This window comes from Rhinolophus hipposideros (assembly GCF_964194185.1).
Source record: "Rhinolophus hipposideros genome assembly, chromosome: 3".
Taxonomy (NCBI): domain Eukaryota; kingdom Metazoa; phylum Chordata; class Mammalia; order Chiroptera; family Rhinolophidae; genus Rhinolophus; species Rhinolophus hipposideros.
The window spans coordinates 70754898-71043255 of NC_138049.1; the positions used below are offsets into that span (position 1 = coordinate 70754898).

A 288358-nucleotide genomic window follows, 5' to 3' on the forward strand; every position below is an offset into this window, starting at 1 on the left:
TTTTTCTGATAAAAATAAACATATATGTATGTCTATATATGCACATAAATGCACATATATATGTGTGTATACACACATATGTGTGTTTAAAGTGGAAATATTTTGTTTAACTTCCATATAGGTATGTTGACCATTCTGTGGACCCTGTGAGATGCATACACTCTACTTTGAAGACTTTTACTGAACATACATTCACTTCTAACATTATATGTATTTAAGTTGCCATTTTAGTGTCTTGGCACCAATTTTCAGACATGTTACAACTCATTACTCCTCTACTTACCTTGATGAGTTTGGAGAGACCAATTAGTCACTTGACAGTCATTGTAACCACATTAGTGTTATCATCAGAGCTTCCAAAAACCATTTCTTCTGTGACTTAACTCTGGACATGCATAAACACATATGTTTTATGAAGATGATGATCACTTTCAAAATCATAGGGTGACATGTGCTGACCTTGCTCCTGAATTCTGAGGATGGAGCGCCCTTGTGCACTGATTAGAGCTCATCCTCACAAACCCCCAGTTAAACCCCTTGGAAAATATTTTTTAATAATAAGGATTTAGATTATTATCATTCAAGGATGTTTTAACCTGTAGCTACAATGCACACATTTATACAGCTTTTATTTTCATGGTTAACAACCACAGATAGGCCCTCAGTACAGCCTAGAGATTCTTCTAGGTTCTTCACTCACCTCCATCTAACTTTGTTCAAGACATCTATTCTAAATCTCGTCAGTGCCATTAGTAATGTAATGTTGAATAATTTATATGATCACTTTTGGGTTCATATCATGTCCTATTAGTAGTTTAATAGCTGTTAGTTTACCCTAAGAAGCCCATTATCTCTCTGAGAAGTAGCTCTGTCAGTAATCAAACACTGAAAAGTTAACCCTTACCTGTCAAGGATTCAGTAATGATTCCTTACAACAAAAGACATTTTTCTTTATGAGGATTCTAATGGTAGCCTTAAATACCACCATACCCACATTTTACCCTTCATTCCAGCCATGCCCAATTTCCTCAAGTCTTCAAACTTTTGCAAGTGCAACCTCTCTGTACTGTCCTTTCCACATCCTTCACATTTAACATGCAGCACAGATATTTGGAAAGCAACTCTATGCACCCACTATTATCTTCTTTCTCTTGTCCGGGTCTCATTCCTGTCCTCTGTGCTCCAACCATTTCCTCTGTGATAGCAATTTTTAATTTGTTTTATCTTCTGGCTTTTCCATAAGATAGTAATTTTTCATATTTAGGAACTTGAATAGAGTAGCAATCAAATGTTTGGTGAATAAATTAAAGAATGAACTTCAATACTTTCCCCAGTTTTCCTTTTTTTCCTAATCTTTTCACATATTTTGAAACTTTAAAAGTGAAATTATTTTTAAGATTCAGAATCTTATATGCCATGATGTGCCAGTATTTTTAATAATAACAAGAGAAGCCATATTCTCACTTTCGATTTCAAAAGTATTCGATATTGCCGGTGTTAAAAACAAAATTGTTTTCCTAAATATGGAGATTTGACTTTGGGTGGTGAACACACAATGCAATATATAGATGACGTTTCATAGAATTGTACATTTGAAACCTGTACAATTTTATTAACCAATTCACCCCAATAAATTAAATAAATAAATAAATAAAACTAATAGTTTAAATAAAATAGAAATCAGATTTGTTTTGACCATTTAATGTTTTAAAATTTAAAAATAAGATACATAGATTTTTATTTTTCTAAAATTCTCTAATTTTAAAAAAGATTTTGCTAGTATTCTACATTCACTGCAAAGTTACAAAATAATTTGTAAAGTAGGGAGGTTTAAATACTAAGCTTTTCTTATTAATTCATTGAATTAGAATAGCTCCTAAAGGAAAAACAACTAAACTGCAGCCAGCATGAAGAGATTGGATTCAGTGACGATTGCTGTCTTTAAAGTTTGTGACCTTATATTATGCTGCCATATGCCTAAGGGTGTTAAAAATACTCTAAATCAATTTTGGAGGCTACTCACAATGTTTCCTTTAATCACAGAATCCAAGAACAGTTTGTCCCTTGGTGCTTTGTTATCATGTTTTTCATCATCATAACATGATTCTGTAATGTGTCCTATTTATAGAAACATTTTGTGAATTTTTCCAGAACTATTTTTTTAAAAAAATCCTGGCAATAATATGGATTTCTCTGTACCTTATCCCAATGCTTCTCTGAAAGGAGAAATACATTGTTTGTTTGTTTATTTTTTGTATCATATGTTCAATCAACTTGTTTGTTCCCAGTGTTTAAAGATGCCTTTATTTGCCAATAACAAACACACAGGGATGCTCATATGTCCTGAATATCCTTGTGTGCTTTCAAAATGGCAGAAACTTAGAGTTTAACTTGTGCCAAACACTGAAATTTTCACAGTAATTTTTTATGTGTCATCACTTACTTTATGGATAAAGAAATTGCATCATAGAGAAGTTTAGTAACTTGTCCAAAAGATCGCTCAATTGGTAAATAACCGAAAAGCAATTTAATAGAGCCCAACTTACACAAAATGTTGTGTAATCATAGATGATCATCCCATCCTTACATTCCTCCTACAAATTAAACTAGAAGGACCAAAAAATTATTAAAAGTAGTGGAAAAATATTTATCAGTCTTGAACACTAGGTAGAGAATTACATTATTATGCCACCTATGCCAAAGAATTTCTAGATATCTAGATGCAGATATGACTAAGAATAAGCTATTGAGAAATATTATCTGTTGTGGAGAAAGTAGTACCATATCCCTGAAAGCAAATGGAGGCAACCCTAAGAAACTGGGAAATACTGGACCGTCTCCTGAGGCAACAGGCTATGTAGCCTCCGTAGGAGACACAGGGACACAACCAAGCAGAGGAAGCCAACCTGAGCAGAAGGCTAGTTATGGAAAACAGACCTTAGGTGCAGACATTTCTCTAAAGAGAGAGAAGACTTAAAGTTAAAAGGAAGTATATATCCATCCTTAGCTCACTCACTACTTTATTTTATTTTATTTACTACTTTTTTATTTTATTTTATTTTATTTTATTTTATTTTATTTTATTTTATTTTATTTTATTTTATTTTATTTTATTTTATTTTATTTTATTTTATTATTTATTTCATTGGGGCAGGGGAACAGCACTTTTTTTTATTGGGGAACAGTGTGTACTTCCAGGACCCTCCTCCAAGTCAAGTTGTAGTCCCCTCAATCCTAGCTGTGTAGGGTGCAGCCCAGCTCCACCATCCCCTGCGGGAGTGGAACCAACAACCTTGTGGCTGAGAGGATGCACTCCAACCAACTGACCCATCAGGGAGCTCAGTGGCAGCTCAGCTCCAGGTCCCGTGTTCAATCTTTAGTTGCAGGGGCGCTGCCCACCATCCCCTGAGGGACTCGAGGAACGGAACTGGCAGCCCTGTGGCCAAGAGCCCACTGGCCCATGTAGGAATCCAACCGTCAGCCCTCAGAGCTAGGAGCATGGAGCTCCAACCGCCTGAGCCACCCGGCCGGCCCAGCTCACTCACTACTTTAATCAGGTCAGTCAGTCACCTAAAGGGAACTGACGGATTGTAGGAAGTTAGAAGAAAATGCTATCGTAATAAGAATCATCTATATTGGGTGCTTTCTATTTCTATTTCTTCCATTCTCTCTTGATTCTGCTCCACAGTATTATTTTTCTCTCTATTTCTTCACTAAAATTTCTTTTGTCAAGATCACAAATGATTTCAGTGTTGCTGAATCAAACAATCAACTGGTTCTCAACTTACCTGACCTATTAACAGCATTTGATCTACCTGATCATTTTCTTCTCCTCAAATTATTTCTTCACTTGGCTTTCAGGAAATCACACTCTCCTAATATTCTTTGTACCACTTCTTTCCATCTCAGTTTCTTTTACAGTTTGCTCCTAATCTTCTTGAGTGCTTAATGCTTTAGCGCCTGTGGCTCAGTGCTTGATTCTCTTTATCATATTCTCTCTCTCTCTCTCTCTCTCTCTCTCTCTCTCTCTCTCTCTCTCTCTCTCTCTGTCTCTCTGTATCTCTCTCTCTGTCTCTCTCTCTGTCTCTCTCCCTCCCTCTCCCTCCTCCTCTTCTTCCCTCTCTCCCTCCCTTCTTCTCCCTTTCCCCACCTCCCTTTCCCTCTCCCTCCCTCCCTCCCTCTCTCCCTCCCTCCCTCAGTGATTTCATCTAGGCTCCTGGCTTTCACTGTCATCTAATCACTGATGACTCTCAAAAGCATGTCTCAGCCTGGCTTTCTGTGGTGGACTGTAGACACATCTTCAACTAACTGCCTCCTCAATCTATCTTCTTGGACAGCTTGTGTGAATCTGAAACATAAATATCTAAAGTGGAATTTCTAAACTATCCTCCCGAATCTCCTCTACTTTAAGTCTTACTATTTACAGTCAATGGGAATTTAACGTTTTAATTACGTAGGCCAAAAGCCTAATGTTCAAACAGCAGGCACGTAATGGATTTTTTGTTTGTGCTTAAATACTGATTACAGTGGATATATAGGAACAGGAACCAAGAGGATAAAGATGTTAGGGAGTCATTTTACTCTCTATTTCACTTAATGATTTTTGAATCATAGGAATGTATTACTTATACAAAAGTTAAAGGTCAAATTTCATAGCGTGAGTAAATACAGATACATCACTCCTAAGGACAATGATATATAAAATGTTAAAATTCCCTCTCTGAGAAGAAAAAAGGTTGCATATTCCTATTCTTTTATAAGAAAGAATTATAATATTGTCTGCATAATATCCTGTAGCTTAAAAACAACATAATCTTTTTGCTTTATCATTTGCTACCAATAAACAGTTTCTATAAATGAATTACTGAAAAAAATCAGTATTAGCTAATGTCTGTGAATACTTCTTGATTTTTGTTCTGGCAATCAATAGTACTTATATGCCAAATAGCTCATAAAATTTATATCAGCAATAATACCTGAGAATTAAGGGCAGTCCCAATTTTATTTTATTCTTCCTATTTTAACTCCTGTGCTTAAATTTCAAAACATGATAAACCACATTTTAATATTTATACTTTAACTAACTTTTGCTTTAAAAAGTTTTGGTCATATTTTGAAATAGGCAATTGTAAAATTTCTCAGGGAGAGACCAATAAAATGCTAAGAAGTAAAGATGCTGAAAAGAATTTTCTCAATAATCCGATGGTGTAGGGTAGGAAAATGTACAAGGAAAAAAAAAGTAGAAACTACGGGGTTTCTCTGATTGCAATGCAAGACAATCAGTGGTAGAGAAGTTAGGGAGTTCTGCTTTCGGCTCCCACATGTAAGGAGCTTAGAAATCATCACTCCAAGACAAACTGAAAATAAGTCACTTTTCTTGGACTCATTAGAGAATTAGGGTCACAGAGCATAAACAACTACCCTGAAATCGGGAGAGAAAGTTGAATATAGATGCAAGCCAAGATCAACTTACCTAGAGCAGAAAACATTGTAGCGATAAAGTGGCTGCAATACTTAAATCATTTTGACAAATTGCTAAAGGCTGAGTCTGGACTAACTAGCATGAGAGTAAGAATCTCTTGAGGGCTGCAGTCATAGGGAGAACTCCCTCCCTCCAAAAAAAAGTTTCATGGGTTTTACCTCCGGGAAACCTACTAGGTTCTCATAGAGAAGATCAGGGACAAATCTCATGTTTCTAGCAGGGGTAGGGGAAATGCAACTATTTTGAAATAGTCCAGAGCATGACAAAGAACTTCTCTACATGAGAAGCAACTTTACCAGAATCTTAACTACCTAGAGGAATGCCAATTAGCCATATGCAGCTCCAGCCTCCCTGTCTACCCTAAAAGGGGACGGGGGGGGGGGGGGGGTGGGGGGGGGCGGGGGGGACTAATAAACAAATATGAAGGTCACAGCTCAGAGACACAGGCCCACTAAAATACTGAGATTTAATTCATAAGATTATAGAAAACTTCCACTTCCTTCACCTGATATCTTGCCACCACATCAAAAAGGCTTCAGGGGATTAGAAAACAGTCGGTAACCACAAGATGGCCACGGGGTTTTGAAAATTAATTTTGGGAACGTAATCAATAATGTTGTAAAGATTTTGTAGGGTGTCCGATGGACAAGTGTCCCATTTGGGAGACCACCTCAGGGAAGATGTAGATGCCTGATCACTGCACTGTACACCTGAAGCTGAACAATAATGAATGCCAACTATAATTTTATATATATATATATATATATATATATATATATATATATATATATATATATATATATATATATTTACAAGAAGCGAGTACAGCATTAGGAATAGAAACAGTGGAAATGCAATGGCTCGGTGCAATGTCAGAGGGATAGTGGATGGGGGCAAGGGGGTCCACACAGTGTAAGGTATATAAATGATAAACGTCTAAGTATCACTTTGTCTTGTGCACCTGAAACTAATTAAAAAAAAGAGCAAGACAAATGCAAAAAAAAAATGGCTTCAGAATAATAACAATGTATTACAACTAAAAGATCTCTAAGGCACAAACTCAATTTTAGAAGTTCTTAAGAGACACTGAAAGACAAAAGGGGAGACAAAAATAAGGTCACTGGAGGTCAATAAACCTATGATGCCTTCAGCTACAGCAAACAGTAAACACAACCCAACTCCTAGGCAAATTAACATAAAATTTCACATTTAAGCCTTATTTACCTTATTTCCTATTACCCAATACATCATTTCCAGCTTTCAGCAAAAAATTATGAAGTATGTTGTGATGGTTGATGTGTCGACTTGACTGGGCCAGGGCGTGGTCAGATATTTAGACAAACCTTATTCTATGTATGTCTGTGAAGGTGTTGTTAGATCACAATAACATTTGAATTGGTAGACTGAGTAAAGCAGATTGCCCTCCTGAGTGTGGTTGGCCCTCATATGATTAGTTGTAGGCCTGACTAGAACACAAAATCTGGGTAAGAGAGAATACCTTCTGCCTGACTGCCTTTGAGCTGGGATATGGGCCCTTTCCTGCCTTTAAACTCAACTGAAATATCAGCTCTTCCTGGGAATTGAGATCAGCTTTTGGGCTGCACTGTATCAGCTCTCCTGGCTCTCAGGACTTTGGACTGGGACTGAGGCTTACACCATCTGTTTTCTTGGGTTTCCCGCTTGTTGATTGCAGATATTAATATGGGTTGGCCTCTATTATCACATGAGTCAATTCTCTGTAATAAACCTCTTTCTAGATAGGTAGGTAGGTAGATAGATAGATAGATAGATAGATAGATAGATAGATAGATAGATAGAGTATTGGTTCTGTTTCTCTGGAGAAACCTGACTAATGCATATCCTAAAAAACAGTCTGAAGAGAAAAAGCAGACATTAGGAACAGACTCAGATATGACACAGATTTTACTATTATCAGAGAATTTAAAATAATTATAATTAATATGTTAAGGGCTTTAGTGGAAAAAGTAGACAGTATGAAAAAACAGATTGTTAATGTAGGCTGAAAGAAGACTCAAAGAATCAAAAAGAAATTCTGGAAATACAAACACAATAGCAGAAACAAAGAATGTCTTATTGGGTTCATCAGTAGACTTAACACAGTTGAGGTAAAATAAGTGAGCTTGATGATATGTTAGTAGGAACTGCCCAAACTGCAATGCAAAGGGAAAAACAATTTTTTTTAAAAAAAAAGAGAATATTCAACAATTGTGGAATAACTCAGAGAATGAAACGTGTGATTGGAATACTGGAAGGAAAAGAAACATTGAACAGAAGTATTTGAAGTAATAATAGCCTAGAATTTTCAAAATTAATGACAGTTACCAAAACACAGATCCAGGAAGTTCGAAGAACACTAAGCAGGATAAATATCAACAATGTATACCTAGGCATATTATATTCATCTGCAAAACAAACAAACAAACAAACAACCCCAAACCAAAACAAATTAATACAAAACAAACAAACAAACAAAAAAACAGAGACAAAAAGAAATCCTGAAGGCAGCCAGAAGGGGAGAAAAAAACCTCTTACCTGTAAACAATGATGAGAATTATTAATACATTGATTGCTGTTAGAAACCATGCAATGAAATAGACTGGAGTGAAATATTTAAAGTGTTGGGAAAAAGAAACAAAAATAAAAAACAACAAGCACACTAACCTAAAATTGTATATCCCATGAAATAATTCTTCAAAAGTAAAGAAGAAATAGAGACTTTCTCAGATAAACAAAGACTGAGGGAATGCATCACCAATAGATCCTTCATTTTTTCTTATTCTTCATTGATATTCTTGATTCCTTCATGTGGCTATATTTTTGTCAGAGTTGTTGTCTCTTCCAATGTAGTTAGCTCTACCCTTGCACCCAAAGAAGCAACACTCATCATTATGATTTAGTCTGAATGACAGCAGGCCCAGCATTGCTTTGTTTCCCAAGCAAGGAATGAGTGTGTTCACAATACCACAGGGGAAACAAAAATCCTCTTCCAAAAAACTCACATCCAGCTTCTTTGTTAACACAGCAGCTGTTCTGAATTTAACAAAAGCAGAAAATATTGTCAGAATGAAATTACTATTAATTAAAATAGTCTGTTGAATCCCAGGCCAGGTTTGCTGTTATCAGTTATAGTGAAGAGAACATGATGCTGTGCTGTTTATAAGATGGAGGTAATTTCCTGGGGTTGTTTAAAGATCATTAGCAGAGCTTGTCTGCAGTTGTCAGGACCTCCGCAAATAGGGACCCACTTTTAGAACATAATTATTAGAGCCAGGATGATGTGTGGGCAAGAGAATTTAGTTTGATAGATAAAACTATTAAAATAACATTTATGTGTTTCTCTGATTATTGAAGCATTACTGGCTGACTATAGAAAGCTGGAAAAACTCAGAAAAGGATAAAGAGAAAGTGCAAATCACCTACTTATAATCTCAGCTCCCAGAGACAACTACTTAGCATTCTACTCAGTCGTTCAAGAAATAAGATTAAGTCATTCAGGAAATAAGATTTTCTCCTTCACTTTAGGTAACTGAGGATATATTTAAATAGGAGTTGCTGACTGAGGATCCCTTCACTCATATGGAGATTAGGGACAATTGTATCTTCTCAGACTGTTCTTGAACTTGAGACTGTTCTTGAACTGATCTTAGCTATTTAAAGCACAATGTTATCATAATTAAATAGAAAACAAATATTGCAAGGAAATTTACTAAACGACATTCAAAAATTTTTCTGCTATGAAATTTTAAAGCACCCAGAGCATGATTTAATTTTGAAATTCCAATAAGAAGGCATAGATATAAAGAAAATAAACTTTTATTTCCGTATAAATGTGTCACATATATTTAAGTATAAAATGTAAATACATGATTAGATATAATTATACCACAATCAAATTCAAAAGACAAACATTTATCTGGGGAAAATATTTGTAATTCATATGCCAGGCAAATAGTTATTTTTTTGACAGTGTACTTGATATATCCCCAAATTTCTATTAAGCATTTTTAATTTAACATACATTAAACTGTAACTCCTGATTTGCAAAAAAACTCTTCCCCTGGATTTTTGCAGTCCTAGTTAACAGTAGCTTCACATATTCTAGTGATTCAAGCTCTGTATTGCAAATGTATGAAATAACCTCACTGAAGAGGGTAAGGGAAGAAGATATTGAACTAAGTAACTTTGGAAATTAGTGGAGACTTTAAGACTAAAAGCTAAAGGAACTACACATAGCAACTAACTCTAGTTGATAAAATTGTTTCCCCAGGGGTCCAGGATAACAATTCTGAAACTCCTAGGTACATGTATATTGAAGTTGATCAGTTGTCAGGTTTCTCACTGCTGGAATGGGAGGTTACTGATAAGCAAGGCGCGATGGCTAGAATTATCCATGTGGTAATGGATTAGAGTTGGAGACATCATATGGATTATGTATAGTCCAATATAGCTATAGATAAATACCTGTAGAATTACTTATAGATATATGCATATATTTATAGGTTAGTAACATATATCCATGCTCTGCCTCTGAGAAGGCATAGAAGTAATGATAACCCAGTGGCAATGAGCATAACTACTTCTTGGTTTCTAATACGTTCTCCAATTTTTCTTATCATTAGATTGTGGTTATGGGTTTGGGGAGGAAACCGCAGAGGTTAATGGTCATTCTCATCACACTCTATCAAGAGTACGTGCTATGGAAATGCACTTACTGGTAAAATGATTCTCAGGGCTACAGTAGAGAATATATAAAATAAGGAGGGAGAAACTTGTAATTCCAGAAAAGTAAGGTAGTACTCAAAAAAAAAAAATCAAAACGATAACCCAAACCACACCAAAACAAAAAATTCACAAGAATGGGAATATATCAGAGACAGAGTAGCCAATTGAAAGAGCTCCAAATGGCCAAATGTGGAACAAAATTAATAACAATAGTTATTAATAATGTATTAATAGTATTGTTTTATAACTCAAAATTTAAAAGACATGTGCACAAGTCCATACTGACATATATAAGTGATTTACTAAAGAAATAAAGGGAGGTGAATACACAAATATGTATAGGAGAATTCTAAATAATTTACGTTGATACTTGTGGAGCACTTAAGGCGATGGGGCATTATTCCACACTCTTTAAATGTGGCTTGCAGTTAGTGACTTCTTCCCAATGAGCATGCAACATGGAAGTGGGAAAAAAGAATTGCTTTACAAGGGAGAACCCTGCCAAGCACTACCTCGGCCAGGTGATCAAAGGTAACGTCAACAGTGAAGGATGTGACTGGCACTTTACCTCCATGGTCTTCCTCCCAAAACCTATAACTCTTGATTTGCAAAAAAAAAACCAACCAAACAAAAACAAACAAAACAAAACAAACAAACAAACAAAGAAAACCAACAAAAAACAAAAGAAAACAAAAAAATCTTTTGTGTAATTAATTTCAGTCAAATCTCAGCTGAAGTACATGCTGCAAAATTTCTGAGCAGTGCTCTTCAAATCTATCAAGGTCATTAAAAACAAGGGAAATAAATCTGAGAAACTGGCATAGCCAAAGGGATCTAAGAAGATATGACAGCTAACTGCAATGACTAAATGGAATGCAATATCCTGGTTGGGATCCTGGGACAGAAAAAAGGACATTAGGTTAAAAAATAAGGAAATATGCATCACATATGACTTTAGTTTATACTAATATGCCACTATTAGTTAATTAGTTGTGACAAGAGCTTTGAATTAATTACGTTAACTACATATTAATTAATGTAAGATTTTAAGAATAGGAAAAACTAGGTGTGGGGTATGTGGGAACTCTGGACAATATTTGCAGTTTTTCTGTAAATCTAAATTATCCTAACATAAAAAAGTTCATTTAAAAGAATACATTTAGTGAAACAAGTCAGATGTAAAAGATATATATATACGTATATACATATATATACTTTTACAGACTCATTTGAGCGAAAGTCTAGGAAAGATTAATTCTTAGTGAGAGAGTAAGCATGTTAGCAATTGCCTGGGGCCAAGGATGGAGACTGGGAAACTGCAGATATTGGCATGAGGAATATTTGTGGGTGGTAAAACTTTCCTGTGTATTATTGTTACTTCAGTGTGTGTTTGTGTGTATGTGTATGTGTGTGTGTGGCGTATATGCATGTATGTATTTGTCAAAACTCACTAAACTCTACACTTAAAATATGTGCATTTTATTATATGTAAATTATTCCTTAATAAAGTAAAATTTTTAAAAGAAGAAGATAGAATCGCTTTCTAAATATGGATACTACAAGCATACTTGTACTCCTGGGAGAAGGGAATCTATTGTGTAAAATTGAGAAGACACTTATTTATTCCCCCACATATTTTAGGTTGTGGTAGAAAATAGCTGATGAGTGATTTGCTTCATTTTCTTCAAAAAACATGTTTTTTTATGATTACAGACTTTTTCTTTTGTGATTTTGCTTTGACCTTTTCACTATGTGGCTACTTCCTTTGTGGAAAGAAACCCTCTCTGAGGGCCTGGAAATAATAACTCATCATACAATTCATTGTGCTATACAAAATGAAGAGAACAGAAATAGTAGTTTATATGGGTAGAGTGTATATTTCAAATAACATAGATTCATACATGCCATTTAATCTTGGGCCTGAAAGCATCTTCAGTTTAATAAGATGTCAAGAGAGCTATTATTAACTGAGAGCTGAACACCGCAGTGAAGCGTGGGTGCTGACTTCTTAAACTAACAGGAAAAGAACAGCTTTTTAATTGGACTAGATGCTGTTCTACTAGAGTCACCAGGAAAAAAAAAATTAATCATTACGCCTTGACAGCAAAATACTTTGTTCATACCAATGATAAAGAATGAAGTAGAAATTTTTTCTTTTCCTCTCTTGATGAACTACTGAAAACTACATGTAGTCATTCAGGTTACATGTATTTCTCGGTGTCCATGAGGTGCAGAGTGTAACTAGACATGTGGATATACTTTACTATTTATTGTAAATATCTCTCATGCTTGATGGAATCCAAATTGATGACAATTTCAAGCAAAAAACGTCTTTGCTTTCTACTTCCTTGCAGAGACCACAAGTGATCTAACTTTCGTGTGGACAGAGGATTTTAAAAAGTTTGGCAGTATTTGCATTGTATAAAGGTCATATGCTTGCAATGTAAAGGTTATACTTGAAATGGAAACGGATTTTCTTTTGTCATAAAAATATTCCATCCCCCTAAACATCTTAACCAGAAAGGTGTTCATATAAATCAGGTGTTGGAATTACCAAATGACTTTTATAACATTTATATGAATGCTAAATAATATAACAAACAAAATGCCCTTTTCTTTTCCACCACCCTTTCATTCACTGAAAATAAATTTATACTTAATTACATAACGTAAACAAAAAGATAAAATATTAGTAGCTATTTTCTTCTGAGATATAGCGTGCTAATAAAGCTAATGTTTAAAATGTTATTGTCATGAAAATGGTTTCATTACAACTTTTGGGGCATTTGTTGATTCAAATCAAACTTTCCTTAGATATAAAATGAAGATATTTAGTGGTTTTGCTTGAAAAATGGCAACCATATAGCCTTGGAATTAAGCAAAGATACCATTTACTAAATAGAAACTCGGTAAAATACAGAATGCAAATAGAATTATCATTCTTATAAACAGGTAATGTGACACCATGTTGGCCAATGGATTCCCGATTTACATGAAGTGAATGAATTCAAAGTATATTTTTTATTTAAATGATCTACTTAAGACTGAATACTAAAATATTGGAAACTATTTAGAATGGAATAGAAGGCTATATTTTCAAAGCTGTAAGCCGACCTTGTAAAATACATTGATGAGACGTCCCCCAACCCCCCAGTTCCAATCACATGACATAGATGGAAAAAATTAATGAGGCAAGCATCTCAGTGTACCAAAAGTGGAAATGGAAGACAAAGCCAGAAGTCATGAAAAGACTGTGGTTCTGCTGAGCTGTAGATCTGGGAGTGAGGTCAAGGAGTGGGAAGTTTAACTCCGTGGAATACAAATTGAAAGTGACCCACCTGGGGCAGGGAATGAGAGACGCTCATTATGTGAACTAGGGCTAGAATGGGGCTCTCTGTGCATAAAAGAGGCTGGAAAGAACGAGGAGTGATTGCTGCCTGCATCTTAGGCTTATATAATAAGGTTTCTTCCAAGGGAGACATTAATAAACTGCCTTACAGCCAAAGCCTACATCAAACTCATCAAAATAGCAAGAGGTTCTAGAATGAGATCCATAGGGGCCAGATGATGACAACAAAAGAAATGGTAGACAGTAGATGTAATAAAAAGTTGAAAGGCGTATTGAAAGCTTATGTGCTCAGAACTGGTCTTAGTGACTTACAACCTTGTTTCATCGTACTTCCCCTTATGGGGAGCCCATGCAGGACCCCACATTCAAGTTGAATCTGCTAAAAAAAAATTCCAGAACACAACCAGGAAAATAAATACAAACAAAGACAGTGAACAGTATTCTATTACTCTCTATAGGATTAAAACCATAGATCAATTTGAAAATGACTGTTTTCATTTAGGATTTTCTCCCTTCCCTAAAACAAAATAAAACAACAAGAAACTGAAGAAAAATATATTTTTAAATATATATGGAAAGAAATATAGAAATAAATGGAACAACAGTTTGTAAATATGAAAGGAACCTATTAAAAATCTTACAAAAGAGAAATATGTTTAAAAAAATTTAGATGAAATACATGTATAAATATAAAATACATTCTTGGTACTACATATTTATATTTTATACATATAGTCACATGATATATATATATATATATATATATATATATATATATATATATAATAATGTATGCCTATAATATTTACATGAAATATATGTATATCTGTCTATATCCCAATGGCAGTGAAGCTATTTTCAAAGATATACTATATATGAATTCTCCACAATTATGAATCCAAGAGTATCAAAACCACACATTTTAGATAGTTTGTATTGAATCAAAAAGACATAAAGGACAAGGAAAATAATCTTAGAGGCTAATGTAGAGAAACGAGATTAACTAAACATTCAGGACAATTAGATGGATAGAAGTATTTCATTTGCATTGACATATTCCAGAAAACAATGGAATATACTATTCTAAATACTGAGAGAAAACAACTATTACCTATAAAGCATTTTGCTAAACAGATATTTAAGTACAAGAGCAGAGAGTAATAGTTTACCACCTAGAGATACATAAACCCAGAGAAAATAAATGGAATATGATTAAGAGCAGACATTTTATAGCTGGATTGCTGGCTGTGAATGTGGGTTCTGCCACTTACTAGCTATATAAGCAGGGGCAACTTAACATTTCTGTTCCCCTATTTCTCATCTATAAAATGAGGTTAATGTATACCATAGTATTCTTATGGAGATTAAATGAGTTAATATACAAGATCTGACAATTAAGTTTGTGAACTTATCCTAGAAAAAGTGCTACATACCTCACTGCTGAATATCACTACGGTCACCTTCAAAGTACTCCCCCTGGGAAGCTATGCACTAATGCCAGTGCCTAGACCACCCTTCAAGCAATTTTGGAACTCTTTTTCTGGAATGGCCATCAGAGCTGTCATCGTATTACCCTTGATGTCCTGAATGTCATCAAAATGTCTCCTTTCAGTATTTTCTTTATCTTTGGGTAAAGAAAGAAGTCATTGGGAGCTAGATCAGGTGAGTAGGGAGGGTGTTCCAATACAGTTATTTGTTTACTGGTTAAGAAAGCCCTCACAGACAGTGCCGTGTGAGCTGGTGCATTGTCTTGATGCAAGAGCCATGAATTATTGGTGAAAAGTTCAGGTCATCTAACTTTTTCTTTCATCCTTTTCAGCACTTCCAAATAGTAAACTTGGTTAACTGTTTGTCCAGTTGGTACAAATTCATAATGAATAATCTCTCTGATATCAAAAAAGGTTAGCAACATGGTTACAGCAAATTCGCAAACTTAATTGTCAGACCTCTTAAGTATAGCTCTTAAAATACTGTATGGCACATAATATTACATGTGGTATATACATACATATGATGTGTATATATACACATATACATATATATGTACAGTATATGATAAATTTAACAGTAAACTGTAAAAAATTATGTTTTTTTGTGTTAAAAAGTGAAAAACTATAATGAAAGGTAATGATACATTACAGTCAAACAATGGAAAACACTGAGACAGTGTTGCCAATAAAAAAAACAGACAGAGGACCTGAACAGACACTTCTCCCCAAAAGACATACAAACAGCCAACAGATATATGAAAAAATGCTCTCAACTTCGCTACTTATTAGGGATATGCAAATCAAATTCACAATGAGATAGCACCTCACACTTGTTAGAATGGCTATTATTAACAAGACAAATAATAACAAGTGTTGGAGAAGTTGTAGGGAAAAAGGAATGCTCATACACTGCTAGCGGGAGTGTACACTGGTATGGCCACTATGTATGGAGGTTCCTCGAACAGTGTGGAGATTCCTCAAAAAATTAAGAATAGAAATACCATATGACCCAGCAATCCCTCTTCTGGTTATCCATCCCAAAACCTGAAAACGTTTATCTGTAAAGGTACTGTGTTTCCCTGAAAATGAGACCTAACTGGAAAATAAGCCCCAGCATGATTTTTCAGGATGACATCCCCTGAACATAAACCCTAACACATCTTTTGGAGCAAAACATAATATAAGACCCGGTCTTATATTCGGGGAAATATGGTATATGTACCCTTATGTTCATAGCAGCATTATTCACAGTGGCGAAGACATGGAAACAACCAAAGTGCCCTTCAATAGTTGATCGGATAAAGATGTGCTACCTACATACAATGGGATATTATTCAGCCATAAGAAAAGAAGAAATACTGCCATTTGTGACAACATGGATGGATCTTTAGTAAAATAAGTGAAATAAGTCAGACAAAGTCGAGAACCATATGATTTCACTCATGTGGGATATTAAACTGAAAGCAAGAAATACACAAGATAAACAAATAAGCAAAAACTTATAGACATAGACAATAGTTGAGTGGTTACTAGAGGGTAAAGAGAGGGGAGGTTGTAGATGCGGATAAAGGGGGTCAAATGTATGGTCATGGAAGGAGAATTGACTTTGAGTAGCAAGCACAGTGCAATATGGAGATGATATGTTGTTGACTTGTACACTTGAAACCTCTGTAATTTTACTAACCAATGTCACCCCAGTAAATTTAATAAAAAAAATAAAAATGTTAAAAATAAAGAAAGAAAAACAATGCTAATAATAGTCATACCATGTTTCCCCGAAAATAAAACCTATCCCAACCGTCATCTCTAATGTGTCTTTTGGAGCGAAAAATAATATAAGGCCCGGTATTATATTATATTATATTATATTATATTATATTATTATATTAAAGACCTGGTCTTATATTATGTTAAAATAAGACCGGGTCTTATATTAATTTTTGCTCCAAAAGACATATTAGAACTGATGGTCTGGCTAGGTCTTATTTTCGGGGAAACGCAGTAATAGTAATATAAACCTCATTGGATTATTAGAAAGTTTATATACAGTTAACAAGATATACACCTGGTATATATAGGTTATTATGTGTAGCATTTAAAATAAATATGTTGGATCTGTTTATATCACATGAATAAAAATCAAAATTAGAATGCTAAATCAATGAAAGGCACATTACAGAATAATACATGAATGATATCATTGTTGAAAAAAATTAAAGACAATTTCTTTATTGTAGATTGTGGCACTCATGAAGTAACACTATATAAAAATATGAAAGAATATGAAAGATATGGGATATAAAGGGAAAAAAGAAAGTTATGAAGTTTTATTTCTTTAAAAAATGGTTCTTAAGCAAATACAGCAAACTTGTTTAATCTGGATGGAGGATATTTTGTTGTTCATTATATTTTTTAAATTTCTGAATATTAAAATAATTTATTTTGAAATATTTCAATCAAACAAAAAATGTTCTTTTTCTGTACTTTTTCACTCCACTTTCAGATAACAATGTCACATTTTTGGATAGTGTGAGTGCTTTATAATATCAAAATAATCCTAATCCCTCATTCCTGTCCCTGTACCATTGCTGTCATTCATTTTACATACATATATGTATACATAAGCATATTATATATTATAGATATGTGTGTATATGTACACATATGTATATATGATATATACTAAGAATAAATAATTAAATACATTGTTGCTATTATTATTTTAAACAAACTATTATCTGTTAGGCGAATTATGAATAAGAAATGAAAGTTTATGTATCACTTTCATTTATCCCATCTTTGATGTTCTTCTATAGTACATGTAGATCTGAGTCTGAGCTATTTTACTTTTTCCCTAAAGATCTTCTAACATTTCTTGCAAGGCAGATTTATTAGCAACAAACTTCAATTTTTATTTTTTGGAAAAATTCTATTTCTCCTTCACTTTTGAAGGATAATATCACAGAGTAGAGAATTCTAGGTTGTTATTTTTTTTCCTCAAGAATTTAAATATTTATGTCTATTGTCTTCTTGCATGCATAGTCTGAGAAGTTGGGTTCTTATCTTTGTGCCTCTATAGGTATTTTTGTTCCTTCTGTTTTCTTTTCAGGATTTTTTTCTTTATTGTCATTTTCTAGTTTGAAAATGATATTATTTCGGTGTAGGTAAGGTTTTTTGTTTTCTGTTTTAGTATTATCCTGTTTGGTGTTCTCTGAACTTCCTGGTTATGTGGTTTTGTGTTTGACATTAATTTGAGGGAATTCTCAGTCATTATTGTTTCAAATATTTATCCTGTTCCTTTTTCTCCTTCTTGTTTTCTGATATTCCCATTATGTGTATTTTATACCTTTTGTGGTTGTTCCACAGACCTTGGAAAGTCTTTTTTTCCCCAGTCTTTATTCTCTTTGCTTTTAGTTTTGGTGGTTTCTATTGGTAGATCCTCAAGCTCAGAAAGTCCTTAGCTGTATCCAGTCTACTAAGGAGCCCACCAAAGGTTTTTTTTTCAAATTCTCTATTTCTGTTAACAGTGCTTTTGGTCTCTAACATGGTTTTTGTTTGTTTCTTTCTTAGGATTTCCATCTCTCAGCTTACATTGCCCATCTGTTCTTGCATACTGTCTACTTTATTCATTAGAGCCATTAGCCTATTAATCACGGTTGTTTTATTTATATTCTGATCTAATAATACAATATGCCTGCTTTGGTTCTGATCTGTGTCTTCAGTTGTGGTCTTTTCTTTTCTTTTCTTTTTTTTTTTTTTTTTGCCTTTTATGGTGCCTTGTAATTTCTTCTTGATGGCCAGACATAATATACTTGGTAAAAGGAACTTCTGTAAATAGGTCTTCAGTAATGTAGTGTTGAGGCTGGGGAGATAGGACACGTTCTATGATTTGGTTTCAATTTTTTAGTGAGTCTATGCCTTAGGGTGGTGAACTTTACAGGTGTTTCCCAGTTTTGTATTTCATCCCCCTTAGATAAGACAAAATGGCTAGTGTTCATGGGAGTTAGCTATTTCCCTTCTCCTACGTGGAAGGCAACAGCTGACTGGAATTGCTATACGCTTTCCCCCAGGTGAATTAGGCTCTGATAATACCCCAGCAGGTTAGGCTGCCTGTACTTCTCCTGAGGGCCCACCTTGTTAAGAACTGACTACTCAGGTGCGTCTCCAAGTTGTTACATTTCCCCTCCAGATGCATCATGGGATGTTTCCTCTGCTATTCACTGTGAGAACCTGGTTGAGCTCCTGGAGGGGAACCTCACAAAATTGTGGGACTCTATATACCTGGGTTTCCCTGGACGTCCTAACTCTCAGAGATGTCCACAGTGAGCCTCCAGCAATTTGTCAGCTGCGGTTCCGGTTTTCCTACCCAGCAAGGACTCCTGCGGCCCTTTGCGCTCGAGATTCTCTGCTCCGGTAAGCCGTGACTCCTGGGCATCTCCTGGCTGCCTCTCCAATCTTGGTGGGGAGAAGCTTGCCCTGGATCCTCTTCTCTCTTTCATATCCAAGACAAGTTATTGATTTTTCAGTCTGTTTAGGCTTTTTGCTTGTTGTTAGGATGGAATGGCAACTTCCACGCTCTTTATATGCGAACCCTGAAATGTTAATGTTTAAGGACTTTCTCTTGAGCATGTTTTCACGTGGCAACAGGCAGATTAGAAAGCGTAATGATTTTTATTTCGACCCAGCTCAGTTTTCTCGTCTTGGCACACGTGTAGCCAGGCCTGAGCTTCCCTCTCCTACTTTGACCGTGAATGCAATTCTCAAATAAGAGCTAGACATTCTCTTAGCATTTTTATTTTTTTTCCATATTTTTCCATCCTTTTTACCTCAAATCAAATGCTCCTTCAAATATATGGTGATCCCTTTCTTCTTTTATAGAAATGCACTTTCGAATTCTTTTTCTTTATTGTATACTGGGAGGCTTTGTGCATTAAAATACTCAAAAACTTAAAGTAAAAATTTACACAGAAACCCAGTAGACCTAAAAGAGCCCCAATTTTTTTGAAATACAAAGTTGGTGGATTTAAACCACACGTTTTCAAGAATTACTATAAAAGTACAGTACTCAAGACAATGTGATACTGGCATAGGATAGACATATAGGTCAGTGGAACAGAATAAACTGTCCAGAAATAAACTCACACTTAAAAGGTCAAGTGTGTGTATGTTTATGTGTGTGTGTGTGTGATGGAATGTTCAGCCATAAGAAGGAAATTCTGCAATTTCTGACAACATGGATGGACTGTGATGGTATTATGCTTACTAAAATAGAGAACGATAAATACTGTATGATATCACTTACATGTTGAATCTAAAAAAGCCAAACTTATAGAAACATATTAAAATGATGGTTACCAAGGGCTGGAGAGTGAGGTGGGGGAAATGGGGAGATGTTGGTCAAAGGGTACAAACTTCCAGTTATAAGATGAATAAGTTCTGGGAATCTACTGGGCAGCATGGCAATTATAGTTAAAATGATATTTTATCCTTGAGAGTTACTATGAGAATAGATCTTAAATGTTCTCACAACAGAAAAGAAATGGTAATTTTGTAATTAATGGAGGTGTTAACTAATGCTATGGTGGTAATCATTTTTCAATAATATGACTATATCGAATCAACATGTTGTACACCTTAATCTAACAGAATCTTATATGTCAATTATCTCAGTAAAGCTGAGGCAAAAAAAAAAAAGAGACAGAGAAAGAGAGAGAAAAGATCTTATATAAACTATCTAAATTTCTACCTTGAGAAAATCAAGAGAAAACTTTTCTTCTCTTTCTAGAAAACTAAGTGCAAACTAAACCCAAAACAAGTAAAAATTAAAATGTAATAAAGATAAGAAAATATGTAAATGAAATTGAAATTAGAAAGTAGAGAAAATTAATGAAACCCAAAACTGCTTTTCTTTTTAAGATAAAAAAAAATGATAAAAATTTAGCTGGTTTGATTGAGAAAAAAAGATAGAGAAGAAAATGAATTATTAATATCAGAAATGAAAGCTGTCACTCCAGGGATATCACTAAAGATCTCACAAATAATTATTAAATAGCTCATAAGGGATTACTATAAATAACTTTAATATGTATCTCCAAAACATAGATAAATGGACTGATTCATTGAAAGAGAAAAACTGCCAAAACTTAGACAAGAAAAAGAACACTTAAATAGTGCTATATTTTTTAAAAGAAATACAATTGGTAGTTAAAAACATTATAATGAATAAAACGCTCATCCTAGATGGTTCCTATGAAAAGTTATACCAAAATTATTGCATGATCTCCTTTATAACAGAGAAAGGAGGGCAATATTCCCAACTCACTTTATGATACCACTATTACCCTGATACCAAAAGCAGATAGGAATAGTACAAGGAAAGACTCTACAAACCAATATCCCACATGAACATAAACAAAAAAAATCTTTAATAAAATATTATTGAATTCAGCAGTATATAAAAAATAGATAATACATCATGACCAAAAGTGGTTTATATCCGCCTAGTCAATACTCAAAATTTGATCAATATAGTATACCATATTAAAAATAAAGAAAAACTGCATGATCTTGTTAATACATGCGGAAAACTCCTTGACATTTATTAACATCTATTTGTGATGATAACTCTCAGCAAAGTAGGAATACAAGAAAAATTCCTTAACCTAGCTAAGCATATTTATAAAACACCTATAAATAACATCATATTTATTGCACAAAGCCTGAAGACTTTCCCTAAGCATCACAAAAGTAACAAGAATGTTCATCTCATCACTTCTATTCAACATCATACTGGAAATCCTAACTTGTTAAATAAGTCAAAAAACAAATAAAATGTGTACAGATAGGAAAGGAAGAAATAAGACCATTTCTATTTTGAAGACATGATAAATAATACGGTAAAATCTCAAGATATCTGTAAAAACAATGTCTTAGCACTAATAAGTGAATTTAATAAGATCACAGAATACAATATACATATGTCTGACAGTGGACTTATACCTAGAATGTATAGAGAACTCTCAAAACGTTAAGACAACAAACCACCAATTGTTAAAAATGAATGACCAAAAGATTTGAACAGGTACTTCACCCAAGAAAATAATGGATGGCAAAAGCATACAAAAAGTACTCAATATTGTTAGTCATCAAAAAAATGCCAATTAAAACTGTAATGAGATAACTATTATAATGGCTTAGTAAAACTGACAAAACCACGTGCTGACCCATGTAGAGCAACTGGAACTTACACATCTTCACTAGAAAATGCAAAATGGCACCCCACCTATGGAAAACAGTTTGGCATCCTTATAAAGTAAAACTTATCATATGATTGAGAAATTTCACTCCTAGTAGTTTACCCTACAGAAGTGAAAATTTATGTTCATTCAAGATTATATACTTGAAGGTTTGTAATATTAATAACCTGAAACTTGGAATAACTCAAATGTTCTATGATAAGTGAATGGATAAATAAACTGTGGTACTTCCATACAGTGAAATACTACTTAGCAATTATAGGGAGCAAACTATGGATAGAAACAACAGCACCGATGAATCTCAAATGTAGTATGTTAAGTGAAGGAAGCCACACAGAGAGATTTTCAATTTTACATGATTCCGTTTATATGTCAAAACACACAACTTGACATCCAATAAAGCTGAATGTTACTGTATACAAATTATATATAATTATAACTGAGTAATGAAAATATCTCAATGGATTATACTTTTAAGATCTGTACATATCACTGTAAATAAATTTACCTCACTAAAATATATACATAGCCAATTTTCAAATGTTTCTTTATGGAGACTTTCACCTCTCTAAGATTTATGTTATCCTGTTTTTCCTATTCATGTTATTAATATAGTCATACTCATTTATCCTTAATTATGTCAATCATCTGTCATCCATAGTGTCTCTTTTTATATAATAGTTGAATGAATAAATGAACAAATGAATGACACATTTATTAATAATGAGGGTCACTTAAGAAAATTTAAATCTTAGAAAACTTGTCTCTCACATCAAAGGGATAATTAGTTTTACAATAAAAATTTCTTTTAGATACTTAAGCATTTTCTTTTCAAGTCTGCTTTTGATAATCGAAGATTGTTCTGAAGTTCTTCATAATCCTTATAATATATTTTATATGCACTATCCTTAGTTTTCATAGATTTGACATTTCAACAAGCCTTCCATTTTTTCCCTATTATACATTTCTCTTGAGTACTATTATCTCTGTTAAATCGACTAAACTAATGTTTAGGTCTTTAGTTCTTTAATTTCTTGTTCATCAGAGAAAATAGGAGAAGAAAAATAACTCTTATTCCTTAAAGTTAATGTTAAATAATTATATACTTCTCATTAGATGCAACTTTCTTTATGCCACCTACATCTGTCATCTCATTAATGAAAGCATCCAAAATTAATTCAGTTTTTCTAAAATATGTTGTAGTTCTTGGCTTTCATGTTTTCATAATTTTTTATAGGTTTATGAAAATTAAAATGAAAGTGTTTCATGATATCTGAACCCTTCCTGGAGTTATTTTGAAGAACAGAAAATCTTTCACTAAAACATATCATTTGAATGTATTACAATCAAATAAGGAGACACCAGTGACTGTCTTAAAACTAATTCCTGGAGAACTGACACTTTTCACTCTGTCTTTCCTCCTTTCCTGTAACTCTCCTACTTCCTAGGTTTATCTTCCTACTTTTAATGAAATTACCACCTTTGTTCCACATCTCTCATTTAAACCACATGTAGGTTAAGTAGCCTTCTATGTAAAAATAAGAAAAAGAGAAGTTAGTTTTGAATCCAAAGTCAAGTTATCTCACTGAATGAATGATATCTGCCATTATAACAAGAAAAGAAAAATAAAACAATATTTCTTTAGTAAAAAATGCCTTATATCAACCTCCATTACTCAGGAGATAGCTGCCTGTTTTGAATTTTGAGTCTTCCTTTTACTGGCTATATGAACTTGGGCATGGTAGTTAACTTCTTTATGCCTCATTGTCTTTGGCAAAATGAGAATTGTAGCGGTACCTACCTCCTAAACTTACTGTCAGGATTAAAGGATCAATATCTGTAATGCATAGAACAGTGTCTGGCACATAGTGTTATAAATTATCAAATAATGGTGATATAATAATAATGGTAATAAAAATATTGCCGTCATTTGATTTTCACCAAAGCTACATAAGAAAGGAGAGTTTACTATGCTATTTCTCAATAGTGTGGTCCCCTCCCCACAAAGAACTTGGATATATAGACAATACTATTCTTCTTTAAGAATCAAACATGAAATCAGCACATAAAATTCAGAGAAGATATATATGAAGAACTTCAAAGAAACTGAATGCTCACAAGCTAGCTGGACTTCTTTCCCTATAACCTAATTTAGATTTTAACATGTATAAAAGAAAATAAGTCAATTAGAATGGAATTTCTTACTCACTGTTGCTATTAGAGATCCAATAGATCCTGGTGAAAGAATATGAATTTGTCTTATTCTAATGACTTGCATATTTTGATTTTATAGATTACTTGGGAATCTTAGATTAATATTGTAAAACAGAAAACCATGGAACCTAGAAAAGAGGCTGGTCTATGGTATGTGCTCTATGTATAATGGTAGCTTATTATTTTTATACTGATTGGCATTATTACTATCATAATCGACATTAACTCCTTTTAATACTTTATTCCCAGAAAATATACATGAGATCCTGATTGGACATACTATAAGCAGTATGCCTTCACAGAAAGAATACATAAAACAGAAAGTGGGAAGAGTAGCTAGTCTCTGTGGGAGTTATAGATCTTACACACTGGCATTCTGACATTGTACAGAATATAAGTTTAGTCAATGGGCCTGAACTAAAAGTCAGCAAATCAGTTTCTGAGCTGGCAGGACTGAGTGCTACACTCCTGAACTTGAGAGAATCAAAGCTAATGGGAGAGCTGTGAAAGGTAGATGGAGAATAATTCTCAGATAAAAACCTATCTTCATTTTGCCCTTGCATGAAATTTTCTTTGTAAAATTTCTGTAGCTTACCTTCTATAGTGTCAAATTTCTCCAAACTTTTGGTATAATTAAGTTCAGTTAATAAGTTTCTTTTAAAATATTTACAGAAATATCAATTGATCAGAATACCAACCTGAAATAGTAAAAATTTTGATCATGAAGTTTAAAAAATATACTGATTTTATTTTATTTAGTCATTTAAAAAGCAATGTGCATACCATCAAATTAATTCATCCTTACCACATCTAAGGCACCTTGCTGAGGAGAGGGACTCTAACTAAGGCTGAGTAAGACAGGCAGTTGGTGGGTGTAGTTAGATAAACTAATAATCATAACAAGCTGCTATATTAGTAGCAGCTGTGGAGGTACACAGGGAGAAAAGCAACTTGAAAATGTTAAAAACTGGAATTAGGAATAAGCGAATAAGATCCTAAACCAAGTTTACATGATCATGCTTTAGTGAAAAGATAAGAATGATTTCTAGTCTTTCAATGACTTGATTTTAAATGTGTACCTCTAAACTGCACGTGTGCTTAAAAGCATTTTCCCTCTACATTAAATTAAGTACCTTCTCTAATCTTCTTTAAACTATTACATTTATTTTAATAAAGCCTTTCTTCATAGAGACTATAAAGGTAAAGGAAGAATCTGAATTAATGGAAAAGTACGGCCTTTCTCATATTAACCACTTTCAGAAAACCGTGTCCTCAGTGTAGTCTCACGTACCTCTGAATGGAAGGCCAGACTTTGCCAAATTCAAGACCAGCATGTAATGTTTTAGTCATTTCCAAAACCATTCAATTAAACTTCTATAAAGCTATTTCTATATTGTTTTATGTAAGAATGTCTGAGAAAAACTGGAATGATAAAGCAAAATCTTATAGTATGTTGTAATTGTTAGAATAATATATACACTTAGTAACTAAATGTACTGTCTTTTTAAGCCCTGAGTTTCCCTTAGAATCACAGATGATAAAACAAGAACCCACTTATCTCAAAGTTCCAACTCTTGAGTATCACTAGTTTCCTCACTTTTTAAAATTTAGCTAAAGTTCTTGCAAAAATTGTTCACATAAACACCCAGGCCTTTACTTGACTCCTAAACATTCTGGAATGCTGACATTTTAAAAAACTCATTTGCCAAGTTCTGGCTTCTAATAATGGTAGAGTGGCTTGGTAAGACTAATCCTAAAAAAAATTAAATTAAATTAAAAAAAAACACTAATCCTACTTCTAATAAAAATAAACTCTGAACAACATATTTGAAAAAAGCTATTTAAAGAGCAATGCAGGTAGAAATTAGAGAGGATATGACCCTTGAAAGGCCCATGTTGATTTTTCCCTTGGGGTACTGGCCAGTCCCCAAGGCAAACCAAAGGTAACACTCAAGCACAAATTCACAATTTTATTGGGTTGAAGAGTCAGTGTCTGGGTTGCAGAACTGTCGCAGAGGCTAGGAAATTAGTCAGACAGTATCCCAGAAAGAGGGACCACAACCAGGAAAGCCTAAACATCTTTATTTAAACTCTACCCATTCTTGAGGGCCTCATGAGCTGTGAGACTCCAAGGAGCCCAGAGGGGGAAAAAAAAAAAACACCTAGAAGGTTGAAAGCATTCAACAAAGATGTTAACAGCTTCTTAGTGAAAGGAAGACAGAGTTTGGAGCTTAATCTCTTCAATTTAAAGAGGCTTGGTAAACATTTCAGGCTTTTCATTAATGTAGTAGGGTCACAACTCAGGACTAAGGGACATAGGCACAAAGACAAATCTATCCCAGGAACAGGAAGGATTGTGGGAAGAGGAGAGAGAAAGGAAATATAAGCTGGGAAAATGTGGTTTTCCAGTTTTTCTTAAAACATTAGAAGCGGGTTCTGAAGACTGTGGTGATTTTTATTTCAAACTAAGGAAAGATTCTAAACTGAGTTATTAAATACTTCAGATGGATTACGTTTTGCACAGAGGAACTCAGTTTATCCTCATACAGTGTCATTGTAAGTATGAATTTTTACAACTTTATGGTAATTTGGTAATATCTGAAAAAATTTAAAAGATAGGTACTCATAAATTCCCCTGTAGAAAAATTTCCTACAGGAATAGTCTCCTAAATTGTGCACAGGTATGTGTACAAGGATGTTTGTTAAATTTTTTTTAAGTAGTAAAAGATTGTAAAAAATCTAGAAAATCATCAATAAATGTATTATTCATCAGAATACTGGCCAGAAACAGATTGCTCACTCAAATTGTATAATTTGCAGATAATTTAATGAAGAAACAATTTAAAAATATGTTGCAATGTGTTTGCAAGGTGTAGGGAAAATGGTGCTAGTAATATAGGGAGCAGATACCACTTCTGTGCCTAGAAGGGAAAGAGCAGGAAGGTCACCAGAAGAGAAGGGGAGAGGGCCGCCTTTATAGGAGGTAGAATCTTTGGTCAAGAGATGTTTAGCCAGCCAGCCCAAGACAAACCTTAAGAGAAGGAAGAATGACTCTTGCCCCTCTCTCTAATCTTGTGGATCAAACTGAAAGTCAAGTGATAAGGATGTCTGTTGACAATGGTCCATGCATGCCAGCTTTCCCGGATACCAAGAAGGTGGCAAATAAATCTAGAAGGATGAATAGAAGATATTTACACTTAATATAAATTACAATGTAACTTGCATTTATCTGTTAAAATAAATTGGGTTATTTAAAGTAAAAAAACAACAACAAGTAGCTGAACAGGATGAATATATTGGGTAGTCGGGTGAGTTAATAAACAGTAGACATATGATTGATGGATGGTATAAAAACATTCTATTTCTATCTCTATCTACACTCATAAATATAAGGTATATGTAGCCCTTTATCTGTACATTTGAATATGAATATGAAATATGTTTGGAAAAAAAAGCCAAATTATTAACAGTGCTAGTTCTAGGAAGTTGTGTACAGGCATTGGAGAAAACGGAAGACTTTTATGTTTTATAGTTGTGTGACTTTTATTTTTATGTGAGAATGTGTTACTTTTATCATCTCTATATATTTTTTAAACATAGTTAAAGAAAATGACCTGTGGCATGAGGAGAAAAAAAAAAAAGAAAGAAAGCCATGATCACTAGGATCATGCATCATTTCAATAAGAATATATTTTGTTACCTCATTTGAGTATATACTGGCTTAGTGATCTTGTAGATGAGAGAAATGTGGTAGCAAAATATTTGACAGTTTCTCAGGTTATCATTGAGGACAAGATGAAGAAATGTGTTTTAGTTGATCATACCAGTACACCTAGGAAAGTTTGAACCCCAAACCTGAGTGACGTTTTTATGGCGTGCTCTGTCTTCTGCCCTGCTTTGATCACTTTTATATTAGTGACTTGTATCCCATTATTAAATGACGTGATAGAGACACACTACTGAGCAAGATATGCAAACTAGTGACTGAATTAGCCAAAAAAGATACTGACAAGCAGAACAACAAACTAATAAAATAATACATCATCTGATTTATATGTAAGGTCCCAAAATTAAATCAGAAGCATTTACATATGTCGAGGATCAAGTAAATACGGTTTAGCAGCAGCATATATTTAACTTGAATCAATTCAATTAAGTGTCAGCATGATGATATGGCTCACTACAAAACTCCACCAATTTATACCATGTTCATAAAATATTAGTTGCAAGAGTCTAATGAGATTATACTAAAATTTTAGATTAAGTGGAGCATACTCACAGAAGAGCTGTGATGCTGATAGCAGAGTTTTAAAACCATATCTTCTGGGCACTGGTTAGAACATGCGTCGTGTGTTAGCCTGAAGCAAACCACACAATAGCACAGTAGCTGGATCCAGGGAAGAAGACTCTCGCTTTTGCTAGTGGTCCTGGAGTTAGGACCAATGAGTCACGATGCACAGTGATAGCTTCCAGCTGAATCCAAAGGAGACTTAATCTGGCAGTGTACTGAACAGAAAACGGCCTTAGCAGTTAATGAACTTTCAGAAGGTAATTTGTAGATAAGATTCAAGCAACTGATACCCTTTACATGCTTTCAACCTGGGATCCTGTGATTCCATATATTTCCCATTTTTTCTCATGGGTGAAAATATGACTTCCTTTGGTGTCCACAGCAGCACATTGATGCTGAGTTGATATTAGTCTAGTTTCTATCCTCACCATATGATAAGCACCTATGATAAGAGGGGAATTGCTATTAAAAGGGCCAGTTTACAGGGCTACGGAGTTCCTGTCAACCTGCAGGTAAAATCATTTCCAGTTTTCAAAGTTCTCCATGGTTTCTACCTTCTATACATGCATAATTTTCTACTTGTGAATATCACTGCTTGCTTTTCCTATTCCTTTAATATTTGTCTCTTCAGGTATCTTACTTCTGAAGCTTTATCTTTCTGTAACTATTTACCTCCTACGATTTGCTAACTTTTACTTTTGATTTTCTCTTTGAATAAGCTGTAAATGACCCTCCACTCTGCTGACCTTCCAATGCCTTTTCTTTATAGGTCATCGGAGTGAATATGTAGTTTAAATCTTTTCAACTTTTAATCCTCTTCTTACATTATTTTCTTCAAATGTTGTTCATTTCTTTCCCTCCAAAAATACACTTTTCTGTATTATCTATGTGTTATCATTTTATCTAAGAATGTGTGTTCATCATGCAAGTATCAATTTCTGAATGCAAAATATTTTATGGATCGTGACTGCAGCTAGTTTCCCCAATCATGCAAAACACTGTTTCCTCTGTATATATTTGTCTTTTGCCAAACTGTATTTTTCTCCATGGAGAAGAGATACTTAGCTTACTGACATTTAATAGCTATTAGGAAGAATTTACTATAAAACTCAGAGCTTTTTCTTCAATAATTCATAAATAGTCAATCAAGGGAAGATGGTACAATCCGGTATAAAACAATCTTACTCTTGGCCTGTCGAGTATATGGAGATTCCAGAAGAATCTACAGAGAAAATAAATATTTGAATCAAGTTTGACTCATATTTTAAGCGATAATATGTTTGTAGGGTGGGTGCTGCATGGAATGTCCAAAGTGGCTTTTCAAGTTTATATAATTTGCCTTCAGCTCCTAGGTGGACCTACAGCCAACAAATTTTAGACTTTTAGGATACCTCATATAGTCACCCTTCTTGAGGTCAATAAGGAAAAAATGTCCACTTTTGTAGGGACACCTTCCTTTTCTCAGGGGAAGACTCCTGAACTATGATTCTTCTAGATACTAGCTTCAGCGTGGTTTTCAGTGGTTTGATCAACACCAAAGATTTACTTCTTGACATACGCATTTCTCCTATCAGATGTAGAAAGAATCATTCTTTCAATAATGAGTAATAATATGAAATGAGTTAAATATTTTCAGTATGTGCTTGGGCTCCAGGAAGACAGGAAGGGGGGTGAAAGGAAACAAAAATAGCACAGCAATAATATATTATGATTTTTCTATATTCTTCCAATTGAGTATATGTAGAGCAGTTTGATACATGCACTTGATATTCCACTGAAATCAAACCTTGAACATATGAGTAGAAGATTACACTTAAAATTAATTTTAGAAGTTTTAATAGGCAAAGTGCATCAAAATAGAGATTCTAGAGATTCTAACATCTAACACAAAAAGCCTGGGAGACAGACTCAGCTGTGATGGTGGGAATGGTGATAAGAGATGGAAATAGTGGCCACGAAGGGATCCACCCCAGTTTTCAGAGATTGGTGGGCTAGTGAGCACCCAAAACAATGCCGTTTCCTTCTTGCCTTCGTCTAGGATTCAAATTGCTTTGTCTGAAGTATTTTCATCATCTACCAGCAAGTTAAAATTTACCTTAAAAATTATTAGAAAGGATGGCACTTCTACTTCAGAAAAAAACAGATATTACTATAAATTGAAACCAAAAGTTGTTTATCTTTTGTGCAGTATATTTTTGTTTAGAGTTATTGTTTGTGATAATTATCCACCAGAGAACTTTACAGCATATTATTTTATAATTCCTAATGTGGCATAATTCTTAATGGAAGTTTTGCTGAGTATGTGCCTTCAAATAAAATCCAGTGAGGACTTAATAAAATAAATAAACATAATTTATTTCTGCTCTCCAAAGTCTTTCTCTCTGCTTTTTAGCTAAACAAGTATTAAAAGGAGATTTCCCAAGGAAATTAATTAGAGAGTATGATTTTAGTATTTAGATATTCTTTGATAATTTAAACTATTTATAGTTAGTTGCATCAGAAGTGATACTTTTATAAATCATAAGTATAGGGGGACATGTTTTCCTACACATACTGAGAAGTTAACATAATCTGGAGGAAAGGCTTTCTAAATTTGAAATTATATCTACATATATTACATCGCTGATCATAAACATTCAGGATGAATTTCACATTTTTGTGAATGATTTTATAATCTTAATTGCCACCATTTCCTTGTACCCCATCCTACTCCCAACAGGCTCCTCTTGCAATCATTACCTGCTTTCCTGTCAGGTTTTGCACATTCTTGCCCTGGACGTTACTAACACGTTTGTTTCCCTGTTTGGATCATCTTTGCTTCCTGCTGCCCCCCTAAAGTTACAACCTCCCTGCAAGTCCCAGTTCAAATCTAATTTCCTGTCTGAAACCTTCCTAGACCCCAGCTAAGCATAGGTGATATCTGATTTTTGGAAATAGCACATTATTGCCTGTATCACTGATGTTACATCAATGTACGTACTGTTTTTTTAGTTTGCCTTGAATTGCTGACTTTATGTAGTTTTTCTTAACACTGTAGCATATCTTCTAAGCAAGGCCAGGTATTTCATATGATTCTGCACAATTTAAGGTTTTACATGAATTAGTTTTGTGTAAAACCCTTGAGGAGCCATCATAGTATGTAGGAGATGCTTGATGAATATTAGCATTAAGCCAATGAATGCTTTGATTCTCTGAAGGGGAAAAATGTAACTATTGTTAAGTTTTATAGGAGTAAACTTAAATATACACTAAGGCATTATAAAAATATACAAAGTGCACCCAAATGAGAACAGACTTATTTATATATGAAGAGTCAGTCACTACCACTTGCCTTTGGCAGTGGCTCAAAGGCAGGCAGTCAAGAAAGTTGAAAAGCTTTATAGTGGGAAAAAGAGAAAGCTTTAAGAATGCTCTTTCGGGAGGTTGTCAGCAAGGGACGTTGGAGGTGGACTAATTAGAGGAGAGGAATCCTGTGTGATTGTTTGGTAACCATATTTGGCTTTCTCTGGTTGGTTCTCACTTGGAATGTGGGAGAAGGATGGCAAAATTTGAGGAAGCTGGCAATTATTGACCAAGTTCTGACGGTTTGGGACCAGTTGCAGCAGAAGTTGATGTTTGGTTTCCTCGCCTCGTTGCCGCAGAGGTTGAGTCGGAATTCTTTTGTCACATATGATCTGGCCATGTATATCTGTTGATGTATTCAGTCTCTAAGTATTATACAACAGTAGCTTACATGTTTACAGTACCGTATAGGGTTGCACTGTGGGCCTGGTAGAAATTAACGCGTATATTTTACCAAAAAGGACTGAGGCTTGTAGAAGCAAACCACCTTGCCCAGTGTATCAAATATAATAACAGTGCCTCCACTTGGACTCACGTCTTCTAAATTCACAGTCAGACTTAAGAGGTGATAATTGTGAACATGTATGGAATCAGGCAAGTGTGGCTACAAATAAGAATAAAAGCCTAGGGAAATTCTGTAAAAATGATGAAAATTAGGAGGATGGGATCTTGAGAATCTGAAGGATATCTGGAAAAATGAAACATCATTCAGAATATAGGTGAGAGATTCTGATAACATTTGGAAGTAGGAATGTGAGTGATAGCTAAAGATGAAATATTTCTGAAAGGGGTGACTAGAAGGTAAAGAAGCATTAACCTTTCCAGCTGGAGTTTCAGTTCATTTCTTCCAACATGGAGGTACCACCTATAGCAGGCAAGTCTGTGCCCTCTGTGTGTTTTCAGTCTATGGGGAGGAGAAAGGTGTTTTAGTCCAATATTAAGAAGCTTTCAACTTGATATAAACAGTGTATAGAGGGCGAAGAAAGGGAAAAGGGAAAGGGCTTACTATTTATCAAAGTGTAGTTTACCAAAGCCCATTAAAGCAGAAATACTAACTGAGGAAATAGTGCTTGAAGAAGAAGAGCTCGGAAGAGATAGCAATAATGCAGTCATGGGGTGCTCCTGCTACTTTTTACTGCTGTCTTAAGGCTAGAGAGGACGTGAGAGGGATATAAAAGCTTGTGAAAAGGAAAATGCAGGCTTTCCATAGGCCTGGAAGGAACATAAAGAACAACAAATAAGAAATTTTATTTTAGGATTGGTTAAAGGCATAATGGCTTTGCTTCCATTCATCACGGGTCAGTTGTGACCTCCTAAGAATTATTCCCAGATTGCTCCTTCCCTCTCAACCTCTACAAGACGTGTGCATGTTTATCCCAGAATTTGACCATGACTATTTACTAATGCAGGCAAATATTATTATGACGATGATCATTGCCATCAACACTGTATTCGTTCTTGCTCTGATATGTCCTAGTCATATTTGTATCAAATTGCCATCCTGTCACACTCCAAAATTTGGTCACTACTATAAGTTATGGAAATAACAGAAGCCAGACAGCTTCTTATAAATGCTAATTCCTCCCTGTCCAAAATAATTCTTTTTTTTTTCCAACCGTAGGAAACTTCTTCAAAACCCCATACATACTTTCTGTACCACAGTGACAGTTGCCTTTTCTGTAGATTCTCGAGTGTCAGGTCCACCCCAAATTCCAGGAAAGTGTCAGCCTTTCTTGGTAGATGTCAGGATGATAATAACCTCAAAAAGACTGCTCTGTGATGAAGGTGCTACTCATGATCTGCTCATGGCCCTGTGAAGGGACAGTGACTTTTCAGTGTTGGTGCAATGGCATCTCTACAATTTCACCACAGATCCCCTGCCCACAAATACAAAGTGAAGTGGGTATTTGGAGAGTTAGTGGCTTCATTTCATCAATAAGAAAGTTCAACTGAAAGCACGAGGCCAGAATAATACATAATATCAAATAGAAATATTTCAGCTTTAGCTGTCACTCACATTCCTACTTGATTTACAGAGCGTCCTTATCCGAGGTATTTGTCAGTTATCCATTTAAATTCATAAGGGTGGAAAGCACAACATACAGCTCAGCTAAAAGAAGTCTCTACATGTAACCAAGTTTTTTGGCTATGTTTCTATTCAGTTAAATAATCAGAGGATAACAGGGAATATCATCCAGTTCCACCCCGGTGATGAGCTATCCAGAGACTGCCATTTGACAGAACTGTGACCTATCAGGATAAACCAATGGCATGGCTTCTGAGAATAGGACTCGGTGGTGTCAGTATGCAGGAATTCTGCTGTTTCCTTCACAGATATCACATTCCTTACACCTTTATGAAATAGGAGTATAGCTCCCTTCCCTAACGTGTTTCTGAATCATAAATAGCATCTGATCTTTCCTACCTCCCACGATTAATCCTACCCTAGTCCTAGGAATGGCAGGAATCTTTTGCTCTGTTACTATTGCTGCAACTGCTACTACAGGATCAACTGCCCCTTCCTTTGAGATCTTATTTAATTCTTATCTGAATTCCGAAGGTGAGGAGTTTTTACCCACATTTTTCAGGGGTGGCGGAGCTGAGGCAGCCTTACGGAAATGAGGTAAACTGCCTCACATTTCCCAATGCCTACCGTGGAGTAGAGAGGTCTCCCTTGTAAGCCCTGTGTTCACAGTTCTATGTCAGGCAGCCTCCTGCTACATACACACTTAAGGACATCTAGATACTAATATTCTATAAATAAATGTGGTTGTTCAGAATTAGGGTGAAGGTATTTTTTAAAAGATTGCTCCTGTTCTTCAAATATGGAAGCATTAAATGCAGAATTCTGAGGAAGGAGAGACTCTTCTTTGCTTCTGTCTTCAGAATTCCTTTCCCACCACATCTTACGGATGTCTTTAAGGCAAGTGAGCTTTGCTTCACCAGCTTTACTTCTTCAGGTGCATTTATTAGATGTGTGGGGCCGAAAAAAATCAGTCAAATCATTGGCAATTATGTTTTGAAGGCATAACTATGTGCAATGGTTTAAACAGAAATTCTGTAAACAAGACTCCCATAAGAAATTCGGTGCAGCTTTTTATGTTGAACGACAGCACGGGAAAGGATTTGTGTGGCTGAAAAATCAGTCAAATACTGGGGAATTCCTTTTTCTAAGACATAATTATATACAAAGGTTTAAACAAAAGAAAAAGTATTCAGAAAATAAGAATGAGTGCTGCATAAAAATATAAACAGCTATTGATATTAGAAAATACTGGAGCAAAACACTGTAACTAAATAATAGTCCATTAAACAAGTTTTGTGGGAAATATTTAAAGGAAAAGTTTCCAGAGCAACAAGAAGCCTAATTTTTTAAAAAGTCTGGTATATGGTCCTGCATGTCTGTGAGGCAGCAAAGGCCACATTCTTTCCTCTTGTCATCTTTCTTAGAGAACAATTTGAGAAAGGACATTTGCTTGTATCTTTATTGATTTGCAGGATTATTAATATACACTCACATAGAACTTCCTGAGGCATCTGAATGCATTCAGAACAGCTGTAGTTGCAAGCATGTCACCTTGCAGGCTGACACTGACAAAATGCTTTTTACTGGTTGTGAACCCTACTAACCTGGAAATAGGCTCTGACAATGGACTATGTTGTATTAAGGTCCAGTAAGTTAAACAATCGAAAGAAAGCCTATTTCATGTAGAAGATGATTAAATCAATGATGTGGAGAGGGCAGTTCTTCATTTCATATAATTGTAATACTTGGCAAAATCTATAGTGTTCCTCCCCTCAATAAACTGATTTTGAAATGAAGCAAAAAGATATATACCCCCAGGAAGGGCTTCGTGGAAGATGGATGACATTCGAGATATGTCTTGAATGATGAGTAGGAATCCTTCAGTGGGGATGATGCGATGGCACTGTCGCATTTAAGTTCTGGAAAGAATAAGCAGATCAGTACTATATCAGTGAATCACTTTTGCCAAGGAATACAGTAATGAGAGTACAAGGGTCAATCTGGCAGCATGGCTAAGCCAGACGCGTGAAAATGGGAGGCAGACAAACCTGTTCTCTTGGGATAGAAATTGATTGTTAATTCAAGTGAGAAGAAATAAAGCCTAGAAAGAGGATGAACATAGTTGAAATGAAATGGGAAGAGCTATTGCAAAATGTGTGAAAAGCCCATGACAGCAGGAAGCATAAAGGTTGATCACCTCTAGCTCAATACCTTGTTTGGTGTCTGGAACTTAGTAAGGAATGTTTATTGAGTGAATGAAGGAGTGAATGAATGAATGAATAGATGAAAGCTATAATTTATAGTGCTTAATATCTAGTTAAATGAATGTAACTAATCGAAGGTATGACTGTGAGTCAGGCTTACTGTGATATTAACTGAAATATTAATTTAAGAACACGGGCCAATTTCAGGGGCAGGGGCAGTATTCATTTTGGACAGGTTTAGTTAAAAAAACAAAACAAAAAAACAACAACAGGCTGTTTAGGTAGAGATGTCTAACAGACAGTTGAAATGTGAATTTGTTACTTAGAACAGAGTATGTTGGTTGACATGAATAAGTGAGACATCTTCTAAGAAGTGCTGATTTTTTAGATATATGAAATTCTGTCTTTCTCTTATCTTCATCAGTTATGAAATACATTTCCTACTTTAATTTTTCTACTTGTTCCACTCTCATTCTGTCCCAGTCATGTATTGCTGCATAGCAAACCTCCCCAAACCTTAATAGTTTAAACTATCAATTTTTTATTATCTCTGTTTTTTTGGTTGACTGGAGTTAACTAGAAATTTAGAATCTCATGCAGCTATGGTCAGATTACAGGGCTGGAATTACATAAATACTTCTTCAGGCACATATCTGATGCTTGGGTTGAGATAGCTGGAGTAGTTAGACATCTATCACTCCATGAAGCCTCTCTACACATGACTAGCTTGGAATTCCTCAGAGCATGGCAGCCTCAGACTTCTGACATAGTGGTTGGCTTTCCCTCAAGTGAGCATTCTGAAAGAATACATGTCTTCTTATGTAGGTCATAAGTATCACTTTCACCATATTCTGTGGCTGAAAGGTAGTGTACTACATAATGTATGGTTTATTGGGAGATCATCTTTGAAGGCCAGCTATCATATTTCTCTTTTATCCCTTTGTGTGTGTGTGTGTGTGTGTGTGTGTGTGTGTGTGTGTGTGTGTGTGGTGTTTTTGCTTTTTAACTGTGAAAGGTTTAAGTATTACCATGTTTCTCTGAAAAGAAGACTGGGTCTCACATTAATTTTTGCTCCAAAAGACGCATTAGGGCTCATGTTCAGGGGATGTCATCCTGAAAAAATCATGCTAGGGCTTATTTTTCCGTTAAGTATCATTTTGGGGGTAACACAGTATAAAGCAAACATCTATTCATATAACCACCACCAGGTTGAGAAACAACTTGGCCAACACAAGAGAAATTCCCTCCATCTCACCTTCTGTGTGCTCATCATGATTACAATGACCTTCCTCCCACTAGAGGTGACCACTATCCTGACTTTTGTGATAAACATTATTTCCATTCTTCTCTTTGGAGAGTCACCATTTATGTGCATATCCCACGGCAAGATAGTTTAGTTTTGTTTGTTTTTCTACTTTATATACATGGGCGTATACTCTATGCCTTCTATTGAGACTTACTCTATAGTGTATGTAATCATAGACATTATTACATGTAAACATCATTTATCATTTGCATTGCCATATAAATGCTATTGTTTGAATATATTCAGATTTGTAAAATACATTTTTTCTACTTCTATTTTAGATTGACATTGGGTTGTTCCAACTTTAGGGATATTACACATAATCCTGCTAGAAACAATATTGGACATGACTTCTTATGCACATTAAAAGTTGTCCTTTATACTTAGAAGTATATTTAGATGCAGAATTGATGGGACATCATGAATGAAAATCTTCAACTTACTTAGACAAGTCAAACTATTAGGTGGGTGCAAAAGTAATTGTGGTTTTTGCAACTATTTTTAACCTTTTGAACCACAATTACTTTTGCACCAACCTGATACTGTACTTTCCCAAGTAGAAAAACATGTAACACTCCCATTATCAAGCATGTGAATTCTCATTGCACCACATCCTACCAACACTTGGTATATTAAATGTTTTAATTTTTATTAAGCTGGTCGATGAGTATTGCTCTTTCGAAATAATTTTAATTTGAATGTACCTTTGTTACTGAGGTGCAGTAATTCTTTTTGTGTTTATTGATCCATTGAAATCTCCTCTCTTTGAAAACTTGTACCTTTTCTGTTTTTTTCTTTTTAAAAAAAATCTTTATTAAATTCATTGTGGTAACATTGGTTAATAAAATTATATAGGTTTCAAGTGTACAATTCTGTGATACACCATCTATATATTGCATGTGCGCTCACCGCCCAGAGTCAGTTCTCCTTCCATCACCATATATTTGACGCCCTTTACCATCTTCTACCGACCCCGCTCCCCTTACCCTCTGGTAACCACTAAACTGTTGTCTGCATCTATGAGTTTTTGTTCCTGTTTTTGTAATGAATTGTCTCTTTTTGTTTTATTGATTTGTAGGAATTTTAATATTTTGTGGATAGTAGTTCTTCCACTTTGTCATAAACTTTAACGTAGAATAGTTCTTAATTTAAATGCATTCAAATGTATCAATGTTATTATTTATCCCTTTATTAAAATAACATGATAATTTGTTGTTCCCATGAAATAGCCCAGTCAAAATGGGAATATTAATATATTTTACAAATAAAAGGCATTAGTACATTATGCCAGCCTTAAAATCTTCAAATAAAAGCACCATAAGGAATGGTGCATTTGCAAGAGATAGGCAGAGAGGCAGAGAGAAAAGAGGACTGGGGCTGAAAAAGAAGTAGTGTAGAAAAGGAGTAGTCTGAGAGGTTAGGACAACAAAGTTGGATCGTGTCTCAAAAGAGGAAAGAAGCAATGCAAGAGTAGGGGATGTTATTAAGAGCATTAAGTGCTGCTGAGAACCCAAAGATGATGAGGCTTCAACGGTTCCTTCTTTTCTTTCCTGTCCTAATTTGGCAGCAAAGTGCTGCTATCCAGCCCATCAGATTCTATACAAGTGTCAGGTGGCCAGGCCTTTCCTCCAGCAGACCCTTGGCTCATCTGCTTTCCTCACTGTGCCTGCCACTCATGTTGCTATGAGAGTCTTAAGATCTTTCTATGAAGGGAGCCAGTCACTCTTAACAGGTAGGGACATTGAGACACAAGCTATGTGTGTTATTTGGAATCACCAGGATAGCCAGAAAATTGGGCATTAGATAGTTTCTACTCATGGTTTTAATGTGAGACACCAATCATCAGTGTTGTCTGAACCAGGACTCAGTCATAACCAGTACTCAGATGTCAGCTTCTACTGTTCAGTTATTTATATTACAGGGAAGTTAAAAGAGAGGTCAAAGGCAAACAACCCCAAGATTACACTGAGAGGTCATTAAAATGACAGTATGTTGTAGGGTATGTTGTAGAATGGAAATAAACTTGATAGAATCTGTTGGTGTCAGGTGTATTTTTGTTGTTGTTTTTCTCATTTGGGGAATAATATGGCCCTATCACCAAACTACTCAATTTTGCAAATAACTAAAACTTGATACAGCATTTACACTCCCTTAAAATAATGCTGTTCGAGGACAGATGAGTAAACATCACACATTACGCTGAAATTTCTGCACTGTAGTGGGAAGGATGTCTTATGTGATTAATAACACATGATTTGTCTTTCACTGTAACTTTGAATAACAAGGTAATTGTAATGGGTTATTTCTTTAGTGATATATGTATATCCATTTATTTAACCTAAGGAAAGATGACAAGGTAACTATGTGCCTAATAAAATACGTTTTATGATGAAGTTTTTTTTTGAAACTTTTAATGGAGTTAACTTCTGAGGTTTTTAAAGATACTTTAAATGTTTTTCTAGCTATTATCTAACAACACTGAAATCTCTATGTGAAAAGTGTAAGTGTCCATTATTGTACTAGGGCATAAATAGTTCTTTATTGCTTTTTATTTCTGTGCCTTTCTTCAAACAGCAGGCTGTCAAGAACCTTTCTGATGTAATTGCAATTGTGAATAATGGCACCTCCCACCACCTGTTAGTCTTCTGTTTCTTATCTGCTATGTGTTCTGCAAACATATAAGAAAAGCTGCTTTGGAATTTCATGGTCAAAAAAGAACCTAGAAGGTTCTGAAGGAGCTTGAACCTAATGGCTAAAAATAAAACTTGATATTTTCAAAATCTAATATTGGGCCAGTGTTTAAAAATGTATATGTCTCACGTTCTGTGGTTCTTATCTCAATCCTATAAGATAAACACTATTGTTACCCCCTAAGTTATTGATAAGGTAAATGAGGCCTTGATAGGTCATCCTCAAATAAGGGAGTCTCTTCATCTTTCCAAATCCCCCCTCAGAATCTGATAGAGCACTTCTATAGGGAGACAAACAAACAAAAATCCCATTGACAACATGTACTACAAAACAAGGTAACAAAAAATTCTAATGAATTCCGAAAATATGCATGGGAGGGGACCAAATACTAATAGCAACTGGATGCGTATGGTGCTAATGACTGCGTTGGCATGCAGAAAAAAAACATCCAAAGTAAACAACAGAAAGTTAGATTGGATAATCCATGAATTGAAATGGAAACTAGGAGGGGACTTTGCAGGCTCCAGTTCTCAGGTGAGGGGAAAAGGACCATAGGAAGATATAATGATATTTGTGGGTTTGGACCCTATGATTATGCCGAATGAACCAAATGGAGCTCCTTCCAGTTCACACTCCTGTACTGAAGAGAAACTACTTGTAGAGAATCCAAATTTAGTTCGTTAGCTTGATTTATACCTCTAAAATAATTAGATATAAGGTCTGTGAGATCCCATTTGGATTATTGGCCTGGGCCTTGCACATGTCTGTAGTGGGGTCTCGTCCTGAACATCAGAGATGTAGCTGCTGTCTCCTTTAAAGCCACAGGAGCCACAGCAGTGGCTTCAGGATATCTCAGGGCATCTGTCCCTCCGAACAACCAGGATGTGCAGAGCCCACACTGTGTTAGGGAATCCATTCTACTTAGCTGATCTGAGTTTGAGAACATGGACTAATATTATTTTTCCTAGCCATGTAAGTATAGGTCATATTTTTGTGACTATTTTTCCAAAGAGTGGAAAAAGAAACTTTTCTAAGAGAATTGCATAGCTTGTCTCTTCTCATATTTTTTAAAGGGCTTTAAACATACTCAAAGAGATAAAAATGTCATTAAATAATATTTGTCACAATGTGAAGAATTTTTTGTGTGTAGTTTCTTCTCATCAAGTGGACTTCAATCATGAAAAAAGTAGTTCTTGGTCATATCTTCTTTTTGTACATATAAATCATTGCATTTTTTAGTCTCCTTTTTTATAAATTAAATTCATTTTCACACCATTGTTGTGATGGAAGTTTGTTGTTTTTACCACTTTCCCAAAGAGGACTCATTTGTTCAGTAGGGAGTGTAATAAGAATTTTAAAATTGTCATCACTATTTTAATAAAAAATACATGACAGAAAGAATAATAGAAATCATCCAGTGAGTAAGTGCCCAAGCTAAGAGCTGGTTTCTTTAACACTTAGGCTGGCTGAGCCTCCCAAAATATGTGATTGCAACACAGGACACCTTTTCTCACAAAACCAGCTGCAGAGATTTGGTCTGAAGGACAGAACCTCTAGGAGATTCTATTCATTTCCCAGATCTGCCATAGCAAATCACCATGTACAACATAGCTTAAAACAATAGAAATGTAGTCTCTCACAGTTCTGGAATCCAGAAGTCTGAAATCAAGGTGTTGGCAGCCTTCATTCCCTTTGAAGGCTTTAGGGGAGAATCCTTCCTTCCTCTGCCAGCTTGTGGTGGCTCCAGGCATTCCTTTACTTATGGCAGTATACCTTTAATCACTGTGTTCATCTTCATATGGTCTTTTTCTGTGTGTGTGTCTCTATGTCCTCCCCTCTTCTTATAAGGACACCAGTCATTGGATTTAGGGCCACCCTAATTTGGATGATCTCATCTTGAAATCCTTAACCTATTTATACCCACAAAGACCCTTTCTCAAATAAAGTCACATTTGCAGGTTCCAGTGAACTTATCTCTGTTCAGTTCACTGTGAAGACTGATCTATAGATGAGTAGGGAAGGTCTTTTCATATACTTGAAAATCTATCAGTGGGAAAGATTATACTGTGCTCTTACCAATATCATGATTAAAAACAAACACACAAAACTTATCAACCTATGATATATATATATATATGTATATATATATATATATATATATATGTATGTATGTATAAATTTTATTTATTTTAAGGAGGGCACAGCTCACAGTGGGCCATGCAGGAATCAAATCAACAACCTTGGTGTTATCAGCACCACGCTCCAACCAACTGAGCTAACCAGCCACCCCTCAGCCTATGATACTTAATGAAAGGAGACATTTACATCTTGAGTTGATTCCGAGTCACAGTAAAAGTAAATGCAATTATATTAGCATGAAATAAATCTTGTTTTAGAGAAAAGTGATACTTTACTCTGAAGTTGCTCAGAATTTTGAATTATACATCAAAATTAGTTCTTCTACTGGGTGTTAAAGGGATAATCTTGTACCCTAGACATAAAGTCGTCAGAAAATGCCAGAGGTATTTTTACAAAATAATTTAGTTTAATGCTTTATATACTTTAATACTGGGCCATAGATTTATCATCATCATCATCATCATCATCATCATCATCATCAAATGATTTTACATTGTTACCATTTGGCATCAATCGTGAGATCAGTGTCTTGTGAATGTGAAATACAATAGGGAAATCTAAAGCAACTGGAATTTTTCTATAGTATAAGGAGAAAATTGAAGAGAAAAAAATGTTTCCTTTAATTTGAGAGCTCTTTTTAAATATTTCCCAAATAGGAAACCTAAAAAAAAGTCAATTTATGAATAAATGTAAAGCATTTCATTCCTAATGTGATGAGGCAGAAGCAAACTTGACATAAAAGAGTAACAGTAAGGAGAAAGTCTTTGCATGTGCTATTTTTATCTGTAAGAGAGCACGGAGTCTTCAAATACAAGAGAGAAGTAAAGAGGGAGAAGTATAGAGGTAGAGGTGGAGGCGGAAGTGAAGATGAGAGTGGAGGTGGAGAGGGGAGAAGAACGAGGAAGGGAAGGGAGAGGGAGAAATTGAGAGAGAGGGGAAACACTCTGTTACATTCAGCAACATTTTGTTTGCTGCTCTTCTTGAAGTCTAGTAGGAGATACTTGTATTTTCTCCTACCTAAGGAGAATTAGCTAAAAGGAAAGATGGCAGTAAAGACTAGAATATAGAATTGGTGAGCCTAATTTGTTTGCAAGTCTCACTAAGCTCTTTTTTTGTTTCTGTTTTGCAACCAAAGAAAATTCCACATAATTAAAATCTTACCTTACTTCATAGAACTTTTTGCATGTAAATTCTGGGAGTTGATCTTTGGGGAAGAGAATATTGGGAACCTTGAGCTCCCTCTCAAAGCTGGTTATTAAAATGTCCAATAATCTAGTTCAACAACGACATTGATGCTAATCAAACTTTCTCTCTGTCCTCCTACATTTTCCAGGCCCCTTACAATGAGCAGGGACCATCTGACTAGTTCTGGACAATGAAATGGGAGGTGAAGCAATAAGTGTCATGTGTCATTTCCTATCTGAGGCAGGAAAAAAACAACAACAACAATTCATGATTCTCCAGTTCTGCTCTTACCCCTTGAAGGTAAGAGTGAAGAACGCCCTTTGCTAATGGTGGAGTTCTACCATGTTTCCCCGAAACTAAGACCTAGCCGGACAATCAGCTCTAATGCGCCTTTTGGACTAGGTCTTAGTTTTGGGGAAACACGGTAAGCCTGAATATCTGAGCCATTACACTGAGTTCAGCACCCTTGAGAGTTCCAAACATGTAGTACACTGACTTCATCTGAGTGAAAAATAAATTTTATATTTTAAGCTATTGAGATTTGGTGAGGCAGTGTTTCCACAGAATAAACATATCCTAATATGTTTAATACGTCTAAATTGTTTGGGATTTGCTGAAGTAATCCTTAATAGATGTGAAACAAAATTAAATGCTACAAAATAGGCAGACATTAGTTAAATTTGCTTTTTAAAAACTCCTTTATTTTGATGCTTTTGTTAAAAGGAAAAGTATTCTTGTGATTATGAACATGAATATATTATTAGTTACTATTTTCAATTTTACTAACAGAAAGGTCTGTGTTTGCAAATTTCTCTTATACCTTTCTTAAACCTCATTAACTTATTTTTCCCCCCACACAATTAAAGTTGTATGGGGAACCTGGAAATCATAAATTTCTTCATATTAAAGGTTTCTTTCCAGATATTTGTAAATGATACATAATACACTTCATCATCTGACATGACTAGATAGAAGTTTGGGCAAAACCGAAATTTAAACTCACATGGATTTATTTATTTTTTACTTTGATGAAACTAATAGGATGGATTTGGAAAAATCAACGAAGCTCTGACCCAGTCATCGAAATCATTGTCCTTTTTTATGGGATTATACAAGAATTATAGACTGTGATAACTGTCCATAAGCTCTCGGACAGCCTTACGAGGGCTTGAGTGACTGAGCCCTTTTTAAATGAATTTTCACATCTGCATTGAAATATCACCTGTTAATACTCTTGAAAGGAAAGGGGCATATGAGCCCCACCTACTTACCACTAACCAGTGGAGATTACTAATATTAACTAAAATAACTTGCAACCCCAAAATCCTTTGAACATCAAACTGCACGTGATATCAAGGCTATGATAAATACTTGTACAAGTTCTCTTAGTAAATATTGGTAACCTCCACTAGTTAGAGATAGGTAGATGAGAGCTGTATGATAACAAATGATATGGTTTGATGAATACATATCTCAGACTAAATTCTCCCAAGGAGGAAGAGAAACAGCCTGTTCTACTGGAAATAGAAGTTCCTCCATCCTATAGTACACCAATGTAGCATGGTTAAAATAAATTACCATATGTACAATTTAATACTGCTTCAAGAGGTTATATTATGAAATAGGGAAATAGCAATTTTAAAGGGCATCCCTGCTGCCTCATGTGGACGTTGTGGATGGGGATCGAGGTGAGAGAGGAGACTATTTCTTTGCTTCTAGCATTCTGCTAGTGACACCTGGCATTTTTTTTTTCTACTGATGATGCGTTAGGACTGGAACAATAATAGATTTGTATTACAATCCCAGAGGGTAACATCTGTTGTAAGATTTTCTTTTCGCTGTTAGTTTTAGGAAATATAATCATCCTTAGCTATTAAGACTAAGCCATGAATTAAAGAAAGGAGTAACAGTTAACTGTATTTATTATCTGCAAATTTCCATGCTTTCAAACTGTACAGGTGTGTCATTCTAAAAAAAAAAGTGTTTTATTAATTTAAGTGAGGATTGAATGGAAGCATTGGGAAATGTAAAGATTTTATTCCAGCAAAAATGTCATTTGTGAAAGATAATAGGAAAATACATTAGTAAATCCATGATGTGTATTCTGAAAGGCCCTCAAAAGCTACATTCTAGGCCCAGATGATGGCTGACCCACCATTGGCTGTATCTATAGACTGACCTGTTTTGCAGGAGAATTAAGTCAATATGGTAGTAAAATGAGTGATTATATCTTAATGAAAATGAGTGATTAGATCTTAATTGGTAATTAGTAGGCAATAGTAGTGGTGTGCTTTTCATTATAAACAGGCAGCTGCATATTCATTTATTTTGTTCATCTAGTGCTCCTTGCACGGGGTAATTCACCCGGGGTAATTAATTGCCATTCTGACTTTGCCTGAAAAATTCAGCAAGTTAGTTTTATTTTTTAATTTTATTTGAGGCTGACTACTGACGGTGATTTTAAAGACAAAGGAGAAAAAAATTTTCATGCAGGATATTTAACAAAAGAATAAATCCAGTAAGCTTAACTCTATTGCTATCGTCACTTCTAATATACTCCTGTCTGCCTCCCACCCTCACCCTATACACAAAGTACTAATAGCACCAGTTCATTATTTCCTGAGCTTCTTTCTCCCCCTCAGCTTTCATTTTGTGAGAAGTGAAAGATGATCAGAGACCAGTGATATACTAGCAAAATGCCATAAATAGCAGCACATGTTTTGCAGCACAACCTGGTCCTGTTGTTTAAAAAGGGGATTCTTGGTAGCTGCAAGTCTTAAAAAAGGAATCCTTCTCTTGATGTGTATTTTCCCATAGAAACAAAAGGTTTCACTCCCTTTTAATGGCTTTCTACGAACACTCTTTCTAGGGGAAATCACAGTGCTTTTAATAAGAGTCCTGTCTTTCAGTTTCCTTCCCAAACTGCATCTGTTTCTTTTCCTATAGCCTGATGGGTCACAGTTTACTAAAAGGATTCTAACTACAAAGGAGGAGAAAGTTATTATGCTACTCTAGGACCTGTTTGAAGAGGAGATAGGCATGTAATATCTAGTATCTTTCCTCTATTTTAACTTGATTCTACACTTCAACTTGAGTCTACTTGAATCACTAATAATAAAATAAACAAACCTACATTCCAAAGAAAAGCATTCTAATTAAATTCTTTAAAGGTGAATAGTATTATAGATAAAACATATCTATAATGCACAAAACATTATATACTTGTATATGCATACATATATCTGTACAGACATATACCCATTATAATTACCTAGTAAAATAAGTAACCAACAGATGATTTTGAAAACACGATAAAATATAGACATCAATATAATAATAAAAGCATAAGAACTAACATTTTTTAAAAATCTGATACATATAAACCAACTACAATTTGGGGTGAATTACATGCATTGGAACATTTAAACTTCAAAACAATGCAATTAATGGGTACATTTATTATCTCAGTCTTACAGGTGAAACAACTAAGGCATATCAAGGTTAATTAGTTATGTAGAGGAGGGTTTAATACTTATTTTTGATTGTTTGAATTAACTATTTAACAACCAAACTTATATTTCAATACAGTCACACACCACACAATGATGACATTTGGGTCAGTGAAGGACGGCGTATTCAACTGTAGTCCCATAAGGTGATAATAGAGCCGAAAAAATTCCTGTTGTGGGGTAGTAGCTCTAGTGATCTTTACATTGTAGCTCAAGGCAATGGTCATATGTTTGTGATGATGCCAGTGTAAGCAAACCTACTGCATTGTCAAGTCCTATAAAAGTATAGCACATACAATTACAGTACGTAATAATTGTTTTCATAATAAACAATGATGTTACTAGTTTATGTATTCACTATACTATACTTTTTATCTCTATGATAATAAACAACTATGTTACTGGTTTATATGTTTTCTATACAAGAATTTTTATCAGTGTTTTAGTGTTCTCTTTCTACTTATTGAAAAAAAAAATGTTTGCTGTAAGACGGTATGCCGGGTTAAGCTGGCAACAGGCAGCAGCCTCATACATCTCGTGTCTACCTTGTCTCTTGATCACATCATTTTCTCTTGTGCTTGATTTAATGTCATGTTGCTTTGTTTATCATGGGCCCTCAGCATTTGCACAACCATGAAATTGCCTAATGATACATATCTCAGAATGCATCCCCATTGTTAGGCGACGAGTAACAGTATATACTTATGTGTTGAATATAAATTTACATTAGATATTTGTGTTTCATATATTTATGTATTATACAGTAATATATACTTACACGCTATGTTTTATATATATATATGTATATGTATACATATATATATATATATATGTTTATTTTTTGTTGTGTTTTGGTTTGTTTGTTTTTTTTATAGATCACTTTAATGGTTACATTTGACCCTTTAAAAAAATTTATTCATTTTAAGTGTATTTTTCCAGGACCCATCAGCTCCAAGTCAAGTAGTTGTTTCAATCTAGTGGAGGGCGCAGCTCTGAGTGGCCCATGTGGGGATCTAACCGGCAACCTCCTTGTTAAGAGCACTGAGCTCTAATAAATTGAGCTAACTGGCCACCCCTATGTTATACATTTTATGTATTTAATTAAATCTCTAGGTGGTAAATATTTCAATCAAAAATAAGCATTTGTTAAACCCTATTCTATATAGTAGTTAATTAACCTTGCTGTGCCTTAGTGTGTGTGTGTGTGTGTGTGTGTGTGTGTGTGTGTGTGTGTGGTAGGGAATACATCAACATGTGTGTGTATGTGTACGCTAAGGAGAGGAAGACAAGGAAAATTCTCATGTCCATGAGTTTCTTGCATTTTTACGCATCTTACAACTAAGACATTGTTTGCCCTCTTGATCTGAACTATTTTCTTTTCAAAGATGTTTGTATAGTAAACAGCTTTCAAAGACAGAATTAGTGTCTTTGTCTGGAACAGAAATAGGCTTGTTTTCTAGCCTTGGAAAACAGAGATAGTGTTATCCTCCAGGGCAAAGAACGTGCATGCTGTCCTTTATAGAGGACTGAAATTTCCACAGCTCAGGGTTCTCTCCCGTAAGGCAGTCCATTGTGTGTGCCAGTATTACCTGAGCCTCTTCCCATTATTGTAAGGATTATGTGTGAGGAAGAAGCATGATAAATGCTGACACTCTGACTACTGATATTGGTGTGAGTAATAAGTTCCTTTGTTTCTGACCCAGGTGTCTTGTGTCTTTTGCCAGCATCCATGAAGCTAACTGGTTAACTTACAAGTAGGGTAAAACCTCAGGCCTTTCATGGGTTCCTTTCTGCTTTCTCACATACAGGTATATTGTGTCTCCTTTCTGATATGTCTCAAGTTCAAAAAGAAGCAAAATTCACTTGCTGATACCTTTATGTCTTTTTTAATATTCCTGCCAAATAGTGGAAAGGGCAAATGGAAGGGAACATAAGAGGAAATATAGCAAACAAAAGGCTCAAAAAATGACAACTTGGTCAAACAGACACAACGATCGTTGACTTTGTGACTGTTCTTTAAGTGTCTTACTCTGTATCACATGCTCTTGGAATATTTGAGACTAACTAACCTGCTAACAAGACCTGTCTTACCCCGAAAAGGTAATATCTGTCCCATGTTCTTTGTCTCCTGAGGTCCTGAATATATCCCTCATAAAGAATAGGCTCGTAGTGTGGATAGTATGATAGTATGGTGATAGAAAAACAGCTTTTTCTGTTGAAGGATAACGGGTTCTCTGGAAACCATTATCCTTCAACAGAACAGCTCTTTTAAAAAAGCAACTCCTTTTTAGTGGCTAGTGAAACTTATTTCCTTCTTAAACCCTTTCTTTCATAATTCTGGATGCATTAGAAATGATACTCCTAACAGCAATTGCTATTTTTAGGTTTATATCTATAATAACAAGTGCATTCTATAATCACGTAAATATTATGTTACTAGCACCGAAACATCTCTATGATTTTTAAGGGTGATAACCATATTTAAAGGTAATGCTAAATATACGTAGATCTGTTTAGCTGCAGGAAACAAACCCTTAAAACATTTAGGAAAATTTCGTAGTAACTTTCATATTTTTTATTTATGCCCAAAACAATTGGTTTATTTTGGGTTTGTTTGTATAGGTTGATTTAACTGTTTTAATTAAAGGCCAGTGCTCAAGTGTTCCCTACCCTCTGCAAACCCAGATTGTCTTTGACTTGTGAAGCAGTCTCCTCTTTTTCTGGAGACTTGGGTAAAGAGTGTCTTTGCTGTGTTAGGTAGGGTAATGCTTGCTGTTTTAGCAAACCGACTCTAACATGTCAGTGCCCTAGTGCAATAAATGCTTATTTTCTGCAGATATAAAGTCCTATGCATGTCCTTTCGCTTGGTGGGGTAGAGAATTCTACTTCCTGTAGTCATTCAGGGACCCAGAATATTGGAGGTTGTACATGTCTTCCAAGGTCATCTTGGGTTGGTATTCAGCTGGAAGAGAGGGAACGAGGAAGTACAAAAAGTGTCCCACTTCAAAACTACCTTGACCCAAAGTGTCGCATATTACTTCTGCTCTGCTCATTTTCCATTGGCAAGAATCACAAGGGCCTACTGAAATGAAAGAATGACTGGCAAGTTCAGTTCGTGATTGGACAGTTTCTTCTTAAAAATAACTTAAAACTAATGAAGTGGGTCATGCATATTGGGTGGAATAGCTGTCCCTGCCTTATTCCCCACTCTCCAAGCCACCTTTTGAGACCTCTCAATATTTTAATAATGAATTTATTTTATTTTTATGAACTATTGTGGTTGAGCCTGAAAATCATTCTGTAGCTATGTAAAAACACTGATTTATTATACTACAAATGAAGTAGTGTAAACTTACACAGATTTACATTGGTTATGATCAGTGTAGTCAAAGTGGAACATTCTGCCTGAGATATCATAAAAAATAACAATTCTAAGAAATATCCTTTCTAGTTATCTTTTTTTTTTCTTCCCCAGATCAGTAAGCTAATGTTTAAGGAAGGGAATGGATAGAGTATATTCATTCATAGAAAAACATAATTCAGCTCTCAAAATATGTAGTTATTAACTACTGAATAAGTCCATTGAGTTTTACAGATGGGGAAACCAAAAGGTAGGAACTCAAACTGTCCATAATCGTGCCACCTATGGTAAATAAGAGCTAAAAATCCATTCTTCCAGCCCTGTGCTTTCTCTAAATCCAGCTGACATCCTAGGTAGGGTAAGGATGTGTGGAGCTGTTGTGGTAGAATGTCCTCGGATTTATTCTGTGGCTGCCTCCTAGTCTGTCTATTGTAGGCTACAGTAAATTAGAGTTCCTTTGGCTTTAAGGATTAATAATAACAATGGACTTTTTTTGGAAGTGTTTTTATTGTCTGTCTCTTTGCTTGCTAGTCAATAAAATCTGTACAAAAATATGAACAGCGTCAACCTCACAAGATAAAAACTATTTCTGTAGTTATTGACAAATGCAAACTAATACAGTAGAAATATTTCCCATTATTTGAGGTCAGATACTGCACTAAAAGGTGCCTTATGTGTTATCCCATGGGAGCTTCAAATGATCTTTTGCAGTACATATTATCGGTGCATATTACCTGTTTTACATATGAGAATATAAGTAACTGAGTAACTAAGGGACAGAATTGGCATTCCTGTTGAGGAATGTCATACTCTACAGGCTGTTTCCTTTCCTCATGTTCATATTTTATCCTCATGAGTTTCAGAAGATGACATGTGGCTAATTCAGTGTGTTGTACTACTATTAGTGGGTATTTTTAGGCGTTTTGGAGCAATGGCTGATGGCTGTGTATCAATTAAAGTTTTGGTGCTGAGGCTTGAATTGACCATTAAAATATCTGAAACATTGAAGAGATTGTGTTCCAGCAAGTTCCCTTTGATTGCCCATATATGGTAATTCACAGGTACAAGGTAGTTTTTAAAATAAGCCTGTTGAAAAAGGGAGATGTGAGGGTCAGTGAATATGTTCATTACACAAAGTGAGCCTTCCTGAAAGTACAACAACATTTCAAAAGGTAATTTTCAAAAAGGATTTAGAGTAAAATAAATACGTAACATGAAAATGTCATCGGTCATAATTTAATATTGAAAACTAAGAGGCACTACTATGCTCTTGAGAATAACTCTCTTTGGCCAGCTCCTTTATTTCTTATTTGCATGAATTATGACATTTGCAATTATTTGTCTATTGTCTTTTTGCCTGGATAGACTATAAGCTGCATGAGGATAGCACCCACATCAGTGCTAGTCATCAACATTCTGCTTCTGGCACAGTTTCTTCTTCATTATGTTAGCTCTTAATAATACCTGTTAAAAATGAAGTGATGGACAAGGTACTGAAAGTCATCAAAGCTATGTACGTAATACATGCTAATGGTAATTTTTTAAAATTTTTATTTATTTATTTATTTATTGCTAATGGTAAAATTTAATCATTTCAAAAATGTATAAAGTACTTCCTACCAGGCCTCTACCACCCATATACATTCTCCAGAAAAACATTTATGTGTTCATCATTTCTTACAGAACTTTCTGAACTTTTATAAGCATGTATATCATTCTTGGTCCATTCAATGATCAGATAAATATGTTTACTTGAAATGTAAATGTATTTATTTATATACTATCAAATCAATGATTAAAGATCCAGACAAAATATATAGAATTTGGTTGACTTCTTCCAGTCCCTAATAGGTCATATTCTACGTATTTCTGAGAACAAAACCCTTGTGTTGGCTTCTTTTTTTGCGATTTGTCTCTTTATTACCATGGGAGCAAGCCAAAGGTAGACCAAAACAATTGCATTTCAACATCTGTTGAACTTTCAGGTTGTTTGGAGTCAGGAGAAATAGCAGTAGACTTAAAAGATTTTATACGTGACTTACAACATAGGTTCTTGACTGTAGTTCTTTAACAGTTTTGGCAATGACTGAGAAATTCATTGTGTGTGGTCGTGTAGTTATCTTCTGTTAGGCTTGTGCAAAAGTAATTGCGTTATAACATGTTAAAATAATTGCAAAAACCGTAATTACTTTTGCACCAACCTAATATTTAAACAGTGGGTTCTTTTAACTAGCAACCAACTGGGTAGGTGCAAACAACCCAGCTAAAGGAGCCACAGGAGGGCGCTCTGACACTGCACAGATCTTAGGAGCCCTTCTAATTCCGAATTAAATCTAATCGTGTCATTAGGCTGTTTAAATTTTTGTGTGTCTCAGAATATTTTCATGAACTATGGTTTAAAAAAAGAAGACAGTCAATTGTGACCTGGAAATTTTTGTTCTACTTGGTATACTGTGGTATGGAATTATTTTAGCGGAAATTAAACTAGTTATAGGATCCCTATTGTCTAGTGACATTTAAAAATATAAGTAGAAAAACTATGTCTATGAGTTTTTGTTTCTTTGTTTATCCTGTTCCTTTATTGCTTTCAGTTTTATATACCACATAAACCTATGTAACTTTACTAAAGTTTAATGTCATCCCAATAAACTTTAATTAAAAAAATAACTAAATCTATGTTTTGAAAGCACAATAGCATCATCTTATAGTGTAATGTAGGATATTTTATAATCTGTAGTATTTGTACAAATAACATTCCTCAGTGCAAACCCAGACCTAAATCATGCTGGTCTCTCTTTATAATATATAATAATTCTTTTTAGAGTTCTCTTGTTATCCAGTTTTCATTCCAAATTTATATTTTTTCTCAAGAATATGTTTTTAAAACCATAATGATGGAATTTTTTTAAACCTATTTGGGTAGTGTTGCTTTTGTCCTTTTTGTATCTCTAACCAACTAGCATTGGTTTTCAAAGTGTAGTTCCCAAACCAACAGCATAAGCATTACCTAGGATCTTGTTACAAGTTCAGAGATCTTGGTCCTACCCTGGCTTACTGAATATATATTCACATTTTAACAAGGTCTTCAGTTTGATTCAGAGATTAAGTGATCCAGAACGTTCATTAAAATTGGAGAAGCGCTACTGCTGGGTACCATGACTTATCTATACATAAAGGGTGCCTTGGTTTGGGGTGCAATTGATCATGCTTTTTCTTTGTACCATAGGGGTGCCATATGACCTGGCCATAGCCAATCAGAGCACTACAACCTTAAGACCTGTTTGCTTGATTCTGAGATGGTTAGGTGACCCAGCCCATGCAAATCAGTGGCTCCCATGAAACCTATGGCAGCGTTATCAAAAGCAGCTCTCTTTTTGTTCAGGTGTTCAGTTTTCAGAATTAAGTTCCATAATCCTAATGTCAACATGTTCATTATATATAGAGAGAGCCTGCCTACGAATTAAGTCAACACAGAAGAAATTAAAGCCAAGAGATGGAGAAGAAGGAATGGGAGACAGAGAGAAACAGGAGAGGAGGGGAAAGGGAAAGGAAAGGGAAAGAGAAAAACATATTATTAACCTCCTGAAACCTTCTGTGCCTTAAGCTAGCACAGCATTCCCTATGGGATTTCTCAACTATGGAAATCATTAAATTCCATTTCTTAAGTCAGAGTTGGCTTTCTGACACTTGCAAATGAATGTATCCTAACTGTACAGATGATAAGTGTTTCCGTGAGGAATTTAATTACTAAACTACCAGTCAGCAGTCTCTTAGTGTGCCTTACGTTTAGAAACATGCTTTAATTGTCAGCCTTAGCCTAATTTACTCTCTAATGTATTCAACAAAGCGAGTTCATGTTTCAAATTCCTGAATCTCAAAACATGTGCTTTCTCTTGAATAATTAAAAAAATGTGGTAGCTAGTGATCTTACTGTAATGGTTGTCTTGGTAAGAGATGATGAAAATGCCAGGGGTTAGTGTTTTTACTTGTTTGTTAAAAATTCTTAGCCTGAACTACTTCTTGTTAATGACTTTAAATCTCTTAATACTTTCTGAAAATCTATTTGATGATATTGACATAGGACAAGTAAACAGATTTAAAGAATACAGATGGAAAAAACAAACAAATCTTCCTTTCCACCTTTCCTTTTTCTTGCTTTCCTGGACAAAATAGTGGTCATCATCAAATACCAAAGCCTATATTTTTAAGTCATATTGCAATTAAAAATTAGTTGAACTTTCAGATTGTTTGAAGTCAGGAGAAATAACAATAAACCTAAAGATTTTGCACAGATATTTTATATGTGCCGGACTTCTGAGTGTTGAGCCAGGCTATAAGTTATACTATCTCCTAAACCTCAAAAGAGATCTTCCCTCTACCTACCTCCTATAAAATAATTTTAAGTTACAAATATTTTTCAGAGAGGAAGAATAAAGGCTAATTTTCATTCAGTCAGTTGAATACTTCTGGTGTTTTTAGGTGCTGTGGTTAGAGCGTGGGGTAGAAATGGTTATTATTCTTCTAGTGTGATACGTTGGTGGAGCGGTTGGGTGTTGGACATGTCTTGGAGGAGGAAGCCTTATAAGTCATCCTGTGAATTTTTATCAAAATATCCAGAAGCCTGGATTTTCCCCTTCCCCACCCCAATCTGAGGATGTATCAAATTTGGAGTGGTTTTTGTGAAAAAGTTTTCCAGGGCCTGGTTTCTTCCAATATACTTCGAGTAAATGGGTGCATTATAACCACTGCATGGTGTTTCCACTGGGGTGTTCTGGGAGCAGAGATGATAGAGCAATTAGTTTTGTGCAAAGTAGAGTTGGAGAACTCAGGGAAAACTTTTTTTTTTCTTATAATAAAATAATTATTTTAATGAAGTATTTTAAATCATTTTAAACACCTGATCAATAAGATCATACACAAATATGGGAGTATGCTGTACTTTACAAAAAATAAAGCTAAACATTTAAATATACAAAAGCAACTTTAGGTATACATCTCTTCGTAAAGTACTCTTTTAACACATACATAATTTACAGCATTTTACATAATAACTTGCTGAAACAAAAATGTGGCCAATTTAAAACTTACTAGAGTATAGAATATGGCCATAACAGTCCCAACGGGAAGAACAGGATGAAGAGTAACATACTTGCGGGAAAATTTTTAAATGCTATTATGATTATTATTATTTTGGTATTTGAGGTGGATCTTGAAGGATCAAAACAATAAAAATAGTTGAGGAAATAGGGGAAAGATCATTTCAGCTTATGGAAATGGAGGCATAATGATTATTAAGCATTTACTATATGCCACACACATTCCTCAGGTCATGGGCAGGAAGATAAAGGACAGATATTACGTGGTTTTCTTATGGTTTCATAGGTCATGAAAGATAGGGGTAGTATGTGAATCCCAGCTTTCCTGTCCAAAAAGTATGCTCTACATCTCCACACTTGGCCTCCATAAAGGTAGGTATTTAGGGAATAATGATCACTTTGATGTACCGGTGGCCACTGTTATTTGTGGTTTATATGTTCCTTTGCCCTTGTATGCCCTATAGTAGACTTTGACGGGTGATGAGAATTGACACCATCTGTAACATAATGTTGGTTAAACTATCTATTTCCTAATATATCACTGTTGGTTCTTTCATAGTACTTTCATCTAAATTAAAGCACTTTCCTCAAAATTTATCTTTTTTTATGTCATATTTCTGTCTCATAGTGAGTTCTCTGGATGTTGCGTATGAGTTCTCTGTGTATGTGTATACACATGTATGTATGTGTGTGAGTGCATGCACGCACGCGCGCACGCACACACACACACACACACACATATGTGCTGAGTCCTCTAGTTGCTTCTATCAGGGTACATCCCCTCAACAGGCAAATGGTGTGGTCTTGACATAGCACATGCCATGGGATAAGCCTAGCGGCTTATTGAATGGGGATGAACACCAATGAAATGATCTTTCAGAACGAAACTTTCTTTGAAACAGAAGTAGGGTGGTTTGGTTTTATGAAATAAATTTGATATGCAAAATCTATTTAGTAGAGGGAAGAGAAATCTAGTCTTAAATGTTGTTCTACATGTGAAAGGAGTGGCAAAGACTATTCCTTTGCTCTCATTTTTCGTAAGCCACTTTTAGTCTTAAATTCATTATCAAAATCCTTTGAGTTTTTGTTATCCATCCTTCAATTTTATTGCATGTAATCTTGAAGCAACAAAGGATATGTCAAATATAAATAGAGAATGAATATGTAGTTGTGATAGTAGGCCAGACACCTTATCTAGCCTTCTGTGTGAATTTCCACCTCACTGCTTATGGAGACTGAAAGATGCAGCCTTCACCCACCTAAAAAGTACCACACTCTGCCTTGATAGCTCACTCATCCTGTTCTGTGCTTGTCACAGATGGCTCTAAGTGCAAGGAGATATGAACTAAAGGAATGAAAAGTGATGTTTAAAAGGTATTTTTAATACTCGGAAATAATATGTATATTTATTATAGCCAAATATAACATTCAGCTTATTAAAAAAATAATTCAAACTGAAATTATAATCCTTAATGTATGCTAAGGTCAATGAGAGACATGAGAAATCCTCAGTAAATGTTAGTTATGTAAAGTGAAACTGTTTATACAGCTTTCATTTATTTGCATTTCTGTTTCCGTGATGAAAACATTTGATATCTTAAGAAAGTGTAACTTTTTCATTTTAATCATATTTTTTTGAGGGCCCGGGCCATTTTGTATTTTCACTTCCTGCTTGTTTATTATGTTATGAGAAAAAGGATTGTTTTTACAGGACTTACATGAGAAAAAGGATTTACATAAGAAAATAGGATTCTACAGTCTTGCCTAAATTGACTTTAAAAAGGTAGTTTGTACTGCTTTCCCATTGAAACATGGTTAAAAGGCTAAGCTATTTCAAGGAAAAAAGCAAAGAAGCAGATAGATCTAAATCCCAGTTGAGAAGCAGACACTGATTCAGTGAGAGAAGTTCATTATTATATTCCATACATATTATCAGTAAGTGAGATTACATCTGTTAAACTATATATTTTAAAAATTCTGCATGTGCTGCTCTCTCCATTTGCTTCCACGGATACCTTCCTTTTGGAAGTAGATTTTGTGGCCCAGTAAGTATAATTTTTGGCTGTAGAATCCGATTTTCTCATGTAAATGTCTCGCGTTAATGAAAAAGCAAGGCAACTCTACTTCTGTATAGTTGATAAATATGAGAAACTTTCTGGGGACATGGCAGAGGGAGAGGGAAAGGGTGAAGAGGAGAGGAACCATTCTAATTGTGACCAATCTTAACAGAAGCAGGGAAGCTATTACAAAGGAAGATAAATCCTACTGTCTGTCAGGATCAGACATTTCATTTTTTGGCCAGAATTTGCAGAGTGCAGACATAGTGCTTACATTTGTTGGGAGGTCAGAACTGAGGAAGGAATTTTCAATCATACCTAGATTTTTCAAATTGATGCTGATAAATTTTCACTTATTCTCGACTTTGGTGTTTTTGAGAGCTGTGGTGTTACTACTTATCCCAACCATTGGGCCAGAGCCTTCTTAGTAGACACAGTATTGTCTATCTAAAGCCCTGTTCACACTGCTCTTTGTTCAGCTGTAGCTATGTTTCTTCCTGTTTAATCATACTGTTCTCTCAATGTCTCAAGCATTTAATATATGCAGAAATAAATATAAGAATTATTAGGTCCAATCCCTACATATATGTAAATAGTCTTATGACTAGGGGCATTTGAGCTGTATTTTTGTTTTGGCTATAAAGCTCCTTTTTTCAAAGTGAAGACTTTAGTAAAACAGATCAATACATAAGATGAGCCTGGAAGAAGAGAAGAGAATTTAAAGGGGAAAATAATAAGGACAGCAGAAAATGCTTGCTAAGGTTTTTTGTTTGGTTGGTTGTTTTTTGTTTGTTTGTTTTAAATTCTTAATAGACTTTAATTTTAGAACAGTTGTAGATTTACAGAAAAGTTAGAATGCAGAGAGTCCCGTATTCTACACCTGGGTTTCTTGATTGTTAACATCTTATGTTACTGTAGTTAGTAATTTGTCACAACTACTGAACCAATATTATTACATTAGTATTCACTAAAATCGACACTATCTAGATTTCCTTAGTTTTTACCAAATGTCCTTTTGATACTCCAGGATCCTAACATTTATGGTACCATATACATTTAATTGTGATGTCTCCAAATCTCCTCTTGGCTGTGATAGTTTTCATTTTTCCTCTCAGGATTATACTACAGTGATGGGTTTGAGGGAGAAAAACCAGTTAAAGTACCATTCTCATCACAGTATATTAGAGACATATCCTATTAATATGACATTACTCTTGATGGTAACCTTGAACTCCTGCGGAGGTAGTATTCGTCAGATTTCTCCTCTATAAAGTTACTCTTTCCCTCCTTTCCCACGCAGTACTCTTTGGTAGGAAGTTATTATGTGCAGCACACACTAAGGAATGAGGAATTATGTTCTACCTCTGTGAATGGGGAGTATTATATAAATTATTGGGACTCTTCTGGATGGGAGATTATTCTCCTGATTTATTTATTTGGCCATTCATTTATGTCAGTGTGGACTAGTGGATATTTATTTTGTATTTTTAGCTAATACGAGTTTATTATCGTGTTGTTCAAATTTTCTAGCTTTGGCCATTGGGAGATCCTTCAGTTGACTATTGTATTCCTTTTACATAGCCTAATTGTGGGGCTTGGGGATTTATTTTTTGAGGGGCATAGCACTACAAGATGCTCCAAGTGCATTTAGTACGTATGTCCACTGACCCAGCCCTTTAGGTGGCCATTTCTCTAAGGAACAGATTTCCTTTTATTGGAGAATTGTATTAGGATCCAAGATCTCTGCCCTAGTCATGCTCATTGCTACTGCATTGTCAACATTATTAGGCCTTCTCAGCTGACAGAGAAAGGAAGTATAGTGACACTTATATATACACATGCATAAAATAATTATATTAAGTTGAACATGAGTTCATACTGATGTCTTCAACTCTAATCTGTTCTTTACTTCTGCCCTTGCTTATATGTAATCTCCCACTCCAACAGTGAGAAACTTGCCTCCTATCATCTGCCATCCTTTACACTCTGCTGATTACTGTAGCCTCATAATAAATCTTGAAATCTGATAAAGTGAGTCCTCCAGTGTGGTGGTTCTTCAATATTTTGTTGTCTCTTCTATATCCTCCACATTTTTATGTAAATTTTAGACAATATGTTGACATTTAGAAAATAGCTTGTTCAGATTTTGGTAGGGATTGTGTTGAATAAACAGATCATCATAAGAATAGTCTTGCAATCCAGGAACATGGAATATCTCTTCATTTATTTAGATCTTTGATTTCTTCCATTAGTGGTTTAAAGATTTCTGTGTACAACTTTGTACATGTTGTTACATCTATACCTAAGTACTTCATTTCTTTTGGTGCTGTAGTACTGTAAATAGTATTTTCTAAATTTCAAATTTCAGTCATTTGTTGTTGGTATATAGCAAAGCAATTGAGTTTTGTATATTGATGTTGTGTCTTGTGATCTGGCTATACTTGCTTATTAGTTCAAGGAATTTTTTTCTGCAGATTCGGTGGAGATTTCTGTACAAGCATGTTGTCTACAAATAAAATGTTTTATTTCTTCCTTTTCAGTTTGTGTGCATTTTATGTTTTCCTATTTCACTAGGTAGGATTTTCAGTATGATGCTGAACAGGATGTTTAAGAAGATATCTTGACCTTTTTTCCAATCTTAGTGGGGCAGCATGCAGTCTCCTGTCATTAACTATGATGCTTAGGGGTACATTTTTTTGTAGTTACTCTTTATCAAGTTAATGAAGTTCCCCTCTATGCCAGAGTGTTAAGAGTTTTTATTATGAATGGATGCTAGATTGTGTCAAACGCTTTTCAGCGTCTTTTTGTTCTTTTGCCTGCTGATGTGGTAGATCACACTGGTAGATTTTCAAATGTCAAATCAACTTTAGATACCACCTGTTCTTGGTATATAATTCTTTTTACACATTGTTGGATTCTATTGGCTGATGTTGTGTTGAAGAGTTTTGCATCTGTGTTCATTAAAGATATTGTTCTGTTTTCTTTCCTTGTAATGTCATCTGTTTTACATATTCAGGTAATCCTGTTTTCAGAGAATAAACTAGGAAGTAGTCTCTGTATTTTCTGGAAGAGACTGTATTATTTCGTCTTTAAATATTTGGTGGAATTATCAGTGAAAACATCAGAGTCTGGTAATTACTTTTGAGAAGGTTTTGAAATATTGATTCAATATTAATAAGAGTAGAGCTATTCAGTTATCTATTTTTCCTTGTATGAATTTTGATTGTTTGCATCTTTCAATGAATTGGTTCATTTTATCTATATTATTGAATTTGTGAAAATAATGTGTGTTTTTTTGTAGTATTTCCCTATATCAGTAGTGTTGATTTATTTTTAATTTCTGATATTAGTAATTTGTGTCTTCTCTCATTTTTTTCTTCGTTGGCTTGATTAGAATTTTATCCATTTTGTTGATCTTTGCAAAGAACCAGATTTTTAAAATCATCTTCTCTGTTGGGTTTCTGTTTTTAATTTCATTGATTTCTACTCTGTTACTTCTGATTTTTTCCCCTGCTGCTTTAGGCTTAAATTGCTCATCTTTCTCTAATTTCCTAAAGTCAAATCTTAGGTTGTTGATTTCAGATCTTTCTTATTGTCTAATATAAGCACTAATGCTATAAACTGTACACTACTTTTGCTGCATCCTACAAATTTTGATGTTGTGTTTTCCTTTAGTTTAAAATATTTTAAAATTTCTTTTGAGACTTCTTTAGAAGTATGTTTTAAATTTCCAATTATTTGAGGATTTTCCAGCTATCTCTCTATAACTTATTTCTAGTTTAATTTCATTGTGATTTGAGAACAAACATTGTATTATTTCTATTCTTTTAAATTTGTTTATGTGTTTTGTGGCCTTGAATATGATGTATTTTGGTGAATGCTGCATGTAATCATGAGAAAACTGTATGTTTTGCTGTTGAATGAAATATTCTGTACATGTCAATTAGATCGAGTTGATTGATAGTGCTGTTTACGTCATATGTCATCTACATCCTTAATGATTTGCTGCCTGTCTTAGCTATCAAATAGTGAAAGAGGTGTTGAAGACTTCATTAAGAATATATTTGTCTATTCTACATTCAGTTCTATCAGTTTTTGCCTCATGTGTATTCATGCTCTTTTTTTTGGGTGCATATACAATTACAATTATGTCTTCTTGGAGAATGAATTCTTTATCATCATGCATTGCTCCTGTTTATATATACATATTTTTCTCATTCTGAACTCCATTTTGTCTTAAATTAATATTGCTACTCAGCTTTCTTTAAAATTAGTGTTAGTACAGTATATCTTTCTCCATCCCTTTACTCTTAAAATATTAGAATTTTCATATTAAGGTAGAATTTTACAATCAACATGTAGTGGGGTCATTTTTATTTTTAAATCCACTCAAACAACCTCTGTCTTTCAATTGGTTTATTTAGACTATTCACATTTTAAATAATTATTGAAATAGTAGGATTAATATTTACAGTATTTGAAATTCATTTTATTAATTGGATTTATTTCCCCCCTCTCTATTTGACTTCTCTGGTTTTAACCAGTTTATATTATTTTATCTCCTATCTCAACATATTAATTATACTGTTAACAATTCAGTGGTTTCCATGCAATTTACAATTTACATTTTTATTTATTTTAAGTCTACTTTCAAATAACACTAAGCTCTTGATATGTAGTGTAGGTACCTTAGAAGAAATTAGTCTCAATTTCTCCCTCCTTTTCCTGTCACATTTCTGTCACTCATTTCACCCATTCATAATCACCCAATACATTGTTATTACTATTGTTTTTAAAAGTTATCTTTTAGATCATATAAGAATTAGAAAATAATTTACCTTTATATATTCCTTATTCAGTGTTTTCCCTTCTTTTTTTTTTAAATTTTTTAAAATTTATTAGTTTCCGGTGAACAAGACAAGGTAATACTTAGACGTTCATCATTTATATCGCTCACACTGTGAACCCCCCTACCCCCATCCACTATCCCTCCGACCTCACACTGAGCCATCACATTATATATATACAATTATAGTTGGCATTAATGTTTTCCTTTCTTTATGTAGATCCAAGTTTCTGACCTTTATCATTTTCCTTCTCTCTGAAGAACTTTTAATATTTCTTGTAGAGCAGATTGGCTGGTAATGAATTCCAGTTTTGTTTTTTTTCTCTTTTACTTTCATAGGATACTTTTAATAGATATAGAATTTTAGGTGTTGTTTTTTTTGGTGTTTTATTGTTTGTTTGTTTGTTTTCCCAGCAGTAACTCTCTTCTTGCTTTCTTGTTCTCTGGTGAGAAGTCCAATATAATTCTTATCCTTGTTCCTCTCTGAGTAAGGAGTCTTTTTTCCCCTCTCTTTTCTTTTAAGATTTTATCTTTCTTTTTTTGGTTTCCTGCAATTTGAATATGGCATAACTAAATATAATTATTACAACTGAGTTAGCAGGGATACAGGATATATGAATAGGTCATTTATGCTATACATACTTGAGAGAATGGCCTATGGAAACTGCATTGTATAATTCTTACAGGTGTCACTCACATGTCGTACTGTGACATCAGCATGTTCTGGACATGTGGCAACACTGGGGGGATACAATTCATTTTCCCCAGAAATACCACTTAGGAAGGAAAGCAAAGAAGTAGAAAGGGCATGAGGTGTGAAGTAGGAGAGGTTCACACATGGATCTCAGCCTTGTTATTACACGCATCCTTGAGAAAGTTACTTTGTCTCCCCAAGCTGTGGTCTCATCATTTGGAAAGTAATACTCAATAATCATGGTTGTTTTGAAAATCATAATAATATGTAGACATATTGGAAATAAAGCAACTGGCACAGTATTTGTAAAAGAATTTACGACTCTCCTCTCGCCTCTTCCTTCCCCCTTCTAATTTCTCATTCTCTTCTTCCTCTCTTTCTCCTCTTTTCTTTTGCTTCTACTTTCTCCCCCCTCCTCCTGCTCCTCTTCCTTCTCCTTTCTTTTCTTTCTCCTTTTCCTTCCCCTCCATTCCCTTATCACTTATTCTTTCTTCTTTTTTGTAAACTAAAGCACTGACTCTTCTTATCAGGTATTTAACCAGAGATAAATCAAGTAGATATGAAGAGATACCTACTGTGTTTCCCCGAAAATAAGACCTCGCCAGGGCATCAGTTCTAATGCGTCTTTTGGAGCAAAAATTAATACAAGACCTGGTATTATTATATTATGTTATATTATATTATACTATATTATACATGGTCTTATATTATAGTAAAATAAGACCAAGTCTTATGTTAATTTTTGCTCCAAAAGGCACATTAGAGCTGATGGTCCAGCTAGGTCTTATTTTTCGGAGAAACATGGTATGTGGCAAAACTATGCAGCTACCATATGGGAAGAGGGAAAGTAAAAGCAAAGGAGAGAAAATAGCCCTGTGTTTGCAACTTGTGCGTATATTGAAGGGCTAGAATGTAGTTTTCAACAGGTAGTGGATGGATTGGAACAGGCTTGGCAAATAACCTGGCTGTGGCATAACCAGAATTTTGAGTTTTGTCAACAAGTCTGGGTTCATGCATGTTAGCTTACCTCTTAAAAATAGTGGTCTATTTTTCCTTCTGACTTCCAGCTTGCTTTCAAAGGGAAAGGGCACAGATTTGAGGCATCTGCTGGAGGTATTGATACCTCGGCCGGCATCAACACAGCCAAGCAGTGTTGATACTGCAATAAAAAATGATACAACTGTACAAGTAGCTGAATCTCAGGGTAGCAGAATCAGAGCTACTTAGTAATCTAAAGATTTTTCTGTTCCTGTTAATTTTCGGAACCTGGGTTTGGTTTTATGGTGAGTAACCCCTTACAGGACCACTACCTCAATTCCATGTCTAAATTTTGGATCCCAAATTACATTTTTAGCCTTCAGAAATCACAGATATGGAGAAAATGTGAGAGATTCCTATAGGGATGGGACTTGAAAACAAGTAACTTTAGAGAACAATGGACATGCTTATTTTGTTTACAACTTATTTGCTCAGTTTTTAATATGCTCCATTGAAGCCATTTCATGGAATCCACCAGTGTTCTCAGCCTTAGCTGTATGTTAGCAGCACTCGAGAAACTTAAAACTACCAAAGCTAATTTAATTGTTCTGGGGCATCAGTATTTTGAAGCTCCCAGGTAAACCAGTATACACTTATAGTTTTAAACCGCTATCTTACACACTGAGAAATATGTTCCTATGTTCCAGTCTGAATTTTAGCCCTTTGTTTTGCCCTTTGTGGTAACAAAGGACCTCTGGTCACTAGCATCCTGGAACAATTCTCCAATGTTTGCAAATAAGTCCACCCCTCAGGCTTTTCTCTAAAGCTAAATCAACTTAGTGCATTTTACTTCACCTCTTAGAAGCCTTTCTATCCTTTTTATTATATTTGCCATTCTAATGAGGCATTCTTCCAACTTTAAATCTCTTAAAAGGCAAAAGTTTGGGAGATATAGGCTTTATAATGACAAAACTAATTACTAATTCTTACCCATTATTCTGTTGTCAAAACATTCTTCCCATGCTTTAACATTTCCTATATGTAAAGATGTTATTGCCTATTGAATACCTGTTATTGGTGTCCAGCTGACATTCTGATATAATTCCAGTTTGTTTTTTTCCCCCCGTAAAACTTATATTGGAGATTTTCCTAGTTTTTTAAAGACTTTTGTTGAGAAGAGACTACTTACACATTGCATGAAACTTACAGGATAGGAGAGGGCACTGTTGAGCAATAAGTCAAAAGGAAAGATTCTGTGGAAAGCCCATTTCTATCTTATTACTGTAACATTTAGGTATATTGGATTCCTGCTTTAAATTTTGCCCGAAGCTTGCCAAATGGAAGCAAAAGCAAGGGGGAAAAAGTACCTTAGTTTCAACTATTGAGTGAAGAGTAAAATTTTCCCCACAGCAATGAACCACTTAATTCCTACCAATGTTATTTGAGGTAAAAAATATCAATACTAGAAACTTAGAAACCAGAATAAGCACTGTGCTCCCAGAGACTCCAAAAAATATGGTTTAGGGAAATCAGAATAGAATTCTTCCCCTGAAAATAGCCTTGATTGAAATTTTTTTGCCTTTATTTACAAATTAAACTTAATTTGCCAGAAGATTGGCAAGATCACATAGCTCTTTGAGAATTCAAAATCAAAAGCTCTGTATTTTAAAAGGACAAAGAAACTTAACCTAAAATAAAGAGTGGATAATGTTTTAATATGTCAAATAAATGACAGTTAAAACTTGCTTTATTAATAGTAAGTATAGGTGACAGAGCAAGTAATATGCATTCACACGTGAGTATACATACATACACACTTAGAAATAAATGATATTTTTCAAATCAGCCCAAATACATCACATTTTTCAGCAGAAACTCTACAAGCTAGGAGGGAGTGGAATCAAATATTGAAACGATTGAAAGTGAAACACTGCCAGCCAAGATTAATATATCCAGCAAAGTTATTCTTTAGCTATGGAGGAGAAAAAAAGACCTTTCCAGACATACAGAAGCTGAAGGAATTTTCCACCACAAGGCCTGCATTACAGTAAATACTGAAGGCGGTTGTTATTCTACGTGAAACAAGAAGAAAAAAGGATCCAAAACTATGAATAAGATGACTAACAGACAGAAGCAGAAAATTGCAACACTTATTCAGAATAGGTTACTATACACTTAAATATAGCACAAAGGTTAAAGGAAATAAAAACATTAGAGAGCGAGAGAGCGAGAGAGCGAGAGAGCGAGAGAGCGAGAGAGCAAGAGAGCGAGAGAGAGAGAGAGAGAGAGAGAGAGAGAGAGAGAGAGAGAGAGAGAGACAGAGAGGACAATAGGTACTGAAATTTGGAAATGAATTCAGTGCATAAATAGGGGTACTTTGTGAAACAAAGACATGGAAGGGAAGTGGGTAAAGGTCTGGATTTGCAAAGGGGAATAGAGATACGATGCATGCAGAAGAGAAAACTACTGTGTATATGAAACTTGCTTGTTCATAAACTTAATGATAACTACACAAAAAAAATCCAGAACTGAGACACATAAAAAAGGAGGAAACGGGAAAAAAATGTAAAATACCACCAAACTAGGATAACAGGCATAAAATAAAACTTTCAGACACTGTCTGCGTGGTGAAGGAAAGGGGATTGAGGAATCAGTAGTTTCCTCACCGTTAATCTAAAATAACTAGTCACAAATATTATTGGCAGCATAATAAGGAAAAATGTTAAAAGAAGTCTCTAGTTCTTATATCTAGGAAATTTTATCTAAGTTGGGCCATTACAGGTAGATGCACTGGAAAAGGATTCTATTTAATGTGGGATCTGGGTTGCACGGGAGAATGGAGAAAGCATATAAACTGGTTTAAATGGTTTATAAAATTGATTTGTAGAATTTACTGAGATCAATATTGACTGAACATTATTTTGAGGATCATTTCATGTCAGTAACTAACCTGCCATTTGAATTCAAATAAATAATTATCGGCCTTAATATTGATGATTAGAGTAAAAAAATGTTCTGTTTACGATATCATAACTGGTGCTAATGTCACACCAGACACACTGGGATTTAATGTTTCAATAGACACTTTGGGGGAGTTTCCCTTGGTACTTTTCCCTGAGAACAGTCTGCCATAATGGTGGGTCCACGGGAACCATAGTTTGATCACATCATCCTGCTTCTCCGACAGTATCACACTGGCCTGGGGTGAACAGTTTTCTCACACGTGGTTAGTCACATTTTCCTGGAGGAATGCAATCTGAGGCACAGAGCCTGGGCTTGCATTTTGAGTCCCTTTTACGGCAGAGCTCTAGTGAAACATCCACAAACTTTTGATGCTGTGAGCCCTGGATCCAGTTTCATCCTTTCTCAAGAGTTGCTTCTTCAGTAGTCTTAAAATTTAGTAAGACACCTAACGTTCTTATAGTAAATTCCCTTTTGGTAGTCGAGATTTCTCATGTTGGTTCTATTATTTAAAAGAAATAAAATACTTCACTAAGTAAGCAATCATGACAGTAGAGCTTAGGAAACGGCTTTAAGGACACAGCTAGTTCAGCTCTTTCACTGCACGTGAAGAAATTGACATTAAAGGAGTAAGTCAGTTGTCGAACCTGTAGAAACAGAGATGTGGGATGGCCACTTAGCTTTACTTTTGCTGAGTGTTCCTTTGTATTCCCTGAGGCTTACCTAAATTGCCATAAAGACATGGGACACAAGCCTCTTGTTTGAGTAATCTGCCTACATACTGTGTTTCCTTCTCCTTACCTCATGCTCATTTTCTCACTTCCCACATTTCTGATTTGTTTGTATTACATTCACTATACGATTGAAGTGAAAGGACCAAAGATTTTTGTAAATGTTTTATCAACCAAAAACCCAAAATTAAGTCTTATAGATTATTATGTATAAATAAACTGTATCTGGATAGGGAGACTCTGAGATAATAAATTGATTGATTAATTCAGCAAATATTTATTACATCATTGATGTGTGCCAGGCACTGTTCTAGTTTCTGGGAGATACAGTAGGGAACATAGAAAAAAATCTCTGCGCTCTTGGAGCTTCTGTCCTAGTGGGGGAAAAGACAATTAAGATATGTGTGTAAAATATACAGCCTATTATGTTGGAGTCAGTACTAGGAAGAAAAAGACAGCAGGTAAGGGAGATAGACATACATGGTGCGGTATTGTAATTGTAGAGAGGGTGGCCACACTGAGAGGGTGACATTTTTAATATATCCTGAAAGAAGTAAAGTTGTGGGCTGTGCATATACCCAGAGACAAGCACTTCAGAAACAGACAACAGCATGTGCAAAGGCCTGAGGAAAAAGTATATCTGAATTGTGCCAGAAACATCAAAGAGGCCGGTATGGCTGGTGGAGTGACCAAAGGGGAAAGTTGTAGGAGGTGAGGTTAGAAAGGTAGAGGGATCTAGGGGACACAGATCACATAGGGCATTATATTCTGTTGACTTCATCTTTTACTCTGATGGGGAACCATGGTGGGGATGTGAGGAGAGGAGGGATGTAGGACTTATGTTTTCACTGCATCCCTATGGCTGCTGAGGGGGCAGTAGGTCAGAAACCGGGAGGCATGTTCGATTATTTGCAGTAACTCAGAAGAGAGATAATACTGGCAACAGAGAGGTATAAGGTAGGAAGAGTCTGGATTTATTTGAAAGGTGAAGCTGCTAGGATTTAGTGATGACTTAGATACAGAGTGTGTGAGGTATATAGGAACTAAGGAGAACTCGAATGCTTCCACCTGAACAACTCAAAGAATCTCCATTTACCAACAAATACCCTAAGATTGAAACATATCCCACAGGGAATGTAAAAATAAGACTGTGACACAGGGTGTCAGAGATTAAGGCTGTTCCAAGTGGAAGTTTTTTTCATGTCTGTCACATGCTCAGACATCAGTGAATGTGCACTTTAAGCCTGTGTCTAAATGTGGGTGTTTTTAGCCCAAACTGCTGAGACATTTCCAGGTAGCCACCTGGAATTACTCATTAGGACATCCTTACCATCTTTCTAGGCAAGGTGACTTGCGTGCTTTAATTGTTTTTGAATCTTGTAATACAGTCAAGTGACTCAGACACAGTGACATTTGCCCATTTTTTTCTGAGTGAAACCAATTGTTCAAATGTTACATTTGTTGTGGTAGGGCCTGAATTAGGTTGTTAAATGAAGTCCCTTATACACAGTGTTGTTACAAATGTTTCTTATCTTAAATGATAATTGTATTTAGGATTCAAGTTTATTCTTTATTATTATTTTGCCAAATATAGCAGAAAAGCATTTGACTAACAGTTAACAGAAAACATAAGGAATCAGAGAAATTGATTTAAATTCAACATGTTCTCATTTTTGTGCCAACTTCAAGTACATCTGTGAAATTGAAAATTTTGTTCCTAAATTAAACTAATTTCAGATGAGAGACTTATCTTGTGTTACTCTACCCCAATAATGGACCATCTGCTCAATGACCTTGACTTTCTCTAAACCCAAGAGATCACAGTGCCACCCGCTAAGAGAGCAGACAGGGATAATTATTTTTCTCCTATTTTTAGACGTTGCCCACTTCCAGTAAATGTAAGCGATTCTTCCTTCCTGTTTTTCATAACAGTTAAAACCAATTTCGGTTAGTTTTTGCAGAATTAAGCCTTCTTCAAGTTGCACATTCATTTAGTGTTGGAACATGAGTAGGATCCAACGTTTTCATTTTTTTTAATAGAAAAACAAATGTGTGCCTTTCACTGAAATAATAATGAAGGCTTTTCTTTTTGTATTGTTTGGAAAGAGGAAAGCCTTTCCATCTGAATTTTTTTTTTTTTAACTAGGTTCAAGAATCTGAAAACCTATTACATATTTATTTGATCCTCCCTCCTTCCTTCTTTTCTTCCCTTCCTTCCATAAGCACTTGCTGAACATCTAGTAGACACCAGGCATTTGCTGGATACTGACAAAAAAAAAAAGAAAAAAAAAAAGAATATATCGAAATCCTTTAAACAATTTGTGTAAAAAAATAACTAAATACAAAATAAGGGCCACCATTATCTCTCGACAAGGCTAATCTCCCTTGAAATCTCTCTGCTTCAACTCCTTCCCCCTGAAGTCTGTTCCCTACATAGTGGCCAGTTTAATCTTGCAAAGAAATATTAGATCGTGTAATTCTCATATCCAAAACCTTTCTGTGGCCTCTCATGTCACTTAAAATAAGTTCCAAAGACCTTACCACCAGGCTGATAACTTGATTTGGCTCAACTATCTTTCTGACTGCTCTCTCCACCAATCATGTTTTTCAGGACACACTGACCGATTTTCTCTTCTTAGAGCTCTCAAACATGTCCCTACCTCAGGGTGTTTGAAAGTATTTCTGCCTGAAACAGTTTTCCACTTTATCTTTTTATGATCCACTCCCTTCGAGTCTCTGCTCAAATGCCATCTCCTCAAAATCCTTCTCTTTCCTTTCTATGGGAATGTTATCCCATTCCGTTCTATACCAATGAGGAAAAGGACTTTGTGATGTTGCACCATTTTTTTTTAACAGCATTTATCACCCATTGACAACATCCTTATTCTTTATGGCATAATACACTTACCATATTTTAAGTTTCATGCAGGAAGGGATTTTTCTTTCTGCTTTGTTTACATTTGAATTCCAGCCTCTAGAAATGGGCCTGGCACAGAGGAAGTACTCAACTAATGTTACTTTCACACATATGAATACACAGATGGACAAGTGAAGTGACTGGCAAACTGTGGAAGTCAGGGGATAATTCACTGAAGTAATATGTGACTAAGGTGTAAAAGATGAGCAGAGAGTTGATTTCTAGGGAAGGAAGAAAAGGGAATTTCATGGCAGATAAATGTTTACAAGGTAGGTACTCAGTAATGTGATGAATTAAATTAACGCAGGGCATAGAGTGCTTGGGGGAGATTAAGTTCAGCATACCCAGAAGATACAGATATGGTAGTCATTATTACTAGAGATGTGAGTTAAAGCAGTGGGGTTTCTCTGATGTTAAGTATAAAGGAAAACCAAGAGAAATTCTAATGCTGGATGCTCTGCTTTAAAACAATCTGTGTTCATCCTAAACTTCTTCCTGGTAAAAAGTATCTTCATGAAGAATTTGCATTCAATTTTAATGATTTTATAATTAAGTGGTTTTAAGGAATGAGTCCTTTTGTCATTCTGTTATTAAAATTATTCATGAGAAGATACATCTACTCCCTCCTCCTGCAGGCTTGAATTTACAACCTCGTTTTTCTCTCCCAGCTCCAAGCACAATGCCTGAGACACAGTTAGGAGCTCAGTAAATGATGACTAGAGCAGAAGTTTTAAATTTTTTATTTCAAATCTAAATATTTTAAATAAATTAGGAGCACTGTGTAGTGCATTCGTACAGAATTTTTGTAAAAGATATAGCCATTTTTCATTTATCCATCTGAATTTTCAACTGCTGTGCTTATTTAATATACGGCTCTATCGGGCTGGTCAGAACGCCCATTCGTTGTGTTTGCAGTGGCATCGTGTCATCATTGCCATTCTTCAGTGACCAGGAGAGGGACCAACTCCTCTGAAGGATGGGGACATTTTGTTCTCAGCCCTTGGAATTCTTCTAGGAGTCATGAGCACTTCTGCTTCAGTATCAGTCACCCTGCCTTCTGCTAACAACTGAAATTTAAAAGAGTGTGTTATAAACATCGGAGCAATTAAAACATTTGTTCTGCCACCCACCCATATTTGTAGTTCCTCAAGGATAGGAATAGCTACTTGTGCTTAACTATATCTCAGCCATCCAATACAGTCTTTCATTTATTCAATTAACACATTTCTGAGGCCTGCATAAGTCAGGCACTGTTTAGCATGCTTTATATGGGCATAAGACAATGAACAAAAGATGAAAACTCTTACCTCTAGTGTTTCATAACCTAGTGGGAGTAATACATACATACACACACACACACACACACACACACACACATATATAAAGTGGTATGTAAGAAGTTGATAAATGTTAAAAAACAATAAAGCAGGTTAGAAAGTTGGTGATGTTTGTCAAGGAGAAACTTGCAAGTTAAAAGAGTGGTCTTAATGGACCTCAGAAAGAGGCAGCATTTGTGAAAACACCTCAAGAATTTGAGGTTGTGTATTTGTCTCTTACCATTTTCAGTTGCCAATGTACAAATGGATATTTAGGAAGAAAATTCTCCAGATATGGAAAGGAACAAGTAGAAAAGACCTGAGATGAGGGTAAGTCTAGAAAAATAAGTAGGGCAAAGTTGCTGCAGCCAAGGAAGTGAGGAGGAGAATGAAAGGAAATAGAGTCAACAGACAGTGACCATTCAGAAAGTAGAGCACTCGTGGTAATCTTTAATGCCAGGATTTTGGCTTTGAGTAGAGTACAGATGGGCCACTGAAGCTTCTAAGCAGAATGACATGACTTGATTTATGGGATTACTCTGGCGTCTGTATTGAGAATAAAGTGTAAGGTAGGAAGGACATACAGTAGGTAATGGTCTTGGAATGTTGATCAAGCCAGGAGAGCTTCACACATTGGAAAAAGCACTGCACATGAGAGCAGGCTTTGTTATTAGCTTCTGAGTTCCAGAACTCTTGAGTTTAGTCTTCTGGAGACTAAGTTGCCTGCTCCTTTCAAATCACAGCAGAGCTTTTAACTTATCCTGAGTCATCTCTCCTAAAAGCTGAAGTAAGGGAAATTTTACCTCATATAGATAAGACATTTTTTACTTTGATTTTTTTTCTTTTGAGTGGGGCAAAACACATTAGATTAGCAAATCAAAATATACTGATTAACAAAACTTCTTATAACAAAATACACTGATTTTATATACTTATATATATACTTATAACAAATATACTTATAACAAAATATACTGATTAACAAAACTTCTTATATATTAATATAACTTCTAAAAAAAACAGATGATTGTGCAATGAAAAAAAAGAATGATTTTAGAAAGATATCAAATTGTGAATGAAGAAATGTCTAGACATAACCCAATGCCAAGGCTGGGCCTTATTTTAAATTTTGAAACTCAAAAAAAGTTTACCTGGTGCTCCTGTGTCCTTTTCTTTCATACTCATCCCTTCTCCAATTAGCCCCCTGGCTGCTGCTCGCTCTCCTGGATATTTCCATCTTCCTCACTCTTAAGTAAATTCACATGTTTAAGTCCAATTTTCTACATCTTGTATTCTGCTAGATTCCTAAGATTTGAGATGGTTTTCTTACAAGATATGACTCAGGAAAGATAACTATGTTATCACTCTCCAAAAATGTCATTCCTTAATATAGTTAAAATGACTAGTGTAAAGTTGATGTCGTTTGAATTTAGAAAACTTGCTGATGCCTTTCAAGGCACCCAGAATGGAGATGCCTACTCAGCCCAAACGAATGACCATTGGTGTCCCTGGGAATATTGTGCAACCTGGGATATTGTTTCAAAATGTAGGATTTATTATTATTCAGGTATGATGAGGCCAACAAATCAGAGGATGATTGCCCTTGAAAAGATAGATTGTTAAACTTGTAGGTGCCAAGAGGAGAGGGGGCCCACCATACCATGGAAATCATGTGAGAAAGCAGCAGGGTTAAGAGGAGGCAGAGAGAGCAGGGGAAAACATGGCTGATAGCCTTTGTTGGGTTTTTCATGGGGGAAAAATTGAGTGAGGCAGAGTAGGAAGGTTTAGGATTGGCTAGTTTGAATAATTTCAGCAGGCTCTGGAATATGGGTGCTGTCCCTAGTTATCGGGTACCCGGCCCTGGTGTGGTTAGGTCAGATGAATAGTGGCCCAGAGTGTGAGAATCCTGTGAGAGCCCCATGAAGGAAGTGGTTGGGGTATGGGATTGGAGGTGGTTGGTTTGCATATGAAAGGTGTGCTCCCAGGCATAGTTTACTACCTCTGTCTATGAACTGGCTAGCTCTGGTGGGGCGGTCTCTTCATTAAAGCTCCAGATGTCAAAGAATCACAGACACCTGGTTAATACAGATATGAGGCTTAAATCCTATATCTAGAAGAGTTCATAACTCCTGGTCGTAGTGACACATATCCAATAACTCCCAACAGAAGAAATATACAATGGACTTTCCCTGAGTGTGAAGTACAATAAGCAGAGCAGATATACTGATGAAGTTTTAAATTTCTTTCACTACAAGAGAAATTTTAAAAGGTTTCAGATTATATAGTAATACCCTGGAAACTCACAGGCTGCGGACCTCTCTACTTTGAATAAATTCCTTAAAGGATCTTTGACCTAGTCATGATGGTAGACAAGTTGTGTTGTCCACAATAAAGTTCCAAGTCATTTCTGACTCATATGTTTACCCCAAAAATGTATGTGTCTTCTAAAAATCTCTTCATATAGGAAAGGACTCATTTAAGATTATACTTTAATTACACCAAAATGTTCTTTAAAAATATGCCAGAAGACCCCACTGCAACTGCTTTTTAAGCCTTCGTCCTTGCTGTTGCCTGCAATGCTTATTTCTTTATTTCTCTGAACAATGGCCAGGAAAAATCCATTAATGCTCTTACATTTACATTTGTATAGCAGTTTTCTCAATTCTTCAACATGGTCTGGGAGAACATACTATGACAACTCCCATGTACCCTTCAAAGAAACACTGATGGAAGACAAGAGGGATCTGTGGAAAATTTGTATTCACTTTAAAAAATCAGCTGTGGGGACCTGCCAAATTGCTACTATCTATCCAAGACATAGTGCTCATTAAGAAACCCCATTGGCTCCTGATTTATTGATCAGAGACAAAATATCCTGGAATACTCATAAATTACTCTTTGAATGGGCTCTTACACTTCTTTACTACATCCCACCAATGGATTATGCTTCAGACGCATTTGCACCTGATTTAATCTATATGAAAATTTATCCATTCTGCTTTCTATCTCACTACTTAGATTGTTATCAAAAGGTTATGTAGCTGGGATCTATTTAAACAACGGAGTTTTTGTTAATAAGATATGATCAGTAATGTTAAATACTAAAAACAATTTTCAAATAGATGTTATTTCAGATCTAAGATTTGATTGAGTAATTTGCTGAAATGCTTTCTGGATGTAAGGGTTAGAACATTCACGTGGATCAAGCTGCAGATATTTTCAATCCAAAATAGGCTTCTTCTTCTTCTTTTTTTTTTTTTTTTAATTTGGAGGTGAAGAAAATGCAAGTATCAGAATTTTCTATTTTCTTCTCTACCTCCCCAGATATGGAGGATATTTAATAGTTTCTGCAAATACTTGAATCCAAAAGAGTGTCAGCATTGTGTGCCATCATTAGGTACAAGAAATAAACAAACCAAGCTAGACACAGACTTAGGTAGAATTACTAAAAAACTGGGAGTGTGGTAAGAGAGTGAAAACATCTTCTAGGTGTCATTCATTCACTCAATGTCAAACCTTCATTCAGAAAGTTATTACTGATGAAATATGTTTTGCTAGACTTGAAAAAAACAATGGCAAACAAGCCAATGTCTTCTTCATCATGGAACTCAGACTGTTTTGAGAAGATGAACTCTAAACAAATTATAACAAAAGAGGGGCAAGAGTAAACATTAAGTATGAACTACTTTGGGAGAATGTAACTGGTCTGGAGATTCAAGGAAAAAAGTCATGTTTCCTGAGGCAATAATGTTAAGCAGAGAGGTAACGAATGAATAGTCATTAGTGAGTGACCAGATGTAGCAAGATAGAGGTGGGGGTAGTGGTAGTGGACATATTGGGTACTTGGAGAAGTGGCTTCAGATAGATGGTATAACAGCAGGAGCATACACTCTGAAGTGGGACAAACGATAGCATGTCTAAGAATTGAACATCAATAAGCACTTCTAGAGAAAAGAGAAAAAGATATGATGAGCACAAGTCTAGACCATGCAGAATCTTAAAGTTCTGTTAGAAATCTCACCTTTATGAAAAATGAGAAACCATTGATGGGTTTTAATGAAGAAACTTTAATCTATATTTGAAAACAAAGAACCATGCTCTCTGTAGCATGGAGGCTGGGATATAAGGCAGTGATAAAGGTGGGTAACTAGATATGAGGGTATTTTATTAAGTCATGTAAGAGATGATGGTTTGTTGGACTAGGCTATTTGAAATGGGGTCCAGGACTACAGAAACATAGAGGAAATAAAAAACGTAGCATTTGAAAATTGATAGCATGTGAGTAATAGGAAATGGGAAAAATCAGGAAAGATCCTTGGGTTTTTCGATGGAACAAAGCTAGGGTTGTTGAAGGACTTATTGAGGCAGGAAACAGCAGAGGAAGGATAGTTTATGGAAAAGTTCACAAGCTCTGTTTCTGAATTGTTGAATTTGAAGTGCTTGTGTGAAAGCCCCATGTCACAACAAGCAGTTAGGTATGTATTGGGTAAAGAAGATGTGGTATACATACGCACGAAAAAGTACTGCTCTGCCATAAGAAAAGACGAAATAGTGCCAGTTGTAGCAATGCGGATGGATCTTGAGATTATTATGCTAAGTGAAATAAGTCAGACAGAAAAAGTTGAGAACCACATGACTTCACTGATATGTGGGATATAAAATTGAAAGCAGCAAAGCAACAAGACAAACAAACAAAAACTCATAGACACAGACAATTGTTTAGTGGTTCCCAGAGGGGAGGAGGGAGAGGAGTGGTAGAAGAGGGTAAACGGGGTCAAATATATGGTGATGGAAGGAGAACTGACTTTGGGTGGTGAATATACAATGTGACATGTAGATGATGTATTACAGACTTGTACACTTGAAACCTATATAATTTTTACTAACCATTGTCACCCCAGTAAATTTTAATAAACAACAACAACAAACAAACAAAAACAAAGCAAGGCACAGTCAGAAGAGCGGTCTGGGCTTCTGTCAGTCAGCATGGGTTACATTATGTCACAACAAATTTTAGAAAATTAGAACACCAAAATTTATTTCTTGCTTTTACTATATGTCCACTGCATGTTGAAAAGGGAGTTTTTTTCAGATTATTTGCTCAGAGACACCTAGGCTAATCGAAGACTTATTTTTTTATGATGCTGCCATATCTGTTGGGGGCTTCAGTGTTCACCATGGCAGAGCAAGAGAGTATGTGGAAGGCATGGTAGCCCCAATATGTTCTGTTCTGAAGTGATACTTGTTACATGATTTACATTCCATCAACCAAGGTAAATGGTATGACCTCTGCGGACTTCCAGAGGGAGGTAAGTGTAGTTTACAATTATTATCGAAGAAGGAAAGAGATCCAGAAAAGTTTTTGTGAGTGCTGGTAATGTCTACCACAGAATTGATGATATCTATTTAGGTGATTTTAACATATGCCCATGTAGTGGATATTTGTCACTTATGGTGGCCCAGTATTTTCCCTATATTTTGATAATTGCTCACACTATTAATCTGTCTTCCCTAGACTGAGGACAGTATATTTATATTCCAGAATCTTTTAGAGTTGTAGATGTGGCATGTGATGTAGATTTCTCCAATCATTTGAACCCACTTGGGATTTGCATTAGAAAGTTAGCATTGTGAAGAGGTGACCATGAAGGGGAAATGCACACTCTGGCACATGTAATGACAGAGATTTTGGATCTTTCTGGAGATGGAGGGGAAGAAGGGAGTGAAGCATCAGGGATCCAGTCCTAAGCACAATCATTTCCAAGTGGCATGGCTATGGTATCTTTTCCAGAGCAGCAATGTGTGTGGGCCATTGCTTCTGGATGGGTAGCTTCAGAATCTTGCCCTCTGGCCCTTCCCTCCTATATATGAATTCTGTAATGTCCCTTTAAGAACAATTTTCTTCTTAAATAAATCAGAATATTTTCTAATGTTTGCATTAAGAATGCTGATCAATGTGATATTTAGTCCCAGGAAAGGCAATACACCCTAAAGGAAACAGAAATGTGTTATTTAAGCTGGTTAGGTTTGAAGGCATTGAATATCTAGGTAGCACAGAGCTGGGAACTGAGGTCATTAATGGCAGAGCATGTGGAAGAATTACTTAAATTATCCTCTAAAATGAAATGGGTAGTGAAGACAAGACTTTGGAAAAACATGTAGCTGTTTATATAGAATACGTAAGAAGGACTAAGGATTACAAAGAAGAGAAGGATGACCGGCTGCTTCTAGCTGTACTGGTGAGCTAAGTAACAAAACATAGTAAGATCAAAGTTTTGAATTCTTGGCTTAAGGCATAGTAAGAGAATTGGGGACTTTCTGTGTCTGTGTCAGAAGTATTGTAACAGCAAGATTGACATAGCCAATAATAAAACATGCTGTCTAATGCTCTGGGTTGCTGAATTTCAGATAGGTTGAAATCACAGCTTTGTCAGATTTCTTAGTAACAGCATGTTGAATGGAAACGAGTAGGGCACCAGAATCAAAAAAGAAGGCATTTGGGAGAACTTTAAACACCCAAGTACCCTACGTGAGCAAAACGGAACCTCTTTTCCATTCTGTTTAGTCAATGAAAGCCTTGGCTTAAGACCCCTAAGATAAGTACCTTGCCTGGGGAGCCAGTTTGCCGTATACCCCTTCCTGTCATCCCTTATTGCCTGTACTCTACAGCTGGAGTCAGTCAGAAGTTTTAATTGCTTCCTCAGTTGACTGACTGATACTTGTACATAAGAGTGGCCTGTGCTGAATGAAGTAAAGATGGCATAACATTCCTTGAGTTAAAATAAATCAATCCAATAAACTATGGAAATCTTTGGAGTGAATTTATCCTGGGTGACTCTGACTTCCACATTTGTTCCCTGAGAGGACTGAAAAGACCTCAGTGCAGCTATTGATAGAAATGAATTGGGAACAAGAGACTCAGTGTTGTTGAAAAGCATAATGGTGACTGTTCTCGATAAGCCTTTGAATACCCTTGAGACTCTGCTTTTGACATGAGCTCCCTGATTCCAGTGGTTTATAAAATCATTGGAGAAAAAGTTTAAGATAAATAGGTAAGATACATAGGATATGGGTCAACTTCCACATGAGAGAATGTGATGCAAAGGGTAGGTATCTGCATTGGCTTTCATAGGAGGAGGCAACTATGTATCATTATGAAGTTGGTAAAGATAAGAAGGTGGTTGTAGATGATGGACGGGTTTATGTTTAGTACCAGGAATTTAAGAGAATTCTGTTGTTCTTTTCTTCAAATTGCTGTGCAAAGTATGGGACAAGGTTATCTTCTGTGAGTGAGGGTAAATGAGAAGTCAGAGCTCTAAGGAAAGGAAAGATGGTTTGAGAATCCTTGGCAGCGATGAGAGTAAAGTAATGAGAAAAACAGAAGAGGTTCAGTGCGCGGCTATGTTGGAATTAATCACAATGAATATATAATGGCACAATTGAGTCTACCTAGGTGATTTTACCAGGAATAGTCAGCAAATGAGTGTTTGGTACAAAAGATGACTCATAGCACTCATCCTGAGCTGGAGAACTGGAGATAATATCTCCCACGGTCGTTGTCAGTGGGACATATCTATGCACACACTACGATGAAACTCAGTACAGGCCACAGTGGAGGCACAGAGCAGGAAGTGATCAACCCTAATGGGGGACCATTTCCTAGAGGAGGCGCCCCTTGATCAGGTGCTTGGAAGACTTGAGGACTGGGGTATATGTGAAGTGGAGGAGTACTCAAAACAAAAGTAAAGCTGCATGAGAATGGCTTGCTTTTGATAATCAACTCTGTATGCATTCTGAGTAATATAGGGAAATGTTCACAAATATTTCTCACAAAATAAATACTAAACTGGGGTTGCAAATTTAATTCAAGTAATTTAATGAACTTGTATTTTCATCTTGTCATTGATACTAGGACCAACTGGAGAGTCTATGCCTACCTACTCTTGTACAATTACAGATACACTCAGGGATGCAGGTACTATTAAGCAATAATGAGCACCTTGATATGATCAACAAATAACTGCTCATAGAACTCCAGGCAGACACTAGCAATCCACTGAATAAACAAACCAATCAGCCAACATTTAACATTTAATATTAGATAGCAGCAAACAAAACAGATAAATCAACAAATAAATCAACAACAAAAAAAAACCTATGTTTCTCAGCACAGGTGGATTTTACTTTCCAATACTAGGTTAGTACTGAGTACGTCAGTGATTTACTTTTATGTTTCCTATTATCCAAAGATGCTATGACAAAGGGTGTCGGTTATGGTCTGAAAAGTAGTCTATGATTTAAAGTGATGTAGGTAACAAAGTAAAATAATATTCTATGGATATTAAGTTAAATTTGCTAAAATAGTCAGTTTGTGAGTGCATTTCTGAGATATTTCCATCCATGTAATTCCTAATGTATCCTTCATTTTCACACTTATGTTTTTTTTTTGTTTTTTTCTTTTCTTTTTGAATAGTGAGAACAGATCAGTTTTATTGTTAATATTTAGGGAATGCATATGAGTGTTTTATCAGAAAGTTAATGGACTTCAAATGGAAGAAGTTACAGAGTTTCTTGACTTCTCAAATATTATGTGATTGCAGATAGGATTAACATTTCTCCTCAAGAAATATTAGGAAAATCATATCATTCAGAACAGAAGTGGTAAAGGAATTAGATTTTCTTTATAAAACTGCCTCACAGCAAAGTTTGCATTTATTTCATATTAACTGGAGGGTATATTTATTTGTCCCCAATTAGCTCCCACTTGAGATTCTGGTGGAATTGCTTGTTACCTCCTTGCATTCCCAAATGAATCCTTTGCTCACTAACGCAGGATAACGACTGCTTCGTAGGTCTGCTGGTGACCCTGAACTGAGGCCAAAGTATCTGGGCTGCCTGTGTCTTAGTATGAGAAATCAAATGACACTTCATCAGGGTTAGTACAAAACAAGGTTTAATATAAGGTAATTTATGCACAATTTGAAACTATTCATTAAATGCCCTTATATCTGTTTTTACAAGACACGATAGTGTACAATTCAGTTTCTTTTCATTTGCAAAAGGTAAAGAATTAAGTCTGGTATCTTTCACCAGAAACAACTCTATCTACACAGAGATTTTGCGTTTTTGTTCTATTATTGTTGTTTTTGTTCTGTGGATGCACATAATTGGATTAACCATGATCCTGGGGTCATGATTCCCTCTTATTGTTTATTCTTCCATAACATCCTTTCCTTTGCCCCCCCACCCCCTTTCCTCCTTCTTTTCCTTAGTTCTGATACTAGTTATCTTTTTATAATAGAATAACTATGCACAAATCTAAAACAAAATCTAGGGAGTCCTTGACAATAGCCTATATCTAACCATATGGTTTATTTTACCTAATCTGTTCTTTTGCCTTCTGTTAACTTGAAGTTAGCGTCATTCTGAATCCTGTTTCTTTATTTCATAAATTCCCTTTTAATATAGTTCAGTATCACATCCATATCCATTCATGAAAATATATTTTAAAATTATTTTTAATTCTGTAAAACAGGTTCCATGCTACATAATCTTTGGGATTGATTTATTTTTTACTTTCATTCATATTGCTGAATATCACTGTAGTTCATTTATTTTAACTGCTGGATAATATTCCATTGAACGAAAATAACACAGTTTATTCACCTACTTTCTGATTTATGAGCATTTGGAATTTCACTATTATGTGCAGTGATGTTATGAACATTCTTGAATTAATAAATCCTCCCTTTTGCACACAAGCAGGGTTTATTTCTGGGTACATACTTAGGTAGGCAATTACTGCATCATAGGATACTTGTTAATATTGCTGTGAATATTTGTCACACTTCAGTTATCATGATTTAAAACTAAGCTAAATGGAAATCAGGAAAAATAATAGACCGTTTCTTCTTCAGTGGTGTTTTGAAAATAGTATGATCTGTATTTGGCTTGAAAAAGTTCAGTAGTAATGTATGTAGAAAAATTACTTGTGAATGGGCCTCCTTGTACTTTGAGAAGCTCATTTGGTCATGTCACTCTATTTCTTTGTAGTCACTAAGATGTAAATCATCTTCATTGTAAATCAAGTTTTAGCACTATTATAACCAACATTTGGCAGGTGTATGATGCTATAAGGAGATAGGCAAGGAGGAATTATATTTGGAAATATTTAAAATATTTATGCAGTATAAACAACAACTTTCCCTCTTCTGCCATCGTCCCCATCCCCTTTACCCTCTGATAACCACTAAACTGTTATCTATGTCTATGAGTATTAACCATTGTCACCCCGATAAATTTAATAAATGAAAAAATAAAAATAATAGAGGACAACCCATTTACCAAAAGAGAAAGATTTTTTTTTTCCCTACCAATGTTTGAGGCTAAATACTTTTGGCAATGAATTCTATTTTCTTTCTCATGTATAAATAAAATCAAATTTTAGAAGTTAAAAAAATACTTTCGGGAAAGAAGATCTGTATTCATACCTCTATCATTTCTTGCTTTATTAAACATCATTTTAACTTTTTAGGTTCTAAATATTTTCTAAAATGTGAAGTACTAAATGCTTTTGTGTTATCTCTACCCATGTAATCATTTCCACAATTGCTAGGATGCCAGTGATTTTATTTTCAAAAATGAAGCTGGTGAAAGTCAAATCATATTGAATCTTCTGGTAGCAGGGATCAAATCTAGTTCTTGTTATGTAATTGCCGGTTCAAAAGAGTACTTTTCTTGTAACATTGCTTCTATAATATATGCTTTTTGACGTTCTAATGGATTTTCCATATTTACTCTGAGTAGCAGGCTTGACTTGATGATAGTTTTTCAGACTATTAATAAATTCTGTCATTATTCTGCTGTAATTGATCATATTTACTGCTATGCTTCCCTTGCCTCATTTTGAGGAGAAACTATAGATAACATATTTTTCCATATAGTTCCTTTGAATGCACATTAACATTTGCTATAAATTTCCCCTGTACTCTCAGCAGAAGTAACCATGAGCATAAAAGGGTTTCTCTGTTCTTTGAATGATTAAAGATTTGATGTAGCCACAGTAAACAGTGATTGTAGAAAGTGAAGCGAAAGTAAACTGTGCCCTTATTTTGTACTCCTGTTTTCATATGCTGATGTTCTTCCACATTTCGTAACCCCCTTCTTCATTCTCTTGAACTGGCAAGATATAGATGAGGGGCCCTAACGTAGTTCAAATGTGTAGATTAATGTAGTAACTAGTGTAGAGCTGCATTGCATGCCTAGTCCTTCTTTATTACACCCAAATCACCTCAGAGGAAATAATAAATGAAACCTTAATTATTTTTGTCCATTTATTCAATAATCAAAATAATGTGAGCCTAATATGAAAATCCTATGTCTTTCTTTCCACTGCAAACAATATATATAACTTCCTTTAAGATATTCTATTGTCTAAAAATTTTCTTTTAGATACTAAAGAAAATAAACAAATGACACTTTTTTCCTATAGCTTTTCAATTCTTGATGCAGAAGTGTTCTTTAATAACCTAGTTAAAAATTAACACTCGATGGTTATCAAGGGTGGAAAAGGATTTTTTTCTTTTTAATTTTTTTATTGGGGAACGGTGTGTTTCTCCAGGGCCCATCAGTTCCAAGTCATTGTCCTTCAATCTAGTTGTGGAAGGCGCAGCTCACTGGCCCATGTGGGAATCGAACCGGCAACCCTTTTGTTCAGAGCTCACGCTCCAACCAATTGAACCTTCCAGCCGCCCCACGGTTGGAAAAGGTTTGAAGTTTCTATTGATAGTTTATACATTGCAAATGAGTTAGGGCAGAAAAGTTCATTTATAAAGATAACTGGGAAATGGGATATATTTTATATAAAAATCATGTTATACTTGGAGGTTTTCCTCAGGACACAAAATCAGATTAATTCAAGATGAATCTAATATACCTGGTACTGTTATTTAACCTATAACTACTCATAATTGATAGCGTTCTTTTTTCCTTAAGGAAAACACTTTCCAAGTTTCAGCTCATTCTCTATCTGGGCAACATCATTTGGAAACAAGATAGTGACCTAAGAAAATATATCTGCCTGCATTTCTGTATCTGCAGATCTGTATTAGGTTACCAACTAAGAAATGAAGGAAGGAGAGTTGTCTACACTGGAAGTGGTAGAAGGTGCTTCAAACTATATTTACCCACCTGCTTGTGTGCAAATCATTTGCAATTTGGGAAACTGATTACCATTGCAGAATATGCACCAATGTTCAGATTCTCACGTTAGATTCTTTCTCTCACGAGAAAGAATGAGGAAACTGACAATTAATTTATAAATTAATACAGCAACATAATAATTAATTATTGATCACTTACTGTGTGCCACAGATGTTTGTGCTAAATTTATAAATTAATACAGCAACATAATCATTAATTATTGATCACTTACTATGTGCCACAGATGTTTGTGCTAAACCTCAGGGTCTAAATTAGACCCTTCCAAAGTGTTCAAAGTGTAGTGGCTACCAGGCTTTCTCAAAAAAAGACCTAGCCAGGGAATCAGCTCTAATGTATTTTTTTTGGAGCAAAAATTAACATAAGACCTGGTCTTATTTTACTATAAGTCTTATTTATATAAGTCCGGGTATGATATAATATAATGTAATTTAATATATTTAATATAACGTAATCAGTTCTTATATTAATTTTTGCTCCTAAAGACACATGAGCTGATTGTCTGGCTAGGTCTTACTTTCATGTGTTTCACGGGAAACATGGTAATATCAAGCCCACTTAACAATAATTAAAAAAAACAGAACAGTTCTGGCTCAGCCAATCAGCTAAGTGTGTGACTTGGAATTGGGTCCTAATTTTTCTGGCATCTGTTTTGTCATTTATTAAATAAGGGCAAATAGATAGTATCAAGATCCTTTTAATTTAAAATAATTTTGGACATTTTTAAATACACAAACAGGAAAGTATGATTGTTGGCTTAATAAAATGAATGGTACATTTCTGTCATAAGCTCTTACATGTTCTTAGATTGCAAGAATCACAGGTAAGAGGCAGTACATCTGACATCTGTCCAGAAGAAGAGCGTGGATTGACTGCCAATGAACTTGTCAGTATTTGGAGTCAAAGGTCCGAAGGGCATGCAGAATATAAGTTCAGTCCAGGAAAGTCAGATTGGGCGATCATGGGTACATGGTTTTTTATGCTTCAAGAAGTAGTGATCTTTAGTGCCTGGTGGCTAACAGTTATAGTTCACAGGAACTCTGTTGTGGTTGATGCCGGTATCAGCTAGTGGCCAGAGTGTCACTGGATACTGGGAGAAATGGAAATATAGTCCAGCCGACTCATAGGAACAAACAAGGCTAATAGGATCACAGTTCAGTGGGCATGTTAGTTAGGTATCAGCAGTTCTAAGCAACAGAAATTGTCCCTAGTTAACATAAGCAGAAGTGGAATATCGTTAAAACACATCTGTTAGCTCATAAATTGAACTGGAAAGCTAAGGGACTGGGTTCAGAAAAGGCTGAAAGGCAGCTTGGGAGTCTAGTAGCAAGAACTGCTTAACAATCTCATTGTGTGCTGCCGCCATAATAAATCATACAACTGATTTCAGTATTCTGCACAGGATTCAGTTTTTAGAGAGGAAGTTTCCAAATGGCTTACCTTGTCTCATGTAAACACCTTTCAACTAGGAAAAAAGGCACCTTGATTTTTTCTCTTTCTTCCTTCATTCCTTTCTTCCTTCCTTCCTTCCTTCCTTCCTTCCTTCCTTCCTTCCTTCCTTCCTTCCTTCCTTCCTTCTTTCCTTCCTTATTTTTGCTTCTATTGTGTGTGTGTGTGTGTGTGTGTGTGTGTGTGTGTGTGTTAAAAAGGACTGTGCACAATGGGGCAAGCACATTCACAAAAAGACATTAAGATGTTATTTCCAAACTAAGGATAACTAACATCCACTATCCTAATAGCATTCAGGACCACAATCCAGATTCAATGGGGAACCAGAATTATAATCAGGAGCCAAGACAGCAAGCCTGGCATGTAAACCACAACCAAAGGATTGTCTGCCTAGGGTACGGGCATGGGGAATCCATTCTAGAGCTCCCTGGTTGGTAGGTAAAAGGTCTCCGAAATATAGTGAGTTCTGGATCTCACTGACTCAAGACCTCTGAAGGCCTGATTTGTCTATGGCAGGTCAGCAAATTAAATTATATAATATAGTAAAGTGTGTCGCACAGTTTCTAGCACACAGAAATTATGGCTAACATTTATTAATTATCATGATCATCATAGTCACCATTAAATACAAGTTGAATGGGAAGAGATTCAGACAGTGATGGCATTTTAGTGTGGCTCCTCTATGAGTCTACTTAGAAATTAATATAGAAGACTTGGAATAGAAGGAGATAGGAATAAATAAAATCTGTTTAATACTGTTTGTCGTTAGCTGTGTGACTGGACAACTCATTTAACTTTTCTGTGCCTGTTTCCTCACCTGTAAAATGGAATTAATGAAAATAATAATATTACCTATTTTACAGCGTTATGAGGATTAAATAAGAAAATACACGTAAAGTGCTTACAAGAGTACGTGACATGTAATAAACATGATGTAATCTTAGTATTATTATTTTTATTTTAGAGTTCTCAAAGTGCTTTTCACATTATTTCATTTCATTCACACCAACAATCTTGTGGTGAGATTATCCTTTTTAAAATTGTAACAATGAAGAAATGAACATTTTATTTATTGAACAGGGATAGAGTGATAGCCTCTGTCTTTTAACTCCAACTACTAGACCTTATAAAATGTGTAAAAAAGTGTATCACTGGAAGACCTCCATGAAAACAGTTAGGAAAGAGACAAAATTCCCAGTGCTGGGCAATAACATTTAGTAATAATGGGTAGTTACACTGAATCATTCTGGTCTAATAATTTACATGTACATTCAGATGAAACACATTTCCCTGGCAGAAATACAGGTACTCATTGTTCTTTACACTTTAAAGCTGAAAAATATATACCACTCATATAACGGGAAACTGAGAGTATGAAACAATTTGTCCTAAGTCACAGTATTGCTTGGCCAAGGATGATCCTCTGTTCTGTTTTTCCCCTCCCCTCACAATCCCTACCCTCTTTCATCTTTGCTTTCTACAGTGTGTTTTCTTCTGGGTTTCACTGTCATTTCAATATGGTCAAAACAGGAAGGCTCTCAAATGAAAGTGGGATGCAGCGCTGATTGACAAGGCAGAGTGCAAGGAAAAGCCCTCATGTCTCTTTTTCCCAGAGCAAAGGAAAATGAGTAAACAAGAGCGGCCTAAAGGTTTTGGGGGAGCACATCACTGAGCTATTTTAAATTATTTATTTATATGTTTTTCCCCTATGATATAAAGAATTATAAAAATAGGAAAATATTTTTTTTACCTCATAAAATGGTTTAGAGATGTCAAATACTGTCAACAGGATTATACTGATCAATTCTGATCATGAATTAGAGATTTTTTTCTTTATACTTACCATAAAAATGTATGATTTTTGGAGCCAGTGTAGAGAAATTATGCATCACATGTATTATTTATTTCCATGTCTAAGACTTGGGAATTAACTCTAATCCATGTACGGTTGTCTGGTCTTGATTCTGGCATTTTGAAAGATTTAACTTGCATTATCCTCAGAAAGTGTTACTCACACTGGCTTACAAAATAATCACATACTAGAGTAGAATTTATATCTGTTTGATTTAAATAAATGCCACCAGTGGGAAATTGCTAGTGTCTTACTGTACTTTTTATTCTTCCACACACAAATAAATATTTCTATCATCCAATTTTAGCTACTATAGAGTATAAATTTCCCACCACTATAATTATCCAAGACATGCCTGAGACATGTCCAAGAAAGAACTCCTAAAAAAGAGTGCAGACTGGAGTTTGGCTATCGGGATAACTTTATTCTTACATTCAGTTCCTACTTTTGTCGAGTTAGAACATGGTAGCTGTGGGTAGCTGAATGCTGAGAGTGCAAACCATTGACTTAGTTGCTTGTTGCCTGTTTAAAACTGATTTTTTTCCAGCTGTGATCATGGGCCAATTTTGTCCTTACTGGCTCTGCGCTTGCTTCCTCATCTAACTGGGGATAGTAATATACTTACTTCACAAGACTGTGGGAAGGATTAAGCAACAGAATACATTTAAATAACTTAGTGGAGTTAGCATATACCAGGGGCTCCGCATGCTGAGTTTTACTACCCACCTTAATCAAGTGGTGGTGGGGAGGCACTTGGATGACATCTGTGTGGAAGAGACGCTGTTAAAAAGGAAAGTACCTCCTGAGTCAAGAACTTAGTAGCTTCAGAAGTTCCTATTATTTTTAAGTTTTCATATAGGGATAATATCAGTGTATTCATTTGGAGTTGGAGACATCCTCACATCTCTATCAAGTTACTTCTAGCTCTTTGTTGTTTGTTCTATAATTGGAGTGGATGGATTCTCTCCGCGCAGTCTCTGATGCTCTATCACAGACTTTTATCAAGTTGCAAGATAAGGTGCCTGGTCAGCTGTGATGAACGCCACTTCTTGGTAATGTGCCACTGTGGAAGGGGACACGCCACATATTTTAAAGGCCTGCGGTCACTTGTCTGAGGGGAGTGCCCTGGCTCTGGAGTTCTCCTAGAGAGTAAGGCTGTGCTAGGGCAGTTTTAGGGCCTGCTCCAAGTCCTTGGTGCAAGTTAGGGTAAAAAGGCCCCAGTGGTGCAACCACTGCTTGTTGTGGGGCCCCTGAAAAACCATGAGGTATAATGAAAGAAAGCAGACTTTTTTCAAACTTTAGAATTAGTTTCAAGAGATTTGCATCTCTCTTTACAAAATGAATGTTGAATTGAATGAGTGTTTGAGACAGAAACAAGAACAAATAACATCATTTCCCCTGCTGGTTGAGTGTCTGGCATTTCTATTATTCCTGAAATAATTAATCATTCATGAAAAGGTCTTATTCGTTAAGTCCTTAAAGCTAAAAGCAGGGATAGCTCTGTTCGCTCATGTTTGGGGTGCTGTCCTTACTCCTCTCTGGAGCTCACGGAAATGTGCTAGACTCAACATGGTGGCAGTAAATTAAGCTCAAGAAATGAGAACAGGCAGTCATTTATTATTTATTTATATGCCACCACAATATACAAGGATTTAAAGAAAATGGAATTTCATCTTTAAAACTGAGAAACAGAATGATATATTGACAACTAAGATATACTGACCATTGTATAAAAACATATCTCTGGAAATAATGATGAATAGTGTGGTATTATTTGGGGTACCTAATATCTCATCTTAAGAGTAAAGTAAGGTGATGTCTGCATCTCCCTGCATGTTCATTACTGTATACCAGGACTAATGCAGAAAGCTGTAATTAATTCATCTTTCTTGAACTCAGGTTGTAGTAATTTTTTAAAATACCAGCAATAGGGAGTACTTATTTTAGTGAAGGAACTAAAAACTAAGTGTGAAGATGCTAATTTTTAAAGTGTTATTAAGTTGGATTGATATATTTATAAATTTGCTACTCATTTTAAGTGAATTATGAATAATTAAGTTTCCCCAAATCCTCCTTTGGAATTTTAAGGCAGACACAGGGAAAGTTAAAAAACTCAGTTAAGTAATTTGGGATGATTGAATTTCTACTTTCTGAATAATTTTATATATATTAAGCACTCCTGTTCATTAAAAACAATGATTATAGCAGTGGTTCTCAAACGTTGGTGGGCATCAGAATGACCTAGGCTCCACCTCAGCCTTTCTGATTTTGAAGAAGTTCTGGGGTGGGAGCCTAGAATTTATTTCTAACAGGTACCCAAGTGTTCCTGATGCTGCTGGCCTAGGGACTTCCTTTGAGAACCACCACTTTACTTTTGGATCAGAGACTGGTGAGGTGAATGTTCTCTAAATCTTGATGTCTTGGTGGATTAGCTGCGAAGCATTTACAACTACCGACTGCAATATAACAGTTCACCAATCACTTAAGTAGCTACAACAAAAATTACATTAAAATATTAGAGGAATACAGTACAAGTTCAGAATATATAGCTATGAATTGTAACATGAATTATTTCAATGTCTTGGATATTAGACTCATATTTTCTTTTTACAAGCTTTGCCTCCTATTAGTAATAGATTCTTAAAATTACCTAGAGGACTTTCATATTAAATGAAAAAAAAAGAAACAAAAACGGCTGAGGTCATTTCCTGTAGGTCAGTCATACTCTAATATTTTGACAGCTCTTGAGAAGCCAGTTCATTAACCAGATAAATGTAGGGTTGTCCAATTCTATAATTAATTTAAAAAAAATGACTTGACTTTCAATAATAATAATCCTGTATTTTTTTCAATATTAGGTAAATGTTATCACCCCAATTATCTCCTTCAGCAAATACAAACTATTGATGTTGTTAGGTTGTTGTATTGACTGCTAAAAGAAAGTTCTGTTTTATAAATCTGATAAAATATACAACTTTGTATGCTTATGTTTTATATGTGCAAATAATTGGTTTGCACACAAACTTGGAGCTTAATATTTGATAAATAAATGAAACCAGATTATCATAAGCCAGAGTTGTATTTTTTAAATCTACAAATGTATATACTAAATCTGGAAATGTAAATGGATGTTTTCCTTGCCTCTCTAGGAATATATTGCTCCTATCTGTAGGATGCCAACCAATATAAATGAAAAATACAATAGTTTGTGAACAAATTGCATAAAATACCACCAACATCTATACATCCAAGGACAGAACGATCAGATTTGGTCTCCTGTCCCCACCAGGCTGAGCACTACAGCCTGATAGTCCCCCCACCCCACCATTAGAGTGAGCTCTGCACTTTGTAGAACATTATTATTTGAAGATGATCTGTAACTTACCTAAAGAGTCTTGACTATGGTGAAATGTTACAGTCCAGAAAAGGACAAATACACTCTAGCTCTGAGATGGTGGTAGGACAGCTGCTCCAAAATAAGCTAATATTGAACTGCAGTGCTATAAGATTTGTAGTTGAGGATGTATAAAGCTTTGGTCACAATCGCAAAGAAGTGGTATTTGTGAGTTTCATGAAGTGCCAGGACAGTGTGCACTGAACAGGCAGTGAGTGAGGCACAGCAATTAAGAGTGTGGACTGAGAAGATAAACTACTGGAGGTGAAGCCTAAGCCTTCCACTTCCTGGTTCTGTGAACTTGGCAAGTTGGTTAACATTCCTTTGCCTGTGGACCTCATCTCTAAAATGGAGATAATAATGTTACCGATCATATAGGACTGTTGGGAGAATCAAATGAGTTAATCAATGTAAAATGCTTAGGTCAGTGCCTGGCATCTATTTGTTACTAATATATTTATATATTTATATTTATATGTGTGTGTATATATATGTATATATATATATATGTGTATATACATATATACACATATATATACATATATACACATAATGTATATATAGACAATAAAATATGTAAAATATACATATATGTATAATATATAAAATATATAATAAATAGATCTTAATACTGCATATTAATATATGTAATACTTATTTTTATATATAAAATAAGTACTATGTGAGTGTTAGCACTTATTATCATTTTTTATTATTTCCTCCATTTTCAGGACTGTTCTATGGTCTTTTTAAAATTCTCATACAATTCTATATCCAGTTTCAGCTCAGCTCAATTTCTACTGTCTCTGTTATTCTTATCCTCAAAATCTTAATTATAAAGTTAGACATTAATCAAATCCTAATTGTTACAGTATTCTTAAGTCTAGTTTAAATCATTCATTCCTTTTCTTTCATTGCTTTATTGAAACACACAGATAAACATGTATCCTTTTATCTCCTTTTCCACCAGCAGGACATTTAGACCTCAATACTAAATTTACAGCACAGATAACACTATCGTAGACTGAAACACAGAATAATGAAGGGTTAGGTATCATATAATTCACTAGTTTAGTGTTTCCATTAAAATAATACCAAATGGAAGTTAAATGTATCTCCATTTTATACATTAACAATTCCAACATCTGTTTGTTTTTCTATAATCAACACATTTCCTACGCTAGTTTTCAGACCTTGAAGCTTTGATGACTACTGGAATTAAGAAATCTGTTCTAGTTACAAAAGGCTTCTTAGGATCATTATGTTGGCTGACTGCAGTGGAATAGGCGCCCTTGCTGTTGCTTGAGTATTTACCAACCTTGTCTAGTCATTATGGAAGAGAGAGGATGGGGAGATATCATGGGTAGTGGATTTTGTTTAGTGTCCTCTGCTGAAATGATTTATACAATTCCCAGGAATCAAATAGTAGTACAATTCTTCCTCATTCACAAACTAGAATATCCTTCGAGTATTCAACTGGTACGTGTGGTGCAGTAAATAATTTGCCCCGGTCTCCACCCTCTTCTGTTATGTGCTCTTTGCCATGTAACATTGTAAGTTGTCCCGCTCAAGGTGGAGCATACTTCCCTGTCTCTTTTCTCTGTTCTTGACCATTTGATGTACTTTGGCCAATGCATGTGGGCAGAAATTACAGTGTGACATTTCTCAGCCTTGCCTTTTTTCTTCTGCCAATCTGCCATTGTCGCAGAGCAGCTTCCCCCAAGGAGCTGCTTTCCTCTCTCAACCTGGGCCCCAGAATATGCACATGTGTAGGAGACCAAAGCCCAATTAATTTACAACAAGCATCCTAGCTCGGTGGGATGTGCAACCTGAACATCTTTCCACCAGAGCCCAGTTTAGATGAGCTGATCCCCAAGTGACCCACAAACATCTGAGAAATAAATACTTGTACGTCCCTGAGATTTTGTGGTTGTTACATAACGGTCACTGACTGATACATACATTGAGTTTCAGCATTATAAAAATGGCTTTATCTTTTCTAGAAAGCTAGAAATAACTTGGTTATTATTTTAATAATTGAAATAAAGTCAATGAAACTATATAACTGGAAAATTCAACCAGTACTTTTAATAACTATAAATATACTTTTAGTAAGTATAAAGTATATTTATAGACGGATATTAGAATTTGTGAAAATTTCCTTAATGTCTTACTACACATGACTTAACTATATTTTAACAATAACGGGCATATTATATATAATCAAGAGAATCAAAACAAACATTTTTTGAAAAAACAAACAGAACATTTAAATAGCTAATTAGCATTTTCAAAAGGATTTGACAAATGTTTTGGTTATATAAAATTAAAGGCAATTACCTTTATAAACATAAAAGACTTTTCTCCTTCTATAGGAGTCCCTTCTGATAGACAAGGATATGTGAAACTACGTAAGAAAATAAAGTTTTAAAAATCTAATTTTAACCACTCATTTTAAATACTGCACGGATCAAGCAATACCACTTTTAAGATCTCATCTGTTACCTTTTAGTATCTATTATATGCAAATATTTTACAATGTAAATATCTTTATGTTAGAGACAAATAATTGGTCCATTTTAGGGAATATAGAGCCAGACCATATAGAGTAACATATTGTAAGATACAGTTACATGTGGGAATGAGGCTGATACAGGCTGATTATAGTATTTCTATATTATAATGACTCATAGTCTTTTATGCACAATTTAAGATTAACTATTAAATTAATTAATGATTATATTTGGAGATCCATTTAAAATACTTATTTAAAAATATTCTTGAAAATCTTTTAAGTACAAGATCCTTATATATTCAACTTTAGTATGCTTCTGATATTTGGTAAATTGCTAAGGTAGTGAGTTACTTTCAACAGTTTCTCTCTCTATGGAGTCCAAGAGAATGCCCAGTCTCCATAAATAAAAAGTAAATAAAGGAAACGCATCGGAAAGTAGGAAAATAGCTTCATCATGCTTCTGAAGAAATTTCTTGATTTCTGGGTCATCACGTCCTATGCTTGACATGTTGCCTTTTTCATTTTCCTTTTGAAGAAGCTGCTCCAGAACCCAGAAGAAGGAGAAAATATTTTCATAGCGTGTCACATCATAACTGGCTTGCACCTACAAATAAACAACAAAATACTTATATATGTATAGATTGTAGCTCAGCTCAAAAAAAGCCAAATGAAGAGATTAAATTGTCAGACAAAATGTATAAATACAGTTGACCCTTGAGCAAAATGGGGGTTAGTGGCAGCGACCCCCCACCTATGCATATAACTTTTGACTCCCCAAAACCTTATGCTGTCCCTCGGTATCCGCGGAGATTGGTTCCAGAACCCTGAGTGGATACACAAACCAAAGTATGCTCAAGTCCCCTGTACACAGTGGCATAGATGAATGCAGAGAGTCAGCCCTAACTCCGAACCACAGATCAAAAACAGTATAGGTATTTATTGAAAAAAAAAAAAAAAATCCCTGTATAAGTGGACCCACGCAGTTCAAACCCATGTTGTTCAAGGGTCAAGTGTATTTGACTTATTTAACACCTGATGGTCCTGTTCCTTTGATTGGGATGGGGGCAGAGAGAAGAAAGGAGAACATTTCTGTCCTTCAAAAACTTTACAATCTTGAATTGCTTTTTTCTTTTGCTGCTTTACAAAGCTCCAAATCCTTTCTGTACATCATTGCTATAATTCATTACTCAGATGATTCTGAGAATACTTGGCAGAGAGTCTTACACATATCAAGTCTTGTGTGTGGATGTCAACGTTTTGTCAGAGACTTCCAATTCACAATACTCATGCCAAGGATACTATAAAGTTGTTTAGGGGGCAGATTTTAAGAACATGTTTCAATAGTCTCAGAACAGTTAGAGTTATGATTTGTAAGCGACCAGTCTACAGGTTTCATCCTGAGTCTACACAAGTCAGGGAATAACAGGATTACGTTGTGTGGACTCAGATACAACATGATGAGGAAAAATGTGGATGTGTCTTGTAGAAGTTATTATTTGGCCTATGTGGCTGAAAGTGAGATGATTCAAAGGATGGGCAATAGAAAGCAGATCATGAAAGAATACAGGAATCAGTGTAAAGATATAAACAGGCTTTATCACCTGCTTATTAAGAAATGTGTTGGAAACATTCACCAAATCTATCCACTGTAAAAATACATAAATGAAGAGCCCAGAGGAATGTATTCTTCAATAAGGTGGTCTGATAAACAGAGTCACATACAGAGGGTGCCCCCAAAAATATACACACATTTAAAGAAAGGAAAACTGTATTAAAACTATAATACTCAATATATACTGACAAAAAAAGATGAATACAAGTCATGTTTGACTTCTGCAATTACAGGAGGTGCTCAAAGTGGTTACCATCAGCATCCAGACACTTCTGATTACAGCGAACTACTACTCGAGCAACATTGACCAAAGTGTCCACTTGTATATATTTTTTGGCATCCCTGCTATATCTAGATAACTAATACTATTTATAATTGAGGTATAATTGATATAACATTATACTAGTTTCAGGTATACAACATAATGATTTGATAATTGTGTATATTGCAAAATGATCAACACAAGTCCAGTTAATATCCATCACCATACGTACTTCCAAAATTTACTTGTAACAACTTTCAAGATCCACTCTTCTAGCTACTTTAAGATATGTAGTAGTATTATTAATTATAGTCATCATGCTGTACATTAAATCTCCATGTCTTACTTTATAACTGGAAATTTGTGCCTTTTGATTCTCTTTACCAATTTTACCCATCCCTACCACTCCCACCTCAGGTAACTGCCAATCTATTCTCTATATCCATGAGCTCGTTTTTGTTTTTTTTGTTTTTTTGTTTTTTTTTAAGATTACACACATAAGTGAGATCATACAGCATTTCTCTTTTTCTGCTTGACTTATTTCACTTATCATAATGCCCTCCAAGTCCATCCGTGTTGCTACAAATGGCAGGATTTTGTTTTCTTTATGGCTGAATAATATTCCATTGCTTATGTATACAGCATTTTCTTTATCCATTCATTCATTGATGGGCATTTAGGTTGTTTCCATATCTTGGCTATTGTAAATAATGCTGCAATAAACATGGGAGTGCATATATCTTTTCTAATTGATGTTTTCGTTTTCTTCAGCTAAATACTCAAAAATGGAATTGCTGGATCACGTAGTAGGTCTACTTTTAATTTTTTGAGGAACCACAATACTGTTTTCCATAGTGGCTGTACCAGTTTACATTTCCTCCAACAGTGTACAAGAGTTCCCTTTTCTCCACATTCTCACCAACACTTATTTCTTCTCTTTTTGAAAATAGCCATTTTGACAGGGGTAAAATGATATCTCATTGTGGTTTTGATCTGCATTTATCTGATGATTAGTGATGTTAAGCATATTTTCATGTACAGGTTGGCCATGTATATGTCTTTTTTGGAAAAATGTCTATTCAGATCCTAGGCCCATTTTAAAATCAGATTATTATTATTATTATTATTATTATTATTATTATTATTTGCTATTGAGTTATGAGTTCTTTATATATTGTGGATATTGACCCCTTACCAGGGATCAATGATTTGCAAGTATTTTCTCCCATTCAGTAGGCTGCCTTTTCATTGTGTTCATATTTTCCTTTGCTGTGAAGAAGCTTTTTAATTTGATGTAGTCCCACTTGTTAATATTTGCTTTTGTTGCTTTTTTTTGGTGTCACATCCAAAAAATAATCGCCAAGACCAATGTCAAGGAACTTACAGCATATGTTATTGTTTAGGAGTTTTATGGTTTGTGGTTGTACATTGAAGCTTTTAGTCCATTTTGAGTAGTTTGTTTGTGTAGTGTAAGAAAGTGGTCCAGTTTCATTGTTTTGCATGTCTCTGTCCAGTTTTCCCAACACCATTTATTGAAGAGACTGTTCTTTTCCCATTGCATATTTTTGGCTCCTTTGTCATAAATTGACCATATATGAATGGGTTTATTTCTGGACTCTTTATCCTCCAGCTTGTTCACAATATTGCTTTGGCTATTTGGGTCTTCTGTAGTTCCATAGCAGTTTTAAGATTGCTTGTTCTATTTGATACTTTCTTTAAAAACAGTTACAAGAATTTCTCCAGTTGCACTATACTTAATACTGCTACAAATTGAATTATACATTATTAGGTGAATATACCTCATATCTATGTGATGATTTTCTTGATCTAGAATGGCCTCTGTCATTAATCTCTAATTACCAGTACTTTGGTCAACATTCAGTTCCCATCACAGATGCCATATATCCACTGAGCCTTTCTGGATCCCCTCTTTTTTATAGATTTGAACTATTTAACTATATTATGGTTGGCTCTATATTTGTTTTATCACCTGTTTAGACTAAACATGTTGTGATAAACAAGTATGTTCCTGTACCTCCAGTTTCTATAATTCCTAGAACAATGTCTTTCTTGTGCGTAGTAGATCTCAATATACATTCATTGTTTTGAAATCAATAGGAATTGTGATCACTGAAAAGGTACTATTATGGAAACATACGTTAGACCCCCTTAGCCACAGATTTGTTTTCCATGGTTTCTGTTGCCTGTGGTCACCCATGGTCCAAAACTATTAAATGTAAAATCCAGAAATAAATAATTCAAAAGTTTTAAATTGCGTGCTTCAGTAGTGTGGTGAAATCCCGTGCTGTCCCGCTCCATCCCGCCTGGGACATGAACTATCGCTTTGTCCAGCATCTCCATGCTGTATGCACTACCTGCCCATCAGACCCTTAGTAGCATTCTTGATTATCAGGTGACTGTCACGGTCAGTAACCCTTATTTTACTTAATAATGGCCTCAAAGTACAAGAGTAGTGATGCTGGCAACTTGGAGTTGCCAATGAGAAGTTGTAATGAGCTTCCTTTAAGTGAAAAGGTGAAAGTTCTCAATTGAATACGGAAAGGAAAAAAAAAACATCATATGCTAATGTTGATAAAATCTATGGTAAGAACAAATATTCTATCCAGGAAACTGCCTCATTTATAAATTAAACTTTATCATAGCTGTATCTGTATAGGAAAAACATATATAGGGTTCAGGACTGTCCACAATTTCAACCCTCCACTGGGGGTCTTGGAACACATCTCCCACAGATAAGCAAAGACTCCTGTATTGGTTATTATGTGAGGGACTATCATAGTGACATTTTTCAATATAAAATTACTTTGTTAAATCTTTATTACAAAATCAAAAATTCACAGCATGTGCTTAACTTGATCATGTGAGTAATACCATGAATAATCCCAAATCCTGTATGAGTTAATAGAGAATTTTTCTTTGGAACTATTGTTATAAACATACATACTTATTTAGACATTGAGAGAAATTTAGTAGTGCTTAAATACAAATTCTATAGCAAAAAGGCAAATTTATTTCATTCACGTTGAAGCTTTAACTGCAAAAGGGTACAGTACGTTATAATTACAGTAATAGGTAGAAGTGGTAAAAAATGATTTTAGGGGTCACCTCTATTGATCTTAGTTATATATTCTAGTATTTATCCTTTTGGATCATTAAAATACATTGGGATTTGGTGAACAAAATGTAACTTCTTTTTTTGAATTACATTAATTTCTAGTTAACCATGATATTCATGTATAACATAATTTTAGGAGCAGTTAAAAATTGCCAAGTCGTGCTTCTCACAGAGTAAAGGGAAGTTCTCCCCCCGATAAAGGCCGTAGCATCCCGGGCAATTTCAGGGCAAGTGTGTAAAGCAGGCAGAGTGTGTCTTGGTACCTTTCCATTTGCTTTGAGAATCTCACTTTTGGTATGTTTAGCTCTGCTCCTAGGTGAGCTGAAGTCCCTACTGTAGTGTCCCAATTCTCCACGTTGTTTTTGGATATTGCTTTTTACTTTCACCAGAATTTATCTGTCGTGGGTTCCATCTCTATCCTAAATACTCATAAATAAATAGTATTCTCAGAATAAGTAATTGGATAAACTCTTTTGTTCCGAGATATTTACAGTTTATAGAGTATTAATTTGAAAACTAACTCCTCTCTTTAGAGACAGTATGCACTTAACTGACATGCCTTAGCAGCCCTCTTCACGTGACTAAAATGGCATGTCTGTGGGAGACGTCTTTCCTACAGTTACCAAATTTCATCATCTGGCAGCTGCCTGCTCTGCTTAATCATATTCTCAGACATTTTCTGAATTAGTGCATTCGCTGAATAAAAACGAAATGGTATTAAGATGATAGCTGATACTCTTCTACCATATTTTAGTGTGATTTTTACATTCTCAGTGTCACACTAGACTGAACTACACCAATAGTTGGGTGTAAATATTGGAAAATACCCAACACTTGTGAAACATATCCACCTGGAAAATACCCAAGTGTTTTGCCAGAACACCCTGCTGGAAAGATTGAATGAGCCCCAGTACACAGGCAATATGGCGGTGTATATCTGATGCAGTGCTATCAATCTATCTTTCTATCTACGTAGGTCTTTTAAATTGAAGGAGCCTTTGAGGGGAAGCTTCTATGGTCCCATGACTACTTCTTATTAAATAATCCCATTTTATATAATAGCTGGACTTGAGAAGAGGAAATACATTCCTAGTAGAAAAATCATCAGATATTTTTGTAGAATGTTTTCAGACTTAAAACATTTCTTGTGTTTATTATCCTGTTCCTGAACTGGGCTTGAGAAAGTCAAAGTGTACAAGTAGTTTTTAAATGGTGAACAATGTTAATATTTCTTTACATGCTGTTAAATTTGACTACAAAACTTAGACTTTGAAGTTAAGGCTATAGGCATATAATGCCAGTTTCCTAATTCCATTCCTGTTTTAGTTAGAATTCAGTCAACATTAACTTGACATTTCTGTAAAGACAATCTTTGAAGTAGATACTGCTACTTGCTTTCCCCATATTCTTTTTCCCCTCCTTTGTCATCAAAGTAACCCTAGTTTTATTCAGAGTAACAATGAAACAACTAAAAAAATGTACATTTTTCAGTTTCCCTAAGGCTAATTCTGGTGAAAGAGATGTAAATATAAGTTACTGGGTGGGGCTTCTGAAAGCTCTTTAATAGCAGGCAAAATCTGGTGCAATGCACTGTTCCTGCTTGGAAATACAGAGGCAGTGCTTGGAAGTAGAATAGCCATTCCGTGCACCTGAGGATGAGGGCCGCTCAGAGACTGGAAGGAAGGGACAGATTCTGGAGGTCACCGTGCTGCTTAGTACACCCGCGCAGGATGGCTAAACCTTCCTGCACTATGTTGGAGTTCCCTCCCTCTATTTGGTCTTTTAAAATTGGAAACCTGAGACTTCATCTAGGTGAGAAAGGAACTCTTAAGGTTCTTTAGACTTGAAAAGGTGCTGCCTTCTGCTGCCTCTGACATAGAGAGTGATGCCTAAAGGAAGAAAAACAAAGTCATGTTCCTTGGCAGCAGATAATGTAACAAAAGTTGGAGGTGTGGCTCCCAGTTTGGATGTTTATAGTTAATGCTGAAAAATATGAAGATGTTAACAGCTCATTCAGTGCAACAGTTTTATCATTTATATGTGTTAGCCAAGGGCATACAGACGTGACGTCTGACACTTTCAGAAATAAGCATGCTGCTACAGAAGGGGTGAAAACACAACATTTTTCTTATTGCTACAAACTCAAGAGGTGAAAGACAAAATGGGATCATTACAGGGCAGAAAATCAAGTCAAATAGTATAGGCGTAGGACCTAAATGTTAAATTCAATGTTCACTATAATATACCATTGGCTCAGTATCCTACATGCCAGATTTGATTAGACAGGAGCACTAAGTAAAATAAAACTAAAATTCGTAGTCTCTAAAAGAATAAATTCAAGATAATGTTTTAAAGGAAAACATCCACTGTCACTATGATAATTAAGTGGGAACCGTATCCCTGAGTTTTAATAACTGAGCCTTCTTTATCTACTAGAAGGCAAAGAAGGCAGTAAATTTCAGTCAAGGACATGAGGAAGATGAAGTTCACTCTATCAGCAGTTTACTTAGCTGCTTGCAGCTTCTGAAGGATAGGACATGCACGGAAGGAGCTGACCGATAGGGGCTCAGCGAGAAGGCTAGCACAATGCTACAAATCACCATGCCAGCAGTGAAGCTTGAAAGCAGAGCAGAAGAACCACAAACATATTACATATAATGCATGTTATATATGTACATGTGTGTGTGAAAGTGTGTAGATAGGAACATACACAACCAGTGAACTTATGATGGCCAAAAAAGCATGTATGCACTTAAAAATACGTGTCCTACAAAGATTGTGTCATATCCTTTTTCTCTTCCCTCAACCTGGGTGCCAGACCCCTACTGAGGGAGTATAAAGCAAAAGGCTGATCACAGCAGAGAGTAGTTAATTAGGGGAGATTTCCTAGAGATGAATTGTGAGCCAGGGCTCAAACGGAGTGAGGGGTATAGACTGGTGAATCATCTTTTAATCAAAGTGCCAGGCAAAGAATAAAAAGGATTCCATTCGTATGAAAATGTTTTGCTTTATACAGATAATGTTGTGGTTATCTGCCTTAAATGATGGATTCTGGAGACTGGTTCTAAGGGCTTTATGTCTAATTTGTGGGGTAACTTAGATGAAAAGGTCTAAACTATTAAAACTACTAACATTTGGGATCTTAATATTTTGCCTTGTTTCCTAGGGGAAACAGTTTAATAAATATGCAAGATTTATACATAAAGATATTCATGAAAGGAATATACATAAAAATAATTTTTAAATCTGTCATTATGAGACTTGTTTAAAAATACTGATTTTCTCATTAACCGATTTTACCTACGTTTCTCAAATCTATTTCTTTAGTTTGAATTTATATGTTAAGGTAATAGCAAAATGATCTGACTGAAAGAAAAAAAGGCCCATAACAGAAGAAGAGTTTGGACAAGAATCACGGAAAGTGAGAGGGTGCTTTGTATTTGTTTGACAAAAATTTAGACTGAGACTCTCAACAAGAACAGATTTGGCAGAGGCCCCTGTTGGTTGAAATCTTTGAGAAAACACAATCTTACTAAGCAAGATTTTTGTAAAGGAAGGCCATAGATTGAACACATCTTCGTTGCTTATTAAATCCCAGCTCGGCCATTTACTGGTTGTGTGGCCAGGGCAAGTTATTTAACCTCACTCAACTTCACTTTCCTCCCCTAAAACTTCAAAATAACAACCGTAATGCCTCCATTGGGTTGCTGAGAGGATTAAATTAAATTACATATTTAAAATGGCTCAGGAGCACAGATTTTGAATAAGTAGTATCTCTTATCTGTTACCATTATCATTATTATTACGTTTTTACCCAAAGTGAAAAAGATACTGTACCTATCCATAAGGTACTTGGCACCTAGAGGAAGGTTACTGGACTTACTCAGGTACTGTACTGTGGTCAGTATGGGAAGCATTTCAACCTTACAGCGGATTGTTCATCTAGAGCTGTGTAAAGAACCTGAGGATGCATCTGGGTCTACTTTTATCTGTCAGGAAAGTCCTTCGTAGACACTAGAAATCTAGCAGAGAATTCCTTTTTGCGTAGTAAGGTGGTACTGAGAACCTAAATGCGAGATGATTATTTTAAAGCCTAATGTTAGAAGGCCCTGAAGAAGACGTCAGATGTGGATTAAACAGTCTTGTGGGATATAAACATCTGCAAAAAGGTCTGTTCATCCTAGTCCCTACCTCCAACCCCCTATCAAGACATGATATTTAAAGATCCATCTTGACTAGCTTTTTATTTGAAATGTTACATTCTCCAATTATCTGACTAGTGTGAGATGGATCTACTTGTTCAAGTATTATTCTAGAGGCCAGTTGGTAAAAATGAGTGTCTGATTCCTAAATAATATGCCCTTTTGGTGACTGGCTCAATAATACCATAGGTTAAATCCTAAGACTTTAAAATTTTATATCTGTACATTTCTCTGGGGAAATATCCTGTGGTTTGACTCCTTGTTATCACTGGTTTGGTCATTAGAATAAGCAGATTGGTGGATATGATGATAAGATACATGCCACATTGATTTTAATTTTGTATTTCTTTACATAAAGAATAGAGAGTTCCTAATACATGGACATAGCATCCCCTTACTCTAACAGATACCTTGAGTCAAGTTTAAATAGCTTTACATTGCGTCTTCACTGCTTTGTCAGAATCTGTATTCTCAAGCATGGGGTCATCAATACCCCACACAGTAACCTTTTCACTGTTTTATACTGTAGTACTAAACTTGGACTAAGGCCGGAAATCCCTTTCAAGTATATTTGAGAAGCACGTATGTCATTTATTAGTCTGGACTTTCATCATAGTAGTTCTTGACAAAGCAAAATAAATCTGATGATTTGGTTATTAATATAAGTCTATTAAGATACATAATAGGGTTCAGAGACCGGAATAAAAGCAGCTAAATTCTTTAAGGACTAATTCAGCTGGGAGTACTTAGCACTTTCAAATTTTATGTCTCTGCCTACTTTGCACTCCTCCCTCTCTCCCTTCAGTCCTATTACAAACACGTATTGGGTACCTCCTGCGTCATACCTTACGGAAAGTGCGGGAGATACAGGGATGAACAGGGCAGGATTCCTACCTATAAAATAACTCCCAGTATGTATCTAGGGAGACAAAGCAGTAAATAAATAATGATAATACGGAGTGGGTACTCTGAGGGCTATAACGGAATTCTAAAGAGAATTGAATCATATTGTGTGACACGATGCTAAAGAGACGGAAGTGAGTTCAGTCATCATAGGTAATCCTTCAGGCTTGCTTCCTCCGAGATGGTATGACAGGATTCTTTTGGAGAGATGACTTGGAAGTTACTATCTGCATGGGTAAAACACTTGTTTAGCTACTACCCCAGGGGCCTCTGTCTCTGTTTGGTGAATATGCATGCAAGCAAGGGAGAGGCAGAGACTTAAAGGGGGAGTGTGGGGAGATGTCACCAATCTTTGCAACAACTCACCCAGCAGAATCCCCACGCCTCTGCCTTCTCTGAAGTGGTAGAGCCTGACTAGATGTCTGGTGCATGCAGTCAAGGACCAAAGCAGTTCTATGTGTTAACAAAATCTTACAGAGTGTGTCTGGTTCCCGGAGGTCTGTAGTCACATAAATGTTTGATATTTATCTTATCTTCCTGTAGAGAGGTACAGATAACAAGAGAAAGCATGGAAATAGTATTCTTGGAAGAAAATGTCCTGTTTCACAAAGTTAAGCCATTCCCACCAAGGAATTAAGCCAGAGCTGGAGTAAGTGAAATAAGTCAGACAGAGACAAATACCATATGATGTCACTTATATGTGGAATCCAAAGAACAAAACAAACAAACAAACAAAAATAACAGAAGCAGACTCATAGTTACAGAGAACAAACTGATAGTTACCAGATGGGAAGGGGGTTCGGGGGCTGGGTGAAGGGATTAAGAAGTACAAGTTAGTAGTTACAGAATACTCATGGGGATGTAAATTACAGTGTAGGGAATATAGTCAATAATATTGTAGTATAGTGCCAGGTAGTTACAAGACTTATCAAGGGGATCACTTCATAAATTATATGAATGTCTACCACTACACTGTATACCTGAAACTAATACAAAATAATACTGAATGTCAACTGTAATTGAAAAATAAATAAATAAATAAATAAATAATATTTGAACCAGAGAGAGAGAGGAGAGAGCAGAGAGAGCGAGCCCATTTGAGAAAAGAAATCAAAGCTGGTCAAATAGCTGATATACACTGGACACAGAGATCCAGATGGTCATTATTGATGGAAAGCAAATGTCAAAATAGCCCGTGGAGGTAACAGCAACAAGAAGCATTCTTCTTTAAGACTTAAATGAAGATTATCCAAGACAGTATCAAAACCTGCCCAGCCAGGCAGAGGCAGGAGCCAGATTTGTAGGAGTGGTATCAATGACTGCCAGAGGGTAAAATAATTTCCTACAGACTGCTTAGCTAAGCTTTGATAAATTTGCCAAAGTAAGCAAGAAATGTATGTATTTTTTAAGAGCACTGGATCCAAAGCCCAAGATTAGTGACAACAAGGGGATACGTTCCTAAGTGATCAGATTCTTTCCAGTTATTTTGTTTGGTAACTGAAAGCCAAATTTGATTGGCCTCAGATGATCTACTAATTATCTCCCAAAGGCCAAATGAACACGGTTGGGTTCACAGGAATTAAAAGCCAGCACATCTATCTGCCTCTTTTTCTTTCTATTTTCAATATGTAGTGGCACTAATTCAATGAAATCAGTTTATTTGAACTTCCTATCAAAGTCTAAGTGAAACTGTAAAGCACATGGGAAGGTTTGGAAATACAAAGGAGAAAAAACTATATATTCTTATCAATATTTTATCTTGTTATTGAAATGGAGACTGGGCCTATAGCAAATTTCTTGTTCTATTTTTAAAATCAATTGACCACCATCTTCCTTTTTTTAAACTCAACCTTTTGTGATGTAATTGACATACAGTAAAATTTACCCTTTTTCTATGTTTGGTTCTATAAATTTGATGATACTTTTAAGAAGAGAGAAACATAGAAATAATCTTTGACTAAAGAAAAAGCAATCATGCTACAACCATGATACATTGTTTAAAAATATTTTAAATGTTTGTTACCTTCTATCTGGCTGATTTTTTATTGATATGTATATATCATTTAGTGTTTAGTTTTCACTACTATATGAAATATTTCTCCAACACTTAACTATAATTTTATCTGAAGATACTCCATAGATATTTTTAAAAAGAAAAGATCCACACGTAAGGCAGAAAGCTTAGGAGAAGGAATTAGACTTCAAACTATGAGAGAGTTTTTATGGTTTAACCATTTTCATTATCTTCACGCTGAGAAGCTGCTAGGGAAATTTATCTGTCACAAAAAAATGCTAAGTGGACCTAGAGAAAGCTTTCTTATCTTAGTGGCTGGTGAGAGTCACTACCTGATGACAAATGTGAAAAAAAAAAAAAGCAAATGCATAGACCCAGAAGAGGAGGACTTAGGCTGCCATTAATTCTCTCCTGCAAATAACATTTTATCAATAGCAACTGTCAACCAAAATGCTGAAATGGAGATTAGACAATAATGACAAGAAGTATGCCTTCAAATCTTTTAGGTATCACAGTTCAACATGGAGTTACATATGTAAATAATCATAATACAACAAGATATATATCGTAAGAGGGTTATTATATCCCCACCGTTACTGAAGTGGCATTGCTGCCAAATGACTTATAGTCAAAAACATGAAGAATGCACTCAGGAAATAATCTCAGTGGAGAATTCTAAAGGCTGCTATGTTGGAAAATTACACTAGCAATGGCTTACAGGAAAATTAATAAATACATGATGGGGAATTCACATGTTAACTTAAATACACTGAAACTACAGCAAGTAGGAGAACAGCTTAGCAAGCATACAAAACAGAGGTTACAAAAGTGCTTCTCATCCTTTTTTAGATACATATTACAAAACTAAAATCAGGTGAGGAGACACCTGCATTTATAAGACAGATTAATTCGTTTACTTAACCAACACTGTATGGACTTGGATATATGCTTTATAAGCTATTGTTTTCAGAAAGAAATAATGTTCCCAGTAAGTTCACTATCATTGGTTAATTTCAAAGAAATGTTTAAAATATAGATTGACCACATTTTAAATATAATTGCATGTCTTTCTTAATTTTAGTCTGAAATTCCAATAAATTTTACTTTTTCTTTAGAAACTAATGCTGCTAACATTAGAAGAGTGATATACTCTTTATTCAAATTCAACCCCAAATGTAATATCTGGATCCGATAAAACAGTGATATTAAAAGCTTTAAATGAGATGATATATTTACTAATACAACAGAAACCCTCCAAATACATACTTAAAGAAAGTGATTTCAGCAAGAAACAAATATTTTTTCAAAGATTTTTTTGTACTCTAATTCATGTTTCGTATACAGTACGAACACAGTAGTATACAGTAGGAATACAGTAGTTCTTTATAAAATACTCCACTTTTGGGGAATACAACCCTACTTATCTGGATGGCTAACTTCCAATCTTGAAGCATCTTGGAATTTGCAGACCCTGAGACAGTGAAACGGCTACCATGAAACCATTGCTAGTAAACTGCACATATGACTGCAGGGAGGGTCACTGGGTCCTCACTAATATCCTCTCCACTCACATCAGGAGCTGATTCTGACAGTAACAAGGGCAGAGGAGGAAATGATGCTAGAGGAAATTAAAAAGTGAGAATTGATAGCAAAGGAGAAGGTAGAACAAACTATGAAACTCAGATATGAAAATTGCTGGGTATTTTAGCATAGGAAAGGAGCTCAATATGCTTGAATGTGCCTCCAAGGGTATAACCAATACAGCACAATTCAAAAACAGATAATGAGTCTGAAAAATGTGTAAATGACACTTTATTTACTCTGCTTAATAAATAGTTTACTATAAAATTTCACTAAAATGTTAACATTTAAAAATAGCTTCATGTGAAATATTTTCTTATGCAGAATAATTTTTCTAGTGATCTTAGATGATACGATGTACCATCACATTGCCTATTTGAGGCTAACTAATATGTCTCTGGGAATTATCCACAGAAAAATACTGAAAAAACATTTACTCTTAGCAAGTATAATAGAATGTTTAGTGGTAGTAGCTTTTCAAAGATTCAAGTTTTAAGAAAATTCATATAGAGAAAAAGAGTACCCAAACGATATGCACAACTTATTTAAGGAAATTGTGTGTGTGTGTGTGTGTGTATACATGTACACACATGCATACATATATTTATATGTGTATATATACAAATGCATATAATTTAGACATAAAAACTTACTTTAATGATCCATGAGGATGTATATATCTTGGCAACAACAAAGTTTTATATATCCCCATAGCCCTGAAGCAATTATGGAAAAGCCTATACAGGCTCAAAATAAATAAGAACTTTGGTTTAAACGTTTATTATTTTTCACAAACGTGTAGTTAATTTTAAAAATTCAGTAAGCATGTATTGTATAATGTAGAACTTGTCTGGTCTTTGTCCCTGGATCTTGGGAGACAACCTCTAAATCCTTGGAATTTCCTGAGTGAGAGGAGTTCCTTTGTTGTTCATGATGGGCTCTTGGCCATCTTGGCTTGAGATTATATTAAGGAGATGAGTAAGAATAGCAGTGGTCACCTGAAACACCAACCATGTAATTGGAGAATTCGGGCTTTCAGTCAGCCTGACCTCCAGGGAGGGGTGGGAGCTGGAGATCATGTAGCCAACGATTCCGTCCATCACAGCTACATAATGAAATTCCGATAAAAATTCTGGAAAGTGATGCTTTGTGGAGCTTACTGGTTGGTGAACACATTGATATACCAAGAGGGTACTAGTCCCTGATTCCATGAGGAGAGGGCACATAAGGTGTATGTCAGGACCCTCACAGACCTTGTGCCGAGTGTCTCTTTATTTGGCCAATTTTAATTTGTATCTTTTATAATAAAATAGTATAGCACTTTCTTGAGTTCTATGAGTCATTCCAGTAAATTATCAAAGATAATGAAGGTAGTAGGAACTCCCCCACATTTGTAGCCAGTTGGTCAGAAGAGCACATAGCCTGGGAATTCCCAAAATTGTATTTGGCATCTGAAGTGAGGGTGGATTTGTTGGGGTAGATTAACCGGTGGGATCTGCACTAACTCCAGGTAGGTATTATCAGAATTGAATTGAATTGGAATACACTAGTGTGTCTTGAAGTTGAGGTGAATTATGTGAAGGTATGGAAATGATCTAAGGATGTCACAAGAATGTAAAATAAATTTCACAAGATTTTCCCTTTATATTGCACACTTTAAAAAAAATGTGGTACAATTCACATATAACATTATATTAATTTCAGGTATATAACTTAATGATTTCATATTTATATATATATGTGAAATGATCACCACAATAAGTCTAGTTAAATCCATCACCATACATTGTTACAAAAAATATATATATTTTTTTCTTGTGATAAGGCCTTGTAAGGTTTACTCTTTTAGCAACTTTCAAATATACAATACACTATTATTAACTATTGTCATCATGCTGTACATTGCATCCCCAGGACTTATTTATAACTGGAAGTTTGTGCTTTTTGACTCCCTTTACCAATTCTGCCCACTCCCCATTCTCAGCAATCACCAATGTGTTCTCTGTATAAATGAGCTTGGGATATTTCTTTGTTTTTTGTTTTTTAAATTCCACACGTAAGTGAAATAGTACAGTATTTATCTTTCTCTGTCTGACTTATTTCATGTAGTATAATGCCCTGAAGATCCGTCCATGTTGTTGGAAATAGCAAGATTTAATTCTTTTTAAAGGCTGAATAGTATTTCATTATATAATAATATACCACATCTTCCTTATCCATTATCCATTAATGGACACTTGGGTTGTTTCTTGGCTATTGTAAATAATTTTGTAATGAACATGGGGTGCATGTGTTTTTTTTTTAATTAGTGTTTTCATTTTCTTCAGATAAATACACAGAAGTAAGATTACTGGGCCGTATTAGTTCTACTTTTAATTTTTTTGAGGTATTTCCATAGTGTTTTACATAGTGGCTACATCAATTTACATTCTCACAACAGTGTGCAAAGGTACCTTTTTCTCTACATCCTCGCCAACACTTGTTATTTCTACTGTTTTTGATATTAGCCATTCTGACATATGTAAGGTGATAGATAGCTCATTGTGGTTTTGGTTTGTATTTCCCTGATGATTAATGATAAGCATCTTTTCATATGTCTGTTGGCCATATATACGTCCTCTTTGGAAAAATATCTATTCAGATCCTGTGCCCATTTTTAAATTAGATTCTTTGGGTTTTGTTATTGAGTTCTCTATACATTTTAGGTATTAACCCCTAATCAGATACATAATTTGTAAATATTTTCTCCCATTCAGTGGGTTGCCTTTTCATTTTGTTGATGGTTTCCATTGCTATATAGAGGCTTTTTAATATAATGTAGTTTGCTATGTTTAATTTTACTTTTGTTGCATTTGCTTTTGGAGTCAGATAAAAAAAAAAAATCATTGCCAAGACTGATGTCAAAGAGCTTATTTACATCTATGATTTCCTCTAAGAGTTTTATGGTTTTGTGTCCTACATTCAATTCTTTAATCAGTTTTGAGTTAATTTTTGTATATGGTATAAGATAGTAATCTAGTTTCATTTATTTGCATGTTGCTGTCTAGTTTTATCAACATTTATTGAAGACACTGTCTTTTCCCCATCTACATTCATCAGGGATAGTGCCCTGATATTTATGTAAGTCACAAGAATGTAAAATAAATTTTACAAGATTTTCCTCTCACATTTAATGACTTCATATAATACTATTTCATTACGTGTCCCTTAACTGTTCAAAACCCTTTCATTTCACTTGGATGTCTCTTCCTCCAGCTCAAAGCCTTTCAATTGGAACTGAAAATGGTATAGGCAGTCCAAAAGATAAATGTTTATAACTAACAAAGGTGTTAGGAATATAGAGATATAAACAGCAGCTCAAAGAATATACTCAAAAGTACTTTACTTTTTTTCCTACTAAAACCAAGGTGTAAAAATAGCAGCCAGAAGCTCCCCATTTGGAGAAATCCAACTAACTATGTGTTCATACTCCTGGTTTTCTACTAATTTGATCTATGCAATCTGTTAAAATATCCAATGAGTCAGATTTAAGTCATTAGAATGAAAAACTTTAACATCCATTTGCAATGATTTTTACATAGTAAAATAAATTTTTTTTTTAAAAGGTGTACTTTGTGTAGTGTTATTCACTAACACTAAACACAGGAGATTCTTCCAAAAGAAAGTTCTGAGATTGGAGAAAGTGGAAAAATGTGCATGCTATAATTCTCCCCTTAGAGAGTCATAATTCATATTAAACTTTGAGAATTTCATCCAAATAAGCCAGTTTAATACATAGCTTTGAGCATATATGCTTTTTTTCATTTATTCATGGAGAATTAGTATTCTACAGAACATATTATTGACATTAATAAGTCAATTGATATGATAGATGGCCAACATAGGCTTTAAAATACAGTAATGGAGTCATAGCTACAAAAAAAAGTCTAGCTATTTTTTAAATGTTAAAAAAACGTATGGGGTCATACTTATCTGATATCAGTAATTATATTCAATCCAAATAAATAAGAAATCATTATTATGGGATGCATATTTAACTTGAATGGAGAACTTCATCTAAAATCTATTTGATTTTCTATGTGTAGAACATAATTATTTTTTAGATTGTGAGCTAAAGGACCACTTTAGTAAGGTGAACATAAAGAAGAATTTCTATTTTTCTGGAATTGTTTAGTTGAAGAGAAATCCATTAATAAGCTTTCAGGTATTTTCCTTGTATTACAAAGAGACATTTACATTACTCCAAAGCCAGCGTGTTTCTGAAGTGTGCAGAGGGAACATGGGTGGTGTCTTCTTTCATAACTAGTGTCACCCAGAAGGTCAACAAGATTTTGTTAAGTTCTTTGCAGATTCTTTCCAAGTTAGCAAAAAATGATTTTCTTTTCTTTCTCTTCATACATTTATGTTTAACATACGTCTCTGGGAAAGGTTAATATTTTCCTTATTAATTTCCCCACCAAACACCATAATTATGAATACTTTCTGTAAAATGGCATCAATACAGAAGTTGTGTTGGTTATTTTTAAAATACACATGATGATACCACCAAGCGAGACAAATGCAGTTCTTGCCATCATAGTACTTATACTCTAAAAAAGTAGGCAGACAGTAAATGAGTATTATATAAACAGTTTGTCATTCCAATTGTCTTAAGTGTTCTGATAGAAAAATTCAGAGTTCTCTGAGGGCAGAAAGAGCTCCACTTATTACCACAGTATTTCTGTCTGCCTGTTGGACTGCTTCTCAGTGACATTTCTGGTTTTCATCAGTCATAGAATCTATGCCATTCTAAAGCATAGCTGCCCAACCAGAATAGCTTGTTCTGGGTTTGCTTATTTAAGTACACCAAAAATGTCTCTACTCTTTTTTCTCTGTATTTGCTCTAGATACTTGAGGGTCTAAATATGAATTTGGAAGGATTGAATGAGAAGCCCCAAATACTCAAGTAAGGGCATTCCTTAAAACAGACCCTAACATGGCATGTTCTTATTGTACAGATACCATTTAAGGAAACTTCTAGAGCAGAAGTCAATACTGCAGAGGGCTACAAAGGTCGCTGGTACCGGGGGCATTTTTATCTCTTCACCTAGTAATGGGCCATTCTGCAGCAAGTAGATATACACCTTACTTTATATTGAGGAAAGTATGCTGTTTACCACACAATAGTTGTGAAATCATAGCAGTAACTATGTGTGGCCTAAAAGTTCTAAATTCGGCCTTTTGCCTAGTCTCAGAGAACACCTAAAAACTGGATTTTAAGGGAGGCACAAACACTTATTAATTTCTGATTTGGTTGAATCTAAGCCTTGTGATTTGGTATTTTAACTGTGGTTGATGTGCCTGGTGTATCTCTATATATAATACAAGAAAATTCCAAAATACACTTTTCAAATCATCATTTTATAATACTAAATTTTTGACTCAATGTTAGAGACTCAAAATTGGGCAGCTAATTCTAAAACTTTAAAAATGTTCACAGCATATGAATATAAAACACTGTCATATTTGTTTAATATATTGTATAACATGAGGGAAGACTATATAAATACGTTCATTTTAAATTCAAGAGACAAAATGGTTTTTTTTTGTTTGTTTTTTTGTCTTTTTTTTTTTTTTTTTTTTTTTTTTTTGGTTAATTTGTTTTTCCAAGTTACTCATGTTTAGGAGACATTATAGCCTTGTCATGCCAAAAGAATATCCGGTCTCCTTAACAATTCTACCATCAGTATCATTGAATACATTACATTTGGATTGTGATGGTTTTTAAAAGGTTAGCAATTTTAGAACAGATATTTAGGTGACTGACTATGCAATCCTCATGAGATTTCAAGTGCCCCTTGATTAAGTATCTGTATTGCTATATAATGCACATTCTCACACCGAAACTTGGGAGTACCAGTTAAATTTTGGGAAGTCGGGACCTAGGCCTATACCCTTGCTATATTATGTTAAAACATATCAAATTTTCTGTGTTTGACAGTTTTGACCTACAAAAACAGCAACTTCATATGGCTCAATGTAATACTATATGTATCTCCATACCAATAGATAAAATGCACTTTTAAATGCTTCATTTGATTAAAAAGGAAACAAAACAGAACAACAAACTTCTGAGCAAATATCTATAGATAATTTGAAATTAAAACATCTGGTATAAAATACAGTAGCTATTTATGAGTTAACTATCCAATGGTCAACAATTAGTTGCATGAAACTAACTTAAAAAGAGGGCTATCTAAAGTTTCCATCATGTCTCCTAATAAGATTTGTATTATGCTTACTTTTTCTGAAGACTTACAAGCTCATTGTCTATCTTTAATTGTACACTTTAGTTAAATATCCATTTCAAATCATTTGCAGTATTCCTCAGGAAAAGTCCTCTCATGATTTATTTATTGTTTAATGTTTCTAGTTTGGAATATTGACAATGAATTTACTAACTAACATACTAACTTATATTTAATTTACTAACTAATTCATTTCTGTTTTCTAAAAGTAGTTAGGCTGTAATATCAGGAGGATTTATTTATTTATTCATTCATACATACATACATATATACATACTAGGGGTGTGTGTGTGTGTGATAAAAATAGCAAAACACATGCAGAAGCACATGAGGATTGGCTCTGCTCTGACACAGAAGCGCTGCCCCTGACACCTATTCAGGGCCTGATCAAACCAGCCTTTTGAAAATTATGACTACAAAGAAATTATTTGATGCATTTTATTGCTAATCTGCTATATTAAATTTTAATTATTAAAGGCTGAGTGTTATTAAATCTTCTCTTTCCATTTACTTCCATAGGTTCTACGTATTATGACTTGATCCCCTCTATTTCAAGGTGAAAAGCATGCAGTTTTCAGAAAATTCATATCATGGGTTATCTTATTCTAAATTCCAATATCTGGTGGTGTGACCTTGGAAAAGTCCTTTATGTATTGATTTTTATCATCACATACCAGGAAAAGTATTTGAAGTAGATGAATCTCATTTCTTAGAATTATAGTTTCTTTGTCAATCTTTTTGTTCTCACCTAAATTATTTATTTAAATTGTCTCAGTAGGAATAAAGCATTTTTAAGAGGAGGGAGAATCATTCTCACATCCTCCAGTGCCTTTTTTCCATGTTCCTTATCCTGAGAGTTTTCCAAAAAAGGATGGTTGACTACTTGGTTTTTGGAGCACATCATTTTTACGCTTTCCAAAACAAAACTGTTAGAATGCACGGAGTCAATGCTTCCACCAGTCACAGAAAATCACATTGTCAAATAGCCAGAAATGGCATTTCTGATAATCAGTATTTAAGATGGTTATTCAAGTTTGAACTATTAGGTATCTATTTGGGTACGTACGTAAGGTAAAAAGCTTGGAAAATATAAGTGTGTGAGGAAACCTTCCTATGTCAGCCACAATCATCTGGATGACATTTGGGGAAAAGAACATAATTTCTCTTTCTTCTGAATACTGGCATTTCAAATATCAAGAGATTATCTTCTGAAACATTTGGCCATGGAAGTCTGAGCAATGACATCTGTTAATGGACATATCAACATAACTTGGAAGGATTGTACTAGACTTAGGATGATATAATATAATATAAAATATTTCATATGTGGCATATATATCCCACATTTGATATATATATATATATATATATCACATATATCACATATATATCATATATATATATGATATACATATATATGTATATGTATTCCTGTTTCTAGCTAGTAACACTAAGAGACAAGTGTGATTACATTTTATTTGCTAACATCTGAAATTTTCACCTTTTCTTTTCCTTTTTCTTTTTCTTCTCCTTGGGAGCTATTTCACACATTTTCTGTTTCTCTTTCTAACTTGAGAAGCACTCCCTGAGACATTTTGCCATTGAAGTTGTTATGGTATTTTGTCTCATATTTTGCTAAGTCATGATGATTTTCATTTTTAATGGTTTTAACTGATCAATAAACAGGCAGCAACATTGTGGGTTTCCTATTGGACATTTTATCAGGAGACATACCATTTAAGGGAAGGTGGAGGAAACTAATATTTATTGAATATCAATGGTGGTTCAGGCCCTGTGTTACGCACTTGACCTATGACTTCTAATTTAAACAATAATGGGTTAGGTGGTGGTATTATCATGATTTTACAAAGAAACAGTGAAGCTGGCCTGCATCAGGATGGAACTGATTCCCTCTGGGTCTCTAAGGCTCTGAATCCTGTGTTCTTTCTTATTCTAAATTCCAGGATCTCATGGTTTGACCTTGGAGAAGTCCTTTATGTATTGATTTATATCATCACATACCAGGAAAAGTATTTAAAGTAGATGAATCTCATTTTTTAGAATTACAGTTTCTTTGTCAAAAACAAAGATTTCAATTCAATAATCCCTTGAGTACTATGGTTTGATAACTTCCATATGGATTAGACCTCCCCCAAAATGCCCACATTAAGGGATATATTAATCTCTCATGCTGTATAATATGTATTTCCCCACAAAATAATGTATTTCAGTGCAACTCTCAATTCTTGGTACATTCTTAAAATATTAAATTCTGTTGCCACAGAACTATATTAAGACATGTATTCAGCATAAAGCAATGTAAAACAGTAGTAATTCAGTGCTTGTTATAGAAATCCCTTTCCAAGATTCTGAATTTCTGATCTTTTGAAGTACCACACATCACTGATACTGGCTAAACTATTCTCTGTCCAGTTTACACACCCTTTGCAAGATTTGTTTCACAATTTCAGAGACTTATAATATGCCTAGAAGGGTGCTACATCTTTTAAAGTCATGTCAAATACAAAAAGCTAAAGTCATTGGGAAACTCCACTTTGATCACAAATAGTTCCTTCATGCTTATCATACAGTCATTTATTCATGGAGTCATTCATTTCACATAACATTTCATAATTGTCTAAAATATGCTACATAAAATGCTGGGCCTGTATGTAGGAGTGAACCAAAAAGATGTAACATATTCCTGGTAGGAGTTTACAGTCTAGTAAAGAAGATTGGAAATACACAGTTGTGCGTGCGCGCACACACACACATACACACACACATACACACACACAGTGATGAATATTATATACGTATGAAGAAAATAAATGCTATGATAGATCGAATCAGGAGATGGGGAGCTACCCATGACGGGATCATTGGGGGAGTAGAAAGCCTACAGAGAAGCCACCTTTGTGAAAGGAAGTGGCAACGCATCAGGCAGAGAGAATAACGGGAATTGGGCTGGATGTTGGGGTCCCTGTATACCTTTGGACAAGCTCAACTCCCATCCTTTAACAATGACCCTTCAGCTTTGAAGAACGCAGACTGAAAACAGGCCAGACCTTCTACCTTTCTGCCTTCTTTGGGGCTCACAAGACAGTGTTGCCTTCCTATGGAAACATTTCTCCTGATTGACTTCTTATGCCATGTTGTGACATCTGTATTTAAATCTATAACATCAAATTGAATTTAAAATGAATATCATCTATAGCATGATTATATTTTCTGAAGTATCTTTTTTTAATGGACTTTTGTCTTGTTTGTTTCTTTCTTTCTTTTAAATAGGACAAAAGAGCATCAGAGGTCAAAAGTTTCCCATCCTAGGATTGGCTGTGAGGTATGTAAATCCTGTAAAATTCTCCAGCTATAAAATTCTCTGATGACCATAAAATAAGGTAAGGCTCTGTTTGAATATTAAGGAATCCAGCTCATGGAGCTAAATATACAAATATGAAAATACGCATAGGAGATGTATTATTATTACTATTATAGAAGTCCTCTTTAAACATAATTCATAGGTATTAACCAAAAGAAAGAAATGCTAAATTAACTGATGAAATCTCCCTCAAATCAAGCCCACTGTGTGGAACCTAATCTAAAACAATTATATTATAGTCGTGTCTTTTTTTAAAGGAAGAACTAGTTTCAACAATTTATTATCAGAAAGCAACATGAGCAGTTACTTATTACAAATTCAAGACCCAAGCTTCTTTTAGAAACTACACTTCTTTGCTGTAAAAGAGAATCTTTGATGATGCAACTACCTGATGAAAACCAGCGTATCACGGCCTTACTCAGAGTGTAATTATAGTTTTGCTAGTTCTGTAAAATTCACGATTGTAAATAATTTGAATGGCATGTGATTATCTGTTTTCTCTTAATACTCTTCTTGAACTTCTCTGTTAAATGCCTAAAAAAGTCACTCCGGAATTAAAGTCAAATTAAAGCTACATCCATTTAACTTCACAGTTTCAACATATCACTTTATGAAGTACAGTGACATTTAGCAGTATTGTGTAACTCAATCTAAACTTAATTGGCGGTTCTTTCGTTTGTTCTCCTTGACATTCAAAATGTGCATTTAGCACACATCACTTAAACGTTTACATTTGAAGGGAGCCTGTTTACCAGTGTCCTTTCTGTCTCTCCTCTTCCCATCTGTTCTTCTCCCTGAGATTAGGTACGTACAGCACTTGCTCCATTTCCTCTCCAGTGGATGATGGGATTGCCCTGAGAGCCTCCCATAAAGCAGTGCCACGTTTGTGCCCAGCCTGTCCTCGGGATCCCTGACCAGGTGGAGTGTCTAGGAGTGGTGGAGAGCGGCAGGTGCTCCATTCATCCCCGTACCTCCCAATTCAACAGCTGCTTCTACCCACTCCCACCCCTCCAATCATTTATGTATTCACCAAATATTTATTCCAAGCACTCTGTAGCCTCAACAACTCTGTGCCTGCTTCCCCCTCTCCCCAATATTCTCTTCATCCAACATTCAGAGTCCATTCCCTTATTTCATCCAGGCTAGTGTTCAAATGTCATCTCTGCAGAGAGGTCCCCCTCGACCACCCTACTTAATGACATGGCCCCATAACATTCCATCACCTCACCGTGACTTATTTTTCTTCATAGCACTTAATATTTGATATCATTTATATGTATATTTTTTCTCTGGCTCCCTCCACAAGAATATAAGGTCCAGGAAGGACTTTATTTGGCTCACTGCAATATTCCTGCCCTGTAAACCAGTCTCTGGCACCGAGTTGCCATTCAGTATAGAACTGCCAAATGACTGAGTAACTTTTCTGAGGACCTCCTCTGCATAAGACACGGGGCTGGGTCAAGCAGGAGACGCATCCAGGAAGAAGTCACATTCCATAGCAGGGGAGCCGACCCCAAACAAGGACAGAGGCTGCATGAAGCACAGTGCTTTTCTTCTCTTCAACCCCAGCGGCCGTGCTGTGCTTCATTTGGGCACAGCTGGTTGGGATCTCGGGGACGGTCACAGGACCAGGGGCAAACGTGAATCCCTAGACTAGATTATTGATCGGATCTTAGGTCATTCTCTGGAGAGTTTTGCTCAATATCTTTGTCTGTTTTTTGACTTAAAGATGGGACGACAGCTTTAGAGGTGGGTTTTTATCGTCCTTTCTCATTACCCTCAGATCTATGCTTCTGCCACCCTCAAATGCAGAAATCATATAACACATCTTTTGGAGAAACAAGGGGGTGTAGAGAGGAGAGTTTATTGAACAATGCTCTAGATTGTTTTGGCATGAAAGATTTGTTTTATTTACATGATATCACTGTTGGTGTATAACAGCCCAAGGTTTCCCTTTCATTTTTAAGTATTTGTACTGCTGATCCATTCACAGAGGCCCTGCAGTCTGATTGTCAAAAGTATAAAAATAAAAAAAAATCAGTGTCTGTCTGAACATATACTGCTTTTAGGGAAAGCAAGTCAAACTAATGAATGTTCTGTATACTGAATTTTCTTATATAATCTAAAAAATGTAAACTACCATATTTAGTTGCATAATTAATGGAGTTAGTATAAGATTTGTAATCAGAATAATGCTACTTCTCACCAACTGCTTATCTTTCTTGCCTGTGGCATTCTTTTCTTTTGTTCTTTTTTTTCTCTCTCTCTCCCCCCACCTCTGCTTTTCTTTTTCTTTTCCTTTTTAATTTTCCTCTGCCCATGTACCAAGGCTTCTGAAACTCACAGCCCATAAAACATGTCCTAGAGTGGTGTGTCTTAAACTGTGTTTGATGAAAAGATGCTTCACCACAAGAAAATAAAAAAGATTTCTGTGGTGTGGTAATATTCATAGTAAAGGCTATTATGTGTTTGGCAGCAAATACATGTGAATAAATTTATTTAAACCAGTGTTTCCAACACTTTTATTTTGAATGCTTTTTTTTACAGAACAAAAAGATCTAGTGAGACAATGATGTGTGGGGTATTGATTTGGGAAACGCTTATTTCAGAGCCTTTGGGTTCATGACCTTCTTTCTGCCATCAAACCCCTCCTTTCTTTCTCCCAAGTGTTTGCATGTACCAGGACACTACCAATCACTCAGCCCATTTTAAACATTCTCGTGGAGGACTACCCTTCATTCCTCCCTCCATCCTCCCTGCCTTTCCTTCTAATAATCATTTTTCCCTTGTCTACTATATATCAGGCTCTGTGCTTGGCTCTCAGGATATAAGATCAGTAGATTCATTAACTACTCCTGAGGAGTAATACAGGATTGTCTATGTGTGTAGAAGAGTAATTGGGAGAGGGTTATTTGAAATACATGGCACATTATGGGCAAAAAAGATAGTATGACCTGTGGGGATCAGCAAATTTCACGGCACTTTGTAGAGCACAAGGGGAGAGGAGAAAGGTGGAAAGAGAAGGAGAATGCTGGAAAGGTAGGAATTAGTGATGGCTTTGCATATTAGGCACATTGAATATATCCTCTAAGCCAGAGTTTCTGAAGCTAGACTGTGCATTTGCATTACCTAGAGCTTTTAAAAATGCCTATTAATGCACCTGGCATCAATTCAGATTTAATTTGTCTAGAGTAGGATCCGTTTTTTGTTTTTGCTTTTAAATTTCACAGGTGATTTAATATGCAGCCAGGGTTGAAACAACTATTGGGTGCCTTGGGAATTTAGGAAGTGACAGAGATTTAAAAAGTATGAAACATGATCAGATTTGAATTTTAGAAATATTACTTTAAAGAAAAACAAAAGCTATCTTGGAAAACACAATGATGTTTTAACTCGGAGATTCCTTGGCACTTAAAAGTTTTGCAAGAAACATTTGGTGAAAGAATAAATAGGACCGAAACAAAACATGTGTAGTAGACACCCTTGCTTCTAAGGTTGGCTGAGGGAGGAGTGACAGCAACAGGAACAGAGCTCTCTAATAAGGAAAGAGAGCAGGACAGTGTTATCCCCAATCTGACCTCTTCTGTCAAAACTTTTCTTTATGGGCAGTCTGATACAGAGGTTAGGAGCATAAAGTTGGAATCAGACAGACCTGGGTTCTAATTCCCATCTGACAATTCTAGCTATTTACTCTTGGGCAAGTTATTTATTCTCATTAAGCTTCAGGTTTAATACCTGTAAAATGGGGATGATGATGATAAGATGAATGAGGTAATGCTTAAGAATCCTTTAGTCTAATGCCTGATACAGAATAAAAACTCGGGAAGGTCATTAGGTAAAGAAATATTAAAAACCTTAAACTTGGCACTTCCTGAAACTGAGTCGGAGAGTTTGTTCTGTTCTAGGTGTGGCCACGACCCACCAACTAGAAAGAGAACAACGCAGAACTATTACCACACTCTGGGCATAGGCTCAGTCCTTTAAAAGTACACATCTTGGGATGTCAATGTGGTGACACAAAAACATGTACAAAGCTCCTAACAGCCCCAAACTGCACTTCTGAGTGCATAGTGAATAAGTGATATGTGTACTCCTCCAAGTAGCGGGACCGAAAGGGACTGGGGATGGCTGGCAGAGGTCAGACCAGTAGATGGTGGGGCAGGCGGTAGGAGTGAGTCTCGAAGGGTTCAAACCAAAGAAAGCTACAGAGAAAATGAATATTGTTAAATTGTATGGCTGTTTTATCATTATAAAATGTCAACCTTATAGAAAATAGAGTATTTTTAACTGTCTATCAAATATACACAAAAGCTGATCACATATGACATATGACAATATGTGAAGTAAATGTAAAAAGAAATATGGAAACCACATCTAATCAGAATGCAATAGAAATTAATAAAAATATAAACAATAACCAAACAAATAATAATTAAGATTAACTAATAAATACTACAAACACTGCTTTAGGCATTTTACATATATTTGTTAATTTAATGCTACCAACCATCCCTTGAAGTATTTATTATTATTGTCTGTATATTACGGAGGAAGCATACTTAAAGAAGATAAGTGAATTGCGTAGCTAATTAGAGGTGAAGCCATCACTGGAACGCAGAAAATCTCGTTAAAACTTTCAGCTTAACCACTGTTGCCTCTCAAATTCTTGGAAATGAAATTTCTTTTCTTAGAAAGAAATTTTAAATTAAAACACAGGTTTTCTTTTTAAATAAGAAAAGATATATAATCCAATCCATAAGAACAAATTAATAAAGTCAAAAGTAGAAATTAATGAATTAAGGAATGAAAACCAATATACTTATTAAAGATTCAACATGCTTTTTTTGAGGTATGCACAAAAACAAGTAACCATATAGTCTAATGACAAAGAAATGGTAATTAGCAATATTACTTTTACTAGTAAGAACAATAGCTGTGCAAGAGCTAACTGTCATGCAGAATTAATTGTGTGCCAGGCTTGGGGCTAAGTACTTCATATGTACTACATTAATTAATCCACACAATAAACTTTTATAATAAGTACTCTAAGAATACCCATTTTATAGATGAGGAAACTGAGTTTAAGAGAATTTAATGAACTTGTTTAAGTTCACTCAATTACTAAGTGCCTGCATTAGGTTTTGAACTCATTCATGTCTGCTTAATTCCAGAACCCAAACTTTTATGATTATACATGCAGCTGCTCAGAGAAAACAAATATCTAAAATTAAGAATGAAAAAGCACATGTAACAAAATTACTGATGAATATAAAAATTTATATACGAATGTTAAAAAAATTGATGCACAAAAGTTAAAATTTCTATTAAATGACTGAGTTTTTTCAGGAAAATGTAATTGACCCAAGTTGATACAAGAAGTGCTTTAAAATCCAGGAACCATGAAAAAAGTGGGAGGTGTTATTTAAAAACAGTACAAAACAACAGAACTTTTCAAGGCAACAACCAGACCTAGGCATTCTTCTTTTTTGATCCTGGCTTTTGTTTTTCTTAATTTTAAGTTTATTTTTTATTTATAGTGACATACAATATTATATTAGTTTCAGGTGTTCAACATAGTGACTTAACATTCATATCACTTATGAGGTGATCACCACAGTAACTCTAGTAAACATCTGTCATCATACATACTTATTACGATATGATTGACAATATTCCATTTGCTGTACATTATTATAGCCCTGTGACTTATTTTATAAATGGAAGTCTGTGCTTCTTAATCCCCTTCCCTTTTTTAGTCAATCCCTGAACCCCTTCCTGTTAGGAAACCATCACTTTGTTCTCTCTTTCTATAAGTTTGTTTCTGTTTCATTTTGTTTGCTTGTTTGTTTTGTTTTTGGAATCCATATGTAAGTGAAATCATGGGGTACTTATCTTTCTCTGTCCCACATATTTCTGTTAGCATAATATTCTTTAGGGCCATTCATGTTTTTGCAAATGAAACAATCTCATTTTTTCCATAGCTGAGTAGTATTTGTGTGTATGTATATATCATAGCTTCTTCATCCATTCATCTATCAGTGGATACATAGGTTGTTTCCATATCTTGGCCATTCTGAATAATGCTGCAATGAACATATGGGTACATATATCTTTTCGAATTAGTGTTTTCATTTTCTTTGGATAAATATAAAGAAGGGGGATTGTTGAGTCATACGGTAGTTCTAGTTTTCATTTTTTGAGGAATTACCATACAGTTTTCCATAGTGGCTGTACTATAGTCCCAGCAACAGTACATGAGGGTTCCCTTTTCTCTATATCCTTAGGAACAGTTCTTTTTTTGTTGTTCTCTTTTTGAGGATAGCCATTGTGACACATGTGAGCTAATATCTCCTTGTGGTTTTGGTTTGCATTTCCCTGATAGTGATGAGCATATTTTCATATGTTTGATGACCATTTGTATGTCTTCCTTGGAGAAATGTCTCTTCAGGGCCTCTACCCATATTTAATGGAATTGTTTGGTTTGTTTGGTTTTGATGTTGAGTTGTATGAGACTATATGTTTTGAATATTAACCCCTTATCAGATATATCATTAGCAAATATCTTCTCCCATTCAGTAGTTTGCCTTTTCATGTTGTTGATGGTTTCCTTTACTGTGCAAAAGCTTTTGAGTTTGATTTAGTTCCACTTGTTTATTTTTGCTTTTGTTGTGCTTGTCTAAGGAGATGTATCCAAAATATATATTGGTAAGACCAACGTCAAAGCATTTACTGCCTATGTTTTCTTCCAGGAGCTTTATCGTTTCAGGTCTTACATTTAAGTCTTTAATCCAGGCTGGCTAGAATGCCTGGATCAAGCTCCTGCCTGTGCAATTATGGTGGATGGGGAACGCAACAAATGGCTCTCTCTAGTACCTCGGACCCAGAGAGAGTTCCTGCAATTCCCCTTCCATTTAGCAGATGGTCTAGGATTAGTAAAGGGATTTCCTTCTCATCTAATCTTGGTGCTCTTTAAACCACTGTTTTTTTTTGTTGTTGTTGTTTGTTTGTTTGTTTTTGTTGTGTGCGTTTTTTCCTGTGCTCCAGGGAAGGTGTGACTGCACAAGGCTCCTCAGTGACCCCTCCCTACTAGAGGGAGGAGCATTGGGGCTGGTTCCCTGGATTACATGTCTCCACCAGTCCTTCTCATTTCTGTGTGGTCTCTCTCTCTCTTGTTTGTGCAGAAGCTGTTCAGTCAGCCCTTGATTTTTCTTCAGGGGGAATTGTTCTGTCTGTAGGTGTAGATTCATTCTTATTTTCAGAGGAGATGAGCTCAGGGTCTTCCTATGTCACCATCTTGGACCCCTCCACTCCTAGACAGTTTTATAGGGAAATTTTATCAACCTTTAAGAGATAGATAATTCGCTTACCATGTAAATCTTTGCAACTAATCAAAAAGGCAGTATGGAACAACACAGACAAATGGAGATGACATTATAGAGAGGTGAGGCAGACAATAAAGTAACCATTACTATGTGGAAAGATGACTTCAGATAAATTCTGTCAGGGTGATGGGATTGAGAGGAATTCTACTTCAGATGCTACTCCCAGGATAACCGTCTCTGAGAATGTGATACTGTTATCAGAGTAATGATGTGAAAGACAAGAAGCAGCTGCACATGATAAGATATAAAGAAACAGCATTCAAGGCACAGAGAATAACAAGGAAAAACACCCTGAGGCTGGAATGCAGAAAAAAATATATATTCATAGTGTAGTGGGAGAAAGGTATGAGATCATTTCAGAGAGGCAATTTCAGTAATCCAAGTGACAGATGGGGGCCTGAGGTACGGTGGTAACAGGGGAGCGGGTAAGACATAGAAAGTTTTGCATTGTATTTTGGACATGCTGATATTCAATATAAATGTATAATATTTCTACTGTATATGTTTATATGTATATCTTTTTTACTCTTAATATGATCAGGGAGGCATAATAAGTGCAAAATAAAAATTCCCATTTTATAAGTGGTTTGACTATAATGCTATGAAATGTAATCAAAGGTAACGTCAGAGACTCTTGAGCTTTGCATGCGTGGTATAGTTTATTCATAATGAAAATATGTTTCTTTATAAAGTAAAATCTTTTTTGTCATTTCAATCCCTCGATGATCCCTGTTAACACTTATTTGAGTATGAACAGAAGGTTTCTTAATGAAGTACACTGACCAAAATGCTCGCTAAATCTTTCTAAACTACATTATTGCTCCATTTTCCACTGGAATCATAAACCAGCTAAGTAGCAGATTTAGGTACACACAGAAGCTTCTATCAACTCTCCTTTCATTTTTTTTCTCACACTTTGAGAGAAGTGTATGTTATAGTAAAGCAATGGAAAAGAGTCAGAAAATCCATCTCCCTCTGCTGCTAACTAATAAGGGTTACTGAGTCTCAGTTTATTCATCTGAAAAATGAGAATCCCAGTGCCTGTTCTGCAAGGTGTAGCATTATTGTGAGAAGCAAATTAGTTAAGTGATGTGAATGGATTTTTGGAGATTTTAAGATGTAAGATTTGGTTATTCTGTAATAATTTATGCCTGTTGGAAAGACATGAGTTCAATAATGCACTCATGTAACATGGAATAAATGTCAGTAGAGTCAATTCAGAATGTTTATAGTCTTTGCATTGGCTTCTGAGCAAGGGCAGCTTTATGACATAATGATCAGCCTTGATTAGAACCAACACACAGATGGGCCCAATGGCTTCACCTCTAAAATATGGGTGTGGGAATCTCTACGTTTTGCAATTCAAATGGTTCTTTTAAGTACATGAGATCAGTCACTCAGCTGAAATCAAGATATTACTTTTTCCATGAGTCAATTTTTTGTGTAGGTAGCACAAATAAAAATTCTTCCCCCACCAAAGTCTACTAAGAAACTACTTATTTCCCATTAAAGATGTGTAAGAGTTCAGAATTCACATGTTTAAGAATTCAGAACTGATTAAAAGGGAGTACCAGAAACTTAAAAATCATTCTGCTTAAACTGTATCCTTTCATATAAATTACAGACAGTTCCCTTCCAACAGCCAGTAAGAAAGGTACAATTAGAAACTCGAAAATAACTTGAGATGGAAATATATAGAAGATAAATATATTTAAAAGAAATAACCATGATATAGGCCAAATCCTACTAGCTAGCCAAACATGTTACTTCTTTCTGAGGTCTAAATTAGACTTTTTAAAAGATTTTCATATTCAATACACATGTCTTCCAAACTGCAGTCTTTTAAAGACCTTCTTAAATTTCTTTTAAAAAGGCATTGATGTTTTTGAACACTGTAGTTAGTCAATAAATGTTTATGGAAATCTGATCTAGAAGGATCATGAAGTATTATAATTAAATGAATAAGAAAAAATTCTATAATTATTGCTGACATTAACACTGCATTGTACATTATTATAGTCATTTTTATATTCATTTCTATTTATGCTTTTGATTTTTTGTAAAGAATAATACTTCTAGACAGAAGTCTTACATTGCACACAATGACCAACAATTTAATCTCAAATATTGAGGCAAAAAGTTATTGGGGTAAGTGATACCATCTCTTGTTTAGAGGTAAAGGGTAAATTTAATAGCATGTCTTTAGAGCAAATTCTCAAATGAGAACTTTAACTGGAATCCAGATGATTTTGAATCCTCAATTAACTTATCCCTTCTTTCCCCCATTTGTGCTTTTAGGAGAAACACAAAAGTAAGAGTAAGAAAAAAGCAGGATTTTTCTTTTTAAAAGTCTGTGGTCACACAGAACCATTAGTAACAATCTCTTTAGTTCAGCTGAATTCCAGTGAGAACTGACATTCACAAGCATCACACTCTTCCAAGATTGTCTAGAAAACATTTAGTTATGTTGAACTATCTCTTAAACAGAAATCCAGTTAACCAGAATAGCCTGCTACTGGAATATTCCAGTAATACTGCATAGTCTTTGAAGAATGAGTCATCAAAAATGGATCTTCTCTAACATAGTTATTTTATGGACTATACATCCCAAGCCTCTCATTATTTCCTTACCTAATCTTTTACCAGAACCTAATTCATATCCTGATACAGAAAATTCATGAGACGCCCATGCAAGGATTCAGGCCATGCTTTGGATTTAACTCTTCTGGAAGAGACTGAACTGTAGTATTTTCACAGAGCAAGAATTCTCCAGACTTTGATTTGTCACAGAGTTTAAATATAGTTTTCAAAGCACCCCAATATACATAGTCTCATATGCTTTTCATAGCACTTTAAGTTTGTGTAGTGTAGATATTGTTATCTTTGACTTACAACAAAGGAACTTAGATTCAGAGATATTAAACTGCTTCCCACCCCCAAGGCCACAAAACCCTGAAATTGCAGAGCTAGCACAGCAGTCTGTCTGGTTTTTGCTATTATTAAAATGAGCAACCTTGGGCAAGTCGGGGAACCTCCTTGGAGTTCTGTCTTTCATTGATAAAACGCAGGGATCATTCTAGATGATCTTTCCTTTCCCTTACAGCTCTCGAATCGTAAGGGCTACAACCCTCCAGAGCACAGTGCTCTATGTCCCTAATATTTAGGTATCGGGGAATTGTGTTTTTCTGACATTAACTTTTCTTATCAACTTTACTGATCCCTATTTCTCTCCATGATTAGTTCTGAGTGTGGTTCACAAACTGCTGGGGCCCAAGACCCTTTCAGAGGGTCTGTGAGGTTAAAATATCAGAATAAAATTAAGAAATTACTTTTTTTCACTATGTTAGTATTTGCACTGATTATACAAAAGCAATAATGGGCCAGATTGTGGGCACCTTCGCACCGAATCAAAGCAGTGGTACCAAACTATGCAAGTAGGCATGGTTTTCTTCACCACCTAGCATGGAAGTATAAACAAGAGTAAAATAATAAATAAAAAAACAACAAAATGCGTTTCGAGAATGTCCTTGATGGAACAGTAAAAATATTAATTTTATTAAATAGCAATTCTTGAGTGCAAATCTTTTTAATAGTCTAGATGACAAAATTGGAAATACGGTTAATGCATTTCTGCTGCATCAAGAAGTATCATGGTTTTCACAATAAAAATTACCTCAGTGATTATTTGAGTTGCAAGCTGAACTAACTTCTTTATACAGTATGGAACACCATTTTTACTTGAAAAATACCTAACCGAAAAAAAAAAAGACTATGAATGAAGTGAGACTCATTTCAAAGAAAACATATTGCAGTATTTGTTACTGATGATAAATTCAAGCTTTCAAGCAAAAATTAGAAATTTGAAAAACTTGTATCCACCACAGGGAGCTGTGAAATCTCCTAATATTTAAGAACTTTTTTGATGAGATCAGTGGTAATATTAACAGATACCATATTTTTAATATTGTGCAATGAAATGTGTGAACATCTAGAAAATTTACATAACTCAGTGATCCAATATTTTCAAAATGACTAATGCATGAGTGAAAGATCCATTCAAATGCCAGCTAGACAATGGATTTTAAGATAAGAGTAAGAAAAATTCATTGTGTGGTTTCAAATCAGTACACACCAAGAACAAACACATCTGGTGTTTCTCATCTTTTTTTGCTTATGTTCGTCCCCACTTCTATAATTATGTCCCATTTTCAGTGTCTTTCTATTCTTCTCATTCTTTAAAGTTATCAAATTTTGCATAAAGGAGGTACTAAAATATATATACTGATTTGTATTAACTTATAACACAAATGTATTTCAAGCAGAATCTTTCAAATCTCACCTCACTCTGGAAAGAAACTATTTATTGCTCATTTTCCATGGGACATGAGGATTCAGAGGTGCACAGAACACTTTCTCCCAGAGGACAGAAACGTGTCCTGCATACTGCCTGCCTGGAACCCCTGCGGCAGCCCGGGGTCTCCGAGGTGGCAGAGGGTCTCCGAGGTGGCAGCATCTACTGGAAGTCCACAGTTCTATGCTGCTGATAAATGCCTCACTGCTCGGGAAGACTCCAAGCCCTTTGAACATTTGCTGATAAGTTCCATCTCCATAAAGCATTCACTTGCTTCTTTATCCATAGGTTACACATGAACACTTAAAAATTGTGAAGTTGTCTTTTTGTAAAAGTTTTTGCATTTATTTGTATCCTATCTTGATTGAAAAAGGAATCAACCCATACAAAATTGTTAGGGCAACATATATGCTTTGCACATAATACCCTTTTGAATGAATAGGTTGAGTACTGAATAAGAAGGGCTTGCTCTTCTTTTCTATAAAAACATGAAAAAATGATAGCAACTTGGATAATTCATAAGCATCTTCAAAATGCACTAATGATATCTATTAGAAATGCAAATAGCAACACCTTTTTGATTCCTTGACCACTGTGAGTAGGTCTTTTTCTGCTGTGTAATCTCAAACCTCTAATTTAGAACACTGCATATAGGAGAAAAAAAATACTTCCTGATTTAACTTGTTAATTTCTAAAACACATGTACCATAAACCAAATCTAAAATCATCTCTAAACTGAAGCTATTTATGTTAATTTATTTTCAAAAAGTAGGAAGCACACTGCCAACTTTTTCTGAATCAAAATATTTCTTAAAAGTTTTCTTCCTAGGTTCTATAGCATAAATAGTTTAAGTAATAGTTGTCATTAGGATGATTATAGCACCACTTGAAGAAATGTGTATGATTTAAACAAGATTTAATCGATTCGTTTTTATCATCAAAGCTTTTTTTAACCCTTTCTCTGTCCCATGAACCTCTGATGTTTTCTGACAGAGGGCAGCTGAGGCTCAGCTTTCGAACACAGGGACATTTTAATTATTAGAGCAACACAATCAAGCTTAGAAGTCATTTTTATTTCTACAGAAAAGAAACAAAGAAGTAAAATATTCAAGTTAAAGGAAAGAACTTGATGAAATCTCTAAGAATGGAACTTTATTACATATTTGAATCCTTAATCTGCCTGTCCTATGAACAGAACTTAGATGTTCAATTCTTTTTAAAAAATGATATCCTAGGCCCATTTACAAATAAGCAAATTAAGTTATAATTTAATTGGAATGTATGTCTAGGCCACTAAAAGACTAACCAGACACCATGTGCTAATAATAAAATTCACTGTTTTAGAAGCAGTCAGTATTTTCTTCTTTCTCAAATCCCTACTTTCAGCTTTTCAATAAGTGTTTTTAAAAGGTAAATGAAATAAAATATATAGTGTAGTTATCTCTTCAGATGCTCACCCATGTTGTACATGTTTAAGGTGAAAATGGGAATAAAATTTCTATTACTTTTTACCAAATTCTGCCGCTGCATTCACATTTTAATATTAGATGTGCTCATCGGTAAAGGGTTTAAAATCAATCTGCCCCATGAAATGAATGTTTATGGAAATGCTGCCTCAAATATTAATGTAATGTTGTGTAAAATAGCAAATTCCACCATAAGGTATCAGAGTCTTAGGAATAAACATGCCCTGACTGAGAATCAGAGAGGTTTTCCTGTACGGCTACAGAGAATCACATCGATGATCACATTGGCATGCCAAGCACTGGTGTATTTTTTATGTACTGCAACTATGTAATCACCAAGACCATGTAAAGGAGAGGTCTTTCTTCATAAAGTTCTTTGGAGTTTTCATTTCTCCTTATTTGCAGTCTAACCACTTTTAAGAACACACACAAAAGGTAAACTAATACCTGTATAAAAATCCATAAACCATAGATTATGGTTAAAATTGTGATCTCCAAGGAAAGTATTAGCACAAATACCAAATGTGATCTTTCCCAGCATGAACAAGAAGGAATGCAGTTCTGCCTTCATCATTCCCCCCTTCTCACACACCCAGGCACCGCGCTGTGCCTCCAGTAACCTGAGCTGACCTGAAATGTTTTCCTGAATTTCCATTCTCACTCCTGGTAGCTTAAATCTTTTCTCCTCTGGGAGGTTGTCAGGGAGTGCCCAGCCACCATGTTTTTCTTTTTTTCTTAGATCCTTTGGACTTGCTCTCTCCATTAAAATATTAACATTCTCTGTCTATGAAATCTCAATATATAAAATAGTATGCAAACCTGTTTCTCAAACAGTTATTTTAGGTATATATTCATTCAAAATACTTACGCAAGGCCTGCTTTACTCTTCAAACCAAGCATTACTCTTCACAATTAACTGTCAGTGTCCCATGTGCCTTACAGCTCAGGACATTCAGCACCACACTCCCTGGTCTCACAATAAGAGTTCAGAATATTAGATTAATAATAACGGACAATAGCATAGGTTTGAAAGTAGCTACGGTTCATACTCAAAATAATGTGGTTGATAAATGAGAACACAATTACTATAGTATTCTAATAAGCATTATAACTTCATAGAAACCTGGCTCTGTACTTAAATGTGGCAACTGCAGAGTTTCCTTGAAAAAGGAGCTTAGAGTGACAATTATAATGGGGTAAGGGGTGGCAGAAGACCTACATGTTCTGCATCACAACCACCAAGCTCACCTTCCCAGAGAGCCTGGCAGAGCTGAGCCTATTGCCCACAGCAGAGGGCCTTAGTAACACCCCCCACTCACCCCCCCCCCCCCCGGCATACCACACTTCTCTACATTTCATCCAAAGAATTTTCATTCATTTGTTGAGATCATATGTGCCCAGCACTCTTGGAGTCACCGATCAAAATGTCAGACACCTATCTCTCAGACCCTTCCCTCCCGCTTTATAGGCTGCTGTCATCTGGAATGATTCTTATGCCCCTGGGATAAACCATCTAAAGACCCCGATGAACAATTTCTTGGCCTAAGCAATCACAGTGAACCTCACACCTTCTCCATAACTGACAGCTAGAAGTGCCCAATTCTAAAATCTTAAACTCTGTACTTCCACACACAGACTATAGCTTTCACTCTTTTTGTTTCTTCCTTTTATTCCATGGACTTGTCACTTGACACACCTAGGCCATCCAGAACACTTGTATCACTATATCTTTTAGTCGCTTTTGTTTTCTTCCCCCAGGTTTATTGCCATATAATTGACATATAACTTTGTATGAAAGTGTTTAGCATAATGATTTTATATATGTATATATTGTGAAATGATTACCACAGTTAGTTTAGTTAAGATTCATCACCTCAAATAGTTACAAAGGTTTCTTTTCTTAAATGATAAGAACTTCTAAGGTCTATTCTCTTAGCAACTTTAAGATATACAACACAGTACTGTTAACTATAGTCACCATGCTGTACATTACATCCCCAGAAGTTATTTATCTTATAACTGGAAGATTGTACTTTTTGATCACCTTCCCCTATTTTCCCACCCCCACCCCCACCTCTGGAAACCACCAATCTGTTTCTATGAGTTCAACTTTTAGATTCCACATATAAATAAGATCCTGTAGTATTTGTCTTTCTTGTGTGACTTTATTCACATAGTATAATGCCCTCAAAGTCCAACCATGTCACAAATGGCAAGATTTCATCCTCTCTTTATGGCTGAAGAGTATTCCATTGTATGTGTGTGTCTGTATGCATTGCATTTTCTTTATCCATTCATCCGTAGATACACATAGGTTGTTTCTATGTCTTGACTGTTATGAATAATGCTGCAGTAAACATGGAAGTGAAGATATCTCTTTGAGATCTTGATTTCATTTCATTTGGATAAATTCCCAGAAGTGGAATTGCTGGATTATATGGTAGATCTATTTTTTTTTTTTTAAGAACCTCCACACTGTTTTCCGTAGCTGCACCAGTTTACGTTCCCACCGACAGTACACAAGGGTTCCCTTTTCTTTGCATCCTCACCAACACTTGTTATCTCTTTTCTTTTTAATGACAGCTATTCTAACAGGTCTGAGGTGATATCTCATTGTGGTTTTGATTTACCTTTCCTTTGTAATTCGTAGTGTTGAGCACTTTTCCGTGTACCTGTTAGTCATTTGTATGTCTTTGGAAAAATGTCTATGCACTTCCTCTCCCCATTTTTTTAATCTGATTTTTTTTGAAACTGAGTTGTATGAGTTCTTTATATATTTTGAATATTAACCCCTTATCATACATATGATTGGCAAATATTTTCTCCTATTCCATGGGATTTCCTCTGCAATGCAGAAGCTTTTTCGTTTGATGTAATCCCATTTTCTGTTTTTGCTTTTGTTTTCTTTGCTTTAGGTGTCAATACATGGCTTTCTATACCTTCAATAAGTACTTTTTAAAGAACCAAATATGTGCCATGTGTATCTCTTAATTTCTCTGAAACATACAGAAAGCCACAAATTAGCCTTATTCCTGAAACCATTCTTTTTAAGCACTCAAATGATTTCTGCATAAAGTGAGGAGATATAGATTCCAATATTCTTCCCTTTTCTTTTTAATTCTGAGTGAATCACAGCTGAGAAAACAAGTGGTGTGAGTTCTAGGGTCAGTGAGAGTTGCTGATTTTGGGTTGCTATATATTTCTATTTCAGTGAAAAAATCCTCATTCAATAAACACATTTACTTTGTTCATAGGCGAATTATAGAGATAGAACAAAGTATAAACATTTTCACTAACCTCAGTACGTTCAAAGAAAAAGACATATGAGCAATATTATTGGATCATAATTATTTCCAGTAAAATGTGTTAATATCTATCGTACAAAGATAGCAGTAGGACGGATATGGGTGCCCCTGCCCATGGGCGAAAACTTCACAGAAGGCATTAGGTTTTCAATGCATGAGAAAACTGTTCAGAACAAATACGATTTTACTTGCCACAGGGAGCAAAATAAAAACAATCAGTAATAGATACATTATTGAAATACATTTGGAACTTCCTCATGACACTGAAGTGACTCCAGCGATTTCTTTCAATACTGACAGACCTTAGCATGACAGCCATTAAAATGGCAGCAATACAGTCTCGTGTTAATGGCAAAAAGTAAGAATTAATCATATTTAATTGACATTTTTATTGCTAGGGTAGCCAAATACAGAAGAAATAATTGGCTTTATTTTCTGTACTTACTGAAAACTTCTTTTGAATTAATTATAATCGAAGGCACAGAACTGATGTCACAGTGACTGTACACCTGGCTCCTCCACCACCGTCTGCTCCTACATGTCATGGCTTCACGTACCCTTTCCGAACTTGTAGAGAGAGCACCACTGATTCCTTTATTTCAGCATGTTTCACTTTTCATTAACTCACCACAAGAAATAAGAAAGTGTTCCCTTACTCCTCTCCACTCCTAGTAAGAGCACAGAGCCCTTAAAAGTGACAGGAATTCTTATTAAAAATGACTTCCCCAGGAGTCTTCCAGTTTCTCGTTAAAGAATCGATGAGGGCAGAAGAATCTCTAAGCAAGAGGCTGACTGACCTGGAGAGAGAGATATAATCCATGCCTCCTCCCACCAATTCTTCTGTACTTGCCAAACAACAGGGTGGAGGACCAAGGAGCACTTTTGCTGTGAAGAGGGCAAGATGTAGCGAGTGCTCTGGGAATTATCATACTTAGGCCAAGGCTACACCATGCCATGTCAGGGTCAATGGAAAACCACTGAACACAGGTGCCACAATCTGCTCTCCAGCAGATGAGTGGAACGGGGTTTTCTGTTGTTACCTACGTGCACACTGACCAAGGACAATTGACACAGGTCTTTGTGGGGACATTCCAGTTGGATCCAATGAAGATAAGGGTAAAGGAAAAGTCAATTAAACAAAAATACAGATCCCACGAGAAACAGTGAGGTGACACAGAAAAGGAATAGTATCCTAAATACAAGGAAGAACGAGACTGGGAACGACTTACAAAAGAGACCAGAAGAAGTTGAGGGAGGATGGTTGGTAAGTTCAGTGGCGTTAAAGGTACATGTCCATTATGAAAAGGTGATAGCCAATGAAAGATACAAAGACAACATGTTGAATTATATAAAGCATATAAAGAGTAAAATGAAAATGCAATGAGGAAAATTTATAAGAACTAAAATTCCCAAAGGAAAATTGAAATCCACATTGAAGATAATAAACTGAAGAAGCAACATTACAGGAAATTGAATAAATAATGAAGGAAGAACTGGAGAAGTCACTTGAAATATAATCGGTAAGGGCTGACCTGTCTGGAAAATGAAAATCATCTTTGGGACTCAGAAACAATGAGAAAGACTGAAGACAAAGGGATGGTCTGTTTGACAGCACTGAAGCTGTCCCATCACAAGAATCTACCAATCCTTGCTGACCAACATCTTGGGTTTTACCTGGCTACCTCCACACAGGAGAGAAGACAAAGGCTGCTGCCCATGTAAGGTAGGGCTTGGGAACTGAGGCACCCATGTAAGGCTGAGGCCATCAGAAGTTCGCCAGTAGGTGAACTAGGAAAACAAAACCAAACTCCAAGAGTGAGAATATGAATTCTTGCCTGTTTCACTTGGTTCCCAGGGGATAGAAAAAAAGAGGGGAAAAAAAAAGAAAAAGACTTTCTGAAAATTTGGAGTCATAAGTCTACCCTCACACAGGTTGGAGATAAAGTTCACACATACTTTAAAATTTGTACTGTCTTATTCCTTGTAGGTTAAGTAGCCGTAGGTCCTAAAGCCATTTTTATGTGATGCTTTTTCCAGGAGGCTAGGTAAAGAGTGTGGAGACCCTGGACTCCCTTTCATTTTATATTATCAATATACTATAAATATACAGAGGGTGCCAAAAAAAAAAGTACACACATTTTAAGAAAGGAAAAAAATATTAAAATTGTAATACTCAATATATACCAATAACAAAAGATGAATAAAAGTCACGTTTGACTTCTGCAATTACAAGAGGTGCTCAAAGTGGTTACCATCAACGTCCAGATACTTCTGATTACAGCAAACTACTGCTTGAGCAACGTTGACCCAAGTGTCCGCTTGTATACATGTTTTTGGCACCTCCAGTATATTATATTAAATTCATATAATGTAAATATATAATAAAATATAAAGCCTTTCTTCAACATGTGGCAGGGGTTGGAAGATAGATTCAGACATGGCCACTGTTACAAATATAACAGTAAATATACTCTGATATATTCCTTGCTACTTTAAATTTTGGAATGAAAAACATTTACCAAATTTTGTATTCATACCATCATTCTTTAATACAAGATTTCAATTTGCAATCCAAACTTCTGGATTAATAAGCCGAAATTTAGAGAGTTGAGAAAGTTGAATCAATTCATAGAGAAATGAGTAGTCTAAATCTTCAAGATGGAAGAAATTAACCCCAATTCATTCACACATTGAAGAAAGACTTCTGTTATGTTCTGAAGGCTTGAAAGACATTTTACTGCGACCTTTTAATGTAGATAGAAAGCCTCTGTTTGCAGGTATAAAAATAATCAGGAATCCTAAATCTAATTTTTAGAACATGCTTTGTCACCATGAACTCTACTCTTAACGAATTATTAGTATCATGACTCAGAAAGCTATGGATAATGATTGTGTCAAGAGAAAGACAAACACAAATTCATGAGCCATTCAAATGGGCATCAATAATGTCGCTAGTCTTTGTGTGGACATCTGTTCTATGTAACCCTTGAGACACTCTCCAAACCAAAATGTTAAAATGGCCAGAAAAGTGGAATGATCATTATACAATTTGTTTGAAGAGTGCCCATAAACCACATGTTGAATTGGCTGCCACTCTAAGTGTTTTGATTCAAACAGCAACTGCATTTGATTATGTTCAGAGAAGTAGATTTTCCAAAGCCACTGAACTGGTTAATAATGAAGTTAGAACAGAACCGAGCAATTCCACTGGAACTCTGTTTCCTTTCAACACATTTTACCAATTCTATTACATCTTTCCCTTCGTCCATGATCAAATAATGAGTAAACTAATGATAACAATGTCAGCTCATCATTTTTAAGAAATAATAAATTCATTTTTGTATTTTGAGTTGTATTGTCACAGCCTCTTTGGATAAGTAGGCTTCTGAAATTAGAACATAGAGACCATTATAATACTTATAAGTATATAGTAATATACAGCCTTTAGTGATAAATATACCTGGTCTTTATTTTTGATACACTGATTATACCCTCTGGCATGAACCAGAGAAACTGCAATGGTTATTTTGAACCACTTGTTCTTTAATAGATTTTATGAAGAATACTCTGCCTACATCTTTATAGCTTTCTCCTTGGTTGTTTTTTCTCAATAGGCCTTTTCTCAACATTGAGTTGAAACAGAAATTTTAAATTGCCATTTAATTACAGTATTATGATAATAGAGAAAATTTTGAAAAATAAGGCATCTTTAATTTAGCTAAAGAAATTTTGCTTTTAGACAAAAATAAAAGAAGACGTTCAATAATTAATCCATTGTTAACTTCTCAGCAAAATCATCTAAGTGGAAGCCCTACTCCACAGAAATTCTATGATGGTGTTTCATTTTACTCACTACTTACATGGCATTCAACCACAAAGCACTTACTTGAAATAAGGACAGTATATAAACTTCAATAGTTTTCTAAAAAGCTTAGTAATTCTTTTTTTAAATCAATACCCCATCACTCAACAAACTTAAGTCAATTCTGTGAAACCGCCTCAGAAACAGAAAAAAACAACAACAGACAACAACACGATGCATAATGTCTCTCAAAGAGAATCAGAATTTGTTGGTTCTGCGACTACCATCCCCCTTCCTCTCCTGTTCTCTTTTCTCACTTCTTGCCAGAGAGAATAGGGTTTCTCTCAGTTTTAACCATTCATGCTGCTGTTGAATAATTAGATGACCTTGACCACTACTGAAGGAAAGAAAACAAAAACAAAACATCTCAAGGATTCCTGCCATATTCTCCAGCTCATAAATGCCCCATTCCCAGTCAGCATGCCAGAAAGATATGTTTCTGTCCAAACTTTTGTTGCTCTCAAGCACTGTATAGTTCCTTGAGTGGGGATAATTTTAGATCAAATCTGGGAGATAAAAGAGGGGAAAAAATGGGAAACGTATTCTGTATGTTGTTTTGTTCAAGTATTTTCCTTAATTCATATGATATATACCAGGGGTGCCAAAAAATGTATACACGTGAGTTGTATTCACTTCTTGTTATCGGTATATACTGCAATTTTAATAGTTTTTTTTTCCTTTCTTAAAATGTGTATACATTTTTTTTTGGCACCGTGTGTGTGTAATTTCAGAGTCCTCAGATAGTTGTGTTGTGTTTTTTTTTAATTTTTTCAGTTTAATCAGTGGGAGAACGAGGCTTTATTGGCTTATTCCATCTCATCTACCATCCTAACTCACATTTTGGATTTTGAACTTTAAGAATTTATTATGCAAAATCAAAATCATAAAGCAAGCCTTTATGTGTTTTCTGGGCTCCCATGACAAATCTTTCAACTCTTCAGATGCGCAGTGCCATAATCACACAAGGAAATTCAAGCATCACCTGATTCCTCTTCAACGTGTTTCTTAAATTTATTTGTCCAAGATTTATGTTGAGGGGAAGATGAGCATTGTAAAGTTACATTCCCAGAGTAAAACAAAATCTTTGTGGTTACCCATGCCTGTCTTCCACAGAGGATGGTTTAGAGACCATCAATTGTTAAACATAATGCTTAGAAAAAGTTTTCTTGAACATGGTGCTAATATTATTCACTTTTATAAATGCATATGAATCTCAGTGGAGATTTGTATTTTAAGCTTTATATCTTACTGAATAGTAATAATAACAGCAGATAAAAGCCATTGAGCACTTCCAATGTCAAGTTTGTGATATGCAAACACGGACTATTTAATGAGACCCTCAAAATCTCTAAGTGATATTTAGGTACTATTGCTGATAATATTTTTAAAGGAGAACAATTTAGGCTTAAAAGGATTTTTTATTTAATCCTTCACTATTTTTTATTACATTTATTAGGGTGACATTGGTTAATAAAATAATATAGGTTTCAAGTCTACAATTCTATAATATATCATCTAGATGTTGCATTGTGTGTTCACCATCCAAAGTCAAATCTCCTTCCATCACTATATATTTAACCCCTTTACCCTTTTCTATCTCTGCCCCTCCCACTTATCCTCTGGTAACCATTAAACTGTTGTCTGTCTGTGAGTTTTTGCTTGTTTGTTGCTTTCAGTTTTATATCTCCCATAAAATCTTATCGTTCTTGACTTTTTCTGTCTAACTTATTTTGCTTAGCATCTCAAGATCCATTCCATGTTGTTGTAAATGGCAGTATTTCATCTTTTCTTATGGCCAAGTAATATTCCACTGTACATATGTATAACACCTTCTTTATCTGATCATCTAACAAAGGAATTTTGGTTATTTCCATGGCTGGGCGATCACGAATAATACAGCAATTAACATGGGGGTACATCTATCTTTATGGATAATTGTTTTTAGATTTTTGGGGTAGATAACCAGAAGAGGGATTGCTGGGTTGTATGGTAATTCTATTCTTAAAGTCTGAGGAACTTCCATACTGTTTTCCATAGCGGTTGTATCAATTCCCACCAGCAGTGTATGATGGTTCCTTTTTCTCCACAGCCTCTCCGACACTTGTTACTACTTGCCTTGTTGATGATAGCCATTCTAACAGGTGTGAGGTGTTGTGGTTTGCATTTCCCTAATAGCCAGTGAGGTCAAACATCTTCTCATGTGTCTGTTGGCCATTGGTATGTGTTCTTGGCAGAAGTGTCTGTTCAGGTTGTTTGCCCATTTTTTAATTGGATTGTTTGTTTTTTTGTGTGAAAGTGTGTGTGGTTGAGTTGTATGAATTCTTTATATATTTTGGATATTAGCCCCTTATTGGAGGTGTTGTTTGCACATATCTTCTCCCATTTGGTTGGCTGCCTCTTTGTTTTGTTGATGGTTTTTTGTTTGTTTGTTTACTTATTTATTTTTTGCTGTGCAGAAGCTTTTTAGTTTGACATATATAGTCCCATTCATTTATTTTAGCTTTTACTTCCCTTGCCTTTGAGGTCAGATTGATGAAGTCCTCTCTAAGACCAAGTTCCCTAAGTTTAGTCCCTATGCTTTCTTCAATGCAATTTATTGTTTCAGATCTCATATGTAGGTCTTCAATCCATTCTGAGTTCATTTTGGCACATGGTGACAGATAGCAGTCTAGTTTCATTCTTTTGCATGTGGCTTTCCAACTTTCCCTGCACCATTTATTGAAGAGACTTTCTTTTTTCCACAGTATGTTTTTGACTCCTTTGTCGAAAATTATCTGTCCATGTTTATGTGGGTTTGTTTCTGGATTTTCAGTTCTACTCCATTGGTCTGTGTGTCTGTTTTTCTGCCAATACCATGCTGTTTTGATTATTGTCACACTGTGGTATAAATTGAAGTCAGGGACTGTGATACTTCTAGTCTTGTTTATTTTTCTTCAGGATTGCTTTGGATATTCAGGGTCTTTTGTATTCCATACAAATCTGATGATTTTTTTGTACTACTTCTTTAAAAAAATGCATGGAATTTTGATGGGATTGCATTAAATCTGTATATTGCTTTGGGTAATGTGGTTATTTTAACTATGGTGACTATTCTAATACATGAACATGGAATATCTTTCCATTTCTTCCTGTCTTCTTCAATTTCTTTTTAAAATGTTTGTAGTTTTCAGCATATAGGTCCTTCACATCCTTTGTTAAGTTTATCTCTAAGTAATTTATTCTTTTTCCCACAATTGCAATAGGAATTCTTTTTTTTTTCCATTTCTTTTTTTGAATTTTCATTGTTAGTATGTAGGAATGCAATGAGTTTGTGTACATAGATTGTGTTTTTAGTCAGAAACTTTACTGTGTTCATTTATTATTTCTAATAGCTTTTCGGTGGAGTCTTTAGGGTTAGGTTTTCTATATAAACATCATGTCATCTGCAAAAAGTGACATTTAACTTCTTCATTCCTAATTTGGATGCCTTTTATTTCTTTCTCTGACCTGATTGCCCTGACTGGATTCAAAGATCCAGTTCTTTCCATAGGTTTGGGATGTTCTCATTGACTCTTTGTTTGAACAGGCTCTCTGTGCCCTTCTCCCTCTTGTCACCTTCTCATATTGTTCTTTCTGATGGAGTCAGATAGTTCTTGTAGAGTTCTTTCATTTCTTTTAACTCTCAAGTATCTCTCTTCTTTCATCTGTGTCATTTCCACATTTCTGTCTTCAATATCACTAATTCTTTCCTCCATCTGCTCAGGTCTGTTTCCTATGGTTGCTATTTCATTGTTCATCTCTTTGCTTGAGTTCTTCAGCTCCAGAATCTCTATTTGTTTGTTTTTTAATTTCCATTTCTTTGGTAAAGTATTAATTTTGTTCATTGATTTTATTTCTGAGTTAATTAAACTGCCTGAGATTTCTTGCATCTCATTAAGATTTTTCAGAAATGCAATCTTGAATTTTCTGTCATTTAAGTCACTTATTTCCATGTCTAAGTTGATTTTCTGGAGATTTTTCATTTTCTTTCAGAGCTGCCTTGTTACCTTGGTTGTTCATGAATTTTCATGGATTATTTCTATACCTAGGCATTTATGGGAATGAGAAGTGTAGCAGATTGATATGAAGTGGTCTTTCTCTTGTTTTCCAGTAGGTGGTGCTGGAGCGTTTTATTTTCTCTTGTGCCCTTTTGGTTTCTGGCAGTGGAAGATGCCTTGTAGTTCCTGGGGAGGTAGGTGTCTCCTATGTGACCAGGTAACCTAGGTCTCAGCTCACCACCCCCATGGAAAAATGTGGTGGGCAGTGGGTTTCTGAGTCCCTGAAATCCCAGTGTTTCCCCTGTAGCCAGATGCAGTGCTGTGTTGCCTGAGCTGTCCCAGGTGCCCCTGGTGGGATCAGCTGTGGAAGATGTGTGCAGGGTGGGCTAAGAGAGGCAGGATGCTAGTGTGTCCGTGACTTTTTTTCTCCTCCCACTAAGGGTAACTGCCAGCTGCCTCATCTCTATATCTCTGCTCATTGCTGAGATTAGCCACGGTGTGTGTTCGCTGCTCAGAAACTGTCTCTACAGTTTTCAGGGCTGTAGATATGCTGCCCTTTAACCCAACACTCACTGCCACAGTTTTTCCTGGGGCCCACTGCTAGCTTTGGGAAAGTGTGGGAGGTGACCAGGCTCTGTGGCTTTGTTTTCTGCCTAGCAGTAAAGGCTGCTAGAACACAGTTGTAACACTTCTGTATTTGATCTCTGCCCAATGTCTCTGCACCAGTTGCTGGATTCAGCCATGTTATATGCTGATCACTGAAGCAGGAATGCTCGGGCCACAGAGAGTGCACCTGCAGCCTGAATCTTACCCTCTCCTGGGACCTGAAGTGAGCTCTGGGCTGCATCTGTGACACCCGTCCCTGCTCTTCTCCCTTCTCTCCTGCCCTGTTCACCCACCTTCAGATGTTTTGATGTGCAGATCTCTCACATGTGCTTGTGTGTTGTGCATGGAGTCCTCTGTTGAATTGTAGCTCCTCAACTGGTTATAACTTCAAGGGAAGAAATAAAAAAAAAAAAATTCCTCACACTGCCATAGCTCTGAGGTCACTGTTTAATTATTTATTTCTGAAAACTAAGGACTTTCCAAAAACATCACAATAATATTATGTCTTAAAAAAAAATGCCTTAGTATCACATACAGTGTTCAGCTTTCCCCAACTGTCTTATAAGTTATTGTATTTTCTGGTTCGTTCAAATCAGGATACAAGTAAGATTCATATATAGCAGGAATTGGCAAACCTTTTTTTGTAAAGAGCCAAATAGTCAATATTTGATGCTTTGCTGGCCATACTCAATCTGCTGTTTTAGTGCAAAAACAGCCACAGATCAGACATAAATGAATAGTAGGCATGGCTGTGTTCCAATAAAACTTTATTTACAAAAGCGCATGGAAGGCCTGATTTGGCACGAAGACCGTAGTCCATCAATCCCTGATATACACCAATAGGATAACATGTCTCTTTAGTCTCTTAAAATATAGGCTCCTTCTTCCTCTTTCTCCCTCCCCACTCTTCTCATGATAATGCAGTCTATTTGTTGAAGAAATTAAGTTGTTTTTCTTGCACAGTCTGGATTTTACCAATTATATCCTCATGATTAATTTAACATGTTTCTTTGTTCTGTATTGGCTATAAATTTGTAATTCATTCTAGAGCCTTCAGGTTTCATTTGATGACAAGACAGATGACTTCAGAGAGCACACATTTTAACCAGGCATGTGATTCCAAATGTCATGCTCTTAGACACAGTGATTTAGGTTATCCTTGGAGGCTTCTCTTAAAAAGATCTAGTCTATATATTGGCAAATGCCTTTGCTAACTTTCATCTTTGTTGCCAGTTGAGCTCACAGAAGTTTTTTCTTATTAAGCATTAGCTTCACAAAGGTATTCAATCATGTGGAAATGTTTAGGCTAATTATGTATTTGGGGGAATTTTAAACCTTGTTTTACCCTTACCTCACACTTAATTATTTGCATCAAAAACACTGGTAAAGGAGAAACTGCTGATCTACAATAGAGCTCATTACCAGGAATTTCTCCTAAGTTCTTGTTAAACAATCAAAAATATAAAAGGCAAAACCTGTGCTGAGGACCACTGGTCTCTATGTTGTCCGGCTGAGCACAGTTTGATGCAGACTCTATTCTCCCAGATGGATTGACTGCTAAGTGAGCCAGGCTTCTAGATCTTATATGTGATCAAAATATACATCATTTCAGAAAATAATATGGTTTTTCTCTCAAAAGAAATAGGTCAGCTGTTTCCTGCTCAGAGATAATGATTATTTTTCTTTTTATCTTATTAAAAAATGCTTATTTTATTCTACATTTTGCCCTCATATAAATGAAATTAGTTTTCTTTGGAGAAAGTATATACAAACACATTCCAGATTCAGAATCTTTAATTTGCATGATCTATTTTTATAAATGAGTTGCTTAGCTTTTATTTTAACAAGATAAACAGACATCTGAAAAGTAAAAATGCTTCCTGATATGGGCAGCAGAGTTTTTGAGTTTTCTTCTGCTAATAAGCTTTCTTTTTTTCCAATTTAAAAAATCTATTTTCAGGTAGAAATTTCATCTACTCTGTAAACATTAGGTTTCTGAAGTATTTAATATGAGCATGCACATAATAATCTCAATTCAGATTTCACCACATCCTTCTCAATAGTCCAAAAGCATTATTCAATTTTAATAGCTTGGCTACTGTACCCAAAAACATGCTGATACAGGTACAAGTTGTATCTAAGGAGAACAACATTTCTGTAAAATATCCATTAGAAACTAAGATTTCATTTTAAGTTAATATACTTCTGATACTTAAGGAGACTTTTTCTTTTAGAATCTATATTATAAATTCTGAACTACTTTTTCAACATAAAAACATTTCATAATGCAAAATAAACATAGCTCTTGAGTACATGCATTATATATTTTCAACATCCATCGATATTTTTTTCAAAGTTACTTCAGATTCTGTATTTTTAAAAGAAATTTGGAAAGAATGGATATACTGGACGTGTGTTTCACATGTGTGGAAACAGTTTTATATATATAATTTTCAAAACTGGTATACTTGAGTTTCTTTCCTCCTTGCATACTGTAACTGAACATCATGCTTTCAACATTTATCACTGTAATACATAAATACCTAATTTATTCATTGCAACTGCTACAGAATACTCATTTTTGATATAGCCAGCTATCTTTTAAAAATAGACACTATTATTTCCAGTCTTTTAGCTATTACAAAAATGTTAAAATCTACAATCTTGTACAGAACTCCTTTGTACAATGGACCTGCCATATGTTAGATGATATGTATCATTCACTTTCCCCAGTGATGAACTCCATTTCCTCACAAAATCACTAACACCTGATATTATTGTCAAGTTAATGTTTTAAAAAAAGTTACTTCAATATAATCAGTAAATCAGAATGAACAATCTTATTGTTTTGTAATTTTGCATTTCCTTGGTACTGCTAATGTTGACATTCATTCATGTTAATTTTCTTTTTTCTCTTCTATTGAACTGCCTTTTCACATTGTTATCTATTTTTCTATTGGATTTTTATTTTTCTTAGTAGTGTGTAGTTTATTATATAATCGTAGCATTCATCTTTTATTTGTGATAAATTATACAGTTTCTTTTTTGAGGGAAATACTATAAAGCTATTTACAATGTCATCAACTGAAATACATGTTCTTAAAGAAATTTTTTTTGTCAGCTGTCTTGGTTCCATAAAAGTTATCCTAGCATACTGAGGCCTCAGGCACTTGATAGCAAGTTGGGAAGAAGAAGATAAAAGCCGTGGTACTCACTTGGGAATATGCCCGAGGAGAAAGAAAAGAAGGCTAATGACTAGGCCTATCTCCTCAAGTGAACCTCCTGCTGGTTGTTATTAGGAGGAAATTTTATCTGTTGACTGTCCTTAGTAGAAAGTTCCTAGCTAAAAAATTACTTATAGTAAATAGACTCAGAATCTATGAGACATTGCCCCTTGAAGATGACCATATAAGCAGTTAAATTAGCTGAGTTATAAAATGGAGATGTTTAACAACTTAAAGCTCCAGAAACACCACAAAATCTAACTTGGGGAGCTCATCTACTATTCAAGGACAGAGAGACGTGTCTCAAAACAAAAACCTTAGGAACTACACAGGATGTCCCACATCTCTTTCTACTTTCTCTGTGCCCCTTGATTGCCTATCTCTTTGAAATTATTAGTAAAGCCGATATTGAATAAGATCTTCTGATTCATACCATTTAATCCAATCGTGAGTTTATTCAAAGTATTGGCAGCTATTTTGCCAGGTCTAAGCCTCCACCCGCACTGACGCTCTATGCTCTATATTATCTACTTTGTGCCTGGTCTCTCTTTCTTCTATTGATTTTACTTGCCACACCATAGAAACTTTCTATTGATTTCAGTTTCTCTATAAAATGCTCTCTTTGACACCTTCGTACTTACCCTCGCCTCAAGGCAACAGGTTAGTTAACAGACTCCAGATTGGAGCTAGGATTAGAGTTAGGATTCTTTAACATTCATATAAACATAAACATTCATGCCTCTTTTTCCATGTGACCTTTCCACATTAACAAAACACTATTTAAAAAAAAATTAAAATAAAATAGATTGATAAACCAGCTTGCAGTAGTATAAAATTTCAGCAATGCCTGATCATAGGGCTGGTTCTGTGAAATTCACACACCATCTAGATCTCTAGAGAAACCTGTAAACGTTTTAATAAAATTCTCATAGACGAAACAGAACTTACGAAAAACAAATCTTTTGCTTTTATAGATATTCACCCCATTGATTCTCTGTAACTATTCATTTACTGCCTGGGTTATCCTAAATGTGGAAGCTGCTTAGATTCTATCTAAAAGGAGGAAGAAAGCCCCTCAAAGAAGGAGTTACTCACAACATTTTCCAACAATGTCCCAACTGATTGAGAAATTAGAATCAGTGTCTTGATTTTGTTCTCAGTTTTGAACAGCCAAAGAAGGCAGGCTCTTAGAAAATCAATATTAGCAGTCTATGGAATCCAGGAGCCACTTTTTCAAAGTTATTTTCAAAATAAAGACAAAACCAAGGTGATTATGTCACAAGATGATAAATATACAATAATCATGATAAAAACATTCCATCATTCCCAAAAGAATGATAGTTACAAACTCAAAATTTTAATCCATCCACTAATAAAGAAAACAGTCTAGGCAGGAGATTACAAAATACATACTTGTCAAGATATTAGGAGGGTTTTTTCCTCAGCATCATATAAATAGTTTTTTCAAGACCCAAGAAACTGCATGCAAGTAAACACAGCTATAGAAAAGGATGACAAGAAAAAAGGATACCAACCTACTTTCTCAAAACTCCAGTTCATAGTAGATTATACGAGATCAGACAATTAAATTTGTGAACTCATCCTAGAAAAAGTGCTACATACCTCATTGCTCAATATCACTGCAGTCACCTTCGAAGTACTCCCCTTGGGAAGCTATGCACTGATGCCAGCACCTAGTCTACCTTTCAAAGCAGTTTTGGAACTCTTTTTCTGGAATGGCCATCAGAGCTGCATCTATATGATTATCCTCTCTTTTTCAACTCAAAGCCATTTTTCAAGTTGTTCCTTTTCCATGAAGTCTTTTTGGGAACTTGTACCCTACATTGATCACTTAGCACTCTTACAAACAGCACCATGCATTTTAACATTTCTTTTTTTTCCATTAGTAAATGTGCCTTATTTCTTTCTCAAATTGACTTTTTGCTCCTTGAGTTCAGTAAAAATTACTTTTAAAAAAATTATCTAACAGAGTTCTTAAGAGAGTTTACATTTAGTAGCCCCTTGAAAAATTGCTGACTAGATGATTTACCGTGTCATTCATTGAATTCAATTAGGTTGGTGCAAAAGTAATTGCAGTTTAAAAGGTCAAAAATTGCAAAAACCTCAATTACTTTTGCACCAATCTAATATTTTGGGATGGTGTCGTTAAATGTAAAGAACTTAGATGTAAGTACTTGGTTAAAAACTACTTGAAAGTATATACACATATGTTTTTTTACTGAAACCTTTGTGCATGCCTCTGATTTCCTTTATTTGTGCTTAATTGTACCATAAACATAGTGATAATATTAAATGAGCTAACAAAGTGAACACATAATATAACAGCATCAACATTAGAATACAGTAATGACTGCTGTTCCTTAGACACATTTGCCACCAGTAATATAAGACTCTGCACAGATAAAAGGGCTTAGAGCACTGGTTTTCAACCTTGGCTACACATTGGACTCGCCTGGAAAGCTATAACCACGGTGACCTTCATTTAATATCAATGGCATATGGCTTGGCAACAAGGTATTTAAAAATCAGCTAGATGATTTTTGTGAGCAGTTAGGAAAGTGAAACACTGGTTAGAGGCTATGCTCCCTTTAACACCCTCTCCTGCTCACTTTTCTCTCACTGCTTGACTTTAGCATCGTGCTCCTTGCTTGGAGATTTAAGGCCATTCGCCTAAGTATTCCTTTGCTGTCACCAGTGGTATCTTTGGCACATATACACAGTAAAGACAATAAGATGGTATTATTTTGAACACTACTTTCTGAAAATATCTTTCTGTAATTTCAGTAGGCAGTAATAGTGTTCACATACATTAGAAATAAGTTAATAACCAAACTATTAGTCTCACAGGGAGAGAAGTGAGGAGACAAGGAAAGAAAAGGCTATAGCTGTATTACCTATAAAGGAGAGTGACAGTTTCAAGTTGTCAAGTACCTGATTGATGGTACCCAGATCATCAGTGAAGCTATTTACTTCTGACAGAAGCTGAGATATTATAGATTTTCTCAACAAGTTGCAGCTTCCCAGGGTTACCAGACTCTGAGCGACATATTGCTGCACCTGAAACTAAAGATAAAAATGAGTAGGTTTCTCCTTTCTATCATGTCATGTGAAAACATATTCAGTGGGCGTTTTCTAAGACTTCACTACTCAGCTCCATTCTGTGGGGAGTACAAAAAGTGTCAACATAATTCTGGGTCAGTCTCAAGCAAAACTGTGAAATAGACAAATTATAATAATATAAGTAATACAATTTTATGTAGCAGATAATATTTTGAATTGTACGACAAGGTGCTGAAATGGAAGTTTTAGCTGAAGTATCAAAAGATAACACAATTGTTAGAAGATAGACTACATAGAGAATGAATAAAGGAGATGATAAAACAAGACTCTTAAGCCTTTACTGACTAGATATAGATGTAGATATAGATAGATAGATAAATACAGATGACATAGATATAGATAGATATAGTTATAGTTATAGATATATAGCTATAGTTATATATAGAGAGGTATACGTATAGATATACATATAGATATAGAAAAAGGGTGAGAGGGAGGGGTTTGAAAATGTTGGGGAGAGCCATTGGTTTACTATGCATCCCACCTCCACACTGGACAGGGACAGTTGGGACGGACTTCTCTATTCTCCACTCGTGAAAAGCAAGCCACTTTAGAGTGAGGAGAAAAAATGAAGGGCTCTGAATTTTCATCTAGAGGCAGCTAAAGTACTTACCATTAAATAAATTTAAAACGACAGTGGCAGACTATTTAATATAATAAACTATTTCACATACAGTTATTAAAAGAAAAGCCATTTGATTATTAATCACATGAAGGTATATATAACTCATAGCAGGAATTTCATTCAATTTATCCTTTAATATATTTGGGAGAAGGGAGGCTTCCCCGAGTATCTCAAAGTACAGAAACAGTGTCTACCTTGTGATTGCTCTCTTTGAGCTTACAATTATACTGAGGAGACATTGCCTTTATATGTAAAATATATAAATCAAATGCTAAGTAAATAATGCCATATGAAATTAGGAAATTCCACCTGCATCCTCTAGGATGAACACTTAATTTAGATATTTCTCAAATTGACACTTTAATGATATACTTTAACTTTAAAAGTTAATCAATGACAATAAGAAAGTGAATGAATTATAGAGTTCAAAAGACATTTCTATTATAAATCTGGACATGCATAACTTAATATTTTTCTAAATCATCAACTTAATAATGAAACCACATCAATTTATTACCATGTAAATCATAGTTATTTATCGTGGTTATTTTTTAATAATGTAATTGGCTAAGGCTCATAGCCTCTGTAACTCTGTAGTGCTACTTATTAGATTTCAGATTTTTTACAACATTTTTGTTTGAATCTGAAAGAAAGAGTGCTCTTATCTAAGCTCTAAAGAACTTCTGCTGGGTATTTCACTGATGCTTTAAGTGTTCAGTTACCTCCTACCTCAGTATTTAATTCTTTTTGAGAAAACTTAAAGTGATGAAAAAAATTCACAGTAAAATAAAAGGGACTTGAGAGAGTGAGAATGAAATGATGAAGGCAGTCACAAAGTAAGGTGTCCAGACTCTGCAGCCCAGCAATACCTGAGTCAAATCCCAGCTCTAGTGTTTACGAGGTCTGACAATTAAGTTTGCAAACTTTGTTGCAATGAGTTGCTAACCTTTTTTGATATCAAAGGGTTATTCATATGAATTTGTACCAACTGTACAAACAGTTAACAAATTTTACTATTTGGAAGTGCTGAAAAGGTTGCATGAAAAAATTAGACGACCTGAACTTTTCGCCAACAATTCATGGCTCTTGCATCACGACAATGTACCAGCTCACATGGCACTGTCTGTGAGGGAGTTTGTATCCAGTAAACAAATAACTGTATTGGACCATCCTCCCTACTCACCTGATCTAGCCCCCAATGACTTCTTTTTTTTACCCCAAGATAAAGGAAATATTGAAAAGAAGACATTTTGATGACATTCAGGACATCAAGGGTAATATGACGACAGCTCTGATGGCCATTCCAGAAAAAGAGTTCCAAAATTGCTTTGAAGAGTAGACTAGGCAATGATCTCGGTGCATAGCTTCCCAGGGGGAGTACTTCAAAGGTGACCGTAGTGATAGTCAGTAATGAAGTATGTAGCACTTTTTCTAGGCTGTGTTCGTGAACTTAATTGTCAGACCCCGTATTAACTTGTATTAGCAACTTACTGAAGCTTTTATGTCTCACTTTGCATATTTGCAAAGTGATTGTGATGGCAGACACTTGATAGAATTGTGCAGATTGTTAACTTACTGGTGCCTGATGCTATGTTAACATAAAAATGGTTAACATAGCGTCAGGCACCATAAGTGCTCAATAAGTGTTAAATATTATAATGTAGGATGATAATATAAAAGCACTGAAGGTTATATAAGGTTAATTTATTATCCCTTGAAAAGTTAAATACTAGAAATAAAAACTATTTTTCTAGAGTTAGTACAGTCCAATTAGAGAATATTGCTGAGAAGAAATTTTCATCGTGGAGAGATTTTTCTTAATATAGCTATGAATGCTTGTCTCCCCAATATGACTGAAGTTCATAAAAGAACAAAGACTAACTAGATCACCATTAAGGTAATTAAAAATTATGTGAACATTGTTATAAAAACCAGCCTCTATTCTTCCTTACGTTTTACTTGACACTTGCCTTTCCATAAATATAGTGCAACTTTTGAAAGAGGCTGCTGAGGAGGCTCTGGCTGCAACATTATCCGTGAATGAGGTACTGTGGTGCAAACCGTGGAAGGGCTCGGTCAACACCCACGCCATCTTCTCCTGTTCTAGCACATCTTCCTGTATTTCAGGGACTGAAGAGCTAGAAATAACTTTTCCTAGATTCCTCTGTGGTTAGGATGGATTTTGAATACGATTTGAAGTACTCATTTGAGGCCTTGATTTAGAAGTGCATTTCGGAAGACGAGAAGCAGGGTATGGGGCATGCACTTTGTCGGTGAAGGTTGTGGCAGAGGGGGCATGGTTCTGGCTCATACTGCAGTTATTAAGAACTTTTGCAAGTTCTTAATCCTGGTAGAAGCAGCAAGATACTACCTTGGTGGCCCAGTGGTTTAGGGGGGTCATTCTTATAAACCCAACCTTCTCCAAAGTGCTTTGATCTATACAGTCACCTGGAAAATTTGCAAAGCTCAGTACCACACTGAAGTTCTGAAATATGCAGGAGTGGAAATTCCTACCACATGCCCAATAAATTTGTCTTTTTCACCTGTGCAGAATAGAAGCATTTTGGATAATATCATAAACGTAACCTGGTGGTGTTTCTATTTACACAGTACTACTGTCCCAGACGTAGTTCCTTTCCTGGCACAATCAATGCTGCCCCTGATACCTGTTCAGCAGGTTTTGATCTGGGAGGGTTTTTTTTTACTGTCTCAATAAAGATAAAATGAAGCAGTCTGCATTCAGCTAGGAGACAGCAGTATACTTTTCTGTCCTATTTAAGGCTATGTCAGCTTCCTCTGTGCCGTTATTTAGTTCATAGGATTCTGATCATCAAATAATTCCATAGGACATCATGCTCATGTACTGTAGTGATGATGTCAAGCTATATGGCAGTTTTTCTGAAGGCCCTCGCAAAATATGTGTGTTCCAGACAGTGAATTGAAGAATTCGGGTGCCTGATACACTTGAGATGCTTCTGGGTCTGATGCATCATGGAATATCCTCTCTGAAGTGAAAAACAAGTTGCGTTAGTATGTGTCTCCTCTCACTAATAAAAAGATATAATGCTTGAGGCAATATAAATCCATTTGGTTTATTTCTCAGATGCATATAAGTGTATTGAGTAAATCATAATGCTGTAAATGTTGAGAAGGGCCCAGACTGGTATATAAAGATCTCTAGCTGTTGTAAATTGGGGAACAAGGAGCTCCACTACTTGGACCTCGTGACCAATAAGATCCAAAGTTCCTGGAGCTGAATCAGTATACTATATGAAGGCTGTAGCTGATCCTAATAAGAAAATCACGTCTAAGTATTACCTTGTCTTGTACACCTGAAACTAATAAATAAATAAAAAAGAATAATAAATAGTAAAAAAAAAAAAAAAGAAAATCACAGAGGAGGGCCCTTGGGTGTAGGGAGAAAGTCGCACCTTTCTTGACAAGTAAATATTATCCTTTATAGAAAAAAAAATCTTTGCTTATGTAATTTTCCCCCACTAGAGACTGAATGCCTGGTCATGGAAGACGAAGTGATTTATATGCCCAGAGCTGCTCATTTGAACTGGGGTGTTACCTAAAGTCAGGTATGCACAGCAATACTCCATCATTAAGTAACTGTACTATATACAAAATTGGGATTAGCAGGAACTAAATGCAGAAGTAAGTGTTGCTTAAGCAGTTGGTTCCAACTAGAATACCAATCCTTATAAGGTTGAATAGTAGGAAATTTATGTTCTCAACCAGTGACCAATATATGATGCTTTTTCTCCCCAATACATGTGTTCAAGAACTCAAGAGATGAAAGAAAGATGGGAACATTCAATATTACATCTTATGATTCATTGACAAAGTGTTCTTCCCATCCTTGTGACATTGGATCTGGTTTAGAGATCTATTAAATAGACCACTGAAAACGGTTCCTACCAAAAGACCCAACAATGGTTTTGGGAACTGGAAATTGAAATTTCCAGCTGGCTATATAGAGTTCTTCATGCATTCTACCACTGGCAAAAAAGGGATCCATGTGTTGGCTGGGGCAACGGATCTCAATGGTGCAGGAAAATAGGGATTTATGATACAATAGCAACAGGGAAGATTACATCTGGAAGCCAGAGATTACTCTGTATTACTCACATGTCCAAGTGATAGAAGGAAATACAATACTATAGCAACTTCATGAGGCAAGACCACCAAAAGGTCACATCATTTGGGAGTAAAAACGCTGGATATATCCAACTAATTGAGATTCTGGTTGAGGACAAATAGGGGAATTTGACTGGCACTGAAGGAAAACAGTCAATAGAAATTATAGATTCATAACTAGCTGTAGAACTGAAGGCCACAAAAGGCTGTTTGTTTCTTCCTTTGTGTGTGTGTGTGTGTGTGTGTATGTGTGTGTGTGTATGTGTACGTGTGTATGTGTGCATTGGTAGGGTATTTGGCAGGGTTTACCCTGTAATTTGTTCCATGAATTACAAAGTTTCAAAGTAGAGTTGTGATCCAACTACTATAGGTGTGATCATCATGTGATCATATGAAATCACATCACAAGAAATGATTGAGATTTTGAATCTTTCCACTTGAGGTGTATAGATTTTTGTTTCTATAGAGCATTTGGTGTATTCTTTCTTAGTGCACACTGTTATGCTACTGATATTTTAGGGAAGTTTGAATAAAGGAATAAGGGAGTATATGTACTTTGAATAACTAGAGGGGTAATCCATAGCAGATATTTTGGAATACCCATTCTAACATTCTTCAAACATGCTTCCTGTGCTAGAGAGGCTAAAACTGTATTTCAAAAACTCAGGGAGGGTTCTGGATATGACTTAAATTATTCTAATCAGTTGGTCTTACGTAAGACATAGTCAGAATTATTTGGGTGAAAGGCAGATTGCAGGGTCTCCCTTTCAAATGATGATACAGTTTGTAGCAGATGCAGGAGGATTATGGAACAGCTACAGTGAAAGAGTCTTCCTGATTCAGGAGGTGCCTGATGTAGTTAAGGGGCTGGCAGCTTTGGAAACTTCTATTTCTGTGCTGCCTTAGTCATGGCAGAAGCAGCAGCAACCCTGATTCTGTGATGTGGTTTACAAAAAGCAGTTTTAAGACAGATATCAGAACTGTGTTTGAAGTTAATCCTAACTGAAGAGACGCAAATCACCAGTAGAGAAAGAGAAACTATTAAAAAGAACCAAATAGAGATTCAAGAATATATGACATTTTAAAAAGGTAGGTGAGCTTAGAAGTGGAATGAAAATGACTGAAGAAAGAGTCTATGTACTTGAATATAGGTCAATAGAATGCATGCATTTAAGGAATGGACAGAATCTCAGGGACACGTGGAACAATATAAATAAAGGGTCTATCACAAGTGTAATTGGAATCCAGAAGGAGATGGAACAGAATAGGCAAAAAATGTTTGAAGAAATTATATCTCAAAGCTTCCTAAATTTGATGAAAGACATAAATTTATACATTCAAGGATATCACTGAACCCCAAGCAATACCTATAAAAATAATATAAAAATAAATGCCTACACATATCAAAGCCAAACGCCTCCTGAAAATCAAAGATGAAGAGACAAACTTGAGAGTAGCCAAAGAAAAAGGATACCTTACATACAAGGAATAGAAAACTGTGGCCTTCTCATCAGAAACTATGCTTCGTAGAATAGACTGGATTAATATTTTCACTGAGAGAAAATGTCAACCCAGCATTCTCTATGTTGTCTTGTATGTGGATGGGATACATATGACAATGATAGCATAAAAAAATTGGGCATGAGCCAATTATCAATTTATTACCTCTTAGTTCCAAATTCACACTTCAGTATATGATCTTCAATAATGGACAGCATTCTTTTAAACATCCCTTTTTCACATGAGCAATATATTAGGTTTCTTAGAAGAGTATGCTGAAGGCTCACTGAAAGAGAAAGAGGCTTTCCTTCTGCTTCTGGCTGCTGCACAGTGGGTTGGTGGTGTGGCTATGAGGACATGTGGTGGGGTTTAGCCCCAGCGGCCCATTCAGAACATTAAGACCCTCCAAGTTCAGCCTGGCCTGGCAATAATCCTACCATAACCCTATCTACACAAAAACTGGCAACCTGAAGTCTGCCTGCCCACACTAGCACCCAAACTCCTTCTGTAAGTATCAGGATGGCTCACTGGCAGCCCAGAAGGTTCCTGCCAACACGCTTGTTCCTCTGTGGCTTTCCTGGTGACCTTGAGCGTTCCCACTCAGCCCCCACTTCCTCTGCACACTCACCCCGCAGATGGCTGATCACCTGAACCCTGCTGCATGAAAAAAGAGCATGCTGATATTTGTGGGATGTAGTTTAAGAAGTTCTTGGAGGGACCTGCATTCAAGTCCGTGCTGCTTATGGCAGTGCTGGAGAGGGAGCGCTGAGCTGTTGGGGATGGAGTGTAACAGAACGGACTTTGTCACCTCAAGCTGCTGCTTCAAGTTCAGGTCAGGCAAGGAACAGACCTTGAAACAACCAACAAGACCAAAGAGGAGAACACTTAAGTTGAAGACACAACACTTGCTCTGAAACAAGGAGTTTGTGCCCACTCAAAAGTTTTGCAAGAGTACCTCCCATCGCTGATAGTTATCTGTTTTCTTCAGTGCTGTACCGTGAGATTGTCTGGTGCAGCAGCACTGTATTCTTTATTAGCCTGACAGATCAATTTCCTTTGCTCTTTTTTTTAAATACTAGCAACTTTTATCCTTTGAAGTGTGTGCTGAAAAAGAAGGATCAGCAAATACGACCTGATACAAAAGTGCAATATTTGCTTACCACTGCAAGATGAGCTTTGATCCCAACCTTCTCCGCAACACCGAACACAATGGGCAGCAACACTGCGTGAAACTGGAGTTACTGAAAAACTGTTAACCTGTTAGGGATTTATTCAGTGTTCAGAACATCAAGCTAGACTTTTCTTCCTCTATTCACAGTATAAGTACCTGCAGGTCTTAAAAGCAGGAGATGATGTTGAATTCCAAGTACCATCTGACTGGGCTCTGGACTAAAAATCCAGAGGAGGAGCAGTATGTGTAAAGACTTCCAGAATCTGCTCCTTTGGCTTTAGCCCCCAGTAATTTCATCTACAGTGACTACTGTGATAAGAGACTGTTGGGTGCCTCTATCCTAAGAGTACTTTCCAGGTTAAAAATGGAAAAAAAAAAAAGAAATTTAGGAGAACATGGCCAAGAATGCTTAGATCAAGCTCTATTGTTGGCCAAAAATAGGAATATATATATATATGACATATGGTGTAGTCCAATTTTTCACAGCAAAGGTTCTAACAAGGCCTTTGTCATAGAAGGGCTTTTGCTCTAAAGAATGTGCGTATTATCTGTGGACAGAATTCTGAAAACTTCCTCAGAGACACCACTAAGTGGAAATCTACAAACTATGGCTTGGCAAATTTCCAAAGGGAAGAACTAGGTTTTGAAAAAACTGGGGGGAATTCCAGTGAAGTTCATTTGGAAAGACAGTAATGGTAGACAAGTTCAGCCCTTGTCAGAAGAACAGCAAGAAGCAACCCCTGAAAGCAAGTACAGCGCAAGAAAGGCGGATCTGAGAAGAGGTCATGTTTGAACACCTATGATCTGTCTGTAAACAGCAGGATCTCAGTTTTGAGCACATAGCAGTAAGGAATTGAGAAGGCTCACAATGCAGAGAACCAAGCAGAGGGAAATAAGACAGGAACTCAGTTTCCATGCTTTCCAGATAGAGAGTATGGCAAAAAATATGAGTTATGTTATCGCTGTTTGGATTGTACATATAAGTGAGATCATATAGCATTTATCTTTCTTTCTCTGATTTATTTCACTTAGCATAATGCCATCAAGGTCCATCCATTTTGTTGCAAATGATAGGATTTCCTCATTTTTTATAGCTGAAATATCCCATTGTGTATCTATACCACAAATTCTATATCCGCTCTCTTAAGTTGTTTCTATGTCTTTACTATTGTAAATAATGCTGCTATGAACATGGGGGTGAATATACCTTTGTCAGTTGGTGTTGCATTTTCTTCAGATAAATACTCAGAAGTGGAATTGCTGGATAATTTGTTACTCTATTTTTAGCTTTTTCAGGAACCTCCATATTGTTTTCCATAGTGGCTGAACCAAAATATACAGTGTAACCAACAGTGCATGAGGGCTCCTTTTCTCCACATCCATGCCAGCATTTATCCCTTGTCTTTTTTACGATGGCCATTCTAACGGGTGTGAGGTAACATCTCATCATGGTTTTGCTTTGCATTTCCGTAATGACTAGTGACGTTGAGCATCTTTTCACATACTTGTTGGTCTTTCGTGTATCCTCTTTGGAGAAATGCCTATTCAGGACCCATTCTTAATTGTGTTGTTGTTGTTATTCTTGACTATTGAGTTGTATGAGTTTTTTTATGTACGTTTTGGATATAACTCCTTATCAGACATACAGTTTGCAAATATATATATTTTTTCCCCATTTCGTAGGTTTTCTTTCATTTTATTGGTGGTTTCATTTGCTGTGCAGGAGCTTTTTAGCTTCATATAGTCCCACTTTATTTTTAATTTTGTTGCTTGTGCTTTAAGTGTCACATCTGAAAAATTATTACCAAAACCCAGTCAAGAAGCTTTATTCCTATGTTTTCTTCTAGGAGTTTCATGATTTCTGGCCGTACATTTAAGTCTTTAATATATTTGAGTTAATTTTTGTGGGTGATGTATCATTCATTCTTTACACCAAATACTGAGTATAGTTCATGCGCCTGTGACTGAGCTAGTCCCCATTATCACTTAGAATTCAATGAAGAATAAAACAGGATGATTTTTGCTTCAGGGATTACATTTGCCTATGGTGGGCAAGATACTTTAAAAAGTTATAAAAATGCAATCCAGCTTGACCCTGATGTGAAATGATACTTTTAAAATAGTTACAAACATGACTCTCATATAAATTTAGAGTCTACACATATCAATTTTATATCATTAATGAAGGTAAAGAACATTTGAAGAATTGAATATTGGCTTTAAAAAATGACATTAGAATAAGACTTCTAGGTTATATACAAAACTGGTTAATATCTTACAGAATAAACCCCTACCTAACCTCTGGGCTTATTTTTTAAAAATTAATATTTGAGAGATTTTCATTAACACAAATGGCTGTGTCTGGTAGGGCTTATCTTTTGTACTGTACAAAAATCATTTCCATCTATATTTGATAGGAATCTATGGGTTACTATTGAACTTCACAGAGTCAGGGCTCTGACAAAGTATATTCCTAGACATTTAAATAACCCTTGGGCTAGCCTGTTCGATAATGTCCTAGGATGTCACTGATAGGACAAGCATCCAACCTTTTGCCTTATTCCAGGACTCTTGATAACGTACCTTAACACTAGATAAGGCAATACATTTTAATGCATTGCTAAATTCTCAAAAAAGACAGCTCCTCAGAGGCCAAAAGAGAAAATAAGGAGAAATAAAATAAAATGAGACAATTAATGTTCCGAAAGAGAGAGCTTTGGGTTGCCTTATTGGTAATTAGTGGCAGCAGCACAGAATTCTCATTCAACTAAGGCCTGGCCCCTTCCAAAATGGGAGAGAGCCTGAGATTCCTTAGCCTAAAGGGTTAAAAGTGGTAATGAAAGTAGGCTGGAAACATCTATTTACCAAAGAAAAGAAACTTCCAAATTAGAAATAATAATAATAATAATAACAATAATAATAATAATAATACCAGTAGGATGAATAATAGTCATCTCAACCATGTCTACATTGACTCTATAGTTCAAATTTGCACTACTGAATATTCTAGGAAATCCCAAGCTGAGAAAGTACACTCGTTTCTTCTGGCAAACAGAAGATACAAATACAAAACAACTCTTCCCCCCCCCAGCTTTATTGAGATATAATTGACATATATTGTTTAATTTTGATGTATATAGGATGATTTAATATATATATAATATATACATATATACACATATATACATATATATACATATCAAATATACATATATATTTATATGTGTGTGTGTGTGTGTGTGTGTGTGTGTGTATATAAATGATGACCATGAGTAAGGATAGTTAACACCTCACATAATTACCATTTCTTTTTCGTGGTGACATTTAAGATATAATCTCTTAGCATCTTTCAAGTATGTAAATACAGGATGATTAACTGTAATCACCATGCTGTACTTTAGACACCCAGAACTTATTCATCTGGAAGTTGTACCCTTTGACCAACATCTCCCCATTTCTCCCATCCCACAGCCCTTGGTAAAAGCCATTCTACTATGTTTCTATGATTTTGGTCCCTTTAGATTCCATGTGTAAGTGAAATCACACAGTATTTGTCTTTCTCTGACTTATTTCACATAGCATAATGCCTCGAGGTACTTCCATGTTGTCCCAAATGGCAAGATTTCCTTCTTTCTCATGGCTGAATAATCATCATCTTTATCCATTAACCTATATACAGACACTTAGGTTGTTTCCGTATCTTTGTGCCTTCGTTATTATAAGTAAAGCTATAATGAACATGGTGGTACATATTATCTTTTTGAATTGTGTTTTTGTTTTCTTTGGATAAATACCCTGAAGTGGAATTGCTGGAAGATAATATTTTTAGGAACCTCTGAAGTGGCTGTATCAATTGTCATTCCCACCAACAGTGCACAAGGGTTTCCTTTTCTTCAATTCTTGCCAACACTTGGTTTTTCTGGTCTTCTTTGATGGTAGCCATTCTAACAGGTGTGAGGTGATACTTCATTGTAGTTTTAATTGCGTTTCACTGATTAGTGATGTCGAACATATTTTCATGTACCTCTTGGCCATTTGTATGTCCTCTTTGGAAAAATGTCTATTCAGACCCTCTGACCATTTCTTAATTGGATTGTTTGGATATTTTTTGCTATTGAGTGGATGAGTTCTGTATTTTCTCTCTTTCCGCAGGTTACCTTTTCATTTTGTTGACTATGTATTTTGCTGTGCAAAAGCTGTTTAATGTCATGAAGTCTTACTTAACGAATTTTACTTTTGCTGCTTGTACTTTTGGTGTCATATCTAAAAACTCATTGCCAAACCAATGTCAAGGAGTTTCTTCCCTACATTTTCTCCTAGGAGTTTTACAGTATCGGGACTTGCAGTTAAGTCTTTAATTCATTTCATGTTAATTTTTGTGAGTGGTGTAAGATGGGGATCTAATTTCATTTTTCGGTATGTGATTATCCAGTTTTCCCGACACTGTTGGTTGAAATGACTATCCTTTCCCCACTAAGAGTTTTTGGCGACCTTGGCAAATAGTAGTTGACCATATATGTAGGAGTTTATTTCTGAGCTCTGTGTTCTGTTACATTGTTCCTCATGTCTATTTTTATGCCAGTACCAAACTGTTTAAATAACTTTGTAGTATAGTTTGAAATCAGGAAGTATGATGCCTCCAGCTTTGTTTTTTTTCTCAGGAATGTTTGGCTCTTTGGGGTACTTTCTGGTTTTATACAAATTTTAGGATTTTTTTTTCTATTTCAGTGAAAAATGTCATTAGAGTTTAGTAGGAATTGCATTGAATCTATAGATGGCTTTGAGTAGTATGGACATTTTAACAATATTAATTCTTATCCATGAATATGGTGTATTTTTTCCATCTATTGGTATCTTCGATTCCTTTCATCAATGAAAATTTTCATTATAGCTTTCAGTGTACAGATCTTTAGTTCCTTGGTTAAATTTATTCCTAATATTTTATTATTTTTGATGGTACTTTAAATGGAATTATTTTCCTTATTTCTTTTTCAGATATCTCGTTGTTACTGTATAGAAATGCAACTGATTTTTGTATATTGGTATTGTAGCCTGTAATTTTACTGAATTCATTACTTAGCTGCAATTTAATAACACTTTGAAAAAGCCTTGTTTGGTTGGCTTCAGTGGCTTGGTTCACAAATTCTGATGAGCTCATTCTTACACACTGGCTGAGATCTCTGCAGTCTATCAGCAGTGCAGTTCAAGTTGGTATCAAGACAAGCAGAGTGAGCAGAACAAATGAAGACACCGCCTGGGTGAGTGAAAGAAGCACCGTGTAACGCTGAGCTAAAAAACATCTTAAGCCACAAGATACATGAGATCTCTCTCTCCATGTTACCTGATACCTTGGCACTAAACCAGTTTGCCTGCATTATTTTGGCCTGTTTTACGGAGGAAAACAAAAAGAGAGAAAGAGTGAAAAAAGGAAAATCATTTTGGAGAAGAATCAATAACTTTGGGGAGTAATAAGAGTAAGGTTAGAGAAATAAAAACAGGTTTTAGAGTCTCTAAAGGCTAATTATTGCTTTGTTTCTGGAATGTAGCAAACTTGCCCTTGAAGAGGGCTACATCTTTCAAGATGCAGGGTACTGTCAAGAAGGATAGGTTCCATCAAGTTTCTGTGTTTCACGGACTTCTCTGAACCCAACCATAGAGAACATAGACAGTAAACTCTGACAGTGGTCTTAGCAATATATTTTTGAGTATGTGTCCTCAGGCAAAAGCAACAAGCAAAAATAAATAAGTAGGGTACATCAAATTCCATAGCTTATGCACAGTGAAGGAAACCATCAACAAAATGGAAAGGCCACCTACTGAAAGAGAGAAAATATTTGCTAATGACATATTCAACAACAGGTTAGTAACCAAAATATATAAGGAACTCATAAAACTTAAAACAAATAAACAAACAAAAAAAAAAACCCAAGCAATCCTATTTATAAATGGGCACAGGTCCTGAATAGACATTTCTCCAAAGAAGACATACAGCTGTCTAAGAGACACATGAAAAAATACTCATCATCAGGGAAATGCAAATGGCAACCACAGAGAGATATCACCTTATACCTGTCAGAATGGCTATTATCATAAATAACAACAGTGAACAAGTTTTGGCAAGAATGTGGAGAAAAAGGAATTCTTATGCACTGTTGGTGACATTGTATACTAGTGTAGCCACTATGGAAAACAGTATGGAGAGTCTTTACAAAATGAAAAATAGAACTACCCTACGACCCAGCATCTCCACTGCTGGATATTTATCCTAAGTAAATGAAAATACTCATTAAAAAACACAGATGCTTGCTCACTGCAGCATTACTTATGATAGCCAAAATGTGGAAGCAACCTAGGTGTCCATTGATAGACGATAGAGATGTGTTATACGTATAAAATGAATTATTACTCAGTCATAGCAAAGAATTAAATCTTGCCATTTGCAACAACATGGATGGACCTAGAGGGCATTATGCTAAGTGAAGTAAGTCAGACAGAAAACGATAAATACTGTATGATTTCACTTATATGTGGAATCTAAAGAACAAAACAAAGAAATGAAACAAAAACAAACTCATACTGTGTTTCCCCCAAAAGAAGACTGGGTCTTACATTAATTTTTGCCCCAAAAGATGCATTAGGGCTTATGTTCAGGGGATGTCATCCTGAAAAATCATGCTAGGGCTTATTTTCCAGTTAGGTCTTATTTTCAGGGAAACACGGTAGATACAGAGAACAAACTGATAGGGGCACAGATACAGAGGACAAACTGATGAGGGGTTAAATGGGGGCAGGGTGGGAGGATGGGCATCAAAGAAGAAGTGGATTAAGAATACAAACTTCTAGTGATGGGGATGTAATGTACAGCAGTACATTAGTACTGCTGTAAGTAATAGCATAATACCTATGTGATATTATGTGATATCTATGTGAATAGCATAATATCTATGTGATACTATGTGATATCTATGTGAAACAGTGAGATGGTTGATAGACTAGTGATCACTTTGTAAGGTATAAATGTTGAATCACTATGTTGTACACCTGAAGCTAATACAATATATATATAAAATATATATATCTACATATATATGTAGATATATATACACATACATATATGTCTATCTATCTATCTATCTATCTATCTATCTATCTGTGTGTGTGTGTGTGTGTGTATATATATATATATATATATATATATATATATATATATTTTATTTTTTTTTTTTTTAAGGAGGGCACAGCTCACAGTGGCCCATACGGGGATCGAACCGTCAACCTTGGTGTTATTAGCACCATGCTCTAATCAACAGAGCTAACCGGCCACCCCAGCTAATATTGTAAAAATGCACAGAAATATAATGGTGCCTAGGGTTTAGCTTGAATAATAAAGTTAGTATTTATTTTTTGCCCTCTGTTGTTTCTAGCTGCTAATAAACTGAGTCCTTGATTTTGTGTGAGAAGGAACTAGGATGTGAATTATAGCCTGAGAGGTAAGCAAATTTAGACTTTAAAAGATAAATATGATGATAAATATGATAAGAATGTCTTCAGGACAAGCTGGAATTGAATATTAAACAAGAGAGCCTTCTAAACAGTGGTATTTACAATAAGTTTACAGATCAAAGCATCATTTAGCGCAAACTGTTTACTTAAGTCATGTTAAAATACTTTTATTGCCAATCCATCTTTGGCTCTTACTTGATTTGAAACTTTGACTTAATATTCTTAAACAACAGTTATTAGATTGAATTGGCATGGGTCATTCAGTTCTGAAATGATAAATTTGAAGCTCAAAATTTCTCAATAATACAGTAAATATTTATCAATAATAATTTAAAATATCTACTTATAAGAAAACGAATATAAAACAAAAGTTGAGTTGACAATTTATTAAAACATTTAGGTAAAGTAGTATTCTAGCTTAATTCAGCTACTAATATTGTGTGGGAAGTTACATTGTATATACAGTTATGTGCCTACAAGGGAGAATAACACCACACATGGCTACCTATGTATGGATGAGGATGAACAAATAAAACCGAAGCTACTTAGATGAAGACAGGAGGATTGCTTACAGAAATCTTAAGAATGAGAAAGGTTAAGTAATCAGTTGTTACTCTAGAATAAGTAGAAATCAAGGGCAAAACAAAGCAAACTTTTATAAATAAGAAAAAACTGCTTAGTCTAAAATGTCAATATGAAAAGAAGTAGTAGCCCTTTTTGTTAATAAAAATGTCTTGGTCATAAAATATTAGCTCCATACTTCGTGTTCACCAGAAGTGATATAATGGGTATTACGGAGATGGCCTTAAAGGGATCTGAGCCAGTGCTACGTATAGTGAGGGCACATTCGGAAATTAGTTTTGGCCTCTGGTGGACAATAAATCTGCCTCAGCGCAATAGAAATCAGTCCACACACCAAAGAAAAGTGAAGTCCCTGATGAGAAACAAAATCAAACCGAGTCCTAGGGGTCGGAGGAAATATCTCCAGTCATTTGCATGCCACTCTCCTGAAAGAGCCTCCCAGGCCATTCTCTGCTGGTTACCTGTCCACATGTGGAAGCCCCTGACCCCAGACTCTGGCTTTGCTGCATCCTTGATACATAAAAGAAGTTATTGATACTTGAGAGAAGCCAACATGATTTCTTCTTCCTATAATCACTATCATTTTTTTCTTTTGTTGTATTCTTTGTAGCAGGACAAGGGGCCATTTACAGGTAGTGCTGATTAAAAGATAGGTAGGCTCTTGAAAATAGCTAGCCCGTGATCCATCTATAAACAAATTCAGAGTTGCTACCTTTTTCTTTCTATTTTATGTGGGGAACAGGTAATGGAATATCAAAGTGAAACAACTCCATGCCTGCCAAAATGCTAGATTCAAACCAAGGGCAAAGTTTGTTAGAAGTATCCAAAGGATATGTATATAAACTTTAAAATTATACATGTTTTTTTTTCCAGATGGTTTCCTACTTCATTCTACTCCTAATCAGCATTCCTGTTTTTATTTTCCTCACTAAAATAGCACTCAGTATCACCTCATGAGAAAACCCCGTATTGAATGTGCTGAAGGCCTGAACCTTCTACCAAAGGTTCTTATTGGATTGCCCTCTTTATAGTGCCCCACACAGTCCTGGGCTCAGCTTCCATCCTGGGATCTTGCAAGAGTATGACTGCATTTTTTATTTTTATATCTCTTCATTGCAAACTATAAAATATATATAGAAAAGTGCTTTGTTACATACACACACAAGCTTTCACATTAGGACAAATAGTTAAAACATAAACACTCATGTAAGTACCACCCTGAGGTCAAGAAATAAAACTTGGCTAGCACCTGTCTACACCTCTCTCTAGAGATAAACACATTTTTGTCTTTTATGCTAATAACTTCCATTTTTGAAATAGTTACATCAGACAAGAAAATTACAAGCCAGTATCCCTGATGACCACACATGCAAAAATCCTCGACAAAATACTGGCAAACCAAATTCAACACTATATTAAAGGGATCATACACCCTGACTAAGTGGGGTTTACTCCTGGGATGCAAGATTGGTTCAACATCTGCAAATCAATGTGATACATCACATTAACAAAATTAAGGATAAAGATCATATGATTGTCTCAATAGATGTAGAAAAAGCATTGGACAAAATTAGACACCTATTTATGATAAAAACTCTCAACAATGTGGGTATAAGGGAACATACCTCAACATAATAAAGGCCATATGACATGCCTACAGCTAATATCATAATCAATGGGGAAAAGCTGAAAGCTTTTCCTCTAAGATCAGGAACAAGAAGCTCTGGAGATTGGACGAAAAGACTGAATCAAGTTAAAAGATCCAGACTTCCAGTTACAACATAAATAAATCATGGGGATGTAATGCACAACATGGCAACTGTAGTTAATAACACTGTACCGCATATGTGACTATTGCTAAGAGAGTATATCTTAAAAGTTCCCATCACAAGAAAAATAATTTTTGTAGCTATGTTGGTGACTGATGTTAAGTAAACTTATTATGTGATATTTTTACAATATATGCAAATATCAAATCATTATGCTGTCCACCTGAAACTAATGTATGTCAATTATAACTCAGTAAAAAATTTTTAAAAAGTATTTTCTAAGTGTTCAGTGCTTTATCATCTTCCCTTGACTCCACATGTAGAAGATACATAAGGATCAAGGTGATGATGATGTGTGTGTGTGTGTGTGTGTGTGTGTGTATGAAATAAAATTTCAAAATATAGCTAAAATTTCAAATGTTTTAAAACGTGATTGAATCCTAGTCTTGTTTCTAACTCATATTGATTAATTTGATTGAACAACAGTTAAAGAATGTCATCCATGTTTAAAAACCACAGCTGACGATACTGTCCTTTTGTAAGAGATGGATGGAAACTATTAGTTATGATTTGCCTAAGTTTGTCCTTCTGGTTAACTTCTGGCTCTCCATGGTAATTAGCACTACAGCCTTCAGAATGAAGGTCTATATGATTGCCTTGGTTGGGGTGAAAGGGGAAAATCTGAAGCTAATGCACCCCACAATAAGGCCTATCATGTGGGAGTTAAAGGACAGTGGAAAGTTAAAGGAGTTAAAGGATGGTGGAAGTTTGTAATAGAATAAAAAATGTAACACCATTGGAGCAAAAGAGGCCTAAGCAGCAGTCATGGGGGCTTAAGAGGAGAATGAAGTAAAACTCCCTTTATTTGGTAGAGTGGGTTAGGCCATAATCCTTATGAGATAGATAGATGATAGCCAGCCAGACAGACAGATAGATATGTACATACATACTTACATACATAGATAGATAGGATGATACTTTGAGAAAGCAAAAATAAAACCAGCTGCCAATCATACTTAATAATGTTCATAAAAGAACATAAAGAATTTCTAACAGGATATAGTCAGATCAGGGCATAGTTGTACAATGACAATTCCTTCTTTTGTATAATGGTTGCTTTCTTACCAATGAGTCCTGGGCCCTGCGTTGTTCTTCCCCATTCCTATACAAAGATTACTGTAATAGTCATTTATTTAACTGCCCCAGAATTTTGACAGTCTTCAAATCTGGAGCTGGTTCCCAAATTCTCATCTCTCCTTAGATTCCTGTAGCACAAGCCCAAACCCCATATAAAAATTCCTCCCAAACCCCTGTACTGCAGTGCTCCTAAGGTCCTCTGGGGGTACACTGCAAAAAGCTGAATACACCTAACTTTGATGAGAGGTGGTCTTTGGCTAGTGGGGTTCTACAACTTAAAGTCTCATCGAAAATCTTCCCATATTTAAAAATCTAAAAGGAAGGAGATTCTCTAGTCTCGCTTTTGAATCTACTCAACAAATATTGTTAACAAATATCACCGATGCACATTGAAATAAGATTTGATCTAATGGTATGTTAAAAATAAACAGACACAAGCAAAGACCAACAGGCCACTGCTAGAACTATGAGTGGAAAAGTTTAATACCAACCATGGCTAGAAAGAGATGGCAAAGAAAGAAAATCATTTTTTATGTAGTTTTGATCAGAGAGGTAAGCTCAAATGATTCGCAGTACTCAAAATCAGCCAATATTAGGTTTAATCTAAAGAAAAAGGTACTCAGGAAACTAAGATGTTTACCCTAATCATCAAAGCCCCTGCATGTTCTGATGACATGATGGTGGGAAGAATCAGGATTCAAGGGCCCAGTATGGTTACAGAATAGGTGGCCTTATGAGCATGTCTTGAAGAAGGTATTGGGCCAACATTTGGGGAGAGCCAAGAGACAGAAAAAAGAAAGGAGTATAATTGTTTTTTGTTTGTTTGTCTTGGGGTAAGTTTGTACATTGTGAATCTACGCTTGCATACAGGGGAACCTCTAGTGGGCTGCAAAGCTGTTGCCTCTCCCTTTGACATGATTCAGGGAACTCATCCCTAAGCTGTCAGTGCTGAAAAACTAAAACCAGCAAGTAAGCAATATTGGTACCAGGCACAATTTCCTGACCCTATATTAAACAAAGATTTCTTTTCTCAACCTATATTATAAAAACACTGAGACCAGGCACTTAAAAACCTAACTGCTTCCTCCAGGAAACATTTGATCCTAGAAGATAAAATTGTGGTCCACCAAAATAACTTGCTTCTTAATACTTGCTCCGGGATCCTCAATTAGCTACACTCATCAATCCAAAGCTATTACATCACAAATTCTTCCCAGTGCCAATCAGATCACTGGCAAGACCCACCTGAAAATCATTGAGCTCAGGCTCTAAAGTTCTAAAAATAACATTCTTTCATTTTTCCATTTGGAAATACGACTACAACTCTATCAAGGGGGTATTCTATAAACTTAGCTTTGTTTAATTAATATTTTGTTGTTGTTTTTTTTTTTGGGGGGGGGAATCTTTTGAAGGATTGAGAATCAAAAGCCCACATGGCTTCACCAGCTCTCCTAATGAGTTGGCACCACTGCATGGAAATATCCATAGACTAGGAAACACAAAGGCTGGCGTTTGCGGTGTTCTGGGGAGGTTACCAGCGATCTGCTCAGTCCAAAAGCACCCTGATGTTTGCCTTGTTTCTCAGCTCAACCTGTAACTCCAGGGAGTCAAACACTTTTTATCAGCTCTAGATGACCTGACTCAAGAGTAGGTCATTTCCTCTTCTGAGCTCAGGTGAAATCAAGGACAGTGAAACTGACACCATTTCCTATAGAATAATCTATGCATATAGTTTAATATACACTTTTAATTTCTCCTCTAAAAGTTCTACCTGCTTAATCTTTTCTCACCCAATTAATACATTAATAATCACTGAGCAATATGAATTATATCATGAAAATAAATATTTCAGTATTTTGCATACTTAAACTTTTGATAACTAAGGAATACAGGAACTGTTTCTTTGTGGATTCTCCAAAAAATAGTTACTGATATGGGTTCACAACAGTGGTTATATATTCCAGTGCTGAGCTTTTTAAGAATCATTCATGAATATTAATCCCAAATTGAAAAGGAACTACTCAGGGAAAAATAAATTTTAAAAAAGAAAAGCTATAAGCAATATGTTTTAGCTGTAACTTCACAGAAAAAGATTGTTCATTATCATTATGTAAAGTACCTACTTTTGAAGAGGAATACGACATATTTCCACACACATCTCCTAGGGTCCTAAAATACATGACTTCAAATACTGTAAAGAGTTTATTCATTGCTTGCAAAAATATCTTAGAAATCAAGCACACACATCAAATAGTTACTGTGAATGTTCAAAATAAACAAAAAATAACTAAGTGATGCATATCTTTACTTGTATATAAACACTATTTTAAAAATACTACATAGATATTTTTACCAAACATATCTTGCTATTATCTATGAAAATATCTATGGAATGCTTTAAAATTACCCCATCATCCATCTACAGAAGCTATAAACCTTATCAGAAAGCAATTTATAAACAAATAACATCAAAACATACTTTATAGAATTTATTATGCTAGACAGCATTCTAAGTATTCTCTCTAGATTAACTCTTTTAATACACACACACACACACACACACACACACACACACAACCTTATGAAGTAGGTACAATTATTCACCCCCTTTAACAAAAGTAAGGAATTGAAGTTCAGAAGGGTGAAGTGACTTTCCCAAGGTCACAGCAAATAAAAGGTGAAACCAGGTTTCAAACCTAGACCATTTCACATTCTGATACAAGAGTCTGTTTTCTTAACTACATGTCAAACTAACAAATACACATCTATGCTTAAACAAATTTGTTTTCCAATACAAGAGATGCATCTATAAACAATGGACTGATGACTGGTATATATTTACATAGCTTTAATAAATTGTTAAATGAAAATTAGAGTACAACTGAGCTTTAATTAAATACTCTTGAATATCCAATCAAACAATCAATTTAAATATAAGCATTCCTGATTTTACGTAGATATTTTTTTTTCTTCTCTTTCTGCTCACAGCAAGAGATCTAATCAAGAACATATATTCAAATGCGTTAATTTGGGGACAGATACTGGATTCTTACAATATAGAAAGAAACCATTTATATAACATCCTAAATATAAAATACAGGTAAGGATAGATACTGCTGCTTATGTATCAGGAAAAAAATTCATTTGTGTACACTTCCTTCTATATTTTGTGAACTATTTATGTACTAACCTTTGATTATTAAGAGATTTAGGGTATCTATGATGTGTATTTACCTTTAACAGCAGTAAGACTTTATTAATAGGGTTAAATACTGACAAAGCCCCCAAAGTCTGAGTTTTAATAACTTTTTACATTATAAAAAATACTAGCCTAGAGACTTAGTATAACCCTCAGATTAACACTGAAGTTAAAACAAATGCTTGTGAATGTACTAACTTGGCTTTACCTTTTTTTCTCTGACACCAGGCAGATGCCTTGTGTACCTCTTGTCTAGGTCATAAACAGTTTTACTTCTATGATCATACTCTTAAAGATGCCTTCTCTGGACAGCAGCTAGCTTAGAGATCAGTTTCTAATCACGGTGAACTGGGACAGATTACTCCTATTCCATTTTTTCCAGAACATTTATCATTCTGAGGCCAGGGTAAGGCTGCCAGAGTCCCCAACATGTGGCCTAGGGGAAGATTTTGAGATCCATTCAAGTGTTAACTATAGATTTTTGCTGCTTGGCAATAGAAAATGCTAGACCATCTGCCAGGTACACCTCTACACTCATTAAAACTATCTTGTCATGTCTCTTCTCACCTGGGAAGATTCAGTAGACATTAATGAGATTCCACATCTGATAGTGGGCCACATCTACAAGCCAGACTTGCTCAGCATGCATCGATTTAGCTCACTTTAACTTACATTCATTTCGGCATGCCTATCAACATACGCGTAGGTCTTATATTTTTAGCGTTGTTAATTGCACGGCTATCAGGGGATTCTTTTTTTTCTTTGCAGCACAGACTGCAAAGGAAACTGACAATCTCATTGTGTCACACACAATGAGATTTAAGCTGCTAGACTTTGCAAATTAAAATACAGGAAATCCAGTTAATTTGAACTTCAGATAAACAATAGATAATTTTTTAGTATACGCATGTCCCAAATATTATATTTCATTTGGTAATTCTAAATACAGTATGATACTTTGAATTTGATAAAAGATAAGCTCTCCCTAATATCAACCAGTTAGTAGATCAGCTTAGTTGATGAGAAGACTAGTGGAGTAGATGTGGAAAGGTAGGCTTCTCATTTTACCTCCTACCATACTGACTCTCAGTGTATCCCCTGGCCTCGATGAACTCCAGTATCTTTATTTAGAAAATGAGAGAATGATACGTTTCCTGTTAACCTTACAGGGTTGAGAAAACAACTAAGTGAACATAAGTGAAATAATTCTAAAGACCGAATATAAGACCACCTTATCTATGAGTCATAATTATTTGTATGCTTGTAATAAAGAAAGTTGATGTTCTCTTTTCAAATAGAAAAACAAATTTATCTGTTTCAAAATAAAATGATCACATTCATTGCTCAAACTCCTTCAGTTGTTTCTACCCAAACCATTCCACTATTACTGTATAGGACACAAAGGCCTCCTTAAATAAGCTAAGTAAATCCCAACCCTGTATTCTCCATGACTTAACTCTCTTCATATAGTTCACTACACGTATTACAACATGTAACAGTCATTTTACATATTTGTGCACCAGGACTTAGAGTACCTGGCACACCGTAGATGTTCAATAAATATGTTAAGTAAATAAACAAGGGTCACTTACCAGTCATGTGGCTTGCCCTCTGTGGTAGATACTGTGATGGCCACCCATATCCCCACCCAATGAAACAATTGTTGTAGCTGCGAGAAGCGCTGTCAGCAGAAGGAACTGCCAGTTCCTTCAGATATTGCCTCAACTGCAAGGAGCCACTTCACCCAAAGTCACGCCCCTTCTTTGGGTGGCCCACATTCCCATGGGAGTATAATGAACTAGCCTTTTGGCCCAACTCAGAACAGTTCTGAAGGACCATTCTAGTTCCAGATGTCCCCTGGGGGTCAGCTGAGCCTGCTTTTGGACCTAAATCGAGGCTCCATTTCTCCTGCTAACCCTCTTTCTGACCCTTTTCTTCCATAGATGTTGATTCCAGGGCCTCCTAGATAAACATCCTGCACATTATACTTCCCAGAATCTGCTTCCCAGAGAATTCAACCTGTGACATTCTCACAATGGCATTTAATAGAGATGAAACTCCATCTTTGAAAGACCCTCCTCTCATGGTTTTCATGCTTTGCCAGTCTTCTTTTCTCCTTTTACAAATATTAAGATGCTAGACAGACCCAGAGCCAATACTGATCCTCTTTCTTTTTCAAACATCTTTCTCAGTTGATCTCAACCATTGCTATATTTCTTGATGTTAAGGTTGCCCACACTGATCTCTAATCCACACTGTTCTTCTGAATTTCACACTTGTATAGCCAACAGTTCATTTTCGAATGGTGTACCCATTTGGTACCACCATCTGGAAGCAGGGACACCCTACCTGCCTTTCAACCAATTCTTCACATGCTGGCCACTGATCTTTCAAAAACATAAATCAAACATTATTCTTCTGCTTCCATGACTTTCCATTGTATTTTAGGATAACAATTCAAATCATTTTCCATGATCTAGAAGTAGGCTGAATACTTTCCATAATAGCGAATATTCACTTTTCATATTATCGAAATTGGGATCCTTTTGAGAGTATAACAGGGTGCTCTTAACAATTACTCCAGGAAAACACACAACCAGAACTAGCCCGAGCACCTGAAAACATATGTCCATTCTGTGCGTGAGGTGTCCACTCTACTGCTTTCAAACTTTCTGAAGTTATAGAATGCTTAGAGAGGTTTTGATGTCCTAATGTTCACAGCTTTAGTATCAATAGATTTAGGTCCCAAATGCTGTAATGGTCAAAAACGTAACATCTACATCTTGTGTGTGAAACCCATAAAAATGTCTCACGGAGCCATGGTATTTACCTAATGTGGCACCACAGCCTTTAGTGTGCTAAGCCATCGCCTCTGGGACATTTTTAAAATGCACGACTATAGGACCTTTCCAGAACCACAAAATCAGAGTGTCTAGGAATAGACCCAGGCAGTGTGCATTTTGGAAAACGTTCCCAGGGGGAGAACCATTGCACTACTCTAGGACAAGCACTGCTCCAGCCACTTTAAGTTAAAGGGGAACATATGTTAACATTGATGGTGTACCCTTATCTGCAGTGAGAGTATTAGTAGACTTAACAGTATTGATTATCCTTAGACTATTGCTTGGTTTTGCTTTAGAACATTCCAACAATAATACTATTTTTTCAGGAGTTAGGGGAGATAAAACATGATTGGCAAATGCTGATTATTGTTGAGACTGAGGGTTCATTACACAGTTGTTTATCCCTGTATTTGCTTATAGTTGAAAGTTTCAATAACCAAAAGCTTAAAAGTAAGTGCCATTGGTAAAACAAACAATAAATGATTAATTGACTAAAATGACCAAGTCAAGTCCGGGTGATTATAGTTCTCAAATAACTTTAATTTAGACCATCTCCTTATTATCCGTTCTGCCACTTATTTGAGGCCTTTATTGAAATCTGAATGTAATTTTTAACTCACTCTGATATCCCCTACTGAATATATTCATTCATTCATTCAGTCAGTCAGTCTTCAAAATATCTTTATGAAGTGTATCTATTTGCAAGAACTAGAATCTGTCAAAAACCTAGTATCCTCTCATTGCTGCCAAAGCTAGTTTTCTAAGTCATAAATCTGATCAGGCCATTCCCCAGGAAAACAAAACAAAACTATCGTCTGTGTCAGAGACTGGCAAACGTACTGTGTCAGAGAATAAAACATTTTAGGCTTTGTGGGCCATGAGGTGTCTGTTGCGACCACCAAATTCTATCACTGTAATGCAAATGCAACAATAGAAAATATACTAATAAATACGTGTTCCAATAAAACCATATTTACAAAAACAGGTGGCAGGCTGGATTTGACCCACTGGCATAGCTGACCAAACAACCAAATTCCTTTAAAATAGTAATCCAAGGTATTATACTTAATGAATTTGATGCCAAAAGACTCTCACAGCTGTATTTCCTGCACAACCCTCTGCTCTGGAAACTCCTCCATATTTTTGGCATTGCCACAGGTTTGGTTTGGTAAACCTCTGGTGGAGCACATATTAATATTGCAATGATCAGAACAAATATTAGTCTTTAGGTGGAGTCTTGTCTACATTTCTATACTTACCCTGAATCTTGGCAGAGTTGCCACCACTCCAAAGATACATGTATTAAATGCTATGAAGGTACTTATCACATATTACAGATTCCCTAAGTTATACTCGTATATCCCCACCATCACTGCCGTTGCTAACCTGTAATCAACGGGTTTGTCAAGGGCATTTCTAGGTGACCTAAAGCACCAATTAGCATAGTCCTATGGACACTGTCACTTCAGTCTCTCAGAGTAGATACTGGGCTCCTTTTAGGAAACGACAACTGAACAGGCTGTAGTCCCCATTTATCCAGGAGGGATATATAATTGTTTTTTACTGGCTTTTCCCCCTACCGTTTATAAAAATAAGAATCATTCATCAGAATTTAAAGTTCTGATTATTATTTAAATGGAATTCAAAAATTAGAATTTAAAATTCAATTCCCTTTGTTTAGCCCCTGAGCAATAATGTTTGCCCAACAAAGGTTTTTTTTTTTACTTGATCATACATAAAAGATTCTTCAAATAACCATTTTTATATAGTAATATCTAATTGAAAATAAATGAACATAGCATTACCTAAAGTGAGAGGTTTGAAAGCTCATGAAATTGTAATGATTCACAAAATTGTAATGAATAAGAGAAACTCAGCAGGGAATGGTGATAATTCACAGAATACCATTTCACTCATATTCAAACCACTATAGTTTAATTGACTCAGAAGGCCAAAGGGATGAGTTGGAAGAAGGAAATTCTTCTTACAATAATCTCCTTCAAGTTACTACTAGCTTATTTCCAGTAAAATATAGTAAGCTTTCGCTAGTTTAGTTCCATTTCCCCCTTCTTGTACTATTATTATACGTATGTTTATTAATATTATACACCCACAATATAGTGTTTTGTATATGTGTGTCTGTAATTTTTACTGAGTAATTTTTTAAAGAAATTAACAGAAGCAAAAAATTAAATATATTCCCTCACATATTTGCCACTTCCAGTATGCTTCATTCCTCCTTGGATCCAATTAACCATCTATAGTCACACCCTTTTGCCCTGAAGAATTTCCTTTAGTATTTCTTAAGGGCAAGTGCCTAACAACAAATTCTCTCCATTTTGCTTTCTTTGGAAATGTTTCTCTTTTACCCTCATTTTTAAAAGAGAAATATGCAGGTTATAAAAGTTTGGGTTTATTATTTCTTCCACCACTCTGACATGTCACCTCAGTGCCTTCTTGCCTCAGTTGTTTTTGATGAAAAGTTAGACGTTCATCTTATCGTGGTGTCTTTCTTCTCTTACTGCTTTAAGTATTTTTCTTTCTGACTTCGCTCTCAGTAGTTTAACTGTATTATGTCTAAGTGTGTTTCTCCTTGTATTTATCCTATTTGAGGTGTATTGATCGTCTTCAATGGTAAATTAATGTTGTTTCATCAAATTTAGACTTGTTTTCTGCAGAGAAGAGAAAGTCTTTATTACCAGGAGTAGGAAGCGACTCCCATTATTTTGACTGGAATCATTTATGAATAGATCTAGTTCAGTGAAATATATATATGTGTATATATATATATATATATATATATATATATATACACACACACACATATATATATACACACACATATATATATACACACGTATATATATATATATATATATATATATATATATATATATATACACACACACACATACACATATGTATATATACAGATCAATTTGAAGAGTGTCAACATCCTTACCCTATTCTTTTTTCCTATGGATGAGCATAGTATAGCTGTCCACTAATTATTTTACATCTTTTGTTAATGCTCTTATTTTTTTTTTCCCCACAGAGATCTTACGTATCACTTCTAGGTTTATTCCTGTATGTTTTTTGTTGTTATTGTAAGTGGATTTTTGTCTTACCTTATTTTCTAATTGGTCATTACTGGTATAAAAAGGTTTGAACTTGAATAATGACTTTCCATCTAAGAACCTTGTTAAATTCTGTTATTTATAATAATTTGTAGATTGTCTTGGATTTACTGCATAGATTAATCATATTAACTACATATGTGGACAGCTTTATTATATATTCCCTTCTAATCCTTATTACTTATTTCTTTTTCCTGTTTTACTACATGACCTAGAATGTCCATTAAAATGCTGTGTAGAAGCAGTGGTTCTGATCTTTATATTATTTCTTACTTTAAAATGGTAATGTTTGAAATTGATTATCCAACACCTCTACTTGTAGCACTGTTAGAGTGTTTATTAACATAGCTGATAGCCATGTGAATTCCTCTAAAGAAAGCCTCTAATAATTTATTCAGTACACATTACTCTGCATATTCTACAGTCAAGGTTACTAGGCTTACAATTTTCTCTTAATCAGACCTTGTTAATTAAGAAAACATGCATGAACGCACTGTCCACTATCACCATGACAGTCACTCAAAATTTGGTTAATTTATACATGTCTAATGAAAACCTCTTCACTCCACTATCCCCCCTTAGTGAATTTCCCCCTACAGCTCCAACCTAAAAGAAAACTTAAGGAGACAGTTTAACTAAATAATTCCCATGCCATATATATATATATATATATATATATATATATATGTATATGTATATGTATATATGTATATGTATATATATGTATATGTATATATATGTATGTATATATATACATATATGCATATGTATATATATACACTTAATTCCTTCTACTTTGAAACTGAAATAGTGGATATTTGAAGAGACATTTATGTTAAGTTAAAGACTGCCAAAGGCAAAAATAAGATTAAACACTGGCTGTGCCTCAGAATGTTTCTGTGCCACTCGTTCAAAACGAATGCCATAGTGACCATCTAATATTCTAACACTGTAAATCTGAAGGGAGCTATCTGGGTGATTCTGATATCCAGGGAGAATTGGGGTTCTCTGGGCTGATGACAAAGCTGATGACTACATAGAGCAGGGAGAACAACAGCTCCTTGCTGAATTTTACTGCTTTCTACCTAGCCGCTGCTTTCTCTACTTTTTCCTAATCCGTTTCCTCCAAGCTCCATTTGCTAGGTTATTCTTATCTCGGGGCCAAAGGCCTTCCTTATGAAGACAAATAAATTGAAAACTGTACTCACCTCTCCCATCCCCAAAACACAATGACAGTATTTTCTCCCACATTCTCAAACTAGCAAATGTCCAGTGGCACATACACAGTGTTCTACATAATGTCTTGCTCTTGCTTGTTCATTCCAGCTAACTCCTTTACAGAATCATTTGGCAGAGTCAGACAAAAACCAAGGAAGGAATACTGAAATGTGAGAAATTTCTATTTTGTGTCCTACCATTTTCCTTCTCAGGGGCCTCTTACTCTTTTTTGCTATGCCTTCCCTCATTCCCAAGAGTTTATTGCACATATGGAAAATGTGATACCTCTGGATACTGACGTAGGCCTATTATCCCAAAGCTATGATGTGTAGTTGGGAATTGCTTTGAGACAAATCCTCAAAAGTATTTTAGTGATGAATGTGCCTTTACGTATCATCTCTCAATCCAGGGAGAGCTGGGTTTAATAATAAAATAATAGCATGTGCATAAAACTTCAAAAATTTATAAGATGTCTCCACAAATATCATTTGATCTTCCCTAATCTGTTTTCAAATGATATAAGCAATGATACAGAAGTTATGTGACTTGCTAGTAAGTGAAAAAACTTTCACTTCCCACTCCAAATCTATAGTGATTATCTGTACTCTATACTATGTTAACACAAATGTTTATGTGATGAAGGAATTTCAGTGTCAGTGTGCTGTTCATAAAGGTAACTGGGAAGCGAATGAGTATTGACAACTTTCAGTGAGCCTCAATTCATGAGTAATGTGCTTTGCAACTGATTTCTTGGAAATGTGAGCAAGTAGTTCAAAAGAAAAAGGAAAAAAATAGGATTAATACACGTTTCTGAGGATGGCAACTGAATAAGACCTAGATGGTCAATTATATTTCTCCTCTATATATCATGGGGTATAAAAGGAGAAATTATGCAAGTAAATACAGTACTCTGAAAAACCAACATAGAGCAAGTCAATTTCATTTGACATTTATATTTAACAGCGCTCAACATCCAGTCCTTTGGATAAGTAACATCTAGTTACTTATCAGATTGCAAATTTTAAGACAGCTTCTTAATAAACCCATGATTGAATTGTTGTTCTGTCAGCTTTGACACTTTTGCACCTAAGAATGTATTTCTTCTGCATTAATTCCTTTGGTATTTAATTAATTCATGGAAAATGAAGCCTTATGTTCATTGGCTTGAAATACATCAATGAGATACATTAATCCATTTTTTCTTATTAGTTTTAGGTGTACAAAACAACACTGATTAGACATTTATATACCTCACAAAGTGATAACCTCTGACAAGTCTATTACCCATCTGACACTACACACAGTTATTACAATAGTATTGACTATATTCCCTATGCTATACTTTATATTCCATAACTTTTTAAAATAAATTATAATTGACATTCAATATTATTTTATATTAGTTTTAGGAGTATAGCATAATGGTTAGACATTTATATAATTGAGGAACTGATACCCCTAATAATTCCAGTACCCATCTGACACTATACATAGTTTTCACAATATTATTCGCTATATTCCTCAACTGTAATTTAATTCCCCTGACAATTTTGTAACTACCAATTTGTACTTCTTGATCCCTTCACTTTTCGCACCAAGCCCCCCAACCTGCCTCCCATCTAGTTACCATCAATTTGTTCTCTGTACGTATGAGTCTATTTCTGTTTTGTTTATTTTGTTTTTTAGAGTCCACATATAAATGATATTGGTATTTGTCTTTCTTAATCTGACTTATTTTACTTAGCATAATACCTTCTAGGTCCATCCATGTTGTTGCAAATGATAAGATTTCATTCTTTTTGATGGCAGAGTAATATTCCATTGTATATATGTACCACAATTTCTTTATCCAATCGTCTATTGATGGGCACTTCAGTTGTTTCCATATCTTGGCTATTGTAAATAACGCTGCAGTAAACACAGGGGTGCATATATCTTTTGGAATTAGTATTTTGGATTTCTCTGGATAAATACCCATGGAATTGCTGGATTATAGGCAGTTCTGTTTTTAATTCTTTGAGGAACCTCCATACTGATTTCCATAGTGACTGCACCAATCTGCAATTCCACCAACAGTGCACAAGGGTTCCCTTTTCTCCAAATCTTCAGCAGTATTTGTTGTTTGTTGATTTACTGATGATGACTATTCTGACAGGTGTGAAGTGATATTTCATTGTGGTTTTTATTTGCATTTCTCTGATGATTAGTGATGTTGAGCATCTTTCCGTACGTCTATTGGCCATCTGTATGTCCTCTTTGAAGAAATGTCTATTCAGATCCTCTGCCCATTTTTTAATTGAATTGGGTTTTTTTTGGTGTTGAGTTGTAGGAGTTTTTTAATAATTATTGGATATTAACCCCTTACCAGATGTATCACTGACAAATATCTTCTCACATTCAGTAGGACGTCTTTTCATTTTGCTGATGGTTTCCTTTGCTGTGCAAAAACTTTTTAGTTTGATGTTATTCCATTTGTTTATTTTTTCTTTTGTTTCCTTGTTGAAGGAGATGTATCAGTAAAAATATTACTAAGGGTAATGTCTGAGAGTTACTTCCTATATTTTCTTCTAGAAGTTTTATGCTTTCATGTAAGTATTTAATCCATTTTGAGTTCATTTATTCTTATATATGGAGTAAGAAGGTGGTCTAGTTTCATTTTATTTTGCATGTATCTGTCCAGTTTTCCCAGCACCATTTACTGAATAGACTGTCTTTACTCCAGTGCATATTTTTTGTTCCTTATCATAGATTAAATGACCATATTGGCATGGATTTTTTTCTGGGCTCTCGATTCTGTTCCCTTGATCTATGAGTCTGTTTTTATGACAATATCATGCTTTTTGATCACTCTGGCCTTGTAGTATAGTTTGATATCAGGTAGCACAATACTTCCTACTTTATTCTTTTTTCTCAGGATTCCTGTGGCAATTTGGTGTCTTTTATTGTTCCATAATAAATTTTAGATTATTTGTTCTAGTTCTAAATGCCATTAGTATTTTGATAGGGACTGCACTGAATCTATAGATTGCTTTGGATATTACAGACATTTTAACTATATTAATTATTCCTATCCATGAGCATGGTATACGTTTCCATGTATTTGTATTTTCTTTTATTACTCTCATCAATATTTTACAATTTTCTGAGTACAGATCTTTTATTTCCTTGGTTAAATCTATTCCTGGGTATTTTTTTGATGCAATTTTTATGTAAATGAGATTGTTTTCTTAATTTCACTTATTGATAATTCATTATTGATGTATAAAAATGCAACCATTTTCTGAATATTAATTTTGCATCTGCTACTTTACTAAATTTATGTATCAGTTCTAATAGTTTTTTGGTGAAATCTTTATGGTTCTCTATATATAGTACCATGTTATCTGCAAATAATGATGATTTTACTTCCTCCTTTCCAATTTGAATGCCTTTTATTTTTCTTGACTGATTGCTGTAGCTATGACTTCCAGTATTATGTTGAATACCAGTGGACATCCTTGTCTGATTTTAAGGCGAAAGCTTATAGCTTTTCCCCACTGAGGATGTTATTAGCTGTGGGTCTGATATATATAGCCTTTATTATGTTGATGTGTGTTCCCTCTATTCCCACTTTGCTGAGAGTTTTTATCATAAATAGTTGCTGGAGTTTTTCAAACACATTTCCTGCATCTATTGATATGATCATATAATTTAATTTTGTTTATGTGAAATATGTTAATTGATTTGTGGATATTGTACCAATCTTACATAGCAGGAATGAATCCCATTTGATCATGGTGTATGATCTTTTTAATGTACTGCTGAATTTGGTTTGCTAATACTATGTTGAGGATTTTAGTATCTATGTTCATTATCTGTTTTTGGAATCAGGATAATGGTGGCCTTGTAAAATGAGTTTGAGAGCCTTCTCCACTTTTGAATTTTTTTGAATAGTTTGAGAAGAATAGGTGTTAATTCTTTTCTGAATGTTTGGTAAAATTCACATGTGAAACCATCTGGTCTAGGGCTTTAGTTTGTTGGGAGCTTGTTGATTACTGATTTGATTTCATTAGTAGTGATCAGTAAGTTCAGATTTTCTGTTCATTCTTGATTCAGCCTTGGAAGATTGTATGCTTCTAGGCATTTATCCATTTCTCCAGATTGCGCAACTTGGTGTATATTTGCTCATAGTATATTCTTAATTTTTTTTTTTTTTTTTTTGTATTTCTGTGGTGTTGGTTTTCATTTCTCCTCTTTCATGTCTGGTTTTATTTATTTAGGCCCCCTCTCTGTTTTTCTTGATGAGTCTCATTAAAGGTTTGTCAATTTTGTTTATCTTTTCAATAAACCAGCTCTTGTTCTCATTGAACTTTGTATTTTTTTTTTTTTACCTCTATTTCATTTATTTCCACTCGGTTTGATCAGTTCCTTTCTTATACTCACTTTGGGTTTTGTTTGCTATTTTTCCAGTTCTCTTATGTGTAAAGTTAGACTGTTTATTTGAGATTTTTTTGTTTTTTGAGGTAGCCCTGCATTGCTATTAATTTCCCTCTTAGAATTGTTTTTGCTGTGTCCCATAGATTTTGGGTCATTGCATTTTCATGTTTGTGAAATGAAAGAACAAAGTCTCAGTGTATCTTTTGATTTCTTCTTTGATATCACTGGTGACCCATTCATTATTCAGTAACGTGTTATTTAGCCTCCGGGTATTTGTGTATTTTTCAGTTCCTTTCTTGTAATTGATTTCTCGTTTCATACCATTGTAGTCAGAGAACACACTTGATATGATTTCACTCTTCTTAAATAAATTGAGACTTGTTCTGTGGCTTCATAACGTGATCTATCTTGGAAAAGGTTCCATATGCACTGAAAAGAATGTATATTCTGGTTCTTTGGGGTAATATCCTCTAAAAATACCAATTAAATCCATCTGATCTAGTGTGTCATTTTAGGCCAAATCAGCATGTGATGGCTGCTCAGCTCACAATGTCTCCTCACTAACAGCTTAAACTGGAAAACACACAAACATCCCAGTGAGAGATGCGTACACATTTCAGCACCCTAAAACTTCACAACCCACACTAAATCATCTAAAAAAAATTGTCCTTTCAGTAACTAAATGTTGTGTGTGTGTGTGTTTTGTTTTTTAATATCCTGCCCCTCTAGCTCAGTGATTGTCCGTCATATTAAGAATAAGAATTGCCTGTGAGACTTATATCAGATGTAAAAATATCAGATGCCCAAATATTCCATTTCAATGGGTCTAGCTGGGATTCAGGCACGTATTTAAAAATAAAATAGCTTAAGGACCATTTAATTTTACATCATTTAGTAGAAATCATGTGAAGACAAATTCTACACTGAAGCCCTCTATAACTCTGTCCAACTTGATTTCTCTTAATTCAGTTATTTAAGTTTGCTATGAAAAGGAAGTTTCAGTTTTAAGGAACTCATCTCCTTTCAGAAGATTGACACTAAATAAACATTAGCAAAACATATATTTATAAGTAACTACATATACAAATCTTGGTTTAAATGTTGCATGTACGGTATTAGTATTTAAGTGTTCTGATTTTATTATTTGATTTTACTCTAAAGCAATGAAAAGGTCAGACTGGCAACATTTATTCCCTATCTATTTGTTCAATCTGATATTTTTTTCTCAAGAAAAATTGCTTATCATAAAATAACAGAAATATTCATGAAAATGGCTACAATAAAAGAAACTTTTTTCTTTGGACAATAATTGATCTCATATTTTAAAATAAGTTGCTTCCACAATACAAAGTAAAACTTCCAGTGAAGGAAATTAAGAGTTCTTTCACTGTTGATTCTGGTATTAATTATTTACAAAGAAAGAATGGAACACATATTACTGTTATATTTCCTATATTCCCAAGCATCTGGAATTATTATATAGTCATGTGGAGAGATCACCGTCATATTTTTCATGGTTTAAGACTCATGGAAAAAAAAAATTGAACACATCTGAAAGTAAAGCAAGCTATTTATCATGAAGGAAGGTGTATTTTAAAAATATTTTGCTATTTGCTTCTTTTATATACCCTTAGGTATATACCTATCACAGACTAAGCATATATTAATATGCTAACCTGTACTTCGATTTGTACAACTGAATTCCTTCTCTTAGACGAGCCTAAATTAATTGTGTTTTATTATTGCTAGAAAATAGGGAGGAGGAAGAATCCCCATCCTCCAGACAGGGATCTCTGTAATGTGTAGGAAAGCACAATTCTTGTTTCCAAGACAAATGCATTGTATATGGTTTCCCTTGAAAGTACAGTGGGCTAAACATAGCTGCAGTTGACAACACATGAGGTGGGGATTTAAAAAAACAGATTTACAAAGAAATTTAATGATCCCTTCAAAATTTCAGGTAAATGCCCTAAGGAGATACAAAGTCAACATAAATGGTAGCTTGGTGTAGCACCATTAGCTGTAGACTACTATAAATTTGAAGTTGCTAGTACTTTGATTGAAAGTAATAAGCAATTTTACAATGTTCAGTAAGTTATTCATTCAAAACTCATATTTAATTTGTTACTTTTATTTGCATTGTATGTATGAGCAATGGCCACGCTTCCAGTTCAATCACAGCTATATATAACAACCATTTTGCTTACAGATGATTATAAACATGCTAAAACTGCAAAATTAGAGAAGTGGCCCCAAACTTCCCATATTCCAATCTCAGTTGCATACTCCTGCTGTCCCTTGAAGGCAGCCTGTGATTTCACCCGGCTAGACCTCTTTCCTCATAAAAACCAACAAATGAAAAAGTCAGTATCATTTGGCCAAAATCTCAATCACAGTGATGTAAACCCTCCCACATACTTTCATTTTTGCGTTTTGTGGAATAAGTGTGTTTGCCTCCTGTAAAAAGCATTTCAGACAAAACTGAGTAGAATTTATCCAATTGTGTATTTTAAGTATGTACTGAAAGCTGCTTTAACCTCCTTAGTAGACGAAGAAGAATTTTTCTGAGATGGAAATCCTTTTCCATAAAGGTAAAATCACATGATGTCTTAAGCTGATACTAAACACTCATCTACTTTCACTATTTTAGGGTGCCTGTGCAAAAAGGGACACAGGCTCTCACCTCATCTCTCATCTTTCCCTTAACCCTAACCAATAGTTTGACTTGTATTTCCTACGGGAATTCTAAATTCCAGATTTTAGACCAGTCATAAAACTGCCCCCTCTCTCTCCATTCTGCGTCTTCCCCAATTGCTTAGGTCTCCTTGGGCTGTCCCACGACAGGAAGGCAATCCATGCACGTAGCTCACAAACCCTCCAGTAACCAGGACAGAGAGAAAGTATAATAAATATTCCTCTCAAAGATGTCTCCAGTTAGGGTATGGGGAAGAAAGAGATGTTCTGAGCTTAAATGATAGACACCATGCTGGTAAACACAAGGCACCGGGCTCCTAGGAGCTGGGGGTAGGGAAACCATAGTTTGGGGAAGACAGCTACTGTCTCATTTAAGAGTGGAGCTTCTTGAGTAGGACTGTGTGGGTTAGATCCAGTTTCTACCTAACTATGCTCATGGGAAAGTTATTCACTTTCTTATGTCTCATTTCTCCATCTGTAAAATAAGGATAATAACAATACCTCTTTCCTGGGTTGTTTTAAGGATTAAGTAAAATGAGCTATGAAAAACACTTAGCAAGAATTCAATACATGTAGGCCTTAATCTATGGGGAGTTAACATCAAAATTTGTCTTTTAATGCAGTGCTTCTCAAACTTTAATGTGTATCTGGATTACCTGGGGAGCTTGTTAAAATGCAGAATCAGATTCTGTAGATATGGGATGGGGTTTGAGATTCTGAATTTCTAACAAGCTCCCACATAATGTCAACACAGCAGGTCCTTGAACGATATTTTGAGTAGTAAGGTTTTAATAGTATATATGAGTAAACATTCACGTGCTACGGGGAGAGTAGTACACAAAATTCTTGGGATATCTAACTGCACTGATGTGGACGGATCATAGGCATTTGAAAAATAACTAAGTAACTATATAGTTAATTATATAGTTAATTACTATATGACAAAGGAGGCAGGAATATACAATGGGGGAAAATAGTCTCTTCAATAAATGGTGTTTGGAAAACTGGATAGATATATGCAGAAAGGAAAGCTGGACTATTTTCTAATACCATATCCAAAAAGAAGCTCAAAATGGATTAAATAATTAAATGTAAGACCTGACACCATAAAACTCCTAGAAGAAAATATAGGTAGTAAACTATTTGGTATGAGTCTTGGCAATTTTTTTGTTGTTGTTGTTATGTCTACTCAGGCAAGGGCAACAAAAGCAAAAATATACAAATGAAGCTAAATCAAACTAAAAAGCTTGTTCACAGCAAATGAAACCTTCACCAAAACTAAAAGATAGCCTACCGAATGAGAGAAGATATTTACAAATGATATATTAAAGTTAATATCCAAAATATATAAAGAACACATACAACTCAACATCAAAAAGTAAAAATCCATTAAAAAAGATGAAAAGACCTGAAGCGACATTTCTCCAAAGAAGACAAGCACATGACCAACAGACCTGTGTTGCACACCTGAAACTAATATGATGTTGTATGTAAACTATACTTTAATAAAAAAAGCAAAGTTAAAAAAAATTCTGAGGCAGACTTTCAGAAACTAATGAAGACCTATGACAAAAACAAACACAGCAGAGGATAAGGCTGTTAGGAAAGTCAGCACAGGAGCACAAACCTATCTCATTATTATGTCCTAACTCGCAACAGAGGAATATGTAACAGATGGTGCTACCTAAATAGAATTCAATTTAATCGTTAATATGTTTTACTGGTTGACATAATTATGGCATGAATGAGCTTTAAGATACAACTAAGAGGTACACGTATTAGTGAAAAGACGTCTCATTTCATGAACCATATTTTCAGATTTATCCAGACATTGCCTCACAGCCACATCATTGGTGATCTAAGCAAAAGTGACGGGCGAGGAGGGAATTACCAACTACAAGATCCTAGATCAGAGATGCAGCACCAGACAGCTCTACAGGAAAGGATCAGTGCAAAGAGTAAGTGAAACCATGACATTCCAATATTTAATTTACAGTGGATTTTTCTGTAATTAAAATAGAAAGAAAAAAAATATCCATTATGACCAGTAAGCTCATCAGTCAGTGGGGAGCTGTGGCTGTGGAAGGATCATAAGGTGACATCCAGCTACCTGGTACATGGAGGCGCTTCAGGAATGCCATTACAATGTCAATAAGACAAAACTCCTGCTGAGGAATGTTCTACACACAAAAACTTGATCACAAGTCAGAAGATGCTATTTAAATGTATGGGGGCATATGAAGTATAACTTGTTTATTTCCACTGTCTTGTTTTCAATTCAAAAAAATACTTCATTTTGTTCTTCTTATGAGCTCAGCATTATAGCAGGAATAGTGGAGAAAACAGGATATGGCCCCTTCCTCAAGAAGAAGAGTAACAACAAGAAACATTTATTAAGGACATATATGATACCAAATATGCTAAGCACTTCATCTGCATTTGCTATGCACTGAAAATTCGCAACAACCCTATAAGTTATGTAATAGTCATATTTATGATCTCCATTTTATAGATGTGGAACTTGAGGTTAGTTAACTTGTCTAACATTACCTCTAGTTAATAAAAAATTTAGGATTCTAACTTAAGCTATTAATCTCTGTGATAAAAACATTTGAAAAGCCCAATAATATATATATATATATATATAATATATATATTTAAAATCTGAGCCATACTAGATAAGCTGAAAGAAGACAGCATATGGCAAATTGAAAAGTGAATTACTTTGGCAATCATCGCTACAGAAATTCAGAAGAGGAGGCTATTTCAGGATCAACTTGATAAGAAAGAATTTATTAGTGAAGTGAGACTTGAACCATGTTGTGAAACGTGGGTAGAATTTGGATGAGAAGAAGATACTTATTTGGGAAGGGTGTGCCCATCAGTCACAGTGATTTACCAGATGCGATTTACTCTTGGTGCTCTAGTATCCTTTCAAAATCGCATGATTCTATGAGTGCTTTCCTAGAAAAAAGGGCACATACTCCCACACACAAAATTATGCATGCAATTTTAAATTTTATACCTTATGACTTTCGGCCTGCAGAAGAAACTCAAGTATTTAACAAAACATACAAGAATCTTCATTACCTGGCCCATATCCATCACATTAGATTCATTCCTTTTCAAGCTCTATTCCTTCCCAACCAAACCCCCCAAACCTGTGGCAATTCCAGGGCTCTCCCTACTTCTTCCTGCTTCATCATCTCTGTTGAAGCAGTTTGCATGCCCTCCCCTAGCATCCTCCCACAAGTTATCTGTCAGGTGACCATCTTAAATCTTATCCGTCTTTCCAGATTAGTTCAAGGCACTGGAGAGCCTCAAATAAATGAAAAACTATGATCAGTTGAGATGGGCAAATCAAGACCAGAAAAAAATAGAGGTAATGCATCGAACAAAGAAAACAAACATTTTATATCTTATTGCATAGAAAACAAGAATGGGGAGCTATAAAAAGGTACAATCAAAGCAATAAGAACTCATAGAAACTAAAAATATTTCAGCAGAAATAAAAATGTCGATAGAATGGCTAGAAGAAGACATTAAGGAAATCTGCCAGGAAAAACAAGAATAAAAAGAATAAACAATACAAGAAAAAAAGATAAGTAATTTAGACGATCAGACTAAGAGGTAGTCTAGAAAAAGGAAACAGAGAAGACAGAAAGCAGAAGTATATGAGAAAAAATAATAAAAACATTTTCAGAATTGAAGGATGAAATCCCAGATTCAAAGACCCACCAATGACTCATGAACAGGGATTTTAAAAGACCCACATTGAGGTACACCATCCTGTAGTTACAAAGCAATGGGAAGAAGAGAGATGCTAAATGCTCTGGGGGTACTCCAAGGTAGGGAATAGATCACATTCAAGGAATTAAAATCAGAATTAGAAACACTGCAATTACAGAAGTTAGTAGAAAAATGTGTTAATGTCTAGGGAAAAATGATTTCCTGCCTGGAAATCTATGCTAATCAATCAATAAAGTTTAAAGTTAAAATAAAATATTTTAAGCAAATATCAGCATTAGGTGATGCATATTCTTTATGACCTCAGTAAGAATAGGTTCATAGGATGTACAATTTTAAAATATTTGTTTGCTTAAAATATTTTATTTTAACTTTAAACTTTATTGATGGATTAGCATAGATTTCCAGGTAGGAAATTATTTTTCAATAGACATTAAGACATTTGATGTCAGAGGGTTAGTGGATGGGGGATGGGGATTCACACAATGTGAGGGATATAAAAGATAAACGTCCAAGTATTACTTTGTCTTGTGCACCTGAAACTAATAAAAAATATATATAAAAAAATAAAAAAAATAATTGTTGGCTGAAAAATAAAATATGCATCACCTAAATGAAGTTGTAAACCAAGAAAATAAATATATGAGACCCAGGGACTATGAGCTACAGCACGAGAAAGCAGCAGAGGGAATTCCCAGGGTGGTGATGAAAAGAAAAACGTCCCTGGAGTAAAGCTGAGCAGCAGACACAGGGAACACCAGTCCAGATTAGAACAGGAGGATGGAGGGTTCCAGAAGGCATGTCTTTAAAAAAAAAGGAAATGATAAATGAATTCATTTGTTTGGCCACACTGGGAGGATATTTACAACACTATCAAAGGGTCAATTATAGGTACATAGAATACTAAGAAAATAAAAAAAAAATTAATCTTTAGAAAAAAAAGTCATAGAAAAAGGAAATGAAGTCATTGTATATTATGTCTCAGTGCTAAAAAGTTTCATATTATAAGTATGTAATCCTGATTTAACCAAAACATTATAATAAAACTATGTTCGGAGAGTAGGTCGAAAAGGTCATCTACATACCACATAAATTTTTATCTTCCATGATACAAAGTGAACAGATAAAAGAAATAACCTGAGAAATAGCAGTGTAAGCTTTTTATTTAAAGACACATGTGTAAATGTTGGCAGAACAGGAATAAAGATCTGGTGGTAGTGGTCTCGGAGGGGTGGTACTAAGGGTCTGGGTGCAGCAGGGCTAACTCTTTATTATAAGTGTGGATTGTTATTCGACTTTAAAAAATACATGCAGAGGTTTCCACTTCCAGGAATATGTATCTCTATTCCTCTCACTAACTACAACTGAAAACCCTGGGCATTATATATAAAGCACACCTAATAAGATTGACAAGTGGGAGGGCTATGGACCTTTGACCAAAGGAAGGACAAAGTGGTGAGCTTCCTGGTTTTCCTTTTGCCTCATATTTGGAGCTAAAAAAGCCAATAACCCAGAAATGCCAACGGAGATGGACAAAAATAAAAATCAACAACAATAACAAAGCCTGCTCCCTCTATCCAAAGGACGTTTAAAAGGCAGCCTAGCAAAATGGAAAGCCGTAAAATAATCACCTCCCTAATGCTGCCAAATGCCACAGAGAAAAACTGTGGCCCACCCCAGCCACACAAGCAAAGGCCAAGTGTGGAGCCTGCACTTCCACTCTCACCAGGTTATAACGAGATGCCCAAACACACCATCAGGCCCCGTGTTGAGCACTGAGGATATAAACTGAGTAACACATGGCATATGGCCACGAAGACTCTGAATTCTAATGGAGGATAAAAATAAGTCACTAGCTACTGTACAGTATGATGTGTACCATGATGAATTTATGTGAGGGATATTTAATTAGCAAAGGAAAGGACGACTGAAGTAGGGTAGGAGGGAAGGTTTCTTTGAGGAGCTAATCCAAGAGCTCAGTTTGTACGAACAGGTAGAATTAGCCAGATAGAAGAAGGAACTGACAATACTAAGCCAAGGAACTGACAGTACTAAGACACAGAAGGGAGGGATAGAATAGAAAGTACTGGGAAAACTACGGATAATTTGTCTGACTGGGGTGAAGTGCTTAGGAGGAAATGGAGAAAGAGAACTCCAAAGAGGCTGGATAGGGGCCAGGTAGGGAACAGCATTATGGGCTATGGTGAAGAAAGTGTTCTTTCGTATAAATTCATGAGGAGTCACAGACGGATTCGCAACATGTTTTAAAGATCACTTTTACAATGGGGAGGTTGATGTATTAGAGGAGAATCCCGTGAGTTAGGAATCTGACAGTGGGCTAGTGCAGGAATCTAGACAGGAAGGAACAAGCATATGGTAGGGAATGGGGGATTATATAAATGATAGCTGCATATATCCTATACTCTGGGTCAGTTTTACTAAATTTGAGGATTGTGAGGAGAGAGAATAAAGAGGGAAAGCATAGCCACATTCAACTCTAATACTAGGTGCTACCATGTTGCCCTTAAAATAAGACCTACCCTGACCTACTCTACTGAGTCTTTTGCAGCTAAAATTAATACAAGATCCAGTATTTATTATATTATATTATGTTGTATTATATTATACTCAATATTTATTATATTATATATTATATTATCATATTATATTATACCTGGTCTTATAGTAAAATAAGATCGGGTCTTATATTAATTTTTGCTCCAAAAGATGCATTAAAACTGATTGTCCAGCTAGGTCTTATTTTCAGAGAAACATGGTAATGTTCACAGTGTTACTAACTAGCTTTGTGGCCGTGGGCAACTCTCTCTGAGCCTCATTTTTCTCATCTATTAATTGGAAATAAGAATGGCAACCATGCCTATATCACAGTTATATAAAATGTATAATGAGTTAATGGATGTGAAAACAGTATAAATGGTAAACACACTGTATTATTTCTTGTTGCTGCTGTATCAAGCTACCACAAACTTAGTGGATTCAAACAACACAAATTTATTTAATTATAGTTCTAGAGGTCAGAAGTCTGAAGTGGGTCTCCCTGGGCCAGAAAGAAAGTGTTGGCAGGCCTAAGTTTCCCATGGAGGTAGAGGCTCCAGAGAAGTCAATTTCTTTGCTTTTCCAACCTGCATTTCTTGGCTCATTGCCCTTCCTCCATCTTAAAGCAAATTTCTCATTTTGACACTGACTCTTTCTGCCTCCTTTCACTTGCAAGGATCCTTGTGAGTACTGGTGACGTAACATAACATATACACAAATCCAAGGAACAGGGTGTGAACATCTTAGGCGGACCATTACTCTGTTTATCATACATACAAAATATTCTAATTTTATGTCTAGTTGGCACTTAAATGTGTTTTTTCAATTTCACAACGAATATGTCCAAGACTTTTTTATAGTTTTTTTAAAAAATAAGAAATATGAAGAGAATATTTTCTAAGTAACTCACTATTATAACTCGAAGATTTAGCAACCTATGCTAATTACCTAAAAGCACAATGCAAACTATAGCTTTTTTATATTTAACTTAATGTAATTACCCCAATCTCTTAAAACAAGTGAAAATTTAAGACAAAGATAGCACTGCAAAATGTAAATAGAAGTGTGAGCATTCTAGTGTTACACTTCTATGATAGCAGCCTGGCCTGTAAAGAAATAGGTGGCAGTACAATGCTACATTAGCTCAAGCTTCTTGTAATAATATAAATCAACACATTTTGAGGTCTGGAAATGTAGAAAAGGTCAGACTGTCAGTCAAACAAAGGACACCAGACACCTCAAAGGTAAACACTCCTGACCCCAAGCAAGTACACTGGCAGGGGAGGAAGGTGCCATATGGGGCCTGCAAGTAGAGGACAACCCGGTCCAAACTAGTCAGGACTGCTTCCCGGGTCCCCTAGAGCAGGCCTAGTGCAAGTCTCTGTTAAGCCACCTGGTTTCAAGAAACACATCTTATATGTAAAGTATGTCATTGTGGATTATAACATCTAATCCCACCTAATGGTTATCTTAAAATATAATATAGGAAGCCCCACTTATCCATAGTGGATTTGTTCCAAGAGCCCCAGTGGATGCCTGAAACCATGGGTAGTTCCAAACCCTATATATACTGTGTTTTTTCCTATACATACCTATGATAAAGTTTAATTTACAAATTAAGCACAGTGAGAGATTAACAACAGTCACCAGTAATAAAAGAACAATTATTACAATATACTGTAAAAAAGTTATGTGAATGTCATCTCTCTATCTTAAAACATCTTACTCAACTATACTCACCCTTCTTGTGGTGAAGAGATATGATACAATGGGTATGTGATGAGATAAAATGAGGTGTATAATGTAAGCATTGTGACATAGCGTTAGGATACTGTAAGGGTTACTTGAACTCAAACACCGTGTGATACCACAACGATCAATCTGACACTCAGATGGCTACTGAGGTACTAACAGGGGAGTAGCATATACAGCGTGGATGCTGGACAGAGATGATTCCCATCTTGAATGGGGTAAGATTTCATCATGCTATTCAAAACAGTGCCCTATTTAAAACTTATGAACTGTTTACTTCTAGAGTTTTCCATTTATTTTGGACTATAGGTAACTGAAAACATGGAAAGCAAAACTGCAGATAATGAGGGACTTCTGTATAGATACTGGTCTAAGATAATTCCTAGAAAATTTATTAATTAAATAAATATATAAAGTTCCTAAAATAGCACAAAAATAAATAGGATTTATCCAAATATGAAAATCACAAATCATATATTTTCCCTAAATTTATTCATAATTTCAACCAAGCTAATATCAGGGAATTATTTAAAACAATTCCAGGATATTTCATTTCAATCTTCCTATCCTGAATATATTCAGCCCTGACGTAACTGATATTCACAATGATGACCTCAAGGTTTTGAAAGCTACAAGTTCTTATTGATTATTAAAGAAAAACGAAGTTAGGTCAGAATGATTTTACTACTAAATGTATTGAGAACACGTTGTTGAAAATTTATATTTTATTTAAAACCTGGCTATTTGTGAATTATAAACACATGAAATCTCGCCATCAGAATACCAGAGTAGTCATACCACATCTTTTCCTATCACATTGCACAAACATAAGGTCACTTTAATGAAATCAATAGCAGGGTTCAAGTTTTTAAGCAATAAATTTAATTAAATACTTCCAATCTGTGGAAACAAGTTTTTCCAAAGAAGCAGTTTTTTTTTCCTTCTAAACTATGGTATTTTGTTTTAATCAATCAAGAGTAATATCCATAAAAATGCAATAATATGAACTATTCTATATTCATATCAGAATATATTCTTTCTTGAGACTTTACTTATTACTCAAGGAAAACTAAAAAAGACAGAAAAGCAGTTAGAAAGAGCAATCGTTACTCAATATTTCTAACAAAGAAGCTTTGTGAACCTATCTGGGACATGATAGTGTTGGTGATAATGGTGACGGTGACAACAGTGACGCAAATTTGAATGATTTTGTCTAAGCTGCTTTCGCTGAGGAGAAAAACAAATCCCTAGGGAGACTGTCATTAAAAATTATGAATCATCATCCTAATTGTAAATGATGTATACCACTTTATAATTCTACTTTCTCTAAATGCATCAATTACCTATCCAAGAAAGGACCAAAGCCATTCACTTACTTATTCTTCCAGTGCTGACCAACTATTCACCAGTAGCTTGCAACACTAAAAGTGTTATAGAAAATACACTTCAGACCCATGTGTACCATCACAAGCTTCTTCTACGCACACCTTTACTTCCATACAATTTCCAAGGCTACTCTTGAATAGACCAATCATCGAGCAAGAGAAAGACTAGACTGAAAAAAATATTTGCACCATCTGGTGATTGATAAGGAATAAAAATGCCAGCATCTAAAAGGTTCCACGTTACATGAAACCTGTTTAAAGTAGTTTTAAAAGAAGCAAAAATATGCAAAAAAAGAGTAAGGAATATTAAGTATTTAAGGTATTTATTAATGGTTAATAAACAAAATACAAATCTCAAAAGCTTCTATGAAAAATCTGATATTTAATTCCTGATTGACCATATCAAGTAGAAAAAAAAATCGTTTCCCAGACATCAAATTTAATATCTTTCACAAATTCCAAAAGCTTAATTGTAAAGTTTTTCTATAATACACTGATCAAATCACCCCTTAAGAGAGAAGGAAAGAACAGATGTATGTGCAACAAATTAAGTTATTAATTCAAATATTTTCAGAGATTTGAAAATTTAGGTAACGTGCATACTGTACAGAAACTCTGATTATTAGATAATGGCACTGAGGACAAACGCTTGACAATGATATATCAAAAGAAACAAACTCTGACAATCTTTTTTCCTAAAGAGAAATATAGTTCATATGTTAGATAGACCTTTTAGTCTCCTCGGTGATATTTTCAGTAGTCAGTTAAAAAGGGTTAAAATGTGAAGGCATTTGGAGTCTCCCAAAGGATCAGATTGTGGGGAAGATAGAAAGTAATACGAAAGAGAAATTCTCCATTATGTCTCAAGAACAAACCAACAAAAAAACTTCAAGTTACCTCAATGTCATTGTGAAAAAAAAATGTGAGTCAACCATTCTAATCTACGTTAAATTAAAAAAACTATAATAAAGCCATATATTATGTGTTCCTCATCCAATTTATTCAATCAGTCCACATCATCTGTAGAGGGTCCATGCGGTATTATGCCACTTACATAAGAAATTCTAAAGGAAGTGAAAAATATTCTTTGGTACCCAGGCATTTGCTATTCAATGCCAGAAAAAGAAGAAATTCAATACAATAAAGAAATCCATCATAAGGAATTTAACACTCATAGAAGTTATAGATTGGGAAATCATAAATGTTAATGGTATTTTGAAAAAATACTGAGACTTTTTGAGCAACAGAAAGTAAATGTAGGCAAGACAAAAGAGGAGAAGAATCCAAGGATACTGATAAAGTACAGAAAAGGTAATTCAAAGTAAAAAGGCTCACACTTGAAGCACAGGCACCTATGTAGCAATCAGAGGCCAGAGGTAGGGACGTGATGATGGGGAAAAGCCGCAAAAGGTCCAACTAAAAACTCTGAGCCACAAAGCAATAGACATTGTCCAATGGAAATGTTCACCCAAAAAAGGACATATTATGTCATGAATGGAAGAGATTTATTACTTACCCGATTTATGTGGTTGTTCGTTAAAATAATCCGTAGCAGAGTTTTCTCAAATTCTTCCAACTTCTTGGAACACTTTTTAAGAATATGATTAGATAAGTTACAGTCACTGATCAGTCTAGCTAAAGTATCAACAGCTTCAGTACAGAAGTTTGAAAAAGGAAATTTGGGTTCACGGTAAAAAGTGATCAGGCCATCTAGCAACTGAAAAACAGAATCAGACACCGTGGAAGAGTTGTTTTCAAAGTGTCTTAAGTCTGTTTTCAGACTCTCTGATTCTGTCCAATTCTTCAGTTCAAGTAGATGTTGCAGGAATTGCATGTGGGAAGACAGAGGATTTTCTGGAGCAGTGCTATGTTTTTTCACAATGGGCAGTGGTGGAAAGGGTGGGGGGGTGCATCTCCCCACAAAATGCTGTGACATCTCTGAAGATTCAGTTTTCTGCTCATGTGATAAATCACATCCTGAATCTTCTAGCACCGTTAATGTACTTTCAGAACTTCCAGTTTCCTGAGCCTGCAACTGGGAAGATGAGTCTCCTGAAATAGAAAGGAATATAAGCGTTATCTTTCGGTAGCTAAAATGTTTTCATATAAAAACTAGGCATTGATCTTTATAACTTGAAATACTCAATGAAGCATGCAAATACATATGAGATATTTTTAAACAGTAGTGTAAAAACCGAATAGAAGAAAAACTGAAAGAAGTTCCTTGGGCTGACTATAGAAAAGGTTTTTATCTTTACTGGTAGAAAGCAAAGGTGATTTACCCATGTCACTATCTCTCATTCAACTCTGTGCCATGCTGGAAAGATAGATACAGAGGAGAAACCATAAGACCTGAAGGAGGCCACCATCTGCTGTAGATTCCGAGAGGTAACTATAAAGCCATAAATTGTATCTAGAGATAGATATTTGCTCAGGGTACTGTGAAGATAGGATGACCCTGGTTAGCTTAATACATTCTGGAAGAGGAGAGGGTGGAACTTCCTTGTAAAACATAGGTAAAAGTTAAAATGGAGGAAGACAAGAGAAGTCCGTGTACCAAAAGGGTAAGCACAAAAGCACAGGCTTAAGAAGGAAAAGAAAAGTATTGTGTATATAAAGACCCACTAGTAGTTTGATGTTCCTTTTATAGAAAATACAGGACAACAGATTAAGATGAGGAAATATGTAGAGGCCAGGTCATAAAAGATCTTTAAAAAATGTATTAAAGACCTTAGAATTTATAGAGTGTAGAGTGTAATTCAAACTTGAATAATGTAAGATCCCTTTGGAAAAATTATATACATACCCACACATATACTTGATATACAAAAATAAATATACCAGGGGTGCCAAAAAAATGTATACACATTTTAAGTGATGTTACCTATGCTCAAGCAGTAGTTTGCTGTAATCAGAAGTGTCTGGATGCTGATGGTAGCCACTTTGAGTACCTCTTGTAATTGCAGAAGTCAAACGTGACTTGTATTCATCTTTTGTTATTGGTATATATTGAGTATGACAATTAATAGTTTTTTCCTTTTTTAAAATGTGTATATATTTTTGGCACCTTCTGTATATAAACAATGTATGTATGTATGTGTACTTATTGAATATCTATCATCTATCAATCTCTTAAATCCTTGAAACTATGTCTATAATCACTAGAATCTTCTGACATTGGCTGAGAAATACTGCAGTTAAGGCTTAACCTAGCAACTTTAGGTCATTCTTTGACAGAGAAGCTATCATACTCACAAATATCGATGTTGTTTGTAAAATGATTATCAATAAAAGTATGTGCAAAATTGAAAAGTTGTCATTGAACATTCTAAAGCACATGCATATACCTATGAAAACAAATTTGAGAAATATTGCTATCAGCAATGGGAGCAGGAATAAGACACTAAACAGTGTAATGCATAAAAGTGAAATGGTCTTGTTTTTCACTTCACAAATCACTCTGTTGGCTGTATGAAGGTCAGATTCGGGGAGCCTATAATGAGATATTTCAAGATCAGTTAGAAGTCCAAACATCAGGTGATGAGAGAAATGAAACAAGTAGTTGCAGTAGAGGGAAAGGAATGGATTGACCAGGAAAATAAATATAAACCATCAAAATATAATATGGAAGCCGGCTGACTGAGTGTGGGCAATGCAGTAGAAGGACTAATAAATGCATCCCACGGTGCTAATTTAGGTAACTAGGTAGATTGATGGTGCTGCCAACCTAAACAGTAAAAATACAGACAGAAGAACTGACTTAGGAGAAATGATGAAAAGTTCAGGTTTGGTCATGTAAACTGTGAAGCAACTGGAGGAAATCTAGGCAAAAACTGGCCACATGAGCCTAAGGGTGGGGGAAAAGTCTACCGTGAAAATACATTTAGGAGTCATCAGTGTATAGGTAGTATCTGAAATAAGGAAAATGGTTATGATCACTTGGGGAGAGGATGAGCAGTGAGTGGAACAGAGGATCACAGGGGAATGCTGAGAGTATCAGTATTTGAGGGTTAAGTAGAGAAAACACAATCATCAAGGAGACAGAGAAAGAACAATTAAAGAGATACAAGAAGAATAAAAATGATTGCCATGAAAGTCAAGGACGCAGTTTCAAGGAGAATTACATGCAATATAGAAGTCCAACAAAATAAAGAGCTGAAAAAATATGTTGGAATTACAGTTAGAAAATCACCAGTGATCGTATCCACAGCAGCTTTGGTCTGTCAGGGTGGTGGACAGAGGCCAGAGTACAATGGACTGAAGAGTGAATGGGCAGAAAGTAAATGAAGAATAGCCAACACTTCTAAGGACTTGAATCAGGAGAGTATAAACCAGAGAGTAACTGCAGGCAAATGTGGCGTGACAAATTGGGAGAAACTTGAGCAATTACAGACTAAGAAGAGAAAAATAAAGAAGGAAGAACTGGAGATATCAGAAGAAATAAAAATACCAGATAGGGCGTAGAGAAGGTGGGAGGAGACTGAGTCAAGGACCTCGGTGGATGGGTTGTGCTTAGTGATGTGCAAGTACTTTTTTTCCTCTGAGGCTAAAAGAAAGAGGATGAGAATGCACAGGGATATTTTTTAAAATATCCATGTTGTATAAGAAGTTAAAGGAGATCTCACCTAATGGTTATTTTTTTTTTTAAACGTGAGGTGGGGGAAACTAGTTGAATAGGGCATAAGAAGAATGATGAAAGTGACAACTTCTACCTTCCCCACCATATATTTGGAAATCTAATTTGTTGCTCTTTTGTCCTTCAGTCACATTGGAAGTTGATGAGGCAAAATCAGAGAATTGATCTTTAATTAAGAGTTCATTCACTTACCAAGTGTCTACTCTAATTGCACATGTGCAAATATGTGCTTGCTAATTATTACTACAATATCTGTATTCCATATTAGGGAGATAATGCAGTAAGTTAAAAAACGTGGGGGTATCCAGAAGAGTGAAGTATCAGCACAGCATCTTACTGCATGTGGCTATTTCTGTACTAAAGCAGGCAGACCGTGCTTGTTTGAAGCCAACAGACAGTCTCTTTTTCTTATGAACAAGGATAAACATCTGAAATGACTTCTTCCCACCACATCTATTTCACTCCTCACAAAAGTAAAAGGGGGACCACCATGGTAATGATTCAAATAGATCATATTTTTTTATAGAATTCAAAATGGTACTTCACTAAAAAAGTGAACAAGAAGGTGAAATATTGTATTAACCTACTCAATTTTCCATCAAGGCAAGCTGAACTTCACGGGTGATGACTTTAAGGAAGTCTCATAAAATAAATTCAACCAACTATTAAAATGGGAAGAAAGAAGCTGCCTTCTTGTTTCTGCTTTTCACTCCTCACTGGTGTGCCTGTTGGGAAGTCCCAACGGCTCCATCTCATCTCCTTCACATGCTGACAGGTACAGATTTGAAGGGAGAATGTGCTCTGGGGATAGGAAGACAGAAAACCGACCCGCATTCTTCCTCGCTGCGTTGTTTCTAAACCCTCAGAAAAGAGTGATGAGGCCATACGTCGGAGACGCCACTGTGGCAAAGTACACAGAGAGGACTCTCCTCTCGGTTCCCTAAATGATTGCATAAACTCCACAGAGAGAAGACTATGCTGAGATTTTATACCAGACCGATTACATTATTAAAGTCACTATCAAATTGAATAGAAGAATCTTCTATTCATATTTCACTTTACAAAGTAGTTTCATCAAATAATTCAATTGTTATTCCCAACAATCCTGCAAGATATATTATTATCCCTAAATTCCCGAGAAGGCAATTCAGGCTCAACTTGATTTAGGGGGGCTGAGAAAAGCCACACAGTGAGCAAGCGAAACCAATTCTTCAGTTCCAAGTCCAATCATCTTCTAACCACAGCAAAGAGGCCTGTGGGTTTCCATACCAGCTTCTGTACATTTCCATTATAGGATTCATCGATTTCTATGTGTTATCTACTTGCTCATGTGCTCCTGAACGGCAGAAGTCTTGTGTCTTGTCATCTTTGTTGTCTCACTGAATAATGCTATCATCTGTAGTAGACGCCTTATCAGGGGAAACGCTTAGTGCTACAACTTGCAGCTGGCTGTGACAGGTCTTCTCCTATCCTTTAATATTCATAATGTCCCAGGACCAACTTCTTTGTAACTTACGCCAAATCACAACTATTTTTTAGATAGATAACATAGAACAGATAGACAAAAAGAATATGGTTATTGCAGTAATCATTTAAAATATCTCGGAATACATGCTAACAAATAGCTAATAATGCATTTTTTATAGCATCTACTACCTCTTGTACCCAATAACCAATTTATTTCCTCTCTTATTTGTCCTCAATGATAAAAACTTTAAAGACTACAAGCAGTGTTTGCACTGGAACCCAGCACTTCCGTATTGGAGAGGACTCACTGCCTAATAACATAAATAATACTGGGCAAGTCTCACTATTGCATATACCCTTCTAAGGCAGAAGAGAAATAGGAAAAAAAGAAAAAAAACCTTTCTAGAGAAAATTAAACATTTTCAGGTTACAATCTCTGACAATGGTCAAATAAGATATTTATAAAAACAAGATTTTTAAATATCCATCGTTATGTGAGTGGCATATAATATGGAAATAGACAGTAACTACCTCTCTGTCTCTTTAAATGAGTCTTACAAACTACAGTCAGATTCTACTCATTTGCTTGGATGGCTTTTCTCATCAAAAACCCCAAAGCATCATACTCAAAAGAGAGAAAATAAAGCCATGTTATTGCAACTTTCTTTAATTCTGTTTTCCAGGAAGGACTAAGGTGAAGCAGAATTCACATGATGCTTCTCTCTCAATTTCTATGAGGACTGTAATTTTTCTCCAAGTCACTGGATATGATCTAATATGTTTGTCATTAGAGTAAAAAGATAATAAACTACACACACACACACACACACACACACACACCCTGATCAAACAGTCTAGCACATGTTACATGCTCAGTAAATATTATCTCTTTTTATTAAGTGATTATAGACACCAAGAATCTAAACTATGCAGTGTGAAATCACATATAAAATACAGGAAGTAAGATATCAATTAAAACTACAGATTCTGTCTAAAATATCCTATAGTCCCTTTTATACATTGGATCCCACAGACTTTCAGTTCTGCTTCACTGAACCCTCAATTCTTCCATCTTCTTTCATTTGTTATGTTCCATCTTAATCCCACTTACCATTTCAGAGTGAATCTCAAGTATACTCAGCAATATAGATCCGGTGCCTTCCTGCCACACATCCTGCCCTAGAAACGCCCACTCCTGAATCAGTGGTTAATATATTTCTGCTGCCCCCGAAAATATTCACATCCACATCAATTCCTGATGCCTTTTGTCATTCATTTCTACAGTCCCTACTCACTTATAAAATTATACCTACAGAACCAATTACCTAAAAGGTATCTTTTTCTGTACACTTTAAAGGTTCAATAAACTTTATAAAACTAAACAAATCATCTTCACACAGTGCACATATAAACATAATATAATTCATGTTTGACCTATGTACTGCCTAGCTTAGCTGATCGCAGGACTATTTCTCTGGTCACCAGGCCCAGGGTGAGGAATCAGCCTTGGCTCCTTTCTCAATTCTGTCATCCACAGAAAGTGAATTCTGTCATCCACAGAAAGTGAAATGCCGTGTCATGCTGATTCTACCTTCAGCACATGTTTTAGTCAGAACTCTCAGAGAAACAGAACCAATGGGATGACATACACACACACACACACACACACACACACACACACACACACACGCACATACATATGGTATATTCTTATACTGTAACCCAAAGATGGACTGATTGTTCAAACCTTGCTTCAAATCCTCTGTGAAACCTTCTCTGCTGTGCCCAGAGCAGAAGAAATCACACCCCATCTGGTCTGTCTTGTACCTTACACATACATACTTCTATAATTGCATTCATCAACCTGTTTTGAATGTATTAGTAACTCCCCATTGGAATGGAGAGATTCTTAAGAGCAGACACAGAGTTTACTAATCTGAGTATTTCTATTGCCTGATGCCTATCCTCCTACATGATTGGTGGTCTAAGTACTTGTTGAACACAGACACACACTCAAAGTGAAATCAAATAGCATCTTTTCAATTCACTTAAATATTATCACAGGCATATATAAATTGTCACTACCAAGTGTGATTTCTTAATATTAATAATAATCACATGTACTGATGCTCTGAAAAATTTAAAAGTAATGTTTACGCCACCTGGTGGTCAAACAAGAAACGTTATTTTTTAATTTTTTTTTTTTTGACTTTACAAACAACGTTACTGGTTTTTTTTTAAATTATTTTTTAAATTAAAGTTTATTGGGGTGACTGTGGTTAGTAAAGTTACATAGGTTTGAGGTGTACAATTCTGTAATACATCATGGATGGATCTTGAGATTATTATACTAAGTGAAATAAGTCAGTCAGAAAAAGGCGAGAACCATGTGATTTCACTGATATGTGGGATGTAAAACTGAAAACAGCAAAGGAACAAGACAAACAAAGAAACAAAAACTCATAGATACAGACAGTAGTTTAGTGGTTACCAGAGGGTAAAGGGGCAGAGGGGTGGTAGATAAGGGTAAATGGAAATGCTATTTTTAAAGTACTTCACAATTCATCTGAGAAGACAGTGTTTCACTTCAAAGCAATTGTTTGTCTTCTGCCTTTGGAAGGATATATTTTAGCCTGTTGCAAAGCATATTTGAGAAGTGCTGACAAAGAAGAGGTTGCAGTTTTGTTTAATCCCACTTTAGCAGCCTGCACCACAATTCTGACTTTGAATACACCAAGGGACACAGCAATGTCAAAGGCATGACATCAGAAGCTAATGGAATGATATATATCTTAGCTGAATTGTCTTCACTACATGAGATTCACAAAACAGTATATTTGGTTTTGTATTTGTAGTTGTCAGCTTGGATCAGGACTATTTCATAGTACGATTCCTCCCGCCTTCAAGTGCTTAAACTCTAAGCTTCCCTGGTTATCCTCATCTTGCACTCCCAAGCTACCCTCTAGTTTGCCAATTTAAACCAGTTTCATCATTGTGCCTTTGGCTTTCTTCTGTTCCAACTTCCTGGATGTCCCCACCTTCCCACAGACTCAAAGAATTCCTTTAAGCAGATGACTGAAATTTCTATCTCCAATCCTACCTCCTCTGCCAAGCTCAAGTCCCTAGGTATCTCAACATGACTTGATCTCAGCACTGTAAGCCACGTATGTCCTAAAGAAACCACATCCTTTATTTACACTTGGTCCAATACCCAGATAACTGTGCTACTAATCTGTCTCCAACATCTGAAACCTAAGAGTCAACTGGGACTCCTTCCTAGACCCCCATATATTTTCCATTGACAAATAATATTAATCCAGCCTCATCCTTCTGTTCCTTTAATTTACTAAATTTGTTTCTATTTAAGGCCTTTGTATGAAACGTTCCCTCTGCCTGCGATGCTCTCTCCACCCCCAATCCCAGTTTTCTCAAGGCTGGTTCCCTATGATTCAAGTATCTTTTTAAATGTCACTTCTTCAGAGAGGCCTTCCCTGACCACCCAATCTACAGAAGACACCAGATTAGTCTCTGTCACACCTTCTTGTTTTAATTCCCTAACCTCATTTGTCACTGCCTAATGATTTCCTGCTGATATAATCTGTGTCATCCACAAGAAAGAGTATGCCGTGACAGTCCTGGGCTGCCTGGTTTACTAACATATCCAGAGCCTGAAATACCCAGTAAGAGCTCAGTAAACATTTATTCAATAAAGAAAAACCTTTTTTATATCACTTTTTTTCCATGCCACTATAATTTCATGTAAGATCTGGGCTATGACAGTGAGGTTCTTGTCTCCAATCTCCTTCCTCTTCCAAACATTTCTAAACATGACTACCCAGTTACTCTGCCTAAAAAACCTATCCTTCAGGAAACGTAAAGAAATCACTCTCAGGAAGCATACTGCTTGGCACATGCATAGCACACATGCAATCAATGTAAGTTTCCCTTCTCTTTTCCTTCTGGAAAATCTCCAAAGGCTCCTTGCTGCCTACAGAATAAAGCAAGTTTTCCACTGGCCGTCACACCTCTTAATAGGCTCCAACCTAGTTTTTCATCTTATTTTCCATAACACTCCTTCATGCTCCTTATGCCACAGTCAAATTAAACCATTTGCCTGTAGATTCCTGTGTACTTTACACGGTTCCTTCTTACCTGAAATACCCTAGTATCCATAGCTTTGTAAATCCTACCCATCTTTCAAGGTCAGCACCTTCCTCCAAAAAGCCTTTCTTCTTTCCTTCCTTCCTTTCTTTTTCAATTAAATTTATTGGGATTATTATGCTAAGCAAAAAGACTTTCAAAAGTCTTTTCAAAAGTCCTATTCTCTAAGGCAAACTGACCTCTCTCTCCTCTGAGCCTCAGTATCTTTCTCTGGAGTATAGAGTCTCAGTGGGTGTAATCAGTGATGTGAGCTTCCTTGCGATGGACTGTGTGACCTTACGGGCAGGGCTTAGACATTCTCTCTCTGTCTGCTGTCCACACTATTTGGATCCAAAGCTACTGAATAAAAAGGGGATGAGTAAATTAACAAAATAATTTCTCTAAAGGAAAAAGCATTACTAGGACAAAATTAGGTGCTGATAAGAAAAAGCAATCACTCTTTGGATTCAGTCACATAGGGGGCAAAGATGTGCAGGACAGGTAAAAAGCACAGTCCTAACTTCATTTCCTTACAAACATGACCAAGTTGAGAGATGGTGGGCTCTCACACCGTGACGCCAATATCACAGCCCTACAGAATAACATCAACCCCATGACAATGCAGCCCTCTGCCAAGTGAGCCAATGAATCCACCTGCATGACTTCCATTCATCAGTGTATGGATGTTTTGAACACCACCTGGAAGTGGTAAAAATGATAAAATCACTGAAGTCAGCAATGCATCACATCCACTGGCCTCTCAGTGCTGTGAATGACAAACCATACAGCTCTCTGCAGTCTCACCCCAATTACCTTGCTTGCTGAGATCCCACAGATATCCAATCTGTCCTTAACCAAGCCTCTTTCCAAAAGAATTTGTCTGAATTTGTTTTCCATCAAGACGTGGGAGCCACTGCTTTGATGATTTCACCTCTTGACCACTGGGTACCAACTGCTCACATCTATACTGCTGAGATGTTACCTTGAAGCTAACTTGGCCCCCCGAGCCTCCCCTGCTGGACAACTGTGGTTGATATTCATTTCACCGATGTGTGCACTTGACCGTTTTTATCAAAATCAGAAGTACTGAGATCTTTCACCTAGTGCAATGCTTCCCCAACCTACATCACCATAAGGAGAACATACTAAAATTAAGTATTTGTAGGCACAGGTAATCAGTGTTTCCACGGGAGGGCTCCAGGAACTTGTTTTCTAAATGAACATCTCAAGGGAATCTCATAAATTGAACATGTCTCAAAACTAATGCTTTTCTCTATGCCCAAACACATGCACTTGGCCTGCTTCACTTGTTTCTTGCTGGAAACAAGTTTCTTTCAAGGCCTCCCACTTTATAAGAACTAATAGAGAAAGATCTTACTCTGGTGGGTTTCAACCTTATCTGCACATTAGAGGAACATTTAAAACTCCAGTACCAGACCACACCCTAATGCTAAGTACCTCAGAATCTTGGGGGTAGGACCCAGTTATCAATACTTACTAAAGCTTCCCAGGTGACTCTTGTGTGAGAACCACTATCTTACATTAATTTATGTTTGTTCTGCTTTCTTTGGGTAGCATAGATGTGGGCTGTGTCTCATTCATGCCATCTCCACCACTCCCACCTTCGAACTTCCCAGAAATGTCTTTCTGTTTCCTTGCTACGTGTTCATGTTTAATTCATGTTTAATCTTTCCAAGTTCAGCTGGATTTCCACTCCCTTTTCAGGACTCACCTTTGCCACTTTATTTTCTATTTTGCAGAACTAAAGCTTTATATGATCTAGCTGTCTCCTTCCCGCCTTACCCTCAGCCAGTTAGTTCATTTCCCTCATGGACCACAGAGAGCCTCGGACTCCTAGCCAGCAGTCCTGCTCCTCCTCCCACTTATAATCTCCATGCAGCAGCCAGAGTGAGAAGTTTAGAATGCCTGCTTAATGCTCACCAAAGGATTCCCATTGTACTTACAGTCAGTCCTACCCCACTGGACCAAGCCCGACATAATCTGCACTCCTGTTCCCTCTCTGGCCTCACCTCCTCCTCTCTATTCCTCACTCACTCTCCTCTACAGCCACTTGCCTGTTTCTGCTCACTGAACACCAAGCTGCTTCCTGCCCTCGGGGCCCTTGGATGACCCTGCTCCTTCAGGAGTCATCTCAAACACCTCTTTCTCAGTAAAGTCTCACTGACCACTCTGTCTAAATGAGCAGCCCTGCCCCATTCCCAGGCATTCCATCACTTCACCCTCATTTATTTTCTTCACAGTTTTTAACACATAATTGTTCTGCTTATTGGTTTACATGTCATTATCTGCCTCCTGCATGGTTATATAAATTCTATTTTTTCTATCTTCTACCACTGGACCTCCAGAAATAACCATTTTTTTGGGTTTTGTTTGTTTTGGGCTGCTTTGTTTTGTTTTTTGTTTTGGATTTTTTTTTTTTTTTAAGAAATGAATCAGCTAATCAGTGAATGAATAACCACAAATAAATATAACCCAAAACAAAATTCTATAAATCATATGTCTCTCTCAGGAGGTCTTGCCTCTCTCACCAGACCACAAAGTCAGGATAAGCAGCAAAGAAGTTTTCTTTTATTCCAACCTTGAAAGTCAAGCACAATACGGAGCAAATAGCATACATTTAAGTACTTGTTGATTATTTGGGCTTGTTTTAGAAGATCCTCATATCGTATTGAAACAGAGATGTAGGTTTTCTAAACTAACCTTCAGTTACCCATGCTCGTCCTACCCATAAACATCCCCCCCTAAATTTTATGTTTACTATATCACATCTGAATAAGCACAAGAAGTCTCTAACTTTAATTTACCTTCCAATCTTTTCAACTTTCAATTCCACTCTCTAAATTACATCCATTTCATTAGGTAACTTGCAACTTGTAAATTTATAATTGTGGGTTTGACTTGCATGCAGCCACTGAATTACCTGAAACAGAGCTAGCCACATTTTCAGCTAACTAACGTACATCTGTTCAGATCAAACTTACGGAGAGCTCAATCACAACACTGCTGTAGGGATGCCCCAAGCTCAGCTGCATCTCTAAGGATAAGGCCTTCCTCTGACCAGAACATTTTGTAAAGTTTGCCTCATGTAGGCTTGTGGCTATGAGTTCTGGTTTCAAGATTTTATCTGTCTATTATCTATCTATCTGTCTGTCTGTCTGTCTGTCTGTCTATCTCTGACATATTAAGACCACTCGAATCTATGCTTTGTTAAAAAGCTTTAAAAAAATTGTGCACAACTAGAATAATTTCCCCCCAAAACCTTATTGATAATCACAGATACTAAAGAAACTGTTTTTCTATGAAACTGAGGAAAACACCAAACTCAAGCAATCAGAGGTTTTGTGCTAGTATTACTTAAAATATGATTTTGTTTATGTCCATAGTGGGCAATACTAATTTCCAATTGTCTCCTCCTTATTTATTTCAGAATCGGTAACAATTCATTCTGTCCCCAGGTTACTGCTAAACATATATCTTCAAATAACTTAGGCTTCTCCAAGGAAACAGTCTCATCCTCAGACACACAAAACATTCATAAATCCCCTTTAATCTTCAGTTCTGGTGACTAAAGATAATGTTTCTCCCAAGTATTATAACCTGAGCCATAAGACACACCAGTCATCTTCTCAGTGCCTTTCAGAGCCTTGATGTATTTACCTATTATCTCCCCATTGTGCTTGGAGCCTCTGTAAATTCTGTTAACTCAGGTGAGGGGATCCTTAGTGACCCTGCAGGGCTCAGAAATCACCACCCCTTTTCATATGCAGATGTCACTCCAGGTGGAGTCACTCCACAGTGGATTTTGCAGATACCAAAAAGAAATTATAAAATATTGGTTCATTAAGTATGTTCCATTTCCCTCCCAAAATGCAAAATATTTTTGACCTCATAATCAACAAAACCAGTAAATAGCATATAGGTAAATTCATCACTTATCATTGTTAAATAAAGTTATGTTTTTCAAACCACCAATTTTCAAAATCTTCAATTCCCTTTAAGCACTCTCTGTTTCTTCTCCCCCTGAAGATAGTCAGTTCTTCGATAAGCTGCATTATTTTTGTTTGTTTCAAAATATACCTCTGGGACTTTTCTGTTCCCCCTGCCAGCATCCTAGTCCATGCTCTTTTATTTTTTAATTTTTTTAATTACAGTGTCAACTGTAATAATAATATTATTTTATATTAGTTTCAGGTGTACAACATAGTGGTTAGATATTTATATAACATATGAAGTGATTTCCGCTCCCCCCCATAAATCTATTACACACATGGCACCATGTAGAGGTATTAAAATATTATTGACTATATTCCCTATGATGCACTTTACATCGCCATGATGTAGTTTCATAACTGTCACTTTGTACTTCTTAATCCCTTCACCTTTTCCACCAATCCCCACAACCCTCCTTCCACCTGGCAACCATCAGTTTGTTGTTTGTATTTATGAGTTTGTTTCTCTTTTGTTTGTCCCTTTATTTTGTTCTTCATATTCCATATATAAGTGAAATCCCATGGTATTTGTCTTTCTCTGTCTGACTTACGTGTGTTTCACTTAGCATAATAACTCTCTAGGTCCATCCATATTGTAGCAAATGGAAAGATTTCATTCTCTTTTGAAGCCAAGTAACATTGCATTGTATATACGCACCACCACTTCTTTATCTAATTGACTATTAATGAGCACTTCCGTTGCTTGCATACCTTGGCTATTGTAGATAACGCTGCAGTGAACATAAGGTTGCATATATCTTTTCAAATTTCTTTGGATAAATACCCAGAAGTAGAATTTCTGGGTCATAAGATAGTCCTATTTTTGACTTTTTGAGGAACCTCCATACTGTTTTCCATAGTGGCTGCACCAGTTTACAATCCTACCAACAGTGCACAAGAATTCGCTTTTCTCCACATCCTCACCAACACGTTTGATTTATTGACGATAGCCAATCTGACAAGTGTGAGATGGTATCAAATTGTGATTTTAATTTGCATTTCTCTGATTATTAGTAACATTGAGCATCTTTTCATATGTCTATTGGCCATCTGTATGTTCTTTTTGGAGAAATGTCTATTCAGGTCCTCTGCCCATTTTTAAATTGGATTGTTAGTTTTTATTTATTTATTTGTTTGTTTGTTTGTTTGTTTATATATGTTACGTTGCATGAGTTCTTTATAAATTTTGGATATCAACCTGCATTGGTAAATATCTTCTCCCATTCAGTAGCCTGATTTTTCATTTTGTTGATGGTTTCCTTTGCTGTGCAAAAACTTTTTAGTTTCATATAGTACCATTTGCCTAAGGAGATATATCAGACAAAATTTTACTAAGAGGACTTTCAGAGAGTTTACTGCCTATATTTTCTTCTAGGAGTTTTATGGTTTCAGGTCTTACATTTAAGTCTTTAATCCAAATTAATATTCAGGAATAAGTTGTATTTTTATACACCAATAATGAAGTATTGAAAAGAGAAATTAAGAAAACAATCCCATTTAGAACTCTATAAATATATATATATATATATATATATATATATATATATATATATATACATATATATATATATATATATATATACACACACACACACATTCTTATGGCCGAACGGTATTCCATTGTGTATATATACCACAACTTCTTAATCCATTCATCTATCAAAACACACTTCCATGTCTTGGCCACCAGAAATAAAGCTGCAATGAACATTGGAGCACATCTGTCTTTATGTGTAAATGTTTTAAGATTTTTTGGGTAGATACCCAGGAGAGGGATTGCTGGGTCATATGGAATTCTATTCTTAATTTTTTGAAGAACCTCCATACTGCCTTCCATAGCAGGTGCACCAGTCTGCATTCCCACCAATAATGTATGAAGGTTCCTTTATTTCCATGGCCTCTCCAACACTTGTTACTATTTGTCTTGTTGATGATAGCCATTCTAAACCGGTGTGAGGTGATATCTCATTTTGTTTTTTATTTGCATTTCTCTGATGATTAGTGATGTTGAACATTTTTTCATATGTCTATTGGTCATTTGTATGTCCTCTTTGGAGCAATGTCTCTTCAGATCCTTTGCCCATTTTTTAGTTGGATTGTTTGGGGTTTTTTTGTTGTTGAGTTGTATGAGTTCTTTATATATTTTGGATATTAGCCCCCTATTGAAGGCATTGTTTGTAAAAATCTCCCATTCAGTTGGTTGCCTCTTTATTTTGTGGATGGTTTCTTTTGCTGTGCAGAAGCTTTTTAGTTTGATATAGTTGCATTCATTTATTTTAGCTTTTACTTCCATTGCCTTTGGAGTCAAATTCATAAAATGCTCTTTGAACTCAAGGTCCATAAGTTTAGTACCTATGTTTTCTTCTATGCAGTTTATTGTGTCAGGTCTTGTTTAGATATTATGTTTAGGTCTTTGATCCATTTTGAATTAATTTTGGTACACAGTGACAGATGGCAGTCTAGTTTCATTCTTTTGCACGTGACTTTCCAATTCTCCCAGCACCATTTATTGAAGAGGCTGTCTTTCCTCCATGGTATGTTTTTGGCTTCTTTGTCAAAATTATCTGTCTATATCCATGACCTTTTAATGTCTCATCATTATTGGAAAATGATGTCCAAACTTCCTAAGAACAATTCTGTCTTCTGTCCTTGGATGTGCCACACCCAAACTTCAAGATGTTTTCCCTCCCTGAGTTGTGCATGCCGTGCTTACTGAAGTTCTGTGCATCATTCAAGGCTCACTCTCATTCTGTCTTCCCTTAAACATTTCCTAACCACAGCCATTGATGGTTATGACACTTATTGCCTATTGCACGTGTATGGGTCTTCCATATATATATTCTACTGCTCTCAGTAAAGTTGCCAATGCATGAATCACTTGATTTAATGGGCAGTTACCAATTTCTACTTTGCTTAACCCTTCATCTGATACATTTACTCACTCTCAAAACATTATCTTCACTTGGTTTATGTCATTCTAACTTAGAATTTTTACCTAATTAGCCTTTTCTTTCTCTTTTCCTTTTGTCAACTGCTACAGTCGGAATGTGTGTGTCTCCCCAAAACTGAGATATTGAAATCCTAACCCCAAGGTGATGATATTAGGAGGTATAGCCTTTGGGGAGTGATTAGGTGATGAGGGTGAAACTCTCAAGAATGGGGTTAGTGCCATTATAAAAGAGGCCCCAGAAAGCTCCCTCATGCCTTCTACCGCGTGAGGACACAGCAAGAAGGTGTCATCTGTGAGCCAGGAAGTGAGTCCTTATCAGACACTGAATCCGCTAGCACCTTGACTTGGACTTCCCAGTCTCCAGAACTGACAGAAATAAAATTCTGTTGTATATAAGCTGCCCAGTCTATGGTAATTTTGTTAGAACAGCCCAAAAGGACTAAGACACCAACTTTTATTTTCACCATTGTTCACCATCCCAACTAATGCCAGCTTTATCTAAGCTACTCTTCTCTTGCCTAACTCACTGCAATGCTTTGTAACTGGTCTCTGCACATCCAGCCTCCACACTTTCTCCAATCTGTCTCATGTTGGAACCCAGTGACCTTCATGATCACAAATCTTATTGTGTCACCCCCGTGCTGAAAAACACATCAATTATGGTTTTCCAGTATCCATAGCCTCTCTCAGAGTCGAGTCTAAGATTGAATTTTTTCAAACATCTCAGGTGATTCCAGTGTGTGGAATCAGTGATTTCCAGTGAAATCATTCCTGTAGACATATATAGCTCTACACTTCTTTGCTTTTATTTATTGATTGATTGATTAATTAACTAAGAATATTCTCCTACCCCTTCCAAATCCACCTATCTTGACTGACTTTTTCAGGCTTCATATTTGAATTTAAATGTTTCTCCTCAGGAATGCCTTTCCTGACTTTATAGATCAGATCAGATTCCTCTGAAATGTGCTCCCATAGAGCCTGTTCTTACATGTTAGCTGCTTGTCTTTTGCTTTAGACTTAACCTCCAAAAAGGAGGTACCACATCAGTCTTACCACTGTATCCTAAGCACTTATCATGGTGCCTGGCACAAAGCAAGTGTTCAGCAATTTCCCTAAATGAATGTTTTAATAGCATCACAAGAAAAGTGTTATGAAAGCTCAGAGGTGAAAAGATTATTCATTGCAGAATAACACAAATGACTCTTTTCTTTAAAAACTTGCAAGACTATTTGAAAATATTGGTAATACCTCTAGACTGAGTGACAATTCAAAAATAGAAAAATACTGTAATTGGCCAATTTTGAATCTAGGAGTTAAATGCCTTTCATTTCACCTTGGAATAAAATATTTGAAGGAGGACATAATAGCTCATCTCATGCCTTCAGTATATGAACTAATTTATAGGCTTTCTATGAAAACCAAGAATAATTCACATGTCACAGTCTGGAGACATACACATTTCTATAGCTAACATTCTTTTTTTATTTATTTATTTTTTTGTAACTGTAGCCAATGTGCCAGTAAATCCTCAAATAACTCTAATAACACAGGGAAATAGCCAAAAGTCATATACTTAATTCTGTAGAGTCTGTTCTTTAGCATAAAGACACAAAGTAAAAATATTCTTTATTCTGAACAAGAGGTAGAGTCAGAGAGACCGCAGTAGTCAATTATTACATGTGAATTATGATTAAAATATATTCTTGTGTGTAGTAAAAAGGAGAGCTCAAAGTCAATTTTCCACAGACACCTTATTGCTGACCAAGCAGAACTCATTTCCACTGATTTTTACTATTGTGATATTCCTGAAAATAAAGTTCATTCTTAGGGGTGCTGGTTTTCATAACTTGCAAAGACAAATTATAAAGCAATACAGCATAGCTTTAGTATTACAGTTCATTCATCTATCACCCATTGTAAAAAGCAGTGGTCTAGGAAATTAAATAAACTTGACCAAAAGATCAGTATAATCTCTTACCATCAAAAAGTAACATACTTTTTTTTTTCAGAGAGAAAATAAGCCAACTAAATATATTCTGCCTTGCCAGTGGATGATTTCACAGAGTTTATAGTGTATGCAGTGCTAAAATGTAAAGGCACTGGAATAAAGGCTAACGGGACATAAATGGTAAATAAGGCATGACCTCCTACAGTCAAAGAACTAAGAAAAAGACAGGCCAATAACTAACTCTACCATAGGCCAAAAGACATTAGTGTCAAGCAGAGATACAGGTGATATGCTCTAAGAACACAAAGGAATTCATTCAAACTGGGGAAAAGCCAGAGCAATTCCAGATAGTATGAGTGTCAAAGGATCACAGAGCTTTCATTAGGGGGGGCTTTCATCCCAGGAGGGAGCATGAACAAAGGCACAGAGGCAGGAGCATGGGCAATGGCTCGGAGAAGGTGTAGCTAGAACAGAGAGAGTGCAGAGACACGTAGAGAGTAGGATAAAAGGCTGAAAAGAAAGTCTGTGTTCACAGTGGAGAAGGACTTAAATGTAATCTGTTCCTAGATAACAGAAAGTTATGCACTGTTTAAAACATGATCTGAACTGTGTGTGAGTAAAAATGGCAGAGACAAAAAAGGGTTGCAGATGACCTACAGGGGACTCCTGAAATAGTCAAGAAGAAATGATATTTTATAAAAGACAGAAACCACAGGGCTCACTATAGAAGAACAGTAAAAAATATATAATTGAGAAATCAGAACAAAATAACTCAGATTAGAACTTTTCATAACAATATATAGACAGAGTAGAGAATGAAAATCAAGTACCTTTAATGTAACTCCCAAAATAATTAAACAGGATAACAGCTGAATTCCTACAAAATTTCCTAAGCAGTTTACTCCTAAGAGACTCAGACTGCCAGTCCAGCAACACACTGAGCATCTTCCGCTTTTGCTATTGGACAAGATCTGAGAATGTGGCAATGATGCCTGTCAATCATTCAGTTTTACTACTGGAAAGAAAAACACACATACCCTTAAATCTTTGTCCTTTCTTTTCCCACTGGTATAATCTGTTGAAACAGGTCTTTATAAGACAGAACTAAGCAGCAAAATTCTCAAGCCAAAAACAAAACAAAAAAACAAACAAAAAAACCAAGGTTCTTCTGTTGATAAGGAATCAATGGTAATTCCCATCAGAATTTCAAGGCCAATGAGGAAGGAAACTAGTATTTATTTATTTATTTTTTATCTGTGTGTCAGGAAATTTGGTGACAAGCATTCCCCCATTAAACCTCACAATTTCCCATTATCGTCTTCCTCATCCTTATTTTACAGGGGAGGAAAGTTGAGTCTCCTGGGAGGTAAGTGACTTGCCTAAAAGAGCTTAGTAAACATTAGTAGATCTAATATTCAACCCAGATTCATTTAACTCCAAAATTCATGCTCTTTCCAATAAGCACTCTATGTTCTGAATATGTCCTCAGCAACCCATCAATAACACCCCCTCTCCCTTTGTTGGTTCTTTCTTCATTCATTTATGCATGTTCACTCTTAAATTAATCATCGAGCATCTACTGGGTGCTAGACCTTGATGATGATCTTTTATTAGCGTACAAAAGTGTTACATATGGAGCATGATGTTCTAGGTATTGTCCTTTTCCTTATTCATACATGTTGTCAGAATGGATGTTACAATCGCATCGTTTCCATTTATTTCCAAGATGCCTTCTGGTACACATACAGATCACCATGATATTCATGCCATAAAAACTGAGTGTCTGCTACTTTACAGTAAACACAGAAAATTGTCGTTAGGTAGGGGGAAAAAGCGTTTACTACGGAACTATCTAAAAGATAGTATCCTAATTATTTAAGTAATTTTAATAGCTGAGAGTTCTTGGTAAAGGTAACAGTACTAAAATCAGAATTCATGAAATAAGAAAATGTTCCCACAATAGTTTTTATGTATTTTTAACTAAAACATTAGGTAGTGATTTTTTTTGTTTTGTTTTGTGTTTGTGTGTGTGTGTGTATGTGTATTAAGTACCCGCTTAATTAAATATTAAATATTTACTTAATTAAATATTTACTGATAAATCATGCAATGGAAAATGTCTCTGCATCAATGGATATAGGGTTCCTCAAAAATATCCCAAAGTATTGCCAGTAAGATTTCATAGGCAAGCTGTTATGGGGAATCACCTGCAACATGCAAATGGAAGGAAGGAAAACTTGCTTCTTTCTAAAGAGGCATTTTAACTCATCATGGGCTGCTGAATATTATTACTAATTCAAGAACCCAGAACAGTATAGTAACTATAGTAATAACATAAGAAGATGTATTGCAAAAGCATACCACAAATTGTTCATACGCTATATGCTATAGTGAATAATATTGAAGGAAGAGGAGAAATACATGTATTCCCTGATTTTAAAAACAATACACCTTATGATCACCTTATTGCTTTTATGGACTGGAAGAAACTGTCTACCTCTATTATTTACCCTTACAGAATAAAAAAGGAGGTTGGAAAAAATGCCAGTTTTCATTTTATAATCGATTACTATTGACACAAAAGAGCTTGAGCTCCCCACCAAAGGCCCGACTCTAAACTCAGTGGCACCAGCACATCCAAACACGCACATAGACAACTGAACACTCCTCCCCCAGCACATGTGCCCTCCCCTCTCAACAGCATAGTCCATGCTCCCAAATCTCACAAAGTCAATTAGTGTAGACTAAACCTACAGTCAGAAGCCTCCCCCCAAACAGGGCCAATAGCAGCGTGTAAAATGAGGGGATTAAAACTAGGTGGCATTAATAATGAAAACTGATAATAAGGGCATTTGGGTTGAACACAGAAAATAAAAGTTTACCCAAACCAATGTTTCTCAAACCTGGCTGTACTTTAGAACAACCTATAAATTGTAAAAAAAAAAAAAAAAAAAAAAAAAAATACTGATGTCTTGGCCCAACCCCGAGACTGATATCATTGGTCTGGGGTGCCACTCAGGCATCAGGATTTCTAACAGCTTTAACAGGTGATTCTAATGCATAGGCAGGGTTCAGGGCCACTGCCTGGAACTGCAGCCTTATGTCGATCAACAATAAAGAGGCAAAGCCTTTCAGAAAGTCATTTAAAAAAATAATAATACATTTAACAATTTAAAGTTGCAAGTCTGATTAATGGTACTTTTTTACACAGACATGTGGATACAAAAGGCCTAGGTTCATGTGGTGTTTGCTGTTTAAAGGCAAGTGAACGGCTAAGTTTGTCATCACTGTTCACCACCATAGAAGCATGGACACGGCACTTTTTTAAAGAGAAGTTTCAGAGGGACAAGAAAAGGACAGATTACTGAGGCACACAGTTCTCTTGCCCCATCAAACATCAGAGAGCTGTACAGCCACATGAAGCAGCCACCAGCCTGGACTTGTCCTACTTTAGACTGATTTCTTCTTGGAAATTACAGCTATGATGAGACACCTTATGGTTACAGGACAAAAATAATCAGATGAGGTTTTTTTTTTTTTTTCTCTATATCTCTGTGTCTATTTCTGTTTTATTTGCTCATTCATGCTGTTTTTTAGAGTCCACATTTAAGTGAGATCGTATGGTATTTGTCTTTCTCAGTCTGACTTATTTCACTTAGCATATTATTCTCAAGGTCCATCCATGTTGTTGCAAATGGCATTCTTTTTTATGGCTGAGTAATACTCCATTGTAGCAATGTACCACAGTTTCTTTATCCAATCGTCTATCGATGGGTATTTTGGTTGTTTCCACATCTTGGCAATTGTGAATACTGCTGCAATAAATATAGGGGTACATATATTTTTTAGAATTAGTGTTTTGGATTTCTTCGCTGCCAGATGGGAGCAGGGAGGGGATGGGGGAGAAGGTGAAGGGATTAAAAAGTGCAAATTAGTAGACACAATATAATCATGGGGTTATGAAATACAGTATGGGGAATATAGTCAACAAAGTTGTAAAGATTATGTAAGGTGCCCAATAGGCCTTGGACTTATCAGGAGGATCACTTCATAGACTGTATAGATGCCTGACCAGTAGAATACTATTGTATGTCAACTATAATTAATTAATTAATTAAGTAAGTAAGTAAATAAATAAATAAGTCACGGCATGTGGAGTATAGCATAATGAAGATAGTCGATGGTATTGTAACAGCTATATAAGATGTCAGAGGGGTAGTAGCTTGGGAAAGGGGGAGTTGTCATTTTGTGAGGGGTGTAAATGTCTCAGTATTATGTTGCTTTGTACACCTGAAACTAAAAACGAAAAAAGAAAAACCTCTGAAAATGGATGGCAGTGATGGTTGTGCAACAGTGTGACAGTATTTAGTGTCACTGAACCATCAACTTAAAAATGGTTAAAATGATAAATGTCATGTTGTGTGTATTTACCACCACCACAAAAGATGATGAAGGAATAAATGGTAGAATCAAAAGAAAAAAAAATTCAGAAGAGGATAAACACTTCACAAAATACACAGGTAGAAACAACTTCAGAGTTATTTAAAGCACAATTATTAGCAAAATTAGGTATTAAAATATGCAAAATGCCATCTAATTTGTATGATCTGGGTCAAAGAATAAGGTCATTTTATCAAAAATATTATTTTACAGAAAAAAATAACAAATTATACTAAATTCTAGGGTAAAAGGTATCTGTCATTAGGATAACAATGGAGGGAGGAAAGATGCCAAAATTCTGTAATATTCTGCTTTATGGATAAATTTGTAAGAACTCCAAATACAATAAAAAAGTACATAGATGAATCAGAAGCATTATTTAAATTTTTACCAGTTACCATTTCACCAAGTGATTATTTGTCAAACTAATGTAAAATAACATTTTTGTAGATATTACACTACATTTTACATAGACAATCCCGCTTTAGCCATGACAATTATGTATACTACAAATATTTATAAGCTTAATCAGAGATGGTAATTTAAATGTCAAGCCGAGAAACATCTTTGAAAAACTACTGTATGTAAGATCTCACCGAATCAAGCACGAGGGAGGCCACAAAAGCAACTTAGCATTTGTTCTTCATGTGACTTATTAATTAAAAGAGCAATGAGGAATTTCTAGAGGTAGGATTTTGAAAGCGTAGAAACCAGCTTCCTTGAGAAGCAATCCTCATCTTGTTTTTGCAGACATAGTTTGAATGGATTATAGACACATAGACAGTATTTGTCTCTGACTCTAAGAGAAATGGGAGAGACCAAAACCAAGAAAAATTATCACACACTTAACCATAAAATAACTGATGTTGTGAAACAATGGATTCACTCAATGGCTGAGAGCAGCTCACTGCCTCAGAGTCTTCACAGCACACATACCCCACAGCATAGACACTCTCTGACGTATTTAACTCACAGTAACTCTCTAAGAAATGCTTATGAGCAATTTAAATTTTAACATTTACGTAAATCATGTGTCCAAAACAGGAAATTCAACTAAAAGACCACAGTTTACCTGCAGTATAAGAAAAGTGTAATGCCCCTTCTGGTAACGAGTGCTACACGTACACTACCGAGGTGTCCCCCACACGCACTGGACCTCCCTCTACAGAGATTCGCTCCCAGGCACTGCTGGTTTTGTACCACTTTTACTGATACATGTGCTTTGTCTCCGTATTCCACTTAGGAATTCATTTAAATTCACTTTATATCAAGGTTAGCTAGTTTAGCTCTCAGTACGACCCAGAATGTAATGCCAGCATGTGTGTTCACAGATCCAAGTGCATGATATAAAACTTTATAATGAGTACATGTGTCTTGTCTTATTGCCTGCAACATGCTAGCGTTCATTTATAGCAGCATATTTCTTTTTAGCAATGTTACTTTATACGGATTGGTATAATAGTATAACTTAATCAAATTTAAGGTTTTCTACTTATTTCCAGTATACAGTATACTGCATTTCCAGTCCAAAAATTTCCCCTACAAGATGTCTTTTAAATTGCTTGAAATAAATATAAAAACGAATGTTTACCCTGCGAAAAAGTGGAGCGGGGGAGAGTATGAGGGGGAATGCCATCTCACACAACTGCACATTTTATATGCCAGAAAAAACAGCTTATATTCTGAGTCCTCTATCGTGGCACAAATGGGTGCTTATTAGGAAGGGAGGAGGGAAGTAAGGATGGAGGGAGGGAGAGAGGGGAAGAGGGATAAAGAGAGAATAGAGTAGTCCCCCTAGAACAAAAACCTATACTACACAATCCTTGGATTCCTATTATGTTTATATACATATTTCATTGAACAATATGGAATGGTATCAAACATAGTTGTTAGGATCATGTTAATGTTACTATTTTTTGTTTGTTTGTTCATCTTCTGTCATTTCTACTACCTGCCTCAGTTTAACCAGGCTCTAAATGAACACTTTCTTAATTCTTTGGTGATTGGGGCCAAATATTGTGAGTTGGTATTAAGAAACCTTTCATCCCCATGACTATTTTGTAACACAGGGAATAAAGTGCAGCATAGGGAATATAGTCAACTGCAGTGTAATAACTACGTATGGTATCAGATGGGAACTAGACTTACTGGGGGATCACTTCATAAGTTATATACATGTCTAACCTGAAACTAATGCTATACACCTGAAACTAATATAATATTGAATGCCAACTGTATTTGAAAATTAAAAACAAAATTAAAAATAAAATAAAATTATCCTCTGTAAAGTAAAAAAAAATAATAATAAAATAATAATAATAATAATAATAATCTTTCAGAGGTGGGCCTACAAATCCCTCCTGATGATTCATTGCACTCAGATATTTTGGATTGGGGATGAATAGGTATCTACTGACCCCTTTTTTGGAGAGGTCTTATTATGCTACCTGAACATATATTTGAATTTTATTTGTTTAAACCAGTGGTTCTCAAACTTCAGTTTTCATCAAACCACCTAGAGGGTTTGTTAAGCCACAGATTGCTGGGCCCACACCCAGAGATACTGATTCAGGGGGATCTGATAATCTGCATTTTAAACAAGTTTCCGCCTGATGCTGAGGCAGCTGGTCTGAGGAGCACACTTTGAGAATCACTGGTTTAAGAAACCGCCTTAAAGTACTAGTAAGGCGTCATGCTGGGATCTTAGAGGAATTATACTCCATCTACTTACCATTTAACTTTAAGCAAGTTCCTTATTGTCCTCATTTCTTTTACTACAACAAACACAAGAGGTGGGACTGACTTCTTAGACAGGAGTTGAAGCAGCAGAGAAAACAATGCAAAAATGAAAATCTAAAGGCAGTTTGAAAATAAAAATAATAGGACCAGGAGACAGATTTAGGAATAATGGGCACTTGGGGAGAAGTATGTGGGGAAAAAAATGAACTTTAAAGGAGAGCTCTTTGAAGAGCTACAAGAAATGAACTCGGCAAAAACATGAATAAAAGGGTACCTACTGCTACCTCAGCAGAGTCTCAGAAGAGATGGTGGTGCCTTCTTGAGGTCCAGGGCCAGTCTCTCCATGTATGCTCTGTATTTCTTCTGGGTTTCAGGCCCCAAGCCACCTATGATTCCTTTATAAGAAAGCATAATTCTCTGCCTTTCGTATTTTCCACTTTCCTATCTCTGTGAATTCCTTCCCACAAAAGTACCAGTGTGCTGATCTCTTTCCATCTTAACAACAAAAGAACTTTCCCTTCACCTTGCACCCTCTCCAACTACCACCCTTTTCCCCTTCCCTTAAGAGACAACCTCCCCTCCCCCAAATAGTCCACCATCCCTTGCTACTCAAACTGTGGTCTTCAGATCAGCGGGAGGGACAGCACCTTGGAGCTTATCAGAAATGCAGAGTCTCAAACCTACTTCTATTTACCCTTTTTATCTGATTTCCTTTTTGTTCTGATGATGGAATTGATATTATTCCTTTAATTTTCCCAGTATAAACTATAATCTAGAGCTATCTACCTTGATTCTATTCACTGCACATTGAATTTATTCTAAAATATAAATTTCAGGCTGTCTAAGATCCAAATATTAAATCCAGAAACCTCAAGGTAACTTTAGATGTCTAACAGAATCTTAAAATTCAAAAACAGAAACAGTGGAGCATTTAAAAAACACAGACAAACCCTGCAAAAGTAAATATGATCCTAAGTATAAGGGCTAGCCCTTAAAACTTGCTACAGGTTCAACTGTTTTTTTTAAAAATCACATTGAGCAAAGACCTAGGAATGCAAAAGCATTTTGAATAGCTTTAGCTTTTGTTCCAGAGATCGGAAGTCAACACTGTCACTCTTCATTTATTCTGTTCTGATTAAATCTCTGTATGTGTACATGGCTCCCTGAAACTCACCCTACCTTCGTGGGTCCCCTTCTCTAGGATGCTGGATCTTGCTCTCTGGATCCCCTTCCCATCAATACAGAGGTTTGTAGATGTCCAGAAAAAACAGATCTACAAGGCCATTTTGTTCAGAGTACTAACACTCACATATACCATGTCTACACTTATTCATTTGACAAATATCCCTAAGCCTGCCCCCTCCCCCATCCAGTGCCAGGCTCCGTGCTCACCCTAGGAATACAACAGTGATCAGAAAAGACAGAGTCTTGTAAGCATGGAGTTTCAGTCCTACAAGGTAGACAGGCTGCTTAAACAATGCAAATTAAGCTCACAAATGCTGTGAAAAGTAGAGGATAGTATGAGCCTCCCCCCAGCAGGAGAATCTAATTATATAGTCTAGGGAGGCTGTCAGCTGAGGCAGAAGGGACATTAAAACTACATTAGAAAAAAAACTAGTGTACAGTCAGACAAAAAGGAGAGGAAGAACATATCCTACAGAGAGAAATGGCATGTGTAGAAACCTAGAACTCAAAGAGAATAAGGTGGATTCAAGTAAGTGAAAAAAAATTCCATGTGTAGCAGCACAGAATGTGGAGGACATGCGTGGTGAGAGGTGGGGCTAGAGAGGTAAGCAAGAGCTAACGTGTGGAGAATGTTGTAACCCATTTTGATGATTCTGGGTTTATCCCAAAGTAAATGAGAAGACTCGGGACTGGGCTGTAATCTAGATTTGAAAGCAGCAAAACTACAACTATAAACATTAAGTCCAATGGGGATAAATCAAGCAAGACCAAGGAGGTGGCACTGGAAATGGAGTGAAGAGCAGAGAATCCAGAGATACCCAAAAAGTACAATAAACCTACGTAGGGGATTACCTGGACATTCATGATACCTTCTGTTCTGGAACCCAGCCTTGGCAAAGAAGATGGTTATATCATGCGATGACATTCAGAGCCTGGTCAAAGGAAGAGGAGTGGGAGGACTGCTGATTTCCATTTGGGACACTGCATGCTGTAGGATTCTCAGCTGCCCTCACCTAAGCCCAGCCTCTGAAGCGCCGGGATTCTTTCAGGCCCAGTACCTACACCAGTATTTTTTGGCCCTTACTCCCTACCTCCATTCCTACCAGAGTCAGCTCCTGGTATGATAACTAAGATGATTACATTTCTAAATTATTGCCTTGTCACTGTTAAAGCCATTTAATATTCTGAGCTTTGTTAACTTTAATTTCTTTGTATGCTAATGATCTCTAATATCAAAAGATTAATTCAATTTTTACATAATGAGTAAAATATGTCTAATGTGTAATGATCAATTTACTTTAAGTCATTTAGGAGTCTTTCATTAGAATCAATATTAAATTAAGGGCACATTCTTAGATGTATATGTACATTACACATGTGTGTTTTAAGTCAAATGGAATTTTAAGCAAATTTCCTTCATTATGTTTAACAATCTATATTAGAAGAGCTTATGCATTCATTTTCTGTACTATTTCAGCATCTGTAAAACTGTGAATGCCCCAACATATAAATGCTGAGCTCCACAAATGTGACTGTCAGTCAGTTATTGCAGTGTCTCCTCAGTACATGGTCTGGGACAAGGTGAGAAGAACAGAGATGGGACAAAGGCTGAGTGGCCTGAGTAGCCATCAAAAGACAAAGACAAGGTCCACACTGGGTCTGTCAGGGTGCACACTGGCAGTTGGGATATCCAGCCGCTGTTCTGACCCCTGGTCAATACCAGTCTAGCTAGAAACCTTTTCCTAAATCCAGAGTTACACAGAGGAGAAGCAGGGTCTGGGGCAGGCAGTGGAAAACTACAGATTCAATACTCAGGGTATGAAGCAGTCAAGGGGGACAATGGGAAGGGAGGTAGACAAGCTTAAGCTCTGACAGCTAGTAGGGTAGGAAAGCTCCTAAGGCCACCTAGCTGGGTTGGTTGTTTCACAGGACCCCAAACAGAGAAGAGCTAACTTAAATTCAACCTAAATTAATCGTGCTGCTCTGCACACCATCACCACCCACCCCAAACACTCTGTACATGAATACATGAACTCGGTATTCAATGAATGTTACCAAATAAACATGTAAATCAATGAATTAGTTTGATTTGATTCTCTTAGTTTTTCACTCTAGCCAGTTTCTCATCCAGTAGCCTATGTATCACTTATGAAGAAACTGAGTATGTGAAATTGTAGGGGCAAAAGCATATACCCTACACACTACATCCATTTACTTCCGTCCTGTGATTATCAAACTGCTGTATAATAGCAACTATCCAGATCCCCCTTCACACACACACACACACACACACTCACTCACACTCAAATTTTAATTCTGAATCTGCTCATTGAAGTTCTACGCCATGTATCCCACTAACAAGACCCTGCTCTTTTCACCATGTCCCCTTCAGAATAGCCACTAACACATTCCTGGCCAGTCTCTGTTCTATGGGTCTCACTCACTCACCTACTTAGACCTGGATGAAATGCTTACAAATATTATGAAGCTATCTTTAAGAAGCTGTTCTAGATTAAAGAACATAGTTTTTTTCTCTCATTCTTCTCTCCTACAGATCAAGAAGATTCTTTGGAGAAAAAGTAGTGCTGCTCTAATTTATTCATGACTCCCACCCCTTTCCTGCTCTATAATATATTTAGGATGTGCTCAGATACAAGGAAGAGAATACATGGATTACAATTCTGTGTTTTACCTTTTTAAAAATTCCTAATAAAGTAACCCTAGAGTTGCTTTGACTTCTCAGCAATGTTGAGAAGGACCCTGGTTCTTTTCATCCTATCATATTTCCCCCCAAAATAAGACCTAATCAGAAAATAAGCTCTAGCATGATTTTTCAGGATGCTCGTAATAAGGATTTCAGGATGCCCTATCCCCAAAATAAGCCCCAGTTAAGATACATTTATTATGTCCGTTGCAACACACGACAGACGTATTGAATTATAAAATAATAATATTAATATATAATTAGATATAAATAAACAACATTGACATTAATACTTAAAATAAATGATAATATAAATTATAATTAAGTATTTTTAAATACCCAAGCGGGCACCTTTGGATGAGAGGTAAATGGCTATGTAAATGGATGAACTCGAGACTTATTGCCGAATAACCAATCAGAGTACAGACACAACGCAAGAATATGTGCACACTTGATAACAAATGGACGTGGTTGTGTCTAATGTGATCTTCATATTTCAATATGTTGTGTGTTGCAACAGACATACTTAATGCACTCGTATGAAATACAGAAATGTTTTCTGAATTTTGGTGCCTGCAATTTTTCATAGCTTTTGTATGGACCATCATTTTTTTTTTAATTTATTAGTTTCAGGTGTACAAGACAAGGTAATACTTAGACGTTCATCATTTATATCCCTCACACTGTGGACCCCCCTTCTCCCATCCACTATCCCTCCGACCTCGCACCGAGCCATCACATTATATATATAAAATTGTAGTTGGCATTCATTAATGTTTAGCTTCTGGTGTACAATGCCATGATCAGGCATCCACAGTATCCCTGAGGTGGTCTCCCAAATAGGACACATGTCCATCGGATACCCAACAAAATCTTTACAACATTATTGAATACTTTCCCCAAATTAATTTTCAAAAAACCCTGAGGCCATCTTGTGGTTACCAGCTGCTTCCTAATCCCTTCACCTTTCCCCTTATCCTCCCCCCCCCCCCCCGCCCATCTAACAACTCTCGGTTTTTTCTTTTGTCCCCAAAACTGTTTCTGATTAGTTCATTCACTTATTCTTTTCTTTAGATTCTGCATATAAGTGAGATCATATGGTACTTCTCTTTCTCTTTCTGACTTATTTCACTTAACATAATGTTCTCTAGATCCATCCATGTTGTTGCAAATGATAAGATTTCTTTCTTCTTTATGGCTACGTAATACTCCTTTGTATAAATGTACCACAGCTTCTTAATCCAGTCATCTACCGATGAGCATTTCGGTTGTTTGCATATCTTGTCTATTGTGTAAAGTGCTGCAATAAACATAGAAGTGCATACAGATTTTTGAATTGGAGTTTTGGATTTCTCCAGATAGATACCTAGGAGTGGAATTGCTGGATCATAAGGTAGTTCCATTTTCAGATTTTTGAGATACCTCTATACTGTTTTCCATAGTGGCTGCACCAAACTGCAATCCCACCAACAGTGCACTAGCGTTCCCTTTTCTCCACATCCGCGCCAGCATTTGTTGTTTGTTGATTTATTGATGATAGCCATTTTGACTGGAGTGAGGTGGTATCTCATTGTGGTTTTTATTTGCATTTCTCTGATGGTTAGTGAGGTTGAGTATTTCTTCATATGTCTTCTTGCCTTCTGTATTGGACCATCATTCTTAACTGTCAACATTTTTGTTGCCACTCCTGTCTCGTAAGTCTTCAATTAACACTTGATTTAATGGTTGATTTAAAGGAAATGATATTTTGATCCCCAGACAAGATGAGTGCAAAAAGAAAGAGCTATTCCATTGAATACATGGAAGGAATCGTAGAGGACTCCCGGTGCAAGAATCTTACCTCTTTCTGAAAAGAGAAGAAGTGGGATCTTTGAATGGTCCGAAGACGGCGAGCAGAGTATGATAACCTCAGTCAACAGGTGGATGAGGCAAATGCTAAGAAACGCGAGTGTGGATCAGGTCGATAACCATTATTTCCTGAGTTGGAAGACATCATCTATGAATGGACTGCTGACGGGAGAGCAAAGGCTTTGGTTGTGCGCTGGGCTGATATTCAAGCATTTGTTCTTGCAATGGCACCACAGTTAGAAATATCCCCAGAAGAATTCAAAGCATCACAACACTGGCTGGACGGCTTCCTTCAGCGATATGAACTGTCTCTAAGAAGATCGACAACACTATTCAAGCTGGAAGATGCTGAAGTTATTAAACATGCACTTGCATTCAAGTCTTCGGTGATGGCATCGACTTTTCTAAATGCCAACTCGCCAACATGATTGTTATGGATGAAACTGCAGTGTTTATGGGCCAAGGATCTCAAATGACAGTTGATCAGAGGGGTAGCTCGTTAATCCATATTCCCTCCACTGGTTATGAAAGTGCACATGTTACCTGTATTTTGGCAATTCGTCTGGATGGAAAGAAAGCCCCACCTCTAATCATCACTAAGGGCAAGAAAGATAAGGTTGAACGTGTTTCAGGCATTTATGTTCTTGAAACCAAAAAAAGCCTGGTGCACACACGCAGTTATAAGGAAGTGGGTCGATTTAATGCTGCCATTTGTTTTGCGAGGTGGCCAAAGAGGTCTGCTAGTTTGGGATTCAGCCAGCACTCACTGCTGAGTGCTGTGAAGAACTTCCTTGCACAGAAAAGAATGGAACAAATGGATCAAAACATTCCTGCAGGAATGACTGCCTATCTCCAGACTCTTGATATTGCAATAACAAACCATTCAATGACCATTTGAGCATGGAAATCAATGACTACATTGAAAACAGAATGGAGAGAAATCAGCGTGGAAACTGTGAAGCCTCGCCTGCAAGAGGTCGTGACTTGGATGAAGAATTCCTGCGATAAAATCACTGACAGCTGTGTTGCCAGTGCACTACGAGCAGGCTGCATGGACAGGAAGTGCTCATTTAAGGAGAGCTCCATTGCTGGACATGAGAGATTGGGGCCAATGTTTCTATAAAAAATGGAATTACAAGAAATTCAAGCCAGAATTCGGTGTTTGGAGAGTTTTGTCGATGTTCCAGAAGAAGATCACATGACTGTATTTGAATAAATGTAGATTTTTATACATGAGTAAATGAATAAATGTAGATTGTTGTGCATGAAAAAATAAGACATCCCCTGAAAATAAGCCCTAATGCGTCTTTTGGAGCAAAAAATTAATATAAGACACAGTGTTATTTTCAGGGAAATATGGTACTACATCACCATACTTAACATGCTGGCATTAATTTTTCAGTATCTCCTCACAGTTGCAAAACAGCTACCACAATTCCAGGCATCATATGTTCACATAGTAGTGAAACAAGTGTTTTAGGTAAAAAAAAAAAAAAAAAAGATTTCTTATTGTTCTCTTTCATGAGTCTCAGTCTCTTTATACAAAGAAACAAATCTTTATCAAAAGCCCCGAAAATTGCTTTTCCTCTTTCATTGGCCTCTGCCCTACCTTAGAACAATATTGGCAAAACAAGATTACACCTTTCGTAGATTCACCCACTGGGCATGAGCACATTTCTGCCAAAAGAAAAGTGGAGTGCTTTAGTAAGGAAGAAGAGAGCAGGATACAGAGTAGACAACTAACTGTGTCTGCCATGCATCACCAAAATGGTTTTGAGAAATGTGTCACTGGATATCTGGGCTTCTTTGATCTTTCCTCCCTTCCTGCCTGCTGACCTTCCTTCTTCCCTCCCTTCCTCCCTCTCTCCCACTGCTAAGGAGCATTTAAGTAAAATAAACATGTGGCATAATTCTAAGAGCAAATTCTAGTCCCTTAATAATTAAAATTAAAAAGCGTATTTCTGTTTAAGAAGCTGTAGCAAAATAAATCAAAGAAGTAGCTGAGTTCCTAAAATGCTGTAAAACTTATATAATACTTCCTTATTTGTTTACTTTGCCATTTTAGCTCTGCTTTATTTAATTCTGGGTTGCTCTGTTGCTTCAAAGCATAGTTGATGCTGTAAATTAAGTTCCCCAGCCGCTCATTCTGTCAAGAAGTATTCCATTCAACACTTATGGAGGGCCTGCTGTCTCTAAACACTCAAGAACAATTGCACCTGTAGAGCAACCCTGAATATTCCAGAAATAAATATTTAATAATATAAATACATCTATAATATAGTTTTTATTTTTAGGTGTGGGATTTTCTTCATGCAAGGCATGTCAGTCTTTCAAATTACACATCTTTTAATAACAGATGCATTCCTCTGTTATCTCCCTATCAATCTAATAACCCCTTAGGTGTTTTTTTTTTCTTTCTTTCCCCTTTAATAGTTGCTCTGTTTATCTGAATCTAGCCATTTATTCCTCATTATTCAAGCTTAAGCTAACAGATGGAGAAACAGATTACTTCCAACATCTGCAATGAAACACTTTACCTACAATGTCTACTGCGAGTAAAACTGATTTTCGTTACATGATGTTTGAAAATTTCTCTCACAGGCATTGCAAGTGAAAGTTTTCAGTGTCAGAGGAAGTCCTCCCCTAGGCTCTCACTATTAGGCACACTCATGTTCCAAATAAATAATACAAACCACTTTATCAGTGCTATAAATAGACCCCTCCTGGTAAACAACAATTTTGATGCCACGGATGTTTGTGATAGTCACACTTTAAGATCACTGGAAGTTTTCACGTGTGTGCCATTATATTAATCATATAATTTCACATAAAAAAATTAAGAAAATTGATTTTGTTTGCCATTGACTGAGTACTATTACCTAGAAATAATCTAGAGAGACTAAAATGCGGCTATAAATCATATAACACTATTTTCGTTCACACAACAGTGAGATTTTAGTAACATCTGGGTATTAGATTAGCAATTTTTCCCATAATCCCCAGCACTAAAGTTTGTACCTTATTACCCACAGCAGTCACGTGTGCACTACATCTGCACACTCCTAATGTAATAGTCACATTCTTGTCAGTGGCTCCTTTTCTTCTTCCCACTCCAGAAATGTTGGACCCACAGTACACCCACCCTGCCGCTTTATTCTCCCTGTGGGTCTCATCTACAGCTGTAACATTGAGTATCACTTAAATACCAGTGAATTCTAAGTCCGTGTCTATATTTCCAGCCTGCTCACCCCCTGTGAGTTTTAGGACCATACTTCCGCCTTCTTTCTAAGTAATCCCTGTATCGTCGGGGATTAGCCTAGACTCGGACAAACCTGGACTCAACCTTTTATCCTATGAGCTTATTTCTGTGTTTACTATCTGGATTCAAAGCATCACAATCAATTCAATAACCAGGATTGGAAACCTCAATTTTCCTAAATGCCTCTATCTCCCTTAACCACTCTCTGAAATCATTCACAAGTGTCCGAAGTGTCTACTCTGAAATCATTCCTACCTGTGTGACCTACTTCTCACTAGCATTGATCTAGTTCAACTCATCATTCTTCATACTGGCGTCGGCAAATGCTTTTAAAACTTGTCTCCTTGCCTCCAATCACTGCTATAGCCAAAACATCCTCTGTGCTCCACTTCCATTTGACAAATATTGATTGAGTACCAGGCTTTTGAGTGGGCATTTAGTAGAGTGCTGAGCAAGTCAAAGACACACTGTGAATTTAGACTCTAGTTCAGGAGATTAGGCAACAACCTAGTAAACAAACAGATAATGTACCGGGAGTGTTTGGGTAAAGAGTAACTGATAGGAGGTGCTATTGTATATAGAATAGACACTGAGGAGGTGTCATTTAGGATAAGATGTCTAAGAAGGGAAGCCACAAAGAGAGATAAAGATAAGAGCATAGCAAAGTCCCGAGGCAAGAAGAGGTTTCCAGGACTGGAAGGAGGCCCATGCTGACTGGAGCTAAGTTTACAACAGGGAGGTTGTATGAGATGAAGTGAGTAGAGGTGAAATCACCTACAGCATTATGGGCCATGATCATTAATCTGGATCTAATGTTAGGAAGAACTGGAAGCCAGGGAAAGGTTTTCCTCAAAGAGGTAATGTGATCTGATTTACATTTCTGAAAAAATCACCAGAATTGTGTTTCCCAATCACAATATGAGGCTCAGTCGTCCGCATCAATGAAGTTGTTGGCTCCTAATGAATGAGGTAACCGCATGCCAGTGTGTCCAAGTGAGTCCTGGTTTTTGCCTGTTGTGCTAGTGTAATTATTAATACTCCCTTCCTTTCACTCTCAAAGGGCCTTACAGAGACCATAAATTGTATGGTCAACTTACTGATAGATAGAACAATAAAGTAGTCCTTAGGATGACACTCAAGGAACATGGTCCCAACTCACTTCTTCCTTTCTCCCCAACCACATCTCTATGTTACGGTGTTCTGGTCACTGAAATGTAATGCTTGTGGCACTATCCTGAATGGACATGTACACTCCACCTCTGTGCCTTTGCTCATCTTCTGCCTCCTGCCGCTCTGTGACCATCTCAAAGACTAGTGGCCAGACTCATGAGGGCCAGACCTGAGAATCCTCTCAAGAACCCAGGCAGAATGAATAGCTTCCCCTCTGCACTTTCTTACTACCTCTATTATCACATTTATCACAACTGGGTTGATTATTTATAGGTCATTTTCCCTGCTGGAAAGAAAGGTACTTAATGGCACGGACAGCCCTCCTCTCATGTGTTTTTGGGTCCACACCACCCACTGCATGCCTGCTCCACAGCTGGTACTTGACATATATATATATATATATATATATATATATATATATATATATATATATATATATACACATACACACACATACATACATATATATACATACATATATATACATATATATACATTATATATATGACTGCTAGATGAATTATTTAATAAAAAAGCAATATAAAATACATCTAATGTAGTCCCATTCATTATGAAGTAACAAAAAACTTCTAATAAATGGCTAGAAGTGAAAAAATCTCTACAGGGTAAAGAGAAGAAGAAGTCTAGTTTTTGGAAACTAAACAATGTCTAAATAATTATGAAGCTGATTAGTAAACTAATAAAAAATGAAAAAAATGAAAATAAATAAATAAATAAATAAATAAAAGTTTTGCTCCTTTAAAATAATAATAATAATAATAATAATAATAATAATAATAATAATAATGAAGCTGAACTCTAATAGATGGGTATACTACCAAAGGGCAATTTCATATACTCACCACTCTTAAATAATCCAGAACAAATCTTGCTCAGAAGAAGTTTTTGACGTAATTGCAGAACTTCAGCTTCTAAGGCTTCAACTTTTGATCTCCACTTCGACTCCTGCCCAGACACGACCAATGCAAGGTGCTCTGTGTATTCTCTGCTGCTTTTGTCTGCTGGTTTTGAGCGGATAATTGCCAAGGCCAGAGCCAGCTTTGAGGTTCTCAAGTACCATGCTTGATTATCCATCTTGGCTTTTTTCCCTATATAGTTCAATAAGAAAAAAAGTAACAAATTCCTTTTAACTTTTGCAGTGCATTTCATTTGTTCAAAATTGATTTTGCAGAGTATCACTAATTAATATGTTTATAACACAACTTGACATCAAGTAACAGAAAAAAATTCTCAGGAACTGAAAACAATATGAAAAAAATATGCAAAAGAAAAATGCATTCACTGGAATATTAAGTGTATGAAGATTCAAAACAATACGTTCAGATAATTTGACAAATTTTTCAGGTGGAAAAAACACATTAATTTTTCAGTGGTTTCTAACCAGAGTCACACATCAGAATCTAGAGGGATATGTATATAGGCACATATGTATGTTATATATGAACTTGTGTGTATGTGCATTGATAGTATAGATTTATCATAATATCATGTATACACACACACACATACACACACACACACACACACACACACACACAAATACCTGGTCTATTACCCCAAATATGATTCAGCAAATTTGAGGTAGAACTGAGACTTCAAAAATTTGTTTCCAATTACAGTTGACATACAATAATATATTACTTTCAGGTGTACAACGAATGATTAGGCATATATATAACTTACAAAGTGATTACCCTGATAAATCTATACATCTGTCTGTATCATGGAGTCTCTGTCTTGTTTTGTTTGTTCATTTGTTTTCCTCTTTTAGATTACATATGTAAGTGAAATACGGTATTTGTCTTTCTCTGTCTGGCTTATTTCACTTGCATAATACCCACTAGGCTCACCTCTGTTGTTGCAAATGGTAAGAATTCATTTGTTTTTACAGCTGTTGAATAATATCGCTATATATGTGTATATATGTGTATATATATGTGTATATATATATGTATAATATATATATGCCACCTTCTTTATCCATTTCTCTACTGATGGATACTTGAACAGCTTCCATATCTCAGCTATTGTAAATAGTGCTGCAAAGAACATAAGGGTGAATATGTCTTTTTGAATTAGTGTTTTGGATTTCTTCAGATAAATACCCAGAAGTGAGATTGCTGGGTCATATGGTACTCCTAGTTTTAATTTTTGGAGGAACCTCCATACTGTTTTCCGTAACAGCAGCACCAATTTGCAATCCCACTAACTGGTCATGAAGTTCCCTTTTCTTCACATCCTCATCTACGCTTGTTTGTTGTTTTATTGATGATAGCCATGCTGACAGGTATAAGGTGATATCTCATTGTGGTTTTAATTTGCATTTCTCTGATGATTAGTGACGCATCTTTTCATATGTCTATTGGCCATCTCTATGTCCTCTTCAGAGAAATGTCCCTCCAGGTCCTCTGTCCATTTTTTAATTGGATTGTTTATTTTTTTGGTGTTAAGTTGTATGGGTTCTTTATAAATTTCAGATATTAACTCCTTATCAGATGTATCACTGGAAACTATCTTCTCCCATTCAGTAGGTTGTCTTCCCATTTTGTTGATTCCCTTTGCTGTACAAAAACTTTTTAGTATAACATAGTCCCATTTGGTTTTTCTTGGGTTTCCGTTGCCCAATGAGATATATCAGAAAAAAATTATGAAGAGCATTGTTAGTTTTCTTTTATGAGTTTTTTGGTTTTGAGTCTTACATTTAAGTCTTTAATACACTTTGAGTTTATTCTTGGATGTGGTGTAAGAAGGTGGTCCAGTTTCATTTTTATTTTTTTTATTTTTGCATTTATCTGTCCAGTTTTCCCAACACCATTTACTGAAGAGACTGTCTTTACCTCATTGTATATTCTTGCCTCCTTTGTCATAGATTAATTGACCATATAGTTGTGGGTTTATTTCTGGGTTCTCTTTTCTGTTCCATTGATCTGTCTGTTTTTATGACAGTACCATGCTGTTTTGATTACTATAGCTTTGTAGTATAGTTTGATATAAGGTAGTATGATATCTCCAACTTTGTTCTTCTTAAGATTGCTTTAGATATCTGAGGTCTTTTGTGGTTCCATATAAATTTTAAGATAATGTGTTCTGGTTCTGTTAAAAACACCATTGGTATTTTAATAGGGATTGCATTGAATGTGTAGCTTGCCTTGGATAGTATGGATATTTTAATAATGTTAATTCTTCCTATCCATGAGCACAGAATATTCTCCCATTTATTTGTATCCTCTTCACTTTCTTTCTTCAATTTCTTATAGTTTTCCGAGTATAGGCCTTTTACCTCCATGGATAAATTTATTCCTAGGTGTTTTATCTTTTTTGATGCAACTGTAAATGGAATTGTTTTCTTAATTTCTTTTTCTGATAGTTCATTATGGGTGTATAAAATGAAACTGATTTCTGAGTATTAATTTTGTACCCTGCTACTTTACTAAATTCATTTATCAGTTCTAATGTTTTTTGGTGGTCTTTATTGTTCTCTATAAATAGTATCATATCATCTGCAAATAATAACAGTTTTACTTCCTGCTTTCCAATTAGGATGACCTTTATTTCTTTTTCTTGTCTTATTGTTGTGGCTAGGACATCCAATATTGTGTTACATAAAAGTGGTGAAAGTGGATATCTTTGTCTTGTTCCTGATCTTAAAGAAAACACTTCAACTTTTCACCATTAAATATGATGTTAGTTGTCATATATGGCCTTTATTTTGTTGAGTTATGTTCCCTCTATTGCCACTTTGCTGAAAGTTTTTATCATAAATGGATGCTGGATTTTGTCAAATACATTTTCTGCATCTATTGATATGATCATATGATTTTTATCTTTCATTTTTTTATCTGGTGTATCTATCATGTTATTTGATTTGCAAATATTGAACCAACCTTGCATCCCAGGAATAGATCCCATTTGATCATGGTGTATGACTTTTTTTAATGCATTGCTGAAATTGAAATTATTTTGATAATATTATGAAAAATATTTTTTCATCCATGTTAATCTGGGATATTGGCCTATAATTTTCTTTTTTTGAAATGTCTTTTTTTTCTGGTTTTGGAATCAGGGTAATATTAGCCTCACAAAATGAGCCTGAGAGCCTTCCCTCTTCTTGAATTTTTTTGAATAGTTAGGGAAAGATAGGTGTTAATTTTTCTTTGAATGTTTGGTAAAATTCACATGTGAAGCCACCTGGTCCAGGACTTTCGTTTGTTGAGAGGTTTTTTGATTACTGATTCAGTTTTGTCAAGCTATTGGTCTCTCTCTCTCTCTCTCTCTCTCTCTCTCTCTCTCTCTCTCTCTGTCTCTCTCTGTGTCTCTCTCTACGATTCAGTGTAAAAGACTGTATGCTTCTAGGAATTTATTCATTTCTTCCAGGTTCTTAATCTGTTGGCATATACTTGTTTATAGTATTTTCTTTAATCTTTTGTATTTCTGTGTTGTCAGTTGTCACTTCTCTTTCAATTCTGATTTTATTTATTTGGGTCCTCTCTTTTTCTTTTGATGAGTCTGGTTAAAGTTTCATCAATTTTGTTTATCTTCTCAATGAACACCTCTTGGTCTCATTGATTTTTCTGTTGTTTCTTTAGACTCTATTTCATTTATTTGTGCACTGGTCGTTATTATTTTCTTTCTTCTACTTCCTTTGGGTATTGTTTGTTCTTATTTTTTGATTTCCTTTAGGTGTAAGTTTAGATTGTTTATTTGAGATTTTTCTTGTTTCTTGAACTAGGCCAGTATTGCTATGAATTTCCCTCTTAAAACTGCTTTGGCTATGTACCACAGACTTGGGGTTGTTGTGTTTTCACTTTCATTTGTCTAAAGGTATTTTTTGATTTCTTTGTTGATTTTGTTGTTGACCCATTCATTGTTTAGTGACATTTTATTTAGCCTACATGTGTTCATTTCAGTTTTTTTCTTGTAATTATACCACTATAGTATAGTTTCATACCACTATAATCAGAGAAGAAGCTTGATATGATTTCAGTCTTCTTAAATTTATTGAGAGTTGTTTTGTGGTCTAACATGTGGTCTCTAACCTGGACAATGTTCCATGTGCACTTGAGAGAAAATATATTGTGCTAGTTTGGGGTGAAATGTCCTAAAAATATCAATTATGTCTACTTGATCTACTGTGTCATTTAAAGCCACTCCTTCCTTGTTGATTTTCTATCTGGATGATCTATCCATTGATGTCAGTGTCCCCTACTATGACTGTATTACTGTCAATATCTCCTTTTATGTCCAAAATATTTGCTTTATATGTATTTTGCTGTCCTTACATTGTGTGTCAGTGTTTATGTAAGTTATGCCCTCTTGTTTAATTGATCTCTTCATCAATATGAAATGCCCTTCTTTGTCTGTTGTTACAGCCCTTGTTTTAAAGTCTGTTTTGTCTGATATAAGTATGGCTATCCGATTTGCATGAAATACCTTTTTCCATCCCTTACTTGCATTTTTTTGTGTCTCTTTGAATCTGAACTGGGTCTCTTGTAGGCAGCATATGTATGGGTCTTGTTATCCATTCAGCCAACTTATATCTTTTAATTGGAATATTTTAACCATTTACTTTTAAAGTAATCATTGATAGGTATGTAATTATTGCCATTTTATTATTCGTTTTTTTTTTATCATTTTGTGTATGTGTGTGTGTGTGTGTTCTTCTAAAAGAAGTCCCTTTTTTGTGTAATACTGGTTTGGTGGTGATGAACTCTTTCAGCTTTTTATTATCTGGGAAGCTCTTTAGCTCTCCTTCAATTTTAAATGATAGCCTTGCTGGGTAGAGTAATCTTTGGTGTAGGTCTTTGCTTATCATCACTTTGAATAATTCCTGCCAATTGCTTCTGTCCTGCAAAGTATCTGTTGAGAAATCAGCTAGAAGTCTTATAGGAATTCCCTTGTAGATAGCTAATTGCTTTTGTCCTGTTGCTTTTGAGATTCTCTCTTTGTTTTTAACTTTTGGCATTTTAATTACAGTGTTTCTTAGTATGGGCCTCTTTGGACTCATCTTGTTTGGAACTCTCTTCATTTCCTGGACTTGTAAGTCTATTTCCTTCACCAGGTTAGGGAAGTTTTCAGTCATTATTTCTTCAAATATGTTCTCAATCCCTTGCGCTCTCTCTTCTCCTTCTGGTACCCCATGATGTGAATGTTGGCACACTTATTGTCCCAGAAGCCCCTTAAATTCTCATTTTTTATTTTTTTTTTCTTTTTGCTGTTCTGATTGAGTGTTTTCTGCTACCTTGTCTAACAAATCACTGATTCAGTCCTCTGCTTCATCTAATCTATTGTGGATTCCTTCTCATGTATTCTTCATTTCAGTTACTGTATTCTTCATTTCTGATTCTTTTTTATGTCTTCTATCTTCATTTTTATGTTTCCTATCCCTTTGTTAAAACTCTGACTGAGTTCATCTACTCTTCCCTAAACTTACTGAGCATTCAGGACTGCAACTTTTATATCTTGAAGAGTCTACCCTGTATACAGAACTACTAGATTAAATCGTTTATTTAAATGAAAGCCCTCTTCTCCTCCAACTCATTTTGCTAAGTCTTAGAGTCCCTGCTTCCCAACCCTGCATTTCTTAATGGACCTTTACCAATTACCATGTTTCCCCAAAAATAAGACCTACCCAGACCCTCAACTCTAATGCGTCTTTTGGAGCAAAAAATTAATATAAGCCCAGGTCTTATTTTAATATAATATAAGACCAGGTATAATATATAATATGATATGATATGATATGATATATGATATGATCTGATATAATATAATATAATATAATATAAGGTTTTATATTAATTTTTGCTCCAAAAGACATATTGGACCTGATGGTCTGGCTACATCTTATTTTGGGGGATATACAGTATTCCTGGTTTTAACCAGGCCACTCCAATCTATATTGAGAACAATCTTTAAAATATTTGCATCACTTAAATTGTGACTGTGCTCTGATTTTGCACCTCCGAAGGTTTCTAACTGCCACTGTGAGCATACTTTTTCCAACCAGCACAATCTCACAATATGAACATATTTATGAGGATAACATGACAGTCCATTGCATTCATTGGTTGAATATCATAACCCCTACTGAAATACAAGTCCCTCGTGGGGCTCCAAAAGGGGGAGCTTTCCCCATCAAATGTGCTACATGAAAATGTTAATTAAAGTGTTAAAAGTAGAATGATCCCGAAAATTCCTCACCTATCCTACTAATAATTTCAAATTTCCCCCCACACTTCAAACTTTATTTCTTTCAGTTTCTCAAGTCTATCCTTCCACTTTGGCTGGATCACATGCACACAAATGGAGGCACACAGCCCAAGCTCGTTCCCATTCACATGTCAGCTCATGAATTTCCTCCAGTTGTGATGCCCTGACTCTTATACTGCCAAGGCTACGGCTATGCACCCTTCAAAGAATAGCTCATATGCCACCACATAAAGTCTTTTCAGCCTTATTCCCACCTATAACAATGTGTACTTATCTGGTATTCTATAATTTAGCACTAAAAGTATACATCCAAACAGGTAGCACAGTGCTATTTCATTATAATCAGAGATGAGCACAAAAATTTGTGTACAATACATTCATCATATGATTTTTTTTTGAAACTGGAAACAATCAAATATTTAAGTAAACAGATGAATATTACTTATCCATTAAACATTATATTTTCAGAGATTTTTTTTTATTAGCATAGGAAAATGTTTATGATATGCTGAGTGGGAAAAAAGTGAGGACATGAAATTATATGTACAGGAGGATCCCAAATTATGTAAAATTAGGAAGTACAAAAAATGTAAATACAATTTATATCTTTTGTAAAATTATTAGTGATTTTTATTTTCTTATCCTTCTCTAAATTTTCCTAGTTTTCTGCAATGAACATGTATCAAATTATATATATAAAATTGTCTTCCAAAAGTAAAGTACAGCTGTCATTTTTTTTTAACCTTTCACAGGTGTAGAATACACCAAGGATTAGATGCTGTGTAGATGGACAAAGTAATTAGAATTATAGCTCCACTTATTTTAGCTTTCACAGCAAACATTTCACTTGGCTGGTTCATTCTCCATCTGTTGTATCAGCAGCAATGGGGAGCAGTAGCCTCTCTGCCTCTCAGTACTTCAGGAAATCACCCTGTGTACAGAGAGCACAGAGATATGGATGACCTTCCCTAAAGAAGTAGGTCTACTATTATATTGTTACAGTACTGATTAAAAATAACAATAATAAGTAACTTATTTAAAGTATTTTGGTTGGAAAAGGATTTGACACTCAATTATGAATGGTGGGATTCTAGGTTAAAAAAGAAAAGAAAAATAGTTTAAAAATAGTTTATCAGCAAAAGAGGACAGAGTTCTTTGGATAATAAAGAGAGCAAACTCCCTGTTTTGATTTTTAAGTCATCGTATGTGATTTGTTAGTAGTGTTAAAACCGTGCTGAACACTAGTAAACAGAAAAAAAAAAAAACACAGATCAAATGATAAAGTTCTTCTGGATCATAACTATCCCAGGGTCACTTGTCTGAACATTAATTAGAATAGTACCATAAGTGAATAGAAATGATTGATAATAGGTATATTGGTACTGGCTTTTATGATATAAATTACACTCAAGACACACAAAGATCTACAACTAAACAGAATCAGCCTTTTTAAACTGCTTCCTCATGTTTTGGAGAGAGGGAGAGAGACATTATAAACACATGCTGTTTTTATTTTAGGACAGCATTGCTAAATTAAGGGATGTGACATTTGGTAGGTAAAGATAATTATATTTCCCCTAAAATTTCATGGAAAAAAAAAAAAGCTTCCTAAACATATTCTCTTTTTAATTGAATAAAGATCAGTATAACTTTGAGAAACCTTTTTTTAATTCAATTTATGCACAAATAATTATCGTAAATAATTAAAATGAACATTTTATGTTCTCTAGTAAGGAATTTAGTGTCTTTGAATTCTTAAATGAAAATATAAAATTTTAAGTCTTTTTAAAATAGAGTATTAGTTCAAATGGGGTTTCTTTTTCTTTGCATTCAAGAACAGACCTTACCATACCAAAGTTCCCCACAGGGCTTCGGAAAAATCTAGAAACATTACCTATAACCCCTGGATTCTCCTTCAGGCAATGCGTGCATAAACAGCTATTCTGTAAACAGAATTTTGGCAACTTTTATCTGTCATAGTTTTCCTACCATCATTTTCCCCTACTGAACTTAAATTTCTTATCAACTAACCAATTATCTGAACTGTCAAAACTGTTTTAAATTATAATCCTGGATTTTAAAGTAGAGTCCCAGATCACTCTTATATAAGGCTGATGGAAGTTTGAAATAGATAACCATTCAGGAGAATATTTCCCTAATACGTATCAAACATCTTCAAATATTTATCCTCCTTTGGCCCTGGTATACAAGTTCAAAGATTTGATGTTAAGACTTTATTTCAAAGAAATGAGCAAAGCTATACATACAAAGCTTTATGCCCATAGATAATCTTACAGTATTATTTATAATTACAAAAAAAAAAAATCCCCCAAACAAAATCTGTCACCAGCTTGAATATCTACTAACAATACAGATTACTAATTAAATTGTCACATATTATATAATTGAATTGAAAATGTTTTCGAAAATATTTAAAAGCATGGGCAAATATCTCCCATATGATGTTCACTGCAGAGTAAAACATAAGAGTGAATGCAGTAAAATTGGAAATTTGAGGGGGAAAATGTCCGTAGAGATTGATATATTGATAGATTTACATACAGAAAGAGGGTAAGGAAGAAGAGAAAGAAAGGAAAGAAGAGAGGAAGAGGGAGGACTACAGACTAGAGTTATTCACCAAAAATACAAACCGTACATTTACTATAGCTGAGGAAGTCTGATTTTATTTCTTATACTTTTCTGTAGTTTCCAAGTTTTCCACAATAAACATTATAAAACTTACTATATAAGACATAAAAATGCCTTAATACTAATCCTACAGAAATATTTCCTATTCTGTATTTTTCAAAGTAGAAATTATAGGACAAATGAAGGTAGAGGAGAAAACCGCCAGGTACCATGAAGGGTATTGAAGCCTCAGAGCTCTACGCCAATCATTTTGTGGTTGTGGCAAGAAGCTTCAGCCTGCAGAGCTCACCTCCTCAATTCTGAGACATCTTAGACTATAAAACACACCATAAGTTCACAACAGCTTGGGAGAGTAGGAGGGGGATAAAAATGAAATAATAGTGCATTAAATATATCAGAAATTTTAAACTGTCAACACAATGCTTTTAGAATTGAACAAACACAGTCAATGGAATGAGAATTCTGTCTCCCAGTTTCTCTAATCAGCATTCACCAAATTCCACTAGGCCTGTAGACTTCTGACCTTTCCATTTCCAGATGTGTTTAGGGTTCCTTCCATTAATTCAAAAGACAGGGTAGATTTAGGAGGTGGGGCAGGAAAACTTCCAAATATGACCAAGAAGCAAGCTATTAGCCATTGTATCCCCAATGCCATGAGCACTGACTGGCTTATAGTAAGCACTCTACTAAATACTGGAATGAGTGAGTGAGTGAATGAATGAATGAATATATCAATATAGGTCAGGGAGTCACATAGAGCAGCTTTGCCAACTCAACCTGGGCTCTCATCAGTAAGTCTTTGTCAAATACATACTAGAGAGAATGGCATTGGAGGGAGAATGGATTAGAAGGGGAATTTAGTTAGTTAACCTGAAAGTCACATCTCTCTCTTTTCACTTTATGATGCATTCTTTCTTAACTACTTCCAGTGAATCTACTCCCTCTAAACTTATGCCTTTCTACAGTGTACCCTTAAACTTTCACCAAAACAGCTCCTAAAGAAAACAGAAAAAAGATAAAATCTAGTTCATACACAGGTTTAGGTCAGAGGTAAGCTGTAAGGGAGAAAGGCAGATTTTATCTCATGTGACACCTACAATAAATACGGTAATTGACTTCCCAGTAAAGCAAGAAACTGAAGAAGATTGGCTGCACATTCCTTAAGTCACTAAGATGAATATGATAAGACAATGAGTACAGGAGAAAGGCCCCATGTGCGATGATGGTGGAAAGTTCATTTATCAAATATCAGTCTGGGGCACAGCAGAAGTCTGGCAATGCCAGAAAAGCAAGAAATTACAAGACATTTTAGATCACTAGTTTGAGTAAAGTTCAGACAAAGTCTAACATACAATTTTTGGATTAGATCCAGCTGACATTCCCTAATTTCTGTTACAGTTTTAGTACATACTGTAGTATAACGTGCTCAACAGATGAATATCATGTGAAATTTTACATGAAAAAATCAGGAGTTACTGAAGATTTCAAATTTAATTTTAATTATTTTTTCCACTTTAACTATTAAGAGAGCCTCTAAAAGCATTCCCAGCAATGAGAATCTGTGCATGATAAGATGCTTGCTTAATTTTTTCTTTCTGTTTCATTGCCATCAGAACAAGCCAACTATCTATCATTTTCCTCTTGTTGAAAGAGTTAACAAATCACAGATTTTAATTGTCTACAGTCTCTTTACACTATTTTCTTTTTATGTAAACCCCGAACCCTTTTCATTCCTCAGCACTTCTTTTTTGGCATAAGAAAGATTTTCTCTGGATTTTGGCAAGGAACACTGCAGAATTTCACATAGGAAAAACACGTCAAACACATTTTATAAGTCAGCAAAAAGTACACTGATTCAGAAATGCAAATTCACACATATATCAGCAATCATCTTCCACTATGTAAATCCATAGAAGGAATGGGAACCTGATATCTATTATTAACACATATTTTAAAAAATAAATTGGAAGCCATATAGGTGTTTCTTAGTTAAAACACTGGTATTTCACACATAATTCTTATCACCAAAACAAACATTGTTCTGATAGGGTATGTAAAACATTTCTGATAATCTACCTAACTCAAATCCATATAATAAACCCATCCACAAATTTGAAACCTTTAGGAGACCACACTCTGGAAATGGAAAAAGTTACATGTCATAAAATGGGGGGGGGGGGGTTGGAAGAAGACAGAAACCAAATACACAGAAGAGGGGTAGTTGAGAGGAGTCCAGCCAATCCCAGGAGAGAGAGGAGCAGCTGGCTTCTGGGGATCAGCTGAGCCAAGGCCAGAGCTTTAAGAAAAAAACATAAGACTGACTAACGGGGGGAGACACTGAGGCACGGAATCCCCTGGAAGAGGTAAATGACCCTATCCAAAGAAGTCCTATTTTGTAAATGACACATTAGGGAATAAGATTTGTTTCCTAGCAGCTATTATGTAACGCCTTCTTAGACCACTTTTGTGAACACTTAAGATATGAACTCAAAAAAGCATAAGTAGCCCCACAGAAATATTTTCTGTAAGGCTTATTTTTAACTCTGAAAAAGTGGCCTAATTCTCGTCTGTCTCACTCATTTAAGTCTCATCAAAGAGACCACAAGTTTCAGAGAGCAACTGACAATGCTTCATAGCTTCTCACAGAGCTTCATTGTATAAGTAAATTTAACACTTCCTTTACTTCCCACTTAGATTTGCATTTAAAAAATAGATTGGAGTTCTATTTTTACTCACCTGAAATAACCTCCCAAAAGAGAGGGATTGTTTCCCAAATACTGAGCACTTTGATTCTTGACATCCTCCAGCACATGGAGTCCTGCCCATTTTTAAACTTAGCCCCTCAACTTGCTCTAAACCACACACACACACACACACACACACACACACACACACACACACACACACACACACACACGGGCAGTAGAGGCCTGTAAGTAAGGCATCACTTGGGATGGGTCCTCATGCTTTCCTCTACAACGCCTGTTCCCACTGCTCCTGTCCAAACTCTCCACCTAGTTCTGTGGCTCTGCACCCTCCAAAATCAGACAGTGACACACTCACCTACTTTCACACCATAGAAGTTGCATTCTATATCAATACAAAGCTCTTCTACACCAAGAATGAGTCAATTCACAGGATCCATGCTATCTACTCCCTCCCCCACTCAGCAGCACTACAACTCCTAGCCAACTAAGCAATACCAGAAGAAGCTGCAGGTCAGTCCAAAGGACCGGTATGATTCCCTCTAAGGCAACAAAAAACAGCATAAGGCACATGTCCCTGGGTACTAGATGAGGACATTCAGAGCAGGAATTGGTCCCTAGCTTTGCTCCACCCATGTAACAGGACCCATTCAAGGTCAAAAGTATTAGGCCTGTGGCCTAACAACTGTTGTCTACTTTCCTCAGGTAACTATACCAAACTTTCAAATTCCCCGTTTCTTCTACCCATGAGAACTTGCCTTCCTCCTTAAAATTTAGATCTGACCAACCTAAGATTACCAACCCAAACAAATTCATTATAGCCAATTGGCTTTACAATGACATCAGGACCAGGCCTAAAACTTGGAGCCCATGGAAAGTATAGGCAGAACAGGAGCTGCATGGGTATCTTTTTTCTTTAAGTAATGCCATTTGTATCAAGAATTTCTAGAACCATTTTAACATGCTACCTTGTGATCATGAAAGAGGTCTTTTATTGAAAATATCATTAATCTATTTCATCTTATAAATGGAAGACTCAAACAACAGGAACTAGCCTTAGCTACCTCAGTGGTTCAGTTTTACTCCAGGGTAATCAATTAAAGTCATTCATGCTATAAATTAAATTCAGGTCTTTAATCATCATGGTTTTTGTGTCTAAATCTATTTGTCTTTTCAACTATTATAAGAAAATTATAAAATCTGTGTTTTACCTCTTACAAATTTTACTGAAATAAAATTTACTTAGACAATAAAGGAAAATCATTAATGTACACATATATTTGGCAATTTATCTCAAATGAAAGGTTTTACCTAGATGCTCTACCTAAAATATTTGATTTGTGTCTGAAGGGCTAAATTGCAAATATGTATGCTTAAGGTAATTAACTATTTTCAGACAAAGATGGGTTGAAAGTAACTGAAAATGCAAACAGTAAACATAAGAAATCTGGAATGGCTTTATTAATATCAAACAAAAGAAACTTCATGACAATAAAATATTGCCAAAGATGTAGAAGAACATGTCATAATGATAAAAAAGGTCAAATTAATCAAGAAGATTAACAATCCTAATGTGTATGCATATAACATCAATAACAGAACTTCCAAACATATGAAGCAAAAATGAGAAGAACTTAAGGAAGAGGTAGACAAATCCACAATCACATATGAAGATTTTAACACACTTCTTTCAGTAAGGATAGACTCACTAGAACAGAATAATAATGACGATCATATGAAAGCTTTTGAAAATACTATAAGCCCCTGAACTGATTGGCATTTATAGAATATTGCACCTTATAGACAGAAGATACACACATATTCTTTTCAAGTTCTCATAAGACATTCAACAAGACAACTCATATGCTGAGACAATATGTTCTCTAACCACAAGAAAAACAATTAGAAATATCTAGAAAATCCCTCAAATATATGGAAAATAAGTAACATGTTTCTAAATAAAATAGGAGACAAAGAAAAACAAATATAATTAGAGTATATTTCAAACTGAATCATAATAAAAAGAGTAATCATCAGAACTTGTTTTAGAATTTGATATGTGGAGTGGCATAACTAGTATACTGGTATAACCCTGGCACCAAAATTTATGAAATATTGCAAGGGAAATAAACACTACAAACCAATGTGTGTAATAAACACAGATTCAAAAATCTTATACACAATACTAGTAAATCAAACCAAGCAACATATAAAAATAATCATCATCAACACCAAGCAGAGTTTTTCTAAGAATGTAATATTGGTTTAGCATTCAAAATTCAATCACTATAATTCAATATATTAACAGAATAAATTATTTAAAAGCAACATATGATCATCTTAATAGTTTCATAAATGACATTTGAAAAATTCAAAGTGATTCATGATTTAAAAAAAACCTCTCTTAATAAATAAACAAAAAAATATAGCATGGAAATTTTTAACTCTGATAAAGATCTATAAAAACCCACAGGAAACATTATACACAATAATGCAACATTGAATGCTTTATCCCTATGACTGGAAATATAACAAGGATATCCACTCTTCTCATTTCTATCAAATACTTTACTGGAGATAACAAGGGACTACAGAAAGAAAGAAATAAAAAGATATATAGAGTGGATGGAAAGAAGTAAAATTCTACTTATTAATATACAGCATGAACATCTATAGATAACCCTAGGAATCTTAAAACAACCAATTACTAGAATTTATGAGAAAATTAAGCTAGGTCTCGGGACACAAGTCAATATGCAAAAATCTATTGTATGTCTACACAAAACCCATTTAAGTTAGATTTTTTTTTAATTAAAGTTTATTGGGGTGACAATTGTTAGTAAAGTTACATAGGTTTCAGGCGTACAATTCTGTAATACATCATCTTTATATCACATTGTGTGTTTAGTGGTTTCCAGAGGGTAAGAGGAGAGAGGGGTGATATTTGAGGGTAAAAGGGATTAAATATATGGTCATGGAAGGAGAACTGACTCTGGGTGGTAAGTTAGAATTTTTTAAAAAGCAAAATAATTAGGAATAAATTTAACAGTTGATGTGAAAGACTTCCACCTTGAAAACTATAAAACACTGTCCATTAAAATTAAAGACTTAAATAAATTGAGAGCTATACTGTATTCATGGATTGGAGGACTTAATAATATTAAGATCTTAATTCTCCTCAAATTGACCTTTATACACAATCCTAATCAAAATTCTAGTCAACTTTATTTTTAGAACTTGGTAAATTAATTGCAAATTTTCTATTGAAATTTTTAAAAACTAGAGTAGCCAAAATAATCTTGAAAAAGAACAAAGCTGGAAAACCAAATTGCTTAATTGCAACACAATATACAGACAAAGCAATAAAGACAATATGGTATTGTAATACAGCGAGAACAATGGAACAAAATACCAAGTTCACAACTAACTAGATCCAATTCATTTTTGACAGAAGCACCACGGCAATTGAGAAAGTAAAGTTTTTCAACACATAGTGCTAGAACAATTAGTTAATAAATATATGGGGAAAAAGTGAACACTGCCATCTATTCAAATCTTAGACAAAAATTAATCTTAGCCGAATCATAGACCTACATGTAAAAACTAAGGCTAGATAAAAACAGGATGCAATAGGGGACAGGGAAGATTATTTAGAGACCTCATAAAAAGAACTAATCATTAGAAAAACACTGATAAATTAGATTTCATTAATGTTAAGTCTGCCAGTCATCAAAAGACATCACTAAGAAAATGAAATCAAAACCATGAACTAGGAGGAAATGTTCATTCACTCTCGTTATCTGACAAAGAACTTGGATACAGCTATCTGAAGAACTTCTACAAATATTAAGAAAAAAGACAAACAACCCAATTGAAAAATGGTCAAAACACATAAACATATGTCATGAAAGAAGCTATAAAAATAGTCAGTAACCATATTATAGGGTATTCGATGTTATTAGTTATTAGAGAAATGCAAATGAAAATCCCAGTGAGACACCACTTCACACCCATAAGAAGAGCTAAAATTGAGAAGTGTATGAAAGCACCTGGGACTCTCATACAGAGCTGTTGGAAACGAAAAGTGGCATAACGATTCTTGGAAACGGTTTCACACTTTCTTAGAAAGTAGACCATGACTCTCCCTATAGCCTAAGAAATCCACTCTTATTTATTTACCCAAGAGACATAAAAAAAATATATAACTCACAAAAAGAATTGCATGAGAATGTTCTTAGCAACTTTATTTATAATAACCAAAAACTGGAAATAGTCTATGTATTCATCAATCACAGGATGAATAAACAAATGTTGGTGCATTCATACAATGGCTACTACTCAGTGATAAAAAGCAATGAACTACGGCTGCACTCAACACCAAGAACGAATCTCCCAGAATCATATTGACTGCATGATACTTACATGAAAGTGTACATACTCTAAGTTTCCATTTAGATGACATTCTAGAACAAACACCTCAGTGATGAAAAAATTAAGAATAATGTTTCATCTAGAAGATGGGGAAGGGGATTCAATGGAAAGAGAAATGAAGGGATTTTCCAGGGTGAGGGTAAGGTACTATATCTTGATATGGGGCTGGGATACATAAGTGTGTTAATTTAGTCAGAGCCATCCAGTGGTACAGTTAATATTTTCCATTTTATTGTATGTAAAATTGACCTGATAACATATGTAGGGCTAGAAACATATGTTTCTAGCAAAGATGAAGTTAAAAAGGACCAGATTTACAATCCACCTTAAACAACTAGGAAAAAATACACACACACACACACACAAACACACAAAACAAAATTTCAAATATTAGGCAGAAAGCAGTGCAGGACTACAATTCTGCAGAGAGAAGGGAAAGAAATAAGGTGACCCTCACCCCCACACTTTGCTGGCTTATTGTGTGAAGGCAGTTTCCAGGCCAAAGTACAGGAGGTAGAACTCAAACAGAGCCTGAATATCTCAGTAAACTGAAAAACTGAAATCAGAATTCAGATAGGCCAGAGATATGAGACTTGGTAAGGGCAGAGTGCCATAGAGGAGGGAATTGAACAGAGCAAGAGCTCTGGAAATCTGCAGAGGGGCTCCCTCAAAATTAGTGGTACCGATTTGTACATGTGTGAAAGCAAACTATCCGAAAGCCAGTGGTTCCAATGTTTTCCCAAAAGCAAGTAACAAGGGCAAATCCTTCAAAGGAAGAACATAAGAAAAGGTTCAGTTAACCACTTGCACTCCACTTTGACCATATAGAGCTATTGCTATTCACAAAACATTTGAGAAAGGAAGGCCAAGAAAGGCAATAGGTAGAAAGGCAATCTATGGAAATGTGGCTCTTCACAAATGCAGATCACACAAAGCAGTCCAAAAAAAAAAAAAAAAAACACAGAATGAATGCTTCTTCCTCCTCCATCCTATTTCAGTGGTTCTCACACTTGAACCTGCCTTCGAACCACCTGGAGAGCTCGAAACACAGATTCCTAGGCTCCTCCACCAGAGTTTCTTATTTAGTAGGTCTGGAGTTGGCCTGATAACTTGCATTTCTTACATGTTCCCAGGTAACACAGATGCTGCTGGTCTGAGGACTACAAATAGAGAACCACGCCATACTCTATTCCTGGAAACAATAGTACTTTTAGAAGATTGTAATTACTTTCTAGAAGCAAAGGTCCATTCCAATACTGCTATGAGTTACAGTCCTAAAACAAGAATAAAACAAGCAATGGAAAGCACTCATATTTTAGGCATTTTCATTGTTCATCTCACAATAACCTGTTTTGAGTAAACTGGTATTGATAAAATTATGTGAACTGCATGTGAGCCAATTTTGACTATCATTTTAAAAATTGGTCATGCTTGATATATTTATCTTCAGCTTTAAAGAATACTTTTGAATTAAATTTTATTCTCTCAATATGGAAGACTTCTTAAATTAGACACATACGATATTAAGGATACAGGGGGAAATAACAAATTTTGCTACATTAAAATTTAAAAAGGCTGTTCTTCAAAAGACACCACAAAAAGTAAAAAGGTAAGCCACAGTCTAGGCAAAGCTATTTTAACACATGTGGTGTCAATAAAGGGTGAATACTCATTCCATCTAAAGAATATCTATAAATCACAAAAAAAGGATGATCCATTAGGAAAAAAAAGATCAAAAGAGATGAAAGTAAGTTACAGAAAAGCTAAGAAAATGGTCTGTAGACATATGGAAGGAAGACTGTCACATACACATGCAAAGAGACATGCTCAAAACTGTTCACAACTTCATTATTTGCAATAAAAATTACAATCTAAATATCTGTTAATAGAAGAACAGCTAAATAAAAGTATATTTATGCAGGCAAATACTGTTAAGCAATAAAAAATGAATGAACTAGAGCTATACACATCAAAATGAATAAATCTCAGTTAAAAAAGCAAGAATTAAAAATGCATATAATTTGATATAATTAATATAAAGCGTACTACATGTTTCTTAATAATATAATCATATGTCGAAAAGTACAAAGAAATGCATGGGGTGATGCATTCCAAATTTAGCATATGATTACTTCTGCAGGGGAGGGAGGGGGTGAAATCAGAAGGAGGAAGCATTTCTTCTGCCAGGGAAAGACTAGTTTTCTAAACTGAAAGTTGAGTACACTGGTATGTGTTGTATTATTCTTTATGCCTTTTTGTATGTCTTAAAAAGTTATGTGTATTTTAAAGATTTTATTTTATTTTCTGTTGGAATGATTGAATGATCTTATGTATGATTTAAAACCAAGGGCCCAAAGATAAGATTTGAATAAAAAATTCATGTAATTAACATAGTCAAGCCCAACTGAACTCTCAAAAAAAGGAAACACTGTGGGTGTTACCATGAAATGTGGAAAGTTGTCTTTTTAAAGCATTGCTCTCTCTGTCTTAGAGCAGAACACTATCTTTCAGTTCTTCCTAAACATCGCTCTGAACTCTGTTTCTTCCACATCTATACAAAAGACACCATTAATAATATTATCTACTTCCACATTTTAGAAGGGACAGCAATAGCTTATACAGAGGTGCCAAAAAAATGTATACACATTTTAAGAAAGGAAAACTGTATGAAAATTGTAATACTCAATATATACTGATAACAAAAGCTATTTTAATACATGTGGTGTCAATAAAGGGTAAATACTCATTCCATCTAAAGAATATCTATAAATCACAAAGAAAAGATAATCCATTAGGAAAAAAGATCAAAAGAGATGAAAGCAAGTCCCAGAAAGCACATTTGACTTCTGCAATTACAAGAGGTGCTCACAGTGGTTACCGTCAGCATCCAGACACTTCTGATTACAATGAACTACTGCTTGAGCAACGCTGACCAAAGTGTCCACTTGTATACATTTTTTGGCACCCCCGGTATTCATTTTCAGAAATGAACTGCAACACTGAAAGTATAAACATATTTGAACTATATTTTAAAAGTGTCCAAAAATCTCTTTAAAGATAAACGGCTAGATTTCTATTAGGGTGCCCTTCATAAAATTCTTATTAGAACCGGAACACTAAAGGATATGATGTGTTGTGCCAAGAAAACTTAATCAACACTTAAGGACAAAGTCCATCCTTTCCAGGAAGTCTTCCCCTGCCATTTCAGCCTATGGTGGTTTTCCCTTTTTGCAGCAATTATTGGAGTATTCATCACTGGAACCACTGACTTTGTCTCTTAATGAATAACCATCCGTTTTAGTCTTTTCTCTGCAGTAGGATTAGTTTCCTTGGGGGTCAGAGGCTATGGTGTTTTCCCCTTCTTCACTCCTCCACCAAGTAGGTCTGAATAAGCAGGTACATTCTCAATTGAATTGAGTAGCACAGGGACTAAAGCCCAGACTTCAGAACGGAGGGCCTGCAGGCTGCACCCAGCTCTGCCCTTTGCCAGATGAATGACAGTCATTTCTGCATCTCACTTTGTCCATAAAATAAAAAAATATACAGTTGATCGTTGAATAATGCATGGTTTAGGGGGCGCTGACCTCCCACACAGTCAAAAATCAATAACTATGTATTAGTAACATTCTCATAATACTGTTTTAAAAACAAAAGTGAATCATGGTTGAAAAGCATGTATGATGGTACCTGGCAAATGCACTCAAGAATTCTTAGTTATTTTTATCACAACTAGTACTAGTGCTGCTATTACAGCTATACTATTACACCACAAATTATTTGGAGGGAGTTAATGAGTCTTAGAACTACATAATTCCTAATTTTGTGCTCTCCTACCCAATTTTATTAGTTTAATCATTACATTGATCAATGTCTTCCTTGACACCCAATTAGTAAACTTGAATCCAAATGTAGTTCTGATGTAACTAGAAACACAATTAGTCATTCTGTGCCCAAATGTTCACTTTTTAGACAAGGGTAATTGTTTACTTAACAAAATCTTCCATCACTATTGCTGTTTTTAATTAAAGTTTACACTGACCTTGTATCTGGGACGTCCCTAGTAGAATTATTTTAATTCCAATGTATTTTGTAAAATCATAAAGACATTTTCATACAACTACCACAAATAGATGCTTCAAAAACATATGCCTCCATCCCTAAAACAGATTGTAAATAAACAATTCATTTATTTGATCATTATCCCCCCTTGCCAAGTGTATTTGCAATGCTTTGTTATTTAGCAATGATAGATTTATAACATTTTGCTGAAAGCTCCTTTGTGATTAAAATACATGTTAGGACAAATTAAAAATAAGTTTAAATAAGCAGCTGTGGGAGTTTTCAGCGACTCTGACCAAACATGATTCTGCAGATTTAAATTCAGAACAGTTTGACACAGCACTAAATGCTGACAGCATTGCTTGATCTGAGTAGACATGCATTCGACAGAAAAAGCATGTGTCAATAATTCATAGGTCTAGAGTCAACTTTGTTGGGTAAGGAAAGCTTATCTTTTTTTTTTCTTTTATCCAAGACACTTTTTTGCTGTGAGAAAATCCTTCCCTCTTCAGCCTGCCAGTAGACAGATCACCAGTTACAATCAGATGTTTTGCTGACTTCAGTTGTTTTAGTCAATTAAGACCAGGCAGCCAGCTAGCTTGATGTGTAAGCCACTAAACCACAAAAGACAGCAATCGGGAGGGAAATTCAGCATTCCTTACACCCCAGTAATCTTAATCCCACAATCTCCTTCAAGTAGATGAATGAAGTTTCCCTAACCTAACCCTGAGACTTCTGTCTAGGCAGGTAACATGTTTCCTAGATTCTGTTCATGCTGGTAGGCAAATGGAGATCCCAGCACCCCTCTGGCCTTATTTAACCTTCTACTTCTTGGGCCTAAATACATCTGCATTTCTGCCTCTCTTTGCCCAAGTCTTAAACCCCTGTTGTGCGGGAGATCCTGCTCGCTGTGCCATTTGTCCTGTGAGGCGGCCTGCGAGGTCTCTGGTCCTACTCCCCACATAAGAAAGCAGGATACAGCTAGGCCAAAAAGGGACACCCAAGGAGCCATAGGTAGGGGAGTCACACCACTAGTCTCACTGGAGGTTCTATAGTCTCACTGGAGGCTGGAATCACAAGACCTGCAACCTGCTGTCAGCTTCTCTACCTGCCAATCAACAGACTGACCAACCAACGCAGCCGCAGCAGTTATATTAGCGTCTAAATGGCTAACTGGTAACAGCTGAGGGTCAATTAGCCACAGCTGACAGCCATCTACTACCCAAGTCAGCACCTTTCCACGTGAGGCCGAGAGCCTGGAAACTGCTCTCTGGGACTCTGTCCCCACAACCCCCTTCATCCACTAACTCCTAAAACCATATTAACACAAAAACAGCCAACTATTGGGGGCTGTGATCACATTGAGACAAAGGTCTTGCAGCTATAAGATACACTATCAATCAGAAATCTAGATGGTGAATAGCTACAGTGAGCACGTAAACAGCAAATTCAGTTTTTTTGTTATTTCAAAATAAAACTTTATGTGCATTTACCCACCAAACTGTGACCTTAAATCATCAGAAATTGAAGCCAGTGATAAACTAGATATTATTTTCATTTTCAGGAACATTTTTTTTAATTTGAGAATTTTAATATTTCACTCCAGGAATCCAGCTTAGATAACTATTCTGGCAGAAAATACACTTGCAACACAAGGAAATTAACTGACCAATTAATTTATGAATTTGAAATACAAAAAGAACATTGATAAATTTGCCAGCTTACACCTTTCTTCTGTTCAAAAAACTGGGAAGCATCTCATACTTTTTGATAGTCAGACCACATCAGAAACATAAACATGATAGTAATTCATTCATTTATTCAAGTATTTTTTGATCACCAGCTATGCTCAGAGAATATAACAATGATGAAAACCCTTTCTATCTAGTAAGGGGAGTCACAAAATAAATAAGTAAAATATTTGTATGCCAAATTGTGATAATATAGGTAAGATGGAGAGAAAAGTTAGGGGATAGTTACAGTGTTGTTGTTTTTTTTAATTGAAATGTATTGGGGTGACAATGGTTAGTAAAATTATATAGGTTTCAAGTGTACAATTCTGTAACATATCATCTATTTATTACTTTGTCACTGCCCAGAGTCAGTTCTCCTTCCATCACCATATATTTGATCCCATTTATCCTCATCTACCAACATCTTTCCCTCTTACCCTCTGGTATTCACTAAACTATTGTCTGTGTCTGAGTTTTTGTTTCTCATTTGTTTGTCATTCAGTTTTATGTCCCACATTATCAGTCAAATCATATGGTTCTCGACTTTCTGTGTGACTTATTTTGCTTTGCATAATAATCTCAAGATCCATCCATGTTGTCACAAATAGCACTATTTCATCTTTTCTTACGACAGAGTAGTATTCCATTTGTTATATGGAATATAACAAATCATCGAAGGACACTTTGGTTGTTTCCATGTCTTGGCCACCGTACATAAAGCTGCAATAAACATCAGAGCACATACATCTTTACGGATAAATGTTTTCAGATTTTTTGGGTAGATACCCAGAAGAGAGATTGCTGGGTCATAAAGTAATTATATTCTTAATTATTTGAGGAACTTTCACACTGCCTTCCATAGCGGCTGCACCAGTCTGCCACCAACAGTGTATGAGGGTTCCTTTTTCTCCACAGCTTCTCTAACACTTGTTATTATTTGTCTTGCTGATATAGCCATTCTAACTGGTGTGAGGTGGTATCTCATTGTGGTTTTTAGTTGCGTTTCTCTGATGATTAGTGATGTTGAGCATCTTTTCATATGTCTATTGGACATCTGTATGTCCTCTGGAGAAATGTCCCTCCAGGTCCTCTGCCCATTTTTTAATTGGATTGTCTGTGTTTTTGTTGTTGAGTTGTACGGGTTCCTTATATATTTTGGATATTACCTCCTTATCGGAGGCATTGTTTGTAAATATCTTCTCCCATTTGGTTGGTTGCCTCATTATTTTGTGAATGGTTTCTTTTCCTGTGCAGAAGCTTTTCAGTTTGATATAGTCCATTTCATTTATTTTATCTTTTACTTCCCCTCCCCTTGAGGTCAAATTCATAAAATGCTCTTTGAACCCAAGGTCCATAAGTTTAGTACCTATGTTTTCTTCTATGCAGTTTTAATGCACTGTTTCAAGAAAGACCTCAATTAGTAGGTGACTCTTGAGCAAAGGTGCAAAGGAAGGTGAGTGAACAAGTTATGCTGATGTGGTGAGTGTGAAAGAGCAAGCCAAGGAGAGGGAAGCTGACAGCCCTGAGGCAGGGGCTGTGGTTCTCAGAGTACCTTCCCCAGGACCATCTTATCTGACCCATAATAATGCTGTCTGTTAGGATACTTATATGTCCATGTTACAGATGAGGGTCTGAGGCTCAGCCATGTTACCACTTGTCCAATGCCACACAGTACTAGCAGTAGTGCTGACACCTTAACCTAGGTGTTACTGCTCAGCCCAGTTTTCCACTGCACCGACTGCCACACAGCTATGTCCAGTTCTGTGTACTGTAACCTATCAGAAACAACTGATTAAACTAGACTGTCCTGAAGGCTAATTGTAATGGTGATGCATCTGGAGACCTCACATGCAAATGCTAAAGAAAGGGAAGACTGGGAGAAGCACACCATTTGAAAGGCTGCCAGAGAGAAGAGAGAGTGAGAGATGTTTAATATTTCTCCAGAAGGCAACTAACCAATACATAGAACTTACACAGAGACACATTTCCAATTCATACACGAATAAAGTATCTAGTGATAGGAGCTGTCCAACAATGCAACAGGCTGTCTGTGAAGTTATGAAAGTCCAGTTACTGGAGCTACTCAAGCAGAGGCTGAATGGCCATCGGTCTGAGATGAAGACAGATTTTAGCTCTTCACTTCAGTGAAGACTACACGAATTGTCCAATATCTTTTCCAATTCTGAATCAGTGATTACACAAGCACCAGGGCAGTGCAATGTGGTAATTAAAACTTCCATCTGTGAGTGAAATAGCTTAGTTAAAATCCAGTCTCCACCACTTATAAGCTTTGTACACTTAATCTCTATAAACTTTGGTTTGCTTATGTAAAAAATGAGAAAAATAATAGAAGCTACCTCCTAGGGGCTGTTATGAGGGTTAAATGAGACAATCCATGTAAAAGACTTAACAAGGTGTCTGGCACATAGTAAAAACTGAGTAAAGTTTAGCTTATACAGAAATGTATATTTGGAAGCATGCATATAAAGTGTGTGTGTGTGTGTGTGTGTGTGTGTGTGTGTGTGTGTATTATAGAATGTGTGCAAATTGATTTCTCTGTCTCTGTTTTCACTCTTTAGTCTGTGGTTCAATATCCAAAGCTGAATTCTTACAACATAGTAAATTACAACATGATGATACTAATAAACACTTAAATAATCAGCTTCTTAGCCTAATTATTTCATATTATGTCTCTCTTTATTACCAGGAAACATGCAGAAAAGTTCATCTTTTAAATATTTGAGGCACCAAATTAAAACTTAATGAAATAGAAATCAACATTTTTTTAATTGAAAGACTGTTAAAAATTCAGAGCCTTTCAGCATGAGAAAGAATACCTAACAATCTGCACCTAATGTGTGTAAAATGCAAGTTGTCAAGTGTGTATATAGACACAGACACACATGCACACATGCTTTCTATTTCAAAATTAAGGAACTAAACTGGAAAGCCCACAGTTACTTTTTAATTACTTCTTAATAAGCAAAATGATTCCAGATACTTCTTCTCAGGGTCAAGCATTGTATGCATGTGTGTCTGTATTAATAGAAAATGAAGAAGGCGAAATAACCACAGAAAGATGCACCTGTGTGCTAGAATCTGGAGCTGCTTTTAGATGGTGGAGAATGAGTTATAATTTTAGGTCACTTTGCCATCACTCTTTTGTCATTCTGGATAAACTGGCATTTATTATTCACTGAGAAAATATTCAAGAATGGACCTGAAGCATAAAAGGAGGCCTCTACCTGAGGGAAAAAAAACCCTGAGGTGATGTCATTATATACTTTTTTTTTATTAGTTTCAGGTGCACAAAGTAATGTAATAGTTAGACATTTATTATTTATATCCCTCACACAGTGACAATCCCCCTGCCCCCATCCACTACCCTTCTGACATCACACACAGCCATTACATTTCCACTGTCTCGATTCCTAATGCTGTACTCTGCTTCTTGTAACTATATACATATGTATAATATTATAGTTGACATTCATTATTGTTCAACTTCAGCTTCAGGTGTACAGTACAGTGATCAGGCATCTCCATCATCCCTGAGGTGGTCTCCCTAATGAGACAAGTATCCATCGGATACCCTACAAAATCTTTACAACATTATTGAATTCATTCCCCAAATTGACTTTTGTTTCCCTGTGCCAATCTTGTGGTTACCGACTGTGCTTTCTTTTTTCTTTCTTTTTTTATTTATTTATTGGGGTGACAATTGTTAGTGAAATTACATAGATTTCAGGTGTACAATTCTGTATTACATCATCTATAAATCCCATTGTGTGTTCACCACCCAGAGTCAGTTCTCCTTCCATCACCATATATTTGATCCCCCTTCCTACTGTGCTTTCTAATCCCTTCTTATCCCCAAATGCTCTCCCATTTAGCAACCCTCAGTTTTTCCTCTATGTCTCTGAGACTGTTTCTGATTAGTTCATTCATTTATTCTTTTCTTTAGATTCCACATATATGTGAGATCATATGGTATTTGTCTTTCTCTGTCTGACTTATTTCACTTAACATAATGTTCTCTAGGTCCATCCATATTGTTGCAAATGGTAAGATTTCCTTCTTCTCTATGTCTGCATAATACTCCATTGTATAAATGTACCACAGTTTCTTGATCCAGTCATCTACCGATGGGCATTTCGGCTGTTTTCATGTCTTGGCTATTGTGTATAGTGCTGCAATAAACATAGGGGTGCATACATTTTTTTTAAATTAGAGTTTTGGATTTCTCCGGATAGATACCTAGGAGTGGAACTGTTGGATCATAAGGTAGTTCCATTTTCAGATTTTTGAGATACCTCCACGCTGTTTTCCATAGATTGCACCAATCTGCAATCCCACCAACAGAGCACAAGGTTTCCCTTTTCTCCACATCCTCGCCAGCACTTGTTGTTTGTTGATTTATTGATGATAGCCATTTTGACTGGGGTGAGGTGGTATCTCATTGTGGTTTTTATTTGCATTTTTCTAATGATTAGTGAGGTTGAGCATTTTTTCATATGTCTGTTTGCCATCTGTATATCCTCTTTAGAAAAATGTATCCTCATGTCCTCTGCCCATTTTTTAATTGGGTTGTTTGTTTATTTTTATCTGAGTTGAGTGAGTTTTTAATAAATTTGGGATATTAACCCCTTATCGGATATGTCATTGGCAAATATCTTCTCCCATTCAGTAGGATCCCTTTTTGTTTTATTGATGGTTTCCTTTGCTGTGAAAAACTTTTTAGTTTGATGTAATCCCACGTTTATTTTTTCTCTTACTTCCCTTGCTCGAGGGTATGTATCAGTAAAAATCTTACTTCAGGTAATGTCTGTAAAGTTTCTTCTATATTTTCTTCTAGGAATTTTATGATTTCAGATCTTACATTTAAGTCTTCAATCTATTTTGAATTTATTCTTGTATATGTTGTAAGAAGGTGGTCCAGCTTCATTTTTTTTACATTTGTCTGTCCAGGTTTACCAGCACCATTTATTGAATAGACTGTCTTTACCCCACTATAAATTATTGCTTCCATTGTCATAGATTAAATAGATGTCATTATATTTTATTTCTGCAGTAGAGTGCTCAAAGCTTTTAGAAAGTCATACTATGATACATTATATAAAAGGAAAAAATACTTTCAATAACAGTATTTAGATACTACAACCATGTATATATGGATTTATATCCATCATCATATTTGATCCTCCCAATTACCCTGTGATGCTGCTATTATCCCTGCTTTATGAATATTCAAAGAGAGGCTCAGGGAGTAACTTGCTCAAAGTCACATAGTAGAAATGAAGATACAATTTGACTTTAAAACCTTTTATCTTTCTGTGTTGTCTGCCATGTGAACACATTAAATTACCATATTTTCACACAGATAATCTATATTTTTTATACTTTAATTAAAGTTTATTGGAGTGACAATTGTTAGTAACGTTACATAGGTTTCAAGTATACAATTCTGCAATACCATGTTTCCCTGAAAATAAGACCTAGCCGGACCATCAGCTCTAATGCTTCCAAGACAAGGTCTTATATTAATTTTTGCTCCAAAAGTCACGTTAGAGCAATGGTCCAGTTAGGTCTTATTTTCGGGAAAAAGGTATATCATCTATATATCATGTTGTGTCTTCACCACCCACAGTCTCTATTCTCCTTTCATCACCGTATATTTGATTCTTTTACCCTCATCTACCATCCCGTCTCCCCCCCCCCCCCCTTACCCTCTGGTAACCACTAAACTGTTGTCTATAGATACAACTGGGTTTTGGAATTAATAGTTTTCTAGATTCAAGCTTTTTCCAGTTTATCAAAGGAGCTCATGATCCAAAATAAGTTATCCTACTTCATATTTATAATCTCCACTTGGAATCCTTCTTCCAACAACTTAAGATTTCCTTATCCACCAAGTTCATTCATATTTCCCTTTTTTGTTTGGCTCACCACCAATGTTTACTCTATTTATTGACATTGCCCCAGTAATTCTACTGGAACATGTCTGAAATATTCCTCTTAGTCAGTGTATTAATACAGCAGATTGAGAAATCATATTTCATGCCTTGTGCACCCAGGAAGCAGGATAAAAGTAAACATTAATATAAGCTGAATCTATGTTTCCTTTTCTTCACATTCAGATTTTCAAAATTATTACAGACACATTTACATAAAATCATATTTTAGTTCAAGTTAAAACAAAGTTAATCATAGCCATAATTATTAATGGATAGACCATATTTTAACTTAAAGGTATTAGAAAATTCTCATGATTATGAAAATATTTAAAGATTAAAACAGGGTGGCCAATTAGCTCAGTTAGTTAGACCATGGTGTTACTAAACATAAAAACCCACTATTATTACTGATCAAGAAATATAATCAATAATGTTGTAAAGATTTTGTAGGGTGTCAGATGGGCACAGGTCTTATTAGGGAGACCACTTCATGGACGGTATGCCTGACCATTGCACTGTATACCTGAAACCGAAGCTTAATAATATTGTATGTCAACTATAATTTAATATATATATATATAGTCACTGGATATAGAGTACAGCATAGGGAATAGAGTCAATGGAACTGTAACAGCTATATATGTGTCAGAGGGGTAGCAGATTGGGGGAGGAGGTTATCACTTTGTGAGGGGTGAAATGTCTAACTATTACATTGTTTTGTACACCTGAAACTAATAAAAAAAGAAATATATCTCAAGATAAAAGTGAAAGGATAAGAACAATTTTTTAAAATGAAATTTAAAAACCAATTCCATGGAAGTAACGTAGTAGATAATTTATTTTAATTGATTTCAAAAATAATAAAATTTAACAAAACACCAAAACTATGTTGATGAATTATGGCATTGACTCTTAAGAGCTTGGTGTCAGAAGAGATAATCCAGTCTGTACTCAGTGACAGAATCAGGAGTCCAAATCAGACTCCATGGACAACACAGTACTGAAAATTCCATTACCTAATGATCACTTCTTAGAAACTCCTTCCAGACACTCTATAACTTCTGGTTATTAACCCCACGTCCACCCTTGAAAGCAAAACAGTATAAACTCCACTTTGCCAAATCATTCTCCAAGGATTTGGAGCAAGCAGTCAAGCTTTCCCCATGTAAAATCCCCCATACGCATTTCTCATAACCTCATAATATTACCATCTTTTCATTGTGGCAGCATCCTCTGATTATTCTGATTTGTCAAAATCCCTCTTCAGTGCCACCCAGCACTAAACCTCCAATTCGGCAAGGAATGTAATAAATTACAACCCTTGAACCTTTCTCTGAATGCCACCAGAGATGGCAATAAGTTGTTTAATAGTCATGTCTCAGTGAGGGCTCAGATGAACATAACAGAAATAATTAAATAATTTTTAACCCAGATTGCTTTTAATCTATTCACCTCTGCATAACAGATACTATGCACTCACTTTACATTCAGCACTTCATTGAATTACATTATTTAATAATCCTGTTATTATTAACTGGATATCTCAAGGATATCCAGTTAACAAGTGGTGGAACTATATGTTTAATATCCATCTTTCTGCACACGTTCTTTCTACAATTCAGTTCCTGTGCTTGGGGATAAGAATTAAGTGTAGCCTGGATAGGAGTGGGCCTCCCTTAATGGTGCTGGGGTCATCTTGTGCCTACCTTGAGACCCATCTCAACTTATCACCAGAGCAGTACATGAACATGTAACACACACATGCAGGCACACTAACACCAAAAACACTGGTAGATGAGGGATGTTTCTCCCCAAAGACTCCCCAGTGAGACAGGAAAAAGTAATATTGCATATCAGTCAACCCTGAAAAATCCCCATCAAAATCATGTCAAATATGTCTTGAAGAGAGGGCTAGACAAGGGCTAGAAGAGCAGGTTCAGGAGCCAAGCTTCCTAGTTCTGCCCCTTAATAGCTGTGTGACCGTAGATATGTTACTCAACCTCTCTGTGTCTCAGTTTGTTCATCTATAAAATGGGAAACTAAATAGTACCTAACTTACAAAGTTACTGAAGAGATAAAATTAGTTAAGGCATGTGACCCCTATCAACTCTATCAGACATAGTAAACACTCAGCACAATGCTTATCCACTTGAGATTAGTATGTGGCCATGATTCAATCCCGGGCCTACTGTCTCCAAAGCCTGTGCCTCAACATGGGTCTAACTATAAATCTATTAAGAGCTCAGGAAAGAGACACATGTGGGCTGATGTGAACAGCAGGAGGAAGAACCTCTGGAGGGGGCCTGGAAGATCTATCTGAAGGATGATGAATAGAACTCAGACAAAAAGAGTGAACAAAAGAACACTTCAGATGGGGTGGACAGGAAGAGCAGACAGCAGATGATGACATGGGTATTTGTGGGAGAGTGCATGGATCTCCTTGACTAAAGATTAAGGTATTTGAAGGACTAAAGGGAAAAAATATCAGAAAGGAAAGTTGGGATCTTGAAAGTTAGTCAAAGGAGTCTGAACTTAATACAGTGGACTGCTGGAAACAGGCGTAGTCGTCTGAGTGGATGAGTGAAATGATCCCAGTGGTATTTTAGGAAGAGGATTATGCTGGATAGGATGGAGCTAAGGGACTACTGACACCCCACAGTAAAGAAGGGCTAGAAGGAGAACTAGACCAGGACCCTGAAGGAGTGCACAAAGAATATGGGAAGCTCTAAAAGATGTTTGTTAAATGGCAGGGCTTGCTGCCAGATTAGAAAGAGGGAGAGGTGTGGGAACACTTGAATACGTTCCAATATTAGGTCTGTAAAGTGATGGACTCCAGTCAGAAACATATAACTAAAAATACTGGAAAGTACAAAATGTAAAAAATAATGCTGATAAAATATTTACTCAGATCACTTGAATTATTCTCTGAAGTTCTTTCCTTAATTCTTTGCTGAGCCTTAGCTTTTTATCAATGAGTGATGAAAACAAGGCAAGCATATTAATAATTAAAGAAGCCAACTTCCTGCCATGTAGTTTGAATCAGTGCCTTTCTCAGTGATCTTATGCAGTAGTCATATTTTTGGAATATATCGCAAAACTGGGAATCTGTCTCTTATTTACCACTAAAGATTTTTACAACAGCAATCTAGTACGAAACGTACTGCCATGGTGTTTGAGCTGAAAACATTTGCTTCATTTACTATTCAGTTATGCCATAGTTACTGGCATGCATGCTGCATTTAAAGTACCACAATTTTGGTTTTAGGAAACTGATTTTGATGAAGAGAGTTTATTGAAAATATATATAATTTAAAAAAGATATTGATTATAGAGATGAAATAGTGCTTAGTAATTTTCAAATAAGTATTAATAGATGGATGATTGATAGTGAATGCCTTCTTAAATTAAAAGACGCAACAATATAAGTGGATTATTTAGAAGCCATATTTATAAGAGAAATAATTTTTTAGGAAGCAGAACTATATAAGTACTTTGCACTCTTATAAAAAGGCAGATTGTCATGAGAAATTTACATTCTGCCAACAAACGTTCAACACCATTTATTGGTTGTGTCAGGCAGAGGAGATAAGATGAGCCTTCACTCAGGAGCTTTGCTTCTTTGGCGAGGCAGACAAATAAGAAAATAAATAAAATACAAACTAATACATGAATAATAGAACTTTAGATAAAGTACACAAACAATTCAGAAGAGAAAGTTTTCTCCTCCCATTGCTCCAAGAGATAAAAAGAAATGCATCATTTACAATCAGCTATGGTAAAACACATTTTGGAGAATTTGAAAAGAATCACAAGTATGTTTTGTTTTGTTTTTTAATCATGCAATAGAAGGAAGGCATGGATGGGGAAAGGAACAATTAGTAAGCAACCTCTGAAACACATTTCCTAACAATTATATTAAAGATTTAAAAAGTCACATCTCTTTCTTCAACAATCAAAATCACTTTCTAATGGATTGTTTTCATTCTTCTATTTATCCAGATTAAACCAAAGCACACATTAAATACAAGAGGATTTATTTTCAGGAGTTCTGCCATGATGAAAGCAATCTAATCAGAAATGAATAGGGAAACGAGCTCACTGAATAAATCAGAAGGAAGAATTAAAAAACCTGACATATTTTGGAGGCCTGTTAAAAAATAAATTGGACTTTCATTATAAAAACTGACTTACCAGAATAGTATACTTAAGAACCTACTTCAGAACATTTCCTTAAAGTCAGTTTGATTACCTACTACAAAATATTACATTTCAGTATATTTTATTATATTTCCAAATTGCAAGAAGTAATGTGCCTAAACAGAGTGATTGTCCAGAAAGAAAAGGGACAAAATACTAAAAATCTGTAAGTATGCTGATATCTGCCTTTCAGATTTTAAACCTAAATAAGTTCAGCAAAATACTTTAAATGGGGCCCCCTAAGGTAATGAAAGGATGATTAGTGTGCTTTGATATTTAAGGAAAAGGAAAAGAAAAACGGATAGCAGACACAGACCTCTAAAAACCTGCAATGAGTCAACTACTTTACTCTCTATAAATATAGATAAATCCAATAACAGGGGAAAAAAATTAAGGCATCATCAAAGACAACTATTCTTATAATGTGATGCTTAAATCAGCAGAGGTGGGGAGCGTAGAGTGGGGTTGGATCATGTTCCCCCTTACATTTGCAAAGCAAGGAAAGAAGAGGTGTTGATCCTTCTCCTGTCCATTGGAGGTTGTCTATAGGCTTCTAGGTAAAGTGATCATTCTCATGTCCAACTCAGCATGATGAGACAACACATAGAAAAAGAGATTCTATTCTAAGCACCCCACTTTTAAACAGACAGTGATGGTAAAGGAATGCAAATACCTGCTGTCTGAAGAACAGAAGGATGAAATGTAAATTGGACTTGTTCATGAAACCCCCAAGGGACAGGACAAGGACAGTGGATGGAAGTTGCATATACATATTCTCTCAGTCAGATGTGTCTAAAGATGTTTGAGGGAGGTTTAGGAGTAGTGAGTTCCCTGTAGTAGAAGGTGTTCGAGTACAGAGATATGATAGGGATAGCACAGAATGCACCCAAATTCTGAACAGAAAAGTTAAATGGATCACTTCCAGGACTGCTTCCACCTGAGAATCTGTGATTATAAGAAATAGAAACGATAGTCACTGTCTTTGTAGGACTTAAAAGTCATTCAGTGATAAACAATGTCTTTGAAAAAGTGATAAGAACATTATACCTATCACGGTCTAGGCAGAAAGCTAAGCGTACCTCAATTTGGACGATGTGAAGAGAGTTTAATAAAGAGACTATTTCTAAAAGTGTGGGCAACACAGTGTCCCAGCGGCAGGGGCAGTGGCATCCTTCACTGAGGGGAAGTCCTAGGCCTAAAGGGAGAAGAGGAGGGAGCAGTTACCGAAACTGGGAGAGAGCAGGGTAAGGAGAGGATCACCTGATAGGAGCAATGACTTCTCATCCTCCGGGATCATCCTTATGACTGTGGAGGGAGCAGGGAGCAGGTGTAAACCTACAGAATGGAGGGATAAGGAAAGGATCTGGAAGGCCAAAAGGAAGATACATTGCACAAGGGCTAGCAAAGCCACATAAAACAGGGCAAACAATGAGAGCCCTGGAGACGGGGTAAGAGATTGGAATATATTTTCTCTCAGGGTCCTTCCAAAGGATATAATACCATATGTATTTTTGCTGGTGGAAATTCACAGATCTATTGTTCTTTACTATCGTCATATAGCACTGGCTCTTTTTCATTCTTCAGGCATCCCCCTGGATTTGTTCTCCGAACAAACTAAGCACTCAACTGCAATATATTAATACTATAGGCTCTACCCAATATGGTAGTATCACAGAATATCTGACTATAGAACCATGTAGCCAACCTTAGGCAAATAATTTTCCATCAGATATCCTTACTACTCATTCCTTTATTCAACAAATATGTTTAATTATCTACTACTTGTCAAGCACTGCGCTAGACACAGGGACACAACAGTCAATATGACAAGTGCACCTCTATCTTCACAGAGCTTTCACTATCAATCATTCTAATTTATGACACCCTCTGTTTAGTAAAGGAATCTCAGAAGTGCTAGATATCAGTGGTTGGCAAACTATGGCCCATGGGCCAAACTTCTATAAACCATGTTGTCTTGCAACAGCCATGCACATTCACTTATGTATTGTCTATCGCTGTTTTAGTGCTACAACTTCAGAGTTGAATAGTTGCCACAGAAATAGTATGACCTGCAAAGTCTGAAATATTTACTATCTGGCCCTGTACAGAACAAGTCTGCCAACATTTCGCTCTAAATAAAACCTAATGCTTTAAGGATGTACATTAAAGAACAGATACCGTCACTCGTAAAACATCCCTGGGTGACCTAGTTAAAACCAAGTCATGAAGGGGGTTGTCTCCCTGCAGGGTTGTATTTCTACTGTTACAGGTTTTGTTTTGTTTTCTTCTTTCATTGTAAAGGCAGATAACCAAAAAGTATGTGATTAATGTCTTCTATTACCAGCTCTCTTCAGATGATGTTTACATTGTCTTATATTTAGTCTTTTGATTGATCAGAGTTCTTCCACTTCATAGAAGGCCCATTTTTTAAAAGACCCTTTTCTCTGAATCAGCCAAACAAATTTTGACAGGGGTGACTTTAAGCTCTCATTTAAATTGAACAGTAAAATTGACTGTAAAAGCACTTAACCAACACTCAAGTGCTATATTACTGCAAAATCATAGCAGCCATAGAACCTTTGTTTCCCTGCAGATAGAAACATAAGTAAGTACATGCTTATTCCCCAGTCATTTGACTTAGAGAACATTAAAATTTAAAATGAAAGAAAAAAACAACTAGCTTTCATTGGCTGTTACCAAAAATTCTTATTAAGAAGTGACAGGATCCCTGCTGGTTGTGGTTCCTCCAAAGGTTGTTAAGAGGCTAAATCAGTAGTGGCTGTGGCTGATTATTGATTTGCCATTACCCAAACCCTTTCTTTTCCCTAATGGGAATCAATGTAGGATGAATTAAAATTAAATGGCCACTTAGTCCATATTTAGTCACTATAATGCAGCAATAACTGGTATTAGCAAGATCCTTGCAAAGCCTTGATTCCTGAAAATTTTCCCACCCCACTAACCTATTGATAAAATACATTTCACTGCTCAAGAGAGGGGTTACTGAGCCCATCAGTGAACAGAGAACCATGAATTAGATTATAATAGAGAGACAGCGTGGGGAAGGGATGGCTGGCTAACAAGAGAGATCTCTTTTAGGTACCAGCTTAAACATTCTATCCTTGAAAATGTTTTTCTTGATACCCTTCAACCATGACAGTCCCTCTAATACATATGCTCTTTATACTCCTGTTTCACATCAGTTATCACAAATGCAACTGGATAATTCTTTATTTAGTTAGTTCTTTGCTCTCTGTGTCTCTCAGTAGCAAGTCAATTCCACTGAACTCATTACCAGTCTGTTCAGAAAAGAAATCTCCACAGCTAACGTATGATGAGCACTGAAAAAAATGTTAGTTGACTGACGTAATAAATAAACGGATAGGTAAGCAAGCTAGACCTAGGCACTCTGCCAGCATATAAGAAAGATTTGGTTATTCTGGGATATGCTCCTCAATACTAATGGTCAGTGTCTTCCTGCATTTATATACCATGAACTATGTTCTAAGAATATACACTAATTGCATACCAACCCTTTGTACCTTCTCCACCAACCATCTTTCAATCTTTTTTTTCTGTACTGACTCCTATCTCTCAATATGTAATCATGCTCAAATTGTTCCCAGCTGTAAAAAAAAAAAACAAAAAATAAATAAAAAATAAAAAAAATAAAACCTCTCCAATCACCCCTTCCACCAGACCTAGCTGTTCTTACCAAGGTTGAAAATGGCATCATATAATAGCAAAGCATTATGGCTTGCAAATTCTCATTCTGCTTCTCTGTAGCCCCTGACCCTAATGACCACTCCTTTAGTGTTTTAGTCTTAAAACACTGCTCTCTGACTTCAGTGGCATTGCTCCCCTGATTACCCTTCTATATCATGCCCTGTGAATTCTATAGCCTAATATATCTAACAATGTGTCTACGTTTTCCTCAAACCATTGATACTTCTTGTCTTTATGACTGCATCGGTCCTCTGACTGATCTCCCAACTCCCTCCAATCCACTCCTCACAGTGCAATTATATGTTTACCTCAAAAATGAAATTTCACCCTTTACCCTGAATGTTTATGTACCTATATATCCATCTCTAGCACAAGCACGTGAGATTTTTAAATGAGGAGACTATGTGTCCCATCTTTGACACCTACAGCACTTTACATAGTTCCTCCAATATAACGGATACTCAATAAAAGATCTGCTAGATGAATGGATTTGCCAGGAAGCCTCGGGGACCATTTTGGAAGTCAAGCCAGGCTTGAATAATAGGCTCCGAAGCGTGGACCATACCAGAGAAATCCACAAACTTGTGTGCAAATGCTTCAGTAACTTCTGAAGCTCCAGCACCGCTGCGATTCACTTAACTAGACAAAGATGAGCCCCAGCAGCGTGAGGAGCTCCACACAGCTGGGAACTGCGCGAATTCAGGTCCAAGGCCAGGCCACGCAAGGCACATGCTGTCCACGGGGGGCACAGGGCAAGGCACGAGGCGTGGTGGGGGAGGGGAGCGGGTGCAGGGCACTTCCCCACCTACCTTCGGTGCTCCTGCAGAGGAGGGAGGTCTCGCTTAGGTGGGAGCCAGTGCAGGAGCTCTGCGCCAGCCCCTGGGCAACGAGGGCCTGAGTGGCGGCCCCGGCGGCCAGGCACCGCACCAGCCAGTGGACCGTTGCCCAGCTCCCCTGCTTTCTTCCCTTGGGGAAATGACAGGCAGAAAGTCCCAGAGACCACAATCCCCAGAAGACCCCGCGGCCCACTCGGTCCCCTCGGCCCCGTCAGCCCGGTTGGCTGCGGGACAGGTGGAGAGAAAGCGCCCCCAGCTCTGTGCGGGAACCCCGGAGTCCTGGAGTTCAAGGCTCTGAGAAGGGAAAGAAAAGCCAGGTCGCTTTCCTAAGGAGTGCGCCCCCTCGGGTTTGCTGGAGGGAAAGTGAAATTGAGGCTTGGGGAAAAGAAAATTGAAAATCCTTGGAAAGGCTTTACATGGAAAGAGATTCATTAATTCTAATGGGGACGGAGGAACTTCAAGACCTCAGGAAATGATGAGTTCTAAAACAAGGTTTCTTTTTTCAGAAGTCAAATGAAATTTTATTATTTTTATTATTGTAATAGTATAAAGAGTTTGCTCCTTTTTTACCTTTCACGTTGTTTTAAATCTATGTTCTTAATCATGTTTTGCCTTATCTAGTTCCAAAAATTTTTCCTACGTTAGAATCCCCACTGGATCCTAAGCATTCTCTGTAGCTTCTTTAGTATTGCACACAATGCTTGGTTGCTATTGGGTAGAAGTCTCAATATATATATGTAGAATAAAATACCAAGCATTTCTACAGGGAAGGCTGTTCAGTTTATTTTGCTAAATGGATGAATCGCCTTTATTACGATACCCATTTGCGTCCAGTCAGTTATTGTAAATTTCTTTAAAAGGTTAAGCATCTAAGCATCTGCCCACTAAAGAGGCAATGATTTTAAGTCTTTTGTAATTTATTTAATATATAATTCTTCATTAATCCTGCAGAAGTGAATTTCAGGTAAGCCAAGCCTGAATTATTTTGAACTCCAAATTAATAAGCACTGGATTAATAGTTTACTGTATTTGTGTTCTTGTTTGAGAAATGTAAAATCCAATCATACGTCATCTATCACAGAGATAATCAAGAGTCAAATAAGGGAAATGTTGCAGATTTGCCTTGTGCTTCTGCCTGTGTGAAATGCATTTCAATACCACTCATTCATTCATTATGAAAATTAGATTGAACTCCTATTAAGTGCCAGGCACTGAATGAGGCGTGTTTATTGCCCTTTACATGTGCACTGTCTGCTGATAAATACTTGAACAAACTATTAAAATAAAGTGCAATACCTGAAATCCTATTGGAAAAATTTTAGAGTCAGTTTTAACAAAAACATATCCTTTCTCACCAAGTTTTACATACATATCTATGACCTGAGTAACATTTATAATTTTCTTTCAGCTTCTGAAGAGGCAGTGGTTATGGATTTTACAAAGTATATAGAGTAAACCTGCCCCCCCAATCCATGGTTTTGCTTTCTCCAATTTCATTTACTTGAAGTCAGCCATTATTTAAAAATATTAAATGGAAAATCCAGAAATAAACAAATCATAAGTTTTCAATTGTGTGTTATTCTGAGTAGCATGATGAAATCTCGCGTTGGCTCGCTCCATCACGAGATGGAGCTTGCATCACTTAGTAGCGATTTTGGTTATCATATCGACTGTGGTGAATCTCAGGGCTGTGTTCAAATAACCCTTATTTTACTTAATAATGACCCCAAAGTGCAAGAGTAGTGATTCTGGCAATTTGGATATATCAAAGAGAAGCCATAAAGCATTTCCTTTAAATGAAAAAGTGAAAGTTTTCCAGTTACCCCATTTTATCATCTCACCTCCTCACAAGAAAAAGGGTAAGTACTGTACAATATGATATTTTGAGAGAAAGCACATTTACATAGCTTTTATTACAGTATATTGTTATAATTATTCTAGATTATTATTAGTTGTTAATCTCTTACTGTTGTTAATTTATAAATTAAACTTCATTGTATGTTTGTACGTATAAGAACATACAGTATATGTATAGTGTTTTGTGCCATCTCGGGATTTGGGCATCCACTGGGGGTCTTGGAATGTATCCTCCAAAGATAAGGGGGGGACTACTGTAATGACAAATAACTTCCATGAAAATTGTACAAATTTTCATGCTAATTTTTGTCTTACTTATTCCTAGTGGGAATATATAATACATAAACAATACATGTTTGTTGTATAAATAGATTAATTTACTCCCAGAATCTTAAAATATTTAATTTGTGCCTTTTAGAAAATACTTTCTTGAAAATGTGACACAACTGTGTGTGCTTTGGCCCAAAAAACTTTTCTAAAGGAGTTTATAAAGAATAGAGGAAGCTGAAATGTACAAAGATGCACCTAAGATCTCTTAGCTCTTCTGTGGTTCATTGTACTTGAATGCAGACTATTTGAAGGGGACTTGAGTAGAGAGGAGGAACAGAAGATCTTAGAAAGTCATACTTCTCTCATGTAATGGTTTCAAGAGAGAAATTCATTAAATGCCAATCTATATACAGCAGAGGAAATTATTAATGGTTCCTATGTATGAATTTTCAGGTTCCAAATAAAAAGAAAACAGTTTACCTCTATGCAAAATATAAAACCTTAGATGGAGAATACTAATTTATTTTTAGCCAGTTTAATATAAACCTAAAATAAGTAAAATGGATAAAATGAGTGCAAAAAATATAAACAAGAACAATATTAATTCTTAAAAAGTTATTTTAACTATGAAGAATAGAATATCTGAGAAATGCCAAATAAGAATGTACATAAATTATATTTTTAAAAGCCTATTGTTTAAAATATTTGTTTTAAAAAAACAATTTGCATTATTTTGTAATATAAAATTATGAAAATGGTAGTAATCCATCCTATCAAAAACCAGAAACTTCATGAATAATTCCTAGGCCAACACCATTACACAAAGACAAAATTATTAGCTCTGTGTTTAATTCAGCAGTTCAAGAAACTATTATGTGAGGTACTGAGTATAAATAAGAAAGTCCTTATACTCAGTGATCTTGACATCTAGTAAGGGTGCCAAATTTTGCTATCAAATAATAATGACTAACAAATAATGAGCACACTAACCATGCCAGGTAGTCATGGACTACCTGATTTAATTAATTCTCACAAAATCCTTATGGGCCAGGTACTGTTTTTAATCCTTATTTTATAATGAGGAAACTAAAATTTAGACTGGTTAAGTCATCCAAGGACATTCTGCTCATAGATGGTGGAGCTAGGATCCCACCATAGTTCTGTTTTACTCCAAAATACATAAACTTAATCCCTTTACTTTAGCTCATTTAGGAAACCAGATAGGCCTCTGTTTAGCTGTGGCCCTTTAATTCCAGGCCCCATTCAGATTTTTCTATCTATTAATGTCTTAATATTCTCATTGATATCTGAGGCAGCTAGCTCTACAACACTTTCATTTCTTTTAACTATCAATCAGAGACTTTCACATGATTACTTTCACACCTGCTTTAATTTCATACCCATATTTGTCATCACTCACTATTCTATCACTATTTTTGTTTCAAATTCATGTAATAGCCCAACATAAATTTCAGCAGATTATTATGTGATCATCGTTAGAATTAATATTATTCCACAGAATCCTACATATTATTTTCTTCAATAATTCAATTGCTATTAACCCCAAATTAGTAATTTATATTGTGCTTTATATAATTATTAGCCTAATTAAAATGGCATTTGCAGCTTTTCCCCAACCTTTGTCAATGGACTGTAAGAGCAAAATCCATAAAAGTTTCCAAATGTTTCAGACCATTAAACTACGTTAAATGCATGAAAAAAAGAAGTATATGTTTCAAAAAAACTTTGAATCTAAAAGTTCAGAATTATAGAAAAATGGAAAGATTGAGAATATGACAGAGGAAAGGAAGCTTTTACAACTATGAATTTAATTTATTTTTAATATACGTACCTAAAAATCACATATTGTAAAAACAATTGTTCCTCAAATTAATGTATGTTACTTTACCTTAATAGTTGTATTTGAGAAGAATTTTTAAAAGTGTTTTATAGTAAATTTATATTTTACATTTAAAAAGAATGTAAGGCTTTTAAAGGAAACATATCAAAAACACCCAAAAATATATATGTAAAGTGATACTTTTTTTCACATGAATATTGCTTTTTTTAATTTTAATTTTTAAAAATGTATTTTTCAATTACCATTGACATAAAATGTTGTATTAGTTTCAGGTGTACAAAACAACATGGCTTTGAGACATGTACATGTATATACTTCAAAAAGTGATAACCCCAATAAGTCTGTTACCCATCTGACACTGTACAGAGTTATTACAATATTATTGACTGTATTCCCTATGCTCTACTTTACATACCTGTGACTGTTGTTTTCAATTATACTTTGAATTCAATATTTTTATGTTAGTTTCAGGTGTAGAATGTAGTGGTTAGACATTTATATAATTTGTAAAGTGATCCCCCAGATAAGTTTAGTACCCATCTAATATTATACGTAGTTTTTACAATATTATTGACTATACTCCCCATACTATACTTCACATCCCAGTGACTATTTTGTAACTACCAGTTTGTACTTCTTAATCCTTTCACCTTACTCACCCAGCCGCCCAAAACCCTCCATCAATTTGTTCTCTGTATTTATGAATCCGTTTCTGTTTTGTTTGTTCATTTATTTTGTTCTTTATGTTTCACATATAAGTGAGATCATATGGTATTTTTCTGCTCAGTCTGACTTATTTCATGTAGTATAATATCCTCTAAGTCCATTCATGTTGTAAATGGTAAGATTTCATGCTTTTTTGTGTCAGAGTAATATACCACAACAAAAAATATAATGACTAAATCAATTCAATTTGATTGTATGACATCTTAGATAACAGAAAGAAAAAGTGAAAAATGTTAATGAATTCAGCTCCATCTACTGATAAATGCAAGTCAATAAAACCTCTTTGTTTGAGTATTATATCTTTAAAAATGAATAAAATAGTATATTTTTATGTATATTTAAGCACAATGGAAAAATCAAGTAGATTGGAAACAGCAGTCCATCTCCAACACATTTACTTTTGCACCAACCTAATAGATGCTACAGTATATGGCTCATTAAGACATGTAAACTATCTAAATGAGTCAGAAAGATAGATATTAAGAATACTGAGAAATAGAGAAAAGCCCATCTCTTATATTTTCTTCCCTAGCAGTACATCTGTTTTATTCCTTGATAGTTGAGAGGAATTTATTGGGCTTTTTCATTGGTTTGTTAACATTGATGGGAAGCCTACAGTGTAGTGATTACCAACATGGGTTCCGAACTAAGACTACCTGGTTCCAGTTCCTAGTTTTGTCTCTTAGGAATAAAGTGCCCAGGATTAATGATTGACTTTTAATATTTCAATTTCCTAATCTATAAAATAGAGCTAATAAGTGCCCTTACATTAAATGGTATAATCCAGACATAGCACCTCAGACAGTGTCTACTCACAATTTTAAGTAAATATTAGCTATTATTACCCGAATGCTATCTCCCTTGCACAGTGATCTTTTAGCAACTCCAAATATAAAAGTAAATAGATCACTGTAGTTCATATTGTTGTGTTTTCTCTAGCCGTCAGCAAATTAGTACAAACAACTACTATTCATAAGCAACCCTCCTTCACAAGCAATTGTCACCCCAATAAACTTAAATTAAAAAAAAAGAAAACCTAAAAAAAATAAATAAATAAATAAATAAATAAATAAATAAAAAACCTTCATTTCTTTTACCCTCAGTAATAAGAACTCATAAATTTGAGTCTCCACAAGGAACACAACATTCATAATTTTCCCAACATTTCCAACCCTGTTTTTATGCATTTTGCCCCCCCAAAAATATAAAAAATATTGCCTTTGAGTACATCTTTTCCAAATACGGTTTATTACAGAAAAAGTACAGTAGAGATTGAAAAGATTTCATAACCACCCAAAATAAACTTTGTACTTCATTGTTTTCTCAAAATATAAATTTTAAAGAGATGTGTTAAGATTATCTAGAATCCAGTTTTTATTGAGAATAAAGTTTGAATAACAAAAACTATCATTTTTTAAAATATGACATATAGCCCAAAAGAAAAAAAATCTAGTTATGATGTGTTGAAGACAAGTTTTATACATTATTTGCTGTGTCATCTTCTGTTTGTTAGGTCTTTATTTGGGTCAAAACCTCAACCAGGGCTGTTTAAACTGCAAATCTGAAATGTGAGGACAACAGTATCTATTCATTAACTCCTACCTCTTTGCTAAGGACTTTTCATGCTTCTACTTATGTAAACCTAATAACATTATAATTATTCTTATTTTATTTTTCCTCCATCAACAAATCACAGAAGCTAAGTAATATTCCCAAAGTTACCCAGGGATTTTAAGTATCAAAACCAAGGCTCCAACCCATTTCTGATACCACTTTACTCTGAGTAGTAACTTTCTGGCCTCAGGTTTATTTCTTCAAGCTGAAGCAAATGCCCCTCTGTCCCATCCCGCCACACCCCCAACCCCTGCGCCTCCCCCAACTCACACACCTCCCCGCCACACACACACACACACACAAACACACACACACACACACACTCACACACACACACAGAGTGAGATTAGGTGACTTTTATCTCCGTCAGAAGACCTAATTCAGGCAGGACTTTCTGATGATCCACCTTTAGGGTTAAGTGAAATGCAGTTGTACCTCATGGCAAACTATGAGACTAACTGTGCCCTAAAACCATATCCTTGTGTATTCTACTAGTTAGCCAGCATTCGTTTATATACCATCTTCCAAATGATTTTATGTAAAGAGTTATTCATTTGATTCTAGTGGTATTGCCTTATTACAGTGGAAGAAATTTGCATCACAAATGGCGACAGACATTTCCTTCTTCATTTACATTATACAAAGCATTAAACATATGTTGCTCCTTTTGCTAACTTGAAGCCTGAAACATGCAGTTTTTACCTTCACTGCTGAAGGGGCTGTGATATCCCGGAAAAGGCATTGGATGTAGAGTCAGAACACCTGGGATTTAATCTGTATTCTTCCATGTATTACACTTGACCCTAGGAAAATCATATTACCTCTCTGTTAAATACAAGATTTGGGCAAGATGACCTCAGAAATTCCTCTCTGCTCTGAAATTCTAATTGTACCCCAGACCATATTACTAAATTTCAATCTGCTTCAAATTTTGAAATTGTCTCGTGATTTATACTTCTGCATAATCTCTACATTTCTCATAATTTTTCTAGGAAAAAAACACAGTATTTCCATACTCCCTGTTTTAAAAAAAGTTACATATGCCCATATTAAGAAAAAAGTTGATAAATATGTAATGCTAACAATGTGTGGAATTCAAGTGCATTCGATTTTTTACTAATCTTTAAGTGTTTTGGCATGTCACAAGAATCAGGCTGCATTTGTTACTCCTGGAATATACAACATGAAAATGTTGTGCCTTGGGGTCTTAGAGAGGCTGAAAACCCTGTATTCATTTCTTGGTGGCTCATACTAAAATACTGATTGGAAACCTATGGTGGTGCCTGCAAAACACTGGGCAAATAATGAAGGAATTGCCATTAAGGAACACATTTTCTTGGGGAACACAGAAAATTTACAAGCGTCATAGTTTAGCATGTGTTCTAATGGGGCCAACTCTGAGTGCCATGGGAAACATGGAAATGGACACCAGACTCAATTGTGGGAACAGAGCTAGGAGTGGCTTTTTAGAAGTGGTAATGTCAAAGCCGAATTCTGATAAGACAAGTGAAATTATGCCAAGGGAGGATAAACGTTTTTGGCCTAATGGGACCTGGTATACTTGAATGTGTATCAAAGTATATCTATTGGTAATTTTAAATTGCTATCTATTTGAAACAAACACACAAAAACACATTCCAATTTATTTCCCTAATATATGTTATCAAAATAAACTGAGTTGTGCTGGTAGATTAATAACCGTAGAGAAAATGAACCTGAATGTTCATTTTCTACCTACTACTTAACTTTCTGCTAGAAAAGTTAGGTCCAGTTGTTTATTGTGAAAAGATTTTGCGTCACTTGAATGCTCATCAGAAATTATAGTATTCTTCTGTATTCTAATTCTTACCCGTCTTTTCAAGTTGTTCTCCTTAGGCTGACAATCAGTAGCTTTTGTTCACAAATAATAATTCATTTTAAGAGTTAAAACTGAAGGTCTGATGCTATATCTTAAGATAACTAAAGCTCTTTGTCCTCAATGATTTCACTATTTGATTATCTTTTAGAAATGCTACACTATGGAGGATTGCTTTTTATACAATCTAATGCTTCATCCAGATAAACAATTTTTAAAATCCCAGGTGAGTGTTTGCCTTCGTGGTAAACTCATCAGAAGCTTATTGTCTTCACCCTTTTCTTGGTCTTGCTTTAAAATCAATCCTCAAGCAATTTTTCTCCTTTTGTTTCTTTTCTTGATAGGGTATTTTAATGAAACAGATGTAACAACAGTGTGAAAATGTATTTGAAAGAGCTAAAACTTCATTTGTAAATTGTCCCTGTCCCAGCACATCATAGAGTTGCTATGTCTTCGTGCATTATTAAAAAGAAGCCTCAGATGTCCATACTAACCTTTTCCATTTTTGAGTGACTTGGTGTACCAGCCTTGGCTATAATCCTTGTTGCACAACTTTACTTCAGCATCTCTACAGATGAGAGGAATTAAAAACAGAAAAATGTTCATTGAAATATTTATGCATGTGTCTTAAAATTAAGAGTGAGAAAAAATATTTTGGACACTACTTATAAATTCAGAAATATTAATATTCTAATGTGTTGCTCCAAATAGATAGTCTGTTTAAATTGCAGTTGAAATATTTTGATGGAGCAAAATGAAGTAATTCCTGATATAAAGTCAAAAGGTTACTCAAGTTTTTTTATAAAAAAATAATAAGAATAATAGAGCTGAAGAGGCTGGTAAAAGAAAGCTGTGATATTAAGGACTAGTTCATGCTTTTGTTGATTATGTTAATTCTTGTCCAAATGTCTTTTGTATATGAGTAATAAGACAAAATGCTTTATGAGAATGGTAAAAGAAGTACAAAAACAGTTCTTGAAATTCAATCCTGCTTTAAGCTTGAGGCACACACATCTTCTATCCAATTAACTATTCCTTCCCCTAAATGAGTTATTTAAGAGTTTCAAAGGTACTGGAGCCCTTCAGCACTGTGGTTAAAAGTGCAAATTATAGAGTCAGACAATTTCAACTCAAATGCCAGCATTGCCACTCAGGGGCTGTCACCTTGGAAAACTTTACCTCTCCAAGTCTCAATTTTCATATCTATAAAATGAAAATTATAATAGGGTAGTTGTGAAAAATGAATAAGAGTGATTTTCTTGAGGCACACAGCAAAGAGTCTGACACACAGAAAATGTCCAATATTTAATCATTATTAACAGATAAATAGGACATGTTAATAATATCCTTACTATAGTCCAGACTTCGTACAGAGTGATTGTGGTGCTTATCCATTAGAGCCATCGCTACTACTGGAGTGTGTGTCAGGGTGAATTAGCGAGAGACTAGATCGGAGCATCCCTATTTTTAGACCACATGATTCTGTATTCAGCTTTTTCTGAGCAATACATTCGATTGTGGGTTTTATCGATGATGTCTGCAAGCCCAACTTATTTTAGAAATTTGGATTTGAGATGTTATTTCTAAATTTAGAACAGAACAACAGAAAACTATGTACAAATGTTCAAATATTTCAAAAAGTATTACCAGAAGTGTATTATAACTACGAACAGAAAAATTACTATACTAAAAATTCATAACTCAACACATTAAGGTGTTATATTGCATAAGTAGCTAATTAATTTAGTGAATCAATCTAAAAGTACAAAGATTGTTGTACTTTTACAACAATGATGAAATAGCTACTCATTTTTTAAATATCAAATTTGATAAGCTATAATTCTCCCCTTTGTTTTGAGCTATAAAATAAGACAAGATGTAAATAGTCAAAAAGGTTTCTATTAAAATGTAAAGTGAGAAAAGAAGTGTATACTTTAGGTTGGTGCCTTGCACATTGTAGGTGGTTAGTAAATGTTTGCAAGATTGAACTAAAGTACACAAAATAAGGTTCAGGAAACTAGATTGAAGAACAAAGTAAAAAGTAAAGATAGTGTCCTATTTAAGGATGAGAGGCTATTGGGGAACTTTTAAAACTACAACCATATTAACCCCTGTCTTGTCAAAAGTATTGAATTTGTAATTAAATTTTGCAAAGAAAGATAGCTGCATTCAGCATCAATTATTTTAGCTTTTAAACAATTAGCTGTGTTATTGTTAATCATGTAATTCAACCTCTGCAGTTTTCCATGTTGCCTCATCTGTAAAAGGAGGATAACAATAATGTCCCATGCTGTTGAAAACCCCTGAATCAGGAACACCTGACAGAACTTGTCAAACAAGCACATCCCAGTGTCCATTTAGGCCTGTTGAGTAAAAATTTCAGAGGCTGGGCCTGGGAAAGCTACATTTTAAGCCCCTTTTCCCATGTGGTTCTTATGCAGACTAACCTCTGACAGCCACTGGTCCTCACAGTTCCCATTAATGATTAATTTAGGAAAAGAGCTGTGGGTAGTAGCATCAATGAATAAAGCAAAAGGCATCCTTTCTCTTGGAATAGAATTTGGAGACCTAATGATTTGGTTAAAATTTTTAAATAAAATACCTGTATGTATGGCAATAAAAAATAAATAATATTATATAGTAAACTATTCACTATCTCCAGAATCAAGTAAAAAAGTAATGAAAAATATTTTCTCATGTTATTAGTATATATAGGTTTAGAAATTTATGGTTTATTCCTTAGAACTTAGGCTTCTCATGATTACCATACATCCATGACTTTGCTACTGTGTCTATATTTTTTTTAGTTTTCAAATCTATACAGAGCACATGCTCTGTGACTAGGCATTGTTATATGCCTATTAGAAATTGTAATAAATTTAATAATGAAGCAGCAGATATGCTGCCTTTTTGATATGAGTTTCAATTCCCAACATATGTTCATACAGGCTTATCAAAAGAAGGAGTAATGGAAAGTGCACTATCTTCACACAATATTCTCTCTTCAAAATTGGAATGTGAGCAAAAGAATGCATTGCTGTTCGAATCAATTCCATTTGGCTATTTGGCTGCCTTCTTACAGTAAAAGTGAGAAGGCTCACACAAAATTATTCATTACATGTAGAAAAGAAAGCCAAGGATACAAGGGAAAAGTATTCAGAAACCATTAATCTCAGAATGCATTTTCCAGCAGAACTAAAATACTCTTGAGGCAATTTAATGTTCTTGAAATTTTAATAATAAATAGCTTAATAATGATTTTATTCAAACTTTTTTTTTTTTTAAAAAAACAGAATATACTATTACTACTGGCTCAGCTCCAGGAAAGGTAAAGGAAAATCACCTTTTCTCAGTATAGTAAAGGCGTTGAACAGAGTTACCAAAAATGCTGCACATTTTGTAGACTATCTGACTACTTTGGAGCGGTAGCATGAAAAAAGAAACTTGGAAGTGGAAAGAAATACATTAAAATTTTGAATTAGGTCAATGATTTTTCTGCTAGTAAGTGTTTCCTATCTCCTCGTAAAAGAAGTTCTTCAGTGTATATGTCCTTTAAGTTTTCACCAAAGACATGCTTAGGTGTAAGCTGCTTATATGTTCTAATAGACTAAATCGGAGTCTGAAAACCAGTCATTTTGCTTTTTTGATCCTCACTTTATAATCGTCTTTATTCACTGATTCAACAAACAGTTATAAGCTTAGTATATGGCACTATATTACATATAGTAGATGAAAAAAAAAGACATTCATTCCTTCAAAGCGTTGATCCTCTACCTGCCCCAAGTCTTCTAGACTTTGTTTTAGATAAATCAGGTTGAACCAATCATTTGTAAAAGCATATGATATCAAATTCTAGTCCATGTTGCTTTTATTCCTAGCACCAGTCTGATGTATAACCCTGCCCTGTATTTTCATATGCCATTTCCATGCACTGAAATTTATTGCATTATCCAAATATCCCCTTTATTTCTGGGGAGGAGAGGAGGTACTCCTTACTTATAATCTCTAAACTACCAGCAAAATGACAAAATACAACCCAATGTGTATTTCTTCTGAGTTTTGACATGTAGGTAATATATTGACCAAGTTTTTAGCTGTCTATTGTACATTTTTATTTATGTTACCAGTTTGTTTTTTAAGCTTATTTTCCATCAATAAAAATATTGCTATTTTAACATTAATGATACTAGTAATTAAAGGTTACTTATAGGAATGTAGGCTTTTAACCAAATTTTGGAAACAATTATGCCTGAATAATGAAATATGGGTGTGGAGTCCCTGCCTTCGGCACGTTACTGAACCACCTACAAGATCAGCCTGATTTTCCCAGAAACAAGAAATGCTGGAAAAATGAGTCTGCTGGTAAATCCTCAGACTCTTAAGTGAGAGTCAGAGCCCTGGAGGGTAAATGGCGCAAAGCAGGAGCAGGGTCATGACTAGTAGCTGCATCGGAAAGTTAGGAGTGAGAGGAAGCTATAAAATATAGAGCAGCTCAAAAATAAACTGAACAAGGGTCCCTAATCCTCCAAGTCTTATCTTCAGTGGACATTAGGTAGGGATATTGGGTTGTCTTAAAGATAAACCACTAGAGTGCATATGTTTGGTTCATGGCTATAGGACAAGACACTAAATACCGGCCCTGACAATGACATCATTAATAAAAGATATAGTCATCAAATTTACAATCATTTATTTTCTGTTATAAAAGGTAAAAAATGATTATCAATTTTTTAAATGGTGCAACAGGACACCTAGTGTTGTAGGCAGCATTCAGGATAATCCACCTTATTTATTCAGGACACCAACATTCAAACTATATGCTTTGAGATGAAAAGATTGTGAAAAGATACCAAACTCCAAAGGTACAACCAGTCAAGCCAACAGGTGATTATTATAGAATTATGACTCTTCCCTGTCTACATTCAAAGAAAGCTATGTTACTTCGTTAGATATTTATTGTGTTTGTAAAGGTCTACAGATTTTCAGTACTGTATATTTTCAACATTTTATTTTGCTAATAAAGATATTGTGAAAAATACATTAAAGAAAGAATTAACCTCCACCCTCTAGTATAAAGACTGATATCTAATTATTTTAAAATTACGGAACATTTATTCTTTGAGGGTAATGTCCATTTCTCTACATCTTACTGATAAAAGTGCGAATGCAGAGCTTCAGGGGCTAAAATTACAGCAATAATTTTCTTTTGTCATATGTACCCCAGTCATCTATTTATTTTTCTGTCCATTAATAATTTTAGCAATAAGATTTTCTCATTTATAAGAACGAGGAGAAACCAGTTCCCACATCCTTCTTCCCTAGTCCCACCGATAGCTCTGTAAGTCATACACCCTATTAGGCTTAGAATACTTTTAGTGAAATAATGTGTTCTTGTTACTGTATTCCTGGTTTTATTATTTTGAGCACTTTGATGTGTCCTTGGGACTCCCCAGTCTAGCTCCAGGAGGTGGGGTGCACTGGCTTCCAGGGGTGCCTAGACTTGTCAATAATCCAGGTGTTAGTGCGTCTCACTTTCACTGGGACTCTCTTTGACGGTTATATCTGTAGCCATGGCACTTCTGCTCCTCACATGTTCTGTAATTCACCAACTTTGCTTAGTTAAAATGTGTTTGTTTGAAAACAACAGAAATCTCAACTCAAACTGGTTTAAATGATAATTTAAGGACATTCATTACGAGACTGGGTTTCAGAATTGTTTGATTTAGCAAGCTGAACAACGTCTTTAGGGGAGCAGATTCTTTCCATCTTTCCATGACCCTCTCCTTTGTGTCAGCTTCAGCCAGAGTTTGTGGTTGCAAGAGTTGTCAAAAACAATCAGGGCTACTAGTTTCCTGTTTCCTTGTTTGACTAGTGAGGCAGAGGTTGACTTCCTACCACTTAAGAATAAGAAAAGACTTTCCTGGATGCCTTCAGAAACCTCTTCTTGCATCTATGCTTAGCCCTATGCATAGATTATCTCATTTAATTTTCACAACAATTCTATTAAATAGGTCCTATTCTTACTGCCATTTTGCAAATGAGGGCATTGAGGTGGGTAGAGAAGTTAAATATGTTGTTCCAGGTCACACAGTCAGTAGTAAAAGAGGGGCAATCTCATCACCAAAAACAGGGTAAATGGAGATGGGTTCTTACATACAGATGGAAACTAAAGAAATACACTTTATCTGAGAATTAATGCCATAAAATTGGGTACAATAGTTGTACTAGTACCATTGCTTAGCTACATTGTAGATGAAATAAGTATGTTTGAGGTTCACCTGAGGATCCTAAGGATTCTTTCTAAAAATCATTTCTATAGGGAGCACATCCTTATTTCAAAAAGACTAACTGAAAAAAATAAATATTTAGAATATACAACTCAGTCAAAAGGCTAAGAGAGCCTGCTTCATAGTTGGGTGCTACTAGGCCAAAGAAAGCATAGAATAAAGCATGATGTCAGGTTTAAAATCAAAGATTCACTTTTTAAAAATTCAAATTTCCTTCAAGGCAACTAAAATATTTAGACTTCAAGAAATTATTTGGGCTGTTTCTGGTCACATGTTGATGAATTAGTGATTATTTGATAAAAAAAAAAATTAATGGGGAAAATTGATCAACTTTATAATATACCTCAGTAGTGTTGAAATAAATTCTAGGTCTAAGATGGAATTGCTTCTGCCTGGAGTGCTGTATCAACAAACTGAAACAGGTAACTTTTGTGTTCCTATTAATGCTATGCCTAACCAGAAAAGCAGTATAATACTTTGTATTCTGGGCGGATGAGTTCCAGGATCCCCTGCAGATACCAAAATCCATGGATACTCAAGTCCCTCATATAAAATGTAGTATTTTCATATAACCTGAATTTGCATATAGGCTACAGCAGGGTGTGCCTACCTACATATCCCTTCATTCAGGTAGAATCAGTGTAGTGGTCAGTGCATGGAAAATTCAAGTTTTGCTTTTTGAAACTTTCTGAGATTTTTTTTTTTTTAAATATTTTTGTTTCATAGTTGGTTGAATCTCTGGATAGCAAACCAGTGGATACTGAGAGTGTTTGACTTGGTATCTATTCAAACACCAAGCTAACTCTGGGCTCTGTACTCATTTCCTTGTTCCTTCTCACTCTAAACAAGGTTGTATATGTGTCTGCAGCCAATCAAGTATTTTCTATCTGTCACTTCCTTGTTTCTTATTCTTTATCTGCCCCATTTTGCAGTTCTCTGAAAGGAGACTGTCCACTTTGTGAAGTGTTAAATAAAGTTGTTTTGTATCACTTAAACTGTTTTACTTAAAACAAACAAACAAACAAAAAAGCCTATGCGGTTTTGGCAAGGAGGAACGGGATCTGAGGCTGACTGCTAACAGCCTGAGGGATGAAACACACAGGCCAGGTACCCGTTGAACCCTTTGAGTTCCCTGTTCCTCTTGTGAACCAAGGGCCAAGGGTAAGTCACTCTCGGATTTGAGCTCTGCTCCCTTGAGTGCAGCTCTCCAATCCAAACAAACTTTTTTGAAAAAGAAAAGATAGATAGATGATAAATAAATAGATGATAGATAGATAGATGTCACAGAAAAGTTCTAGCATCCCAGAAATGTGCCAGAGTTTGCTAAAATTCCCAGAAAGATTCTGGGATCTCAGAAAGGTTTGGGGATAATTATGACTGGGAGTCCTCGGTGGTGAATGCCATTCGGGGACTTACAAATCCTGGAGGTAAGTCCACAGCACAAATTGCTTCAGGACTTGAGGATATAAATGAAGACAAGAAATTCAGACTGTTTGACCATCAAAATCAAAATCCGAGTAGGCATAAGTCAGGCTATTAAAAGCCATCAGGGTATACACCACTATGCAGAAATCTCAGGAAAGGAATAATAGATTTATTGCTGATGAAAATCTTGGAAGCCAAAGCCACAACGTTGGTGGGCACTGGTCCAGCATTTAAAAGCTCTTAGAGTGTTTTCTGCCTAACTTTAAGTCTCCCATGCTAAGATAAGTTGGTCTTAGAATGGGTTAGACTGACATTAGGTCAACTGCCAACCTCAAGAAAATTTTTGAGCAATGAGGGACACTGTAAAATACCACAAAACCCACAACCTGGCAGCATATCTCTCTTAGGTATTAATCTGTCTCCAAGAGGCTGAAAGTTTAGCTAAAGAAATGTGCCACCTTCTGGCACACCTGCTTATATTTATATGTAAGAACTGTGTTCCCAAAGCTGTGTATATCTACAAAAATTAGAAAATCTTACTAAGACAACCTGGAATTCTAATGACCATTATAGAGAACACTCCAATTAGACAAGATCGTTCATTTGAGAAGTGCACCTGAAAGCAAGGATTTCCAAACCTAACAATTAGAATGGGATACCTATTTTAATTGGTATGCAAAAGCCTCCAAAAGGCTTCAAGATTCCAAAATAATGTTGTTGAAAGATTCATTGCAAAAGGCTAATGAAAAATTAGAGACATAAGAGGTACCCAAAAGAAAAGACTAGAAGACTGAAGTGATTCATACCACTGCATCTATCCTCCTCTACTTGTGTACTTATTCTACTAATTGTCTATCTGAATTGCCTTTCCACTCTGAAGAGACCACAAGACTTTAAACCAAAGACCACCAATTTGGTGGCCTTATAGCTTCAACAGCTCCTAGGCCAGAAAGTTAAATACTTGGGCTGCTTCAGTTGCCCCCTCCTGAGGGTCCATCATCAAAACACTGGCCTGGAAATCATTGTCTCATTTACTACCAACTAGAATGCTAAGAAAAATGTTGTTCTCAAAGTCTTTGTCTAATCCTTCCACACCAACTCAAATGCCCCCATATCTACCCTCAAAGGAATACTCCATTGTATAAATGTACCACAGTTTCTTAATCCAGTCATCTACTAATGGGCATTTCGGTTGTTTCCAAGTCTTGGCTATTGTAAATAGCACTGCAATGAGCATCACGGTGCATGTTTTTTTTCGAATTAGCATCTTGGAGTTTTCTGGATAGATATCTAACAGTGGAATTGCTGGGTCATAAGGTAGTTCCAAATGGAGGTGATTATTATCAGAAGGAGAAAAAAAAAGGGAAGGAAGGCTATTTGGAAATTAGGCAAATGAAAATCTTAAAAGTTTCCTCCACAAATATTAGTAAAAAGTTTAAGCTATCTTGAGCAGTTCAGCTTAACTTATTTCATCCATGCCAAAAACACAATTTGGATCTTTTATAACCTAGTGAGTTTTGCATTATCAACCTGTCTCCTATCCAACATTTTAAAACAAAAGCTGTAAGATCTGTTTGCTTCTGACTGTATGTGTGTGCATATCTATGTATGTTTGTTGTAGATGTGTGATATTTTTCTACCTATGGATGGTATTGCCAAAATTAATTTGTAAAAAGCTCTATGTAATTGGCTTAAAGAAAGTTAAACATTTATATAAATCAGGTATATGCTCAGACATATAGAAACTAACCTCAATGTTTTTAAGTTCACATGATCTAGGATAATTTTCAGGAAAAAAAATATAGTTCAAGTTTGTTAGTGTAATTAAAACAGGGATGTCTTTAGTTATCAATATTAAATATAATGCAAATAAAAAACTTGTATTCTACTTAGGTTTGCTTAAAGTCAAATCAGCTCATGTTATCTCTGTTATAGAATTTGTGAGCAAGAAAAATCGTTTTAAGATGGCTAGCTTTTTAATGTCTCATGAAATTTTCATGAGTAACCTAAACATAATTTTTAAAAACAAGTAAATTAAATAGATGTAATAAGATAAAATATTGTAAATATATTGTAAATAAACTTTTTAACAATATTATGCTTTATGGTATGTCTACATAAAGATACTTTTACAAATCTTTTCGGTTACTTGAAACTTTAACATTTTACTGAGAAAAGTTAAATAATGGATATTCATTGAATGTCTAGATCATTTCCAAGAAGATAAAATACTGAAATATTAATTAACACAAGTTTATCCACTTTTGGTTTCCTTTTACAGAGGAACTAAAGATATTTGGGTTTTTTAGTAAACACGTTTTGTGCCATGTTGAAAAATTTACTATGAGGAAATTTTACTTTTAAAATTATAAAATGTGTTTATAAATTTGCCAGTCTACAATTGCTTACTTCTTAGTTTTCCTTAGGATTTAAGGACTCTGTTAAGAATTATAATTAATATATGTAAATAAAACTACTAGAAATAATAACTGAAAGAAAACAACATTTATGAAAAGTAAACACGAAAACCAGTTTTTTGTTAGTTTTTTTAGTAAGGTATGGAGGACACTTTTTCTTTTTGGTAAGGGAAAAAAGGAAGTAATATTGTACTAAGTAAAATAACTCTTCCAGAATGAGAAATAGGAAAAAAATGAAAACATACAACAAAATCAGAATGGATATTAAAAGTTGTAGAAAGGTTTTGGAAATCGATCTTGGGAAGGGAATTTTATGTGTGGTCAAGTTGGCTAAGATTGGAATTAAATTTTTAAAAAATGAGTTTTAATATCAAAAGTACACTGATGTAAAACAAGAATTTGGATTTCTCTCTGTTAAAGGGACAAAGTTTTTTCAGCTTATTGGTCTGCCCTTAATAAGAAATGGTAAACAGAGATTCTTTTTCTTTCTGTACCTTGTATGTAATCTTCCTGAACAGCAAAGATTTTTTGTATTACCAAAATAATTTACTGTGCTTCACATTGTTTTTATCAGATGTTTGATTACTTAAGAAAACCTGGTCTTCTCAGTATTAGAAGATCTAAATTTTGCTCACAACTGTGTAAACTGTTGTATTTGCCTTTAAAACCTTCTATTATCACTTTAGTTAAATAGATTATTATTTCATAATGATCTGTGATCCTATTTAGTCAAATGATCAAAACCTTTTGACATTTTGACTATATCCCCAAATCAAATTCTAAATGGAGTCCTGTTGACCTCAAAGTAATTTCTTGAGATTTCTTAGAGGGCTCCTGGAAAAATCTCAAAGGATTTGCCTCTCATCTTGTAAAGAGACATGTTGAATAGATTTATTTAGCATTAAATACCTGGGAAACATTGTCAAATAAGAAGTGATGATAAATCTTCTTAGGTGTGGATATATGTTATTAATATAGGAATTCCAGACACTGTTTAAAGTTTCTAGAACTTTGTTGATACTCTCATTGTCCAACTATTATCCTTAATTATTATACACCATGAAAATAACTACATTTTTTGTGTGTTTCAAATGACCTCTCCTAAGATCTTTAGCTCTCATCTGCATTTTTAAGTCTTTGCCATTTACAGACAGTTATTTTTTACTTTGATGCTTTTGCAAAAGTGAGATTCATGGAAAGGACCCTACCAAGTACACTTAACCCCGGACACTATCACCAAATTACAAGGTGTTGAACCTTGGATGCATAGTTCACAACCCTGAAAAAGGCTCCACCTGACATCTGGTCCTGTGTAAATACCAGAGACTTCAAAATCAAATTAATTAAGAGAGAAGTAGCCAACATTGAGATGGACTGCTTTCTTCCAAGAAATCAAATCAAGAAAGTTTCTTTCCATTTCTTCTTCCATCTGTGACCATCCTTTATCTAATGCTTGTACAAGGAAGGTTTTTATCATTCTATTGTCTACCTTTTATATTGCCCTGCACTAGAAAGATGATGCCATTGCTCAAGTAACTCAGACCATTTTAAAGGAGGGTAATACAACCTCCAAATGAGTGCTGGTTTTTCTGTTATGCTGGTAATCCTGTAGTTCCTTCTGCTTGTCACAATCTCCTCCCTGGTTTCCTATGCCTCATGTTCTCTGAACAAGTTCACTGGGTAAACACTTCTGAGGAAGTGAAGACACAGTTACATGAAATGCATAAACAGGCCTACTGGCTTAAAGAAGCATCCTTCTCTTCAGGGCATTTCTTCCCTTAATTAATTCTAGTTGATTTGGGTCATGGGGACACTGGCTCAGGAGCTTTCTTCAAACCATATATTGTTGCTAATAATTATTATTGTCTCCCTAGTAAATTGCATTCTCTCAAAAGTCTTAAGTGTATGTAGGTAGCCATTGACCAGCTGATAGATGGTATCTCTGACTGGAATGACAAAAGAGAACTGAAGAACATAACCAGCTCTAAAATTAGGAGCCTGGCATTGTCTCTTGTGAATACTGCACTGAGACTTGAAGAGGCAATGGTGAGAGTCATACTAAAATTAATACTTTTGATCAAACATCTTTAATGGTCAAGATGATGATTAAAAGGGGGGAACTGTTGAAGTCAATTTCTAGGCCTAAGATGGAGCCACTTCTGCTCAGGGTGCCACATCAGCAAACCAAAAGTTAAATAAGTTCCCTGTCCCTGTAAATGTTCTACTTGACTAAAAAGCAGTGTATTCAGGCTGCCAGTCCTTAAATGCCAAGCCAGCTCTGGGCTCTGTACTTATTTCTTGGTTC

General features: G+C 35.5%; 1 protein-coding gene across 1 annotated transcript; it reads right to left on the minus strand.

Annotated features, from left to right (window-relative positions):
• Nucleotides 1-93947: 93947 nt before the first annotated feature.
• Nucleotides 93948-231330, minus strand: MEI4 (meiotic double-stranded break formation protein 4; the record flags this gene model as incomplete). Its single annotated transcript, XM_081036683.1, has 4 exons — nucleotides 231085-231330; nucleotides 195239-195774; nucleotides 148157-148288; nucleotides 93948-94217 (listed from the first exon to the last, which is right to left on the minus strand). The coding sequence occupies exons 1-4, from the start codon at nucleotides 231314-231316 to the stop codon at nucleotides 93948-93950; spliced, it is 1170 nt and encodes a 389-aa protein (XP_080892809.1). The 5' UTR covers nucleotides 231317-231330.
• Between the last annotated feature and the right edge of the window lie 57028 nt (nucleotides 231331-288358).